General features: G+C 44.1%; 3 protein-coding genes across 5 annotated transcripts; 2 read left to right on the top strand and 1 right to left on the bottom strand.

Moving 5' to 3' along the window:
- Positions 1-47809: 47809 nt before the first annotated feature.
- On the top strand, positions 47810-49564 carry LOC127032400 (zinc finger and SCAN domain-containing protein 29-like). The gene is made up of 2 exons (XM_050919662.1): positions 47810-48557; positions 49283-49564. Exons 1-2 carry the CDS (start codon positions 48002-48004, stop codon positions 49339-49341), a joined length of 615 nt encoding a protein of 204 aa, XP_050775619.1. The 5' UTR covers positions 47810-48001; the 3' UTR covers positions 49342-49564.
- Positions 49565-63830: 14266 nt separating this feature from the next.
- CHST7 (carbohydrate sulfotransferase 7) lies at positions 63831-88738 on the top strand. 2 transcript variants are annotated; one of them, XR_007768744.1, is made up of 3 exons: positions 63831-65552; positions 78213-78293; positions 86691-88738. XR_007768744.1 is itself a non-coding variant. In XM_050919474.1 (2 exons), the coding sequence occupies exon 1, from the start codon at positions 64128-64130 to the stop codon at positions 65523-65525; it is 1398 nt and encodes a 465-aa protein (XP_050775431.1). In that variant the 5' UTR covers positions 63831-64127; the 3' UTR covers positions 65526-65552; positions 86691-88738. The 2 variants fall into 2 exon arrangements, 1 of the variants encoding a protein (XP_050775431.1); XM_050919474.1 differs by lacking the exon at positions 78213-78293.
- Positions 88739-93877: 5139 nt separating this feature from the next.
- On the bottom strand, positions 93878-220056 carry SLC9A7 (solute carrier family 9 member A7). 2 transcript variants are annotated; one of them, XM_050919695.1, is made up of 17 exons: positions 219662-220056; positions 160018-160217; positions 158787-158864; positions 157973-158049; positions 155893-156005; positions 153785-153890; positions 152342-152482; positions 146184-146290; positions 145092-145180; positions 144862-144975; positions 134783-134894; positions 133289-133442; positions 121523-121582; positions 115591-115654; positions 111790-111872; positions 104470-104575; positions 93878-95730 (listed from the first exon to the last, which is right to left on the bottom strand). In XM_050919695.1, exons 1-17 carry the CDS (start codon positions 219912-219914, stop codon positions 95482-95484), a joined length of 2106 nt encoding a protein of 701 aa, XP_050775652.1. In that variant the 5' UTR covers positions 219915-220056; the 3' UTR covers positions 93878-95481. The 2 variants fall into 2 exon arrangements, with proteins under 2 accessions (XP_050775652.1, XP_050775653.1); XM_050919696.1 differs by lacking the exon at positions 121523-121582 and having other exon boundaries at positions 219662-220055.
- Between the last annotated feature and the right edge of the window lie 3068 nt (positions 220057-223124).

The raw sequence follows: 223124 nt of genomic DNA, 5'->3' as shown, positions 1-223124 counted from the left end.
CAGGGAGCTGGCCTTGTGCCTCTCTGGTGGAAGGAGCTGGGTTGGATCAGTTCAAAGAATTGTTATTGTGAATAACATCAATAGGAGCTGGGTGGCAGCTTGCTCCATTTTGTATATAGCCAGTGGCCTGTATTTCAAGCTTCTGTTCGCTTGTAAGGCTCCAGTCCTACAATTCATTGTATGTGGGCTGGTCCCTGTGCCGGAATGGAGCTCCATTGACTTCGACAGGCTCCATGCAGCCCAGGGCTCAGCCTATGCACAACACATTGGAGGACTGGGGCCTATGCAGTTTGGAACAGCACTATATCTGTTTATGCATTGGATGGACCTAAGCATATGGTATGTGCTAAAATAACACCAAGTAATAAGTATAAACTGCTGTGAGGAAAAGTGAAAGGTAAAAAACATTTATGAGCTCTTACAAGCACCACTAACATGATTTAAGTTTCCCGGGGGTTTGTTTTATTTTTTTGCAGAGGCAAGAAAACTGGTAAAAGACTAAGGAATCTCTGTTTACACAGTTTCTTTGCACATATCTTGAGTTTAAATTTAGACCTTAATCTTAGTGCTGTGGTCCCCTCCCCAAACTTGTCCACGCCTGCCCAGAGCCAGGGCTGGGAGCTGGGCCATGGTTTGGTGGGAAATGCAGGCAGGGTAAGAGGACCAAGAGTGGGGCCAGGAGCTGGGAGCAGAGATCCAGGCATGGGATCAGCAGCTGGGGGCCTGGCCAGGGTCTGAGGACAGCAGCTGGGGTGTGGGGCTGGCAGCTGGGGCTCTGGGCAGACCTGGGTGGCGCTCCCTCCCTGCCCCCCCATCAGGGCTGGACCAGGCCCCAGCCATGTCACCCCCCCCACAAATGTTCCTCTGTGCCCCCCTAGGCCGCGTGCCCTACAGTTTGGGGACCTCTGCCTTAGTGTGACGGGGTCCACTCACTGCTGGTGGCACCTCCTCCTGGCCATCCTGAGGATTATCTCTGTCAGGTGTTGCACCCTACTCTGGGCGTGTCCTCTCCCATCCTGTCTTGCCCTGCAGCCCCTCTCACTCCAGGAACTGAAGCCTCCTCTTTGTGACTCAGCCCTCTGGCCGGGTCACCATACATGTTTCTCTTCCAGGGGAAACAAAGTCTTTCAAAGACAAACTGTCCCATCCAGTCTGCCGTCCTCTGCCTGGCCTGTGTCACAGCCCCAGTGGCTCATTGAGGAACCTGGTCTGCCCTCCGGGTTCCTGGGCAGGGGCCCTCCGATTAGCAGCTAAAGCCTGCACTGTCCAATCTTGCTGATTTTCCCGAGCCTTTTTATATCTGCCTGGCTTCCCCCTTTCTGGGTTCACAGCCTCCCAGCTCCCTTCTCTCAGGTAGTAACCATAGACTACCCTCTCAGAGGTTCTCAAACTGGGAAGCATGAGAAACTTTAGGGGAAAAAAACTGTGCACATTCAGAACTGGGCTGTTGGAGAGCGGCAGCTGCTGGCTGGGTGCCCAGCTCTGAAGGCAGCACTGTTGCCAGCAGCAGCACAGAAGTAAGGGTGGCAATAACATACTATGCCACCCTTACTTCTGCACTGCTGCTGGCGGCTACACTGCCTTCAGAGCTGGATACCTGGCCAGCAGCTGCTACTCTCTGTTCTGTGTTGTGTATTTGGTTGTCATGGTTTTTGTTCCTATGGCAACTGAGTTAGATTATTAGGGGATAGCCCAGCCAGCTTCGGGCGCTTAGGTGAGCTCTGTGTCTGTAAATAAATGGTAGTTTTGTTAGCTGTCTGCTGTCTGGCCTCAAGTGATTTCTTCCTAAACCGGCTGCCCCCAAGGATATAACATTCTGTCTTCAGAGCTGGGTAGCCAGAGAGCACAGATACAAAGAAGGGGGGTATGATCAAATAAGTTTGAGAACCACTGCTGTAGTCCCTAAGGTAACTCCCTTCTCCCACGGAGTGACTGCAGCCCCCTTCTTCTCTCTGTTCCTGGGATTTTACAGGCCCCTCCTATTCCTGGCTAGCTGAACTTCATTTAATCAACCCCTGCTCTCTGGTTCCTCCTCCAGGTGCAGCCCGGGGAATTAATTGGCCTACTTGGCTGCCTTAATCCCTTCCAGTCCTGTGTGCTGTGGACACCCCATCACACTTAGGAACAGGATCAACCCTAAGCATAAACAAGATGAACAACTGCCTGATGCCCAGCTCTTTGAATAATTTTAGTAATTCATTTCCTAATAAACCCCACCCATCACTTGAACCAGAAGACAAGGAATGCAAACTACAATTTCACCCTGAATTGTTAAATCCAACCAGTACAGACATAGGATCACCTTAAATATGCTCCATTTCAGGGACTCCCAAATAAATGCTTATAGATTTTACATACCTTCACTGTTTTTCTTACAGTTCACATCCGTTCAACTCTTAATTGCAGATGCACAGCTGTATGTTTGTAATGTCTGGAAAAGTTCCAACGTAAAATAATTTCAAATTTCTGCAGTTGTTTCATTTTTAGTTCAGGAAAGAAACAAATTTTCTATGTGCAGTACATGGAACAATATTTTAAGAGAATAGATAAAACATCTATTGCAGTGTTTTAATAGCAGTTAATGTAAAAATGTGATAAAACAAATGGGCCTATGTGCAATAGTAAAGGAGTGTGCTTGGTATTAAATGTATCTGAGAAGCTAGACTGATTGGAGTTATGGGTTGTCTATGTAAAGGTTAGTAATTACGCAAGCAGCCATCTCAGCAAAAGCAACACGATGATCATAACGGGAAGGAGATCATGTGATAACATTGTACTATGGGTTTCAGAGTAGCAGCCATGTTAGTCTGTATCCACAAAAAGAACAGGAGTACTTGTGGCACCTAAGAGACTAACAAATTTATCTGAGCATAGGCTTTTGTGGGCTACAGTCTACTTCATCAGATGGGTATGGCTACTTCCACCTTTTCATGTTCTCTGTATGTATATATATTTCTTACTATATGTTCTAGTCTATGCAGTCCTCCTATTCTACTACCGTAACTTTTGCAGCACATTGTTTTGCTGTCTTAGGAGTGACCTTTTTTTACTATTAGAGGTTGATCTAAGTTTGCAGATGACACTAAACTAGGAGGAGTGGTAGACATGCTGGAGGGTAGGGATAGGATACAGAGGGGCCTAGACAAATTAGAGGATTGAGCCAAAAGAAATCCGATGAAGTTCAACAAGGACAAATGCAGAGTCCTGCACTTAGGACAGAAGAATCCCATGCACTGCTACAGACTAGGGACCGAATGGCTAGGCAGCAGTTCTGCAGAAAAGGACCTGGGGTTATAGTTGACGAGAAGCTGGATATGAATTGACAGTGTGCCCTTGTTGCCAAGAAGGCTAGCGGCATTTTGGGCTGTATAAGTAAGGGCATTGCCAGCAGATCGAGGGCCGTGATAATTTCCCTCTATTTGACATTGGTGAGGCCTCATCTGGAGTACTGTGTCCAGTTTTGGGCCCCACACTACAAGAAGGATGTGGAAAAATTGGAAAGAGTCCAGCGGAGGGCAACAAAAATGATTAGGGGGCTGGAACACATGACGTATGAGGAGAGGCTGAGGGAACTGGGATTGTTTAGTCTGCAAAAGAGAAGAATGAGGTGGGATTTGATAGCTGCTTTCAACTACCTGAAAGAGGGTTCCAAAGAGGATGGATCTGGGCTGTTCTCAGTGGTAGCAGATGACAGAACAAGGAGTAATGGTCTCAAGTTGCAGTGGGGGAGGTTTAGGTTGGATATTAGGAAAAACTTTTTCACTAGGAGGGTGGTGAAGCACTGGAATGGGTTACTTAGGGAGGTGGTGGAATCTCCTTCCTTAGAGGTTTTTAAGGTCAGGCTTGACAAAGCCCTGGCTGGGATGATTTAGTTGGGGATTGGTCCTGCTTTGAGCAGGGGGTTGGACTAGATGACCTCCTGAGGTCCCTTCCAACCCTGATATTCTATGATTCTATGATGATCTGGCAGCTATTGGGAGTATCATGGTGGTGTTTCAGCAATGAATACATTTTGGGACAGTTTCAAAATGGGTTCAATTGACTTCTTTTTTTTGTGCCTGGCATTTGCAATCATTTTCACTTACTGCTAGCTGATTGTCTAAATCAGTGACTCTCAACCTTTCCAGACTACTGTCCTCCTTTCACGAATCTGATTAGTCTTGCATACCCCAAGTTTTACCTCACTTAAAAACTACTTGCTTACAAAATCAGACATAAAAATACTGAAGTGTCACATCACACTATTACCGAAAAATTGCTTACTTTCTCATTTTTAAATATCATACTTACATTTTAGTGTATAGTATATAGAGTAATATAAATAAGTAATAGTATGAAATTTTAGTTTGCACTGACTTCGCTAGTGCTTTTTTACGTAGTCTGTTGTAAAACTAGGCAAATATCTAGATGAGCTGATGTACCACATGGAAGACCACTGCATACCCCCAGGGGTACATGTACTCTTGGTTGAGAACCACTGGTCTAAATAACCATTTTGGGGCACTAATTAGCAATTCAGTAATTGGAGGTCCAATGGAACTGTGACAGGTTCCCTCTGGGGTGCCACTTGGAAGTGGGGTACCATTAAGTCCGCCTGACCCACCAGCCCAAGCTCCCTTTAAACTAAGGCAAACCAGCCAAGCCCTCCCTCAGGCTTCAGACTGCACTTAACCAGCAAACATATAGATAGGGAGACACCCAGCTGCAGGTGTACACACAGGTGCTGAGATCACCTCTGCATGGGTAGGCTCAGCTAAGGAACTACCCAATACTCAAGTGCACACCCCCATCTGGAGTGTAAACCCAAAAATATACTGTCTTGCACTTCACAGGGAACAGTACAGTGTGAGTTCATAAAATTTTCTGCCTCCATCAATGTGGAGAGAGATATGCAACAGCTTTCTGCCCCAAGTTATAATTTCCATGCACTGGGGGGGAAGGCTCTGGGCTGGAGGTATGGGCTCCGGGGTTAGGCCAGAGATTAGGGGTTTGGGGTGCAGGAGGGGGCTATGGGATGGGGGCAAGGGTTTCAGAGTGTGGGAAGGGGCTCCAAGCTGGGGCAGAGAGTGGGGGTGTGGAAGGGGGTACGGCTCTGGGCTGGGGGTGCAGGCTCTGTGGTGGGGCCAGGGATGAGAGGTTTGGGTGCAGGAGGAGGCTCCAGGCTGGGGCAGGGAGTTGGAACATGGGAAGGGGTTTGAGGTGCAGGCTCCAGGTGGCGCTTACCTAATGCGGCTCCCAGGAAGCTGCTGTCATCTTCCTCTGTCTCCTAGGCAGAGGTGCGACCAGGTAGCTCTGCACTCTGCCCCTGCCTGAAGGCGCCACTCCCACAGCTCCCATTGGCCATGGTTCTTGGCCAATGGGAGCTGTGGAACTGGCACTGGTGGGAGGAGCAGTGTGCAAAGTCCCCATGGCCATTCCTAAGCCTAGGAGCCAGAGGGAGATGCTAGCAGCTTTTTGGGAGCCATGCGGAACCGGACAGGCACCTTGCCTGCCCTGCTGTGGGCAGCCAACCAGATTTTTAATGGCCGCCAGGGTCCCTTTTCAACCAGGCATTCCAGTTGAAAACTGGACACCTGGCAACCCTGGACAGCTATGTGTTTTTCTTTGCTGTGTAGACATACCCTAGTGGTCTGGGACCTGGAGTCTTGCAGAGACGGTGGGGCAAGGCTCCTCTCTCACCCAGCCAGAAACGCAGTGTTCCCAAGCTTTCCTCTGCCACAGCACAACTGGATATTTTAACCTATTTTGAGGGACACCACCAAACTGTCTCCAACTGATCTCAGGAATATTCATGAGCCAATCCAGAACAGGGCTAGTAGGGTCAAAATCAAAACAACCATGGTGGTTAACATTAGATTGTGATCTGTCTTTTGTGCCAGAATTAACATTTTCAGCAGTGGAAACTAACAAACATCAAAGCTAAATATAAGAACTCTGGACAAAAGCATGATCAGTGGAGAAAGTGACATGCACTTGAGAATAATGTTTTTGAATGACAAGCACTTAATAATTAATCATTTCTTCTCATTCCTAAAATAGTCTTCCCAAGTGTGTGTAATTCTATCAACTGCTTTTAAATGCAATATAATTAATTAAGTCCCACTCAGAGTATTGCCAACCTCAAGAAATCAAAAAATAAATGAGTCAGACCCCAAGTCAGGGGATTGTCCTCCAAAACATGAGATTATTTACAAAGAGACTTTTTCATTCTAACGCTTGCTGAACTGCCCCTGCCCATCCCCAGAGAGAGAGTGTGTTAGTGATGCCCATGCTCCAAAATGTATTGGCTATGAGGATTTTGGCCCCTGTTGCAGGAGTTTTCACCCCCACATCTTTCCATCTCTGCCCAGAAATGAATTCTGCCCCCCAACCTCCAAATCAATCTTGTGCCCCATCCCTCATCAGTTCTGTCCTCACCCTCCACCAGTCCAGCCCCCACCTCACTCAATTCTGCCCCATGCAGGCCCCACCAGTTCTGTCCCCACCTCACACCATTTCTGCCCCCCCACCAGTTTGCCCCCCCCCCCAGCTTCCCACCCCTCACCTCTGGTTCTCCGGAGGTTCTTCCCTGTTCCCTACCCTGCGGGGCTGAAGTGGGGTGCCCACTCCCCTTCCAGGCTTTGGGGTGGCTCCAGGGGCTTACATTTTAGCATGGGAGAGAAGGAACAGAGCCAACCTGTTGCTCACAGAACTGGAGTGGGGAAGGAGAGGGAGATTGAGCTCTGGTTGGCTGTTCTGCCCTTGGAGGAGGCAGGGCAGTGAGGCAGGTGGCCAATCAGAAGGCAGCTTTCCCCCGTTCCTTCACTCTCCCCTGCCTTTACTCCGCAGAACTGAAATTTGCTATCTTAACCTCACTTTGAGGAATGGAATGTGACACATGCATAATATTTGAGAGGGGCCTCATCCCGGAGGGCAAAAGTACAGAATGTGATCTGGCTCCAACACTTATTAAAATGCAAGGGAAGGTTTCTTTGTTCTCAAGTGTAGCTTCTCAAAAAATCTGCTGCACACTGATTGGGAAACACTGTAACAAGGAATGAGTTGGGAGAGGGGAGGGGCCAGCATGCTGGTCTCCTCCTACATAGCAGGGCAGATACCTGCAGACACTGTAAGGCATAAGAAAGCTGATGCAGTGTGCAGTCCCTGACTTTGTAAGGAGCAGACACTAGTAGGAGAAGGCAGCCAAATCTGAGCCTAAGGAGTAAGTGGGGTCAGCGGAGGGAAAAAAATTGCAACCCATCACCAGGAAGAGAGCTGGCAACTCCTGATAAGGAGATGGATAATAATTGTTTGAATTACCTGCCACCAGGAGGAGAGCTGGGCCTACTGCCATGTGGAGAAGATACACAGAGAGAAATTGCCACCCAGCTCCAGAAATAAGATAGGTGATAATAATGGTTTGAACTACACAGATCCAGGCAGACAACTGGAGCTCCTGCCATGAGAAGGATTTAAAGACTGAGAGAAAATGAAGGGACTGGGCACTGAATGTAAAGAGCACACTTCAAAGTAACCATGAGAGATAGAAGTATCTTTTATTTATTTGTGATTTTTTGTAGGATTTCGTAGGATTGTTGTAATAACCAAGCCGTAAGAAGAGTATTATTGAATCAAGTATGCCTGAAGTGGGATTATGGCTCCCGGAGGAAGGAAACTGAGATAGGGTGTACTGCAGCATCATCCTAATCCAGCAGGAGGCATTACAGTCAGGTATGCCCTACAACAGTGGGATAGGTGCAACAGTCCACAGCAGTTGCAGGAATTGCTGCATGTGAACATGGTGCACCTGAAATATGCTGTCTAATGTGCACCGTTGCAGCTTTCTACAGTGCAAATTGTACTTTGTATTCCTAGTTGTCATAAACAGATGGTTAAGGGTTAATGCCTCTTTTACCTGTAAAGGGTTAAAAAGTTCACCTAGCCTAGCTAACACCTGACCAGAGGAATCAATGGGAGAACAAGTTGTTTCAAAAGGAAGGAGGGAAGTTTTTCCTTTGTTTAGAGTTTCAGTTTCAGCCGGAGTGAAAAAGTTCAAGGAACCAGCCTCTTATCAGAGTAGTAAGTTTTAGAAAGGAATAAATAGGTTTATGTTTATTTCTTTGTAACCTGTCTTATGCAAACAGAGGTAGAATCAAATTGGGTATTTTTTTTTGTGTAACTAAATTTGTGCCCAGGGAACATCCTCTATACTTTGAATCTGTTGTCTGTGAAAGTAGCTGGTATGCTAATCTCTCCCAGAGGGTTTTCTTTTACCTTTCTTTTCTTTAATTAAAAGCCTTTGTCTTAATACCTGATTGATTTTTCCTTGTTTTTTAGATCCAAGGGGGTTGTCTCTGGACTCACCAGGGATTGGTGGGAGAAAAGAGGGGGGATGGTTAATTTCTCCTTGTTTTAAGATCCAAGGGATTGGATCTGGACTCACCAGGGAATTGGTGGAGTATCGCAAGGCTACCCAGGGAGGGGAAGGTTTTGGGGGGACAGGGAGTGATCCAGACACTGAAGTTCTGGATGGTGGCAGTGGTACCAGATCTAAGCTAGTAATTAAGCTTAGAAGTGTTCATGCAGGTCCCCACATCTGTACCCTAAAGTTCTGAGTGGGGAAGGAACCTTGACGCTAGTGTAGACAAGTTTTAACTGATTTGTGGAAATTAAAGGAAAAAATGACATTGCCCCCTTCAGCTCCAGCAAACAGCACAAGTCTGACCATCTCCATTACCTCTAAACTGCAATGTCTTCTCTGCTTTTTAGTGAATGGATTTTGGAACCAGAACTGAGATGCAACAGTTGTGTTCCACATCCTCCTGGGTGTTCTTTTTCCTTTCCACACAGAAGTAAGGAGGGTGGCAGAATGTAGTCTAGAGCTGTTGTATATTAGCTCTCTGTCCTCTTTATATTGGGGGAATACCCCAAGGGCTGGATTCACCAGGTTTATAGTACCTTTGCTCTGGCAGAACCAGCATAAAGGGGCTGTAGCTTGACCATAAATCATGTCCACTGAGTCTTGCAAGGTAGAGAAGACTTAAACTACTGATCTAAAAAATAAGAAGAACCGAACTCCACCACTCATATATACATCCTGTTTGTGGGAAAAAAGGGCCTTCACAAATCATAAGTTAACAAAAAGGGGAACAAACACATTTTCCCCCTCTTTGAGATTGCTTATAAGTGAGAGCTAGAAAGCAGATGTAATTATAGGGGGTTGCTCAGTACTGGAGTACAACAAACCCTTACAGTGCCAGGACCTGTACCCGGTGTACTGTGACTCAGAGGCAGGGCTGGCCTTACCATGAGGCGAACTGAGGCAGCCACCTCTGGTGTCAGACTGTGGGGGGGCGAAACTAGGCCCCTGAGTGTAGAAAATTGTGTCTGCTGCTGGTGCATATGTATTCTCTCTGCTCTAGATGCACAGAGATGGTGGAGTGCTGTGCTGGAGGAAGGAGGGCACAAGAGACATAACAGGCAGGCAGGAGAAAAGGTGAGAGGGAATAACAGAAAGCAGCAGGAGCTGCAGGGAGAGAGAGGAGGAGGAGCCTCTATGTACCTCTCTAGCACCCACAGGAGCCTGGACTGATTAACACTAGCTTCTCAGGGAGCTTCCTGTTTCCTGCTGCTTCCCTGAACCCGCTTGAGGAGAACAGGCAGTCAATTGAAGTAGTAGGAGCCAGTTAGGCCCTTAAGACACTGATATCCTCCCTCACTCAGGCCCTGCTACCTGCCTGCTTATTTGTCCCCTTCAACTGAATGTTGAGAGTCACTATAGCTGGCACAGAACAGCAGTCATGAGTGAAAGAAGAAAATGAAAGAAAGCAAAGGAAGCTTTTCTAGCTAAGCTAGAAGGAGCTCTCCTGAGATACATAGACACAAATGTTCATGGTGAGCCTTCTGGCCCCGGTGAGGATGTGAGTGGTGAGGACATGCCTGATCTTCCAGTTAGTCAGAGTGCAGGTGACCTGGCAGCTACTGCAGCATCCATATCTCTATCTGAAATGGATGTAACCATGCACATTCCTGAAGAAAAGTGTAGATCAGAGAAGAGTGTGGTGGAGGCGCAAGAAACAGCTGCTGCTGAGGTTAGTTCCTTAAGTCTAGATGATACAGGACTGTGGACCCACTTGAGCAGTAGCTCAAGGGACTTCCTTGTACTGCATGGGCCACAGCAATTGGCAGCAACAAGGGCCAGGTTCAGTATCCAGGGGTTCCGTTTCAATAACACAATGCATAACCGGCTCGAGCCCCCACGCAGTGACTTGGGACACTTACATACCGCACCCCCTGGGCGCCTCTAGGAGGCAATACTTCACCTCTCGGAAGCACGGAGTCTGAGTGTAGCAAAATCTTCTTAATAAAGGAAGGAAACAATGCGGCATCCCACTGGAGAAACACCACAAACAGGATTATAACACAAACCATAAATAAACAAAAAAAAAAAAAACAACCCCAGGTATGTTTGGCAATGTCCTTTTCCCCTTAGGGTCTTAAGTCCAATCACCCCAAAGTCCAACAACCCAAAAGTCTCTGGTCAGTGCCACCCCAGAATTCAAGAGTTTATCTGCAGAGTGTTACCCCCCCAGCCTGGGTGGAAAGGGGGGGGGAAGTCCACACAGGGTGTTAAGGGGCACCTTATGTGGGCCAGGGCCAACTGGTCTGCCTCTCCATGGAGTTCTACTGCAGCCTTCACCACGACCAGCTCCACCACAGCAGCTGTGCCACTCCTCCAGCTGTCCCTGCAAACCACTTCACTCCGCTCACTGTTCCATGGGCTGCTCCAACATGCTGCAAACTGCTCTGCTGTGCTCTGCCAGCCACTTAACAATAGGTCTTCAGGCTCCCCCACTAGTTAACACAGCACTCTGTGATCTCAGTTCAGCTCTTTCAGTGATTTCAGCTCTTAGTAGGGGAGCCCTGGTGCTGCTGCACCATTGGCCCAACATGAATTCAGCTCAGCAGTCTCTAGATGGACTCCTAATAGAATAAAAAATTAGCTCTACTCTTTAACATTGGAGAGAGGAGGATGTGCAATTGGTGTTCCAGGCCCTCAAAAGGGGCCCATACCATCAGGTACACACACACCAACCCCCAACCTCTCTCAATTCATGGGGTTTTGGAACCCATGTCCCATGTTTAGCAAGTACCACCCAACTGAGGTTGAGTCATTTCTGTCACAAAGCAGTCCCACAGCTCCCCATTCACACAATCAGGGTGAAAAACTTTTTTTTTCCTGCCCCAATAACAAAGAAAATGGGGATCCCAGAGCTGTTAAAATCACCATCCCAAGCTGCTGTGGGGTTATGCTAAGTGGGGGGGTGGATGCCAATGCAATTCTTGAAATTCTTTCCACACTCTCTACAATTCTGAGAGTCGCTATAGCTGGCACAGAACAGCAGTCATGAGTGAAAGAAGAAAATGAAAGAAAGCAAAGGAAGCTTTTCTAGCTAAGCTAGAAGGAGCTCTCCTGAGATACATAGACACAAATGTTCACGGTGAGCCTTCTGGCCCCAGTGAGGATGTGAGTGGTGAAGAGATGCCTGATCTTCCAGTTAGTCAGAGTGCAGGTGACCTGGCAGCTACCGCAGCATCTATATCTCCATCTGAAATGGATGTAACCATGCACTTTCCTGAAGAAAAGTGTAGATCAGAGAAGAGTGTGGTGGAGGCGCAAGAAACAGCTGCTGCTGAGTTTAGTTCCTTAAGTCTAGATGATACAGGACTGTGGACCCACTTGAGCAGTAGCCCAAGGGACTTCCTTGTACTGCATGGGCCACAGAAAGTAAAAAACTTCATGTTCCCCAAAGACAAAGAAAATAGAAATTTCCATCCAACACATTACTGGTGTGAAATCCCCAATGGTGACAAAGTGGAGAAGCCATGGCTTATATACTCAAAATCCCAGAATGCTGCGTACTGTTTTTGTTGCAAACTCTTCCAGTCTAATGTTCCAGCCACATCGGGTTCTACAGGAACAAAGGACTAGAAAAATCTGGCTAGAAATCTGGCATGACATGAGAAGGCAGCAAATCACCAGAGAGCATTCCATAGGTGGAAAGACCTTGAGATGAGACTAAGGTTAAAGGCTACCATAGATGATCAGCATCAAGAGAAGATTGCATCAGAGTCTCTTTACTGGCAAAATATTCTGAAAAGGCTCATTGCCATTGTGCTTGCTACCCAAAACCTAGCATTGCGTGGCACTTCAGATCAGCTATATGTGCCAAACAATGGAAACTTCCTTAAAATTGTGGAGCTGATGGCTGAGTTTGATGCTGTACTCTAGGAGCATCTAAGAAGAGTCACCACCCAAGAAATGTACACATACCACAACCTTGGAAAAACAATTTAAAATGATGTCATACAATTACTGGCAACAAAAGTCAAACAGAAGATTGTGGCAGATCTGAAGTCAGCAAGATATTACTCGGTTATTCTGGACTGCACACCTGACATCAGCCATATGGAACAAATGACTTTAATGGTGCGTTTTGTAACAACAACAGAACCTAGTGAAAATGTCCCTGCAATGGTGACTGTCAGAGGGCATTTTCTAGAATTTATTGACATTGATGATACTACAGGAGCTGGTATGACAAATGTGCTTCTTAAAAATCTGGAAGATATGGGAATTGCAATAGCTGACGTGAGAGGTCAGGGCTATGATAATGGTGCCAACATGAAAGGAAAGAACAGAGGAGTGCAGACATGGATCCAAGAGTTAAGTCCTAGAGTGTTTTTTTCCCTATTCAGTTCTCATTCATTGAACTTGGTGGTCGGTGATGCTGCATTAGCTTCTAGTGAGGCTGCTGAATTTTTAAATGTAATTCAAAGCATCTATGTATTTTTCTCTGCATCAACTCATCGATGGCAAATTTTGAAGTAACATCTGGAAACATCCTCTCTGACACTGAAACCACTGAGTGCCACACAATGGGAAAGTCGAGTGGAGGCGATAAAGCCTATCAAATACCAAATTGGGAAGATAGATGATGCCATAGTTGCCATTATGGAGGATAATGCTATGTGGAAGAACAGTGACAGAGGGAAATGGAATCACCAGAAAAATACATAACTTCAAATTTCTATGTGGCTTAGTGTTGTGGCATGACATACTGTTTGAAATAAATGTTGTAAGCAAGAGACTCCAAGGTGTTGACCTTGATATATCTGGAGCAATGGAACAACTGGACAAAGCAAAGTCATACCTACAGTTTTACCAGTCAGATGAGAGATTTCAAAATGTTCTGAAGAGTTCACAGAAGTTGGCAGAGGGACTTCACACTGAAGCTATTTTCCCACCCATTCAAGAATTACAAGAGTCACCGAAGAAGAAGACATTTTGATTACGAGGCATAGGATAATCCCATAAGAGACCTCAAACAACAATTCAAAGTTGAATTCTTTAACCAGGCGCTAGATTGTGCAGTACAGTCAGTTGAAGAATGTTTCATGCAGCTCAAGGAACACAGCAGTATATTTGGGATGTTATATGATATTCCAAAACTCCTCACTATACCTGAAGAAAACCTACACTAGCAATGCAGGGCACTAGATGATGACATGTGTGCTATTGATGCGAGTGATTTAGGTGATGAACTGAAAGCCCTTTCAAGATCCATTTCAGCAGGATCAACTCCAATAGCTGTTCTGGAATATATGTTCACAAATAAGATGACCATCCTCTTTCCAAATGCTTTTGTTGCTCTGCGCATACTTCTAACATTTCCTGTAACAGTTGCCAGTGGAGAATGCAGCTTCTGCAAGCTGAAGTTAATAAAAACACATCTACACTCCACAATGACACAGGAGAGGCTGGTTGGTCCTGCAACCATCTCAATAGAGCATGAGCTGGCCCAGACTGTGGACCTTCAGGAAGCAGTTCAAATCTTTGCAACGAAGAAGGCACGGAAAGCACCACTTTGATTATTCAAACAGATAAAAATGCCAGTGTTTACTATGCAGACAAGAAAAGTTACTTTTGCTGTTCAGGCTTTTGAAAGTTAAGTGTTACTTAAAATTTGAACAAGGCTTTTTAAGTTGTTAGTTCTCCTTTAGATAGCAGAGCAGTACCATGAGAGGAGAAGAACAGGAAGAAGGCAGAACTGAGACCTTTCAAAATTTTGACCCAAGTGAGGGGGCATGGGGGCATCATTTGAGCTCCCTGCCTCAGGTGCTAAAATGTTGTGGGGCCGGTCCTGCTCAGAGGCAAGCTCTAAAGATGCTTCAGCAGCTAGACCTTGGTAGGCACTAGCCCTCATGGGCCCTTATAACCACTCAGACACCTGGCTAAGGGAAAGAGTATTATACTAGGTCCGGCAAAAAAGATTGCAGATACTCTCATGTGACAATTTCTTGGGGTGCCTAGGACTGTGAGTCACCTTGTTATCCCCCGGTCTCCAAGGAGAGAGAGACTTGCTGGTGCTTAACTAGGTTTCAGCTCCATGATACCTCCAGTCTGTTGGCCACCCAAACAATGTCCTCTGAGCTCCTACTTTGCTTCACAGGTTAACAATAGGTATACCCTAGTCCTTGAGTCCCTTTGAAGCATTCTCCTGTGATATCCAGCCCATCACTGGCTACTCACAGAAATACCAGGTTTGCTATCTCCAAGGGGACAGTGCATACACCAGACTGTTTGATTCAGCCGAGGATCAGCTCTTATATATCATCACAGCACTGAGATATATTTATAGTGAAAACAATCATACGTTTATTATCAAAGGTTAAGATTTAAGAAATAGTGAGTAAGGATAATGGAAACAGAAAGATTACATATAAAACAAAATCCATACACTCTTTCTGGAGACTAAACTTAATTTTAATAAGGTAACCCAGAGGTTCTCAAACTGGGTCTCAAAGTGGGTCGTGATCCTGTTTTAATGGGGTCGCCAGGGGTGGCATTACACTTGCTGGGGCAGAAGCTTCAGCCTTGGGTGGTGGGGCTCAGGTTACAGTCTCCTCCACCTGGGGCTGAAGCCCTTGGGCTTTGGCTTTGTCCTCCTGCCCAAGGTGGTGGGGCTTGGGCTTTGGTGGGGCTCAGGCAGGCTATGGCTTCGGTCCCCCTTCCTGGGGCTGTGTAGTAATTTTTGTTGTCAGAAGAGGGTCGCGGAGCAATGAAGTTTGAGAACCCCTGGGCTAGCCATCCATCTAAAGCAGCCTATTCTTACCCAAAACCTTCTTGCAGTGTTTCCAACCAAGGTTGTTTGGGACACCTTTTTCACAAATGTAATCACACTGCCCACTTATTTCCTCAGGTGCAGGGTAAATAAGTGTCCTTTTGCTTTCTTCATATATTCCCCAAAATCCATTGTTTGTCCCCGGAGTTGGCATGATCCCCTCACACAGCCACCCTGGGTTTATTCCCTGGTGTGCTGACTTCATGTTGACTTGACATGTAAACAGAGTTTCCATTGTGTTGGCTTACAATGCTTAATTTACATGGGAACTGAGGCACACAGGTGAATAGACATCCTTTGGCTGGCAACCCTGCCTCCTGTCAACATAATAAAACCACTTCCGTGAGCAGCAGAAGCTATGCTGGCAGAAGTTCTTGCTGACATAGCGCTTGCCACACCAGCACTTATGTTGGTGTAACTTATGTCACTGAGTGTTTTATTCACACCTCTGAGCAACATAAATTATGCTGCAGAGTGATATAGCCTTAGGCAAATTTTAGCGTATGTTGGGGGTGGGTGAGTTGCTGCAACTTATAGATATCTTCCTTTTCCACTCAACCCTTCCTAGATAGATCAGTTTTGGTCTTTAATAACTGTCTTAAATATTCTGTTCATTGTAAACCCTCTGGTTCGTTTCCTTTTCCAAAGCTCCTTCCTCTGGAAGCGTTCTTTTTTCTGTTCCCTGTTCTTAAGATGACACAATTTGTGCAGTAATGTTTGGCTTTCCAGGCTGAAATAATGTGCAATGTATTTATTAACAGGAGAGCTAAAGAAACCACTGTGGGCAGAGCATTTCCCTGAGTGACTCACCTCTTTCCCCTTCACAGAATAAAGTTTCCTATTTCAAAGTTGTTTTCTGCTGGGATTTCCAGACTATAAAAACACCATTTCTGTCCTCAGATTTAGAGAGAGACAAGGTGAGTGAGGTAATATCAAATTTATATTCTGGACTCCTCTATTTTACAAGTAAACCTGGACATCTAAACTTCCTGTAGCAGCTGACAGAGCAGCTCCTCTTAATGAGTATCAACTGATAAATTGTATATATACACTGTTAGCCCTTGGACCAAATCAGTCAGCCCTGGAACTGTGTGTTGACCTCAGAAGGGGCTAAGTTCAAGTTCTCCACACCCGACCACATCTAGTCATTGACCCATTTAGGTGCTGAGACAAGACATGACTGGTTGGTAAGGTGCAAGCAAGTGGGTTTATTAACTGAATACAGGTGTACAAGTAAACAAGGACCCCCAACTTAACGAAAACAGTACAAAACAGGCTCAGTTGTCAATGGATGGAATATGGCATAAAGCCAGAAACCCAAAGGCCTTTACCAAAACAAGGGATCCACAATAAGAGTAATGAGAGTAACCACACTACCATGTCTCATTGACAGCAGAAGATAGGCAGACCCCAAGGAAAGCAGGATTCAAGCTGAGAGGGTGCAGGATCAGGAACTTCGGAGACTCAGGAACCACGCAGGTGAACAGGTAACTCGTTGGTGTTTCGCTGATCTTCTATCTTCTATCTTCCACTCTTGACCCGTGGTCATGTGTGTAGTATGTGAACCTACAGTTGATGATTGTGTGTGTGTGTGCAGTCTGGATGGAATAAGTTTGAGTTCTGCAAACCTGGTCTGTCTTGGGGATTTCTAGCAGCCGTGCGCTTGTGTGGGTCACTGGACTGCTCCTCAGCTCAGTAGCAGAGGTCCCAGTCAGGCTACTACCTCTGGCAGCCCTGAGGCAACAAGCAGCAAGTGGTGAGTAGCCCTGAAGGGTGGATGAACATCCCTTAAGTAACTTCATTGTTACTAGGCAGACTTCGAGTCATCTGACTCTCCCCTTTTCCCGCACTTTTAGAAAAGGGCGCCAACCGTGGCATAAAGAAGAGTACCAAATATGGAGGCCAAGAACAACAAAGTAGAAACCAGTAGGGCCAACATAAAACCATAGTTGGAAATTCTTCCCCAGCACATTCATTTCTCCTGGTATTGACAGCTGGGATTCCATAGGCTCCCTCCATCCCACCAGATTTTACATTCATTACTGGTACTGTAGCACTGTATATTAGAGTATATATCTTAGCAAAAAATGCCTCGCTAGTCATAGGGGAGAAAAAGACCAAAGGGCAGATCCTCAGCTGATGTAAATTATCATAGCTCCATTGACTACAGCGAAACTATGATATTTTATACCATCTAAGGATCTGCCCACAAATCATTTTCTGGTTGCTTCAGAAATTAGGACATTGAGAAAGATTTTGGAATTCTCTGCACTAAAATAAATCTTTAAAAGAAGAAGTAGTTAGGGCCTGATCCTCAAATGTGCTGCTAGGGACTCACAATTCCTATTGAAACCAATGGGTAATGCTCAGTCCCACTCAGGCATAAGACCTAGGGCCTGATTCTTCACTGCCTTCTGCTTTTGGGTAGTCATTTACACCAATGCAAAGTGAGTGCAAAAGGAGCAAATCTCTTGATTTGAATGGTGCAGAATAGGTGCAGAAAGAGCAGGAAATAAAAGCTACAAAGATAGATTTAATTTAAAAAATGCAAACTGGTACAAATAAATATTGAACTTCATGTGAAGAAGTTCAAACCAACCTGATCTCCTTCTTTGAGAAGGTGACAGACTATTTAGACAAAGGAAATGCGGTAGACCTAATTTACCTTGATTTCAGTAAGGCATTTGACACGGTTCCACATGCAGAATTATTAGTCAAATTGGAAAAGATGGGGATCAATATGAGAATTGAAAGGTGAATAAGGAACTGGTTAAAGGGGAGACTACAACGTGTCGTACTGAAGGGTGAACTGTCAGGCTGGAAGGAGGTTACTAGTGGAGTTCCTCAAGGATCGGTTCTGGGACCAATCTTATTTAACCTTTTTATTACTGACCTTGGCACAAAAAGCGAGAATGTGCTAATAAAGTTCGCAGATGACACAAAGCTGGGGGGTATTGCTAACACGGAGAAGGACTGGGATATCATACAGGAAGATATGGACAACCTTGTAAACTGGAGTATTAGTAATAGGATGAAATTTAATAGTGAAAAGTGCAAGGTCATGCACTTAGGGATTAATAATAAGAACTTTAGATATAGATTGGGGATGCATCAGTTGGAAGCAACAGAGGAGGAGATGGACCTTGGGGTATTGGTAGATCACAGGATGACTATGAGCCGCCAATGTGATATGGCCATTAAAAAAGCTAATGCAGTTTTAGGATGCATCAGGCGAGGTATTTCCCGCGAAGATAAGGAGGTGTTAGTGCTGTTATATAAGGCGCTCGTGAGACCCCACCTGGAATACTGTGTGCAGTTCTGGTCTCCTATGTTTAAGAAGGATGAATTCAAACTGGAACAGGTTCAGAGACGGGCTACTAGGATGATCCGAGGAATGGAAAACCTGTCATATGAAAGGAGACTCAAAAAGCTTGGCTTGTTTAGTCTAGCCAAAAGAAGGCTGAGGGGGGATATGCTTGCTCTTTATCAATATATCAGAGGGCTTAATATTAGGGAGGGAGAGGAATTATTTAAACTTAGTACCAATGTAGATACAAGAACGAATGGGTATAAACTGGACACTAGGAAGTTTAGACTTGAAATTAGACGAAGGTTTCTAACCATTAGAGGAGTGAAGTTCTGGAACAGCCTTCCAAGGGGAGTAGTGGGGGCAAAAGACATATCTGGCTTTAAGATTAAGCTTGATAAATTTATGGAAGGGATGGTATGATGGGAGAGCCTAATTTTGGCAATTGATCTTTGATTATCGCCAGATAAGTATGCCCAGTGGTTGGTGATGGGATGTTGGATGGGATGGGATCTGAGTTACTGCAGAGAATTCTTTTCTGAGTGCTGGCTGGTGAGTCTTGCCCACATGCTCAGGGTTTAGCTGATCGCCATATTTGGGGTCGGGAAGGAATTTTCCTCCAGGGCAGATTGGCAGAGGCCCTGGAGGTTTTTCGCCTTCCCCTGCAGCGTGGAGCATGGGTCACTTGCTGGTGGATTCTCTGCAGCTTGAGGTCTTCAAACCACAATTTGAAGACTTCAATAACTCAGGCATAGGTTAGGGGTTTGTTATAGAACTGGATGAGTAGGGTTCTGTGGCCTGCTTTGTGCAGGGGGTCGGACTAGATGATCACATTGGTCCCTTCTGACCCTAGAATCTATGAATCTATCTATGAATCTATGAATCTATGAAAGCCAATTTAAAAGAGTAAGAAACAGCTGTGTCCTCTTCATAATACCCAGCTGTTGTCTCCCACTCCATGACAATATCAGGAGTTTTCCGCACTGTTGTTCTCCCATGTGGTTCTGTTTGAAAGAATCCTTTTCATGGCTCACAGGAGGAGCCCAAATAGATTTGAACAAATTCCAAAGAGCATAATCTAATGCCTATATTGCTGTTACCTGTAGGTGCAGGCAATCAGCAAATGTGAAGTCAATTCAGAAACTGTACTGGCGTGAAAAATGTCTTGTCTATTGTTGGGGAGACATTTCTAATGTCACATGACAACAGAGAATAATATAGTAAAGGACTTTTCTGTACAGTAGAATCACAGTGTCTAGCTGGGGCCCCAGTGCTTCTATTTTTTGAACTAATTTCCAGGCATAGAATGGGACACATATATTGTCAGTAGGGCTGTCAAGCGATTACAAAAATTAATCACAATTAATCGCGCAATCAATCGCGCTGTTAAACAATAATAGAATACCATTTATTTAAATATTTTTTTATGTTTTCTACATTTTCAAATATATTGATTTCAATTACAACACAGAATACAAAGTGTACAGTGCTCACTTTATATTTATTTTTTATTACAAATATTTGCACAGTAAAAAGAAAAGAAATTGTATTTTTCAATTTCCCCATTACAAGTACTGTAGTGCAATCTCTTTATAATGCAAGTTGAACGTACAAATGTAGAATTATCTACAAAAAAAAACTGCATTAAAAAATAAAACGATGTAAAACTTTAGAGCCTACAAGTCCAATCAGTCCTACGTCAGCCAATCGCTCAGACAAACAAGTTTGGTTACAATTTGCAGGAGATAATGCTGCCCGCTTCTTGTTTACAATGTCACCTGAAAGTGAGAACAGGCATTCATGTGGCACTGTTGTAGCTGGCGTCGCAAGATATTTACATGCCAGATGTGCTAAAGATTCACATGTCTCTTCATGCTTCAACACCATTCCAGAGGACATACATCCATGCTGATGATGGATTCTACTCAATAATGATCCAAAGCAGAGTGGACCGACGCTTGTTCATTTTCATCATCTGAGTCAGATGCCATCAGCTGAAGGTTGAGTTTTCTTTTTTAATGTTTCGGGTTCTGTAGTTTCCGCATCCGAGTATTGGTCTTTTAAGACTTCTGAAAGCATGCTCCATAACTCATCCCTCTCAGATTTTGAATGGTACTTCAGATTCTTAAACCTTGGGTCAAGTGCTGTAGCTATTTTTAGAAATCTCACATTGGTATCTTCTTTGCGTTTTGTCAAATCTGCTGTGAAAGTGTTCTTAAAACGAACATGTGCTGGGTCATCATCCGAGACTGCTATAACATGAAATATATGGGAGAATGTGGGAAAAACAGAACAGGAGACGTGCAGTTCTCCCCTAAGGAGTTCAGTCTCAAATTTAATTAACACATTATTTTTTTAATGAGTGTCATCACCATGGAAGCATGTCCTCTAGAATGGTGACCAAAACATGAAGGGGCATATGAATTTTTAGCATATCTGGAATGTAAATACCTTGCAACATTGGCTACAAAAGTGCATTGCGAACGCCTGTACTCACTTTCAGGTAACATTGTAAATAAGAAGCAGGCAGCAGTATCTCCCATAAACGTAAAGATTTGTTTGTCTTAGCGATTGGCTGAATCAGAAGCAGGACTGAGTGGACTTGTAGGCTCTAAAGTTTTACATTGTTTTGTTTTTGAGTGCAGTCATGTAACAAAAGAAAAATCTACATTTGTAAATTACACTTTCATAATAAAGATATTGCGCTACAGTACTTGTATGAGGTGAGTTGAAAAATACTATTTTTAATAATTTTTACAGTGAAAAATTTGTAATAAAAATAATATAAAGTGAGTACTGTGTACTGTATTCTGTGTTGTAATAGAAATCAATATATTTGAAAATGTAGAAAAACATCCAAAAAGATTTAATAAATTTCAATTGGTATTCTATTGTTTAACAGGGCGATTAATTGTGATTAATTTTTTAATCACAATTTTTTTTGAGTTAATCACATGAGTTAACTGTGATTAATTGACAGCCCTAATTGTCAGGATATTAAATAATTACAGTCAAGAACAAAAGAAGTATCAGAGATTAGTTTGAGTTTATCGACATGATAACAATTGCTAATGAACCTCTAGCTAGTGACACAACTGGTGTGTAATAGGTTAAATTGTGCAACTATTTGGTTTATGAAACCTCCACTGATTTAATGTCATTCAAACACTGGGGCCAAATTGTACACCTACATCCTGAAAATCCCTTTTGAAATCAATGAGGATGAAGTCAATGGATTTACGAAGAATGCAGTTTAGCAAAGAATTCAGTCCCCAGACTATCTATCAGTAGAAAATTTTTATTCTTTTCATCTTACTTTTAAAGAAATATTTTAAATGTAACAAGCAAAAAGGAGCCACAGGATTCTTTGTTACTTTTTACAGATCCAGACTAACACGACTACTCCTCTGATACTTTAAACGTAACGTGACTGTCATTGCATTCGATTCTGCACAAACTGATTTTTAATTTAATTACTGGTGGACTGATCCTGCAAATACTGCCAAACATAGTGCTTACAACTGTAGCAGTTTCATTACCACTAGGGGGAGTATGCAGTAGTAAAGCACCATGTTGGAAGAATAACCGCTTAAAAGATTTGGCCCTAAAACAGTAGGAACTTTTATTCATCTAAATTTGATTACTTACAATTGAATTATAATGTCACTGATTGATAATGCCTCGTGGTGGTACCATTTACGTAATATATTAAGATATAAAATTCAAAATGTAACAAATTATAGTAAAAAATTTACTGACAAAGTAGAATACAAAGGTCTTGACGTATAGGAAAATATGTCCAAAGAGAAATGTAAGTATTTCTTTTGCATTTAGTTATTTTTAAATCTGAGTTGATTAAGTAAATGGATTTATTTCTTGTGATAGTGAAGATTTTATTGATCCAATGTGATGTAATATTGCTCAGTAATTACAGCCAGAATGTGAACTATATTATACAACATATCAATATTTCCACTTTAATCGTGTGAATGAGCTGTCTGTATAAGTTATTTCTCTGACAGCAGCTCCGTTTGTTTTGTACTGTGCTTTACTATTTATATACAGTTTGGATTCAATCCTTCAAGGTGCTGAGACTCTGACCCTGTTCCCGTAAAGCATTTCAACATGTGCTTGACTGAATTGGGTTCAGAGTGCTTGGGTTCAGCCCCCTGTAGAATTGTGCCCTTTTCAAGGTCCTTTTATGTTAACCTTCCTCACACCAGTAATCTTTACTTGCACAAAGAGTCCCTGTGATGTCAGTGGGAGCACTCCAATACGTGGGTGGCAGATATAATACGCCTGCAGCTGCTGCCATGGGACATGGGTTGGTTGGCTGGCTGGGGCTGGCCTGGGGCTCCTCTGGTGGCAGTGCGGGGGAGGGGTGGAGTGGTGGTTTTGGGTTCCAGCTGGCCCAGGGCTTCCCTGGCCACAAGAGAGGAATGGGGGGGGGGGCTCCGGCCGCAGGTGCGGGAGGGGCGGTAGGGCCTCGAGTGGAAGGGACAGGGCTGCGGTACTAGCCTCCTTGAAGGGGGAGATCCAACTGCCGCCCATGATCCCATGAAAAAGGATTGCTCACATGAGTAATACTTGCAGGATCAGGCATTATATTTTAAAATTTGTAGGTAATTTCCCCCTTGCATTTTAAATATGGTCTTCATGCTGGCGATTTTACTATAGTTATCTAAAATATGTGTAACCCGCTCAGTGTGCTGCTCTTCTCCCCTATTGGTGACTGGACCATACTGAGAGTTATGGCTTATTACAACAATCTGTAATGCACTAAGCCCCTCTTTTTGTCCTGTGACTGCAGAGGTGTTAATGGGCCACTCTACCTTGAATGGTCCCTTGCAATGAGTGCTAACTACTTAACTATTGCCCCATGCTCTTTTTTTCTCCCTACTGTTACTCAAACCTTCTTGTCAACTGTTGGAAATGGGCCATCCTGATTATCACTACAAAAGTTTTTTTTCTCCTGCTGATAATAGCCCACCTTAATTGATTACAGACAACACCCATTTTTTAATCTTCTCTGTGTATATATATCTTCCTACTGTATTTTCCACTGCATGCATCCAATGAAGTGGGTTTTAGCACAGGAAAGCTTATGCTCTAATAGATTTGTTAGTCTCTAAGGTGCCACAAGGACTCCTCATTCTTTTTGTTGATACAGACTGACATGGCTACCACTCTGAAGCCTACTTATACTATATCAGGGGTTGGCAACCTCTGGCATGCAGCTCACCAGGGTAAGCGCCCTGGCGGGCCGGGCCAGTTTGTTTATCTGCCACATTGGCAGGTTCGGCCAATCGCGGCTCCTACTGGCTGCGGTTTGCCATCCCAGGCCAATGGGGGAGGCAGAAAGCACATTCCTCGGCCTGCGGCACTTCCCACCCCACCCCCATTGGCCTAGGATGGCAAACCGCGGCCAGTGGGAGCTACAATCGGCCGAACCTGCCAATGTGTCAGATAAACAAACTGGCCCGGCCCGCCAGGGCACTTACCCTGGCAAGCTGCGTGCCAGAGGTTGCTGACCCCTGTGCTATATAATCTGTTCCACATGTAAGTAAAGTCCTCAAGACAGAAGTGGCAGATGGCCCCTAAAAGTGTGTGTGTACAGGGGGGATGGGTGGAATGCACACAGGTGCCAGAAGTGTGGCCCTGCCCCCTGTGCCGCCCCTTTTCCCTGAGGCCACACCCTTGTGTTTTCCCAAGTTTATGAATGTCCATTTTCCATAATAAGGATTTCCTTGTTTTTCTTGGAGTACTTGTGGCAGTTCTGCCTGTTAAGGGCACTCAGGAAGGGTGCATTCAGTTTTTCCAGATTTCTAGGTGTGGGTTTAAGCCGGTTTAGCTGTTTGTGAAGACAGACCCTAAAAATATTGAACCCAACTCTTTTTTCTGCTATTATCCTCCTGGCAGAAATGTTGCATAAGGATTGTAGGCCTCAGAAAAGTACACATCACCACTTGTTTCTAATTTTTCATTATGCACATCTAACTTGTACCCAGGGGCAGCAGGTTTGTATAATTTTTGTTGGTGCCCAGAACAGATCCAAATCCCACAACCCCACAGACCTGCCTTGTAAGCTGATATATATTTTTTGAAATAATGTAAAAATGTGAGGGCTCTGGGGTAGGGCGCGGGGTAAGGGGGTTGAGGTGTGGGAGAGACTCAGGCAGAGGGTTGGGGTGTGAGAGTGAGGGCTGTGGGGGTGGGGATGAAGGGTTCACGGTGCAGGAGGGGGCTCAGGGTTGGGGGGGTGAGAGCTCTGGCTGAGAGTGTAGGCTCAGTGGTGGGGTGGGGCCAGGGATGAGTAGTTTGGGGTGCAGGCAGTCTGCCCCCAGCTAGGGCCAGAGAGGACTCCCTCCCCCACCGCAGCACACTCACCTTGCACCACTGTCACTGCACGTGCTCCTAGGGCCCCTCTCAGGTCCAGGGAGCCCTCTTGCCTCCCCTGTGGTGGGGGTGGGGTTGCCATCACATGCGCCTCCTCCCCTGTTGCTCCCCCTCACTGTAGCCTCACTGTGGGTGGGGGATGGGGCTTCCCCTTGCCCAGGGTGGGGCAGGAGTGCCGACTGCGGGTGGGAGGGAGGGCCCTGTGCTGGTGGAGGGTCCCACTGGAAAAGGGAAGGGTCTATCTGTTCGAGGCAGAAGAGCTAGGTTAGCCTGCCCAGGCACTAGTGGTGGGGGGCGTTAGGACCCTGTGGTGGCAGAGCAGAGCACAATGCAGAGCTACAGGGGGCATACACCCGCTGCCTAGGGCACAGGAAAGGACTCTCGGGGGAGGAGCATGGGGGTGGCAGGCTGGCCCAGAGGAGAGACTTGGCCCCAAACAATGGTGGAGCTGGGCCCCGGGCCCTGAATATTGCTGGAGCACAGGCACCATGGGCCCATATAACTCGCCACCCCTGCTTCTCCACCTTCTCCACAAAAGTTCACACAAGACACAAAAGTAGAAAATTCATCTGGAGAAAGGCCTGTTTTGTCCTTCTCAGTGACACAGTACAGGCTTCATTTTGATCTCCCTTATACCTATGTAACTTCACCAATTTCAATGGGGTATTCCTGGTTTATAACAGTGAGATCAGAATCAAGCCCTAGATACCGTTTTAGAGGGGAATCTACATCCTGTGCCCTCATGTCCTCCTACAGTCTCTTACCCTCCTCTCAAGCTTGTCATCATACTGCCTATTTAGTTTTCTTTTCGTACTTGAATTTCAGTGCCTTTTATGTCAACCTATTTGCCTGAAAGTCCCCTTCCCACACTAACCTATGAAAAATAGCTTAGATCAGAGGAACGCATGCCATTTATATAGTTCCCTATGAGTCAGAGATCATCTGAGCTGACAAGACAAACACATATGGAGGAGTTTAAAAAAAACCCTCTCATCTGCCCATGATTATTGTTAGGATGCAACATATAATTGCTGAGAAATGTGTAGCTACATAAACTGCTTTTCTCCTAGATGAAATGGACATGCAGACAACATGTATTTATTTTAGTGTTGTTCAGGGATTTAATGTGTGAGATTCAAGTTTGTTTGTTTTTTAAATGCAGCTGGCGAGGCTATCCCTGAGCACACATGACCCTGTGACTGTAGGAGGACTATAATTCCCAGCAGAAAAGGATCTTAAAGTGTTGTTTGTAATTTTCACGGTCTTGTGAAAAAAGGAAGGGCATTTGTTTCAATGTTTGCAGGGGACTCTTAATTACAGGCAAACCACTCAGGCAGATGTTAATGCCAGCCATCTCGGACTAACAGCTGAGCTGACAAAGCAACCATCAAATCTATTCCCATTATTTCTGTAAGGGGAACACCAAATTTGGGTGTGTGGGTGGGTGATTCCGTATCCCTTACAGATATGAATGTTGGGAAAGAGAAAGGAAGAAAAGGGGAGTTTATGTTCCAGTGTTTCTTTGTATGTCCCTTTAGTTCTGAGTGCTTTAAGTCTTGAGAGATCCGCAACACCTGGTGCAAATACTTCAAGGAAATATCTCACAGGAAAAAAGTCAGTATCTTCTTGGTACTTCCACCTCTTCAAACACAGGTACAATAACCAACATGTCTCTGAGCAATTTGGGGTATTCTTTTTCCCATCAGTTCATCTGGTTGATGTAAATTTCCCTGTCTTGTGGTTAGCATTTCTTTTAATTCATATTCTCTAATTGCACATACATTTTCAAATGAAAATCTTGTAATCAGTGCAACAGTGGTTCAAAGAGGAAATTGAAGGGGGAGGGGAACTGCAAGACAGTGTGAACTTCCTGCTGTTTGTGATAAGTGCTCTGTAACCATCATCTTTAGAGAAAGGGAGAAAAAAGGTGACTGTGTGCAGCTTGACTTTGTCAAATTTACATTTAACCTCTTCTTTACTTTCCTGGCACATTCAAGACAGGAGGGCATGGGCAGCAGGTGAACCAGAAGTTGGGGAAGGCTAGCTCTCTCCCTCTCCGCCCAAAGCCCTTCTCCTTCCCTTTTGCAGTCTCCCCTGATGGAGCCCAGAGTGGCAGAGGCCCACCATGGCAGCTGGCGCCCCTACCCCAGGCCAGCGCCCCGAGCCCTGGAGCACCAGGCAGGTGGCACCACCGCAGTACCCTGACCCCACCCAGGTGGATGGTGCCACTGCAATGCCCCTGACCGGAGCGCCAAGTGGGCACCACCCCTAGCCTCCCCAAGTCCAGGCAGCAGGCCATCCGACCCAAGCCCCAGTCTGGGCCAAGAAAGAGCGGGAACTCACAGGCACTCCTGGGGGTGAAGCGTGGGTGGGGCACGCCAGGTTGTTTGGGGAAGCTCAGCCTCCCCCAGCTTATGATACCCGCCGCCCACGCAGGAGGGACCTGATTCTCCACCCTTTTACCAAGGCTGACATCAGATAATCCCATCCACTTCAGTGGAGTTACGCTGGCGTAAAACTGAAGTGAAAGAGTGGAGAATAATGCCCATATCTTTATTTGTGTCAGGTATTTCAGGAAACAATCCTGCACTACCAAGAGAATTAACTAGATGATCTAATCTAACAGACCTTTTTATTTCGCTATTCAGCATAAGTCCTGCTTCAGTTCTACCTTTTCCCATTAAAATACCATATTATTTCCTCCCATCCCCCAGCCAAAATAACTGCTCTCGAGAGCTAAATAATGGCAGCCTCAGTATGAGTATATTGGTGGTGAGAGTGTACAAGGAGCTCCTGTCCTCCAGGGCGCCTGAGCAGCACTTTCCAAGCACATTGTATATGTTAAGGGAGAAGGGACTGGAGAGACCTGATGGTCAGAGGAGGCATGTGTGGGTAATATTACTGTGGTTCACATGTGCACAGGAGGGGTGGGTGGGGAGTAGAGATTGTCTGGTTCTGTTGAAATCAAAATGCTTTGCAAAATCAGCTTGATTTTGCCAGAATTTAGTTTTAGAAAGGAAACTGGGAGGTGGAGGGGGGAGTTCCAACATTGTTGATATGTCCAATTTTGAAGTTTTTGGAATGAAGCATTTTGATTTTGTTTTGAAAGGACTTTGTCTGCGTTATAATATAATGCAACATTTTTAAAAAGTCAAAATCAAAACAAGATGGGTGAGGTAAAATCTTTCATTGGATCAGCTCCTATTGGTGAGAGAGACAAGCTTTGGAGCCACACAGAACCCTTCTTCAGGTCTGGGAAAGGAACTCCCAGCATCACAGCAAAATGCAAGGAGGAGCAGATTGTTTAGCATAAGTAGTAAGCACATATTCTAGGGGATCATTCAAGGCACAGTGGGCTGTTAACACCTCTGCAGTCACAGAATAAAAAGGGAGGATTTATAGACTATTGTAATAAACCATAATCCAGTCTCTCTGTTCAGTCCATGATTTTTAGTGTTAAGCAGAATTATGAATTTAAGTTTCCAGGCTCGTCTTTTGAAAGTGTTGTGCACGTTTCCTTTGATGAGGAGAACTGATAGATCCGACAGAGTGATTGCTTTGAAAAAAGTGTTCACCCACAGGTGATAAGTATTTTTTTGTCTTTTAGCATTTTCCTGTGTGAGTTTGAGAACGAGGGTTTTTTTTTTGTCTTGTAGCATTTTCCTGTGTGAGTTTGAGAGCATAGTGATTGTCTGGTTTCACCCACATAGTTGTTATTGGGGCATTTAGTGCACTGTATGGAGGTATTACCTCATCCACTTTGTCTTGCTTCCTCGGCCCAACAGGGCTACAACCGCAGAACCACTGCTTGTAGACTCAAGGCTGAGCTAAATGGAGCTGCAAGAGAATGTGAAAAATGGCTGGTGATTTCCTGCTCAGTTAGAAGCAAACTACATCCCCCAGCACCACATTATTCTTCATCTTCCAGTGGGGAATGTCCTGTGCTTGGAACAGATGTGAAAGATGGTGGTCATGTTTACTACTTTGCAGCTGCAATGAGCTCAGCCATGCACTCATGTTTCTCTGTTATTAAAGCCTCTCCACACACCACAATTTGGTTGGTACTACTTGGCATTTTTCTCTGCTTCCCTAAGACAGCTGAATTTGAGTGGCTGGCTTAAAGCGCCTCTGAAAATTCACTGCTAGGTGTCTTAAGTTAAGTACCCAAAAACTAAGATGCCAAAAATCAGTTTTGAAAATGTTAGCATAAGTGATTTGCCCAAATCAGTGGCAGAGCCCATAAGTAGAAGTCAGGAGTCCTGAATTCCAGCCCCATGACCCTCTTGAAACATGCAGTCCTGGTCTCATTCCCGAAGTCTCATTATTCACTTTTATTTTATGAAGAACTGTTTGGCAATGGTTAGCAACCCATCTTTCAAATTAAATCCAGTTCAATAAACAGTTCAAAGTTAAAGCAGTCAAGGTCCAGTGTGCCTTGTACTACACAGAAACCCTATACTTGATTAACAGATTAAAATGAGAGAGACTTAAAAAATTCCTGCAGCACAAAGGAATATAACTGAGTAATATCAACGACAGCCACAGGGCCCTGGAGTCCTTGTCAAATTCAATTCCCAGGTGTCCCTCTTAAAAGCAGGTCTTCCTATGGTGTTAGTTTTTATGATCCTGTGACAAGTGTAAAGGCTCCTATTTTGACATTTGCAGGGGGTCCTATATTATTGCTATTATTTGTGTTAGTGTACCACTCTAAGGTCTGTCTACATTGCAATGTAAGACCAGGCTCAGCTCAAGCCAACCCGTCTCCTTCTGCCTACACACAAATGGAGGTGGGGAAGGTGATCAGGAACAGTCAGCATGGATTCACCAAGGGCAAGTCATGCTTGACCAACCTGATCGCCTTCTATGATGAGATAACTGGCTCTATGGATATGAGGAAAGCTGTGGATGTGATATACCTTGACTTTAGCAAAGCTTATGTTACGGTCTCCCACAGTATTCTTGCCAGCAAAGACTTTACCCAGTCAGGGCTGGTGCAACAATTTAGGCAAACTAGGTGGCCTAGGGCGCCTAGTGGTTGGGGGCGCCTAAAAGCCCACTCAGGCGAGGAGGTGGAGTGGAGGTGAGCTGGTGCGGGGAGGGGAGGAAGCCACCCGCAGTAACGGGGGGGGGGGCCCACAGGGGAATTGCTCCCCGCCCCAGATCACCTCCACTCTGCCTCCTCCGCTGAGCACACAGCCCCCGCTCTAATTCTCCTCCAATCAGCACCGCACGCCTGGGAGGGAAGGAGATTTAGAGCGATCCCGGCATGCTCAGTGGAAGAGGCAGAGCTGAGGTGAGCTGGGGTGGGCTCCCCAGGCAGGGTTAGCTGTCATGGTGGCAGGGGGGAAGTCCCCCCAGGCGGGGTTAGCTGGGTGCGAGGGTGGCGAGCTCCCTGGGTAGGGGGCTGGGTTAGTTGCCGCAGGGGGGCAGGGTTAGCTGGGTGCGAGGGTGGCGCAAGGTGGAAGTTTCACGCCCTAGGTGAAACTTCCTCGCACCGGCTCTGTACCCAGTCCTTAACAGACCTACCCCATCTTTGCTGACTTTTAACCCTTTGCGTAAGCTTCTCTATCCTCAAAAGTCCCCCATTCTTGTTGTTATATAGCACCTTCAGAATCTCAGACACCAGTCCTCTTGGGACTACTAGTTGAGTGTAGCAACCCATGTTCTCCACTGCCTTTGAGTGCTTAACCAGAAGCCCTTGCTTTAGGTGTAAGTCAGGCAGGCTTCTCTGTATGGCATATACCTGGGTCTGCCTGTACCTCTTCTGGCAGATCTGACAGTCTTTCTTCCTTCCAGTGTTAACTTTTCCGTGTCTTTTCTATCCCAAGACCAGCCAATCCACTCTCAGAAAATGGAAGCAACCACCTTGATTCAAGTACAGCTGCTTGGCATTTAACACTTCCATTTTATTCTGACCACCAAGCTGTAAACAGAGTGAACTCTCTCCTGCATTTGATATGGCCACCAAAAAGAAGTAGTCTTTTGCAAAACACAGTGAGATCTGGTCTCGGGTCTATAACAATACACCTATATTCTTAAGTCTAAATTAAATTAGTGTAGGTTATTTAAATTGTAACATATTTCAAACCTCCCTACATATAAATATATATTCCTTCAGGGAGTCATCAAGTAAATGCTGCCTTTCTTTTCTTGGCACATCTTGTTCTTTTATTAGTGACAAGGCTACATGGTCATATGATCACAAAGTTCTGTTTAGAATATTAATAAAAGAAATATATTAGGCTAAAATTGTACCCAGGCCTACAAGATATGTTCTATCCAGGATGCAAGATGTGTGCTGAGTCCTTCTTGCGAGTTGCTGAGAATCTTTAACTTTCACGAAAACAAAAAAGACGGGGAGTTGAGATTAGGCCGCTAAGCCTTTGAAAGATTACATAAATTATGTATCAGCAATAAGATATTGATATTACTAAAATCTAAAGACCCAGTTCAAAAATGCCAGGCATATCATTGCACAAGTATTTTAATATCTATACAAACAACCAGAGCACTGTGAGCGAAATTTGCATTTCACAGCTAAAAATCAATGTCTCTCTGCACAGATATGAGAACATATCAGAATAACAATGAGATACTTTGGCATATTTATATATTTTTAAAACATTATGTAAAATCTCCCTTGCTTTTTCAGGTGAAATCTTGTAGAGCCAGCTCTCCATTTGTGCTGGTTAAGCCTGTCACATATCTCCTATAAATCTTTCTCTACTAATTACAAAGCTGCACTGAGTGAGGATTTTAACATTTTTTATTGAATATTTCAATGTAATTACTAATGCAGATCCCCAATGCAGCAGACTGATCTGCAAGCTGCATCTGTACCTGGGTGGAACTACATCGACTTTTGATGGGTCTCTGCTTGCATGGATCAACTTGCAGGATCAGGGCCTTAATTATTGCCACAGTGCATTGTAGTAACTAAAGCCTCAAAATTATGGGTTATGACTATTTTAAGACTTACCCAGTTATCAAGGCCCATTGAAAAATAAAGAACAGAGCACTGAGGGAATAAAAAACTCAGATCTAACAGCTAGATTCCTTCAGCAAGTCTGAGGAAACTCAGAGTTTATTGCAGTCTTTTGCAAGTGTGCACTGCTGGTGCTTCTAAAGAGACTTCCTGTTTTTACCTCTCTTTGAATGAATGAATTAAAAATCATATTACATTAATATCTAACATTGATATTAGATGTGCCAGATGCTTAGTAAAATGGGAATCAATATTAATTAAAATGTGTATAAAAGGGAAGTCAACTATAAGTGATACAGCTTTGGACAATATATTGTAAACTTTAATGAGAGGGTTTACCTCCTGGGCAGTCCTGGTGAGAGGGTGGTAAAGAAGACTTTATTTTTGATAAAGTGAAGAAGTATGGCTAATGTTTGCAATCAAGCATGCTTATGCTATCAATTGAGTAAAATATGTCTATGTTGAAAGAGGCAGTAAATAAAAATAACTGAAACTAAATAGTGTATTTATAAGGACACTTGACCACAGAGTGGAATAAACAGAAATATAACTGGTTAATAATGCCTGGACTCAGCTCAGCTTACATACCAAGGTCTTACCAGTATTGTTAAAACAAGGAGAACACAAATGGAAGATTTATATAGCTGTTTGGGCTTGCTGCAGAACAGTTCTTGAAGTGACTTTGCATTATATAATGGACTGTTAAAACAAGTTTAAAGAGCATCAAAGAATTTGGAGGGACTTTGTATCAATAATATGAACTTTAAACTTTAAACTGGACATTTTGACAGCTAACAGGGTTGATGGAGACACTGCAACTTGAGCAAGCACACAGAGCCCACGGAAAGTGATTTTCAGAGGTAAATTGCTGACAAGAGCAAACCAGCCTGTCTTCAAGGTATGTCCCAAGATGGTTGTACCAACAGTTATGGCCTAACTTGTCCTACACAGGCTGGTGTGTTACATAATGAGATTGGACATTTTCAGTCCCAGTTGCAAAAATGTAAAAGTTAATATCTTGTTTTCTGTTGGGATGGTGAGAGAGGACTATTTTCATTTTGGTTGAACATTTCAAATCTTTGGAAGAAGCATGGGTCACCATCTGATTGGTCCCTTCTAGGACATCCAAGAAGAGGAACCAAGTTGTATCACCCGGCAGAGACAGAATAAAACAGCCTGTCTCCTTCAGCACATTGTTTCCCAAAAGTCAGAGACACCCAGAAAGGAGAAGACTGAGGTTTTTGACCATCCACCTGGGAGTCCTCCTGGTGACATCAAGTACCCATCTCAGGTAGACATCTTTAACTGCCTTTCTATTTTCTAGCACTGGGTTGCCTGCTAGAACACTGCAAAAAGACTTGTCTGTCCTGCACTCTACTTGTGAGCAATAACAGAGCTGAACACTGATGGCTGAGCAAAGATCTGGTGATAAGTAACACACAGACTTTCCCTTGGGTGATAACACAAATCAGTCAATTGAGCACTTCCTGAAACTGGGTACTTATTTAGTAGGGAAGTATAGATGCTTGTGTATGTATTTAAAGATTGTCACAGAAGTGTCTTTTTTCTGTAACAGATTCCAATCAAGATTGTTGTAAGGTAGCTTTAAAACTGAACAAGTTACCGTTGTTAACTAAGGGCTGGTCTACACTGGTGGGGGGTATCGATCTAAGATACGCAACTTCAGCTACGTGAATAGCCTAGCTGAAGTCGAAGTATCTTAGATCGATTTACCTCGGGTCCTCACGGTGCGGGATCAAAGTCTGTGGTTCCCCGTGTCGACTCCGCTACCGCCGCTCACTCCAGTGGAGTTCTGGAGTCGATGGGAGCGCATTCGGGGATCGATATATTGTGTCTAGGTGAGACGCGATATATCGATCCCCAAAAAATCAATCGCTACCCGCCGATACGGCCAGTAGTCTGGACGTACCCTAAGATTGTAGAATGCTGTACTTGTGTCTACTTTCATTTATGGTTTCATACTTCCTTTCAAGTTCTAGATGCTATAGACATAAAATGAGACCAAGTGTAGAAGCATTTTGAACTGCACTCAGTCTGTCATAACTGTAAGAATTCACATTAGATAGTTAGGAGTGTCAGTCAGATCCTGGGGCTCTATCTTTCACAGGCAAATAGATTAAAAGGGTTGACTAATATACATCTATTGGGTAGGAGACTTTAGTGAATTGGCATGTAAATAATTGACCAAAATCGTTTTGTGATCTATATTTGGATTGTTTTTCATCCGTTGTGTTAGCAACACCAGAACTGATAACCAACTGACACAAGTAAGGCCCTATTCTGAGGGACTCAGTCAAAAATCTAAACAGAATTACCTTCCCAAGGTAATTATTGAGTGTGTTATTTTCTTTTGTTATATAATTAGATTCTGAAAACCAAATGTTTCTATCAACCAACTTTTTAATTCATGTAGCCAAATCTTAGTCCAATATAGTTTTTGCCTTTTTATACTCTATACTATTATTTGCTATGAAGGATTTCAACTCTGGTGTCCCAAGCAATTGAAATTAAAAAGCCCTAAAACAGATTATCAGCTAAAGCAGTTGCTTTAAGGTTTGTTTTATACTCTATCTTTCCTATAGTATGCTAAGTATAGTTATCCATATGTGTGTGTGAGGAGCATAGCTTGTGTGGGTATATATACACACCTTATTTAAAAAATTGTATGGTTAAATGGGTTTAATTTTGATGAACTTTAAAGTAACTTTTCTCTACTAGATTTTAGATTTTAGAAGATAAGCTGTCTGACCAACAGCCCAGTTCAAAAATAGAAAGATTACTATGATTACCTTGTTTGCAAGAAGAAAATTAGTTTGGGTTTACATTAGTAGAGGAAATAGTGACAATAACAAAATTTATTATAAATCTGAATTTATATTTAGTTTGCTGATGAATGAGTGATTTTGTTTTGTTGATGTACTAGGGTTTTTCCCATTAGCTATTTTTATAGGGAGGTTATATTTAACTTTCCATGACCCAGATAAGACTATGCTAGCTTACTCAAAAGTAGTCTTAGGTGTCTTGATTTTTTTTTTATCTAGACCACCATTCACTGACATGTAAAATACTGAATACTTTTTAAATTGCCTGCTTAAGTGGGACTTTTTCCAAGTTAGTGCTCACTAACAAGGACCTATTCAGACTTGATTGAACCAAGTTGCATGGCTCCAAAATGAGCCTCACACCTGATTTGTCTGCAGATCTCAGAGGGAGTCGTTGAGAAGTGGAATGAGAAAAATTTATAAACTGTAAGAATCAAGAGTAAGGTTGCGAAGCCTCCCCTTACAGGTCAACAAGCCATTAGAGGGGAGACTGACTTACCAGAATCTCCAAGACAGACAACAAACAGGCCATGCCAGCTTTTGAACCATTTCCCCCTGTACCTGAAGGTTGTCTGCTAATGAGAACTTAGGGCTGTGCTAGCATATCATTGCCATCTGTCTCCTTGACTGCAATTCCAGTTCCAACTCTACAAAAGTCAGGAAGACAGAAAGCTAAAGTGTTGGTGAACCCTGTGTCTTATTTTTTCTCTCTCTAATTTATGTCTTTTGTTTTTATTAGCTGGAAATTTCTCAACCGTTTTCTCTCTTTATTTTCAGGATGTGGAAGTAAAAATGTGGCTGTGTGCATGCATATGTGGGAGCTCTCATAAATTCCACATAGGGAAGGCGCCAGAAAGAAAAGTTCCAAGTTTAAACAGCCCTAAATATTTTCTAAAAGACGCTCGTTAAAGTGTGTTCTGTGTCTCAAAGTCCTGAGAGCCTTGAGATTGTCATTTGTCTTTTCTGGTAAATAAGAGTTGTTAAACAGATTCTTATTAAGAGTGTATTGTTAAAGTTTGTTTTATAATATGTTTACTGGGGTCATTGGTGGAGTGGGAGTGGGTTAGCGACCCCATAGTACTGAAGTCCAGGAAGGCAGTTTCTAATTGGCTCTGAGGTTGTGGCCCAGACATTAGGTAATAATTTGGTTTCAGTGTTAAGGTACTTAACTAGATTCAAAGTACAAGTTTGTGTAATTTGGTAAAATTCTTTAACTGGGATTTTTAAACCTCATGGGCAGCAAGCTTCTTAGAATTTATATAGGGACTGATTATTTTTGGTATTAATTTGATGAATTGACTCCAATTCAGTGTGGAGACTAACTTGAAACTTGGTTTACTGTAATTTGATAAGTAAAAACAACACTTAATATTATGAATAGCTTAGGTCTGGTGATATGTTTTCTTTAATTTATTTTAGTTTGAGTTTTAATAACATTTATAAGCCAGAAACCAATAATAAGTCACATTTTTTCAGTAGGCCACGTGGGTCCAAAAGCTTTTAGGATCTGGGATGGCTATCACCCAGTCAATCTGGAAGCCCAGTGAGTTCCCTCTAAGTCTATGGTTTTCACAGAATTGGTTCTTGAACAGGAAGGGATAGCTGATTTATGTATCTGTAATGATTTGGGGAATCTTCTATGTACTGCTTACGAATTCTTCAGTTTGATATTTGAACTGCCTGTATCCTTATGGCTGTCATTGACTGTATTCTTACATCATAACCCTTGTGCTGAGGAGGGAAGGGACAGACGTGTGTCTGGTTTTTAATAGGATGATTGGTAGAAGTTATAAGAACCTGAATAGATCCATTTAGACCATCACAGTGGATGGTAGTATACTCAGTGGCGTAGCTGCAGTCTGGATGGAACAAGTTCTGCCCAGCTTGTCTAGAGAGCTCGTGTTTGGAGAAAAGACGGTTACTCACCTTTGTAACTGTTGTTCTTCGAGATGTGTTGCTCATATCCATTCCAGTTAGGTGTGCGCGCCGTGCGTGCACATTCGTCGGAAAACTTTTACCCTAGCAACTCGGTGGGCTGGCAGGTCGCCCCCTGGAGTGGCGCCATCATGGCGCTTGATATATACCCCTGCCGGCCCACCCGCTCCTCAGTTCCTTCTTGCCGGCTACTCCGACAGTGGGGAAGGAGGGTGGGTGTGGAATGGATATGAGCAACACATCTCGAAGAACAACAGTTACAAAGGTGAGTAACCGTCTTTTCTTCTTCGAGTGATTGCTCATATCCATTCCAGTTAGGTGAATCCCAAGCCTTACGTAGGCGGTGGGGTCGGAGTGAAATGTGGCAGAATGAAAACTGCTGAGCCAGGGGCTACAGCATCTCTTGTCTGTTGAACCAGGGCATACTGCGAAGCAAAGGTATGGACCGAGGACCAATGGAGCTGCGCGACAGATCTCATGTGTAGGAACACGAGCCAGCAAGGCGGCAGATGAAGCCTGAGCCCTGGTAAACTGCACGATGATGTGGCTTGGGGAAATATGAGCCAAATCATAACAAGTGTGGAAGTCTGCCATCACCCGAGATGAGATCCTCTGAGAGGAAAACAAGCAAGCCCTCCCTTTGGCCCGCTACCGAGACAGAGCTGGACCACCTTACGAAATGGTTCTGGCAGCGCAATATAAATGCGAGCACTCCACAGATGTCCAAGGAGTGCAATGGTTGTGCCCATTGCGTTGAGCTGTGGGTAACATGAAAGGCCGAAACCACCTTAGGGAGGAAAGCCGGGTGCGGTCATAACTGCACCTTGTCTTTGTGAAATCTAGTGTACGGTGGAACCCCCGTAAGAGCTCTGAGCTCGGAAACTCGTCTGGCTGATGTAACAGCTACGAGGAAAGTTGTCGTCCAAGACAGGCATATCAGAGGGCCAGTCGTGAACGGCTCGACTGGGGGAGACATAAGTCTGGTTAAAACTAGGTTGAGGTCTCAGGTCGGGGCTGGGCGGCGCACCCGAGGGTGCAAGCTCTCCAAGCCCTTGAGGGATCTCGAACCCTTAGAGCGTGAGAACACGGAACGTCCACCTTAGCCTGGCTGGAAGGTAGAGATGGCTGCTGAGTGTATCCTCAGCGATGATACCGCCAGGTCCTGCCGCTGAAGGCCAGAGGCAGGCCAATTAGAGGGGATCGAGACCTCAGCAGGAGCAAGATCGAGCGTATTGCAGCTGTAGAAGAAACGCTACCACCTGGAACGGTACGTTGACCAGGTGGAAGGCTTCCTGTCACCCCGGCTCAGTTACGCAGCAGCCACACCGTGAGGCGAAGAGGCTGCAGGTCCGAGTGACGAAGCCTGTCGTTGCCCTGAGTGATGAGGACTGGGTGGGGTGGCAGGGTAATTGGGTCTGTTATTGACAGGCCGAGCAACGTGGTATATCAGTGCTGCCTGGACCACTCTGGAGTGATCATGATGATGCGCGCTCTGCCCCTGCGGAGTTTGAGCAGGACCTAATGAACCAGTGGGAACAGTGGGAAGGCATAATGGAGTTGGCCTTTCCACGGCATCAGGAATGCGTCCAAGATCGATCCCGAAGAGAGACCTTGGAAGGAGCAGAACATCTGGCATGTTCTGCTCTCGCGGTGAGCGAACAGGTCTATGTGAGGAAACATCTCCGCTTCTGGAGAGCAGAGCGCCTCACATGGGGCAGAGTGATCACTCGTAAGACAGGAAAGACCTGCTGAGTGAAAGCGCCAAGACATTCCGAACGCCTGGGAGAAAGGACGTCACCAGCTCCATCGAGTGGGCCATGCAAAAGTTCCGGAAATGGATGGCCTCCTGACAACAAAAAGGGGGGGGGGAGGACCATGTCCCTCCCTGGATATTTATGAAGCACATGGCCGCTGTGTTGGCTGTAAACACCGAGATACAACGGCCTCGCAGCTGCCGCTGGAACCCCTGGCACGCCAGGCGGACTACTCTCATTTTTGGGGCATTGATGTGGAATGCCAGTTCCCGAGAAGACCAAAGGCCTTAAGCTCGGAGTGACCATGAGCACTTGAGCAGAGAGATGACGCGTCCGTCGTCAGGGGCAGTGAGGGCTGGGGCGGATAAACCGCATCCCTGCCCACACCAGGGAGTGGGTTAGTCACCACTCTAGGGAGCCTAAGGTGCTCGAGGGAACGGTGACTACCATGACCATTGGCTCCCTGTCCGGGTGGTACGCCGAGGTGAGCCGGACTTGGAGAGGACGGAGGCGGAGCTTGGCGTGTTTGGTTACAAACTTGCGGGCAACCATGGACCCAGGAGACTGAGACAAGTACGAGCCGAGGTCGTTGGGAAAGCCTGCAGACCTCAGATGATTGTTGCCATCACCTAAAACCGCAGTTGTGATAAGCAGGCTCCGGCTAGGGAGGAGACCAGGATCGCTCCTAGGAAGTCCAACCTCTGCGTGGGAACCAGAGTGGATTGCTCTATAGTAATCATCAGGCTTTGACCTGTTAATAAGACCGTGACGATGCCCACGCGCTGAGTGGTTTGTGTCTCAGAGTCTCCTCGGATAAGCGAATCGTCCAGATACGGAAAAACGCATATCCGACATCAGCGAAGGTAGGCGGCGACTATGGCCGTAAACCAGAAGTACTGACAGTTGGCTAGAAAGCGGAGGTATCTCCTGCGCGGAGGGAAGATGGCGTTGCGAAAGTACGCGTCCTTCATATCCAGGGCGGCATAGTAGCCCCCAGGAGGCAAGGATGGAATAATGGTTCCCATGGATACCGTGCGGAACTTCAACCTTATCCTAAACCGGTTGAGTCCGTGCAGAACTAGGAAGGTCTGAGACCTGCGTTCGAGTGGGGGACTAGGGCATAACGGGAGTAAAACCCCTTGCCCCTTTCGTCCATCGGCGTCTGCACCTCTTGTACGAGGAATTGCTCGTGAGAGGGGTCCCTGAAGGGGGACCGGGCTGGAACAAATTAGAGGTGGTACCTATGCTCCACCGTGCGCAGGATCCAGCGATCTGAAATTAACTGGGGCCACGCCAGGAGAAAGCGGGATTGGGATCCCGGCCTGTGACTGGTACACCGCCCTCAGGCGCACCCTGGAAGGTTCGTCTTTGGTCCCAGTGGTAATTGCGAGGGACCTTGACCTTGGCTCTTTAGAGGTCCTGACGTTCGTCTGTGACCACCTTGGCCTCGCCGTTTGCCAAAGTCCTGTCTCTGGCTAGGCACAGAGTATGGCGGCTGGGGACAGAAAGGCCTGCGTTTGGTCGCTGGCATATGCATGCTGAGAGAGCGCATTAGGACCCTATTGTCCATCAGGCTTGGCAGCCTGGGGCTGTCCTTGCCGCTTGCCAACAAAGGGTAAATCCTGAATGGCCTACTGCAGCTCCGGCCGGAGGTTTGAAACCTGAAGCCATGAGCCAAAGGCCAGAGTCCTGGCTGCAGAGTCTGCTGCGTCCAACGAGGCCTGGAGGAACGCTCTGGGTACCTTTTTTCCCCCGTCCTCCAAGACAGTAGCGAACTCTTGGCGGGAGTTTTGAGGGAGAAACTCCATAAACTAAACTACCTCCACCCAGGTGCTATAATTATCGCAGCTAAGCAAGCCTTGTTGCTTTGCTACCCAGAGCTGCAGGGCCTCTGCAGAGTACACCTGGCGGCCAAACAGGTTCATTTGCCAAGCCTCTTTCGGTTTCGGGGTTGGCGCCCGCTGGCCATCATATCAGAATCGTGGTCCTGAGCATAAGATCTGCGCATGTGGGATGACACAGATGCGTGTCCGGATGGCCATGGAGGTACTAAAAGAAGGCACAGGCAGAGTCTCTGACTCTATCGGACCTTGCCCGACTCGGCACCGGGAACCGGCACCGGGAGGCGTAACGGTACCTGGAATGAGATCCAGACCCACAACCAGAATGGTGCCTGGAGGTCGACCGAGATCTCAAGGCTCGGGGAGAGGCTACAGGAGTCAAGGTACCTGTCGCGGACCCGGGAGTCGGAACGGTGCCGATAGCAGGTCGGCGAACGGGACACCGACTGGTGCAGCGAGTGCGACCAGTACCGATGAGGAAAACAGCACCGGGACTGCAAGTGGTGTCGGGCGTGCCGACAGGATCTGGAGTGTCTGCGGGACCGTGATCATGAACGGTGCCGCTCTGCTGTGTTGACAGAGGACGGTCACATGAAGAGAGTGTATCACCCGCACCGGCGGTGCCGGGGTCAGGCAGCATCGACTCTGTCATGGCAATGAGATCCCTCGCCGTTGGTAACGTCTCCAGCGTGGAGGGAACAGCAGGCTCAACCACAGTGCATACTGGGGAGCTGTCAGGCACCGGATTCGACGGCCCTCGTGGGACCGGGATCGACGGTACCGAGGTCGTCAGAGCTTCGGTAGGCGTCGGTGCCGGGCGATCCGAGTTAGATGAGCTGTCCGGCTGCGGTGCCGTCGGCACGGAAGCAGCAGGAGCAATAAGCTCAACCACGGCGTGCGCCGGGGAGCCGTCAGGCACCGGATTCTACGGCCCTTATGGGACTGGAATCGACGGTGCCGACGTTGTCGGTGCCTCAGAGGCGTCGGTGCTGGGAAATCCGACTTAGACGAGCTCTCTGGCTGTGGTGCCGTTGGCACGGAAGCAGCAGGAGCAGTAGCTCAACCACGGCGCGTGCCGGGGAGCCGTCAGGCACCGGATTCTACGGCCCTTGTGGGACCAGGATCGACGGTGCCGACGTCGTCGGTGTCGCAGCAAGTGTCGGTGCCGGGCGATCCGACTTAAATGAGCTCTCTGGCTGCGGTGCCGTTGGCACGGAAGCAGCAGGAGCAGTAGCTCAACCACGGCGCGTGCCGGGGAGCCGTCAGGCACCGGATTCTACGGCCCTTGTGGGACCGGGATCGACGGTGCCGACGTCGTCGGTGCTGCAGCAGGTGTTGGTGCCAGGCGATCCGACCTAGACGAGCTCTCTGGCTGCGGTGCCGTTGGCACGGAAGCAGCAGGAGCAGTAGCTCAACCACGGCGCGTGCCGGGGAGCCGTCAGGCACCGGATTCTACGGCCCTTGTGGGACCGGGATCGACGGTGCCGACGTCGTCGGTGCCTCAGCAGGTGTCGGTGCCGGACGATCCGACTTAGATGAGCTCTCTGGCTGCGGTGCAGTTGGCACGGAAGCAGCAGGAGCAGAAGCTCTACCACGGCGCGTGCCGGGGAGCTGTCAGGCACCGGATTCAATTGCCCTGGGGGACTGGAATCGACGGTGCCGATGTCATCGGTGCCTCTGCAGGTGTCGGTGCCGGGCAATCCGACTTAGGCGAGCTCTCTGGCTGTGATGCAGGTGGCACGGAAGCAGCAGGAGCAGGGGGCTCAACCACGGCGCGTGCCGGGGAGCCGTCAGGCACCAGCAGGACTTGTAGGCTCTCTCGACCTCGGAGGAAGGGAGCGGTGCCGAGTAGACTTCGGTGCCGGCGACGGCCGGTGCCGAAAGGCCTTGGTAGTACCGGCGGGGTCCGGTGCCGAGGAGGCGCTTCTGCCAGCCGCTTGATCATCGCTCGGCGCCGAAGGTGGAGGGGTAAGTGAAAGTCCCGCTCCTTTTTGTTCTCGGCTTAAAAGCCTTGCAAATGGGGCACTTAGCTGTCAAGTGCAATTCCCTGAGGCACTTCAAACAGGAGTCGTGTGGATCTCCCTTCGGCATCGGCTTCTGGCAGGCCGAGCCCATTTTAAAACCCGGTGAGCCGTGCATGAGCTCCGGCACCGGGTTCATGGAAGGGGCTACTTCCTGAACCCTGCTAACAATTACTAAACTAACTATGTTAGCAGAGAAAAAACGTATAACTATACAAATATATATATAAAAGGATTATAACTGCATAACCATATACGAGAACTACGAGTAGCTAGGGAAGTGGAGGTCAGCTAAGCCGCGCTCCACTGTTCCAACGACCGACACGGGCGGTAAGAAGGAACTGAGGAGCGGGTGGGCCGGCAGGGGTATATATCAAGCGCCATGATGGCGCCACTCCAGGGGGCGACCTGCCGGCCCACCGAGTTGCTAGGGTAAAAGTTTTCCGACGAATGTGCACGCGCGGCGCACACACCTAACTGGAATGGATATGAGCAATCACTCGAAGAAGAACTGGATTTTCCCCAGAAGCAGTACCGAAAATGGGTACTGATACTAGCCTTTAAAACCGCAGAGATTGGATGGATCAGAAAGTGAGACAAAGGAAGCCTGGGCGGGCGAGGAATAGAGGACATGTTTTCATAGCAGAGGGACTAGCCAACAAAGAAGAAAACTGGCTGCACAGGAAAGAGAGACTCCATGGCTCAGGGGAGAAATTGTGTGCAGAAGGGGGCAGGGATCCTGGACACCTTAGAGGATTCTGACGCAAGCCCAAAGAATACTCAAGAGTCCCGAGAAGACTGGGCAGGGAGATGCGTACAGGTGTTACTGTTTTATCTGAATCGATATACTTCCTGTGCTAGCTAATGTAAAGCGTGACTAGTTTGGAAGAACCCTAACAAACCCTATGTGTCTATTATGTGCTTCCACTATGAAGTGTCCCTCAAGAAGTGAACTGTAAACCCCTAGTGCCCACAAGGTTAGAGCTCTGGGAAAGGGTGTGATAAGCTATTAGAGAATCGGGGGGTTAGCACTGGTCCTAGGGACCTAGGACAGCTGGGCCCTGGGATACCATTTCCACAAAGGAGTAACAGACAGAAAGCCTATGCCTAGAAAGCATGCTGCAGGGGCCAAGGAGAGAGACAGGGCTGTAGCCTACTCAGACCCAGGGAAGCTTAAGAGGACATGGGCCCAGTGTGCTGGGACACAAACACAGCAACCTGGTGAGTGTTCCGGGGAGGGAGCACTACCAGGGTTGTGTACATCGATTAGTCTTATTGGAACTGAATTTTTTTTGAATTGTTATTTGTCTGGAGTCTGTCCTTTGAATCCAAAGCCTGTTACAGCAAGTAGTACTGTGGAAAGTAGAACTAGCGCTAGCCGTGGGGCTGCCGTTGTGCAGACAGGAAGTACCTGTTTGTTAGTGACAAAGACAGAATGAGAAATTGCTGTGGATTTTTTCCAAATTGCTTTATTGATTATCTACATTATATTCTTGAATTTCAATGGAAGGACAAGCCTCCCAGCTTGGTTGACTGACTAACTGTATTTAAATAGTGGTTTGCAGTTTCGTTTGTGATGGGTCCTGAATTGAAACAGACAAGTGTGTTCTGCATTTTAAAGGAGTTTCCCACTTTTTATATTTTTGCCTTTGCCTTCATGTGCATATCAACAAGCTTCGGATTACAATGAAAACCCGTAAGGTCCTTCAAGAGAGAAGCTAACTGCCTTATTCATGAAGTGGAGAACTTGTAGATGTACTGTTAGAGAGTCTACTTCAAAAAGTACAGAATTTTGTTAGTTTTCTTGAATCTCCTCTCCTAGTGACAACACATCCCCAACATCACACAACAAATTTATATGATTTTGCCAGCTTCACTCTAATAATGACTTAGCCAGTTCAGTGTTGCTGGAGGTGATAGCAACCCAGAGGATCACCCCTATTTTAATAAGTTATATATTATAATATGGAGATTGCACCTTTTATATTCGGGCATCTAGCTAAGAAAGTAGTGGGGTTTGACCCAGCAAACTGGGAGGGGTGGGACTCAGAAGTTGCAGGAAACTCTTATTTGGGTTGGGAAGGAAAGGAGAACTGGTGCCATAACACAAACTGAGATAACATTGCATATGGGTCAGCATTGTTAAGTCAGGTATTGTGTTAGGAACAGTTTAAAGAGAAACCTAATGTTCAGGCTTTGCAGAAGGACAAAGAGAAACTAATTCCGCAGAACCTGAACATTGGGTTTCTCTTTAAACCACTCCTGACTCTAGGTGAAAAACTAAGGTTTGGATCAGATAAGGGAGTTATTTGAGTCAGCTGAGCAAATTGGCAAATGTGACCCTTGTAAGAAGGAGGCACGAATCCAAGAACTTATCGCCATGGTTAGGACTTCTAAGGCCTTTTGGAAATATTGCAGAAGCTGACAGAGTTCAGCTTGAATTTGGCTTGATAACCTTCCCCCTGAAGTGAATGGAGAATGAAATATTGTATCAGGAATTAATTACTCATTATTATATAGAAGTGATAAGTCCTCCTGCTCTTATCCGTACAGAAATTAACTTTGTAGATGTCATACCCAAGACAGTGTGTGATGAGAGGTGACGTATCTGTGTTACTGGTGGAGGTGATAGCAACCCAGACGATCACCCCTATCTTAATAAGTTATATTCGAAGAAGTTACCAGTTTTTGTGAGACAGAGGATAAAGATGATAGGTGACCCCTTCAAGGAAAATTGTCACCTTCACTCAGAAAGCATAGTTGCCCAAAGAGTCTTCACTGGAAGGCAGGGGGAAGGCATCTAGTGGCTTGATAGCATCTATGCTCTTGATTCTGGAAGTGATGAACTAGTGTTAGAGGGTAGAGAATTATCTTCCCTAGGAAGGTGAAGTGTAAAGGCCAGGTATTAGGAACTCAACACACAAGAAGGCTGTTGAAAGATAAAAATTCAGGCTATAAGACTTGGGATAAGAGTTAAAAAATAAAAACAGCTTAAGGATGAGGGGTTTGAGACTAAGCAGCTTGTCAGAGCATTGGACAATAAACTGGATGAAGCTGGGAGGGGTTGCAAGTGCTTTGGAGGATAGGATTAAAATTCAAAATGATCTGGACAAACTGGAGAAATGGTCTGAAGTAAATTGGATGAAATTCAATAAGAACAAATGCAAAGTACTCCACTTGGAAGCAACAATCAGTTGCACAGATACAAAATGGGAAATGACTGCCTAGGAAGGAGTACTGTGGAAAGCGATCTGAGGCTCATAGTGGATCACAAACTAAATATGAGTGAACAGTGTAACGCTGTTGCCAAAAAAAAAACAAAAAACATAATTCTGGGATGTATTAGCATGAGTGTTGTAAGCAAGACACGAGAAGTAATTCATCTGCTCTACTCTGCGCTGATTAGGCCTCAACTGGAGTATTGTGTCCAGTTCAAGGTGCCACGTTTCAGGAAACATGGATAAATTGGAGAAAGTCCAGAGGAGAGCAACAAAAATGATGAAAGATCTAGAAACTATGACCTATGAGGAAAGATTGAAAAAAATTGGTGTTTTTGTCTGGAGAAGAGATGACTAAGAGGGGGACATGGTAGCAGTTTTCAAGTACATAAAAGGTTGTTACAAAGAGGAGGGAGAAAAATTGTTCTCGTTAATCACTCAGATTAAGACAAGAAACAATGGTCTTAAATTGCAGAAAGAGTGATTTAGGTTGGACATTAAGAAAAACTTCTTAACTGTGAGGGTGCTTAAGCACTGGAATAAATTGACTAGGGAGGTTGTAGAATCTCCTTCATTGGAGGTATTTAGGAGCATGTTAGACAATCACCTGTCACGATGGTCTAGATAATACTTAGGCCTGTCTTGAGAGCAGGGGAGTGGGCTAGATGATGATCTCTCAAGGTCTCTTCCAGTCTTATGATTCTATGATTCCATGTCCTTTATGACTCACTAGGCCACAAGTAGTGTGACAGCTGCGGCAGGGCAGGAAAGTTCTGGGTCTGGATTGTCTTCTCTGGAGCAGTGCACCTCAGAGCTGAGTAGAGTGGAGCCTAATATGGATTAGGAATTAGCCTCTTCTCAGTATTTTTCATAAAGGTTTCTAAGAGCAATACATTCAGTAATTTATTATTTTGGAATCACATGAAATTGAGAGAAATGTAATCCAAAGAACTGATGTAAATTGTTTTCCTGCTCAGTGAAAATAAACAAGTGTTTAGGTCCAAGAATAGACTAAGGACAGAACATTATTTTAATCATCTTGCAACAGTCAGTGAAACAAAATCCTTAAACATACAAAGAATATGAGGAAAAACAGTGGTAGTGATTTTAAAAAAAGGAATTATTTTTATAATAAAAATTGTACTGATTCTATTTTCTTGAACAAAACTTTCGTTATCTAAATTTTTTTTAAATCCAACTCATCACCCAGGATTAATATAAAAGCACTACTCACACATGCTTTCTCCCCCAAGATTTTTGGAATTACTGTATTTGATTTATAAGCCACAATTCTCCTCATTTTCACCTGCCATTGCACCTCAAAGCACTGTAAAATAATTTATCAATTATTTATAAAAAACTATACAAACACCTTCAATATTGCAAACAAACAAGATAAAGAGAGATCCTACCTAGAAAACAGGGAAAAGGGGCAAGCTTCTGAATAACAGGGGTAACAGTGGTTATTATAAAGAATATCTTTGAAAAAAGTGTGTTTAAGAGAAGGGAAGGAGAAGATTAGATGGATTTCAAGGTGGAGTTCCACATACTAGGGACCATCGTGGCAAGGGCATAAGAGATTGCCAACCTAGGCCATAGTGATGGAAAGAAAGGTACACAAATATCCACCAGGACCAAGTTCAAGAATACAACTCTAAAATATAGAATCATAGATGATTAGGGTTGGAAGAGACCTCAGGACCTAGATGAGCAATAACCTTCACAGTTAAGGGGTTAAAAAAAAACAACACATCAGGGACATTTAGTCTGGAAGGAAGAGAACCAGACAAGAAAGGATTCATTAATCTAAAAGAAATAAATAAAAAGCAGAAGTTTGGAAATTTAAAATGCACAGTTTTTGAATGTGGACATTTCCTTGGAACAGGGTCAAAGTATGGAGGTGTAACACTTGGGAAAAGAGTCTATCGGGGTAGAAAATGAGATTGAAAACATCCCAGACTCAACCAGATTTATATTTTAAAATGTGTATATTTTTTAAATATAGCTTTGAAGTAAACTATATCCACTCCAGCTAAACTGAAGAAAATCCTTTGACTGATGAACTAGGACCAATTAGGGGCTCAAGATGCTAGGTCACATCATTGTCAGGACACTGATTTATTTCAGGTGGATCTATTATTTTTGAGTGAAGGTAAAGTATATTTTGAAGACTTTCTCGCAAGGGGCCAGAGTCAAAATATGGGCAGGTCCAGACTAGAGCTTTAAATCGATTTTAAGAGCTCTAAATCGATTTAAAGCTGTAACCGTCCACACTACAGAGTGCATAAAATCAATTTTGGAACTCCATCTAAACGAGAGGAGTAACCCCAAAATCGATTTTTTAAAATCGATTTTATGATAGTGTGGACGGACATCGAAGTTAATGGCCTCCGGGACGTATCCCACAGTGCTCTAGTGGCCGCTCTACACAGGTAAAGGTACTCTACTGCTGGCCAGGTAAACAGGAAAAGCCCCGGGAACTTTGAAATTCCATTTCCTGCTTGCACAGCGTGGAGCTCTCAGCAGCAGAGAGAAGAATGCAGTCTCCTGAAAATAGGAAAAGAGCTCCAGCATGGAGCACACAGGAGTTACTCGATCTGATAGCTGTATGGGGAGAAGAGTCAGTGCTTTCAGAACTGCGCTCGAGCAGACGAAATGAGAAAACCTTTGAAAAAATTTCTAATGCCATGCAGGAGAGGGGACATACCAGGGACTCGTTACAGTGCCGAGTGAAAGTGAAAGAGCTCAGACAGGCGTATCAGAAGACCAAAGCAGCAAAGGGCAGGTCAGGCTCTGCCCCCAAAACATGCCGGTTCTACAACGAGCTTAACGCAATATTGGGGAACAGCGCAACGACGAACCCCCCCTTGTCTGTGGATTCAGAGGTGGGCGTCGTGATTCCTGCCACTACGGAAGATTTATTTGATGGCGATGATCAGTATGATGAGGACCAAGAGGAGGAGGCTCCAGCAGAGAGCACAGAGCATTTTATCCCCCCGAACAGCCAGGATCTTTTCCTCACCCTTACTGAGGTTCCCTGCCAGCCATCTCAAGGCAGTACTCCAGAAAATGAAGCTGAGGGACCGTCCTCTGGTGAGTGTAATTTCTTTTAATAAAAGCTTCGGTTTAATGTAAGCCTTTTTTACTGGGTGCTTCAAATCACTACCTGTACTTAGAGTCACTGACCAAGTAGATTAAAAACCTTTCCTAAAACAGTGACCCATGAGGTGGTTTTTAGAAAAGTCTCCATTGTAACAGGGCGGATTCATCCTGCTTGTTCGGGGAACGCGAGAGCAAACCGGGGAAAGAGACCAGCTTCGCCGCGGTTTGCTCTCGCGTTCCCCGAACCACCCAGCAAACCGCAGGGAAGGAGACCTGCTTGTTCGGGGAACGCGAGAGCAAACCGGGGAAGGAGACCAGCTTCGCCGCGGTTTGCTCTCGCGTTCCCCGAACCACCCAGCAAACCGCAGGGAAGGAGACCTGCTTGTTCGGGGAACGTGAGAGCAAACCGGGGAAGGAGACCAGCTTGATTACCAGTACAATCTACTACAGGGATTACTAGCCATTATTAACTTACCATTTTCTCCGGACACGGTCTGTGTGCTCCCCTGACCTGCGTCTGAGCAGAAATCTCTGTCCTCAGCCACAAGCAATAAGTATTAAAGGAATCCTAAGGCGACCTTGTGGTAAAGTAACATGTTCAAGGTTCGGTAACAGGCACAGGTCAGTGAGGAGAAAGACTGTATGCATTGTTGTGTGAAATGTGTCTCTTATGATTCTTTTATCACTCTTTCCAATCCCCACCCCCCCACACACAGCTGCACATTTCTCCAGCCTCCCTCTCGCTTCTCCTCTACGTGGGGGGGGGGTATCATAAGAAGACTGAGGAAAAGGAGGACGCGTGAGGACATGTTCACCGAAATTATGGCAGTAACCCGTACAGAGAGAGCTCAGCAGGGGGACTGGAAACAATTGGTCGCAAAGTACAGGGAGGCTGCCAGTCAACGCGAAGACAGGAGGGACCAACGCGAAGACAGGAGGGACGCCAAAAATGATGTCAGGTGGTAGGAAGATCAGCGCTGGCGAGCAGCAACTGTGGATCTTCTTCGTGATCAGACTGACATCCTCCGATATGCTGCAAGAGCTCCGTGGTTTCAGAATGCCCCTACAGCCCGTGTATAACCTCCCTCAGTACTCACCCTGTCCCACACCTTCCAGAACCAGGCGTGTAAGAACGCGTGGGGGAAGGCTCTCTGCACCAGCCCCCTCCACCGCTGCGGACACTCCAACCAGAAGGCTTTCATTAAATTGAAAAGCCCTTTGTGTCCTGTTTTTTCCCTCCTCTAATGATCCAAACTTCTCCCATGGCACCTTTGCCTATTTTTACTCTCAGGTCATGCTATTAAGGCAGTGTGACTGTAGTTTGGTAATGAAGTAAAGCAAGCAGCTTTGGAAAGCTGCACGGAAGCTAGTTATCAGCATCAGGATTTGACAATTGGGGATATGGGTAATAAAGGGAAAACAAAGAAAGCAGCCATACCGTACCCTGGTCCATGAGAATTCTTGTTCTGTCTTCTCTGATGCACTTTCTTCTTTCCAACCTCCCTCCCCCTTCCTCCAAACCTCCCTCGCTCCGTCCCCCATAGAACGCTGAGTTATGAAATTTCATGCACAGTATTGTAACAACAAGCATGATGCTTGATTGATGAAAGGGTCTGATTTTAAATAAAGAACACAATTCTTTTAACAAATAATAGTAACTTTATTTTCAATAAAAAAGCAGTTAAGGAAGGTTGCAGGTACAGTGCCTAGCAGCAGACGGAAGCAGCTAATGGTGGAGGTAGGTAATAATTGGGAAATACAGAATTATATGTTTTCCAATGGACAGCTCTCGCAAGTAACCTAAGCAAGCAATTGAGGAATGCTGCAGGGAAAGTATCTTGCAGCAGCAACACCGCATAGACGGGGAGGGCAGCAATCAATTGAAAGGAAAATCAGCATTCAAACTGTACCCTGGCCCATGAGGAAGCTACTTTTCAGTGCTTCTCTGATGCGCCCAGCATCCTGGTGTGATCTTCTAATTGCCCTGGTGTCTGGCTGCGCATAATCAGCGGCCAGGTGGTTTTCCTCAGTCTCCCACCCCGCTATAAAGGCCTCCCCCTTGCTCTCACAGAGATTGTGGAGCACACAGCAAGCAGCAATGACAAAGGGGATATTGGTTTGGCTAAGATCTGAGCGAGTAAGAAACGTTCGCCATCTCGCCTTAAGCCTGCCAAATGCACATTCTACCACCATTCTGCACTTGCTCAGCCTGTAATTAAACAACTCCTGAGCACTGTCAAGGCTGCCTGTGTATGGCTTCATTAGCCAGGGCATCAAGGGGTAGGCTGGGTCCCCAAGGATAACTATAGGCATTTGGACATCTCCAACTCTTATTCTCTGGTCAGGGAAGTAGGTCCCTTGCTGCAGCCGTTTAAACAGTGTAGTGCTCCTGAAGACACGTGCGTCGTGAACCCTTCCTGGCCATCCCACGTGGATGTTGGTGAAACGTCCCTTGTGATCCACCAGGGCTTGCAGAACCATCGAAAAGTACCCCTTGCGGTTTATGTACTGGGCACCCTGGTGTTCCGGTGCCAAAATAGGGCTATGGGTTCCATCTATGGCCCCCCCACAGTTAGGGAATCCCATTGCAGCAAAGCCATCCACAATGGCCTGCACGTTTCCCAGAGTCACAACCTTTCGAAGCAGCAGCTTAATGATTGCTTTGGATACTTCCAGCACAGCAGCCCCCACAGTAGATTTGCCCACTCCAAATTGATTACCGACTGACCGGTAGCTGTCTGGCGTTGCAAGCTTCCATATGGCTATTGCCACTCGCTTTTCCACTGTGAGGGCTGGTCTCATCCTGGTATTATGCCGCTTCAGGACAGGAGAAAGCGAGTCACAAAGTTCAAAGAAAGTGCTCTTACGCATGCGAAAGTTCCGCAGCCACTGCGAATCGTCCCACACCTGCAGGACTATGCGGTCCCACCAGTCAGTGCTTTGTTTCCCGTGCCCAAAAGCGGCGCGGAACGGGTAGAACCTCACCCATAACCGTCAGGAGCTCCAACGTGCAGGGGCCTGGGGTGTCAGAAAACTCGTTCTCCAGTTCGTCATCGCTGTCGTCCCCGCATTCAAGCATTCTCTCTTGCATTTCTGCATCATGGGTCAGCAGTGATAGAACGAGAATGCGTGAAGTATTTACAGTATTCGCGATCAAGGACAAGAGCAGACCTGGATCCATGCTTGCAGCAAAATGGCGTTTCCCTCACTGCAGCCAGTAAAAACAGCGCGAACTGACTGTGTGCCGTTTACAGGAAGGGGGGGGGGTGAAGCTGTACCCAGAACCACCCAGGACGGGGACTTTGATCCCATCATGCACTGGGCTAGTAACCCATAATTCCAAAGGGCAGGGACCCGTGCAGGAACTGTGGGATAGGTACCCAGAGTGCAACGCTCAAGCAAAAGATGGACGCCAGGGAAAATGGACGCTCAACATTGATGTAAGTACCTCTAGTGTGGATGCACAAAATCGATTTTATAAAACCTGCTTTATAAAATCAATTTTAAGCACATCGATTTTAGGCTGTAGTCTGGACGTGGGCTATGAGAGTGCAAGATGTTATGTGTCTAGCCCTCCCAGTTCCAGGAGCAGAAGTAACTCTTATAGCAGAGAAGGTATGTGTATATGGGCTTGCCTACGGCATAAATTGATGTAAATTACATCACTCAAAGATGTGAAAAAAATAATCCCCTCAGGGACATAACTTACACTGACTTAACACAGTATGCACAGTGCAGTATGTCAATGGGAGATGCTCTCCCTCTGACTTAGCTTCCACCTCTTGTTGAGGTGGATTAATTACATCAATGGGAGAACCATGGTGGGGGTAGATTTTTAAGGCCTCCCCAAATCCACCACTGTCCACCCCTTGCCCCCCCAGCAGCACAAGGTTTAGGGAGGCTTAGTTTCCCCTAGCCTCAATGGTATTTACCTACTCTGGAACAGCGTCAAGAGGAGAGACTGAGAGCCATACATCAGAGTATACCATAGCTCAGTGGTTAGAGTGCTCTCCTGAGAGGAAGGTGATCCCTGTTTAAGTGGATTTGGGACTCTGAAGATGAATCTAGGTAACTAGTAAAAACTGGCCTTTTCCTTTAACAACAAACAATACACCTGGAATACAATCCCACCTTTTAGGTACATCAGTGCTCCTACAGAGCTCAGCATGTTTCTCTGTAAATCTATGACTGATTGTAAAAGAGGAGCTCTCAACGCCAGAGCTGCCTAAGGGTCAGGCATTAGTGCAGCATGTGATCACCCTTTTTCATTTATAATCCTGTCCTTCAGCTTCCCCAAGGGCTTGGGGCTTTCACATTAGTATGGGGACTCTGGGATCTAGAACAGTCAGGGTCCTCCCCAGCTGGACCCTCTGGCAAGATGCATGGTTCTGTTGAAAGAACAGGAGTACTTGTGGCATCTTAGAGACTAACAAATTTATTTGAGCATAAGCTTTCTTGGGCTACAGCCCACTTCTTTAGATGCATAGAATGGAACATATAGTAAGGAGATATATATATACATATAGAATGTGAAAAGGTGGAAGTAGCCATATCAACTCTAAGAGGCTACTCTGAAACCTGTCATGGTTCTGTTGATGTCCAATCTTTTGGGAGTGGATAGGGGAGTCCAGGCCCCACCCTGTCATCAGGCTCTGATCCAGGGACTGATGGTGGGTAGCTATGTTCTGTACCCTGGGGTGCTACACAGCTGCCCCCCATAACACTTCCTACCCAAGTTTCCCTTCTCCTCACAAAGTAAATTACAGAATCACTATTAAAGTCTCTGACTTTCTCAATCAGTTAACAGTCTCTCCTTTGTAGGTCCTATCAGGTCTCTTTTTCCAGGTCTTAGTCCATAACAGCTGCTGAGCAATACTTCCCCAGAGCAAAGGTCTGTTCCCTTTCCACTGCCATCCCTCTTCTGAGCAGCTCTGCTTCCCCTTTTAAACCTGCCTCCAGCTTGTGCAGGCTTTGCAAGTGTGACTCTGTAGGACCATCTGGGTCCAAAGCTGCTCCTTAACACCTTTTTCTCTAGCATGGGGTTTGTGCACCCTGCCACACTGATGCAAATGTGAGAGGGAACCTAATATAAGTAGATGATGTGCTAATTAAGACTCTCTCCTGTGAAGAAACTGAGAAGTTAAGATGTTATCTCAGTTGGATCAGGCTGGAGCTTTGGTTTCATTGACAAAAGGGCAATAGAACAGAAAGGGAATACAATATTTGGGAGTGCAGTTGAGTCCCATGGGGATTTGCCCCCCAATTAAGAGAGTGCAGGCAATTCAGGTGACCCTTCAATCACCCCGAAAGAGCTTAGAAATTTTCTAGGTTGTAACTCCTCATGGCAGTTCATTAGTAAGTATGCAAATTATTTAGCCATTTCTTAGGCCTGGTCTACACTACCAAGCTAGGTCGACATAAGCTGCGTTTAGTTGATTTAATAATATATGTGTCTACACTATCGAGTCCCTTCCGCCAACCTAAGTGGCCTGTAAAGTTGATTTCTGTACTCCACCTCCGCCAAAGGCATAGTGCTTGATTCGACATGCAGGGGTTAACATGGGGATAGTGTAGGCCAGCGGTTCTCAAACTGTGGGTTGTGAGTCCATTTTAATGGGGTTGCCAGGGCTGGTGTTAGACTTTCTGGAGCTCGGGGCTGAAGCCCTCAAGCTTTGGCACTCCCCAGGGAGGCAGGGCTTGGGCTTGGGCTTTGGTCTCCCAGCCCTGTCTGGTAGAACTCAGGCTTTGGTCCCCCTTCCCAGGATCGTTTAGTAATTTTTGTTGTCAGAAGGAGGTCGCGGTGCAATGACGTTTGAGAAACTCTGGTGTAGGCACTGCATTGGAGAGCATGCAGGGAACAAGAGCTTGCCATGCAGAAAGAGATGCTGTGGATTATGAAGGAGCAATCAGACATGTTGAGGCATCTGGTTGAGGCGGGGCATGGGGAGAAGAGCTACACCACGGACATGCATGGTGGATGCTAGGGTCCCTCTGCAGCCTATGCTGAACGTGCTGCCATCAAGTTCCACATCCTTCTCCCACAAATGTCCTATGAGGCAGGAGGGGAGGGAAGGGAAGTTTGGTATTCCTTGCACTGAATACCAGGGGAGGGTACAAGGACCAGAAGGCACCCATTCCCTGTCCTGCCATTCAGAAAATCAACATTGCTGTGAGGAAAATTACATAAAATGTTATGTAGGTGTTTGAAACCTTGGATCAGAGCCTGGAAAAGGCGTTGATCCACATTTAATCAAACCAGTTAGAAATAGACACTTATATAAGACTTTATAAATAAATAATCTCATTTCTTTGGTTAAAAATAACCTTTGTAGAATACAGTCTGTGGCTTTAATGAAAGTGTCAATTGTCCCTCATTATGAAATGCAGCATTTGTTTTAGAACCAAATTTCTTTTCATCTCACACAAACCTAGTGTCATCTTACTGTTTATTCCTGTAAATTGTTTTCATTAGATATTCTGTGTCTATAAAATGAGGTTCTACAAAACTCTATAGGACCAACATGCAAACACAGGTGCAATGAGTAAACCTGCAAAATTTTCATTTGTGCATGTAACTAGTTCAGGGATTGGCAGCCTTTGGCACGTGGCTCGCCAGGGTAAGCTCCCGGTGGGCTGAGCTGGTTTGTTCACCTGCCCTGTCCACAGGTTTGCCTGATCGCAGCTCCCACTGGCTGCAGTTCACCGCTCCAGGCCAATGGGGGCTGCGGGAAGCAGTGCAGGCCAAGGGATGTGCTGGCCGCTGCTTCTCACCACCCCCATTGTCCTGGAGCAGTGAGCCGCGGCCATTGGGAGCCACGATTGGCTGAACCTGCGGACATGGCAGATAAACAAACCAGCCCGGTCCACCAAGGGGCTTACCCTGGTGGGCCACGGGCCAAAGGTTGCCACTTCCCGAAATAGGGATTTGTGCATAAAAGTCTAGGTGATTACAAGTGCAAATAGACACTCATTCAGAAAGTTATGTTTAGTGCCTACAAACACTGTGTTTTGCTGGCACAACTGATCTGCATTCATTTTTGTGGCCACACCCATTGCATAGTTTCTTGTAACCCATTGCTCAGTCTGTTGTTGCTCTGTGTATGTTAAAGAAAATAATCCTGTAACAGAGTGGCTGGCACTTTGAGGGGATGTCGGTCTGAGCCCCACCTGTGATTTAGGGTTCCCATCTGGCTGGTTTTTGTATTGCCTTATTGAATAAAAGATTTAATGTGCTGCATTGTTTTTTCACTTGGGACTTGTTAGCACTTTCTATAATTCTTACCTCTGTAGTCCGGACTGCAGTGCCGTGTTAAGATATGGTAAGAAAAATGACACAATAACACAAAAATACACATATTTGTGTGTGTGTGTGTACAATGGTTCTCTAAAATTGTTTAGTATTTATTAGCTGTAGGTGGCATTATGACCCTTTTTGTTGCTGTGGGGAGAGGTAGACAATTTTTCTGGGTCTTGGAAGTGGCAACCCTACCTGTGACCCAGTTAATTCACCTTACCACGTAGGGAAAATGGATTGTGTAACCCAATCAGGCATCGGGGATAAATAAGAGAGAGGCCTAGGTAGTGGGGGAGGGAAGGAAAGACTGCAGAAAAGCCAGCTAGTTAGTCTGCCTTGGGAGTTGCTTCCCACTAGAGAGCTGGGAGCACCCCAAAGGAGCCCAGGAGGGGCTGAAAAGAGCCCAGAAAAAGCTGAAAGCTGGCAAGCTCTGGGAAAGAGGGACTGTGGAGCCAAAGGGTCTGTAGTTGATAAAAGACTGAACAAAAAAGATCCCACAAAAGGGACACTTATTGTAAAGATTCATGTGCATATCAACATGCTTCCAATTACAATGAAAACATGTAAGGTCCTTCAAGAGAGAAGCCAATTGCCTTATTCATGAAGCGGAGAGCTTGTAGATGTACTGCTAGAGACTATACTTCAAAAAGTACAGAATTTTGTTAGTTTTCTTGAATCCCCTCTCCACCTAGTGATAACACATTCCTAACATCACACAACAAATGTATATAACTTGATTCGGTGCCGGCTTTACTCTAATAATGAGTTAGCCAGTTCAGTATTGCTGGAGGTGATAGCAACCCAGAGGATCCCTTATTTTAATAAGTTATATATGACAATATGGAGGTTACACTTTTAATATTTGTTCACTTATTGTAAGGATTCTGACTTTAGAGTCAAGTAATTGCAAAGAACCTGAGAGGGAACTGAGGGCAGGGTACTTGAAAGGTGATCCCACACCAGAAGGGTGTGGTTTGGAGGCAGCAGCCCTGTTACAAATCCCAAATCATTTCAAAATATATTCCTCCATTTTTGCTAAGTTCCTTATTTAAACTTTGTAATGTGTGATGAAATCCGTATAGCAGACTGAGAGCAATGAATGAGGCAAATTGTGTCAGTAGGTGAACAAACTAAGGCTCTCAGCAGAGGTAGGGGGCAGAAGGTTAAGATGAATTGTGCCAATGTTCCAGAGGTGGTAATATGGAGACGTGCATGCATAGATTAAGTATCAAGAAGGACTGAAGATTTTTAGCCTTGAGAGAAAAGCTAAAGTCTGAGTTAAGAGTAAAAGTGGAGATGGAGTCTGAGGATCTGAGATTACTTTTTACCAAGAAGGAGGACTTGAGTATTTAAGTATAAATGAAAACAGGACTCACTGCACATGATAATCTGTTTTTTTGCTTGGCTGAGCTGTAAATGGTTATTCCTCTATAGGCTTTAATTTGTAGAGTTCCAAAAGCACAGTGTCATTTTTAATCAGCTTCTATAACTTGGTAACTGTGGTCTTGTGACAATGGAAGGAAACAAAAAAAGATGGTTCCTGCTGATAAGATCAATTTGTTTGGCCCATCAAGCATTTTAATGTCAGGCTAGCTGCTCATAGCTAGAGCTGCTAGACCTTGAAAGCCATCTCTGGCGAGGAGATATTCTTTTGTTCACAAACTCAGAGACCTAGAGAGAGCTTAAAGTATTGGCTGTTAGTTTAAAATATGCCTGTTCCTATCTTAAGATGTTGATACATCACTGAGGTGTTAAGGAATGAGTTGATACATTCTAAAGTGAAAATCTTATGTACTTTGAGCTAGATTTATTCCTGGGATACCACCACTGATTTCAAAGTTACAGGAGGGAAGAATTTGATCTATTGAGCCAAATCCAGACTCCCTAATTGGCCTCCCTGCCCTGTCAATCAAGCTAATTTGGAAAGTTAGCCTCTGCCCGTTGGCCCTGGGAACTGTCAGTCTCGGGGTCTAGATTTCTCATTGGCCCTTCTCCTTTCTGTAGGTACTGGGAGAGTGCCAACCAAAAAACCCTACTAGGTTTCGGTAAGGGGCCAACAATCCCCTTACAATAAACTAAGACTCTATAGGCTCCACGGCATGTTACTTATTTACAGCGCATCATTTACAGATTTCAAAAATTGTTTTTAAAAATTGCCTGCATTAGTGTAGCATGAATGTATTTCTGGCTATGCATATATCTGGGGGTTTGAAGATCTCATTAACCACAATCTTTGGGCTGAATCTGCTGCTGAATACGTGTGTAATTATGACGCCTGTTTAATAGACAGGATGTTTGAGGGATGTGCCTTCTAAAACACATTTAGTTTGAGTTAACTAATTCTTTTTAATCACACAGGGTCCTTTGTGTCAGTGACAGCAGACAAGATACTAAAGAGCGATAAAAGAGACAACTAATGCTATTAAAACCTCTGATGAGGGAAATACAAATGATCCTGAGATCCACAACATTGTGCCAACATGTGCCTGTGTTCTTCTTAACTGTTAGGCAAATGGTTAGAGAAGAAGAGAAAATTTTCACTTTAAACAGCTAATACACAGGAAGCCAATGCTTTGTTAGACAAAAACAGACAGTCTCTTTGGTAACAAACTTGGAAACGAGAATGGAAATACTGCTATTTTCAACTATGCAGAACATGTGCTTAAAATAATGCTGCCTTAACCACTTCATAACTCTATTTTTTTAAATTTATTTTATCACTTAAAAACTGTTACAAGCCAGACCAGGGCAAACACTCAGGTTGTTTAGCATATCAGTGAGGAGAAATCTCAGTGGATTTTCTGTATATTGCATTATTTTGCCCCTGGAGTTAAGTGCAGAGGATCATCTTGCATCTGTGAATGTTTCTGTGTTTTCTGGAAATCATCATTTTGTTCGGTGTCTAGCACAATAGAGTCCTGGTTCATGAGTAGGGCTCTTAGTCATACAGTAACACAAATAATAATAAAATAAAAAAATGTCTCTCAGCTCTTAGGGTTCAAGGCAGAGAGTGACTCAGCATGGTATGGAAAAAAAAGAGAGTTTTCTACTGAAAAGCTAAAGCTGTTCCCCTTTCCCTACAATAATAGCGCAGTAATCAAGGCTAAGTGACAAGATCTGATATTTCAAGTGATCCTCTGTGAAAGCTGGAACTAAAATATTTCCATTACACCCAAACTACCTGATAATTCATAAGACTAAGTGACACCTATTCCAAGACTTGTTCTTTCCAGGGACACCGCAAAGTAAAAATCAAAAGGACACTGCAGGCTAGTCTTGCATTGGTAGAACCGTTCACATGGAGAGGCTGTACCAAACTGGTCTGTTGGGGTAAACTATTCTGAAAATTTCTTGGGGGAATTCTGTGCCACTGCACATGTGCAGAATTTATGTCCCCTGCAAATTTGCTTCCTCGCAGAAAAATGACTTTCCAAAGGGGAAGCAAAGGGAAGCCAAAAGAGTGGTCATGCAGCCCTCCCCAGCAATATGTTTCAGGTGCTCAGAGCAACCACCAGAGAGGTAAATCACTGTGGGGCAAGGGGCAGGACTGGGGAAGACCCGGCTGGTGGCTCCTACCCTATACTGAGCTCAGCTGCTAGTCCTGGCTGGGCGGGGGAGGATGGGACTTCCTCTGCCCCTGCACAGCATCCGGGGCTGAGTCATACCCACCCCCAGATTTCTCCCCCAGCTGCAGGAAGCTCTGAAAACTCCCTGCTCCTCCAGCTTCCTGCACCCATCACTCCTCAGCTGCAGGGGGAGGGATTCCTGTACAGCGAGCTGCTCCCCATCCACCCAAGCCTGCTGCATCCAGACCTTCTCATACCCAGACCCTCCCACAGAGCCTCGCCCCTGATGAGCTCCACTCCCCCAGCATCTGGACTCCCCACTGAGCCCCCTATACCCAGACCCCCCTGCTGATCTCTGTTCCCCCACACTCAGACCCCTACCCCCACTGAGCTCCAACCACCTTCACCTGGACCCCCCTGCAGCGTCCCATTACTGTTTCACCTAGAACCCCCCCAATAAGCCCCTGTGCATCCAAATCCCCCCTGCACTCAGATCACCCACTGAGCTGCCCACACCCAGATTGCCCCCACACAGAACCCTCTCCACCCACACCTGCATCCCCCCACACTTGGATCCTGTCTTGCTGAGCCTGGCGGCGCACATCTGACATGGAGGGGCAGGGCCCTGGGGTGTTTCTGGGGCAGCCCTGGTCCTTGTACTGTGTCAGGGTTGGGTGCAGCCTCACTGCTAAGTCCATGTCTGACGGGGGAGCTGCACGGTGACCTCCCACTTCTGTGTAGCCAGTGGCCTGTGCTCCCCAATGCCATGCTGGAGCCTCCACACTATTTGACAAATAAAATTTGCAGAATTTTAAAATATTGTACACAGAATTTATTTATTTTATTTTTGGGTGCAGAATGCCCTCGGTAGTAGTACTTTATCATATGGTACTTTTTCCCCCACATGTAATATGTAAAAGTAATTTGTATGTCTTATTGTTTCTTGAAATAATTGCCATAGGAGCTTGTAGCTTTTATTGCCTGATAAATTTTCTGTGTAAAGTATACTTATTTTTATTTCTATAGTTTCCAATTTAGTTTGGTAGGCCTTATTTTGTAAAATGTTTCCATTCTCTTTAGGCTGGCTTTAATTTTGTATACATAGATGGCTATCCAGCATCCTTTTGCGGTTTTGTATAGGTTGATAGTCTTCACACTCAGTTCTCCATCTATGATGCTTGTTATAGAAGCCAATCAGATGCTAAATGTTTTCAGCTACATGTGTAGTATGTTCACATCTCATCTGTCTAAACTGTCTGGTCAGCTTTTACAGCTCTGCTTGCTCTGTCAACACTGGTATTTGTGTTAGTGGAATGTAAGTCTTGCAACCTGGTATTCACCTGGTCATGTTTCTATTTCTCGGAATCACCTCTAGAGAAGTCAAGCTTACTAAATCCTGTTTAATAGGATTCTTTTGCACATTCATATTACAGAGGACAATTAACCCACATATGTCACTTCAGCATGCCAGATGGGCTTACAGACTGTCTCTTCAATCTATGGTTCAGTAATTCCAGCAGGTCTGTATTATAGTTATCGCTCTCTCATACTTGTTTTTTTTTTATTTGTAGGTTATTGTAATCTAGGGCGAAACCCTGGTCCCATTGAAATCAATGGCAAAAACTCACATTGATTTCATTTGGGCCAGGATTTTACCCATAGGGTTTATTAAACTCAGCAATAATAACAAATAAAAACAGTGGAATGCATATAGCAAACGGACTCCCTCTTGAATACTGCCACCGCCCCGCCCCCCATCTTGGTTAGTGGTCTCCAAGTCTTGTTTGCTGCAGTCCTGTCATTCAACACTCCCTAAAAGTGCAAGATGTTATCACTTTAACACTTTCCTGATACAGGTCAGGGGAAGGCTGCTAGGGACCAAACTTCTGTCTCACTGACAGAACAAAAGCATGTGTTGTTTGTTTTGACTCCACTTCTTAATAGTTTTGTTAATCACATACTATACTACACACACACACACACACAAAGTGTAATAGTTTTGTTTAATGTAATTCCTACAGAAACAGACAAAATACTTCACAGCAGATTACAGTTTATACATAAAGTTGTTTATAATATCTACATAATGGGTCAAACTCCACTACCTGTATATGGGTGTAATGTTGCTGATTGCAGAGGTGATACATGTGTATCACACAGTAGAATCTAATGCAATATCTGCTAAGTGCTAAGACAGTCCAGAAATGGCGAATAGCTACATTTCAAGGACTAGGATACATGAAGAAACGGACTCAATTAAACAAACAAGTTTGTTTTATTAGAGAGAGAGAGAGAGAGAGAGAGAGAGAGAGAGAGAGAGATGGACCATGAGAATGGGAATTGAGGTGTCAATTATCCAGAGAGGGGCTATACCAGATGGTGGTAGGCAGCTTTAGAAGATCTACCATACTTTGTGGGGAGGTATCAAGCAGGGACAAATATTAGGGTATTTGGTGGTGGCAAGGAATGAGCTCAAGGAGAGAAAATATAAGGTTCCTCAATTAAAAATGGTAGCTGCAACTGTCAACAAACACAGAATAACTGTAATCACTCTATCCCACATTATTCATTAATTTGTTAATTAGTGCCCCATTAATTTAATGGTATAATCCATTTTTATAAACTAGTTTGTTATGCATCCATTTTCAGCTGCTGATGAAGTAGGAGAAATTACCTGTCATAGCATCGAAATGTCATCGGAATAAAGCCAAGTTTTCAGGTTATAAATGTTCATTACAGCAGCCTCAAAATGAATTTATCACTTCAAGCGCCTTTTGATCTTGCCTCTGTGAATAAATGCAAATTCTTGAAAAATGGTTAAGTTAATAAAATGTAGCAACCATACACTTTAAAAATAAGCCCCTAATCCTGCAAAACTGTTCCATGAAGGTGGGCCCTTCTGTTCCTGTGAAATCATATTGACTTCAGTAAGATTCTGCATGGACACAGGGAATGAATAGCTGGATTTTGGACAACCTGAGATATGCAGAGTTAATATTAAGGAGACCATAACAGAAGTAATTATAGGAAGGAAGAAAGGTGAAGACCTTTATACAAAAGTTTCAACAGAGTAGTCAATCTCCAGGGCAAAAGTTAGCCCTGTAGAAGTGAAACAAATTGTTTTCCCATATACATTCATTTGAGAGGTCTTTTTTCCCAGCAGGGGTGGAGTGCCCTCTTTTCTCTCCCCAGTCCAAATCCAAAAAGGCTGATGGATGTGAATCAAAGCACAACATTCATTTCTCACTCTGCCCAAATCTTGCACTGGAATCCGCTAGTGCAGAATCTTTACCTGTGCAATCAGGACCATAGTCTTTATGTGACAGTGCATGTCAAACTATCCTCTAGTGAAAAATTCTGGAACCGCAATAATGGTAGCAAATGTTTTCTCTTAAGATTTACCCGCCTCTCCCCCCAACTCTCTACAGTACCAAATCTGAAATATTTTTGCGGTCTTTTGAAAATATTCTTACTTGCTGTGCATCCAGTGCAACTTCTTTAAAATAAAACTAAATTCCTTTACAATTTGCAGGGGGGTTTCCTGACCTTCTACTAAGGTTTAGAAGGTCTCCTGAGTGGGGAGAACAAGAGCAACATTACTAGAGACCAATATGCCTTTCCTGTTCCTAGGATCACATGCCTACCCATTGCCTGTTCAGTCTCATTTGATTGCTGTTCCTGGGATAAACATCCCTTTGCAGGGCCTAAGGGAGGCAAGTGACCGCTCCCCAGAGTAGTGTATAAAACAAGAAGTGCAACAGACTCGAAGATGTTTCTCATATATTAGGATATAATTGTGTAACTATTTACTTATAACAGTAATTATTCAATTTTCAGATAGAAATATTATTTTAATTACCCCCCCCCACACACACACACACCTTCTTTATCTACTTCTGTTCATCCTATGTAGAGGATTGTGTGAGCTAGAAAGCTTGTCTCAAGATCTGAACTTTCCCCAAGTTTGCAGTAGGTTTGGATCTGAGGTTCCAGATTAGGCCCATCACTACTCTAAGGGTATCAATTTTGTATCAGAAAAAGGTTTTGCATCCCATTTTTGTGGAGGGTTTAAATCAACCCAGCACCTTTCTGCAGAACCCCTGGAGGTTCCCAAATAATTTCTGGTGAGTGTATGATTCCCCTCTCTCGGTTCATTGCTAGATGGTCACCCCCTCACCAGTAAAAAGGCCACCACTGCAGACAGTCTCTCTACTGGGTAGAGCTGCAGAAGAAAGGGCAGATTCAGTGGCACTGGCACAATTTGTACAGTGGTGCTGAAAGCCACTGAACAAAATTATAAACCCTTCCTGCATATGAATGAAACCACTTCTAGACAGCAGCCCTTGGCTGATTCCAGAAAGAGGCCACTGAAGGTTGCAGCCTGATGGAGAGGAAGAGGCGACTCCTCAGCCAGCAGAGGCAATTGTGTGTCTGTGGGGAACTTCAGCAACTGACTATGGGGAAGGAAGGCGGGGCCAGCAGCCTCTTCGCTGTTCTAGCCACGGAATCTCCGGCACGTGGGCGTGTTTTTCCAGACAGGGCGGGCCCACGGAGCCAACACCCCCAGGCGCCTCCTCCAAGTTTGTGCGCTTTCCAACAGCAGAACTCTCCCTGTTGCTGCTCAGCCAAAGCCCAAGCGCAGGGCGGGCGGCGGCGACTGCCTGCAGACGCCGCTGCCCGGCAGCAGAGCGCGGCGGGGCGATGAAGGGGCGGCGGTGGCAGCACCGCCGCCTCGCCCTGCTGCTGGTGCTCTACACGCTGCTGCTGCTGCTCCTGGTGCCCTACGTGCACGACTACGGGGCCAGGCGGGGGCGCGGGGCGGAGGAGGCGCCGCTGCAGCCCCGCTGCCCCAGCCTGCAGGAGGCGCTGGGCGAGTGGGGCTGGGAGGAGGAGGAGCAGTTGCCCGGGGGCGAGGGGGCGGCGGCTGACAGGAGCGAGGCCGGCGGCGGCGGGAAGCGGCACATCTACCTGCACGCCACCTGGCGCACGGGCTCCTCCTTCCTGGGGGAGCTGTTCAACCAGCACCCGGACGTCTTCTACCTGTACGAGCCCATGTGGCACCTGTGGCAGGCCCTGTACCCGGCCGACGCGCTCAGCCTGCAGGGCGCCCTGCGCGACATGCTCCGCTCGCTCTTCCGCTGCGACTTCTCCGTGCTGCGCCTCTACGCCGCCCCGCCCGCGCCCCGGGACCCGCTGGCCCCTCCGGCCCCGGGCGGCAGCGGCGCCAACCTCACCACGGCTGGCCTCTTCGGCTGGCGGACCAACAAGGTGATCTGCTCGGCCCCGCTCTGCCCGGACGCCCCCCGGGCCCGCCACGAGATCGGCCTGATCGACGGCGCCTCCTGCGAGCGGAGCTGCCCGCCGCGGGGGCTGCGGGAGCTGGAGGCCGAGTGCCGCAAGTACCCGGTGGTGGTGATCAAGGACGTGCGGCTGCTGGAACTGGGCGCGCTGCTGCCGCTGCTGCGGGAGCCCGGCCTCAACCTGCGGGTCATCCAGCTCTTCCGCGACCCCCGCGCCGTGCACAACTCCCGCCTCAAGGCCAAGCAGGCGCTGCTGCGGGAGAGCATCCAGATGCTGCGGAGCCGGCACCGCGCCGAGCCCCAGGGACTCCCCCGCCGGCAGCTCCTGCCCGCGGCCGGGCTGGGCGGCGGCGGGATCCGGGCGCAGCAGCAGCACCGGGCCGAGTTCTTCCTGAGCGGCGCGCTGGAGGTGATCTGCCAGGCCTGGCTCCGCGACCTGCTCTTCTCCCGCCGCGCCCCGGCCTGGCTGCGCCGCCGCTACACCCAGCTGCGCTACGAGGACCTGGTGCGGGAGCCCCGCGCCCAGCTGCGCCGCCTGCTGCGCTTCGCCGGCCTGCCCGTGCCGCCCGCCATGGAGAGCTTCGTGCTCAACATGACCCGCGGGGCCGCCTACTCCTCCGACCGCCCCTTCCTCATCTCCGCCCGGGACGCGCGGGAGGCCATCCACGCCTGGAGGGAGCGGCTCAGCCAGGAGCAGGTGCGCCAGGTGGAGGCCGCCTGCGGCGAAGCCATGAGCCTCTTGTCCTACCCGCCCAGCGCCGAGCCCGGCGGCGGAGCCCGGGAGGGGGACAGCAGGTAGCGGCTGCCTCCTGGGCCGGACATGCAGGTAACAAGAAGCTTCCCCTATCTTTCTACCTGCGGGGTCTGGGCAGAAATGCAGCAGCCTTTCCTTGAGAGAGGGGAGAGCCCGAGGGAGAGAATCCTGCTTCTAGGGATGAGAAGAGGGTGGGGTGAAAGTCTGGCTCTGTTGAAATCAGTGGGACTTTTGTCACTGGATAGCTCTACACTTTGAGATGGGGGTGTAATTTCTGGCTGGAGGCCAAACACCTTTGCTAGCTCTGATTGAACTAGTGGGATGAAACTGATGAGGTCTGCCCAGCAACTGGACACTGGCCTGTGCCAGCTGACTTCTGGGGTAGGGAGCTGTTTCATTGCTGTGTAGATGTCAGGACTTGGGTAGGAACCTGGGGCTCAAGGACCCTGTGGGGTTGGAGGGTCCCAGAGCCTGAGTTTGGAAGTCTACATAGCAATGAAACAGGCTCATAAGCCCCAGTCAGCTGGAGTGGTGGTCCTCCTGCAGGTTTTCTTTGCTGTGTAGACATGCCATGAAAGTGTAGCTGTGGCCATGCAAGTGGTGGGATAGGTTAGCTTCTGGAGTAAGATCCCACCTGCTCATACTTAGGAAGCCAGCTTCTGCCACTACTGGCTCCCATCCTGACTACATTTTTGTTTTTAGTGCCCAAGTTCAGTCAGGGCTAGTGTGGGTCTGGCTCCCCAAAAGGGAAATCACGCCTCCACCTCAAAGAGTAGCCATTGACTTTACTGGGGCCAGGATTTCATCCTTAGTTCATTGTGCTAGAGGAGGGTATCACCCCCTCACGGTGTTGTGAACTGGGTTAGATTTTAATTAAGATAAGTTGGGCCAGAGTTATGAAGTTACTCTCCTGCCTCACTGGACTTTCTTCCCCACTGCTGACCTTGGGACTGTAACACACCTAGTTGCACACACTCAAATGAGGCCTGGACATCTGGCTTTAAAATTGCTGCTGTTAAGCTTCAGAGTTAGTGAGTGCACTGTTGAGATTAATAGGGACAGTTACTGTTCCTACAATGCTGCTGTTTCAGGCCAGGAGCAATACTTCTGTCCATCATTGCAAGGTTATTTTTGCAACAGAGTTGGAAACTCTTTTTTTAAAGTGAAAGTTCATTCTGCAACACTATATTGGTTTGAAAAATGCAGCAGTTGGGTTAGGAATGTGACATCACTAGACTACAAGCAAAGGAGTTGGGATGCAGGAAGACATTATAGCAGGAGTCAGCAACCTTTCAGAAGTGGTGTGCCGAGTCTTCATTTATTCACTCTAATTTAAGGTTTTGTGTGCCGGTAATACATTTTAATGTTTTTAGAAGGTCTCTTTCTATAAATCTATAATACATAACTAAACTACTGTTGTATGTAAAGTAAATAAGGTTTAAAAAATGTTTAAGAAGCTTCATTTAAAATATAATTCAAATGCAGAGCCCCCCAGACTGGTGGCCAGGTGAGTGCCACTGAAAATCAGCTGGTGTGCAGCAGGTTGCCTACCCCTGCATTATAGTATACCCTCCCCACATCTGATGGGAGCAGATCTGGTTAGATCTCTGTTCCCCGGGGCTTTAGCAAACCTAGTCCTAAAATGTTCCAAGAATTGGTGCTTTCCCTCCTTCCTCTTGAGACTTTCCCTTGATGAGTTTGTGACTGGGCCACATCTGATGTTAAAGGCACACTGTCAATTGAGAAATCCCAGTCAAAGCAAACTAATACCGTCCTTGCGTCTGGTAAAAGTACCATCTTAAGTTAAAACTGAAAAGGCTTTAAAATAACTTTCCCAATTTTCTTGTTTCATTTGTCTTGGATGGTGAAAACTGGTAAGTAACTGGCACTTCATGGTTCTTTGGAATTAGAAAGCATTGTACATTGAAGGGATGATGTCAACCCTAATTTATCCTTACATCTACATCTTGTAAAAGCAGGCTCTTATTAAAAACTTAAAGCTAACCAATGTTTCTAGAATTTTTAAAAGTTCTCATGGGAACAATCAAACATTCCAGATAGTATGAAACTGAAGTACTGTATAAAAAACGGTAACTCCTTTGATTCTTTTCATTGCTCAAATTAAGAGAAATGCAAAGAATAAATACATAGCATAAACAAGTCATACCTTAAAATTAGGATAAAAAAATGAAGATAAGGTCTTAATGTTTTTTATCATATGATTCCTTAAGACTATAAATGTTAAGTAGAATTTAAACTACAGTATTTTCATAAGAATACTTACACAAAACAGGTTAAGCCTTCAATTTATATTCTATATTAAGTTTTATAAAGCCTAACAGACCTTTTAACTGCTTGGGGTGCACGTTTATAATGGAGCAAGGTGTCTTCACCTGAGAGAGGCTTTGCTTCCATACACACTAACCCAATAACCTACTGACTGGGCTGGAGATAATCTTTCTCTGTGTGGATTATAGTACAGCACCGCTAATACCATATGTTGGAGATGCATGAAGTCAAAGGAAGGAGAGCTATTTCCACTTCCTTGTATTTGACGCTAGTACTGTAGATGGTGATCACAGGAATGGAGTAAGCACTTGGCTACAGCAAGGGGTTTGAAGATGTTTGTTTAATCAGAAATCTGACATTCTTTTTACAAAATTCCTAATGTAGGAATGTTTTAAAGTTGGTTTGTCATATCTAATGTAACTCGCACATTCTTCTGGCTATCTTGTAAAAATTTCTGAGAATGAAAAGTGAATACTTAATATTTCAACTCTGATTCTCTGCACTAACTGAGATAACATTTTACTTTCCTAACTTCCTGCCCGACACAGAGTGCTCCAGTGCACACGATTTTGTTCGTCACATCCTATCCCAACAATAACATCCTCTCAGCTGGTAAATTTGCACCCAAACAATTTAAAAATATTTCCTAACAAGGTTAAGACAAACCAATATTGGAAAGCTCTACCTATCCTGAAGTTTGTTTAAAATGTTTAGGATTCAGTTTGAGTTTTAAGATACTGGTTTCAGTTGAATTTCCTGGAACTCGCATATTAGGGTATGTTTTCATTTGGGGGGAATGGATGGAAGTTGTGTTTCAGGGAAGTGGATCTTTAAATTGTTAGACTTTCTTTTTTTAATCTGATGACATTTAGACAAAGCTGCAAGGGCATTCAAGGTTATACTTAAATTTATATGAAACCCTCAGATATAAAATGAGACTATGAACTTCAAATCAGGGATAATCCTGGATCAAGAATAAAACTATACATGTAAAGTGCTGAAAATAAAGGCAGTTCAAAAGAAATGTTTTACAGCTACTGTTACTGGAGGGGCATTTGAATTAATTACATTGTAGGTTTTGGTGACTGGTATGTTGCACTGGAAAGAATTGCTTAATACACTTTTGCAGGGGAAGATATAACCTAATACTAGTATTAGTGGCAGAAACATTCTCCCCTAGAAGCATGCATCCCTAAAAATGTTCTTGAGAAATTATTTAATTTCACTCTGTCGAGCAAGTTTTGAGTTCCTTTTTTTTTTTTTTTTTTTACTCTTTTTGTACTGAAATGACCTATTTTATAGCCTAAGGGCCATTTCTGTGTTCTCGTGCAGCCTTATGCGGTCAGGTTGCATAGAGTGTGTGAACAGAATTTGTTTAAGTGGCATTTTACCTTTTATTAGAGGAACAGTACCCATATTAGGTCACCTCACTCTAAAACTTTACCATGTATATATCCTACCTAACTTGTACTGATGTGCTTGAGAAGAAACTGGTGAGACTTTATTGCATACTGAAAGATCAAAAAGGATTTCTGTCTTTCCATCAAAAACCCCAGCAATTTTGAGCTTGATTCATTTATAACAAATTCAGCCAGGGATCTTCACCTTGCAATATGAGAATACTCGGTTCTCCTGGGGCAATTGAGTGTGCTCAGCACCTTGCAGGATCAGGTTGTAAAAAGCTGAGCAGAGTGCTACACTACTTTTGTGAATGAACAAATAAAATTTCACTTTCTCTAAAGTCACTCTGACTAAGACTGAAGCATAATCTGCCTGGTCATTCAGCTTAATCTGTTGCATCCCCTAGAAAAATAGATAACATTCATAAACTGTTTAATTTTAACTCAAACACCTATTGCAGAGTTTCTCAAACAGGGGCCACCGCTTGTGTAGGGAAAGCCCCTGGCGGGCCAGGCCGGTGTGTTTACCTGCCCTGTCCGCAGGTCCGGCCAATCTCGGCTCCCACTGGTGGCGGATTGCTGCTCCGGGCCAATTAAACACACTGGCCTGGTCTACCAGGGGCTTTCCCTACACAAGTGGCGACCCCTGTCTGAGAAACTCTGACCTACTGAGTTTAGCATAAATTCAAGTATCTGACTTGTCCTCAATATCAAAGTCCTTTCTACATCCTCAGTTGAATTTGTTCATTAACACCACTGCTCCTTATTTTATTAGTGATCAGTTTAAATGTATTTCCCTGCCCTTACACTTTATCTGATCTTTATGTATTCTTTTCACGGTGGAGGAAAAAAACTACAAAGAGTCTGTGCTGCAAGATTTCTGCTGTGTAACTATATGAGCTATTAACATTCCACCTTTAGAGTAATTCACTTTTAAAAAAAAAATTAAAAACAGAAATGTCCTGAACCCAATACTAGGCAATACACATAACTGAAGAAAGTTTGCAGAGTTCAGAATCTTAAGAGTGGGATTTTCAAAAGCATCTAGGTCACATTCAAAGACAAGTCACATTCAGAGACCATAAGACTTGTGCATCTTCAGGGTCTAGATTTTAAAGGTATTTGGCTATTGCTCCACTCAGTGTTGCAACGCCTGAACTCTTATTGAAAAAAATAACATAGGCATTTAGGACCCTTAGTATCATTGACTTCCAAGAGATATAGACTCATAAATTAGGCATTGCAATGCTCAGTGAAGCAATCCCTAAATACTTTTTAAAATCTGGGCCCTAAATCACTTAAAGTGCTTTTGAAAACTTCATCATCAATGCATTGAAGGCTGACAGTAAATTAATGTGAATTTTTCCCTTGAAGATGCAGCAAAGAGTCCTGTGGCACCTTATAGACTAACAGACGTTTTGGAGCATGAGCTTTCGTGGGTGAATACCCACTTCGTCAGATGCAACGATGTATTTCAGGGATAGGCAACCTATGGCACGTGTGCTGAAGGCGGCATGCAAACTGATTTTCAGTGGCACTCACACTGCCCAGGTCCTGGCCACTGGTTCAGGGGGCTCTGCATTTTAATTTAATTTTAAATGAAACTTCTTAAACATTTTAAAAACCTTATTTACTTTTCACACAACAATAGTTTAGTTATATATTATAGATTTAGAGAAACAGACCTTCTTAAAAGATTAAAATGTATTACTGGCATGCGAAACCTTATATTAGAGTGAATAAATGAAGACTCGGCACACCACTTCTGAAAGGTTGCCAACCCCTGATGTATTGTGTCTTTCAGCCTGTTTGCAACATACTCTCCTCAGTCTGGAAACTTACCTATTGAGTGTGGAGCACAAAAATATAGTGTCAACTAACAAAGAATATTGATATTGATCTACTCTGCTGTAGGAGATTAAGAACAAACCTTAAATCAGGACTAGCGCTGCACAGTTTTAGTATATGAGAGCTTTCGTGTTAAGCAGAAGCAGATCTTGTTGAAAGTGAGATGGTGAGAAACTACGGTTAAATTGCATTCTGAGAACAGCTGAGACTTACTGCTGACACTTTGTTTTGCAACGTTTTAGCTCTTCATAGGAGAGATTTTACTTTCCTTTTAAAAAAAAAAAGCAAAATCCCAATTCTAGTGCATGCTAGGGTTAAACAAAAAGTACAATTGGTCATTAAGATAGAGGGCCAGCACCATAAACACTTTTTATAGCTGAGCTAAATGCCACAGGCTTAGAAAGGATAGATCGGTGCCAAAAATTCATGAGATTTTTAGCAGCTTAGGCTGAGATTTGGAACAACATACTTGCGTTACATCCTGTGTAATGACGTAACAGCTTCTATATACAGTTTCATGGGAAAACAGGAACAAAGCTGATAAATGTTTCAATGGATAATTTGTATCATCTGCTTTAATGATTAGCTGTCATGCAGTTATCTTCAGATATGCAGGAACTCGAGCAGTACAGCTGTTGGTAAAATATTACATTATACTTATTTACTCCAAATCTGAGACTTCAGATCTAGACTCTGATTCATATGCATTAATACAATCAATATATCTGCACATTTAAACTGACAGTCTAGGTACTGTGTGATTTGCTGTGCTGATACACATTTGCGCAAATGATGAATGTCCAATGACAGCAATATTTACCCCTCGTTTTACTTTATTTTAATTTGGCACTTCATAGATCAATATTCAGGTGGTAGTTGTAGAAATTCATGCAATATGCTGGTGTATTTCAAGCACAGAGGAAACAGTCTTAATATTTCAGGAGTATTTTTATATTTTTCCAATAAATGCAAAGATGTACACATTTATGACAGTGATTTCCTCTGAAAAGGGTTAAATGACAGTGGACTTTCTCATTTCTTAATGATTTTCATATTGCACGTGTTCACTAAACAGTTAAAGATCTTATTTTTTCCCTGTGAACCCTGCAAGTTCAAAGAGAGGCCCAGAGTCAACTAAGTTCTTTCCTTTTCTCAGATATCCAACACTAAAAGTTTCAGCAGGCCAAATTATGCCCTCAGACACTTGTGCAAATTTGTTGCGATGGAGCTATATTTCAGAAGGGGGAAAAATTATTCTTAAAAATAAACAGAATGTATTCTGAGATGCATTGGCTGTGTAACCCTAACAAGAATACAAAGAATTAAAAACTTATCACTAAAGCTGGCTGATAGGGACAGTAAGGCCTGCGCTACACTAGCGAGGAGGTTGGAACTAAGAGACGCAACTTCAGCTACACGAAGTATCTTAGTTCGACTTACCTGGCTGTCCTTACAGAGGCAAGTCAACTGCCGCAGCTCACCCGTCGACTCCACTTACTTCTCCTGCCGAGGTGGAGCACAGGTGTCGATTTGGGGATCGATTTATCGCATCTAGATGAGATGCGATAAATCGATTTCCCGATACATCGAACACTACCCGCCGATCTGGTGGGTAGTATAGACATACCCTAAGTATAGTATGTGATATTTTGAAATAGGGTATGTCCACCAGGGGTAAAAAAAACCACATGGTTGATCTGGATCAGCTGACTTTGGCTTCTGGGGCTATGGCTCAAGGTTGAAAAAGTTCTGTGTAGATGTTCTGGCACAGGCTGGAGCCCTATTTCTGGGACCTGGAGAGAGTGGAGGGTCCCAGAGCTCAGACTCGAGCCTGACCATCTACATGGCAGTTTTTAGTTCGGCAAACCCAAGTCAGCTGACAGCCATGCCTGTGCTGCGCGTTTCTGTCCCTGTGTAGACATACCCATAATCATTTTTCAGAATAGAGCCACGTGCTGTATTAAGTGTTGGTTTGCCACTTGCATTAAACTTGACAGAGCCCTACCATTTTAGAGACGGAGATAGGAAGAACAAGACTGCCAGTGAAAAATTTGACTTGACAGACATTTTCAAGATCCTACTTGTGTTAATCCTGGTCTTTCAGTTTGAAATTGTCTTGACCTGGATCATTTAATGTGCAGTTTAAATCGATAGCCCTTTTAAATCAATTAGAAGCCTCCTGATGTAATGTTTTTTATGAGTGGGAGATCCATTACTACTTCTGTTTTTAAAGGGATGCATCTGGCAGCCTTGGCTCCAGCAACAGGCCAAAGAATAACTTCTCAGTACTGAGAGTGTGATTATCTTTGTATTTAGTGCCAAGAAACTCTAGCTGTCGTTACTAGTGTGTTAAGCTGTGACAGTGACCTATATTACCACCTTACTGGGTTCTGACCCTTCACAGCCAGTTTTATCTTGCATTGCTTGACTGAAATTGATGACAATATTCTAGATAGCGTTAACAGCACACATTAAGGTTGCCAGACATTTCCTCTTATAAGAAAGACCCTGTTTTCAGCTACTTGTAGTGTTGTCAAACTTCAGCCACTTAGGCTGAAATGTGTCAATCTAGGAGTGTGGGTGGGTGGTATGGAGCCAGGGGTGGGGAAGAGACAGGACTGGGACAGGTTGGAGGGGGTGGGGGCACAAGGTGTCAGTTTTGAAGGAAATGAGCAGACTTTTTTCTGCCCACTAGAACATAGGCTCCTCCAGAGCCTAGGATGGAACCTGAGATTCCTGAATCTCATAATTCCTCTGCTGTCAGCAAATATCTGTGAAACCCACTGGCAAACTGTCTCTCCACCCCCTTATAGTTCTAGTCCACACATGAGAATCTACTACTGCTATCAGTTACTCTGTTAGCTCAAGTGGCAGGAGTCTGTGTGGTGAAGATAAATGTTCCAGTCGTCTTGATGAACCACATGGGTATCAATGTGATGCCACATGATGGAATTTCTCTCTTTCAGTTTGCTTTTTTAAAAACCTAGGTTAATGTGACTAGTGACACTGTGTACAGCTTTTACTGTTTAAAATGCTATCGGGTACAAGCCTGAAGAGGCTCCAGTCTAATTCCTTTTTTGAGAGGGGTGGTATATGTGAATTGATAAGAAGATATCAAAATGTGCATATATATATATATATATATATATATATAAATATAGTACTGGACACAAATTATGTTAAAAGAACATTATGCAAAGTCAAGCACTCAAAAGTTAGAAAAAGCCAGAATTAAAATTGCACAATCTTAACTCAGCCCCTTTCTGTATATGCTTGTTTTTTTTTCCACGGGACCCCTGACTCATTCAGTACACAGATTGGACCTGCTCTGGGGGTGAATCAGGGTTGTGTGGTGAAGGAGACTGTTGTCTGTAGTACCCCTGCTTCATTTGTTGCAGAAGCTGAAAAATGTGTAGTAAATGAGGCAGGGGATTGCAGAAAGGGAAGGATGGGCTCATGGTTGAGGAAGGAGAATGCTCTCCTGGAGAACTGAATTCTGTTCCTGCCTCTGCCACAGTGTTATTGTGTGATACTTGGTAAAACACTTAAACTAAACTTTTCACAAGTGGTCACTGATGAACTGGTACTCCTCTTCTGGGTGCCCAACTTGACACTGTGGTCTGATTAGCAGACATGCAGAGCACTCAGCAGTGAAACTGAAATCAATGGGAGCTGTGCTTGAGTATATAAAAGCACTGTATCATGGTAAGTACTCTGGAAAATCTGCATTTTAATCATCTCAAATTGGGCACCCAAAAGGAATAGATACTTTTTTTATAAAATGGGAATGATTACCAGCCCCTCATCTCACAGGGATTTGCAAAGATAGATAGATTGATTAAAGCATGTGACTCATTCAAATACTATAGTGCTGAGTGTTACAGAAAAGCCCACAAGAAAATTAATAATTCTGTGTTCAGAGCAGCGTGTGAATAGTGTGTATAGTAAATAAGGCCAATATGCACAGATTCAACAATAGGGAGAAAATAAAATATTGAACAACTACCTACTCATTAACTGTGCAGTATCAATCATGTGCACTCACAGAGGCAGGTGTTCTATGGGAGAAAAATGGTATGTGATCAGGCAATTAATGTTCTCCGCCTAGTGCATCTATCTTTAATGATACAAGAGGCAAGCTTATTTTGGGCATTTCCTAACTTTGGAGTGCTTAATTCTGAAGCCTTAAATGTTCTTTTAGTGTACCATATGGATATTTCTGAAAAATAAATAAGATGCCTAAGCTATGTTGGCAAGAGAGTTGAGATTCTTCCTTCACTCTCCCAACTGATGCAGCTGCTGCTTTGAGAGGGATGACCTGAGTGAACACTCCTTTTCAGAAGCTGTTTCTGAACTATTTACAGTATATAACTACATTTGATGTGAAATACATCATCAGACTAACTGTAAGGTGTCCTTCTGGGGGAAATATTGTTTTCCAGTTATATCATAATACAATCTATTAGCATCTCCTCTGATTGAAGGCTCTAATTTTAGCAAAGTCTCTTTAAATACTTCAGTTCTTGTTTTGACCAAGTATTTAATTCTAGTTGGTTCAGTCACTTACTATGACAGGATAGTATTTCATGAAACTTAAGCCTTGGAGAGAGAGTGAGTTAAAATAAGAACTGTCTTAACAGTTTCTCAGATAACTCGATAACTATCGTAAGGGTTTGTACAAGCCATTTTCCTCTCTGAAAAGAGGTTTGCTGTAGGACTGAGCTTCTTGCTTAAAGCTGGTTTTCACTGTTTCACAAAGGCAGAGGCAGTACCAGCCCATTGGGGGCTCTAAGCAGGAATATTTTTGGGGTCTTCCCCCACACAACACAATAAGAAGTGAATAGGGGGCCTGTTGAGCTGCTTGGGCCCCTAAGCAATTGCTTAGTCTGCTTATCCCTAGCACTGGCTCTACACAAAGGTTTCTGTGTCTTTAACAAAGATGAAGACTTCTGCAAAATGGACACAAGTGACTTAGGACTGCTTTCAGGTCAACTACATGCAAAATGCTTGTTGTACTTAACAATAAGCAGAGAATCTTCAGTCATAGGTTTCATTTTGGATCACAGACTTGTTAATTTAAAGTTAAGCCTTCCAATAAACTCCTTGATTAAAATATAAGTAATATTTGCCTTAGTCAAAATTCTCCTCTAAGAGCTTAACATTTAAGCTCTAATTATTGTGAGTCATTCACAGTCTGTATTACTGATACTGTAGAGTGAATCTTTTGCTTGTGGTCTAGATCTGTTTCAGTAGCTGTAAAGCCACAAAGCCTATGTTACTGTTGTACTGTCAGACCCTGGGCTGCTTTTGATTTTCCTTAATATATAGTGCTCTTGACTTAGGGCTAAATGAGTATGTAATTACTAATAAGCCATTTTAAGACTGTCAACAATCTGGGCTTACTTTGAAACTGAAGTTTTTGCTTGGAGTTATTCCAACATGTTTCCTCATGCCTGTATCTAACTCTTAAAAATTCCTACCATGAGTTCTGGTTTTAGGAGTCAGACACCCTGAAGGCTGCTGTGGGAACATTCTTGAATGACTGAGGATTTGGAGACAGATGTTGTTGGAAACATAGCCATTTCTCGGCCAGTAAGTGGGTTGGGCTATGTGGATGTCACAACTGGCCCATGGTTCTGAATGACTGGGCTAAACTTGCAATAAAAGAAAATGTATTTTGTAATCTCTTCTGTTGGAAACAATGAGCCAAGCATGCAGGGTACAGGCTGCCTTTGGTGGGAAGAAAGAATCCTTGTTTAGTATTTTATTATGAAGCAGCTAGAATCATTTTCAGTTAAGGGGTATGGTTAACAGATGCAAACGTTTGATCATGTACTGCCACTTGGAACTCTGGACATTGGAAAAAGCAGAGATCCTACCCTAAAACAGCTTTTCAATGAGCATATGCATGGGTTCTTAATGGCTCTTCCATGGAAGATACTATCTTAATTTCTGGATAAGCCAGAGATGACTGCAGTTAAGGTTGAGTACATAACAGTTTAAGTGTAAAAATGTTCAGAGATATTGTAATTATTCCAAAACCAAGGATTATAACACCCTAGACTTTTTTGGTATGGGTTACACTTGAAAAGAAATTGAAACATGCTAAGATGCCCATTCACCTTTAACTCTGCCTGCAGTGACGCTATGCAATAACCAAACTTTAGTACCGGGGTCGGCAACCTTTCAGAAGCGGTGTGCCGAATCTTCATTGATTCACTTTAAGGTTTCGTGTGCTGGTAATACATTCTAATGTTTTTTAGAAGGTCTATATATTATATAACTAAACTATTGTTGTATTGTAAAATAAAGTTTTCAAAATGTTTATGAAGCTTCATTTAAAATTTTGATCTTACGCCGCCGGCCTGCTCAGCCCGCTTCTGGTCTGGGGTTCTGTTCACCTAGGCCGGCAGTGGGCTGAGTGGGGCCTGCAGCAGGGACCCTGGCTGGCAAGGGTCTGGCAGCCAGAATCCCAGACCAGCAGCGGTCTGTGCGGGGCCGGCGGCTGGGACCCGGGGCCAGCATTGGGCTGAGCGGCTCAGCCCACTGCCGCTCCGGGGTTCCATTCACCAGCTCCTGCCAGCCGGGATCCCGGCTGCCAGACCCACTCAGCCTGCTGCCAGTCTGGGGTCCTGGCCCTACCCACATACAGTGTTACCTACCTTCTCCCTGGTTCTGGCCCATTCTCTTCCTCTCTCTGCACTGAGCTGAGGGTGGGAGTGCATTGAGCACAGGGCTGGGGGTGAAGGGTCTGGCCAGGAGCTAGAATGAGGGAGGGGGTTCAGGTTTGGGCAGGAGGTTTAGGTGTGGGGCACTTAGCTGGGCAGCTCCCATTTGGTGCAAGGGGTGCAGGTGGGAATGTGTGTGGGGGTGCAGGAGCTCCCATTTGGTGCTGGGGGTGGAGATGTGGGGGTTGCATGGGGCGTGGGGGGGCTGGGGGTGTGTGGGGATGCTGGTCAGGGCTGGGGTCGTGGGGTGTGTGTGAAGGAGTCAAGCAGAGGGCTGGGTGTGTATGAAGGGAATGCAGGGGCCTGGGGTGTGTGCGGGGCTAAGGGCTGGGTGTATGTGAGATGCGGGGGGGTCAGGGCAGAGGGTTGGAGGGGATATTAAAAATTGGCTCGTGCAGTCTTTGGCACATGTGCCATAGGTTGCCGACTCCTGCTTTAGTATATAATACATTGATTTGTCATCCCAGATTAAACTAAGGACATTCATTCCCCGCCGCCCCCCTCCAATGGTGTCACAGTGTGAGCTATGGTTGTTTGGGTACCTTGAGGTATGAAAATGCATAGTTAACACATTTGGATTTCTTAAGTTTAACCTTAACTCTGGATTTCCTCAAGCAAAAGTCCCAGTGTATATCTCAAAGAGTTTTACTTGTGTAAGGACTGTACTTGGGTCTGATGTGGATTCCACTTAAGTGGTAAAACACTAAGAATTATTCTGTTTACATTGTGTAGAATCTTTAGACCAGTTTGGCTGAATCATGAGGCAGGTTAATAGTTCTGAGTATCTGAACGTTGCCCAAGAGAAGCTTTAATTTAGCTTTGTCTACAGTAGAACGTGTTTTGTTGGTACAGCTATACCAGCAAATTCTCATAGCGGAGACACAGTGTATACTGGCAAAAGAACTCTTTCCAGTATGTCTTATGCTTGCACCCCAGACTGAATAAGCTGTACCAGCTAAGTGACTTTTTTGCTGGTATAGCTGCATCTACACTAGGGCTTTTGCTGGCATAGTTATGTCAATCAGATTTGGGGGAGTGGGAGAAAGCACACCTCTGATGTAGCTATACTGGCAAAAGTTTTCAGTATAGACTGTAGGGTACAGACAGCCTGCACCTTTCCTTGTATGGTAGCTGCATTATAGGGGGAGTGCTACCATGAATAGCTGAAATTGCTTAGGCATGTGCATAATAACCCCCATTCTCAGTTGTTTAAAGCTTCCTGAAACATTCACTATCCTTGTTTGTGCAGAGCCGAAGCATGATTTTATTTGCTTTTAAAGCTGGAGGAAAAAATAGTTAAGCAATGGTCTCGCTTTACCCATGAAAAAACTTGTAATTTTTATTCTAAAAGAAGCCTAATTCTGAGCAGGGTGTGGTATAAAGTGGAAATTTGGCAAAAAGGTGGCATTGAAGGAAGAGAGGTGCCTTTTAGAGCATGTTGACTATGCTTTCAGCTAGGGGTATAATTCCAAGCTTGAGCAGAAGTACAAATGCTAGCTCTGATCATCCTACCATGCTAAAAATAGCAGTGTAGCCATGGCAGAGTGAGCGGAGGGGCTAGCCTCCCTGCCTTATGCGCTGAGTGTACTGGAGTCATACGTAATTGGGGGGGCTAGCCCCTCCTGCCACTCACTCCTCCGAGACTATGCTCTATTTTTAGTGCACTAGCTCAGTTAGAGCTTGTGTGTGTGTGTGGTGTGTGTGTCTGTTTCCCAAGCTGGGAATCACACCCTTAGCTCGAAGCATAGATGTACTCTGAGTATTAGGGTAAAAAGAAAAAAATTAGATTTAGCTGAATTAGGGGTTGGCATATGTGCTGCCTTTTAACTACCTCCCAGTATTCTGAGTGACATGAGCTGCACTGCGCATGTGTGGTGTGTGCGTCTGGCTAAATACAGGAGTAGGGAAAATGTAGTGAATGTGTGTATTTTCTATGCAAGTAATTTAGGTGCAGCAAGTAACCTCATTTACTGCACCCCTTGCAGCACTATGAAATTAGTGTACAACAAATGTTAGACAACTGCTTATTGGTTATTTCTTACTGATGACTGTGCAGTGAAATATGTAAGGACGGGTTACTGCCTGCCCCAAAGATTCTGCACACCACACCCTTTGCAGAAGCAGTTGCTTCCACCACTGACTTCTCTGCATGAAGCTGTGGGAGCATAGAGCCATTAACAATTCATCCATAGAACACAGTATTTTCAACAAAATGGCATTGGCATTCTTATGGTGTTTAGGCAAATAGCAGTGAAAGTATTCCTTAAACCCTATGGAAAGATAATGGTAGTTTTGCAAAGTGAAACAACTGAAAGCCAGGAAATAGAAAAGCTGATGTTACATGCACAACTTCAGCTGTGCTCCCTTGTATGTGTTACAGTGTGGACTTGAATGACATGATCCGAGATTACTGTTATGCAGCATGCCTGCCTCACTCCTTGTGAAAGTTGGACAGGATCTCTGCCTCATGCTTGGTCCAATTCTGTTTATAATTCCAAATATAAACCCAAAGCAACTATTAAAAGCAGTGGAGTTACTGCTGTAACTCAGTAAGTCCTTATGCACTGTGTATGGTGCAATAGTGAATGAGACATAACAAAGGCCATACTGGGTCAGACCAATGGTCCATCTAACCCAGTATCCTGTCTTCTGACAGTGGTTAGTGCCAGATACTTCAGAGGGAATGAACAGAACAAGGTAATTATAGAATGGTCAGTCTGAGCTTCTAGAAGTCAGTTTTAGGGACAGCAAGAGCATGGGTTTGAATCCGTGACCATCTTGGCTAATAGCCATTGTAGTAACTACAAGGCCCCCTTCCTCATTCTTAAGGCCCTTCGTTTTTGGTTTTTATTTTATTTTTCCTGGGAATTTATTACTGCAACAACAAAAACAGGTGAAAATTTGGGGAAAAATCTGTTAATTTTTTGGGGTATATATCAGGGTTTATTTTGGTGGATGGAAGGAGGGGGGGAAGTATTCAAATTAATACTTTGATGATAGGAATTCAGTGTGATTTGCTGCAGAACTAAAACAGGATTCAAAACACAATGCCACCTCAAAATTTAAGGAAACAATATATCCCTAATTCCCAAATAAAACTTTTCATTTGAATAAAAAGTTTACTGTTGTAGACTTTGAATGACTAGCCCAGGGGTAGGCAACCTATGGCACGTGTGCCGAAGGCAGCACACGACCTGATTTTCAGTGGCACTCACACTGCCTGGGTCCTGACCACCAGTCTGGGGATCTCTGCATTTTATTTTAATTTTAAATGAAGCTTCTTAAACATTTTAAAAAACCTTATTTACTTTACATACAACAATAGTTTAGTTATATATTATAGACTTCTAGAAAGAGACCTTCTAAAAACGTTAAAATGTATTACTGGCACGCAAAACCTTAAATTAGAGTGAATAAGTGAAGACTCGGCACACCACTTCTGAAAGGTTGCCAACCCCTGGACTAGCCTATAAATATTTACATTTAATAATTGGGCCACACCATTTGCAGGGCATACACTCAACTTTATCCTTTTTCTCCTGTTTGTGTTTTTTAAAATGTTTGAATATGTCTTTATGTCCTGAAACATAGTCTGATACAGACTTTAGTTTTCTTACTATTATAGTGTCAGATCTTTAAATTTATCTGCTAACAGCTTGAAATGTGTACGTGGTAGGCATGAGATTCATCAGTACATTCAGATGCCTACACACTTCAGAGCTTGCGTGCATGCCTGTTTATTGTGTGTATCTTCTAGATTAATACATAGCCTTACTTCAACAAGCAGCTTTACGTATACACACAAACTATTGTATTATCGTAATACATATCTCATTGCAATGTATCGCATTTTCCTAATAAAACAAGTTATTTTTTAATATATTTGAATGATACAAAAGTAGGATGAAAAATCAGGGGAAAATGAATAATGCTTTTTGTAAAACCTGGGATTTTTTCAGTGAAGTTGGTTTAAACTGAAAACGAAAGGGCTCATTCAGTATATAGTTTGGACAGGGCTGGCAATATAGCTGATAAAGTTGTGAGAGGAGGGGTCCTATGACCTGGGCAGGGCTTATTTAAATTTGCAGTGGGTTCTGCTTAGTGCTTTACATGTCCTGTTTACAGAATTTTTAACAGTATTCAGTTGACAGAATAGTAAGCTCTCTCTCTTTGTGTATAGCCAAGAACAGTAACTTTTCTAACTTGGTGCACTTGTTTAGCATATCTACACATTAAATTCAAAGCATATGTTCCCCTTCAATTCTTACCTACTATAGTATGAAATTTCTATGAAACAAAGAGCAATTTTAAATGTTCTGTTTCTCATTCTACAGAGACTCATTCTGATTTCAATATTAAAATGAAAACAGTAGAATCAATGCCTGTATTCAGTTTTATTTAAATCTTCAAGTTACTAGTGAACCAGAACACAAACCTTGTATTTTAAAAAAAAAAAAATTGACATTTTCAAACCATCACACTGCACAGAAATCATCAGATCTAAAGTTTTATAATAGACTTTGTCATGTAGACAATTTCTCTTCAAGCCTGACTCTGAACACATTGGTTATTTTGTTACTTCAAGCATATTGCAGTAACCTCTTTCTCTTAGCAAGGGGTTAAAATAGTAGTTACCCAGAATGTTCTAGACACTTAGTGGAAAAGGTTAGGGAACTAGATTAACAAATACAACTTCATTGAGACTATTGCATTCTCAGTTCAAAACAAATGCTGCCCTCTTCTGCAGCAAGAATTAGTCTATTTGATAAAAACTTACAGGTTTCCCTGAAGGCTGCTTAAAAAGGATATTGGGACTTTATCGCTAAAGTATTTTTTTTCTGTTTTGGAGGCAGGGGGAAAGACTGACTATGGAATTTCTACAGCTAGGTTCCACTAAAAACTATTCTGTGCACTTGGGTTCTTTGCCACTGTCCACAGGATGATTTGCATCCATCTCCTATTGGAATTAGTTAAGTAGAGGATATTGGTGTATTGAAAATGTAACATCTGAAGCTAGAGGGAGAGAGCTGTCTGAAACTGGTCTTCAGTCACCCACAGAGAACTTGTGAGAAGAGAGTTCTTAAACATTTGTTGTAAAAGGCATATTGTGTTCCTTTATTATTAAAGCATTTGAGAACAAGTGAGGCACAGGGTCAATTTGTTTGGCTTACATATAGCTTCTGAAAGTAGCCATGTTAAGTGATGTGGTCAATTTTTGCATTTCCTAAGCATAGATTCTCTCTCTTTCTCCACCTAGATGGAAAATACTTGCATAAGTAACAGAAGGTGACAATTTTCCAACAGGATGGATTCAGTAATACATTGCAATGTTGTTGGAGTAAAGCACCTTCTGCAAGTTCTAATGCTCTTCATTAAGCTACAGATTTGCACTAAGTAAAATTAAGTATTGCCTGCTGAATAAGAACTTGCAAGACCTTTTACTTCTATGCCCTCTCTACCCCTACCCATTCCCCAAAAGATAAAACCTGTTAGCACAAGGATTATCTAAACCCTTGCTCTGTCATGGTAGGCTCTCATCTCGAGAGTGGTGATTTTGATAGCGGAATCTCCGTTTCAGACTCTTCCTGTCCTTCCTCTCTGTCTGTAAGCCTGACATCAGTGAAAAGGATGGATAGCTCACAGTGGGAGAGCTACACTAGCTGCTGTTACTGTCCAAAGGGGTACACGCGTTACTGCTTGTGGCTAAAAACTGACATTCCTTTGAACCAGTTTAAGATTAAAATAGCTAATGTTTACGTGAATAACTTCAAGCACACAGATGCTACTTCCTTTGGACAGCTTTACAGGTATGAAAATTCTAAGGCCATTCCATTCAGAATCCAGCAATTAACCCTCCCTCCTTCCCCCCCCCCCAAAAAAAAATCTATAGGCCAGACCTAATACAGTCCATGAATTGATTACAGTATGACCCAGAGCTACCTTCCTCTTTAATACAGAAGAGCAGCCCCGAGACTACAGATCACAGGAAGAAGTATTTTTACTTTGATTGAAGCTGCAGCATAGCATGCTCAGACCTGTAGTCTTAATGGATTGCATACCTCTGTTTAAACAACTAGGGTGACTGCTGTCTTCCTTCATTTTATAGAAAACTATTGTGACCTGTCAGTTCTTTCCAAGTTGTCAGTATGGCCCTCATTTGGGCAAAATTTGGAGGTATCTTACTGAAGGGGGAAGACACTGAGTGATGAGGCCCCGATCCTACACTGTTGAAGTCAGCCTTATTACCATTTACTTCACCAAGCATGAAGGTCTTAAGCCCTAAGTGAAAAACGAAACTTATTTATTCCTGAGCCATGCTGGCCACAGCCCTGTCCCTTCTGCATTCTGATAGCGTAAAAGTGGATGAGACGTATGACAAAATGAAAATGTTTCGATTTGAAAAGACCAATTTGCATTGTAAGTTTCAAACTCTCTTTCTGGAGCAGCTCCTAGAAGTATTTTAGTCAATCCTGTAAATAGTGTCAGACAAGCTCACAAGCACCAACTGTGCAAGCTTACTAAAAAGAACTGCAAAAGGTAGACTATAATAAAGTATGGCAATGCTACAGTAAGTAGAAACCTATCACAAGGCTCATTGAGTATTTTCATATGCACTGGACTAAAATGACACTTGTTACAAATGAGTATTCATAGCAATTTAATACTTAACTTCCCTGCGGGCTGCTGCTGCAGCAGCTTTTGTGTCTGACTCTAGTTTTTCCACAGTGCTCATGAACAGAAAAAGTGGGAAAGGCAAATCAGCCTCCCGAGTAAAGCTACTTTATTACAGAGCCTTACATCGGAGACTAGCCAAGTGATGTATGACAGTAGTGGCTCTGCAATGCAACATGGACGCCCTGGAATAGTAAATCCTGTTTGATGGCAGTTTTGTAAATGGTGTTCCACTGAAAGTAAAAAGTGTCCCATTAAGAGACCATCTATAACAAAAGCCCAGCTGAAGGGTTAATACCTGTATTTAGTGAGAATCAGAATAAACTTTTTGCTTGATAAAACTTACTGAATAATAAGAGTACACATAAGAGTTCATGGTGCCAAGGGCCTACTGCATTATATGTAGGGTAATATTAAGCCACTGGAAGAATGCATCATGTGCTAAGGGTTCCTGCTGTCATATACTTTATTCAAGCTAAGTTTTAAAATAGTTTTCTTTGGTAAATAAGTGAGTTTTTGGAAGAGGGTGGGGAAGGGACTAGAAAGCTTTAAGTATGCAGTCATTTGAAATTTAGTTGTGTAACAGTTACGCTAGTCGGACTTAATATGGGTTTGACTGTGCCTTTACAAGATAGTCCATGAAAAGGTATCAGTTGAAGTATGTCTGTCACTTGCAGTGTAAATCCTGTTAAACAATACTAAGTACCCAGAGAAGTATACTGTATCTATGCTAAAGTAGTGTTGCCGACACAAAGTGCCCGAGGAGGGCAACAGCGGGATTCGTCGCCCGGTGTGCACAGCGCCAATGAACACACCAAGGTGGAGAAGCAAACAAAGTTTATTTGAGATCTCAAAGCGGTGCAAGGAGACTGCTGCCTCAAATCAAGCACCCCTACACAAGCGGCTTTTCCCTTTTTATAAGTTTTTTTTCCTCTTCTTTCTTCCCTCCCGTTCTTCCTCCCCCTGTAGCAGTTACGTAAGTGCAGGTGCATTAAGTAATCTTGGCCGTGGCAGCTCGTTAGTAAGTTTTCCTTCTGCAGGTTATCTTGTCCTTCTGCTAAAGGTGCACAGGCCTTATCACTACTGCTTTAGACGGGTTTGAGCTGTGCTGCAACTGATAACTTACTGTTACACATTTAATTTCACAGCTGCTAGCTTTCTAGATCAAGTAGAGTTCAACATGGAGGAGCTTAGGTTCACTGAGGCTGAGATTTATGCCTAGTGACACCAACAGTAGTGATGCTAATTTGACATTTGTTGGTAAAGTTCTCATGGAACGCAAAAAACACAGTGGGTTTGGAATTTGCAAATTTAATTAAATTAGTGCAGGATTTGTATTATTTTCAGTGGAGCTGAATAATTTGAGAGAGGCCTGACTTACTATGTCCAGGAAATAATATTAAAAATGAATCAAATTTACAAGATAGACATATGCTGCTGGATTATGTTCAAAACTGAGAAGGGTATTTACTGAACAGACTTCTTTGTCATTGACTTGAGAAAAGTTTTGTGATCAAATTAGGGTTGTAATGTTTATACACTGTATAGAATGTTTACATACCATTGTTTTTTCCATCACTGCTGCATAACACTGCCAGGTACTAGTTTCTCTATCACAGGACAAAATTCAGTTCTCTATATGTTCAGTTTATGAAATACTTACCATTTGACAATGAGTGCAAGGCCTGTTTGCAAATTAATAAATGTAAATGATTAAAGTACAGGTAAATCCATTAGTGTATTTGTCCATTTAGGCATACTTGTTCATACGCCTCCTGGTCTGTATTTTGTTTAAATAGTATCTTACTGATCCACTGAGAGGTCTTGTATTGTTGTTAGATATTTGAAAAGGGATGAGTGGCTGCAGCCTTGCATGTATGAACAAGCTAATCTGAGCCCTGGGGGTTATTATTAAAACTGATTATATCGCTAAATCCATCTGTTTGGAAAAAGCTTGTCAATACGTAAGTATGCACACAGCAACAATTTTTCTGCTTTTATTCAGAGCATACTATTAGCTTTCACATTGTTTTACAGTAACTTGATTTCTTTTCTGCCATCTCCATTTAAAATTTTTATAGTGCTGCATATTTTACTGACAATTTATTGCTACTTAATGTAGTTACAATACTGAGCTTGAGCTACAAGCTTAAAATTCCTAGTTTAAAAAAAAGTTCACACTGTTTTCTTAACATGCCTTCTATTTTGAGAATACTGAAGCTGCTAATTGCAGAAAAAATGTTCTAATGCAGTATTACTTTTCCCTCCCATAGCTTGAATTGCAGACATTGGAAGGATGTGTTACTGTAACAGCCAAGGAATGAAGAAAAAATCATCCCTGAAGAGACTACATTCCACATCCTTTCAGAACTTCAGTTTATGCTAACAATTGTACAGTTTTGCATAGCAGAACAAATTCTAATCACCTAAAACAGGTGGACATGACGACTTCATTTCCAGTAAGGATATGACAGTGCAATATGGACAACTATGAACCTCCAATATGGAGTGGTTTATTTTACAGTTTTGCCAGTCTATGGTCAATTGTAGGTGGTTTTTATGGCAACAAGGACACTTAAATTTTTAAAGTTACTGACAATACTTGGACAAATCATCTACCGTTGCAAAAACTCAGTATTTGCAAGCGTAGTATTTCACACTTCAGTATTGTAGCAAAATTTTCAGAGATCCAGGTGGTGGGTTTTTCTAAGTGCTCTGCTTCCCCACCTTGTAACGGGGAATTATTTTATCCTAATACCAGGACTGTGTTTTTATAATTCTGAATACAGTAAATTATATAGTAAGTTGTGAGTTTGATTATACAAACCCCCCCGGTGGGGGAGAGAAACAGTTGAAGTGCTGCTTCCGTTTCTATTGCATTGTGACCTAATTCACAGAAAGCACAGTAACACCACACCATACTCATACAAGAAACTGCACAGAAACCTCTGTTTGTTTGGGAGGGGAAAAAGTTCAGGGCTGATCACTGGTGTCAGTTGGCATAGCTGAGGTTCTGACCTCTTATGTTAAGCTCTTACTGAAATGCCAAGCTAAAATCCACTTCAAGTTTGCCTATAACTCATACCTTAAATAACCCTTTGGGTGCTGAGAGCTGGGATTTCCACAGTGCTCATTGTTAATGTACTGTATAGACCTTTTAAAAGAATGCTAAGGCTATGGGGCATTTGTTCAATGTGATCTGGGTTTAATTTAGCTCCAAATTTAAGTCTTACAAAGTGCTTGTTTTACAAAAGCTAGGACTAATAGAATTCCCATAGAAAGCTGATGAATTAGCCATTCCCTATACAGCTGGAAATCCTTTCATTGCAGTTTTGTTATGGAATGCAAATCTGAAATGGACATTTGTATTTCTCTCAGTTTGGACAAGCAGGCCAGGTCTACATTAGAAATGTTTACTGCACAGCAGTGCCTGTTAAGGCTGTGGATTTTTTGTGACGTTTCCATGCCTTTAAAAGCCTTACTATAGACAGTTGTATCGGCATAAGTGCTTTTGCTTATTTCAGTCACTGAACCTGTACATCTGTATCAGCAAAGTGCAGGCTAGGCATCAGTCACTCTCGCTGAACTTCTAACAGAGAGCAGTAATTTACCAGTAGACTTAAAATCTTAAGTGGTGGTAATAGACAAGGAATGTTAAAAAGGATTAGCCTGACAGCATACCATGGACCTGTCCTTTTGTGCCTAGATACTTGTGGACACGAGTCACTCTATCACGATTTTGATTGTTACAAACGTCAGTGCTCAGTGACATCAGCATAGATTAGTCAGTAGATCAAACAGAGTAACTTGCAGAGGAAACAGCATGGTGGCATGCAATATGGATTCAAATGTGGCCAGCCTTGATAGTAGTGTGTGCACACAACAGTGTTTTGAAAGATTCTGTAAATAGATGCACACTCACCAGACTCAGATTAGCAAATCAGAAGTCATCATTCCATAGTAAATACTGACTACTTTAAGAGTTTGGTTTGTGTAGCTTTGAGCAGCTGTTCTTTGAACTCTTCAGCAACAATCTGCAGTGTAATTAAAGCCACTTTCCTAACCCTGACCCGTACAAGCCACTGTTGAAGTTTACATTTTTTCTATTTTATTTCTTATGTCAAGTGGTGGAAGGGGAAGAGTTGTTACTGAAAGTAAATTCCTCATGTTGTCCCCTTAATGTATTTTGAATCCTGCAGTCCTTCCCCCTGGCAAAAAATGTACTGAAGTTCAATGGGAATTCTGCTGAATTTAGGACTTCTGCTTTAAGAACAGCATGACTGTTTCCAACAGTATTTCTGTATTAAAACTGGATGTCTAAGCCATTTCTTTGGCTTTGTAATTTACCAGTTCCTTCAAAGTTTCCCTCTTTTGGGATTTAGGCTTATTTTTTCTATATCTTTTATTTTACAAAATGGTATAAAAAACCCATATTAGAGGCATTTGGATTTTTATCAGATGGAATCAAACTGTCTTCCACAAGCTTAAAACTTACAATATAATGAAAGGATATTAAGCTACATCACATTGCAAACCTGTCTTACTAAAACAGTATTTTCAAATACAAGAACAAATTCTCTTTCTAAAAGTCCTCTGGCCCTACAATGTACACTGGATATATGAGAACCGTGCTCTTGTTACTGAGCTGTTCTGGTCTGCTTCACTCCCCTGAAGTTTGAACTGGATCTTTCTAAGATGTGATATTGCCTTCCTTGGATTCCCCCTCCCACCCTCTTCTTTCCGTTCTCTGGGACTTTAGTCCATGTACATGAAGGGTATTACTCCCACTACTCACATCCCACTGAGCCTCCCTGGCCTGTAACCTGAATGTTTCGAGAAAGTAAATGGCTACTAAATGACTCATTGAATACCGATTTTGCTCTGACAGGCCTTTTTCCTATCTTACAAGCTTAACTTCTCATACTTTAACTTTTTTTTCCATTTAAGCACTTACATTCCATTCTCACTCATGTGCAGAAGCAGGAATTCTGCCAAAATGGAGTTGGAGCAAGTTATTAGTGATGAGTTACAACTTCAAAACAGAAGTTCCAAAAGGCAACACTGAACCTTTCTCTGAAGGGCATTAGAATGAGTGTAGTGTTCTCAGGTTTACTGTGCAGAATCAGCCTCCTGTAACCAAGATACTGGATTTTTTAAAGTGAATAACTACTTGTCTGATCATTTGTGTCTGAAGATAGATTGCAGGTTTTGTTAAACTGAAATTATGTAGAAGTCCTTCAACCCCCACTTGTTTCAATGGGGCTATGTGCATGTGTAAGCTTACAGAACTGGGCTCTGGTGGTTATAGGTAGAGCTGGTGGCACCGCCTATTAAGGTTACCCAACGCTTCCCATTATAAGACCATTTTCAATTATTATCTTTTGCCAAACGGTAAGTATGTAGGCTAAAATGGTCCATGCTGGACATCTACCTCAGTCTGAAATCCTTTTAGAAAATTTCCCCATGATGGTTCAGCTGTTTTAGAGAATGCGGGGGGGGAGGGGGAAGAAATAGGTTTTTCACTATTCAAAATTCTTGTGACCTCTTGGAGAAATTAGAGCCCCTATCCTGTGGAGCAAGGACTCTGTGGGCAGATGCTGTGCCTTTGTATTGGGCTGTGCCTTTTACCATCCCCATTAGTTTGTCCAAAAGGTAGCCAAGTTATATATACACCTTTCAAAAATGGCAGTTAGCACATGCTCATACTTAAATTTTAGCTGCTAAAATCTAAAGTCTCTCTCACAACCCCTAGCACCTTGGTCAATCCCCACAAAGTATGCACCCCCACCCCCTCACACTACATGGCAAAAGCAGATATTTCCTTGTAACTGCTGCTCCTGCCTGTTCTAGGCTAGGCACTAGCACTGGGGGAATCTGACTTTCCTTTACTCTGTGACCCTTCTGCTGGTACCCAGGCAGCATGCAGGAGGAAGCACTCACCTGCATGAAGTCAGTCAATGGGAGCTGTACTTTGAAAAATTAAAGTGCCAATAGAATAGGAAGTAATTTGACTTACCAGGTTATGGGTGTCAAGCTAGGCACCCACACAGGAGGAACTGAGATTTTAAGTAACCATGATCTGTGAAACTGGGTTCAAAGCTAATGTGCTAAGGTTTTGTGACGCACTCATATTCTAGAAATAAGTGCCACAGAAACGCCTATGAGGAAATTATTTTTTTTGGTCCTCAGAGCCAGGTTCTGTAGTGTGCATTAAATCAGACATAGGGCTACACACTGTACAATGGGGATAAAATAAAACTGAGTGCACTGAACGAGACAGAGGTCCCATAGAAAAAGTGATCATAATTAATTAAACTAGCAATGCCTACACACAAGGGGGTCAAATTAAGGTCACAGGAACCTTAATTGTAGCGTTTCTTGTCACAAGAGCTTGTCTTTGCAACTTTAATGATCTTAACGTGTGGATCGCATGCAAACAAAATCTAAGTTCCACTGGTAAGTGACATACATAAGACTAAGAGGTAGTTGTGCAGGAGAGAGAGAAAAGATTTTTTTTTTTTGTCCAGGAGTATCAACAAATTAGTTTCACATCTACTAGCACTGGGGCAAAGAAATGAGCATAGTCCACATTAAAAGCAGAAGTCTGAAATTTATTTTTTTACATCCTTCCACATGACCCCACTGAAAGCACTTCCATAATTTTTCAGCAGACACATGAGCACACCAAGCAAGGTTTAGCTGTGTTCTGAGACGGTTCAGGTACTGTGATTGGGTAATTGTACTACACTGGCTCTTCCAGGATCGAGTGAATGTTAACATCCCATATAAAAATCTTTAAGTAGCTGCAAAACAGCTTTCCAAACACAATTGGTACATTAGCTTCTGTGGAGTGTTAAAGACGATTATAGTCTTAACTTTGTCTATCTCATTTAGGACAAAGCTCATGCTGACCCAAAGTACTAAACATAATTTTGTTTTAAGGGCTAGAGAGGTAAAGCAGTTTTTGTCAGTAAGCTCAGTTCTTAAGCAAATTCCATACCCCATTCCTTGAACCACAGGGTACACTGACTTTTGGTAAGCCATAGTTTAAATATTGAATTGACATTAATATCTTAACATTACACTACTGCTATGAAGGCATAATGCACAGGCACATGTCAGTCACATCCTTGATACAGGTATCAGCCAATGAAGTGATCTTACATATTGTAGACTGACTGACTCAGCAACTCACACCTGTTAGGAGGAAGACCCTCTCTTAAATTTCACTCTGATCTGACTAAGATATTAACATAGAGGGATTGCCGTATTGTTCATCACAGTCTTAAACTATGATTCCATTCAGAGACTCAGAGCAAGCTTGAGGGGGAAAAAAAGACAGGCATTTCTGTAACTTTCCATAGTTTTGTTACTACATCTATTTGTATGTCTAAGTCAAGCTCTAGCCTAACCAACCCAGCCTCAGTACTGGCATGAAGTTAAAATTCATCACACTGTTCCACGAAAAGGATTTTCACATTTAGAGCAAAATTTCAGTATACGGTAAATTGGAAAAGCACATGAACCACAAAGGACAAGAAAAAATCAGCACCATCTGAAAATGTAAACCATGCCATGCTAAAGATTAGATAGTTCTTGTGAGTTTTTAGTAAAGAAATCCTATTAAAGGGTAGTTTTCTGTAATGGTTAATGATTTCTATAGTAACAAGTGGTAGTGCTGTTAGTTCATTTAGCTTTGATTTATTCTGAAGTCTAAACTGGGAAGAAAGGTTGAAGTCAAAACTGATAAAGTGAAAGACCCATGTTCATTTCATTGTTTTAAAGCAGTGGCTCTGAACCCTTTCAGACTATTGTACCTCTTTCAGGAAGTTGATTTGTCTTGCATATCCCCAAGTTTCACCTCACTTAAACTACTTGCTTACAACAATCAAACATAAAAATACACGTGTCACAGCACACTTATTGAAAAATTGCATACTCTCTCATTTCTACCATATATTATAAAATCAATTGGAATATAAATATTATACTTTTTAGTGTATATTATATAGAGAAGTATAAACCAGTCATTGTCTATATGAAATTTTAGTTTGTACTGACTTCGCTAGTGCTTTTTATGTAGCCTGTTCTAGACTAGGCAAATATCTAGAAGAGTTGATGTACCCCCTGGAAGATCTCTGCATAACCCCTTGGGTACACGTACCCCTGATTGAGAACCACTATTTTAAAGCATAATTTATAATTAAAGCCCCTTCCCTTTTAAGGGTGCATAATGAAGTATCCCTCAGTCTGACATTCAGATAACTCTGTACTAGACAACTTTGCTGCAAGATGACTTTTTACATTAGTTTTTAAAGTTAAAGGCTAAGGAATGAAACAGTAAGAGGAAAGGTAATAGGCCCCTCTTTCAGGGTTAGCATTTCAGATTTAACTCCATTTTAAGTATGTGCAGTCTGAACTCTGCTATTGGAAGCATTCTGGTACAGGATGGTGCTAAAACTTGCAGTGAATCTTGCAGTAGAAAATGGTAATTTTGAAAAGTCCCTGTCTCTGGCACTTTGTTATAGCATTTTTGAGAGAGAAAATACTTATTCCTAAATGCTTTGAGCCAATATAGTTTTTCTTGTATGCAATGGTGTTGTAGCCTTGTAGGTCCCAGGATATTAGAGATACAAGGTGGGTGAGGTAATATCTTTTACTGCATGAACTTCTGTTGGTGAGAGAGGCAAGTTTGTTGAAGTTGGTTCAATAAAAGATAGATATTACCTCACCCACCCCTATCTCTCAAATAGTCTTTGACAGCTTTTAGCCTGTCTTGAATTGCATATAAAGGTTTGCCTGACTCCAGAGATGGGCAAGTCCACCTGATTTGGACAGGTTCTGCTCTCTAAAATCTGAAAAGCAGTTTGCACCACTTGAGGTTGGCTAATGGTTTAATTTTTTACAAAAGGAAAAAAGTCTGACGTTATTAGGATTTATCACTCCAAATGTGGAATTCAGCAGGCTCTAAAGAGTTAGTTATCAAGAGAAAACTTCATCATTTTCATCGCTCCAAAAGAAACAGTTTCCTCCAGCGTAATATTTAAGCAGCAAGTCTTGGAATAGCAGAGCTAGTGAGTGCTCACAGATGATGCTGTCCATTCTAATCCTGGGAACAGAGTGCCAGACAGTTTGTGGTCTGTTGCTTGAAGTGCTCTCAGCAGGATGCTTGAACTTTCCATCTCTGAGCTACTCAAGAATGGAGCAGATGGGCTGTGTGACCTTTCCAGTTCCACCACAGAGATGGAAGGTCTAGCTTTAGAAATCTTTTACTGCTTTGTCCCAGGATGCAGTCATTAATTTGATTCTTTCAGACAGATCAATATTTTGTCTTAAAGAGGGAAGAAGTAGGAGGTAGATCACTGTATTTAAAATAAACCAAACTAGACAATCTAAGTGTTGCTGTGCAATATGAACTTGTAATTTTAAAGTTAGCCCATTGTTTAGTTGAACCAGTCACTTAAGGAAAAACACAGAATGGATTTTTATTCATAGACAAATTTTATGGGAAAGGAACAAACTGAAGTGGCAGGTAAAAAAAATGCATTTTAGCAAACTGATATTACATTTTAATAGTGGGCCACAAAATGCCAGTTTAAAAAATAACATTTTCTAAACCATTTTGAGCCATGAAAGTAAAACTTTACACCATTTTAAAGCATGCTTTCAGTAGCTGAGCTTCTATTTAGGAGGTAATAGATTTCAACTATTTGCTTTAATACAGCAGAGGTCACTAATAGCTACTGAGCTGGGAATTAAAAAGCCTTAAGCAATAAGTTAAAGCAAGTCTACATGAACATGGGCAAAGTACTAAGCAAAGACATTTTTCCCTTTTCACATTTCAGATGGGACTATAGTGTGTATACCACTTGCACAGTTTATATATTGTGTGGTGCCTCGCTGAAAGTTCACATGTACTCTGCAAAAGAGAATGAATATAAACACCTTTCTTCAGATCTAATAACCACAAATGGTTAAATTTATAGTATTATCTTCCCCTTTTGAAGTAAAAACATTTGCAGTTTAAACCATCACACCTAACAGGCAATCAAAGCAGATTCCAGGATACTTCCCATCTCAGTATGGAACCTTTTAGTTTCATGTATGTTCAAATACTGCTTTCCAGCTTCACTTAAGTAATACCACTATCTGCTCTATCTCCCATCAAAAAAACTGGGTTCTGGCTTCCTTTATCTCATTTTTAGCAATCTAATGAGAGAACAAGTGGTTTTTTAAATCACAGAGCCTAGAAAAGGGCTTGAGTCAGGCATTTCAGTCTTGGACACTAAGAAGTTTTCTCTTGTGGTGTGCTACAAGATATGCTAACAGTAATACTCAAGTTGTCCAAAGCTAGGGGACTAAACAACATTCACTGCCTCCCTCTTTAAATACTGAATTATTCTAAACTGTACCTACTACATGTTGCCAGTGAGGAAGGTGTGCTGTTTTCCCTTTTTCCTGAAGTAATTCAGTGCAGTTTGTCATATAGTAACAAATCCCAGAAAAATGTCGCATTCATGCACCTGTAGTCCTAGTACATACTGTTCCCTTTTATACATAGTTTCAAGCTTTCTAAAGAGCAATTTAACACTGGACCACCCAAAAAATCAGACATGCACCTATACCTTTAAGTCTCAGAATAACTAACTAGACTTTTGTTTGGGTTTCCCCTTCATCATTCCCAAACCAAGCTAGAACTCCACCCAGCCAGAATTAGCTTGGTTCTGCTGGGTAACATTCTCACATACCTCTTCTCAGAAGGGTGCTGCAGCTGAATGACAGAACTGCAGGATGCTAATTCTACTTAGATACAGTATGCAGTTTTGTGAGAAGACACTGACCAATTTCCCCATTTCTCTAGTTTAGACATTTAAAAACCCACTGTCAGCATCTTGAGTTAAAAAAAAAAAGTCAAGGTTGGTGTCTTCAGACTTTAGTAAAGCCACTTATAAACAGACAGGTTAGTTCAATTCTGTAAGCATTCCCACCTCAACTGACACCGGGGCCTGCAGTATTCCTTGATCCATCCACGGGGCTACCGCTGTATTTTTACTGAGGCAGCAGTCATGCATTGTCTTCCAAAGGAAATACTAGTCGGGTGCCCCTGCTTGTAACTTCATTATCTCCCATTCCCAGATCATGTTCCAATGCCTCCTCTGAACTACTTTTTGTTTTCCTGCCATCAAGGCTAGTGGGAGCAGTGCGGGAGCCCGAAGAGCCATTAGCAGTTATTGTCGTATCACCATATGTCAGAGTGAGGTCACCATCATTCAGAATAAAGTCTGAATCCTCCTCTCTAAGCTGCTCCTGATTCTGAAAAAAAGAGCATCCAGTAACACTTGGTTAATATTTTCTTTTCATTGTCATAAAATAGCTGAACAAAGGGGTCTACACTTACCAGTCAATACATAAGAGTTAACAGTCAAGATATACTAGAAAAACCTGAACTACTAAATTCTTGAAGTCTAGCCTACGTAAGTAAAGCTAAAACTTTAAACCAAGTGGTTAAACATCACCTTACTGTTCGCAGTAAAGCTACTGCTATAATTGTAGGGGTTTTTTTTGTTTTTTTAAAGTTTAAAACCGTGAGACATGGAGCAACTATGGTTGGTTCTTAGCACTGAAGAGTCACTACAAAATAGTATTATGGAAGAAAGCTAATACTACAAGAGTCTAAAAATCTAGGCTAATTTTTTGCAGGCCAATATGCTAAATTATAAAGTGGGGTATAAAGTCTAAAGAAAAAAGAGCAAGCCAAGATTACCAAGGAGAACAAAGAATAACAAAGCACGTACAAATATTAAGCTTCACAACACACATATGATAGGTAAGTACTACTATTCTCATTTTACAGATAGAAATGCTAACATATGAAGTGACTTGTTCAGACAGAGAGAGAGAGAGAGAGTGTGTGTATGTAAAACGAGGGATGTGCAAACTGATAAAGATTAACAAGTCACCAGCACCAGATGCTGTACTCCAAGAGTTCTTAAAGAAATTTAAGAATGAGGTGACTCAGTAAGAAAAATATGAACATATTAAAACTAGCTACCAGACTGGAAAGCAGGGCATGTGTGTGTTAGTGTGAGTGAGTGAGTGAAAGAGCACTGAGGGCAGTCCTGAGAATGAAGCCAGTATAGCCTAATAGAGTACAAGGTAAATTAATTTAACTGATATTAAAAAACAAAACAAAAAAATCATGATAGCAGCTCATATAAACTTCCAGTTCTTCTGATTTCCATAAATCCTTTAAGAAACTGATTCACAAGAGGCTATGAATACACTCAGTCATCATTGGGTGAGATGCAATGAACTGCTACGGAAAACAGAAAGTAGGAATAATGGCTAATTTCCAATACAGCAAAATGGGGCAAGGGACTAAAGTTCTGTGTTAAAACCAGTGTTCAATAGGCTATTGGAAAAGAGTGAACAGTACAGCTGGTCAGAAAACAGCAACCTCCCCCCACCCATGCACTCCCTTCCCCCAAAAAATTGAATTTTTTTTAATTCCCCCCATGAAATTTCTGTAGAAAATTGACAAGTTGGTGAAATATTTCAACTGAAAAACAAATTATTTTGATTTAAATGGTGCTGTGGTGTCTCACGGTACTTAGAATAGAATATCAAGGTTGGAAGTGACCCCAGGAGGCCATCTAGTCCAACCCCCTGCTCAAAGCAGGACCAATCCCCAGACAGATCCCTAAATGGCCCCTTCAAGGATTGAACTTACTACCCTGGGTTTAGCAGGCCAATGCTCAACATTCAGATGTTTTATACTCCTATTCTCCTTTATGGACTGGGCTCTCTGACAGACTACATTTTCCATGATGCACCATGGCCATGGACTCCTATGATACACCTCCCCCAATCATTAAGAAGAGAGAAAGTAGTGCATTCAAACTGGAACCACAGTGCCTCATGGAAGTTGTAGTTCAAGTGTCTTACGCTCCCATTCTCCACTATAGGCTAGGCTGATTATTAGACTATATCTCCCTTCAGGCACCACTTTCTCCACTTCTGGTGATGGGAGGTGGTGTGTTATAGAAGTCATGGGCTGTAGTGCATCATGTGTAAGGATATGATTTCATCACAGAGGTCCCTGATTCCATGACTGACAGACCTTGGACTTCTTTTGGTTCAGCTGCATGGCAGGGCTCAAGCTGTCAGTCCCCGGGCTTCTGTGAATTTTTGTTTATTACCCGTGACCTGTCAGTGACTTTTACTAAAAATAATTGTGACAAAATCTTAACCTTAATCATGTGAAGTGTAGTTCAGCAAGAGTCCTCAATGGAGAGGAGAACAAGAGCACAGGACTGTTGCACTGGGGCTCCATTTTTAATGGAAATACCCTGGTTTTTTGGTGTTTTGATGAAATACCCACATTTTCCACAGGAAGATACTACACCGAAACTTCATCTAGCTTAAAATTTTCCACTGAAAAAACATTAGATGGAGAATGGTCTGCTAGCCCAGGCAAATGGTGAGGTAGCAAAACTTCAGATGATACAAAATATAGGTTAGTCAGGACTGGAGAAGGATGTGATTAATTAATTATTTAGGAGAGGTAAGCAAGACACTCCTATTTACCATGTTGTATAACTAAGGCTGCGAGATTGTCATGGATTCCATGACTTTCCATGACTTCTGCAGCAGCCAATGCAGCTGGCTATGGGGAAGCTCAGGCAGCCCCTGCGCCAAATGCACTGGCCACTGTTGGGGCAGTTTTGGGCCACTGTACCCCCCCAGCCCTCCCTCAGCAGCAGAATTTGGGTGTGTGGGGGGGAAAGGGGTTGGATCATGAGATGAGGTGAGTCAGGCTCTGGATGGCACTTACCTGGGGCCTCTCCAGAAGCAGCAACATCCCCCTTGCTCAGCTGCTAAGCAGAGGCATGGCCAGGCCGCTCTGAGTGCTGCCTCCACCCAGAGTGTTGGCTTCACAGCTCCCACTAGCTGGGAACCATGACCACTGGGAGCTGTGGGTATGGTGCCTGCAGGCGGAGGCAGCACGCAGAGCTCCCTGGCCATGCCTCTGCCTAGGACCTGAGTGAGGGGGATGTTGCAGCTTCTGGGGAGCGCTGCTCAGAGCCTGCCTCACCCCACCCTGTGCCCCAACCCCCTGACCCCTCCCACACACAAACTCTGCTGCTGGGGGGGGCAGGAGGTGCAGAGCCTGGTAGGGAGCCTGTTGGCCCCGCCAACCCCCCAGCCCCATAGCACCAGCAGAGGTTCCGGGTCATCTACCGTCCCCTCCCCAGCACCCAGGCTGCCTTCCCCCAGCACCTGTTTGGCCCCCAGAAACCCCCTCCCCAAGTTTTATTCACTAGTATTTTCAGTAAGTCATGGACAGGTTACGGGCCATGAATTTTTGTTTACTGCCCATGACGTGTCCATGATTTTTACTAAAAATACCAATGACTAAAACGTAGCCTTATGTATAGTATAAGAGGGTAAAATCAATGATGCTGCAAGACAGAAGATTTAAGACTAAAGTATTAGACTAATATAGAAGAACTTGATGTTTGTATGAATAAGAACATCCAATTAGACTGAATAGAGAAAAATAGCTTTTCAGAAGGTATATAAATGCTTATATTGACCAATAAATGAGGATTGTGAAGAAAACAATAAATCATTTAACAAATTATCTACTATAAAGCTTCTTGCATCTTCCCCTGAAGCATCCAGTGTTGGCCACTTCTGGAGACTGACTAGGTGGACCACATGTGCCTGATCCAGCTTGGCAGTTCCTGCATTGCTTTTGGCTCTCATCCTATGATTTTGCCATAAGACCATACTTACAAACTTATAAATGTGATCAATTTTAGGGCAAACAAATGAGTTTTTGCCACATATTTAAGAAGCACCACCTTCTATAACCCAAGAGACTCTTGTATTTATCCCACCTCTGTGATTAGCATTTGCAACCAACAGGCCATTTATTTATTTAAATGTTTTTTTCTGAACAATCCAGGCTTCTATGAAAGTTGCTTCACAAATGATGAAACTTGTTTTCACAGAACATGTACTCTAACAATTACGTTTAACATGTAAATCTGTGATTGCATATTTCCAAGCAGAAAGAATGTGTGAATGAACCTACTGTGCTTCAGAAGGATCCCAGGCAACATGAAGAGAAAGACGGGAAATGTATCCAAGTGGATCCCTGGGGACTTGAAATTCTTCCAAGAATAACCCTAAATTGGCCTCTATAATCCCCTATCATTCTGTGAAAGGAGCAGTTTGAAGTCACTCAAGATATACATATTTTACTTCACTGTTAACTCATTCAATTTGTCCGTTACACACACACACACACAAATTCTGCCTTGAGCTATACACTGCAATGAATTCACTTCAAAGAATTTCACATGCAGTAAGTCACAGTAAAACTTGGCTCTTAAGACTATCACACTCCTGGGAAAGGGTGCTGGGGTTACTAGTGGTTAAAAGATTAGAACCTATTTAAGATCACTAATTACACAGGCAATCTCCTCTGCTATCTACTAGAAAAGAACTGGGAATGCAAAAGATATGTACATGTCACGGTTTATATGGTTTTTGTACCAATAGCTGCGGTTTAATTGTAACTACTATCACCACTTTTTACCAGCACAAACAGTAGGTGTAATTTAAATGACCACTTCTGATGCGAAGTTTTCAACTGTAACAAACAATATCAAGTAGTATGAGCACAAAAATCTGTGCTACCTTAAATTTGGTGGAGAATGCACTCTGTCTTAAAGATTTCTATTAAATAATCAAGCAAAATTCTGTACACCATCATGGAACAAATGCATGCAAGTCTGCTATAAAAACAAGCCAATAAAAACGTGGGGGGGGGGCGGGGAAACTGAGAATTTCTGCACAATTTTATTCCTGTTTGTCAAAATTTCAAGGAAAAAAGACTTTCCAAATTTTGAAATGTGAAAATATTTGACCAGCTGTAGTAAAAACCTATTGCCAGGTTTTCATTACCCTGAAAAGTAATTTAGCTCCCTCTGCTGGTTTTACGCCAGAGCAGTGCTCTGTCCTTAACACATCCTGACATCAAAAGTATGAGTGTCCAATCAAGCAAGCTGTTAACAGAAATCCTTTGATAAATGTAGCTTCATTAGAATGAGCAGACAATAGCACGTAGCTGTGTTTTCAAATAGAAGAAAAAAAGATTTGGTAGGATAAGCCAGTTTAAAATAACAGCAAATATTATAAACTTTTATAGAGATATTTTTAAAGACTTAAAAGGCAAACACCAGGGGTATTGTATGGGTTATTTATTTTTAAAATAATCAGCTTCAGTGTGGGAGGTATAACAAAGTTCTTTTAAAATTACAATTTGTTCCATTACTCCCACTTGTGTTAGTAAACCAGCATTTGAGGAAGTGAGGATTAAAGCTTCTGGGTGGGGTTTCCAGAAGCAATCAGTGTTAGCTTACTTCTCCTTCACTGGAGTCAATGGGAGAACTTCAGTGAGAGCAGAAGTAAGCCAGTGCTGACTGCTTTTGAAAAACATCCAACTCTGCGTACCAAGGTTTGCTGCCTCAGCACCTCATGTCCAAACCACTTGCATTCAAGTGGTAAGGAGGCCAGTAAATAACGTTGGAAGCCATTATTTGCATTCCACATACAAATGGGGTTGCTTGACTGCCAGCAAGGTATTCAATCCCTTTTCATCTAATTAAAATGCATTCAGTGCACAATGGAAAGCATCCACATGTGAAAACAGCAAGGTAATTTTAAAACCAGCTATGGAAAGGAGAGGCTGCTTAAGTTCCCTCTAAGCTGCGCCTACCAAGGGCCATGCAGGCGGGGAGAAGCACCTCTCCCCCGGCCCCAGCCTCGGAGCTGCTGCCACCAGGGGACAGGCACCTCCCCCCTGGTCCCAAGCTGCTGCACAAGAGAGCACTAGAGGGAGTCCTCTCTCCCCACTGCAGCCCGGGCCCCAAACCCCTCATCTCCAGCCCACCCCCACTGCCTAGCCTGAGCCTTCACTCCCCCACCCTCTGCCCCAGCCCTGAGCCCCCTTCCACACTCTGAACCCCTTGGGCCCACCCCTGCCACACACTGCCTCCACATTGGTGTGCATAACAAAATTCATTCCGCACATGGATGTAAAAATAAATAAATAAAAATGAGAGGGAACGTTGGCACTGTCTGCCCATTACTTCAGAGAAGGAGTACCGGCAAAAAGGTTGTCAAGTATCAGAGCGGTAGCCGTGTTAGTCTGGATCTGTAAAAGCAGCAGAGTTCTGTGGCACCTTATAGACTAACAGACGTATTGGAGCATGAGCTTTCGTGGGTGAATACCCACTTTGTCGGATGCAAGGGTTGAAGGGTAAAAGCAATGTGCTCATGCATGGTCTCACCACAACCTGCAGATCATGATCTCCTCAGGCTAAGGCCTAAGGAGATCTCAGAACTGGACCTAATTTTAGTAAGTAGCTTTACTTCTTCCTTTTGGAACTAAGTTTTTGGCTGTGTTAGTAATGCATTTTTAAATAAGTCATTTATTTTATTCTTTAATCCTCTCAACTGTACTATTTAAGTGTGCTAAACTGAGGGCACCATCACAAAAGCATATGCATTACAGGATGATCTCTTTGTTCCACAACAGACAGGACTCTGTTTCAATTGAATTCCCTGCACCTGGTAGGGAAGGGAGAAAAACATCCTCTGGTTTGAAGTGTATGACAAGCTGGAGAGCTTACATGGCTGTCGCAGAACCACTTACCTACTGAAAGTTGTAGTATAAGGATAAGTATAGAACAACTCGGGGGTTCAGAGCTCTGGCAGAGATGCCAGTGTATAAAGGTTAAGGTTATTAGGCTTTTTCTAAATCTAAATTTAGGAACATGCCAAGGCTACATCTATACCACCTACCACTGTACAAGAGTGAAAAGCACTGCAGTGAAAAAGCACACTGCGTCCACACGGCTGTGTGTAGCAATACATGTCAGTGAAAGGCTCTAGCAGGGGGAGGCAATGGGGAAAGCCTGAACCTTTCACTGCTGTGAGATCCTTTTCCTGTTGCTAGTCTTTTTCCACTCTGGGGAAAGGCTCCAGCCTCAGGGGGGTGGCAGAGCCTTTCCACACTGCTGTCTGGGGAAGGGCTCTGGCAACTGGGAAAGGCTCTAGCAGTGAGGAGGCTAAGAGTATGTCTACACTACCCGCTGGATCGGCAGGGAGTGATCGGTCTATTGGGGATCGATATATTGCATCTCATCTAGACGCGCTATATCGATCCCCAAATGCGCTCTTGTCGACTCCGGAACTCCACCAGGGTGAGCAGCGGTAGCGGAGTCGAGAGGGGGAGCCGTGGCCGTCGATCCTGCGCCGTGAGGATGGGAGGTAAGTCGGAATAAGACACTTCGACTTCAGCTACGCTATTCCCATAGCTGAAGTTACGTATCTTGCATCGACCCGCCCCCTACTGAAGACCAGGCCTAAGAACAGCAGTATAGACGAGAAAGCACGGGTCGGGCTCAGAAAGAGCTGTGTAGAGAATGTACTCGAGTACATATCTATGCCTTTCAGGAGTGTCTTTACTCCCCTAAGCTGTGCCTCATGGTCTACTCTGCTATTTATATCCGTGTGACGGGGGCGATTCGGGTACGTTCACTACATGCTACCACAGAAGCAAGCAGAGAAAAAAGGGACAGAAAGAGTGATAGTTTCACAGTACAAGAGTTCCATAGCTGAGCAATTTGGCTTACAGATCAAAAGTTGCATCTTCATGAGAGTTTTTGATATACAAACAGTAAATCATCAGCTGATTAGGTTAATGCCCCAAGAGGAAAACCAAAAAACTGTGCTGATTCAAATGTACTACTAGCTACTTATTATTTTAATTAGAAGTTTAAATTATGTAAAATAATAAGAGTAGAAAATAAAGCCAGACTACAGAGCTAAATGAAATCCAAGACCTGCATGCTCAACTAGTTAAAGCCTTAGTTAACGGATAAAAGGTGAAGCTGAACTATAATCATCTTCGAGATAATAAAAGGGCTGCTGACAGTATGCTAATTGGTTTGATGGCAGCCTTCCAGCCTAAAACCTTTTTTAAGATTCCTAATGGCATGCCTATGATGGGAACAATGCCACTTTTAATGCCTACTGACAGAGAACAATTAGTGTCATGGGAATTCACAAACTTTTTTAGATCTAAAGTTTGACTTCGAAATGAAAAATGAGTTTCTAATGTGTGCAGAGACGGTGGAAGAAAGTTTTTCAAAACTTCTGCTGGAGGGTTATACATCTTTACTAGAAACAGGAGAGTTCTTAACAGTCTGCGTCAAGAGTACGTAGCACGACACCCCCACTTAAACACCAGAGAACCTACAAGTTTGAATTTGGTCACATTTAATACTAAGGTTCCATTTATAAAGCATTAACAGATGTTCTAAGCAAATTCAACTTGAGGAGTACGAGTTAGATTGTTGCAAGAGCATCAGTAGAAGGGGCTGGTTATTTTAAAAGTTATGAAAGCAGTATACTGACCTGTTGGTCTATCAATCTATAAACATTATGAACAATTCATGAATTATTTATGAACAGAACCTTATTAAAGTGTGGGAATAAGGAGAAGGAAGTGTTTTACCAAGTTCTGCAGATTGCCTGCTGAAGGTGGATCATTGGGCTCTCCTAAGAGACACTAAAATGCAACCCCCAAAATAATGAACAGAAATCTTGGTCTTGTCTTAATCGTTTTGTATTTAAAACCAGAAGAGATACTTTTAAGGGACTGAACAGTAGATAGATTGTTGACTGGGCTTCATGGCCTCCTAATATCATGAAATGTAAATACTATTTGTGTATGACTTGAAAACATCATAGGCTAGATTCTCAGCTGGTGTAAGTCAGTGAAGCCATAGGAGTGACTCTGGTTTACACCAGTAAACGATATTGTCCTATGGATTGGGTCTCAAACCTTTTGCTATCATAACTTAGCACGATGTAGCACTTGCAACATCTTTCAAGTCATGTAATTTGTCCTGTAAAGGAAACTTTTTAGTGGACTGTAGAAAAATGAAGTTAATATTTTGCTGTCATACTTACATCATAAACCTGTGGAGTAGTCAAACAGCGGGCCAGCAGACCACAGCAACTTGGAAGGGTTGTAGTTAGTGGAGGGCCACTATGCGTGAGAATGGGCTTTAAGTAACTTTTAAAAAACAATTAAGGAAAACAGATGTGTGCTTGAAAACCACTGTAAAAACAAGATGTTGTAATATAAACATTCCAGTCATTGATGCATAGTCAGTTCAAGTACTCTGTGTTAACTGATTACATTAAGAAAAAATCAGTTTTTTGTTTTTTTGCTTAAAAAAATTAAAACACACCAAAATGGAAAAAGACTTTCCCTTTAGTGAGCTTTCTCCATGATCCTGCTGGAATCTTTTCCCCTCCCACATACTTCCAGCAGAGGACTGGACTACTCTCTTCATTCATTCATGAAACAATAGCTGGATCCATATCTGGGCACTATCTGGAACAGACAGAAGAGAAAAGCGTGTACATCTGGAAGAGCGTTAGTTTTCTGTGTTGACAGGCTAGGAACATTTCTGTAGAGGGGCTCAGGAAGGACAGACACGTTCTCCCACAATCTGCAATCAAACAATTTCTAGAGTGATTCAGTTTAATATGGCACTAAGAACTAAGCAATAAAGGCAGCGCTGGTGCTCATCGCTGACCGAGAACGAGCGAGGGCAGGAATCACAGACCTTGAACCTTGCCATCTTCAGCATTATGCAGTACCCAAGCGTGAGAGCTGGGGGAGAGAATTGGGAGGCCAGTAAAATGGCATCCCAAATTCCTTAAAACTTAAAAACTACTACAAAGACAACAAAAATACAAACAGACTTTTATCTGTGTTTTAGAAAACACATCACACGGGACGAGAGAACAACAGAGGCTCTGACTTAGACCATGCAGTGGTGAGAAGGAACTGAGGGTGCAGCTGGTCTGCTCCGCCCTTTATCGCCTGGGACAAAACCATGAGATGGAGCCAGGCTGCATGCATGGACCAACAGACACTAGTACTTCCAAATCTCTGACTCCAAATGCAAGGTGTATGCATATAACTAGGGGTCTACTTAAATCACAGAGAAATCTCATGATTTTCACGGGTTGGTCATGGAATAAATAGCAGATTTTGTGGAGGTGTTACACAACCATGAAATTTGCTATTTATGCACAAGGTGTGATTTCTCCACAGCATTTCTCAAACGAGACACCCAGACCCAAAAGTGGGTCACAAGCCGATTAGGGGGCCGTGGTATTGCCACCCTTACTTCTGCACTGGCTGTACCTGAAGTTGGGGTGGTGGGAGAGTGGTGGCTCCTGCCCAGCATGTTATTACCACCCTTATTTCTCTATAGCTGCTGGTGGGTAAAGCTGGGCTCCTGGCCAGCAGCTGCCACTGTCCCTCCAGAGCTGAGTGGTGGCGGACCAGGGAAGACCATATTTCATGGTCCATGACACGATTTCTATGGCCGCAAATTTGGAGGACGTGTATGTGTAACCCCTCAGTGGAATACAATTGGGACCATCACTCAAAGAAGAAGAATCTCCTTTTTACTTGTGAAACAATCGAACAAATTTCATTTGTTGAGAGAGCTATCCTGCGACTACTTTAAACTTGGGATTCAGAGGTGACAGGCTCAGGGCTGCCCAGAGGATTCAGGTGGCCTGGGGCAAAGCGGGGGAGCTGTGGCGCTTGTACTCACCCGGTGGCGGTCTGGGTCTTCGGCGGCATTTCGGCAGCAGGGGGGCCCTTCAGTCGCTTCACATCTTTGGCAGCACTGAAGGGCCCCTTGCTGCCAAAATGCTGCCGAAGACCTGGACTGCCACCAGGCCAGGGCTCGCGGGGCCTCTGCGGGGCCCGGGGCTAATTGCCCTCTTTCCCCCCCGGGCGGCCCTAGACAGGCTTCTAAGTGAGCTCAGTGTATTAACCAACTCCAATAAGCAGATAACATTTGTACTGAACTGCACTCACTATAAACCAATTGCTCCCTACCCAGTCATTGGTGCTGAACAGCACATTTTAACCGTGCTCTTTGTGAAACTAAAAAGAGCCAATAGCAATAAGAAATTCTATTTCTGGATTCCAATGTTTCATCAGCACAAAGCCTGCAAAGATCTTTCCCCAGCCCACTAGCTGCTACTGAGAAAACAAGTGCATTAGAAGCCAATCTCACATTCAAAATTCAACTGTAACAGAGTGAACAAAGCTGCTTTACATTAATGCTCTTCCTCTCCTGCACCTGCTGGGGACTGTGCTTGTGCCAGGGTCAGACAAGAGGAAATAAACACTGCCAGCCAACCTTGAGGAGGGGGAGGGGTAGTTTAGTCAGCTCTGCTTCCTTCTTAAAAAGGCAGCTAATCACTACCACATACTCTGAATTATTTCCCAGCTCTCTTCACAGTGAGCCTCACAACAGAGTGCTAAGTAGCAGTACTATCAAAGCAGTTTGGCCTAAAAATTGACCTACTGATGCTTTGACAGAGGCTCCTACCACTTGAAAATTGTCTCTTAAGGATTACAAACATTTACAATTATTTCAACAAATCAGTGTATGTGCTCCCTTAGGTTACGTCCACACATCAATGTAAGCCTGGGCTCGAGCCTAATCTATCTTGCAGCCACACACCAATTGTGCTAACATAGGGTTCGGACCTACGGTCCCAGGATGCTGCAGAGCCCTGTTACACAGGGTCCAAGTCCTGTTGCTTTCCTGGGTGCACACGGCCTCAGCTTGACTCGGGTCTGGGAAGTCCTCAGACGTATCCCAGAGTTCCCGGCAGCAGAGGGGCAGCGCTGCAGGCAGCTCCTGCCTGGTTGAGCACACTTCCCGTTCCTGCTCCTCTCACAGTGGTGACAGCTCCTGCTCCGGCTCCTCCTCATGGCTGCACAGAGCTTGCCTGGAGCAGGGAGCAAAGCTGACAGGTGGGAGGCAGCTCCCAGCTGCCAGGGCATTGGGAGTCAGCCCTCTCCCAGCCATACTGAGCCGGGAGCTCTGCCACTCCCCCTCCCTGTAGGGCAGTCGCTTGGTCCCACTCTGTTCTCTGTCCCTTGCTCCTAGGCCTCCCCTGACCCCCCTGGGGCTGCGTGTACAGAGTGTGCACTGTGAGGGTGCTGGGTGGGAGCCAGCCCCAAAGCTTCCCGGGGATTCCTTAGTCCTGCCTTCCAGGATGCAGTGGAGGCAGAGATAAGGAGTCCCTGGGGGGTACTGGAGCACACTGCACCTCATGCCCTGGGATGCATGTCACCACTCTGCAGCTGGCAGCAGCCAAGGTATGTGTGTGGGTGGGGGGGGGGGGAGTGTTTTCCCTCTGAAACCTTCATTTTATATCAAACTCCAAAACAGGCAAAAATAAATAAAAATAAATAAATAAATAAAACCAACCAAACCCCTTCCTTGAACAGCCCAGTGTAAAAATTAAGAATTGCCAAGTTTCATGTTAATAGTTTGACAGCCCTGGACACTGACATCCTAATTACAGGGGCACGTGGAGAGGAAGAGTCAATTCTCAGATTAGATGGCAGATCAGTATAAAGCCTTCTCAAACTGCAGCCATTCCACTGAGAAAGCCACCAAAGGAGCTAACTGTGCGGTTTATGCAGTCGGTTGCACCCATCCATCGCACCGTCACAGTTAGGAAACCAGGGCTGGCAGTAGAGTTTTTCCCACAGTGCAACACATTTGTAGGGCCAGAGTGTCAACACTCATAGGCGGCGGGTTATATTGGCTTGAGGTGCCCGGGGTCCAGGAATATTCAGGACCGGGTGCCCTGCTCCAGCAATATTTGGAGCTGGGTCTCTCCCCCAGCTCTGCCTGGATTGGGTCCTGGCCCCCTCAGGTCTCCCCACACCCTGCCGTGTCCCTGCCTGGAGCGGGTCCCAGCCGAAGCGGATCTCCCCACACCACTCCGCCACGTCCCTGCCTGGAGCGGGTCCCGGTCTCTGCCTTCCACCCTCCCCCTGCTCTGCTCGTGCTGCCAGAGAACAGCTCCCAGCAGAAAAGACGGTTACTCACCTTTGTAACTGTTGTTCTTCGAGATGTGTTGCTCACATCCATTCCAGTTAGGTGTGCGCGCCACGCGTGGACGTTCGTCGGAAACTTTTTACCCTAGCAACTCCAGTGGGCCGGCAGGTCGCCCCCTAGAGTGGCGCCGCCATGGCGCTCGATATATACCCTTGCCGGCCCACCTGCTCCTCAGTTCCTTCTTACCGCCGTGTCGGTCGTTGGAACTGTGGAGCGCGGCATAGCTGTCCTCCACGTCCCTAGCTCTCCTTGTTAACTACCGTTATTACTACAGTTGTTAGTTAGTCGTTAAGTATAGTTAGTTAATTAGTTGTAGTGTAAATAGTATTTGTATATAGTTGTTCGCCGGTCTGGGCTGTAGCCCTTCCCGGCACCCGGCACCGGGCTCATGCCTGGTTCGCCGGGCTTTAAGCAGTGTGCGGCCTGTAAAAAGCCTATGCCAACCAGCGACCCCCACGACGCATGTCTAAAGTGCCTGGGGGAATCGCACAGGTCGGACAAGTGCCGCATTTGCAAGGCTTTTAAGCCCAGGACAAAGAAGGAGAGAGACCAGAGACTCAGGACTCTCCTAATGGAGGCGGCACTTGACCCAGCAGCTTCACAGGCCGTGATCTCGACGCCGGCACCGGATCGCACCGGCACCGGAAAGACTCCCCGGCACCGACCTTCCCCGGCACCGGTTGCAGAAGCGAGACCATCAACGTCTGCTACTCCAGCCAAGCAGACCCGAATGGAGCGCCTAGGTATGGCTTGGGATTCACCTAACTGGAATGGATGTGAGCAATCACTCGAAGAAGAACTGCTGTCTGCTGCCCCAGGGTCCTAGGCCTGCCATCCGCTAATGGCAGGGCAGGCTGCCCTTACCCTGCTCTTCTGCCCTAGCCCTGAGCCTCTCCAATGCCCCAAACCCCTCATCCCCAGCCAGAGCCCTCATCCCCCTGCACCCTGATCCTCATCCCCAGCCAGAGCCCTCATCCCCCTGCACCCTGATCCTCATCCTCAGCCAGAGCCCTCATCCCCCTGCACCCTAATCCTCATCCCCAGCCAGAGCCCTCATCCCCCTGCACCCTGATCCTCATCCCCAGCCAGAGCCCTCATCCCCCTGCACCCTGATCCTCATCCCCAGCCAGAGCCCTCATCCCCCTGCACCCTGATCCTCATCCCCAGCCAGAGCCCTCATCCCCCTGCACCCTAATCCTCATCCCCAGCCAGAGCCCTCATCTCTCTGCACCCTGATCCTCATCCCCAGCCAGAGCCCTCATCTCTCTGCACCCTGATCCTCATCCCCAGCCAGAGCCCTCATCCCCCTGCATCCTAATCCTCATCCCCAGCCAGAGCCCTCATCCCCCTGCACCCTAATCCTCTGCCCCAGCCCTGAGCCCCCCCGCAGCACAAACCCCTCATCCTCAGCCCCAACCCTCATTCCCCTGCAGCCTGATCCTCTGCCCCAGCGTGCACCCTCCCCGTTCCTACACCCCCACCTGAGTCTGCACCCAAACTCCGTCCCAAAGCCTGCAGCCCTCACCCACTCCTGCACACTCACCCCCTGCCCCAGCCTGGAGCCTGCACCCAGCACCCAAACTCCTTCCCAAAGCCTGCACCCCTCCTGCACCCTAATCCCCAGCCCAGGACCTGCACCCCAGACCTCCCCCCTGAAACCTCGCCCAGAGCCTTAGGCAGGTGGAGGCAGAGTTTGAGGGGGCGGAGTTGAGGGGGCGGGTTCTGGGCACCAATAAAATTTCTACAAACTTGCCTCCCATGTCAACACTGAAGGGGGAAGGTGTGCTAGGCAGGGTTACTTTGACGCAGGTCTACACTGTAGTGGGGATGCCAGCACCCTAGGTTTGACAGGTCAGAAAATCCCTTAAACTAGGGTTAAAATGCAGTGCAGATACTGAAGTCCAAAGTTCCCTGACATGGGTCAGCTGACTCAAGTCCCACAAACCCTCAGCTTTACATTGCTGTGTAGATATATCCTTTGGTACTTATTTTGGCCCCACTCATATTGTCTGAGCACTTCAAAATCATGTACAGATCCTACCCTCACCCAAAAGGGAAGTGCCATTATCCCTCTTTTGTAGCTCAGGAACTGAGGCACAGAGGCTAAGTGACTTGCCCAAGGTCACACAAGGTATCTGTGGCAGAACGGGAACTGAACCTAGGTCTCCCAGGTCTCAATCAAGTGCAAGCCACATAGCTATCCTGGCTATTTCTTAATGTATCTGGACACAAGGTCATTCCCTCACCCCACCTCTCTGCTTAAAAAATGGACTTACTGTGTTAAGTATAGCAAGTGCCCAGGGCATGTATCACGGGAACTGGAAAGGAGGAGAGACAGGAGAGCTAAGCTCCAACTGTGGGGTATCCCTTTTACATGGAAGAAAAACAAAACCACACAAATAGCATAGTGAAGGGTGTTTTAGAAAGGTGTGTAACACACATAGGGGTCAAATTCTGTGTCTGGTACACACAAGGAATTTTGGAGTGCACATGTTGGAGGGCAGGAGTTGACTCTTGTGTTTTCAATCTTCAGCATAAGCTCTCCACATGGGACGTGACCCAAGAACAGAGACAGCTGTCAAGAAGCCTAGGCCAAGACTTTCCAACCCTGAGTGTCTAGAGTGAGGCTCCTATATTCATATTTAGGCTCCTAAATAAGTGGCCTGATTTTTCAAAAGTGCTGGGCTCCCAGAAGCTCCCACTGGCTTCCGTGGAAGCTGCTGTATGTTCTAACTGTGCATGTGCCACCCCTCCATTCCCGTCCCCCCCCCGCAATAACTTCTTCTTCTTCTTGGACAAAGTGTGTGAGAGTAGCCAGGGACTTTTTTGGAGGGTAGATGAGTCAGACTGAACTTCTGAGTCCTAGACAGCTCATATCATCTACAGGGTAACCCATAAGGGCTCCATCCTAATGAAGCAGTACGGCTATTCAAAGCAAAGTAACTGAGCTGGAGAACAGATATTCCAGAAGAACTAGACTGCTAGTTTGGTCTCTGGGCATTAGCAAAAATGAGAATTGTTTTGCAAAATGGATCACTGACTTTCTGGACCTAGAACATTTGATCTGTTTCCCGATCATTGCTCTTGATGCAGAATTCCTCTTCTGAGTAAAGCTCTTCTCTCCCCACACAAGGGTGAAATACCATGTCACAATGAACTGCAAGTTTAAGTTTCTGCCCTGTGCCCCAAATCTATAATGCCCTCTGCTGAATGACCTTTATAAAGCCCCATCTTCAAATCCACAAATCCAGAGAGTAATAAATGGCAAAGAAATTGAACATTACATTAGCTTCCATATCTTGAAGCTAAGCAATGCTCGTTAAAAGGATACTTGTGGTCAAAGCTATACCACAACCTGAAGAGCCAAGCACTTTCCTGCTTTGTCCGGTTTCCTCTTTCAGAATCTGGACCATCCTGAGAATGAAAGGACAAAATGCACTCTGTTATTTCTGGAAACACAAGAACACACACCCTCCCAAAAATTTCACTGAAATTATAGACATGAATGTAATCCCCACTGAAATGAGTAACACCACACTTACATGGGATTTTGTGGGCGTGGAGGAATAATTTAAAAAAGGAGTTAGGAACACTGTTGTGCTGAGAAAATGCCCTACCCTACTCAGATCAATGAGGGGCCATTCCGCTCGGTTCGGCGCAGAAGATGTATGCTGCATGTCATGGGTCCCTCTGCACTGCAGTGAAATTCACCCTTAATTACTTTAATGATAAAAAACATTCCTTGTCCCAAGACTAGTTAAATCACCGATGACTGACTGTGTACCTTGGGGAAAAGTCACTTCACCTCTTGTGACTCAGCAGATGCAGCAGTAGCATTGGGTAAAAATCTAAAGCTGAAAACCGGATGTTGCACCAGAGAGCTACGCCTTCCTGGATAAATACTCTTAAACATTAGACACTATGGTTTGAAAATTTTTACTGAATAAAATGGACTGGAACGTTTCCAGATTTGTTCCTATTCATCTCAACTTTGGCTTCCTTTACTCTGGGGTTATTTGATATCTTTGCCTTAAGCTTCTTGTTTCATGGTCAGAACAAGAGGCTTTACCACACCTGATAAATTTCAGGATAAAATTATGTATTGTCAATCAGCATTAGAAGAAACAGGCTCATCAGTGAATCTATGTAAACTTGATACATTATATTTGGGTGAGGTTGGAAGGATTTGGTAAGTGCCAGATCAGACTAAGTCTCAGAAGTGTTAAAGCATTAAACAGGGGCAGTGCCCAGGGGGTGAGGGGGCTTGCTTTCCACCTCAAAACTTGCTTTAGCCTCCTCCATAGCCACCCCTCCCAGCGTGAAGCTCAAACCTCATGCAGATACTTCTCCGCTGCCTTCAGAGCTGGGTGCCTGGCCAGCAGCCACTGCTCTCCAGCCACCCAGCTCTGATGGCAGCGCTGCCGCCAGCAGCAGTGGATAAGTAAGCCCAAGAGGGGGCCAGGGATCCAGGGTACACCACCAAGGGCAGCTGGAGGGTCCAGAGCTCCCCAGAGCAGCCTGGACTGACCCACCCTGGACTGGGATACTACAGTTGCTGCCCCCCCAGCCCCGAGGGCTCTGCCGGCTCAAGAGTCGGGTGCCCCTGGCCTGGGTAGCTCTTACAGGCTGCGAGCAGTCAAAGGGCGGGAAGGAGTTGAGGAGCACACGCAGCTCTGGGGCTTTAAGCAACAGCAGCAGGAGATGGGGAAGCGTTACGACCACTCGGACCATGTCACTAGCCAGCGCATCCACACTGCCCGGCTCCAGCTTCTGGCCTCCAACGTGGCCATGGGGCAGGACCTCAGGGGAGGAGGCAGGGGGTGGGGCCTTGTGGTGGGGGGCACAGCCCCCCCAATTTTCTGTCTAAGCCACATCAACCCTTGCACTGAGAAGAGTCCCTGGCATTAAATATAAGCCTTTTAATGTAATAGCAGCAGCACAAGTGATCGACCAGATGGCGTTCAGCTGCATTTGTTTTTACTTTTGTAACCACTTTTTCTTTTGGCTAGAAGCTGCCAAAGCTAGGTCAGAGAAACCAATGAAGTGAGAACATCCATGAAACAAATCTTCAAATCATTGGAGAAATAATGCTGGAGGGGGCCAGGGATCCAGGGTACACCACCAAGCACCTCCATGTGCTTCCAAGCCAACCTAGAAAAGGGGTAGCATCACCACAGAAAGCCAGACTTCTCAACAAACAGCTCACTGGTCCCTCCCAAATGATAAATCTATTCTGCTGTAATTGCGACCTGCTCCTGATCTTGGGCCTGTAAAATAAGGGGAGAAATCCCACGGAAACTATACTTAATGGCTTTTGTTAAGGATACAATACACACAATGAAGCAGAAACACAGTTCAGATAAATGCTTTACATTTCTGTGGGACAGAATATAGACCAAATGACTAGCTTCTAATTTCCTCACAAATATTGTCAATGTAAATATTATACCTTGTTTTTTCTAATTTTTCCTGCTGCAAGCAGTTTCTCAGATATGGCTCAGTCTAGTCTGAACTGGCTGAGACCATTACATCATCGCACTGCCATCTAACCTTGGATTTTACCCTGCTTCCACTGTCTTCCTTGGGCCTGGGTAGGACATACAGAGATTAGGAAAGGCAGAAAGAGAGACTTCTGTCACTTGACTGGGCCTATTCTAAGATCTTCCAGACACAAAAGGCCAAATTCATCCTTTGTGTTACCTTATCCCCACAGTCTTAGAAATTACATATAACATGTTGTTGATTTCAGTGAAATTATACCAGGCATGGATTTGACCCAATATCTGCAAGGAGCTCAATACAGATGTGTAGCTCAGTTCCTGCAATAAAGAAAGATGCTCCCTGAACAAGTTATTTTTAATCGTTATTTGCTTACAAGAGGAACAGCAAGCTAACAGCAAGGAGAAACAGCTAACAGAAACTTCACTCCAAATGCAGTCAGTGATATGTGTGTATTCTGTTGGTGTTCTGTACCCTGAATTTCATGGAACTGAGACACTAGAGCCCTGTGCATCTTCTGGGTAGAACTATCAGTGTTTTGTTGTGCGCTTCGTTTCCCCCTTTAACAGGTTAATTTCTGTAGGTGATTAACTGCTCTACTGAATCTGTTTAGCAGGAACCAGTACTGAGGGCCTGGCAACTTCAGCTCTGAGTTAAGGGTTGGAGTGGAGCTCAAATGATGCTGATGGCTCTGTGCAGAGGTAACTGTCAGTCAAGAAGCTAGAGAGGTCAGTTCAGAACAAATATTTTCCTCCCATTCCCAATACTCACTGCAAGGGAACTAGGATGGATGTCATTTGGAAGTGACATATTTTCTGAATTTATGGACAAAGAAACCCAGAAAAGGTTTTTATTTTATTGAAAAGGTGATTATTTCAATATTGGTGCCTAGCTATCACAGTGAATGTTACACTAGAAATTCACAGATATATGGTATCCATGATAAAAGGTGTATTTGTGACATTCACTTGGTCTTGCAGTGGTGATCGGCAATACAGGAGTGAGATCAAACTGTGTTGGTGCACTCTGTAAAATAGTGAGGGTGCGCATTAACGTAGTGGTGAGCACAAGGGAACTTTTAATTTGTGCTGGCAGGGTCTACCTGTGCAGTTAGCATGCAACACATTGGTGCATCTTCGAAATCATTGCCCTCTAGTGCACATTGATGTAGATGAGACCAAAGATTAAATTTGATAATCTGGCTGCAGCTACTTTACACAGTTAAAAGTGCAGTATTTGGTAGCAGTCACTGAACAGAAGCCAAGAGGACTTTTCTCTATCCATTGCTCCTAAAAAGAACTGGTTATGGTTTAGAACATTTAAAGAATCCCTACTGGAAAAATAAAAAAGCAAGCCATTAGACGGCATGCAACAAATTCAGATCTGAGGAATTTTCTGGTACTGTTACAAAAGATCCAAATTTGAATTACAAAATTTAGAAGCACATATCAAGATGGTGTATTCTGTGACCTGAAAATGTTCCCATCAGCCACCACAAGTATCAATCAGCAAATAAAATGCATCTCTCACTACAGAAAATATTCACCAATGTCACATACCCTTCACATTCCTTTGGATTATCTCATTTTATATTAGCTCACCAGCCTAGTAAGGAAGTTATCTAATTACTTACTCCTTGTAAGACTTGAAAGCTGTCATTGCTGGGTGGGGGATCCTGATCTGGGTCAACACCAACCCTATAGAAACATTAGGAAAACAAACAGTGCAAAAGCAAATGGTTAGCAGATGGTCATAAACACCATAAGCAGATGAGAATGCATTTTTAAAAGAAGCTCAAGAGGTTAGTTCAACAGCATTCCACATGCTTATTATAGAATATTAGGATTGGAAGGGACCTCAGGAGGTCATCTAGTCCAACCCTCTCCTCAAAGCGGGACCAATCCCCAGACAGAATTTTTACCCCAGTTCCCTAAATGGCCTCCTCAAGGATTGAACTCACAACCCTGGGTTTAGCAGGCCAATGCTCAAACCACTGAGCTATCCCTCTCCCTCATTTTAGGGAGAGTTTTTCTTTATTCCATCATAGTTACATAGACACATTACAAAGCAGTTCCTTTTTCAATCAACCAGAATCCTTCTCCAGGCAGCAGATTTTCATTTACAACTCAGCACCCTCTTCCTTGGCTGGCTGCCATCCCTGCTGGGTCTTTTAGAACCATACCACTTTGTACACGGACTAGCAGAGTTGTGGCTAGCCTCTTGTGCTGCAGGGAACATGCCTCCTATGTGGCAGATTGTGTGCACAGGAGTACTGTGATGCTAGACAGGCCTCAAAATGGCATAAACATATACGATCATTTACACTTCTTAAATATACTTCCTAAAAACGGATCAGCAAAATAGTTTCTAAAGCTAGTTCTTCACTGCCCCCCAGTTTGGATTACAGTAGTGTGAACAGCAGAGTGCACCAAAGTGCTATGCTCTAACTCCCCCCTGAGGATGCTGCAGGCGTGAACTAAAAGGTTCCTAGTTCACATGAATGTAATCCTGTTTGAAGAGGACTATGTTAACACATACTGGGAACCTATTAGTTTGCATCCACACAGGACTTACAGCACTGGACTTTGATGCAGACTGCTAGTCACACCCCTGTAGTCTGAACTGCCCGGGAATTCATTATCTTAGTTTGCTCTGTCTTTTGGGAAGTTTCTTTAACCTAAATAACATGGGAATTGCCACACTGGATCAGACTAGTAATCCCTCTAGTCCAGTCTCCTCTCTCTTAAAGGTGATCAGAACCAGCTGCTTCAGAGGAAGGAGAAAGAAACGAGACAGTAGGCAATTACAGACTAGCATGCCCATAAGGGAATTTCTTTGCTATAGTTATTCAGTTAGTGATTGTCTTATGCCTGAAGAATCCCTTCCAAACATCTATTTAATCTTATCTAACGTAACCAGGGCCGCCCAAAGTGGGGGACAAGTGGGGCAATTTGCCCAAGGCCCCGCAGGGGCCCCCATAAGAGTTTTTTGGGGCCCCTGGAGCAGGGTCCTTCGCTTGCTCTGGGGTTCCTGGAAAACTCTCGCGGGCCCCCAGAGCTGCTTCTGCTCTGGGTCTTCAGCGGTAGGGGGTCCTTCTGTGGGTTTGGGGCACTTCGGCGGCGGGTCCTGGAGTGGAAGGACCCCCCACCGCTGAATTACCGCCGAAGCGGGGGCCTCCTGCCGCCGAAGACCCCAGGCCCCCTGAACCCTCTGGGTGGCCCTGAACGTAACTCAATATTTCTGTTATCCTTATAGTTGTCAAGTCCTTCTGAAATCCTATTAAGCCCTTGATCTCCAGGATGTCTTGTGGCACCAAATTCCACAGATTAATTGTGCATTCCACAAAAGAAGGGTTTATCAGTGTTAAATTTATTGTCTTTCAATTTTATTGAATGTCTCCTTGTATTAGGAGTAAGGTAAAAAATAAGAGTAAATGACACACTCACATTGTGTAACAATCCTGTTCTCTCTTATTTGTTTACTTTTGTAGAAAACGGACTGTTTAGTTTACTCTCCTCATATAGATTTTCCAGGCCACTCATTACACATCTAGAACTCTCCTCTATTTTGGCTACATCCTTTTAGAGATAGGATTACCAGAACAGAACAGAAAATTCCAGGCGAGGGCCTATCAATGGTGGACAGAAGGGACATGATAAAGTTACAATGAATGAGACAGAGAAGGTAGATTGGACATTACTGTTCCCCTCTTATCATAAAAAAAAGAGGGCATCAATGAAACTGAAAGGGAACAAGCTTTAAACTGATATGGAAATACTTTTTCTGCACAGGGTAAGATTCTATGTTGTGCCTCTTAAAAGCACAGCACAAAGAGGAGAATGGGGGCATGCGCAGGAGCGGCGCCGGGTTTTTGGCGCCCTAGGCAGGGATCCTTTCGCGCTCCCGGTCGTTGGCGGCAATTCTGCGGTGGGGGGGGGGGCGGCAGCCTTCCGCGCTCCCGGTCTTCCTGACACTTCACTCGCTCCGGGACCCGCCGCCGAAGGACCCGCTGCAGAATTGCCGCCAAAGATCCAGAGAGCGGAAGGACCCCCCACTGTCGAAATAGCCGCACTCCCAAATCCTGGCGCCCTAGGTGACCGCCTAGGTCTTCTAAATGGAAGCGCCGGCCCTGGGCTGGAGGCACTTGAACTACAACTCACACGAAGCACTACGGCAGCATTTCCAAAACAGAATTATTCTGGGTTTTGGCTGAAATTTTTCAGTATTCAAATTTCTGCTCCAAACTGAAATTTTCTGTGGAAACTTTAGATGTAAACTTTTAAGTTTTCATTGCAATTTTCTGTGGAGGAAAAAACCTCATTTCTATTGATTTCCCTTTGTAGAAGTCAGACGGGTTATTTCCTATCATATGTTCACCTTAGCGTTCTTCAGTCCTATTTTTTATTTGTTTCAGCCAATTAACAGGGTACCAAAATAAGGCCTACTGGTTTGAATTATTAGTCTCATCTTTCAGCATTTTTTTAAACAGGTACAATATCTGGTGTCCTCCAGTACAGCAGCTGATTTTTTAATGCAAGTGTTTATTTTTCTTAGCAGCTCAGCCACTTCATTCTTAGGCTTGTACTAACTAGGTGACTTTTTGCCTTTTATCAATTTGTTCTAGCAGCTCTTCTTTTTGAGACCATAATCTCAGACAGTATGTCATTTTAATACCAGAAAAAAGGATAAGTATCTCCCTAATATGTTCTGTGGTGAAGACAGATGCAAAGAAAATATTTAGCGTCAACGTCCTTCTCCTCCTTAATTGGTTCCTTTGCTCCCTGTTAGTCCGTACTCACCAGTCCCTCAAAGTCTTTGATGTTTTACCCTCCTTCCTTCCCAACTTCAGTACAACCTCACTTCATATAAAGCAGTCTTTCCAAAAAAAAAATCTTTGTTTAATGTCTTTGATTATTTGATCTTAAAATTATCTTGTCCCTCATAATTCCCATTTTACCTGCTGTAATTTATAGGCTTTTCTGTTGGCTTCACTTGGCCTGAATTTCCATTTTCTGACACACACCTCTGAGTCTCAAATAACCTCTTGCATCTTAACACTTAGCCAAGCTAACTTTTTTCTTGCCCGTCTGCTTCGTTTTTGTTTCGGGGGTATGTGTGCCTGATGTGTCTATTATGGAATGCTTATTAACAGTCTTCATGCAAAGTCTAAGGATTTTTAGTTTTTTGCTTAACTTCATGGTCTTTTTGACTAGGTCTCTCCTGTAAATGACTCCCTTTTCTAAAGTTGAAATGTTCGAGTGCTAGTCTTTGTTAATATTACTCCCTACAAGGATGTTGACCACTAGTTATTAAGTAATCAAATAATTAATAATCCTTAACTACAATTCATGACGAATCCTACTGTTCCCACCATCAAAATTTAGTGCAGAGAATGTAATCAAATATTATAATTCGCTTTGGAGTCAAGACAGAGTTCCAGTTCAGTTCAAGAAAAGCTCTTGCTGTTGGAGAAAAGTCTCTTAGAGCAAAGTGGTTTCCCTTTACTTGCATGCTTCATAAGCAATTACAAAGATCAATTGCTATGGAAGTCAATATTTGTTACTGTTCACCTGAATTGTACTCAAGTACAAAATTGTTCAGGGCTGGATTGATTTACTTGGATTAGCTCTTATTGACCAGGTGCACAGTGACAACAGTAAGCCCAATCATCTTGGAATTTCACTGAAATAGTCTACTGGAAAGCCAGATGAACAAGCATATGTTGGTCTAAGCACTGACCAGATTATGTGACTTGAAGGGCATGTCAGCTGCAATGCAGCCAAGAACATGGCAGTGCAGTCCCAGCAACCACCACTATTTTCTGTGCTATCCACTCTGACAATCCATAGCTGCAACATATGGTTTCTAGGATTGCACAGATGTAGTGTTTGATTTGGCAACAAAATTATTTAATTAACACTTGGCTGAGGGATAACAGTACATGAGAAAAATCATGTGTGAAAAATTTTCTGTTGTGACTGGATAAAAAAGTCTGAAATCGGACAATTAAAAATGCATTTCTCCTTTTAGCATCATTTCACTATTTTATTATGTAGAACCAGATGACTACAAACTGTCTTAGTAAAAATACTGTTTAGTCACCATTTTCATTCTGGTCTTGGGATAGTGAGTGAAATTTATACAGACACAACAAAGTAACAGTATCTAGAGCAGAAAACAAGCTCACTGAAGTGAAGGTGTAACCCCTTATGAAAATAATTCTCTATTTTTCAGAATATGAACAGCTTATCTTACTTTAAGACATGTTTTAATGGTAAATGGATTATCACTGAGCTTGTAACTTTATCTGTCAACTGAGTTCCTTAGCTACCAACCTTTCCCTGTCAACACTATTTCCTTAACCAATTTGGTTTGGAAGGGATCTAGAATTACAGTAGAATTCTGGCATCACTCTTGGTGCCATAGTAACTACTCAGATATGCCAACTGTGACCCAAAAGCTAAGCACTGTCATCACTGTAGTTAGGCAGTCTCCTCCCCACCTTGCATGCACATGTTCATGAGCCGAGTCCCTGTGACAATGGTGCTACTGTCATTGTGACTTCTGCCAACACACACGAAAACAAACTCAAAGGGAAAGTTTACTTGAAAAAAAAAAGTTGGCAAAAAACAAACACTTATAAAAGCCCGACTGATCCTCACTTTGAGAAACTCCACACTGGGCCATAGAAAGCAGAGCAGCTCTAATTCTTGGTGATATTGCCCAAGTCCAGCCTTCCCAAAGCCTGAAACGGAGAGCAGGAATTCCCCATAGGTGGTATGTCTAAGCATGTACAGCTACTGTGGTAACAGCCCTGAATGCTGGTAGTACTTAACTATTATGGTTCTCAATGCAGCTTGTTTTGGCGTTGGCCTATTTGTGGTTCTAAAAACTAACTGGTTTGTTGGGACTTCTGTGACAGAACAGGGTGCATTAAAGATGCACCAAAGGAATGTAATTATTACACTATACACAACTTCAACAGCCTATAACAGGCCTTGTTTACCAGTTCATTGGTTTTGGAAACTAATCTTGACTCCTTTCCCACTGAACTCAATTGATCAGCTCCGATCAGCACCTTTCTTGGGAGGGTTCCAATATGGGACAGTCCTGCAACTGTGGTGGGAGTCAATCTTACTCTCCTGAGTAACCCCCTGGAAGTCATGTAGACTACTTGCATGAATAAGGATTATAGGATCAAATCCATGATTTCCCAACTCACAGAAGTCAGAGGATGTTTTATTTTTATTATTTTTACAATAAAAGAACCATTTTACTTTCTTTCCTAAGCATGTGGTGAGGTAGAAGGAGTCTGTTATCCAGATTTTAAGGGGAATAACAAAAAAAAAAATTGGAAAAACTGCAAGAGTGAAAGCCCTGCCTGTGAGAACCACACCCTTTCAGCTCACGGAACTAAACTGATTCAGAACTATGGAAACTGTACAGTCCCTCATTTGAAAAGAAGCAGTATGCCATAGCGTAGAAAGGAGAACACATATTTTGGGTTAGAAAGGTGAAGAAAGCCAAGCACCAGGTTAATTTTATACTGAGAAAACCAGTGTCACCTGAAGTACAGCCAGCGGCTTTCATTTATCTCTTCCACCGATGGAGCATGATCACCAACTCTGGTACAGCACAAGAATGGGACGTAAGTAACAGAAAATGTTTGTGAGCTGGTATCTTTAGCCAAGCTCAAAATAAAAACAAACCAAAACCAACAACAGAAACAAACACACAAAGTAAAAATGGAATACAAAATAACAAAAAAAAAAAAACCATAGAAAGTAACAATGACAATACTGTATGATAAACATTTGCTAATAACATCCCTTAGTTTGTTTTCATACAATCATGTGGGTGATAATCACATCCAGAAGCTATCACCTCCAAGAAAAGTAGATCCAACCATGTTACCATAGAATCTTTACATGACAACAAAGTACATGTAACAATTAGTTCTAGCAATTATTACAAGGTGGACAAAATTACTATAAAGGTGGGTGCCCAGCTGGTTGAAAGACCATACTCAAAGAGAAGTTATCAGTGGGTCGCTGTCAGACTTGGAGGGTGTATTTAATGGGGTCTTGCAAGGGTCAGTCCCGGGTCTGGTACTATTCAGTATTTTCATTAGTGACTTGGATAATGTAGTGGCGAGTATAACTATAAAATCTGCAGATGACACCATGCTGGGAAGGGTTGCAAGCATTTCAGAGGACAGGATTAGAATTCAAAATGACTTCGACAAATTGGAGAATTGGTCTAAATTCAACAAGAAGAAATTAAATAAAGATAAGTGCAAAGTACTACATTCTGGAAGTAAAAATCAAATGTACAACTACAAAATGGGGAACGGTACTGCTGAAAAGGATCTGGGAGTTATAGTGGATCACAAATTGAATATGAGTCAACAATGTGATGTACTTTTTAAAAAGGTTAATATCATTCTAGGGTGTGTTAAAAGGAGTATCGTACCGAAGTCACAGAAGGTAATAGTCCGACTCTACTCTGCGCTAGTGAGGTCTCAGCTGGAATAGTGTCCAGTTCTGGGTGCTACACCTTTAGGACAGATGTGAACAACCTGGCGTGAGTCCAAAGGACAGCCACAAACATGAGAAAAGCTTTAGCAAACCTGATCTACAAGGAAAGATTAAAAAACCTGGGCATGTTAAATCTTGAGAAAAGAAGACAGAGGGACTTAATATAAATCTTCAGATACGCTAACGGCTGTTATCAAGAGGACTGTGATCAATTCTTCTCCATGTCCACTGAAGGAAGGACAAGTAGTAACTAGCTTAATCCGCAGCAAGGGGAAGTTTTAAGTTAGATATTAGCACAAACTTTTCAGCTAGAAGGGCAGTTAAGTTCTGGAACAGACTTCCAAGGGAGGTTGTGGAATCCCCCTCAATGGAGGTTTTTAAAAACAGGCTGGACAAACATCTGTCAGAGATGGTCCAGGTTTACTTTTACCTGCTTCAGTGCAGGGGCTGGACTAGATGACCTCTCAAGGTCCCTTCCAGCCCTACACTTCTATGATTGGCTACACATGTAGATATAAGATATAGCTATAATATAGATACAGAGAGAGAGAGAGAGAGAGAGAGGTTGTGTGCATATGTATACAAGATATGGCCAATTCATACACACACAAAAATATATTTAAAAAAAAAAAACAACATTGAAGGTTGTAAAGTTGAGAATTCTAAAATGAGCATGTTCCAGAATTAAGGTTACCTTGTGCAGGTAGTGACACCTACAGTTCAGGTTCCCTGAGTCTTTCCATTCTAAGATTCTCTTTTTGGTTGCTTAGAACTGCCAAACTAACAGGCTGATATTTTCCATGGCGTATGTCGGTCTCAGCTATTTTTGGAAAATTACAACAAAACCTGTTCAGCTTTTTCCTCAGAATGAGTTTAGGGAAAAATACATTTTTACTGATGTCAAAATATCCCTCCAACCATTGTGTTGAGAAGCTCTAGTGCCTCCATACTTTGGAGCAGGGACTTCAAATCTGGCAGGAGGGCACTCTGGTGTCAGGGATTAACTGCCCTTTCCCAGTACTGAGGCCACAGTGGCACCAGCACAGGCACTGAGAGCAGGAAGCCCGGCTGTCCAGGCAGAGCAGAAGATGAAGCAGTCTGACCTGAAGGCAGAGGGGACTACGGCCAGAATGGGGTGAAGGGGTGACTGGGTCCTATTGGTCAAGGGGACAGGGAGCCAATGGGGGGGTAGGGATGGGGAGACTGAGCTCACACTCAAAATTGTGGAGTAGGGTAGGGAGACCAGTTGGGTAAGGAGTTTGGGAGTGGGGGAAGTGGAGACTAGATTTGGAGCCTGGGGAGGAGCTAGGACTTGGACAGAGAACCCAGAGGAAGAGAAGACTGGGATGAGGAGCAAGGGCTTAGGAAGGGGGCTAAATAGGTTTCAACCCAGCTGATGACCCATGTGGGTGTCAGTATGACGGAATTTCTGCCTGTGCAATCTTAACTCAGACTCTTGTGATCATGTAATTAAAAGATGAATTACAATCTGCACATTTTCTCCACAGGACACCTGCCTCATTCAGTGCACTGGATGGTGCTCACTGAATGAGTTAGCTATTAAATATTTTGTTTTATTCTCAGGGGTCAGTATCTGGCCCCATGCCTCATTTACTGCACATCACTCTATTTCTCATTGCTTAAATTTTAAAGCTCAGTTGTACATTGTGCAATTTTACTTCCATATAGTTAAAACATTAAATAAGTCTTTGTATCTGAATAAGCTTGACAACAGGACTTCAATTAAAAATCCTGCTATTTCAATAGTAACCATGTCACTATGCATCATTTAAATAGCAAAAAACCAGAAAAGTTAGTATTGGAAATCAAAACCTCTCCCCCTAGCAAGGACAGTGCTTAATTATATCTTTATCACAAGCTATTTTACAGTTCCTAAAATTCACAAAAAAGTTTGTTTACCAATTAAAATGCATGTTTTGAAATTAATTAATCTCAGTTACTTGTAGTGACTATTCCCACCCACCTAGTTTGAAACGACAAATTCTGAACAAAAAGCGGGGACATTAGTCAGCATTTTGTTTCAATGGAAAAGACGGTTACTCACCTTTGTAACTGTTGTTCTTCGAGATGTGTTGCTCATATCCATTCCAGTTAGGTGTGTGCGCCGCACGTGCACATTCGTCGGAAAACTTTTACCCTAGCAACTCAGTGGGCCGGCAGGTTGCCCCCTAGAGTGGCGCCGTCATGGTGCTCGATATATACCCCTGCCGGCCCACCCGCTCCTCAGTTCCTTCTTGCCGGCTACTCCGACAGTGGGGAAGGAAGGCGGGTGTGGAATGGATATGAGCAACACATCTCGAAGAACAACAGTTACAAAGGTGAGTAACTGTCTTTTCTTCTTCGAGTGATTGCTCATATCCATTCCAGTTAGGTGAATCCCAAGCCTTACGTAGGCGGTGGGGTCGGAGTGAAATGTGGCAGAATGAAAACTGCTGAGCCAGAGGCCACAGCATCTCTTGACTGTTGAACCAGGGCATACTGCGAAGCAAAGGTATGGACCAAGGACCAATGGAGCTGCGCGACAGATCTCGTGGGTAGGAACACGAGCCAGCAAGGCGGCAGATGAAGCCTGAGCCCTGGTAGAATGCACGGTGATGTGGCTTGGGGAAATATGAGCCAAATCATAACAAGTGCGGATGTACGCCATCACCCAAGATGAGATCCTCTGAGAGGAAAACAAGCAAGCCCTCCCTTTGGTCTGCTACCGTGACAGAGCTGGGGCACCTTACGAAATGGTTCTGTCAGCGCAATATAAATACGAGCACTCCACAGATGTCCAGGGAGTACAATGGTTGCGCCCATTGCGTTGAGCTGTGGGTAACATGAAAGGCCGAAACCACCTTAGGGAGGAAAGCCGGGTGCGGTCATAACTGCACCTTGTCTTCGTGAAACCTAGTGTACGGCGGAACCACCGTAAGAGGTCTGAGCTCGGAGACCCGACTGGCCGATGTAACAGCTACGAGGAAAGTTGTCGTCCAAGACAGGTATAGCAGAGGGCCGGTCGCGAACGGCTTGAATGGGGGAGACATAAGTCTAGTTAAAACTAGGTTGAGGTCCCAGGTTGGGACTGGGCGGCGCACCCGAGGGTGCAAGCGCTCCAAGCCCTTGAGGGACCTCGAACCCATAGAGTGTGAGAACACGGAACGTCCACCTTAGCCTGGCTGGAAGGTAGAGATGGCTGCTGAGTGTACCCTCAGCGATGATACCGCCAGGTCCTGCCGCTGAAGGCCAGAGGCAGGCCAAATAGAGGGAATCGAGACCTCAGTAGGAGCAAGATCGAGCGTATTGCAGCTGTAGAAGAAACGCTTCCACTCGGCCCGGTACGTTGACCAGGTGGAAGGCTTCCTGTCACCCTGGCTCAGTTACGCAGCGGCCACGCCGTGAGGCGAAGAGGCTGCAGGTCCGGGTGACGTAGCTTGTCGTTGCCCTGAGTGATGAGGTCTGGGTGGGGTGGCAGGGTAATTGGGTTGGTTATTGACAGGCCGAGCAACGTGGTATATCAGTGCTGCCTGGACCACTCTGGAGTGATCATGATGATGCACGCTCTGCCCCTGCGGAGTTTGAGCAGGACCTAATGAACCAGTGGGAACAGTGGGAAGGCATAAAGGAGTTGGCCTTTCCACGGCATCAGGAATGCGTCCAAGACCGATCCCGAGGAGAGACCTTGGACGGAGCAGAACATCTGGCATTTTCTGCTCTCGCGGTGAGCGAACAGGTCTATGTGAGGAAACATCTCCACTTCTGGAAAGCAGAACGCCTCACATGGGGCAGAGTGATCACTCGTAAGACAGGAAAGACCTGCTGAGTCAAAGCGCCAAGACGTTCCGAACGCCTGGGAGAAAGGACGTCACCAGCTCCTTCGAGTGGGCCATGCAAAAGTCCCGGAAATGGATGGCCTCCTGACAAAAGGGGGGAGGACCATGTCCCTCCCTGGTTATTTATGAAGCACATGGCCGTTGTGTTGGCTGTAAACATCGAGATACCACGGCCTCGCAGCTGCCGCTGGAACCCCTGGCATGCCAGGCGGACTACTCTCATTTTTGGGGCATTGATGTGGAATGCCAGCTCCCGAGAAGACCAAAGGCCTTAAGCTCGGAGGTGACCATGAGCACTCGAGCAGAGAGATGGCGCGTCCGTCGTCAGGGGCAGTGAGGGCTGGGGTGGATGGAACCGCATCCCTGCCCACACCAGGGAGGGAGTTAACCACCACTCTAGGGAGCCTAAGGTGCTCGAGGGAACGGTGACTACCATGACCATTGGCTCCCTGTCCGGGTGGTACGCCGAGGTGAGCCGGACTTGGAGAGGACGGAGGCGGAGCTTGGGGTGTTTGGTTACAAACTTGCGGGCAGCCATGGACCCAGGAGACTGAGACAAGTACGAACCGAGGTCGTTGGGAAAGCCTGCAGACCTCGGATGATTGTTGCCATCGCCTAAAACCGCAGTTGTGATAAGCAGGCTCCGGCTAGGTAGGAGACCAGGATAGCCCCTAGGAAGTCCAACCTCTGCGTGGGAACCAGAGTGGATTGCTCTATAGTAATCATCAGGCCTAGACCTGTGAATAAGACCGTGATGATGCCCACGTGCTGAGTGGTTTGTGTCTCGGAGTCTCCTCGGATAAGCGAATCGTCCAGATACGGAAAACGCATATCCGACATCAGCGAAGGTAGGCGGCGACTATGGCCGTAAGCCAGAAGTACTGACGGTTGGCTAGAAAGCGGAGGTATCTCCTGTGCGGAGGGAAGATGGCATTGCGAAAGTACGCGTCCTTCATATCGAGGGTGGCATAGTAGCCCCCAGGAGGCAAGGATGGAATAATGGTTCCCAGGGATACCATGCGGAACTTCAACCTTATCCTAAACTGGTTGAGTCCGTGCAGGACTAGGAAGGTCTGAGACCTCCGTTCGAGTGGGGGACTAGGGCATAACGGGAGTAAACCCCCTTGCCCCTTTCGTCAGTCGGCGTCTGCACCTCTTGTACGAGGAATTGCTCGTGAGAGGGGTCCCTGAAGGGGGACAGGGCTGGAACAAATTAGAGGTGGTACCTATGCTCCACCGTGCGCAGGACCCAGCGATCTGAAATTAACTGGGGCCATGCCAGGAGAAAGCGGGATTGGGATCCCGGCCTGTGACTGGTACACCGCCCTCAGGCGCACCTTGGAAGGTTCGTCATTGGTCCCAGTGGTAATTGCGAGGGACCTTGACCTTGGCTCTTTAGGGGTCCTGACGTTCATCTGCGACCACCTTGGCCTCGCCGTTTGCCAAAGTCCTGTCTCTGGCTAGGCACAGAGTATGGCGGCTGGGGACAGAAAGGCCTGCGTTTGGTCGCTGGCATACGCATGCTGAGAGAGCGCATTAGGACCCTATTGTCCATCAGGCTTAGCAGCCTGGGGCTGTCTTTGCCGCGAAGAGGCCTTTACCAACAAAGGGTAAATCTTGAATGGCATACTGCAGCTCCGGCCGGAGGTTTGAAACCTGAAGCCATGAGATGCACCTCATGGCGACACCAAAGGCCAGAGTCCTGGCTGCTGAGTCTGCTGCGTCCAACGAGGCCTGGAGGGACGCTCTGGGTGCCTTTTTCCCCCGTCCTCCAAGACGGCAGCGAACTCTTGGCGGGAGTTTTGAGGGAGAAACTCCATAAACTAAACTACCTTCACCCAGGTGGTATAATTATAGCAGCCAAGCAAGGCTTGTTGCTTTGCTATCAGAGCTGCAGGGCCTCTGCAGAGTACACTTGGCGGCCCAGCAGGTTCATTCGCCAAGCCTCCTTCGGTTTCGGGGCTGGTGCCCGCTGGCCATGCCAATACCTCTCCTTAACAGACTGAAAGACAAGTGAGCAGAGAGGAGAGCGGACAGACGAGTAGTCGTACCCCTTAGAGGGCCCCATACCGGGTCCTCTATCTCTGGGACCTCCTCCACCTCAGGTTGACCTTGCCCAACTCGGCACCGGGGACCGGCACCGGGAGGCGTACCGGTACCTGGAACGAGATCCAGACCTGCAACCAGAACGGTGCCGGGAGGTCGACCGAGATCTCGAGGCTCGGGGAGAGGCTACAGGAGTCAAGGTACCTGTTGCGGTGCCGGGAGTCGGAACGGTGCCGATAGCGGGTCGGCGAATGGGATACCGACCGGTGCGGCGAGTGCGACCAGTACCGATGAGGAAAATGGCACCGGGACTGCAAGTGGTGTCGGGTGTGCCGACGGGACCTGGAGTGTCTGCGGGACTGTGATCATGAACGGTGCCGCTCTGCTGTGCTGACAGAGGACGGTCATATGAAAAGACTGTATTACCCGCACCGGCGGTGCTGGGGTCAGGCAGCATCGACTCTGTCATGGCGATGAGATCCCTCGCCGTTGGTAATGTCTCCGGCGTGGAGGGAACAGCAGGCTCAACCACAGTGCATACTGGGGAGCTGTTAGGCACCGGATTCGACGGCCCTCGTGGGACCGGGATCGACGGTACCGAGGTCGTCAGAGCTTCGGTAGGTGTCGGTGCCGGGCGATCCGACTTAGACGAGCTCTCTGGCTGCGGTGCCATCGGCACGGAAGCAGCAGGAGCAGTAAGCTCAACCACGGCGCGTGCCGGGGAGCCGTCAGGCACCAGATTCGACGGCCCTTGTGGGGCCGGGATCGACGGTGAAGACGTCGTCAGTGCCTCAGCAGGTGTCGGTGCCGGGCGATCCGACTTAGACGAGCTCTCTGGCTGCGGTGCAGTTGGCACGGAAGCAGCAGGAGCAGTAAGCTCAACCACGGTGCGCGCCGGGGAGCCGTCAGACACCGGATTCTACGGCCCTTGTGGGACCGGGATCGACGGTGCCGACGTCGTCGGTGCCTCAGCAGGTGTCGGTGCCGGGCGATCTGACTCAGACGAGCTCTCTGGCTGTGATGCAGGTGACACGGAAGCAGCAGGAGCAGGGGGCTCAACCGCGGCGCGTGCCGGGGAGCTGTCCGGCACCAGCAGGAATCGTAGGCTCTCTCGACCTCGGAGGAAGGGAGCGGTGCCGAGTCGACTTCGGTGCCGGCGACGGCCGGTGCTGAAAGGCCTTGGCGGTACCGGCGGGGTCCGGTGCCGAGGAGGCGCTTCTGCCAGCCGCTTGATCATTGCTCGGCGCCAAAGGTGGAGGGGTAAGTGAAAGTCCCGCTCCTTTTTGTTCTCAGCTTAAAAGCCTTGCAAATGGGGCACTTAGCTGTCAAGTGTGATTCCCTGAGGCACCTCAAACAGGAGTCGTGTGGCTCTTCGGCATCGGCTTCTGGTAGACCAAGCCCATTTTAAAACCCGGTGAGCCGTGCATGGGCTCCGGTGCCGGGTTCATGGAAGGGGCTACTTCCTGAACCCCGCTAACTATTATTAAACTAACTATGTTAGCAAAGAAAAAACGTATAACTATACAAATATATATAAAAAAGGATTATAACTGCATATACGAGAACTACGAGTAGCTAGAGAAGTGGAGGTCAGCTAAGCCGCGCTCCACTGTTCCAACGACCGACACGGGCGGTAAGAAGGAACTGAGGAGCGGGTGGGCCGGCAGGAGTATATATCGAGCACCATGACGGTGGCACTCTAGGGGGCAACCTGCCGGCCCACTGAGTTGCTAGGGTAAAAGTTTTCCAACGAATGTGCACGGGCGGCGCACACACCTAACTGGAATGGATATGAGCAATCACTCGAAGAAGAACATTCAGTACTAAACTGGAAAAAGGAAGCTCTACCCCAATGGGTCACCCATTCCTAATGAACAATGACAGACCCTTATTTTGAGATATAAACGCAAGAGTTCCCTTTCTCTGTTAGAAGTACAAGTGAAATCTTGCCAGCCACTCTCTAGAGAGGAACTTTGACAATGTTTCTGATTTATTGGCCTGTCAGATCTCTCTGAAGTTTGTTAGCAACTTCAGGCAGGAAAAATATTTCTTGGCTTTAACCACCACATGGGAGCAGACTGGATTTTTAAACTCCCCCACCCCCCAACACACACTAGACTATCCAAGCTAAACTGTATTTTCCAAACAAAAACAAACTCACTCCTCCAAGAATATAGCCGTTTACCATTCAGGTATTTAAATGTAATCTTCCAAAGACATCTCTGAGATCCAAGAAACACAAGCATCTGACATGATAATTTTTCATTCCCATTACTGATGTTTAAATTTTTAACATGTTTAGTTTCTAGTGGCTGAATGTAAAATGGACATAACTTCCCAAACAAGGCAAGCATGGAAGAATTTTATTAGTTTTAGCTGGACTTTTAGTTTTTTCTTTTATAAACTCGTTATACTAATGGCTCAAGAATTAAATTGAAGTTTAAGGTTAAAACCACTCTGAATTTCACAGGGTACAAGTGGCCTTTTTTATGATTGTCTGCAACTTCTGAATTATAGGTCCAGTTCATGAAGTGCATCATTGCCCCCCTCTCCCACTTCATCTAGTAAATGAACAAAAAGCAGTGTTAACCTTCAATCTCTTTTCTGTTAAAGTATCCTGCATAATTAAACACTTCTTAACTCTCAATCTCTCACGCTTTATTTATTACAATCTAATTTAAAGGGCATAAGTGCCAGAGGCCCAGGCATCATCCATGTAAAGAAACAGTGAATACCCTGAATTTCATACTGCACCTCAGCTGAGCCCTATATTCCATGGTATTGCTTCTGTTTGAGATACAGACTCCCTTTAGTTCTATGTTTATACTGCATCTTCTGATGCCTCACACTCTACCCAAAAGGATAAGAACTAGCCCGTTAAACTCTTCTGAGCTTCACTAGGAAGCTGTAATCTCTATCCCTCTGCTACCCTCCTATAACAAAGGGGGCATTTTACTTCTCAGTGGCTGGCACTGTATCATGACAAATGACCACTAACCAGTGTTTTGAGTTTCTAACTCTTATTCAGCTGCACATGGCTGCCACCTCCTGGTTTAAGTAAGTTTAATTTTACGTGGCCTCCGGGAAGACAAACTGCAGCAATTCCAGTGAACACTGTACAGGGGTCAGTCAAATACTGCATTTCCTAATCAGCATGCTACAAACAGATCTATATAATGATATAGATGAGAGGTTAATCATTTTCTTCTGTTCAACCAAGTCAAAAAGGTAGTGATTTCTTTTCACTTCCAAACAGGGAGTGCTGTTATGCCTCCGACACACAATTTAATATCTGTAGGTATGTCAATCTGCCCTGCTGTGACATTACAGTTGTCTTTTGGAAGCTACTGTATTCCAGGAGTGGTATCACAGTACTAGTCAACTAGTGTTTTCACCTGTGCTGCTTCATGGCCTACTGATGGAGCAAAACTATTGAAGTGGCCCTAACATGAACAAAATAATCTGTCAGAAAAACCAATGTCCTCCCTCAAATGTCTCCAGAAATGTTCATGTCACCTCAGGTTCCTAGGCTGGACCACCAAAAAAGGATTTGTCACTGCAAGAGGTACACCTCATCCTCAAATCGCAAAAAATAACGACAGGCCTGTGATATGAGTAATATTTCCAGTTGTCCCAACTAAGCCCAACCCAAACACTCAAGAATGTACCCAGCGGTTTAACTGCCAGCCATCTGGAATGATCCCAAGGTCATCACGGTGAGGTGAGAATCTAAGAAGTTGGGGGTGGGTAATGCCTGAGCGTCTTTGCTAGCCATAGCTAGTCTGTCTTCTGAGAATTTGCCTAGAAAATTCTAGAGGAAAACAAGTCAGTGTGCGGGATTCCCAGAAGTGCTCAGCACTGGCCTGTTTCTGCATCCATTGATTGCAATGGTTCAATTTCCACTGATTTCCAATGGGAGCAGTTAGGCCAATTCCAAGTGCTTTTGGAAATCCCATCTGCTCCGAGTCATTCCTTAACTGAACCTAGGAAATACATATCAGCTGGCAATTTCCTCTCTTTGTCCAACTACAGGGGTGGTCCCTATCCTGCTAATTTTAGCAAAGATAAATAGAGACTGTTACCTCAGCATCTGCAGTTTTCCCTGGTGCTTACCTGTACCCTATTACAGGACCTTGGATATTGCAAATTCTGGTGAACACACTTAGTATTGAAGGCAATCAGCACGTTGTAACAGCCACACAGCTATGTGTACAGTACGCCAAAACCCTAATATAGCAGGGGCATACCTGCTAAATAACCATTGATGGATTCATGATCCTCTACTAGGGCTTTTGCTTCCCATGGTAAGTAGCTTCAAAAAATATATGCCTACAACCGTACATTGGCAGTTTGACTAAGTTGTTATGATTACATACCATAACCATTATCTTTATGCTGGCCATGTCCTCAAGCAGTACAGTAAGATCCTGATTGTTCTAACAGTCCAGGAAATACCAGATTTGTTTGGATAACAGCCTGTTTAGATCCAGTTCCCACTGAAACCACGGAAAGTCTCCCACTGAATTCAATGGGATCAGGGCTATTATCAGGGGCCAATAGATGGGGACTGGTGTTAGTTCATTGATACGGAAGTTGGGATACAGGGGCCTACTGTCTCATAGTAGGATGCGAGCAATTTCCATTCAAGTCAATAGATGTTACTTGTATCCTACTAAGGAGCTCAGGCCTCCAGGTGTTTTGGTTAATAGGGATCCTACTGTACAATACACTCATAGTGTCAATGAAAGTAACTTCTTATTTAGCATCCTTACCAATACATCTGTACCCCTTAAAATCTAGAGATGCCTAACGAGCATCACACAGGTGGTTTTAGTGTATCAGCGACTAGCACAGTACAGTGTTGTTTTTTTTAAAGACTATAACATTGCCCAGTGTTTGGATGTGTACTGACCTAATGTTCAGCCATGACAGCATGGGTGTTGTGCCTCCACCAATAATCCAGACAGTGAAAAAGACAATAAGAAGGGTTGTTGAGAACATCATTTGATGGGAGTAAGTAGCAGTGTCTCGTATGGCCAGAGCAAATGCCATGGCTCCTCTAAGACCTGCACAGAAAGAAAGGAATGAACTAGGTGAACTTCTTAAGAACCAGTGACAGTTTTCACAGCACTTCCTTAAACATTCATCCAGTCTAAAAACAAAACCCCAAGATAGCGTGTAGGAGTCAAAAGAAGGGACTCCCCACTGTATCAGCTTCTTAAAATAACCAAACATCATGAAAACACCACCTGATCTGGCCCATTAAGATGTGCAACGTCATCACTGCAATGCCCTGCACAAATCCCCACTCACCTCAGGCACAGGGGCTATGTTATGATAGCGAGGGGGCATGGTGAGAGTGTTCTGTGCTCCAGCTATGCTCAAACCAGAGTCAGCAGGCATAGGTTAGAGCAGCTCTTAGACTGCTCTAACCTATGCCATTGTTCAGGGCGGAGCATATCTGCCTGGAAAATGAGGAAGCAGTAACAAGGTACCTGACAGCTTTATTCTCTGCCACAGCATTTTCTTTAACATGGTTATGAGTCCAAAGGTAAGTGTATAAATAATAGGGACAAATATTTCCAGAAAAGCTTGTGGAAAGAAGTTGCCTGCTGACTGAAGTAAAAATACATTTTAGAAATTAAGAAGCTCCCTGCATCCAGAAGGAGCATGCAAACTTTTCAATTTGTTCCCACAGCTCTAACACCAATGTTGCTATAAAAGAGCTGAGAGCGTGGAGAATTCTGGGTAATAATAACATGCTTCTAAGCACAACACACATCCCAGTGGGTTTCAGAATTCCAGCAGCAAGGCCTACCCAGACACGGACTTATTTGTAACAGTAAAAACACTCAGTAATTTGTTTTTACTAGCAAGGAAGCATGAACATTAGCAGCTCACTTGTGGGACAGAGAAAGCAAACAAAAATACTCCCCTCTCCTTTTCTTTACTTTAACTCTAGCTCTAGGTGGTTTTTACACACACATATTTCAGACAGCACTGGTCCTGCTCCTGTCATTCCCTAAAGCAAAATTTGAGGGGGGGGGAGGAAGAAATATTGCAAAATTTCAAAACATGAACATTTTGACCAATCTTAGTCATAACCATGCAGAAATCATCCAGCTTCCAGAGACCAGAAACTGTCACTCCTGTCAGAATCATGACAGATTCTGATCTGTCTGTAAAGAACTGAAGTTAAAGAATAGGAGACAGACACTGTATAAAGATGCTATGCTAAGTCAATTGCTACAGTATTATTATTTTTTTAATTAAAAAACACACACACCCCCTACACTACCCTTCTCCCGTTTAGAAATTGCACATCAGTTATAAAAAGGAGGATTTTCACGAGAGGATTATTTAGATTTATGAAAAACAGAATTATTGCTTCACTAAACACTTTTACCTGAAAACATCATCATGTGCTGAAAGTTCCAACTGATCTTGTGCCTTCTGCCCAGATTCAAGAAGAAAGAGAGAGGGTAGATGTGTGCAGCTCTGCCCAGAAAGATTGCAATCTGATCACAGTTGAGGGTTAAAGATCCACTGGTCTTAAGATAAATACACAGTCGCTGACGTCTGCTCCATCATCATGCTACTGGAAACTTAACACAACCTACTCACTGGAGCAAAAAGTACATTATTTTTCCTCCTATAAGTGACTTAGAAATGTACTCTGACAGTAAAAAGGTCTTCTTACTCATTAGGCTGATTACTTCATATCTTATTGGGGTATATACATTTGACACTGAATATATAAATCAAGGCTATTTGATGCAGAGTGAAATATTTAAAAAAAGACGGTTACTCACCTTTGTAACTGTTGTTCTTCGAGATGTGTTGCTCACATCCATTCCAGTTAGGTGTGCGCGCCGCGCGTGCACGTTCGTCGGAAACTTTTTACCCTAGCAACTCCAGTGGGCCGGCAGGTCGCCCCCTGGAGTGGCGCCGCCATGGCGCCCAATATATATCCCTGCCGGCCCACCCGCTCCTCGGTTCCTTCTTGCCGGCTACTCCGACAGTGGGGAAGGAGGGCGGGTGTGGAATGGATGTGAGCAACACATCTCGAAGAACAACAGTTACAAAGGTGAGTAACCGTCTTTTCTTCTTCGAGTGATTGCTCACATCCATTCCAGTTAGGTGAATCCCAAGCCATACCTAGGCGGTGGGGTCGGAGCGAGAAGTCGCGGCATGGAGCACTGCAGATCCGAAGGCCGCATCCTCTCTTGACTGCTGGACCAGGGCGTAGTGGGAAGCAAAGGTGTGGACCGATGACCAGGTCGCTGCCCGACAGATTTCCTGGATGGGCACACGGGCGAGGAAAGCCAGCGACGACGCCTGCGCCCTGGTAGAATGCGCAGTCACACGGCCCGTAGGGACATGGGCCAAGTCATAGCAGGTCCTGATGCAGGACGTTACCCAAGAGGACAACCTCTGGGAGGAGATAGGAAGCCCTTTCATGCGGTCCGCTACTGCCACGAAAAGCTGGGGGGATTTGCGGAAGGGCTTGGTCCTCTCCACGTAGAACGCGAGAGCCCTACGGACATCAAGCGAGTGGAGCTGCTGCTCCCTGCCTGAGGAGTGAGGTTTCGGGAAAAAAACCGGGAGGAATATCTCTTGGTTGACGTGGAAGGCTGAGACCACCTTGGGGAGAAAAGCAGGGTGTGGTCTCAGCTGCACCTTGTCCTTGTGGAAGACCGTATATGGGGGGTCTACCACAAGAGCCCGGAGTTCCGACACCCGTCTAGCTGAGGTGATAGCTACTAGAAAGGCCGTCTTCCAAGAGAGGTAAAGCAGGGAGCAAGTAGCTAACGGCTCAAAGGGGGGCCCCATGAGCCGGGACAACACCAGGTTAAGATCCCAGGTTGGAGCAGGGGGACGGACGTTAGGGTATAAACGTTCCAGCCCCTTAAGGAATCTAGACACCGTCGGGTGAGAAAAAACAGAGCGACCATCCGCACCCGGGTGAAAGGTGGAGATAGCTGCTAGGTGGACTCGCAACGACGATATGGCCAGACCTTGCCCTTTGAGGGACCAAATGTAGTCTAAGATGTCGGCTACCGAAACTCCAATAGGGCGGAGATTTCTCTCCACGCACCAACAGGAGAAGCGCTTCCATTTGGCCAAATATGTCGCTCTTGTGGATGGCTTCCTGCTGCCCAAGAGCACCTCCCTCACCGGCGTGGAACAGCGCAGCTCAGAGCCAGTCAGCCACGCAGGAGCCACGCCGCTAGGTGCAGCGACTGCAGGTCCGGGTGACAGAGGGTCCCGTGCTCCTGGGTAATCAGGTCCGGATGAAGGGGCAGGGGAACTGGGTCGGCTATGGTCAGGTCCAGCAGCATGGAGTACCAGTGCTGTCTGGGCCATGCCGGGGCTACCATGATCACGTGAGCCCTGTCCCTGCGCACCTTCAGAAGGACCCTGTGGACCAAAGGGAATGGGGGAAACGCATAGTACAGGTGGGTCGACCACTGGATGAGGAAGGCATCCGCTATCGACCCGGGCTCCCTGCCCTGAAAGGAGCAGAACGCTTGGCACTTCCTGTTTCCCTTGGACGCGAAGAGGTCCACACGGGGATAACCCCACCTCCGGAAGATGGAGAGGGCGACGTCTGGGCGAAGGGACCACTCGTGGGACAGGAAGGATCTGCTCAATCGATCCGCCAGCGTGTTCCGTACTCCGGGGAGGAAGGAAGCCATGAGGTGAATGGAGTGGGCTACACAAAAGTCCCAGAGTCGTATCGCCTCGTGGCACAGGGAGGAGGATCTGGTGCCGCCCTGCTTGTTGATATAATACATGGTCGTCGTGTTGTCAGTGAACACCGCGACACAGCGACCCTGAAGCTGATGACAGAACGTTTGACAAGCAAGACGGACCGCTCTCAACTCCCGCATGTTGATGTGTAGCCCCACCTCCTCCTGGGACCACAGGCCCTGCGTCCTCAGGGTCCCTAGGTGGGCCCCCCAGCCGAGATCTGAGGCATCCGTTGTTAGGGACACCGAGGGCTGAGATGGGTGGAAGGGGAGACCCGCACATAACACTGCCTGGTCTAGCCACCAGCCGAGAGAATCTAAGACCCTCTGGGGGATTGTGATTAACATATCTAGCGGCTGTCTTGTCGGCCTGTAATGACTGATGAGCCACAACTGGAGAGGCCTCATGCGGAGCCGAGCGTAATCGGTCACAAAAGTACAAGCCGCCATGTGGCCTAACAGGGTTAGACATGTCCTCACTGACGTTAAGGGGGCTGTCCGCAGCCGTTGCACGATCGCCGACAAGGCCTGGAACCGCTGCAATGGCAGCAAGGCCCTGCCTACAGTGGCGTCCAGGACGGCCCCGATGAATTCCACCCTTTGTGTGGGAACCAGGGTGGACTTGTCTGTGTTTACCAAGAGGCCCAGAGTGGCGAACATGTCGGTGATCACGCGGACATGGCTGCAGACTTGTTGTTCCGACGTGCCCCGAATCAACCAATCGTCCAGATACGGAAACACGTGGATACGACTGCGCCGAAGCTGCGCCACCACAACTGCCATGCATTTCGTAAACACCCTCGGGGCCGTGGACAAGCCAAATGGGAGGACTGCAAATTGATAATGAAGAGACCCCACAACGAAGCGAAGGAAACGTCTGTGACGTGGCCAGATGGCAATGTGAAAATACGCGTCCTGCATGTCGAGGGCGGCGTACCAGTCTCCCGGATCCAGGGATGGGATAATGGTCCCCAAGGATACCATGCGGAACTTCAACTTCACCAGGTACTTGTTGAGCTCTCGCAGGTCGAGGATAGGCCTGAGGCCCCCCTTGGCCTTGGGGATCAGGAAGTAGCGGGAATAAAACCCCTTGCCTTTCTCGTTCTCCGGCACCGCCTCTATAGCTCCTTTGCCGAGGAGCGTCTGCACCTCCTGCCGAAGGAATTGCTCGTGAGAGGGGTCCCTGAAGAGGGACGAGGAAGGGGGGCGGGGAGGAGGAAATGAAACAAACTGCAGGCGGTATCCCGACTGCACCGTGCGTAAGACCCAGCGGTCTGATGTTATTAGGGACCACGCTGGGAGGAAAAACGAAAGGCGGTTGGAAAACGGGGGGGAAGGATCCATTGGGGAAACTGTTACTGCGCCCTCGGGCGCACCTTCAAAATGAAGGCTTAGGTCCAGACGGGGGCTTAGAGGAGCCTTGGTTCTGCCCCCCTTGGTTCCCCGAGTGCCTGCGCCTTCCGTTCCTGCCGCGGCGCCTGTTAAGGTCCTGCCGCTGGCGGAACTGGGAATACGGCCTGCGCTGTTGTTGTTGTTGCTGCGGCCGGAAGGGTCTGCGTTGCGTCACTGGTGTGTGCATCCCGAGTGACCGCATGATAACTTGGTTGTCTTTCAGACTCTTGAGTCTGGGGTCTGTCTTGTCCGAGAATAAGCCTTGGCCTTCGAAAGGAAGGTCCTGTATAGTGTGCTGGAGCTCCGGCGGAAGGCCAGAAACCTGCAGCCAGGAGAGGCGACGCATTGTTACCCCCGACGCGAGGGTACGGGTAGCCGAGTCCGCAGCGTCCAAAGAGGCTTGCAAGGACGTGCGTGCGACCTTCTTGCCTTCCTCCAAGATGGCCGTAAACTCTTGGCGAGCATCTTGTGGCAGCAGCTCCTTGAATTTATCTGCTGCCACCCAGGAGTTGAAGGCGTATCTGCTCAGCAGGGCCTGCTGGTTGGAGACCCTGAGCTGCAGCGCCCCAGCCGAGTACACCTTACGGCCGAGGAGGTCCATCCGCCTGGCCTCCCTGGATTTGGGGGCTGGAGCCTCCTGGCCGTGATGCTCTTTATCGTTTACTGATTGGACCACCAGGGAACACGGAGTCGGGTGCACGTGGAGGTACTCGTAGCCCTTAGAAGGAGCCATGTACTTCCTCTCGACGCCCTTCGCAGTGGGAGGAATGGAGGCCGGAGACTGCCAGATGGTGTTGGCGTTGGCCTGGATGGTTCGTACGAACGGCAGGGCGACTCTGGTGGGAGCGTCTGCCGAGAGGATGGTCACAATTGGATCCTCTATCTCCGAGACCTCCTCGGCTTGCAGACTCAGATTTTGAGCTACTCGCCTGAGGAGGTCCTGGTGCGCCCTGAGGTCCAGCGGGGGGGGACTGTTGGAGGAGGTCCCAGCCACCGCTTCATCCGGGGAGGAGGATGAGGAGACCCCCGGCAAGAGAGTGTCTAACGGTGGGTCTCCTTCGGCCCTCGCCTCTACCTCAGGAGCCAAAGCGGAGTCTTGATGCTTGGACCCTTCCTCCCCATCCGGGGAGGGAGGGGGGCGAGACAACGAGGCTTCAGGTGCCCTGCGCTCCGCAGTCGCCGGCCTAGCAGGGAGCTGTTGGGGGCCCTGGGCCTGATGATATGCCCAGGGTGTCCAGAATCCCCATTGTTGCGGGCCTTGGTCCTGCTGTGGCGGATCGCTGAACAGCGCCGCCTGCCGGTCGGTGCCCAGCGCATACCCACTGTCCGTTAGCGAAGATACGGACGGCTGTCTAGAGGGCCATGGCGGGGCGGACCCTGGATGGTAAGGGTCTGCGCGGGCCGGCACGGACGATCTTCTCGGTGCCGGGGACCGGTGCCGGGAGTCATATCGGTGCCGGGACCGGGACCGGGTTCTGTCACGGTGCCGGGATCTGGACCGGTACCGGGCGCCGCTTCGGTGCCGGGATCGGGACCTGCCACCAGCTCGGTGCCGGGAGGTCGACCGGGACCGGGACCTGCCACCAGCTCGGTGCCGGGAGGTCGACCGGTGCGGCGAATGATGTCTGGATCGGCTCCTGGAATCGCGGTGCCGGTATCGGCGGCTGGAGACCGACCGCGATCGTCTTGATGCCGACCGGCGCCGCGAGTGCGACCGGTACCGCTGAGGGGAGCGGTGCCGGGACTGCGAGCGGCGGCGGGATCTGGAGCGACCGTGGCGTCGGGACCTGGATCGAGAACGTGAGTCCCGAGACGGTGCCGACATCATAGGCTTGCCTCTGGACACGACCCGCACCGGAGGTACCGGGGGTGGCAGCTGAGTGGGCTCAGTCATGGCTATGAGGTCCCGTGCCGAGGCGAAGGTCTCTGGTGTGGATGGCACCACTATCTCAACCCCAGATGTCATGGGGGAGCTTGGCGGCACCGGACTCGACGGACCCGCCGGGCCCGGAGTCGACGGTGCCGGCGGCGCCGCGGCCGATGTTGTGGCCGGGCGCTCCAGTCGGGTCTGCCTGGCCGGAGTAATAGACTTCGACGGCCTAGGCTCTGTCCCCGGTGCCGGAGAAGGTCGGTGCCGGGGAGTCTTCTCGGTGCCGGTGCGATCCGGTGCCGGCGCCGAGATCACGGCCTGCGAAGCCGCCGGGTCAAGTGCCGCCTCCATAAGGAGAGTCCGGAGCCTTTGATCCCTCTCCTTCTTTGTCCTTGGCTTAAAAGCCTTGCAGATGCGGCACTTGTCGGATCTGTGCGATTCCCCCAGGCACTTCAGGCACGCATCGTGGGGATCGCTGGTAGGCATGGGCTTCTTGCAGGCCGCACACTGCTTGAAGCCCGGCGAACCAGGCATGAGCCCGGTGCCGGGTGCCGGGAAGGGCTAAGCCCCCGGCGAAGAACTATTTACAAACTACTTAACTACTACTATCTACACTTAACAATCTAATTAACAACTACAATAGTGCTAGAGATAACAATAGAGAACAAGGAGAGCTAGGGACGTGGAGGACAGCTATGCCGCGCTCCACAGTTCCAACGACCGACACGGCGGTAAGAAGGAACTGAGGAGCGGGTGGGCCGGCAGGGATATATATTGGGCGCCATGGCGGCGCCACTCCAGGGGGCGACCTGCCGGCCCACTGGAGTTGCTAGGGTAAAAAGTTTCCGACGAACGTGCACGCACGGCGCGCACACCTAACTGGAATGGATGTGAGCAATCACTCGAAGAAGAATTGAAGGATGCAGACAAACACCTTCAAATATTAACAACTAACAGACCTCAGCACAAGAACTTAAATTCTGCTTTTTAAAACTGAAGAGGACTCCCCAGACCCATTTATTTGTTCTGAATCAGTTTGTTGAGGGGAGAGGGATGGATGAGAAGAAGGAAGATACAGCCTCCTCCAAAGCACTTTTAAAATACAACATGGTATACAAAAACCTCATTGGCTGCCCATATGTTGAGCTCACACAACAGGGAAACACTTTATATGCAGTACTTTGCTATAGTATGTGGAATTTGAAAAGGCCACATATTAGGCAGAGTGAGAGAACAGCAGAGGAAAGAGAATATGACATTAAAATACATTAGTGGAAAGCACCTTTTAAAAAAAAAAATCAAACACATCTATCCAAAACTCAGCAGACTAGGCACATTGGGAAGGGGACACCTTCCATGAATCTTGCCATCAAGTTTAACTATGTCATTCCCTTGGGCAGGTTTATATTTTATCATGACGAAGGCTGCAAAAATCCATGCACATTGTTCAGTTGGAGAGTGAGATAAAACAACCTCCTTATAAACAATATTCTTACCTAGCCCATCCCAGATGTGTTTTGATGTGCAGATGATATAAAACTACTTAAGATAGTTAAGTCCCAGGCAGACTGTGAAGAGCTACAAAAGGATCTCTCAAAACTGGGTGACTGGGCAACAAAATGCCATGTGAAATTCAATGTTGATAAATGCAAGTAATGCACATTGGAAAACATAATCCCAACTATATATACATATAAAATGATGGAGTTTAAATTATATGTTACCATGCAAGTAAGAGATCTTGGAATCATTGTGAATAGTTTTCTGAAAACCTCCACTCAATGTGCAACGGCAGTCAAAAAGGTGAACAGAATGTTGGGAATAACTAGGAAAAGGCTAGATAATAAGACAGAAAATACCATTGTCATAAACAGATAGCTAAGGGTTAATGTCTCTTTCACCTGAAGCACCTGACCAGAGGACCAATCAGGAAACCGGATTTTTTCAACTTTGGGTGGAGGGAATTGTGTCTCTGAGTCTTTTGGCTGCCTGCCTGCTTTCTCTGAGCTTTGGAGAAGTAGTTCTACTTTCTAATCTTCTGTTTCTAAGTGTAAGGACAAAGAGATCAGATAGTAAGTTCTATGGTTTTCTTTTCTTTGGTATTTGCATGAATATAAGTGCTGGAGTGCTTTGATTTGTATTCTTTTTGAATAAGGCTGTTTATTCAATATTCTTTTAAGAAATTGCCCTGTATTGTGTCATCTTAATACAGAGAGAACATTTGTATGTAATTTTCTTTCTTTTTATATAAAGCTTTCTTTTAAGAAAAAAAAAAAAAAAAAAAAAACCATAGAACTTACTATCTGATCTCTTTGTCCTTACACTTAGAAACAGAAGATTAGAAAGTAGAACTACTTCTCCAAAGCTCAGAGAAAGCAGGCAGGCAGACAAAAGACTCAGAGACACAATTCCCTCCACCCAAAGTTGAAAAAATCCGGTTTCCTGATTGGTCCTCTGGTCAGGTGCTTCAGGTGAAAGAGACATTAACCCTTAGCTATCTGTTTATGACAACCATGTTGCCTCTATGGTACGTCCACATCTTGAAAACTGTGTGCAGATGTGGTTGCCCCATCTCAAAAAAAGATATATCTGAATTGGAAAAGATTCAGAAAATGGCAACAAAAATGATTAGGGGCACGGAACAGCTTCTGTATGAGGCGAGAATAATAAGACTGACTTTTCATCTTGGAAAAGAGAAGACTAAGCAGGGTAGAATATGACAGAAGTCTATAAAATCATGACTAGTGTGAAGAAAGTGTTACTTACTCCTCATAACATAAGAACTAGGTGTCACCCAATGAAATTAATAGGCAGGAGGTTTAAAACAAACAAAAGGAAATATTTCTTCATACAAGGCACTGTCAACTTATTGAACTCTTTGCCAGATGATGTTGTGAAGACCAAGACTATAACAGGGTTCAAAAAAGAACTAGATAAGTTCATAGAGGACAGGTCCATCAGTCCCTAGCATCTGTTTGCCAGACGCTGGGAATGGTGACAGGTGATGGATCAGTTGATTACCTGTTCTTTTCATTCCGTGTGTGTGTGTGTGTGTGTGTGTGTGTGTGTGTGTGTGTGTGTGTGTGTGTGTGTGTGAGAGAGAGAGAGAAAGTTAGTACTCTCTTATATGGACTCTGGCATGGTAGGTTTTCTCAGTTATTTACTCTCAGCTAATTCATTTTCCAGATATATGCAAAGGAGTGTCTAACGGCATGTCTCCACTACAAATAAATCCATGTAAGGCAGCTTACATCAACCTATGTAAGCATACACACTACAGTGTTCCTCCTGTCGCTGTAATCCGCCCACTACGCTGACCAAGTAAACCTGTCTCGATGAGAGGGGCAAGGCTTAGGCTGATGTAGGTTGGGCGAGGCATTATCTGTATAGGCTCCAGCTGGGAGCTGTGGGGGGAGTTAGGAGCATGGGCAGCAGCCAGGCTCCAGCTGGGAGCGTGGTGCTGAGCTAAGAGCCTGGGCTCTCAGCCCACACACTGCCCCTCCTAAGTTGGTGCAAGCGTTTTTGGTGAGGACGCGCACCACTGACAGAAGAAAAGTAGAATGGACATGAACAAACGCAGTAATTATTGCTGTGGCTGTAAGTCAGTCTAACATAGGTCAACTTAATTGTGTAGAAGCAGCAAAGAATCCTGTGGCACCTTATAGACTAACAGAAGTTTTGGAGCATGAGCTTTCGTGGGTGAATACCCACTTCTTCAGATGCATGTGGTGGAAATATCCAGGGGCAGGTATGTATATGCTAGCAAGCAAGCTAGAGATAACGAGGTCAGTTCAATCAGGGAGGATGAGGCTCATCCTCCCTGATTGAACTGACCTCGTTATCTCTAGCTTGCTTACTAGCATATACATACCTGCCCCTGGATATTTCCACCACATGCATCTGAAGAAGTGGGTATTCACCCACGAAAGCTCATTCTCCAAAACGTCTGTTAGTCTATAAGGTGCCACAGGATTCTTTGCTGCTTTTACAGATCCAGACTAACACGGCTACCCCTCTGATACTTAATTGTGTAGCGTAGACATGGCCTAACTAATGCAAGACTTGTGTATGCTGATTTGAGCAGACAACATAGGGTATTCTTCTCCTATCCTTTAATTCTGAAACACCTTTTCCACCCTGAATATTTGAAGCTTTTTGTTCTGTTATAACTGCAGGGAGCGTAGCTGTCTCCAGCATATGTGCTGCTGAGCACATAAACCAACGATACACAGCTCTTAGAAGCTGTTTAGGTACATGAGGGCCATGCATGCCATAAGGTCCTTAGCTCTGCAAGGGCAGATGAAGGTTGTTTTCAAAAGATTCTTGGATCAGCAGCATATTGCAGGAACAAGTCAAAAAACATCATCTCTTTGAGATGCATCAGTGGCTGAGAGAAGGCAAAAAGGCATGGCAAGTGTTCAGGTATACCAAAAATAACTAACTTGTTAGATGAAAAGCAAGAAAGGATACAAAAGCTCCAATGATGAAAATTGGGCTGAATATGTGTTTCTGGAAAGTAAAAAGGGCTAAACCCATGTATGAAAATATGAAGTTTTCAGCCAGGAAGTGCAGTACCTCAAAGAGCTGGAGAGAAAAACATTCACAATGAAGTATTAATATAAAAATAAGACTGTCAGTTTTATTATATAAAACAAAAAACCAACACTACACCACTTGGGAAGTGAAGAATAGGGTCTTACCTGCTTAGTTCGGCTCCTTGACTCAACTGACAAATTGTTGTATGTATAATGAGCCTGTGTAATTCCACAGAAGAGAACCGCCACCACACCTGCAAATAGATTCACAGACACAAACTGAGCTGGATGATAAAGTGCTTTGCTTACCATCTTAAATCCAGTATAAACATAATTACTTGATTCTCCTGACTGCCTTATTTATTATTTGTATGACCATTGCACCGAGGAGCTCTGGTCATGGGACAGGATCCGACTGTTCGAGGTGCTATAGCAACACAGAACAAAGACAGCCGCTTGCCCTGCCACCTTTGCTTAAACTCATGGTTTAACACATTGTTTTTTAGTTCTTGAGGTTTTATTCTTCAGAGTAAAGGGAAGTTTATATGATGTTTTTGTTAACCAATCATTTCTTTAAGACTATTAAATTCAAATTTTAGAGCTCTCCAAAAGGTCTTCAACAAAATAAATGAGCGGCATGGCTCAGACACACTGCTGGTAACAGACAGCAGAAATCACTTCAATACCTAGGTTTAGGTAACTCAGTGCAGTAGACTGAGTATCTTCGCTGAGAAGATTCATTAGAAGAGGAGAGCTGCCCTTGATTTAAGTCCAAAAGAGAAGATTTGATGTACTGTTATGTATATTATCTTTAGCTGGGGATTTGGGGAACCATTACCAAGCTGTATCTGAAGTTAAGGCATCTCAATGTACATAATACAGAAGTGACAATGAGGTGCAAATAGAATTATTTAGCTTTAGAGCTACAGTGTGAAGTAGCAACTAAAAACAGAAAGCCAGCTCCCTTGGTAATCAGCGTGGGAATTGCGGTCAACACAAAATTAACAGTCAAGATTAACATTTCTTGCTTCGAGTCAAGTTCTAACATGCACAGACTTTGACAGGTAATAAGAAAAGCCCACATTTTCCAGGGGCTGTTTTCCAGTGTAGTTTTACCAGTAAAGAAAGTGAAAACATTAGAGCACCAAAATCAGGCATCTTATATGAAGTGCTGTTAAAACAGATTGAATTCGGTAAGTGAAAAAAAGAGATGGACAGAAGTTTGCTCTCTCTGTGCTTGACTCCAAAACATCTCACCTGTAAACCCACAAGCTTCAGCTAGCAAGAAAGTGCTCCAGGACATCAGAAAGAAGAGAGCTGTCTCCAGCAGGGGGAAGCAATGCAGTTTGGTAAACTTGGTCACATAAATATGTTGTTAAGGGATCAACAAATACCTGGTGATTTTGGCTGAATGTTAGTACAATTACACCTAATGTTTATAGAAAGCCTTTTTGTTTGCATTAGTGCAAAGTGTCAATCCAAACCAAGACAATTTCAACATTAAATGCATCAACTCATTTATGTCAAGGCTGAAATATCAGACACTCAAGAATGAGGAAGTTTAAGGTTTCTTTTGCAACAGTAATCTGGCCATCTTGCACATCTTCTGGTATACAGTACATTAGTAACACAAATATATCAAGGTTTTACATTTAACCAGACAGACATGACTAGAGACTACTACTAATACCCAAGTCTTACCTAGTGCTATTCATCAGTAGATCTCAGAATGCTTTACAACTGAGGTCAATAACTTTACATATGGGGATGGCTATAGTGCACTAGCCTACATTGTCTCCCTATGTGCAATAAATGTTTGTTAACATTGTGAGAAGCCCTAGCCATTTTAAATCTCTCTATTCTGAGTACTCCACTTCTCAGATTTGATACTGAATTAGTGCTTGGTTCTGAATTAAAGCTCTTCCTGGGGTGTTTGTTTTTTTAATTATTTTTTTTTAAAAAGTCCAGAAACATTTTAGTTTATAGCACACACAGCCAGAGAAGACCAGCTGTCTTTTACCAAGGCATCTTTGAAATCTGAATTGAAAAAGGTCTGATATGTATGCTCCAGTATGCCACCTTTATAACTTTGAAACTACTGAATCAGTTTTCTTCAAAACTTGGCTTGTAGCCTTTGAGACAAACAAAAATCTCAGCTTCAATGAAGCTGTATTTTTTCATGTCCATATAAAACTTAGAAACAAACCAGCTGAACCAATTTAATGCAGTCTTTTAGGAAAAAAAAGATTCATCTGTGGCATAAGAGCAAGCCCAGATAATGTCAGCACAAAAGGAATTTTTGAGAAGTTCACAGAGCTACTGAAAGATGGGAGATAGAATGGAAGTTGAATTAAACCTTTAAAATAGCACCTGCTTTATACCTCAAAATAGTTATGATAGAAAAAACTGATTGCTTCTTTCATATTAAATGTTTTAGTCAATTTCTAGTTTCTGTGCTGACATCAAACACTTCTAGGCATTCAGGACACCTCAGACAGTTGATTGTATCTGAAATGAATATGGGACCTATCTTTAAGATATACTAGGCAAAATGAAAGAAAGAGCTACTAGCAGCAGCAAAAAGATCCTTAATTTGCTGAAGCGTATGGGAGAGGCTGTTCTGGCTACTGTGTGGTTCTTCTTTTCGCATGTCCACAGAAGCCCCTCCTCACAGTTGGAAACCATTGGGTTGAGGTGCTGTTAGGTGAGCAAACGTAGAACCAGGATGCAGCAAGTGTATGTAGCGTGCTTCCCCTCAGATTCCAGCTGACATCTACATGGGTTTGTCAGTGCCTCATTAATACCCACTCTTCACTACCATTATTACTGTTACACAATGGCAACATGCTGGTCCAGTAGTTGAGGCGGAGGCTGAGGAGGGATGACAATTCCTTCCTCTTGAGAGCCACAAGGTTTGGAGACCATAGTCCTTGCCTCTCCCATCGCCTCACAAGAGAAGCAGTCATCCCTGGAAACTCTGCTGCTCTCATGTGGGCTTCACCACAGAATTCCAAGATCACGATGGGGCCATAAGTGATTAACCATGGAACACCACAGGTGACTAAATGAATGAGAACACTGTATTTCAATTAAAATCCCTTCAGCATTAAGTAGTCCCATTACTTTTATCTCTCAAAGTTATTATATTGTTATTATTGAAAGGCAAGGATGGAGTCTGCAGCATAATTTGGCTAGAGTTTGAGTTAGATAAGACCAGCTTCAGATGAAGGTCATTCAGTGATGGTGACATTACACCAAAGAGTAAGACTGGTATTTTGGCTATTACTTTAGGGCTTAGCTATACTTGAGAGTTACAGCACTGGTGGTGGCTTTACAGCTCTGTAACTTACTCCCTGTCCACATGGACAAGGCACATACAGTGCTTTATCTCCCTGGCTACAGCGCTGGTTGTACTCCACCTCGACAAGAGGAAAAAAGAGAACAGCGCTGGTGCTGCAGCACTGGAGTGCCAGTGCAAACAGTGATGAATTTTACTACGTTGTAACTGACCTCTGGAACCTTCCCATAATGCTTTTTAAGTAAAGATAACACTTTGTTTTGTTGTGATGCTTCTCTTTGTTTTGTTGTGAACTCGGGGCTTCCGGAGCTGCTTATCTAAAAAACAAACACAGCTACTGTTTGCTCAAGCAGAGGCAGGCAGGGGGATCCCTTTGGAATGTTTGCTTGAGGAGAGAAGCAGCATGGCGTGCGGGAGCGAGGGGGAGGGGTCCATTTTGGAGCAGCTGCATATCTAGTCTGTGAGAAAAAAACACAAACAGGGTTATTTGCATTTAGTGAATGAGAGAGGGGTAGGGGAAGGGGTTGGAACTTGCAAGGCAGGGAGCTGACACAGTGTCAGCTCCAAAAATCCACTCTCTCTGTCTCCCCCACGTTCCCTGTCACACTCCACCTCCGTGTTTTGAAAAGCATGTTGCAGTCACTTGAATGCTGGGATAGCTGCTCATAATGCACCACTCCCAATACTGCTGCAAATGTGGCCACACTGCACCACTGGTAGCTGTCAGTGTGGCCACACTGCAGCACTTTCCCGACACAGCTGTACGAAGACAGCTTTAACTCCCAGCGCTGTACAGCTGCAAGTGTAGCCAAACCCTTATTCTTCATACTATTCCCTTCCCTGACCAAAGCCCACAATATTGTAGAGAGAGCACTGTACTCTGCTTGTATGCACAAGCAGGCAGACTCAGCACTTGCAAGGAAATAAAAAATCACATAGTTGAGTGTGGCAATATTGACCAGCTATCAGTCCCTAGATATCTTACCAAAAACCAAAAGAACAAAAGCAAGTTATTTGCATAACTACTAGAAACAATCAAAACAATTTTAAAATGGGTAATGCATGACTTAACTTCCCCTATTTAATAGGCCCTCAATGACAAAGAGGTGCAGAGGCAGGCAAAGTGCTCTAAGAACTACAGCTGTGCCAGTACTGGGGAAAAAAATCAGTTAGAAGCAGAAATTTATGAAGCTTGTGTGTGACTTAACAGTAATGCGTTACTGTTCTTTTATAGCAGTGTTTCTCAAACTGGGGTTGCCGCTTGTGTAGGAAAAGCCACTGGCAGGCCAGGCCAGTTTGTTTACCTGCCCCGTCCGCAGGTCCAGCCAATCGTGGCTCCCACTGGCGGCGGTTCACTGCTCCAGGCCAGTGGGAGCTGCTGGAAGCGGCGTGGGCCGAGGGACTTAGTGGCTGCCGCTTCCAGCAGCCCCTATTGACCTGCAGTGGTGAACTGTGGCCAGTTGGAGCTGCAACTGGACGGACCGGCAGACAGGGCAGGTAAACAAACTGGCCCGGCCTGCCAGGGGCTTTCCCTACATGAGCAGCAACCCCAATTTGAGAAACACTGTTTTATAGCTAATTAAAACCTCTCTTTTCAGTATTATACTTGGATACAATTAAATTATTTTTTGATGTGAATCTCACTTTTAAAAGAGTTTAAAGTTTCATATCTAACCGAGGATTCCAGTGCATGTATGGTAAAGCAAAGTCTCAAGCTTTTTCTTAACAGATGTTATCTTGTGAACAACTTTCCTTTCCATTCCCTCACTGGCCACTCTGCCTCCCATTCATCAGCAAGTAATATCCCTGTGTCAGCTAGAGCAAATGCTAAAATGGATGTGTCATGTTACAACTATTTATGTATTTTAGCTGTATTTTAAATACAATTTGGTAGTTGAATATAAATTGAAATAGCAGCAACATGTGACCAACCAGCTCCATATGGACCATTGGCAGACCAGAGACCAGTTTGAGAAGCACTGTATTAACATCATGTTAATGGTCACTCAAAACCAGAAAAGTCTAAAAAATCAGACTGTAAAAGGTACCACGGCACCTTCTCTCTCTTAATGCCTTAAGCATTTTCATTATGTAGGACATGGGCAGGGTTAGCAGCCAAATAGCCTGGACTATGGGAACATGTAATGAGACACACACTGGGGGAAATGTCCAAAATGAAATGTCATGGATTTATGATTTTAAAAAAATATTTATCACCTTCCATTCCTTTGAGGTCAGTTTTCTGATGCACACATGCATCAAAGTAAGACAGACTGTGTTTGAGTAAGAATACACCAGCATATCTGGAAGAAAAGGCTGTGAGTTTGATGAAGCATCATGACCTCCTACTCTGGTCAAGCTTTAGGCCCAATGCCCCAGTCCTGCAACCAGATCTAGAAACTGAATGATTGTACCTGTATAAAACACTCCACTGCAGATCCAATAGTAGAATTGGGACATAGGCTTGAAAATAATGGAAAAAATTCACATGAAATGGGTCATATTATATCAATACTGATAAGACAGAATCGAGTTTTATTTGAACAACATCCGAGATGAGACTCCTGCAGAAAGATTAAACACAAGACCCATAGCAAGAGCCCAATAGTGTCTGAAAGGGTTACTAATGGTTCAAGTGGTTAAGGCATTGCAACAGTGAATATGAACCACCAAGTTGCCTTCCAAGTGTTAAAACTGCTTCTTTTTAAGGGCACTACAATTACAATCTATATATAAGTCTCAGTAGTGTAGCTATGTCACTTAGGGATGTGTAATTTTTAGCAATATTGTTATACCAGTAAAATCTTTAGTGTGGAAAGAGTTATACCAGTATGAAGGTGGTGCAGAAGGGTGGCAGGCCAATTAGGAGCTTCCCCTTGGCAGAGTGCATATGCAAGCCCTTTCTCTCCCAGTAGCACTCCTTGGGCTAAGGACCTTAATCAGTCCCGTAGTCTTTAAATGGCCTCGACCCTGGTATCAAGCCGTACTCCAAGGCAATTTCCCTGAAGGCAATGTCCATATCCTCTCTAGGCCTTTCTGTCCCCAGCTCTTCTCCTGGGCTACTAAAAGGGTTCAGTTCCCCTTCTGAGGTGTATCAAAGTCCAGGTCACTTCCTGGGTCCTCCCCATTGGCAACTGGGGCCCACCCGCTACTCTGGGTCCCAGCCCAAGGACCCTATAATAGCAGCCATCCACTCTGTCCCTTTATCTATGCTGAGTCACTGCTATGATTTCCTGGGCCACTTCCCTACAGGCCCAGCACATTCTTCACCCTTACCTCAGGGCCTTGTCTTGGTTGAGTCCCAGCAGCCAGCCAGGAGCTCCTTCTTGCTCCCCCTGGTCTCTGCCAGCACTGCTCTGTCTGAGGTCCTGTAGCTTCATCAGCCAGCCAGGCACACCATCCATGCTCCTCCTGCTCCAGCAAGGAACTGAACTCATGCTGGCCCTCCAGCTCTTTTTATACTAACCTGCTGAGCCCTGATTAGCAGCCTCCCCTGCAGCCTCTCTAGGCCACTTGGCGGACTCCACTCTACTGCCTTTTTCTGGAGCGGGATGTGGTAAGACCACAGGACCCTCCAGAGGGCCTCAAAGGGTCTGGTACACCCCGTCACAGGAGATAATACAGCTATTCCCCTTGTTGTATGGGTGACTAAGGCCTGATCTACACTTAAAAATTTTGCTGGCAGAGCTGTATAGGTTAGGAGCATGAAAAAAAAAAAAAAAAGTTACCCTCCACATGCACACAGCTATGCTAGCAAAAGTCCCAATGTAGATGCAGTTATTCCAATAGTCATGTCCTTTTGTGAACATAGCTTATTTTGTTTGGGGAACTGGTATAACCTACATGAGCAAGAGTTCTTTTGCCAGTATAAGCTGTGTCTCCACCTGTTTTGCTGTTGTAGCTACATCAGCAAACTCTTCCTAGCAGAGACAAGGCCTAAGATGACATGATACTTATCACGATTTTCAGTCAATCAATGTAGACTACGGCCAGTTGTGTTCAGCAATGTGTTGACTAATGAGGATTGAAACTTGCTGGAGTCAGCATGCAGGATCAAGGCTTTGTTTAATGCTAACACACCTGCACTTTGGAAGAGTTAAACACAAGAAAGGATATCAGAGCTGTCACAACCCCTGTCACTGCTCCCATCATGAAAGAGCCACTGAATATTCCAAGGAAAACTCCAACTGATTTGAAAAATGCTGCGGCGTCAAATGCATGGGTGTTTTCACCTGTTGGCTGATAAGCAACTATTGATCTAGGGAGAAAAAAAAGAGTCAGATGACAATGGAGGAGGTAGTGATGGCAACAAAGTCTTTTATGTCAGATCATCAAGCAAAGGGATATTGTATTCTGCTAGACTCAGATTCTAAATGCCAATTCTCTTCTGACTGATTCATTACACACCTCCGTAGCTGTCATGGTATAATTCCCCAATCTGAACCTTAGAGTCCAAAAAATGGGGTACCAGCATGAATTCCTCTAAGCTTAATTACCAGCTTAGATCTGGTAAGCTGCCACCACCCAAAAATATATAGTGTTTTGGGGCACTCTGGTCCCCCCAAAAACCTTCCCTGGGGACCCCAAGACCCAAATTCCTTGAGTCTTACAACGAAGGGGAATAAACCATTTCCCCCCCTTCTCCTTTCTTCCTCCCAGATCTTTCCCGCCCTGGGTACACTAAGAGATCACCGTGATTCAAACCCCTTGAATCACAACATAGAGAAATCAGGTTTGTTTCCCCCGCCTTCTCTCCCCCTCCCAGGCATTCCCTCCCTGGGCTATCCTGGAGAGATAGACAGATTCAAGCTCCGTGAATCTAAACAAAGGGATTCCACCTTTTCCCCCTCCCTTCTCTCTCACCAATTTCCTGGTAAGTACAGACTCAATCCCCTTGAGCCTCAATAAGGGGAAAAAATTAAACAGGTCTTAAAAAGCAAAACTTTTAATAAAAAGAAAGAAAAAAAGTAAAAGTTGTCTCTGTAATTTAGATGGTAAAAATTACAGAGTCTTTCAGCTTATAGACACTAGAGAGAAGCCTCCCCCCAGCAAAATACAATTTAAAATACTCCCAGCAAACTACACATTTGCAAATACAGAAAACAATCAAAAGACTAAAAACTCGCCTTTTCCTGGTACTTATTAAAATTAGAATAGAAGAGATTTTTTCAGAAAGATTGGAGGAATCTGCTTACATGTCTGGTCCCTCTCGGAATCCAGAGAGAACAAAGCAAAACCCAAAAAACACAAACAAAGGCTTCCCTCCACCGAGATTTTAAAGTATATTGTTTCCTGATTGGTCCTCTGGTCAGGTGTTTTTGGTTTACTGTTTGTTAACCCTTTACAGGTAAAAGAGACATTAACCCTTAACTATCTGTTTATGACAGTAGCATAGACAAAAACGACAGCAACGTTTATCAATTCAGTTCACAAGGCAGAATCCTTTTAGAAAAAGAAATGTGGAGATTCAGTTTTTAGAAAAATAATAGGATTCATAGCTACCACTTAAACCATAGGAAAAGGAAAATTTCACATAGTGGAAGCCTGAATTGTTACTTACGAAGACAATACAATGGCAACAGCATCATTTAGAACACTCTCTCCAAACAGAAGGGCATAGAGATCGACATCAGCATGCAGCTCATTGAATATTGCCAGCACGGTAACTATAAAAATAAGAAGAAAGAACATGTATGTTAGTTTATTGTGAGTGCTTGTGAGCTGGAAGGAGCAGACATTTTCCAATTTGCCTAAAGAAGCAGAAACTATAGACTGTGGAACAATTTCAAACCACAATGGGAAAGACTTCAGTCATATTTAATTAAGGGTCATACTGTACAGGTAGATTGATTGTTAGAGGTGAAATGACAGTTTTAGGGCAGTCTTGTTCCAAAATGGGTCTGGTTCACTTGCTGTCTCTCACACACACAAGAAATTTCTCTAGGAAGTCTTCCCAAACATTGGACACAAATAGACAACAGTTCCACTTTGCCAGAATCCTACTATTTTTTAAACAATACATCCAAGTTCCACAATCAAATAGCCAGAAAAAAGTTGTGGACTGGTAACAAACAATAGAAGGCTTTTACAATCTTTTCACACAAATCTTTAGTATTTCAGTTCTTTAAAAAAAAAAAAAAACTAAAACAAAGAACAAAAAAAACAACCAACCAAAAAAAACCACATTATACCATTCGTAAGTACCTTGCCCAAAAAATACACTCTATGTTATAAATGGGCAGAGGGATAGCTAAGTGGTTTGAGCATTGGCCTGTTAAACCTAGGGTTGTGAGTTCAGTCCTTGCAGGGGCCATTTAGGGATCTGAGGCAAAAATCTGTCTGGGGATTGGTCCTGTTTTGAGGAAGAGATTGGACTAGATGCCCTCCTGAAGTCCCTTCCAACTCTGATATTCTATGAGATTTGCAAACAGAAGTTGAGAAAGACAAGACTAGTAATTAATTATTCAAAGCAATACTTTCAAACAATAACTTTAGTCTGATATTGAGGAAGAAGGTCCTGGAGACTCACCCCATGTGTATCTTATTTTCACTCATCATATGCCAGTTTCCATATAAAAGGAAGCAGAAGTGAATCCAGCTACCAGCAGTCCATCTCAACTGCTGGCTGCCACTTCCCATTTTCCCAGAAACAGATATTGAATATGTAAAAATGTGTTTTAAAATATAGTTCCTGCTTTGTATTTCAGACAGACAGACACACACACATGCACAACAGTTCTCCAGAGATGTTGGGTTTCCAAAACTTAGACAATTTTATAGGTCTGTAGAACTTTGAAATTTGAAGACACAACTTCAAAAAAAGTTAAACAGTTGGTTATATAAAAAAAAGTGTCCTTATAGTTGAAATACTAAAATATATTAAAATAAAAAAACCTTAAAATTTCAAAACAAATTGTGTCTATTTTATAAAAAGTAATACTACATTTCAAGCAGTGAATCTATAAAGTGATAGCCAGGTTCTCCAGAAAATGAAAAAAGATTACATTCATTCAACTGAATTAAAATTTATATTCATAAAAGGAGCAAAGAATCCTGTGGCACCTTATAGACTAACAGACGTTTTGGAGCATGAGCTTTCGTGGGTGAATACCCACTTCCTCAGATGCATGTAATGGAAATATCCAGGGGCAGGTATATAGATGTGTGCTAGCAAGCAAGCTAGAGATAACGAGGTCAGTTCAATCAGGGAGGATGAGGCCCCGTTCCAGCAGCCGAGGTGTGAAAACCAAGAGAGGAGAAACCGGCCCTGTAACTGGCAAGCCATTCACAGTCCCCGGAAGTGGGTATTCACCCACGAAAGCTCATGCTCCAAAACGTCTGTTAGTCTATAAGGTGCCACAGGATTCTTTGCTGCTTTTACAGATCCAGACTAACACGGCTACCCTCTGATAATTCATAAAAGGAAAACTCTATTAAGGAAAATAACAGCAGAATCAACCAGTACATTTTGTTTCTAAATGTGTCGTCTCGCCAGATACCAGCACAGTCTTTGCCAGATACCAATTGTTCTGATGCCCAATATATACATCATACAGTACAACACAGAGTTACCACTGTAATGTAACTGAAAAGAAAAAAAAATGTTAGAATTGTCAGCTATACATCCTCAATGTGTTATCAATGGAATAATTTCAGTAATTGCAGTACCTGGATCAGTAGCAGATATGACAGCTCCGAAGAGGAGACAGTCTGTATAATAAAATTTATCAGAGAGTTGTCCCACCAACTTCATTAGTTTTACAACACCATACATGAGATTCCTGCAGTAAAAGAGGATAAAGCAGTGTTTATCAAAACAGGGAGGGTGTGGTCTTCTTTGTGAGGCTCTGAAGAGTATAGCAAAGATAAAATCCTCTCATCACTGCTCAGGTAGGACTTGCCACACTAAGGGGGGAGGAGGGAAGGGGATTATCTACACTTGAAATGCTACAGCTTTGGTGTAGGTAGTGTCTACACTGATGGGGGGGTTCTCCCATCGGCCTAGGTCAGTGGTTTTCAAACTTTTTTTTCTGGCGACCAAGCTGAAGAAAACTGTTGATGCCCACAACCCAAGGGAGCTGGGAATGAGGGGTTTGGGGTATGGGAGGGGCTCAGGGTTGGGGCAGAAGGTTGGGGTGCGGGGATGAGGGCTGCAGGGAGGGGGCTCTGAGCTAGGGGTGCAGGCTCTGGGGTGAGGCTGGGGATGAGGGGTTTGGGGTGCAGGAAGGGGCTCAAGGTTTGGGGAAGGTTCAGGGCTGGAGCAGGAGACTGGGGCACGGGCTTACCTCCGGCCATTCCTGAGGGTTGCTAAGGCAGGCTTCCTGCCTGTCCCGGCACCGTGAACTGCACTGTGCCCCGGAAGCAGCCAGCAGCAGGTCCAGCTCCAGCTCCTAGGCCGATGCGCGCAAGCAGCTCTGCACGGCTGCTGCCCGCAGGCACTGCCCCCGCACCCAGCTCCCATTGGCCGCAGCACGCGGAGCCCTGTGTCTCCCCTGCCTAGGAGCTAGACCTGCTGCTGGCCGCTTCCAGGGCGTAGCGAGGTGTTGGAACAGGTAGGAACTAGCCTGCCTTAGCCAGGCAGCACCACCGACGGGACTTTAACGGCTTGGTCGGCAGTGCTGACCAGAGCTGCTGCAACTCAGTGCCTTACATTCCGTGACCCCGTTCTGGGTCGCGACCCGCAGTTTGAAAACCACTGGTCTAGTACTATACCTCCTTGAGAAGCAGTAACTAGGTCGATGGAAGAATTCTTCCGTCAATCTAGCGCTGTCCACACAGGGATTCAGGTCATATTAACGCCTGTCAGGGGTATGGATTTTTCACACCCCTGACTGACGTAATTAAACTGACCTAATTTTCTAGTGATGCCCAGGCCCAAAGTTCAGTATCGAACAGTGAGAGTGGAACTCTAATCTCTCAACAGTTGTTTCCTCATCATCTGAGTCCAGAGCGTGATATGACCCAAAACAGGTCATTTAGCACCCAGGAAGTCAGACATGTAGTCTGTCCTCATTAAAAAACACAATCCAACAATTTCCCCTAATGAATTGTGTAGTACTTAGGGAAGGAACTTTGCACTGTAACAGCTATTAAATTATTTTTATCTCTGCAGTGAAATTCCCTCAAGGTAGTATATGCAATAAAGCAGCTACTGAGTATATATACATTAAAGCTTTTATAAAAGTCCACATGCTGAAAAGATGCAACATTGTTAACAAAATAGGTATTCACAATCAAAACCATTTTGCTTATGTGTCTTATTTTTAAATAGATGAAAGAGGATGCTTCTAAAAGCTGATAGTCAAGATTCTTGGTTAGCAGTTGCTTCTATTCTCTGGATTAAATGTATCTTCATTAGAAATAGAGACCAATTTATGTAGAATCAAGTATTTTTGTAAAGTTTTGTTTTCATAACTAATTAATTGAACCAACAGAACCTTTAATCTCTAGGACTGTAGGGTTGGACAATAACAGTGACCACCACGGAACTGAATTGTTTGGACAAAAACTTCATGGTCTGTTTCTGGAAACTCTGTATGACAGCAAAACCTTATCTGAAGTCAACAAAATTCTAGCATAATTTTAGGGGCTGAATTTTGCCCAAAGGACACTCTAATAAAACCCTAATTGAAAACTTACAGTTACTATTCTAATCATTAGAAAACAGAAGTTTAGGGAAATATGGCATTTATTTCATCAACCTAAAACTAGTACATAAAAGTTGCACAATCTCACAAAACTCACTCACCCAATAATAAAACAAGAGACTGCAGTTCCTAAAAAGGCATAAGCCAGAACAGACCCCAGATTCCTGAAAAAGTGTCTCTGTATGAGAAAAAAAATGATATTATAGCTCAGCTATGTGAAAACTCAGACATCAACAACATGTTAGGACAGCCCTACAGCAATGTAAGGAAAGAGCCTTCTACTCTGGGAGGAAATAATATTTTCAATCTTACTATGTAAATCTTCTGTAATATTTAAACAAATTTAATATAAGTCCCACCTGAATCACATTTAAAACCTTGCGGAGCTTGTTGAGACCCAGCTTTATAACCAGATGCTTGTGTGACTAATGTAACTGAGGGCCAAGAGTTTAAAAGGAAAGTAACTGTAGGTGATGACCCCAAGTCACAAAATGCAGTCCTGAATTCCCATCCTCCAATATTCAGAGGTGTTCAGATCGCAGTTTAGGTTTGGGCCCATCTCTCTAAAAGTAACTCACTGAATGCATACAATGCAGAGGAAAACCAGACAATTCACTGGGATATATTGTTTATCTTACTTATTCAATAGCAATGTTCAGGGGTAAATAATGTAAGACAACACGTAATTAAAACAGCATTCTATATATTTGGTAGTAAAAATAATATACTCTCTCTTAAAACAATCCAACTGTTTAGAAACAATGGATGAGACTTTCTAGCTTTGCAAGAGGCACCACCAAAGAGACACTTGTGCTCAGGACTGCGGCACTAATGGAGACTGTACTCTAGCGGTTAGTGATGCAGCATTAAGCCGAAAGTGTCATGGCTACCTTCTCAGAAAGTACTTACGCTTACCTTCTTCAAGCTGTACCCAGCATGGAAAATAATAGGAGGCAACAGAATGTTGAAGAAAACTTCTGGGTCAAATGTTACCTTTAAAAAAATGTAAAAGCCTATTTAAAAATAAAAAAAAGAACAGAGTACACAGACAGCGTTGCCAATAAAATCCTTACAATTTTACCATTGGAAGTATTTAATGTTAAACAATTTGCTAGGTATTTTCTCTACTACCCATGAAGTAATATTATATACGTGCAAAGGCAAAGAAATGAAGATTTTAATAGAGACCACTGTACGTGGAGAACTTTGGTATAACAATATATTCAGGGTTCTTCTAAAGTTTAACAGTCCCAACTGGCAGCCCCCACCTTAAATGAACCAGAAACACAGAAATTTAGATTCAAAAGGTGCTGTATAAAGCCCCTTATCATGGTATTAACCATGATGTTTCTGCAGAATTCTGGTTCTTATTTGTAGTGCCAACAGTATTTACACCTTTTAAAAATATATCTTTTGCATATAGTTGCCATATAAGTAAGTCACCCAAACCACAGGTGTACACACACACACACACACACACACACACACACACACACACACGCTTTCTTCAGTGGAAGTTGTAAGTGTCAAGTCCCAATGAAAGCCAGCCTAAACTGTTCAAGGCAGCAAAAGAATTTAAAATTAAAGATACACCAGCAATTGTAAAAAGTCACTGATCAGTACTACTAGAAAACTGTTGTGTCTAACTTAGGGTTTGTATGGAAACTCCCAGTTTCAGATATTTTACATTTGATGGAAGGGGGGAGAAATGAAACCAGTTTTTCCTTGAACATAACAGAACTAAAAAAATAGAGAAGAAAAATCAAAGATGCTAAGTGTAGAAAACTCCCTATATTATAGGACTGAGCTGGACTTCAGTAGCAATTAGTGTCTTGACATCGCTCCATAAATGTTAGCTAATTAACAGAAGTGGCTTTGGTTATACTGAGCATCTTGAACTGTTATGAAAAGACACGTGAACACTATGATCCAAAGAAGATACAATTTTGCCAATGAATGCCATACAGAGGACACTTTTGAATTAGTTTAAATAATTTAGTTCTATTACATCTGGAAATACAATACTTAATATCATACCACACACTCAGTTTGGAGGAGAAGAAGGGAAATGTGGGTAAAAAGAGCAGTGTGAAACAGGAAATGACACCTATGCAGCAGTCATTCACAAAATCTCAACTATCCTTACCTTTCGCAACATGTCATTCTGTTCCACATTGTGTATTTTTCCAGGGCTTATTTCTCCTTTAAGGGTGTACTCAAAAAACTTTCCACTGACATTGACCAATAGTGTTGTAAATGGTCGGTTCTCCTGCGAGCAGCTGAATGGCTTGTCATGGCCACTGCTGGAGGGAGAACCATATCTCAAGATCACGCCAACAATGAGTCCTGAAAGATAAAATGTTTTTAAGAGTCTGTAATAACATGACTCTGGCATAAGCGGAGGGTTTCTAGATTCAAGTATCACTCAGTGCACAATATGTGGAAGGGTACCTTGTGGCTACACACATACCATGCACATATTTTGTAGTGACCGACTGTTGTTATTACTGTTTCAAAATTAGCGATACTCAAAGCAGGTCAGGATTAAAGATGTGGTTTCAATTTAACTGAATAGCAACATTAAAAAAGTGAAATTGTTCCTATTTCTTTCTATGCACTCCTCTATCAAGGGGAATTATCATTCTGAATTGTGCTGAAAGCCATATAATTGTAAAATACAGAAAATAAACCATTTTACATTGGCAATATCCCACAGATATACCAATGCTAACAAATACCAGTTTTAAAATACTTCGCAAGTTATTTAATTGAAACATACTGTGGCAAAATAGATATATTTTTCACTTATAGAATAACATGAAAGCATCACTGCTATAATTCTGCAACCAGCATCACAGAGAGAAAGAGGGAGACATTCAGTGCATTGCAAATTTAGCAACCAATCATCCAGACAATATGCACCAGAAGCCTGCTGCACTTCAGCAAGGCCATTTGCTGAAAGGATTTCCATTTCAGTTAAGAACACGTCTCCATCTTTCACAAAGGTGAAAATAAACACAGTAAAATGGTGCATTGCTCCTATGATACGTGGAAGGGAACGTGAAAACTGCTCTAAAGCTTTAGAGGAAGACAAATTACTCAGATAGTCCAAAGAAAACAAAAACTATTACTAGGGAAAGATATATAATAGCACAAAGCAGGAATGATTTGTACCCTCTCAAAATACAGTTTAAGGGAATGCTTATGCAAGGAGGCTGGATAAGCACAGAATGGGATTGTGATAGCAGATAGGGACGGAGCACAATCTATTATGCTCTGAAAGAATGAGATTTTAATCTAGCACTGAGAAGCCATAGGAACGATCTCAGTATGAATTGTAGTCAGCAAAACCAACCTAAAAATATAAAAATCACCACTACTCATGTCACGGGAAAATGAACAACTGCCAAGCCTTTGGTCAGGGTGGTTATTTCTAATATCACTTGTGTCTAGCCACTGTTCAGGTGCCAACTGCAAGGTGAAGATGAAGACAAAATGTATTGATAAAAAGGAGTGCTTTTGTCAGAAGTAGTAAGAAACTGAATGGCAACCTCAGGTCATCTTTGCTCACTGTGGGCCTGATCCTCCCTTTTCCTGCCCCACAGAAGTTTGTTTCCCCTAGACTGCAGCCAACTATAAAAAATAACAGCCAAAGGAAGGATGAGATAACAGAGAAGCTTTTTATTTTTACAGCATCAATCTGTCAAAAGGTCAAAAAGGAAAGAACCTTGTCCTCTTAAATTCATAGTAGAAACGCCAGATTTCATTTAGTAACAGACAGCATATCAGATCACTGGAATAAGTCTCAAATGCCTGCATACACAGAGTCACACATGAATAGCATAGAGCATAGTCAGCCTCACATCCCACTGTTTTCACAATCAACAGAAAGTGCCGGCAACTGAGAAATTGAAAGGCATTCACAGAGGTTGTTAATTGTATTTTCCAGGCTTCTTTTGCCTGGCATCCAGAAAAAAAGAGAAGAATTTATATTGAAAAATTGCTATTGTACAAGCAAAGCAAGCTGGTGTTATGATCTAGCAGCAATTAATTGTTATTGAAAAATCCCAAAGAGTCACAAAAATTCATGAGACTGATTTCTTAATCAACACCAAACATTCAGGCAATTATATTTCACATTTATATTGAACTTTTAATCCCCAATTATCCCAAAGCACTTTACAAACTACACAGGACACAAGAGAAATGTGGGGCGGATGGCTATGGTCAGGCAACATACAGCACCCTATAAAACAGATCAGGCAAGGGAAATTCAGCCAAGCTTAATGGTGAACGTTCTCATAGCTTTACACTGTTCTCTCTCCTCACACTTGTAGAAAACTGTGTGGATGGAATGTTTTGTTTTATTTCATCTTCTGAGAGGATGATTTTCAACACTGATAAATAATTGTTCTAGATCAAGATAGCTGAAATGAACTGCAGCCTCACTTATTGTTTACTAAAATTTAATAGATGCTATTTTATGCAGGTAATGGAAGGAGAGAACCTCCAGCAAAGAAGAGGATTGTGGCTACAGCTAGACTGAGACTTCAGCTTGGAAGACTGTTTGAATTTGATTTTTGTCTGAGATGTGGAAGTGAAGTTTCCCTCTTTTAGCTAGACCTGGAAAGTACCATCATCTGCTTAACTCTCTACACATAGAAGTTGGAAATTCCCCTTGCTATTGCATTAGTCAGTCCTAGTGTAGTGTTGCACATATTCTTATTATAGAATTGGATCCAATCTACTCTTTTCCTGTAATCAAACTAAGGCAGTTCATTTAAAAGTTTTAGGTGAGATCTATTTATAACTAATATGCCTCTTTTAATGATTAAACAAAGTATGTTTAATTTTTATATAAATAAAAAATTCAATGCAATAATTAAAGCAGCCACCTGGAAAATACCCGAAAACATGCATGTATTTTTTCTGTACTAATGTAACACCAATGCTCAGCTGCAGCTGAACAGGGATTCACACAATATAGCCACGTCTGGACCCACCCTCCTCACAGCACTGAGTCTGGCAACAGTAGGCAATATCAGAAACCAAGTTCTCCAAATGTCCACCCCTGCTTAAAAAGTTGCTTTTCATTTCTTATCTCTGGGTTTCCATTACCTGAAGGGTGGGTGGTCAGGAGAAACAACACAGAATGATAGAGGGAGAGTGCAGACAGACGGGGCACAGATTGAGGAGAATGTCATAAATAAGGGCTGGTCTATACTAGAAGCACTACATCAATATAGCAGCACCAATGCAGCTGTGCCGCCAGAGTGCATCTGGTGAAGACGTTCTCTGCTGATGGCGGAGAGCTCTCCTATTGGCATAATAAAACCACCTCTGCGAGAGGCAGTAGCTATGTTGGTGGGAGAAGCTCCATTCACACCAGAGGTTAGATCTGTGTAATTTACGCTGCTTGGGAGGGGACTTATTCTCACCCCACAGCAACATAAATTATACCGAAGTAAGTGGTAGTGTAGACCTTGGCTATATGGAAATGGGCATAAATGAGGAAGAGATGTGGATAGGGCCTCTCCTATCATTTCACAAGATCTACGGCTAGCTGCATCAAAATTACTAGCATAAGTGATTAATCTACTGGGGGTTTAAAAAGACCGGTTAAAAGAGGAGGGGGGGAAATCTGATCTTATCTTGCAAAGAGATATTTAGAAATAGTTTGGACCCAAGACACAGGTTTTGTAAATAAAAACTTACGTTAAATACCTATATACCTGCATCACTGCAAAAAACAGACAACTCCACACAATATGGACAAGGTTATAGTTTATCTTTGAAATGGCAGCCATCAAAGCCCCGAGAGGCAACAAAAGAAGCTAGTAAGGAACATTTTATTCGAATAGTGGGATGCCAGGGAAATTCCATCCCCTTAATTATACAAGAGGTGGAAATCACTAGGCAGAGCTAGGCAGGAACCAGATTTTTTCCATAAGAAATTCTGGTATGTCAAACTTTGTCCAGTTCCAAAATAGAATGAAAAACATTTTTTCCAAATTTCCCATTTAAATGAAATTTTAAAAACCCCACAAAATCCATTTTAGATCAAAATGTTCTGTTTTAGTTTTGCCATATCAAAATGTTTGAGATATAAAATTTCAAAATGAAAAGTTGTTTTAAAACAAAAATATCCAGATGTTTAACTTTGGAAAATATTGAAACAAAATGTTTCAACCGCATCAAAGTGTTTGTCTCCTGCTCCCTTCCTCCCACAAAGACAAAATTTTGTCAAAATCAACACATTTGTGTGACACATTTTGTTTACAAAAAAATGGGCATTTTTGTTAGAAAATGTCTGGCCTGCTCTAAAAGGTACAAGTGCTTTGCTGTATCAGTTCAGAAGATGGATGGGCTTGTTACCAAAGCACAGAACTGGGCTCTATTCTAGGCTCTGCCACACAGTTTTAATATGATCTTGGGAAAGTTATTTAACTCTTAGTACATCTGTGAAGTAGACGTATTTTACCAATCAGGAAAGTGAGGAGCAGAAAGGATGAATTTATTAACACTTATCCAGAATTCTGAGATCCTCTGGTGGAAAATGTAGAAGTATTTTATTTTCTGCCACGTATTCAACCTTCTACATGCCCCGGTCTGGCTTAGAGACCTTTGTGTTGCTTTCACATCTCCCTTCAGAGTTGATTTATTTGTCATATGTCTGAAAAGATGCCACATGCCATTAAGTTCACTTGCTTGTGATAGGGCTGCATGCATACAAAACTTTAGAGATACTTACTTTTAGGTAGACTGATCATTTTGATTTACAACCTCAGAAAGGCTGGATTTGCAAGCCCCGCGCTGAAATTTATACAGCGCAAGGAATACAAATTCATCTTTTAGACAATATATGGCTTAACCCAATTCCAGAAGAAGTGTGACAGAAAAAGAAGCCAGATTTAGCATTGCTTGATGGACAAGTTGAGTAATCCTGGTTTACTTCAGCATTAATTGCTGGCATGTTATCACTAAGCATAAATCCACTAGAGCTTTGATTCCAGTACTCTGTTAGATAAAGCCTTAAGAATTCTAAAAATAAAAAAGAAAGTCTATGTAGCAAATTGCAGAATATGTAGTGATTCTGTTTCCTCATTATGAGGACTCTTTGGTGGAGAGTTAATTAAGAACCAGAATCAATACAGAAAATACTTGTCTGGAGGTCTTTAGGAGGAGATTTTACCTCATAAAAAGAACCAGGAGCCTCTAGGCTAGGGTCTCAAGTACAGCATTGAATTTTTGGCTATGTTTACACCGCACAATTCACTCAGGTGATTGGCACCCAGGTCACCCGAGCTTGGGGTGTGAGCAAAGCCCTGCCCACATTATTCTCATTCACTCATACATGTTTGGGGACCAATCCTTTGTGCTAAAATGCTCAGGAGAACTGTTTGTTCTTCAAGGGATGGGTGGGAGGGAGAAATTGTGGAAAGGCACTGGAGGACTACCAGCACTCGAGTAATTTAGCCTGCATTCTCACTGCAGAGTGGGTGGATTCCAGCCTGAGTTCAAGCTGAGCCCAGCAGAGTAAACCTAGCCCAGGCTTAAAGCACCTCCACAGCTGGGTCAGAAGGTATTCTGTGTGGATGGTAAGAGGATTTGGGTTGAAACCACGTAAGTGCCTGAGTTAATTGTGCAGTATAGACCTAGCCTTCCAGTGCTCCTAACCTCAGGGGTCAAATAAGGAACCATTGCAAGAGGAATATCTTCTGTAAAACTGCTGGAAAGAAGCTAAAACATTTCTTGTATTGAACTCAGGGGAAAATGGTTTGACCCAAGACTCTGAAAAGACTAACTGGCCAGAGGGCATGTTTGTGTTACCAGACACAGCAAAATGAGGTCTTGCCCATACTACACTGTTAAGTCAACATAAGGCAGCTTATATCAATCTAAGTATGGAGGCGTACATACTGCAATGCCGGTCCTGCTGATTTAAGTCTGCTGCTACACCAATATATCAAAACCACCTCGACGAGAGGTGTAGAGCTTATGGTAACAAAGTTAGAGCAATGCAGTGTCAGTGTGGACACTGCATTGCTTATGTCACCCTAAGTGGCCTCCAGGAAGTGTCCCACAATGCCCATTGTGACTGCTCTGGTCACCAGTTTGAACTCTGTTGCCCTACAGCCAGGCATGTGTTCCTCCCCCTTTACAGTCCCAGGAATTTTTGAAATTCCTCTTCCTGTTTGCTCAGCATGGAGAGCTCCCCGCTCACCTACAAACGGTGATTCCTATACATATACAGTGGCAATTGGTGCATTTGCATTATAAAATTAATGTAAACACAGCAATCATTACTACAGCAGAAGAAAACAAACAATGCCTGGGACAGACATTACTGGAGCTTGTTGTCAAAATGCTCCTTCAGAGCCTCCCTGGTTTGAATAGCGCCCCCATTGCCCTTCAACAACCCTAGTATCTGGCTGCTCAAAAGCAACAGGCCAGCCAATCCACCTCAATGTTCCACCCTTGCGGAAACATCTCTCCCTTAGTTTCACAAATGTTATGCAGAGCACAGAAGGCTGCTCTTATCATGAAAATATTTTCTTCACTGAGGTCTAACCTGCCAAAAAGGCAGTGCCAGTGACCCTTTAATCAGCCATTTGTCCTTATTGAATTTCATCCTATTTTTACTTCAGGCCATTTCTCCAGTTTGTCCAGATCATTTTGAATTTTAATCCTATCCTCCAAAGCGCTTGCAACTCCTCCCAGCTTGGTACCATCAGCAAACTTTATAAGTGTACTCTGTATGTCATTATCTAAATGACTGATGAAGATATTGAGGAGAACCGGACCCAGAACTGATCCCTGCGGGACCCCACTCATTATGCCCTTCCATATGACTGTGAACCACTGATAACTACTCTCTGGGAACGGTTTTCCAACCAGTTTTGTGCCCACCTTATAGTGGCTCCATCTAGGTTGCATTTCCCAAATTTGTTTATGAGAAGGTCATGCAAGGCAGTATCAAAAGCTTTACTAAAGTCAATATATACCATGTCTACTGCTAGAAAGCTATCAGGTTGGTTTGACATGATTTGTTCTTGACAAATCCATACTGACTGTTACTTATCACCTTATCTTCTAGATGTTTGCAAACTGATTGCTTAATTATTTGCTCCATTATCTTTCTGGGTACAGAAGTTAAGCTGAGTGGTCTGTAATTCCCTGGGCTGTCCTTATTTCCCTTTTTATAGATGGGCACTATATTTGCCCTTTTCCAGTCTTCTGGAAACTCTCCCATCTTCTGTGACTTTTCAAAGATAAATCGCTAATATCTCAGATATTTCCTCAGTCAGCTCCTTGAGTATTCTAGGATGCATTTCATCAGCCCTGGTGACTTGAAGACATCTAACTTGTCCAAGTAACTTTTAACATGCTCTTTCCCTATTTTAGCCTCTTCTGATCCTACCTCATTTTCACTAGCATTCACTACATTAGATGTCCAATCATCTCCAACCTTCTTGGTGAAAACCGAAACAAGTCATTAAGTACCTCTGCCATTTCTGTTATTATCCCCCCCGCCCCTTCTTTCAGTAACGGACTTACCCTGTCCTTGGTCTTCCTCTTGCTTATAATTTATTTGTAGAATGTTTTCTTGTTACCCTTTATGTCTCTAGCTAGTTTGATCTCCTTTTGTGCCTTGCCCTTTTTAATTCTGTCCCTACATACTTGTGTTATTTGTTTATATTCATCCTTTGTAATTTGATCTAGTTTCCACTTTCTGTAGGGCTCTTGTTTGTAGATCATTGAAGATCTCCTGGTTAAGCCAGGGTGATCTCTTGCCATACTTATTTTTCCTACGCAGTGATAAAATGATAACTTATAATTATAAGAGTCAAACCTAATTTCTGAAAAAAAGTTTTAGAATTTACTAGGTGCAAGATGCTTTCCAGACTTCCAGTGTAGCAATGTTCAACTTAATTCTCTGATAGCTTTAACACTGGCTCCTCACTAAGGCTACAATTTTTTCATGGAGGTCACCGAATCTCTGACTTTCAAAGATGTCTGTGATTTCAACAGCTCCCCGGTTGCCAGGACAGGGGTAGGGGATCCCTGGCAGTTCCCCGTCTGTGGGGAGGGAGATCCATGCAGCTCCCCGGCCCCACAGGGGACAGGGTGACCCTGGAGCTCTGAGTCCCCATAAATGGCAGAGGCCCAGGAGCTCCCAGCCACCCCGCAGCTGCCCCAGCCCCTTCCCATTTTATCATGGATATTTTTCGTAAAAGTCATGGACAGGTCAAGGGCTTCTGTGAATTTCTCTTTACTGCCCGTGACCATTGTGTGACTTTCACTAAAAATATCCATGACAAAAATCTTAGCCTTATTCCTCACACACAGAAACATACAACTGAAAATTAGAACAAAAAGGCACCTCAACATTGTACGCACAAGATACCAATAGGAGACTGAGAAGTGCAACTGTATCACATCTTTCTTTACAAACATTTTCTGAGGAAGAGGTCTTTGGCCCAGTACAAATCTTTGCAAAACAACAACAAAAATTAACGTGCACTTTGAACAGTCTGCACATGTCATTCAATCTAGATAATACTATGCAGTAAACCTTTGGTATATGTGTAAAGTAAGTGCCAGAAAATATTAATGATAAAGTAAAGTTTGTTGAAATTATAACATACTTTCCTCCCGTTTCTTCACACACACTTTGAAAGGCATTCCCTACAGTCCACCATAAGCTCTTAAATTACTTTTGTTCTCTTCATTAGACAGCAGGGATGAGGCACAAGAGAGTTAAGACTTCAAAAATGAAGAGAGTGTGAAAATAAGGAATAAAACTTTAAAATGATAACTGGGATGTTTCTGAACTGTGAGTCATATTAACGGTTGCAAAGGATTAGCTATTAAAGAAATACCTGCAAGTCAGCAGGACTGGACAAGCTACAGCAAAGAGCTTGACAAGAAATGAGGAAGAAAACTGCTGTAAAGATAGTAATCATTTCTGATAAGTCTTCAGGAACAGGTGAGGTGTGACGCAACTGAAAAAAGGCAAATACAGCGCCAGTCTTTAAAACCTGAGACTCAGACTTATACCCAGCTGTACTGTAATAACCACATAACTGCATTTAAGAAATAAGAGGATCTGTGTCAACACTTGAAGGAATCCGGCGTGCAGTAATTAGATTTAATAGGTTTATAAGATATACCAGACAAGCCAGCACAAATTTTAAATTTGGGGACATCCAGGAGGTTATGCCACACCATCTCCTTCCCATCTCTTCTAGCCAATGCTTAATGAAAGAAAATAAGATTGAGCATACCAAGACTTTCTGTTTTGCAGGATCTAGGAAGTATCTCTTCATCATTCAAATACTGACCCAGAGAATTTTTATTTTTTTAAGACGTTACAGATTAGGGGGACTAAGGGAACACAGTGGACAAAAATTATCTTGATTTCCACAGGACTTTTGAAGCAATTTTATAAAAAACTTGAGAAGTTAAAAAGATATCCCAAGACTATAAACAGTACAGTACAAAATATATCCTGACTTACCATTGTATGTCTTATAGTATTCTATATAGGCAGTATAATATTTTCCATTTTATATGACATATGAACTATTGTGTACAGTAGATTAGTTACATACTACAATGTAGTTTCAAAGATGCTTGAAAGATACAAGCAGAAAGTAGTCAAAAAGAGTGCATTTTCATTCGGACCAATAGAAAAATGGTGGGTGAAAGAGTGTGATCAAACACCCAGCAAAAAATCAGCCCTGGAATTTGCACTTTTTATTTTAATAGTCAGCAATCTGGAGAACATTGTTCGTTCCAGCATGACTGGACTACCGAAGTTATAAAGCATCAGAAAAAAAACCATTAAAAACACCAGAAAAGGATCAAAATTGCATACCCATTATGGCAAATGTAGAGAGATGAAAAGATAAAGGGATGCTAGCCACCAAAGTATAGTAATATCTATGGAGTCAAAATGATTGCCGGTAGTTATAGAACTGGACTCTGCTATTAAGAAAAAGAAGTAAAGCAGAATATATAGATATATATATATGCTACAGCGCATATTACAAACTGGGGTTTGTGTAGCATAGGGGTACGAGACCTCTCGTCAGGGTGTACATAAGAAAAATCCTGTAATGGCAGACAGCATGTGTCATGGTACAATTCCCCACTCTGAACCTTAGCGTCCAAAAGATGGGGTACCAGCATGAATTCCTCTAAGCTTAATCACCAGCTTAGAACCTGTAGCGCTGCCACCAACCAGGAATTCCAGTGCCTGGTACACTCTGGTCCCCCCAAAACCTTGCCCGGGGACCCCCAAGACCCAGACCCTCTGGATCTTAACACAAGGAAAGTAAACCCTTTCCCCCACCGTTGCCTCTCCCAGGCTTCCCCTCCCTGGGTTACCCTGGAAGATCACTGTGATTCAAACTTCTTGAATCTTAAAACAGAGAGGAAAATCCACCTTCCCCCCTCCTTCTCTTTCCCCCTCCCAGACTCTCCCTGAGAGAAAGTAATCCTGGCACAGAGAGAAATCAGCCTCTCTCTCCCCCTTCCCTCCTTTCTCCCCACCAATTCCCTGGTGAATCCAGACCCAGTCCCCTGGGGTCTCACCAGAATAAAAAAACAATCAGGTTCTTAAACAAGAAAAGCTTTTAATTAAAGAAAGAAAAAACAGTAAAAATTATCTTTGTAAATTTAAAAAAAATGGAATAGGTACAGGGTCTTTCAGCTATAGACACTGGGAATACCCTCCCAGTCTAAGTACAAATTAGAATCTTTTCAGCAAAATACAAATTTGAACTCCTTCCAGCCAAATACACATTTGCAAATAAAGAAAACAAACATAAGCCTAACTCACCTTATCATCTAGTACTTACTATTTTGAATCTATAAGAACCTGTATCAGGGAGATTGGAGAGAAACCTGGTTGCAGGTCTGATCCCTCTGAGCCCCCAGAGTGAACAACAACCAAAACTAACAGCACACACAAAAACTTCCCTCCCTCAAGATTTGAAAGTATCCTGTCCCCTTATTGGTCCTCTGGTCAGGTGACAGCCAGGCTTACTGATCTTGTTAACCCTTTCCAGGCAAAGAGATATGAAGCACTTCTGTTCTATTAACTCTTAGCTGTTTATGACAGCATGTTTTACTTAGTACAGTGGTTTTCAAACCAGCGGGCGTGGAGGAACGCTCAGAGAGGTGTGAACTGAGCCCCCCATTGGAGTTACTATTTTTGCTTGCACCCCACCACAGCCCACGCTTGCTGGACGGCCCACTGAGGTGAATCAGGGGTTGCAGGTGGCGCTCCCTCCCTGAGCCCTGCTGTACAGGGGCTGGCCTGAGCCACCGGGTGTTGTCACCACCCCCCCGAATGTTCCTCTGCGCCCCCCTACAGGGGGTGTACCCTACAGTTTGAAAACCTCCAGAAGCTCTTGCTAAATGGATGGTAGAAATCGGGGGGGCGGCAGAGGGGGCTGGGGAAGTTACCCTTCATGCACCAGCTGCGTGTCACCTATTCAGATTGGGGAACTCAGTAGACTGCATTATTTGGAAAGGGGTACGCAGCCTAAAGAGTTTGAAAACCACTGCTATAGAATATAGGAAGTTGAAGACTTACAATACAAGAGACAACTGCCATCCCATACTGTGTACATGTGGTGTACTGGTACAAGCAAGGAACTGTGAGTCAGGGCTCCTGAACTGGTCACTTCTGACTCACCAGAAGAACCTGGACAAACAACCTCACTTAAAGAGACACCGTCAACTTACAGGGGGCAGAGAAAGTGGGAAAATCAGAATGTTTGGTCAGAAAACATTTCTATTTATTTTTGTTACAAGTAACATCCAAGATTTCTGTAAGTGAAATACATTTGAGAAATACCTACTTTTTCTGTTTGCATACTTCGTAAAGCAGTTTGTGTTTACTCAATGGTTCCCCTGTATAGCAAATTCTCCCTGTTCACAAGAATCCTCCACACAGGAAAAGGGTAAGCAAAAATAGGAATGGGATTCTGAAGACAATGTTTAGCAGTAAGATCAGGGGCAAAGGTAGTACCTGAAACTACTTTTAACTGGCTTTCTGAAGTTTACTAAGTTTGAAGTTGACAGTGTCACTTTAACCTCTGTATTGGTTTACCCATTTGAAGAAGAATGGTTGTCACGATTAATGATCATGAGTAGGAACTAAGGAATCTGGGTTCTAATTTCAGCTCTGCCACACAGACTTCCTGTGTAATCTTAGGCGAATCTACCTCAGTTTTCCCACTGGTAAAATGGAGATAATACTTCACTTTTAAAGCACTCAGATCCTGGGACAAAAGGTGGTATTGGACCAACTCCTTCTACCTTTATTAGTTCTCATTAAAATTCATGCAAGTTTTTGTATGAATGAGGAATGCAGGATTTGGCCCAGTTAGTCTCTCCCATCTAAGAGGAGGGAATAATGCTATTTCACCCAACCTTAGCACAACCACACTTTGAATATTGTTCTTTTTAGGGCCACCCTCAGTATGGTCTAGCTTTTCAAAGACTAACATTAGATAGTAGCAAAATCTGGAGAATGTGACAGAAGTTTATTTAGCACAGAGGAGAAACAGAGTCAAAAAGAGGAAGGTTCAATAGGGTAACCATGTACAACAAATCTGGAGAGGGATTAATAAGATAGGACAGAGCCCTTTTCTTCCAAGAGTGAGCAAAATGGCCAAACTATAGAATAAAGAATGTTACAGATTGTGAACATTTGGCACATATCAACCATGGAAATAGCTAAATACACCACATTTATATAACTCTGGAGACCATTATCTCTGGGAGGGGAGGAGGGAGAGTTTGGTACTGTACATTTAAATTTCTGGAGACTGCTTTCTGCACATACAGGTAGCCATTTTGTGGAGGAGACATACACATTTTAGTTTAAGAGAACAGCCAAACACAGAAAAACAAATCTTAAACAAACAAGGTAATCCTTCCTAAAACTCTAGTAGCTCTCTGTACTATAGGAAAACATTACAGATACCTGCATGGGACACAGTCAAAAATAAAGATCCCTGTGGGATTAGTGCAAAAAAGAACCTGCTGAACCTACTAGTTTTGAAAAGTCTCCCATGGGCCAGCCACTCCATTATTTATTATTGTGAGATAATTTTACATTTAGAAGAATTTCCTACTAGCAGGTTTTGACAGTTTATTGGCTCCAGTTGAGAACATGTAAGCCACACCTTGGAAAGTAATTAGAAAATTAAAGTCAGAATCTGGTAATGTTTTATCTGACAACTATGCTTTTCCTCCAGCCATTCCCATACACAAGAGTAGGTCCAAAAAATAAATATGCCATGTTTAAGATCTGACTGAAAAGTAATAATCAACCAAGTGGAAGTAGTCAAAACTGTAACCGCTTACAAAAAATATTTGATGACACTAACCTTTTACACAAACCCAAAGCTTTACAACACAAAATCACTCTGCTAAAAATAAGCTGGTTCCCTTGCTCCCAATTAAATACTGAATTCAGCAATTGTGAAGTTTTATCCCTTCAGTATGCAAGTCTCTTCCTTCGTTCTGAATGTAATGAGAGGTCACTCAAGGGGGATGATTCAGTAGAATTCTTAGGCTTGGGTTTCAGCCCTTTTCTGCTAAATTTATCAGCTCTATTTGGCACATAATAGAAATAAAATAGCAGATCCAAATGATCATTCAGCGTTTGTTCCAAGAAAAGCTATTGACATTCTTAAGTGCTTTACTAACTAGCTGGATTATGTGGCAGTGAGGGTGGATTCAGAAGTTGGGACACGAGTTTAGGTTTCCATGCTCCCAGCTGGAAGGTATTATCAGAAGCAGCATTAACCTTATTTCCTTGCTTTGGTTATTTATGTGTGACAATTAGTGTATCAGAAACACATGTGTTACTGTTCTTTAACTCAAGGAAACAGCAATATCATTCCATTCATTTGAATGGATCAGTATTATAACGTTATGAAATTCTGGTCTGCTTATGAAAACAAGCTAAGCCTTGTGTCATGAACAGTAATACTCTGCAGTTCTCTGTTGCTCCTTTGACCAGAGAAACTCAAAGCTCTTGACAAAGAACTCACTCCTCTTGTTCTTAATTTGAAAGATCAGTATATCATGTTACTATTTTGAGTTTACAAAACATGAAATGCATTAGTTCATTTAGGATTTCAGTCTAACGCCTCACAAAAGATTTAAGAACTAAAATTAATGTTTTGCTTGCTACTCAAGTCCAGGGCAATATAATTACAATAGATAAATCGCACCCAGCTGAAAATATCTTTCAAGTTTCAGACTTCATAATACATCAGGAGTTTCATTATTATTTGTACTAGAGAAGTGCTTTAGGTTCCAGCTGAGATCAGTGCCCCATTAAACAAGCTACTGTAAAGATTCATGTTTAGAAATAATCCCTGCCCTAAAGATCTTACAATCTTTGGCCCAATTCTCGATTTTGATTCATGCAATCACAAAACAGAATTGGGATCCAAACGGACAAGAGACATAGACAGGAAGTAGTATCTCCATTTCACAGAAGGGAAACGGAGGCACCGAGAGATTAAGTGACTTGCCCCAGATAATCTAGAGAGAGGTTGGCAACCTTTTAGAAGTGCTGTGCCAAGTCTTCATTTATTCACTCTAATTTAAGGTCTCCCGTGCCAGTAATACATTTTAACGTTTTTAGAAGGGCTCTTTCTACAAGTCTATAATATATAACTAAAAACTATTGTTGTATGTAAAGTAAATAAGGTTTTTAAAATATTTAAGAAGCTTCATTTAATTTTAAATTAAAATGCAGAGCCCCCTGGACCAGTGGCCAGGACCCAGACAGTGAGAGTGCCTTCGACACACGCACCATAGGTTGCTTACCCCTGATCTAGGATGTCTGTGAAAGAGATCTGTGAACTGAGCCCAGATCTCCTAAATCCCAGTCCTGTACCTTAACCAGAAGACCGTTCTTGGAAACTGCGTTATATAATAGAAAGCGCCAATCCTTCATTACTCATACTGTTCTAGAGATAATATATATTATATACTTAATCATATCTAATCAGCTAAGGTGTATGCTATTGAGTGAACATCACTAGTTTTTATGTACCAGCATCAGAGAGGTTTGATTGCAAGTACTTTGGAAGCAGAATTGATTGCTCTTGTGATGCTTTTCAAGGCTAAAATTAGTCTCCTCTACTTCCCCAAAGTTAAAGACCACATTGGTTTACAATAAAAGTTTTGCAGGTTGAAATTGCTTCCCATAATAGATAAATATAAACTTAAAAAACTTTTAAAGCTATTTTATACTACACTCATATTCTATTTCATAAGGTGCCACAGGATTCTTTGCTGCTTTTACAGATCCAGACTAACACGGCTACCCCTCTGATACTCATACTACACCGTTACTTTAGATTTCAAAAAGACCTAGCTATTGAGTTCTACAATTCTGAGGAGATATTTAAAAATTATGTGATCAATGAAATAGAATTAAGACCCACTTATGGAGGTTTGGTTTTTTTTTTTTAATATAAAAACCACATAAGAAGTCTCTGCAGTCTGATGAACTAAGTTATTCCTTCTGATAGATCAAGCCCTATGCATGGAAGGACTGTGACGTGTGGGTCACAGCAGAAAGCATGCCTCCCAGTCCGAGTAGACGGACATGCACTAGCTCCACTTGAGCTGGTGCACTAAAAATAGCAGTGCAGACATTGCAGCACTTGGTCTGGCCACCAAAGCTCAGAAGAATCCAAGCCCCTGGGTCCAACCCTGGGTGTGTAGCCCAAGCTGCTGCCCAAGCCATAATGTCCACACTGCTAATTTTAGTACACTAGCTTCAACGGCGCTGGAGCCTGTCTACTCAGAACAGGAGTGGACAAACTACGGCCCGGGGGACGTATCCGTCCCTCAAGATGTTTTCATCCGGCCCTTGAGCTCCCACCAGGGTGCGGTGTCCGGGGCTTGCCCCCCTCCGCACGGCTCCCGGAAGCAGCAGCATGCTCCCTATCCAGCTCCTGTTAATATGGGCAGCCAGGGGGTTCCACACACTGCCCCGTCCCAAGTGCTGCCCCACGCTCCCACTGGATGGGAACCATGTCCAATGGGAGCTGCCGGGATGGTGCCTATGGAGGTGGGAGCACACAGAGCCACCTGGCTGCACCTCCACATAGGAACCGGAAGGAGGACATAACGCTGCTTCTAGGAGCTGCTTGAGGTAAGCATCACCCAGAGCCTGTACCCCTAACCCCCTCCCATGCTTCACCCCCACCCCACCTCGATCCCCCTCCCGCCCTCCAAACCCTTCAGTCCCAATCCAGAGCACCCTCCTGAACCCCCAAACCCTCATCCCCGACCCCACCCCAGAGTTCACACCCCCAGCCAGAGCCCTCACCCCCACCGCACTCCGACCCCCTGCCCCAGCCTGGAGTCCCCTCCCACACCCTGAACTCCTCATTTCTGGCCCCACCCCAAAGCCCACAAACCCAGCTAGAGCCCTCACCCCCTCCCATACCCCAACCCCCAATTTTGTGAGCATTCATGGCCCACCATACAATTTCCATACCCAGATGTGGCCCTCGGGCCAAAAGGTTTCCCCATCCCTGACCCAGAGGCTCCCAGCTGCAGGGTATACCTATCCTAATCTTCTGCAGAATAAGCACAGCCTATCTGCTTGTTCATTTCAACTTTACTGATCAATTTACAATTTCAAGGCTATCTTCACAAGGAAAAGAGTTATACAGACTTTTAAAAAAAAAAAAAAAAAAGAAGCTGAGATTCTCCTTCACAAGATGCCAACAGTACTTCTGTTACCAAAGGGCTTGCATGGCCACCCTTCAATTTAACATAAGTAGGAAAGGTGGGAGGGAGGAAGGTGGAGGGAGAATTAAGCAGGATTGCGAATTGGGTGGAGTCTTGGGGAGATTACTGGGTAATACCTTTGTCAAGACCGGACAATTTTGTAATTTTTCCTTACTTATTTTTCCACCTTTTTATATGTACTACAAGCTCCAGGTTGGGATACTTCAGTAAGGAGGAAAATAAAAGGTTCCTTAAAAAAAAAAAAAAAAAAGGCAAGGCATATCCTTTAAGAATCTGAGGGACCCAATTTGGTTTTCTCATAGCAAGCTTCACGGTAATATTATGTGGCCCCTCAGATATTAGCAAGAGAAAAGTTTACTTTAAAAGAAATAGAAATGATTTAAGATTTTTTCTTTCACTTTTTCAAAACATAAGCCATAAAACTTCAATAAAAGGCTTCACAGTAACAACAGTAGCGTAATACCTGAATGTTAGCCTGAAATTAAACAAACTAAGCAATGAGATTCAACGAGGAGAAGCAATCTCTTCTCTTACCAGCTAACAGTATTGCAATGCTTATTCCAAGGGCTCTACACATAGAAAAGTATTCATCTCTCCACGGTTTTGGCTTCAGAGAATTCACGATAGTTACAGGAAGAGCTGTTTACTAGAGATAAGGATTCTGCTCATCTTCAAGCTTTAAAAAAAAATATATATTTAATCTCCAAGTCCAGGCCTTCATTCACTTGATAAGCTTCTATCACTGTTTAGAGTCTTATATGTTAAATAAAATACCCCAAATCCATTCATTCTAAATCAATAAACCCTTCTGTGAGTTGCAGTGAGCCCAGTAAAAATGAGGGGGAAAGTCTAGGCTTTGCATAGTGCTATTAAGTGTCTTGTCCACAGAGTAATTGGAAAGAGCAAAAGATGAAAAGAAGCTGTAAGAAAGCACAAGTGAACTAGAGTCTGATGAAGACTTAAACAGAAAATGGATTTTCAATTGTCTTCAAGACAGAATCTCCAGTTCCCATCTCTTCCTCCTTTCTTTTTCCTCCTTGACCTTTACTGCTCCAAGCAAGTAACCCTTTGTCATCAACTAACCCCAGGTACCCTACAGTGAGAGCTCTCAAGTTTAGCAGATTTTGCAAGATGTTCCACGTTCTACCTGAATCAAGCTCTCTGTTCTGGAGCAAAGGGGAGGGGAAAGAGGGAGACTCCCCATCAAAACACCTTGTGAATTGGTAGGTTTCCACGTGAAAATGTTCACTAGTTTTGCCAAACAAGCAGGAACTAATCCCCACAAGTAAGGGACAAACAGCCAGGAGGAGAGTTTCTCTCCCTTTTTCCCCCCTAAGTAATGGACATGGAGTATGTTGCTAGGGCCAAAAGCACCTCCATATTTACACTGCCACAGCCTCAAGATCTTGCTTCACACAGACACTTCTCTTCTAGCACTAGCTCTTAAACACTAACCAAGACTGCCTCAAAAAAATCTGTTACCGCCATTTCTTGTGATTTGGCTTGCACCAGCAAAAGCACAACAGTGTGACTACTTATAATCAGTTCTGTTACACTGGTTTAACTATACAATGTAAAACTGTACTGATGCAACTTGTGTGTAGACAAGGCCTTAGAAAACTACAGGGGATGTGCAAGTCATCAACCAGGAACATGAAACACTCCCACTTCCTGCTAACCCAAGGAGCAATAAACTGGGACTCACTCAAACCTACATCTTTTGTACAGCAGAGCATTATTAGACCGTGAAGCCAATCCCTGTCACTCTCTTTGTATAATCAAGTTGTTTTGCTAATTTGAATACCCTTTTCAACTTTGTGGTTTGATATAACAAGACTGCATTACTGCCAAAGCACCACTTTCAACACGATCTTCTTGTTTTACCTGTTCGTTTAGGTTTTCCAAACAAAATAACATCCACATGCACATGTTTTTAGCCAGCTTCAAGAAGGAAAAATACCAAAAGGCAGAAGTGTTCTTTGCATCAAAACTTCCAACAAAACAATTGACGGTGCGATACACATACTAGAGTTAAACTTAATTTTCATATACAATATGTTTAGCCATTTTCTCTAACCTACATCTGCCAATATCAGCCTTAGTCATAAAAAATCCTTACTGTAAGAACATTTCTTTTAAAAAGTCTGTTTTAAGAAGTTATCTGATATAAGAATATAAACACAATTATTGTTTCATATAACTATCAGGTTGTATCACACCGCATCACATGCTGAGATAACCTAAATCTGTCAACACTGTTCACCAAGAGACAGTTATCCTGAGGGAACGTGTGAGTCATTACAATGAGTTTTTATTTTTAAGTCATGTGCTAGTGATGGTGTTCTATACCAAAGCTTAAAAAATTGCTTTCCAAATGTCCAACTAGTCCTTGAAGTCTTCTAATTTCATTTTTAAGTAGAACTCGATGCAAAATATGTTACAATGTAGCTGTTTGAGGGAGGGGATGGTCTTCTTGGGTGTGTATAGGTGGAACCGTCACAGAAATAGACTTGTTCTGGTGTTTGAATCAAACACCAAATATTTTGATAAATTTGTTCACAAATTTAAGAAAAAAAAAACTCCAAACAAATAATAAAGATAAAAGACTTACTTTACTGAAAGCACAATGGATCTGACCCACAGTAGTTGGATCTGAATTCTCCCAAAGGTCTGACCTGCAGTTTGGTTTGAGCCATTCAGTATTATTTAACACTGGACAATTCCCCAGGGTGAACAGATGGTTCTCACCTGCCCTAAGACATAGCTCCTCTATGCTTCTTGTAGGGTCAGATCTCATCCCTGTCCTAGGGTGTGACTTTATTAAATAACAAATGATAAGGCAACACAACATCCAGTCCAAGCAGATGCTTGGCTTCCCCTAAGATTCCTAGTTAAATCCTAGCTCTGAATCAAGATCTGAAGGCTGCTTCATCATTGTTTTTATTCTCCCCATACTTGGCATTTCCAGCATGCACTCTAGGGAGAGGCCAACTGCCAGTAGTCTCCAGAATCCATTCCTGCCCTGCAGGACTCATGTGGAGTTTGCCCACTTGTCACATTACAAAAAGTTTTAAGGCAGACCAAATTTTAGCCCTGAAGTACTAGACGGGCCAACTGAAACCAGCATTGGGTCAGACATAGCCTTGTGTGAAATCTGTAGAAGTTTTTAAAAAGTAAGTTAAATTGGGCTGAAACTTATTTGCAGAGAAGCCTGTGAAGACTTGAAAAGCCACTTAATATGAAAATTCACACTTGAGAATTTTGAAAGCTCCAGATTTAAGTGATGCCTTCCACACCACAGTTTAGAACAGTGTTGCTCCATCTTTTCAGGAGGCTAACTCCTTATCTGAAAACATTTTCATGACCTCCCTTACATTTACAAATGGAGAGTGTGTGCGTGTGTGTTTGTGCGCATTTCTTATTATAGTGACCCTGTTTTCAGTTTTTTATGGAGTCTGGCATTTGGGGGTGAGTTTTTCCATGCCTGCTTCAGGATGAAAATTGTTTGAAAATTTTCAGCAAGAAGATTAGCCTTGTTTTAATAAATGGCTGAGAGAAAATATTTTGTTGTGTCCAGGTTAAGATATTCTGGCAACCTTTATATGAAAAGCTCAGGTGTCCACATGCTCTGTAACAGGGACCTGAAATGTGTGTCAGGGATGTGCCTTTTCCCATCCCTGTGAAAATCTGCCCAAGTTACAAACCTTTGAAAAACTCCAGTTCACACATGCCCAGGCGATTCATAGGTTATAAAGCCAGAAGGGACCATTGTGATCATCTAGTTTGACCACCTATGTAATACAGGCCACAGGACTCCTCAGAATGAATTCCTGTTTGAACTAGAGGGGAGACAAACAGACAGACTGGAGGTGGGAGTACATTGGGACAGGGTGCCTAGGAGTGAAGGCTGGCAGGGAAACTGGGACTGGCTAGGCCAAGATACAAAGATACAAAGTCGGGAGGGGGGGGGTGGAATGAGGGTGTGGATGGGGATCAGAAAAAGAGCCAGGAAGAAGATTGGGACAAGGAGCTGGGTGTGAGGGGCAGAAAACACTGGGATTGTATAAGGAGGCAAGAGAGGAAGACTGGGACTGGAACCAGTGGGGAAGAGACTGGAAATGGCTACACAACGATACTGGGAATGGTTAGAGGATTAGAGCCCTGCAAATCTGCGGACCATTTTTGCAGATCGGATGCAGAAATAGATTTGTCTCTGCGCAGGGCTCTATAGATGAGGATGATGGGACGAGAGACAGGACTGGGACAGGTTGGAACGGATGTACAAAAGGGATTAACAGGGGAAACGGATGGGAGTATCCATGCCCACTCAATAACACTCCCCTCCAGAGCCTGAAATGAAACCCAAGATTCTCATGTCTCACCATTCCTCTGCTGTCAGCAAATGTCTGTGAAACGCACTGACAAAGTGTCCCATACCCCTCTAGGGCTGCTCTACATACAGGAGGAATATTTATTAATGTTATCAGTTGTTCCATTAGCTCAAGAGGCAGAGGCCTGTGAGGTGGCTCTGTCTAAAGGTTCTAGTCCCGCTGACGAACCATGTGGGTGTCACTATGATGCAATTTGGGTTTTCTGAGCTTGCTATATATAAGAAATAACACACCCAAAACTACATCAGAAGAACATTAAGGATGCTAAGTCAAGCACTCAAAGTTTATGAAATGCCAGAATTCTTGTTTCATTCAGTATACAGGATGGACCTGCTCTGGACATGGCTTACAGCTGTATAGCGAAGGAGACTGTTGCCTGCAGGACCCCTGCTTCATTCATTGTAGAAGCTGGAAAATGTGTAGTAAATGAGGCAGGGAATTGTAGGAAGAACAAAGAGCCTCATGGTTAAGTCAGACAAATGTTACATTGGAGAAATGGATTCTCTCTCTGCCTCTGCCACAAAATGCCTGTGTGATGCTGGGCAAGTCACTTAAACCAAACTTTTCACAGGTGGCCACTAATTGCATCTTCCTCATTTTCTGGATGCCTGACTTGAAATGCTATGGTCTGATTTGCAGATACACTCAGCACTCACAGCTGCAACCAAAGTCAATGGGAGCTGTATAATGTAGAACATCTAGTATTCTAAATTATTAAATTATTGATGTCTCAAATTAGGCACCCAAAATTCATGGATACTTTTTACCTTAATGTCTCTGAGCTTTACTTCCTCACCTGTAAAATGGTAACACCATCCCTTCGCAGGGATACTGTTAAGATTAATTAGTTTGTGAAAGACTCAGATATTGTAGTGATGAGCTTCACAGAAGAGCCCATGAGGAAATTAATAATTCTGTCCTCAGAGCATGGTTTGAATAGTGGCAGTAAATAAGGCATGGAGCCACACACTGAACTAGGATAAAATAAAATATGGAATAGCTGTTCATTGGAGCACTGTGAAGTTTGTCATCACGTAATTAAAAAGACTATCATAATGCATATGCAGAAAGGGCAAAATTAAGGTTGCACAGAAAATGTCAGAATCAAGGTTAACTAACACAAGTGTTTGACTTTGCAATCTTACATGTTCTTTTAAAATAGTGATTTTTAAAAATATAATATACTACTATATTGTTCCTGAAGGAGTGTGACATAGCATAATTTCTCTTTTAACAAAGTCCTGGAGTTTGTAAATTTTCTTGCCAAGAATATATTATTCTTTACTTGTATTACAGTAAATGCCTAGAGCCCTAGTCATGGACCAAGACCTCATTGTGCTAGGTGCAGTACAAAGAACAAAATGACTGTCCCATAAACTTAGCGAGTTCTTACATTTTACCTTTTCAAAGTATTGATACTTGTTTAACATTTCTCTGTCAAGACTGAGTAAGATCTCCGTGGCTTATCAGAGATATATCTATTTGCACTAGCACAAAAGTATCTGGAATGGTCACATGTTATGTTGTAGGGCAGCAGCTGTCCAGAGACTTAGTGTTTCTTCCTAGACATCACTGTAATTACAAGCGACTAAGAACACTGAGAATAGAGCCACTAAACTGCTTTATCAGTATATTGTGTAAAGGTTTTAACTTGTTACTGACCCCAACTACAGGGAAAGCATATATGACAAAGATGCAACACAAAGTGGAATTTAAATGCATAACATTGTGGTACTATTTTTTTACTTGTGAACATAAGGTTCAGGGATCATTTCAGGCTGCAGCAGGGCATGTAATCCTGATCCAAAATTGCAAATGTTTTCCTTTTTTAATTGTCCTAGGACAGCATGATACACTTTCCCATGAGGAAACGCTCATAGCACTATTTGCATTTGATGAGAGAAGTCTGGCTAGGATTGGACCCTTGAACTACTAATACCTAATTTAGAGGCTCTTTTGGGGAGGAAGAAAGATGCGATCACACAGAAGAAGATGGGAAAAAAAGACAACAAAGAGCGTAATACTACAACAGAAGACAAAGATAGTTTATCCCAATCCTGGACAAGAAAATAAAATTTGGGCATCAGGTAGCCTAACGAGCAATAGGGGAATAGAAAGGCCATATAAATTAGTCTATGCTAAGGAAGGGAGAGTGTTATAATCATTGCTGTTAAGTATCTGAGCCCCATTTTCTGTCACCAGTGGGACACTGTCCAATTGCAATGTATTTCTAAGTGAAGTATGACAAAATTAATTCTTAATGTTGTTTATATTCTAAGATAGTTAAGGAAAGAGAATACAAGTTACATGGTAGGGAATCACATAGGTAAAGATCTCTGGAAGGCTAAGTTGAATCTTCAAGAAAATGTAGAGTATGACAAAGGGTATAAGGAAGAAATCAGGTTTTCATTCAGCCACCACATTTCCTCTACCATAAGTAAAGGACTAGAACAAGTTCATTCTAGAGCAGGGGTACCCAACCCGTTGCTCGGAGCCACATGCGGCTCTTCAGAAGTTAATATGCAGCTCCTTGTGTAGGCACTGACTCCAGGGCTGGAGCTATAGATGCTAACTTTCCAGTTTGCCAGGGGGTGCTCACTGCTCAACCCCTGGCTCTGCCACAGGCCCTGCCCCCACTCCACCCCTTCCTGCCCCCTCCTGTGAGCCTGCAATACCTTTGTCCCCAAGAGCCTCCTACATGCCATGAAACAGCTGATTGCGAGGTGAGGGAGAGGGAGCAGGAAGCGCTGATCAGTAGGGCTGCCGGTGGGCGGGAGGCGCTAGAAGCCAGGAAGGAGCTGCTGACGTATTACTGTGGCTCTTTGGCAATGTACATTGGTAAATTCTGGCTCCTTCTCAGGCTCAGGTTGGCCATCCTGCTCTAGAGTATGGAGAATTAGAACTTCTGTTTATATATAGATTGAGCTGTGCCACCCCATGATTAGGACACTGCTAACAGTTTTCAATGAACATAAACGCACCATTAATGTAACTGGCATTAGAAAGGCAGTATAATCAGAGCCTGGAAACCAAGAACTCCTCAGCTCAAATACTCATTCTGCCACTGGTACTGCTATCTTGGACAAGCCATTCTCTCCATTACAGAAGCGCCGGGGGAGGGGGTGGATGGACACGTCTCTAAAAAGAAAGGAAGACAGGAAAGGGAAACCAATGAAAGAAACTAACAAGGACAACATTGTGAACACCAACATCTCCACCGCATATAGAGTTATGCGTGTATTACCAACGCCATTCCCCGCTACCAATTGAAAGGGATCAGGTGGGGAAGAGGATACCATAATGTTAAAACAATTTCATGAGAAATTAAGTCTGACTGGCCTAGATTTCTCTCTTATAAATCCACACTATGGTTTCAGTGTTGAAGTGTCCATTTATAGTAACAAAAAAACAACAAACCAGGTAACGTAAGACAGGAAGGTACAGCCCCTTTCAGAGTCTACATATGTCCCTCCAGGCATTTGTTAAAACTCTGCTTCACGTGGCTCTTCTGATACCAACTGAAATCATTCATGACAAGATTTATTATTCATTTGACAAAAATCCAGCACCGGAACACTCCCCTCTTTCCTATTCCTTTCCCGAACTCTTTATGCTCTCAGTAAAACTGAAACACACTACTCCTAAAGCCAGCACAAACACATCACAAGATACTGCCAACTAAACAAATGTACTGAACAATCCATTCACTCATCCGCATTGGAGTTCATCATTCCAACTTGCTCTTCATACTTCACAGATGTTGTTGTTCTTATGAATGCAAGCTTTCTTCCTTTGGCTCTCACAAAAGCAGTGATAGCAGTACAATCAAGGGAAATCGAAGCTTTCAAGAAACATTTCAGAAATTTGCTGCCCAATAGAGTGCTTGTCCAAAAAACATGCTCATTTTAAATAAACAGAAATCAAAATAATGATTTGAACTTAGGAAGTTTAAAAATATATGGAGTCCTGAATTTTTACTATGAAATCATTTGATCATTTGGACTGCCATTATTTAAAAAAACATTGTGTTACAGTAAATTGTAAGACCATTCTGCTTTGAATTAAGTATTTTTTTTCCTTTCTGTTGAGTTCTTGCTTTTTTACCCTATCTTGTGAATGACTTTCTTCCATGATTAAGATAGAGCAAGGACAAATTTTTTTAGGCTCAACAAAGGAACTACTGTAATTTGAAGGTGACCTGCAAACAAAATTGGGTTGATGCCCCTTTATGATTTATGAAATGATTTGGGGGGTCAAAAATAAAATTTAGTGGTCAAATTCTAGGATGCAATACAGACCAGTGAGTGGTTGTGTCACTGCTTGCCCTGTAACCCTACGTGCTTTAAATATTCTGCTGCTGCAGCTCCTTGCTTGGGATGCTCACAGTAAGCAATGAGCATGCATTCTTTGTGTGTATGTTGTGCAACCCTGATCCAGTACTCTGGCATCAGTAGACTCCTGCAGCAGTCACTGCCTAATTTCCACCAACTTTGATTACAAGATGACCCCAACAAACCCCAGTCCCAAATTTTCCCCAAACCACATGATTGGCAATGTCCAGCCCTTTCTTGGATCATTCAGAGGAATAAAGTTCACTTACTCCTCTAAAGAAACAAAATGCACAGCTTATCAGTGTCACTGAAGTAAACAATCACTTCAGTTCAAACACAGCACTGGGTTGCTTTAGATTAAAAGTAAAAAGTTTAATAACTTGTTTAAGTGATGCCAAAGAGGAGTAAAGCTAGAACGGAACACAAACCAAAGTAAAAATACACTGCCTAGTGAGTAAGGCATAACAAAACGACAATCTTGGTTCAAGGTAAGATTCTTGCCACACTTCCTAACCAAAGGGGTGGTGAACCATCTTGCTGGAAGGATCTCCCACAAAGCCTAGAGCAGGAGTTAGCAACCTTTCAGAAGTGGTGTGCCGGATCTTCATTTATTCACTCTAATTTAAGGTTGTGTGTGCCGCTAATACATTTTAACGTTTTTAGAAGGTCTCCTTCTATAAAAGTCTATAATATATAACTAAACTATTGTTGTATGTAAAGTAAATAAGGTTTTTAAAATGTTTAAGAAGCTTCATTTAAAATTAAACTAAAATGCAGAGCTCCTCAGACTGGTGGCCAGGACCCAGGCAGTGTGAGTGCCACTGAAAAATCAGCTCGCGTGCCATCTTTGGCACACGTGTCATCAGGACCGGCGCTAGGGATTTGAGCGCCCTAGGCGGCCGGCAATTTCGCCGCCCCCGGCACTGATCCCGCGGCTCCGGTGGAGCTGCCGCAGTGATGCCTGCGGGAGGTCCACCGGAGCTGGGCGAGCAGCCGACCGTCCGCAGGCATGACTGCGGCAGCTCCACTGGAGCCGTGGAGCACTGGACCCTCCGCAGGCACCACTGCAGCAGCTCCACCGGAGCCGCCTGCCACCCCCTCTGGCAAAACGGCATCCACCAATTATTCTGGTGCCCTAGGCAATTGCCTAGGCTGCCTAAATGGTAGCGCTGGCCCTGTGTGCCATAGGTTGCCTACCCCTGGCCTAGAGTGCTCAGTTCTCATTTTCTTAGGAGAGGGATAACTTGGGGTTCTTTGCCCTTCTCTTGTATAGTCCAGGGGAACCTCTGAAATGGATTCTTCTGAAGGTTCACCTCCAAAATAAAATTTCTTCAAGCTGTGAGGAAGGAGATATGGAGTCTGGTGGTAAAGGAAGCCCCATGCTGTTTTTTTCCCTGTGCTGGTGTTTGGTGTTGCCATCTTAGTGACTATGTCACTAGATTTAGTAACTTTCTGGTTTCCTTAGCAAGAAAGTAAGTATCAAAGTGACCAGTGACAAATCTAGTGACTTTCAATGTTAATTACAGTGATATTCAGAGAAAGAAGTCTCCAATATCTATAGTCACAAAATCATTCACAAGCAGCTCAATAGTGATAATAAAATCCATTCCATGCTCTTCTTACTACATTCTGCTGGACAAGTCAATGTCCTCACATCTCAACTGAGCATGTCCTCAGAAGGAATCACATTCCAGGGCTTCTTGGGCTAAGATCACCATAATCTGCAGGTGAGGAAAAGAAGTTTGTGGAGGCTAATTGAATACTTTGCTGAAGCCAGGCGCACTTGGAGAGAACAGCACATTAGCTAGGGCTTGTTTTTACCCAAATGTGTTCTTTCTTGCTGCTCTGTAGTACGTAGCACACCCTGTGATGCAGGGAAAGATGGCTAATGAGGCGGGCAGGGCAGAGAGGTTTGCCAGCGAGGAGAGCCGCACAGATGGAAGGTGGGTGGGACTGGACAGGGGCACTGTGGCTCCAGAAATGAAGCTCTTACTATAGGATTAAAGGTGGTGCTAGCTTGATTTCAGTTCCCCTTTACTTCTTCCCCTGGCTTGGTCTGGGGTGAGCTGCCCAGCTGTTTTCAGAAACGAAAACCTGGAACTGGGTGAGAAGGGATCCGGTTAGCAGATTTTTGTTTTAAAATTTACTTTCTTGGCTCCCTGAAGCACTGAGCTCAGGTCACGTGAATGCCCTCCTCACTCTGGCTCTGGGCTCTCCCTTTCACTCACCTGTGGCTCAAATCCAGGCTGGAACGAAAAGGCGGCTCAGCTGAAATTAACCAACCCCAGCCAACCTGGGCTGCAGTGTACAGAGCACCCTTACCAATGAGTAGAGGGCTACAATTTCCCTCCAAATGAGCAGAGGCCGCCCCCCGATGATGACAGTGTACGGTTGTAGTTGCTTCTGGTGTGCCACAGAATGTAGTAAGAAGAGCATGGAATAGATTTTACTAACACTATTGAGCTGCTTGTGAATGATTTTGTAACTATACTCGCCTGTGTGTGTCTGTAATTCTCTGTAAATTTTGTTCAGTGACATTTTGACTCCTTTTGAGTGCTTATACAGCTACATCTAGTGACTTCTCAGGGTTTGTCTGGTGACTTCCTGCTACGTGGAATTGGCAACACTGCTAGTGTTTGCTAAAATGCAAATTGATCTGTTCCCGCCCCTCTAATGCAAATGAACGGCTGTTCATTTAACATCTGATTGCCAATCAACTCTGATTACATCTGGCTGGAGGTATCAGCTTGTCCTGTGTTTGGGGAAAACCTGTTTACTCACTTCACAGACTTGTCTGGTAAACACATTTGTATGGTCCTTTGGGCATTGATCATACCTATACCATGCAAGAATATTAATAATCAGTGTGTTGTTAGTTTTCCAAGAATACCTTACATGACATATCAGATACAGTTTATGACATTAATGAATTGGAGTACACTGAACTGATCTGGCCAGCTGAAACGTTATCAGATATCAGGGAGTCCCTTGCTCTCCAGCATTGGGATACTCTAAGGTTACATTGGTCCTGCTGGAAGGCGTGTTGCAGCTATCAGAAACGTAGACATGGCCAGAAATACAGTCCACACTACAAACTTTGGCTGACGCAAGTCACATTGGCATAAAACCACTGCAGTTAGTACATCACTTCTGCGGGTGGATAGTTAGCTTCTTGCATTTGCACTCCAGGTACTCACCAGGAGTGAGTGAGTCGATGCACACTGTGGTGCACGATGGGTAGGCATCCCACCATGTAACTTGCCTCCATCCAGCACACTCTCTTTTGGGAAGTTTTGGAAATGTATGGTGAGGCAGAAATAAGTTGTACAGGTGTGAATGGGAGCAATGGGTCAAATTCCCAGCATGCAGCTTTCTCCATCCCATAACACCATTCATATTGCATAATTTTTCACATTTTTTTCATTCTGTGAACCCCTGTCCACCATCTCTGACAGAAGCATGGAAACTGGACAACTACATACAGTAACTCCTTGCTTAACATTGTAGTTATGTTCCTGAAAAATGCTATTTTAAATGAAACAATGTTAAGTGAATCCAATTTCACCATAAGAATTAATGTAAACGGGGGGGGTTGGGTGGTCATAGGTTCCAGGGAAATTTTTTTCACCAAACAGAAGACTATATCTTGTATGTATGTATGTATGTATGTATGTATGTATGTGTTTGAGATGAGAATTGCCCCTGTAAGTATGTCGACCCCACTCTAAGTACACTGCCTTTTTAAGTAGATCAGCAAGTTGAGACAGCAGCTGCTGCCAGCAAGCTCCCTCCACCCTGAGCCCTGTCTTGTCCTGTCCCCCTGCTCTGTGGAGATGGCACCAAGGAGGTACAGAAGCAGGGTGAGGGGGATACCCTGACATTAGCACCCCTCTTCCCCCCCCCAACCCCTGCACAGCAAGCAGGAGGCTCCTGGAGCAGCTGCAAGGCAGAGGGCAGGAGCAGCACATGGCAGTGAGGGGAGGGACAGCTGAACTGCCTGACAATTGATAGCCAGCTGGGCAGCTGCCGCACAGGGAACTCAGGCCTTGGCTACACTGGCGCTTTACAGCGCTGCAATTTTCTCGCTCAGGGGTGTGAAAAAAAAACACACCCCTGAGCGCAGCAAGTTACAGCGCTGCAAAGCGCCAGTGTAAACAGCGCCGCAGTGCTGGAAGCACAGCTCCCAGCGCTGCAAGCTAATCCCCATGGGGAGGTGGAGTACGGGCAGCCCTGGGAGAGCTCTCTCCCAGCTTTGGCGCCGCGACCACACTCACACTTCAAAGCGCTGCCGCAGGAGCGCTCCCACGGCAGCGCTTTGGACTTTCGAGTGTAGCCAAGCCCTCAGGGAGTGGGGAGTTGATAGGAGGCTGCCAGTCCACCTTGGTTCCAAGTCCCCACCAGCTAGCTATAACAGGCTCTTTCTGCAAGCAAGTGGACAAAGCAGGCAGCTGCCAAACAACTTTGTAAGAGAGCATTGCTTAACTTTAAATGAGCCTGTTCCCTAATTGATCAATAACGTAACAATGAAACAATGTTAACCAGGATGACTGTAAGTGAGGAGTTACTGTACTACTGTCATGAGCGTTGCAAGCACAGGATACAAGATTCTCTGGTATTTGCAGAGTCGCAGGAAGAACCACAGCAGCAGCAGGGGAAATGACAAGTTCCTGGAGGGAAGACTGCTGTGGGACATAGTGAAAACCAATTCAAGATTGCTGGTGATGTTCTCTGAGGAGCTGTAGACAGTGGAGAGCCACTTCTGGGCTTGAGGAACAAGCACTAACTGGTGGGATCACACTGTAATGCAGGTTTGGGATGCTGAGCAGTGGCTGCAGGACTGCTGGATGCAAAAAGCCACATTTCTGGATCTGTGAGCTGAGCTCATCCCACCCCTCCAGCACCGGGACACCAGAATGAGAGCTACACTGACAGTTGAGAAGTGAGCAGTGATCGCACTGTGGAACTTGCAATGCAGATTTCTACTGGTCAGTGGAAAATCATTTTGAAGTTGGAAAATCCACTGTGGGGGCCATTGTCATGCAAGTGTGCAGGGCCATTAATCATCTCTTACTATGCAGGACTGTGACTCTCGAGAATGTGTAGGACATCGCAGATTGATTTGCAGCAGTGGGGTTCCGGACCTGCAGTGAAGCGATAAACATCACATATATCCCTGTTGTGGCACCAGACCACCTTGCCACTGAGTACACCAACAGAAAGGGTTATTTTTCTATAGTTATGCAAGTGCTGGTGAATTACCACATATGCTTCACCATCAGTGTGGGCTGGTCAAGAAAGGTACATGACACTCATAACATTAAGTACGTAGGACTGTTCAGAAAGCAACAATCAGGGACTCTCTTTCCTGACTGGCAGATTACCACTGGGAATGTTGAAATGCAAATAGTGATCCTGGGGGACCCAGCCTACCTCTTACTCTCTTGGTTCATGAAGCCACCTCGACAGCAGCAAGGAAAGATTCAGCTACAAGCTCAGGAGGTGCAGAATGGACGGTTGAATACACTTACGATAGATTGAAGAGATGCTGGTATTGTTTACTCCCAAGATTGGACCTCAGTGAGAAAAATAACTCAATGGTTACAGCTGCCTGCTGTGTCCTGCATAATATCTGTGAGACAAAAGAGGAAAAGCAACCACTGGGGTAGAGATGGAGCAGCTGTCTGCCGAGTTTGACCAGCCAAACGAGGGCTATTAACATTGCTCAATGTGAAGGTCTGTAACTTGGGGAGGCCTTGAAAGAGTACTTTAATAGAAAGTCACAGTAATGCATTGTGGTGGACGATGCTCTACCTGGTTCTGCAGTTTGGGGGCCTGCTAGGAATTGAGCAGGGCTTGGCACACATTTATGATTTTAACACTGTCACTGCAGCTATTAGTTTTGTGGTGCTCAATGTACATTTATGATTATTACACTGTGTTTGTCACGGTTCCTATGAGTTATGTCACAACGTACTTAAATAAGTAGACGCTTTCAGTCCCGTCAGGCATTCTACATTACATACTGCATGATATGTTGGGAACGAATAAAGTTTAACTGCTTTCCCCAAAACAAAATTTTACTGAGTAACAAAACCAATGCAAAAAACATTATGTGGAAGTTACAGGATAACGCATTAAAAACTTAAATTAATGGAACAGAAGTTAATGGGGCAAAAGAACATTCATGTCCATTTTGGCTACACACACAGCAACTGTGGCTCTCGCATGTCACTGTGTATGACGCTGTGGAGTGGTAGCAGAGTATAAGCAAACTAAGCAATTTCTTAGGGCCCTGAGCAGGTTAGATGGGCTCCTTATTTGCTTTTTAGTATTTGCTTAGTTGTGTGTGGGGAAGCCCCCCAAAATATTTCTGCTCAGGGCCCCCAAAAGTCTAGCGCGGCCTCTGAGTGGCAGAGGTAAGTAGGTGGCCCCTGAGGTCGTGTGGAATGTTGAGGGGATCTGCAGGTAGGCGCTGAAATGGAGTTCTCCATGGCCTGCAAAGGGAGGTGCCCCCACCACTGTTGACCCTGTAGGTCCACCAGAGTCTGCAGTATCTGTGTTTGCTGCCAAAGAAGCCCCATTATGTCCTAGTACATCTCTTTCTCCTTTTCCTGCTGGACTTCCTCCTGTTCACTCCTTTCTTCTCCACACAGCCAACAACATTCATCCTCCAGGCCTTCTGCTTGAGGTATGATGCAGGTCTGGCTTGAAGAATCTTGCTGCACATGTCATCCTGAGTCCTATTCTTTCTCCTCCTTATCTGGCTCACGCGTTCCATGGGTATGGAAGGGGAACCCCTCAAGGCCACAATGGCAGCAGATAGCGATAAAACACTCAGAGGTATCATTGTCAGCCCAGTCACAACAGAAAATGAAAGTTAAGATTCAGACTTCCCTTCCCTAGCTCCACAAAATACGCATGTCCTGTGTAAAACTTAACACTTCTGCCTCAGAGCACTTGTGCGGGGCACCACTCACAAGCATCAGCCATAGTGAATACAGCCCACCAAGGATAACAGAAATGAAGAGGGAACTGCTCAACTGCATGGAACTATGAGGCTAGGAGAATGGCACTGAATACTGGCACCATTTTCCAGAGGTGGCAGTGATTATAGCTAATATCTCACTCCTGAGGATATCAAAGGCACAGACAACACAGCTGCTGCTGGCATCCCAAAGCTGCCTGGGCCTGTATGCTGCTAGCCTGAGTACTACAATGGTGCTTGCCGAACTTATCGCCAAACGGCATGGGAAGGTGTCCTACTGTGAAGGAAGAAATATGGCAGGCCTCCCTAGAAACCTTCAGGAGAGGATTGCAGAGTGCCCCGAGATCTCTCAAGAGGATTTAAGGAGCAACTCTGTGCAGACAAACAAATGGCTTTGCATGGCCCCCTCTGCCTAACTCTACAGGGGAATGAAAAGCAGATAGCAAGTCTACCTCTTCGTTGAACTGCTACCTCTTCCAGCACAAGCAAATTAATGAAAAAGTCAATAGGTGTGTTCTATGAAGTTGGGGACATCATCAGTACAGCACTGTAATAGGAAATACATTTATACACGTATCCAAGATTCCTTCCCCCACATGAGGATCACCCATGCTCAACTGCCGGGACTGAATGGACTGCAGTGGAGTCTCAAAATAAGTCCTGGCTCGCTGCACAGCTGGACCCCTCGCCTCCTCCTCTTCCACTTCCAACTCATCCTTGCTGTTCATGACAGGGGTCTGCGTCTCAGGCTTCTTGGAAGTATCCACAGCAGTCTGCTGGGTGGCAATGGGGACTCTGCCAAGTTGTAAAAGTGGCAGGTCTGTGGCTCAAGAGTTGGCCTCCCTGGCCTTCTGATACACCTGCCTCAGCTCCTTCACTTTCATGCAGCACTGCTGCTGGCCCGTTATACCCCTTCTTCCGAACGCCCCATGCGACCTGCTCGTAGATGTCCACATTTCTATAGCCACTCCCTAGCTGTGCCTGCACAGCCTCTTCTTCTCTCTGGCCCAAGAGATCCAATATCTCCTTTCTCCTCCAGGCAGGAGTGTGTCTGGAGCAAGTAGCCAGCACGGTCAGCTGGGCAGTGGCACACAGCAAGGGAGAGCTGCTAGGTGTGCTCGTCAAGCTGGGCAATCAGGAAAAGGCATTTCAAAAATGTGCTGGGTTTTAAAAGGGGGTGGTGGTAGTGACTTTCAGTCTCTGCAACCTCTTTGCAGTGGAGTACACAGTTATGACCTAAGTGGCCAGTGTCAGCCACTGTGGGACAGCTGCTGGAGGACTGCTAGGGTCAACATAGGTAATGCAGTGTCTATATTTGCACTGCATCGACCTCCATGCACTGACCACGGCTCTACGCTGCTTGGGGAGGTAGTATTACCACGTCTCTGTACCAAGGTGCTACCATCAGTGGGGGACCAATTTAAGTGTAGACACATGCACATCCAGGTCAATGCGAAGTGGCTTATGTTGACCTCATCTTTTAGTGCAGAGCAGGCCTCTGATCTTAATTGAAGAAGTGGAAGTGTTTAATTTTAAAAATGTTCTCTCTCCTCAGTTTAAGTTGAGTATTATCATAACCATGAAACGTTTTGAATAGTTTGAATAAAAACCACTCCCCCTCACTCCTGTTTCAATTCCACAGTGCTTGATGATCTAATCGCTTCTCCTGTCATCCTAGTCCTCCAGGGTCAACAACATCTGAAGTTCTAAAATTGTTAACGTTTGACCACCTTTCAGACCTTAATTATACAATCACAGATCAGCAAAGGGGCACAAAACCCACTTAAGCTTTTTCACTTTTGACACATTGCAAAAACACCCAAACACTGCTGAACAACTTGCAGAACCTCCACTGAATAGCTATAAAGCTTTTCATGCCACAGACGCCTCTGGCTCCCCATTCATGTCACTCCACATGAGCAGGTGTTCAAGCCATGCTGGCAAGAGATTCTGAAACCCACATACACTAGCACTTACACCTTTCCCAGTGTTGGTGCTGTTCCACTATTGCTGGAAGACTGCAACACACATTCACTTGATATAGACAAGGCAAAGGAATCACAAACTCATCTCCCAGGTGAAGTTATGCAGACCTTTATCTAAAAGACTAATGCAACTTCTCCTATCTAGTCTTCCTAATGCCTACTTTCTTCCGGGGGTCCATTTAAAAAAAAAAAACAAAAACAAAACCCTGTTGCTAAGCTCATCTTTCTGACATAACATTGTGACCACATCACCCTCTCTCAAATTCCCTCCATTGACTAGTTCTCTAAAACACAGCCAATTCCATCTTTTCGTTCCCACCTAACGTCCTTTACAATTCTTCCCCTCCCTACTTATATTCGCTGGTATCTGACTGTATTGCTTCTACTATGCCAATTATGGAATTACTTCCATCACCCATTTCCCAACAACACTTCTTTCACAAAAACCTTCAAGCTTTCCACCATCCTGCCTCACATACATAAAACATCTTCATTGAACTTAGTCTATAAAGTTATTAACTCTGTCCTCAAATCCCATTTCCACCAGCCTACTGGAAGCTGCCACATTATAATGGCTAAGCAGAAGGCCAATAGAGACTACTTGTTTTTCTCTCTCTCTCTCTCACACACACACACACACACACACCCCCACACACACACCCACACCCCTTTAGTAATATAAACTGAATGCCCTAGGTGAATATTTAAGGGAGCATTTTAATAACAGCAATTTCAGAGTTACCCTTCTCCACGCCAACAGGTCCACGAAGTACAGAACCAACCATGCTTTAATTATCCTTAAAAAAAAAAAATGCAAAATTTGCTAGACTTCAAAATTCAGGAACCTGTGGCATGCATCTGTGAGGTTTGACTGCAAAATACTTTTTCATGCAGGGTAGTCCGCCTACAGCACACAGACTGCCAGAGAATCAGTTGATTTTATTACCGGGGACAGGTTATAGTTATGATTAGGTATGTCTGTTAAGGTAAGAATAATCAAACTGCGTATGTACAAGGCATTATATAATGACTACAAGAGAAAGGAATTCATGCACACACAACTGTGGCTGCACTATGGCAGAGGAGGTGCACATCTGTAAGTAGCCACTTCCATAATCTCTTGTGGTTGAATGCACAGAACTGACGCAAGAGACCTGGGTTTTTACTTCCAACTCTGCCACAGACTTCCTGTCTGAGCTTGAGCACCTTAGTTCCGTCTCTGGAACATGGAGACAATATTTCCCTATTTCACAGAAGTGTTATGAGGGCCATTTCAATAATGCTGTCAAGTTAGATACAAAGATAAGGGCCAGAAGTATATAGGTAGGATAAGAGAGAGATTCTGGTTTAAATTTATCAAGTCTCCTGATGTGTTTTTAAGCACTCAGTCTGAGATAACATACGAGTACTTCAAAAATATTCCTGGATTTTTTTCCTTTAAAGGTAAGACTTGAGTCAGGCCAGATCTATACCAAAAAGTTGGGTCAATCCAGCTACATCACTCAGAGGACTGAAATATCCATACCTGTGAGCAAAACTGTTAAACCGACCAAACCCATGGAGCAGACAGCACTAAAATGATGACATAATTATTTTGTCAACTTCGCTACCTCCACTCAAGGAGGTGGCTTAACTTCAGCAGAACCTCAGAGTTACGAGCACCTCCTGAATGGAGGTTGTCCATAACTCTGAAGTGTTCGTAACTCCGAACAAAACGTTATGGTTATTCTTTCAAAAGTTTACTACTGAACATCGACTTAATACAGCTTTGAAACTTTGCTATGAAGAAGAAAAAACTGTTTTCCTTTCCCCCTTTTTTTCTTTTTAAAGTAGTTTACGTTTAACACAGTACTGTATTCTTTTTTTTTTTTTTTTTTTTTTTTTTTTTTGTCTCTGCCACTGCTTGATTGTGTACTTCTGGTTCCAAATGAGGTGTGTAGCTGACTGGCCAGTTCATAAGTCTGGTGTTCATAATGCTAACGTTCTACTGTACAGCGACAGGACAACCGCTCCTGTCACTGTAGAAAGCATCTACACGGAAGCACTGTAGCATTTCTAGTGAAGTCATAGCCTCAAACTGTGCTCCCCTTTTGATTACTTAGCTACTTTTAGGCTACAGACAGTGACTCAGAAAAGCCATCTGTACAACTCTTCATCCTTCATTTTGCATTGATTTATTTTTGAACAGCATACAAATACCAATTTATGCTAAACTATAAAGAAAGGCACTTAATGCTCAACTCTGCACTAAAACTGATGTCCTTACTGATGTCTCTTTACACTCAAAAGTAAATTTTGCCTTCTGTTTCTAACATTGAAAAATATAGTCTTTAAATGAAGGAACTGAATATGGAAGGCAATAGGAAAGCTAACTTGTCATAGTACACTGTGTACACATTTTAAGAACAAGAAACAAAACTAAAATCACACCGTAAGCTACATGCTCATACCAGAAGCCTAAACCAAAGCACAGTAAGTCCTAGCTTACATACTATACTACTGAATGGCAAACAGTGGTTTCCAAATGTGAAGCCCACATACAAACAGGTAACTAAATTTACAGCAAGTTTCTTGAAGTCATTATAACGAAACAAAATGTTGTTAAACTGTTCTTGGCTACTGGTTATTTTAAATTTAACTTCCCCTGGCTTTGAAAACTAAAACTCCAGTAGCATTCCAACATTATGGAAAACAGTTTTGCTCCCAACATATGTTTAGAAAATACAGTAGGTTCTTTCCCAGTTATCTAGATCTTTAAAAAGCCCAGAGTGAGCTGACTGACAGCATGACTGTTCCTACAAACAATTTTATCAAATCCAGATTTGTTTGGGATTTTTAGGGGGGTCTTGAGGAGACAGAGAGAATAGTATTTCTCGACCAGCAGCAACCTATGGTATATTCCCCAATTCAGCCCCCATTACAAAATGACTGTCAAAAGAACAGAACTACTTCATGGTATTCTATATTCTTCACTATTGTCCTGTGACCTTTGATAAAATAGAAGAGTCCCAACAATTTCCCTTAGTTGACAGGTCTTGTACATGTATAGAAAATACCACCAATACATTCAAAAGTGAACTTTTGCTTTCCTATACAACTCCAGAATACATTAAAAACTGTATTTTCCCCCTCGATGCCAGTGAAGCTCCTGAAATAATGCTGCTTCTCTGTATTCAGAGAGGATATTACAAGAATAAACCTCTCTGTAGTAAGTTAATAATTCAGAATATTTAAAAAAACAACATACAACATGCATTTAAGCCAGACGTATTATCAACCTTAGAATTTTTACAATCTCATGGTGTCTGGAGAATAGTATCTGGATTCCAAGTACCTTAATTCAGCCACCTTGTTCCCAGGGTAACAAAAAGTAGCCAACAGTGTGGTATGCTCTCCTCATCCTCCCTCCCAATCAGCCTCCTCCTCTTCGTAAGGCCCCAAAAGAGTAAGCTCTCTTTTAGCCTTCCCAGAGCTATGCATGATCTTATCTCTACTATGCATAGACAAGTGAATTCAAGAGTCATATGGTCTTTAGCACTGAAAATGCATTCAGTCCAATACTGATCAAATGAAGAAAGGTTAAATTCCTCACCAAAAAGTCAAGAAGGTAACAAAAAAAGCCAATGCTTAATTTGTAATGAAAGAGGTGCCGGGGCTCAAGCAATTTTTTTACATTCATAACTGATGCAGTAAGCACAGAGGTGCTGGCGTAGGGTTGCCAGATGTCCACTTTTCAACCGGAAAGTTCGGTCAAAAAGGGAATCTGGCCGTGTCTGGTCAGCAGTGCTAACCGGCCACTAAAAGTCCGGTTATCTGCAGTAACTGGCCTTCACCACCACAGGGCGGGAAGCGCAGCAGCTGCAACTGGAGCCTGAAGTAGCTTCTCTCTGCTCAGCTGCTCATGGAGAGAAGTGGCTGGCTGACTCTCAGCCGGCTCCAGCCCCTCCGGCAGATAGGTTGGGGGAAGGGGGGAATCCTGTCAGACTCCACCCGCCCAGGGGTGAAAGTAACTTACAGGACTTACCGGTACTGCCGGATTCCTGAGAGGGGCATGGCCTCATCCGGAAGGGGCGGGGCCTCTCAAGATTTAAAGGCCCTGGGGAACAGCTGTGGCTGGGAGACCCAGAACCTTTAAATCAGCCAGGGGCTCCCAGCCTCAGAGGTGGCTGAGAGCCCCCTGGGGCTCAGGGGTAAATTAAAGGGCCCGGGGCTCTGGCCGCCAGGGGGAACCCTGAGTTTTGCGGGGCTGGGGCAGGGATTTGAAGGGCCCAGAGCTCCTGCTGCTGAGGGAAGCCCGGAGCTCTTTAAATCCTGGTCCCAGCCCGGCTACCAGAGCCATGGCTGGGATTCAAAGGGCTCTGGGCTGCCCGCAGCAGTGGGGGGCTCTGAGCCCTTTAAATCCCCGCCGGGGAAGTCTATGCAGTCCAGCACGGCGTATTGGCTCTTGCCGGTACACCGTACCTGACCGCACCAGCTTACTTTCACCTCTGCACTCGCCCCAATTTCTCCACCTTGGCCCTTTGCTGCAGGGACTGATATCACACGCCCCCATGCCCCGATTGGGCAGGCACGTGCCACATCAGCTCCTCCTAGCCCAGCTCTGCAGGTGGCAAGTGAATCCCAGGATGGAGGGAGCAAGCAATGGGGTTGGGGGAGGGGAGAAACAAGCAGGGGGTGGGGCCTGGGAAAGAGAAAGGACCAGGGGTGGGGCCTCGGGGGGAAGGGTGTCCCATTTTCAGCAGTTAGAAAGTTGGCAACCCTAGTGCTGGGGCTATGAACTGCCCAGCCTAGAGGTGCTGGGGCTCAGCTCTGACAAAAATTAAGCACTGAAAAAAGCCCTAAGATGTTGAGTAAGAAGATAAAGCTTCTCACATACAGAGCAGGATCAACAAGACTAACAGTTCAGCTGGTCCAAGCCTTCTTCTAAATATGAAGTTATTTGCTCTTAGGTGCCTTTCATCCACATCTTGAAGTCCTTACAAACTTTAAACTTCACAATATAGAGTTTTCAGTCAACACATTCCACACACAGTTCTTTAAATCAAAGGATCAAGGAGCAGACAATATAAGCAAAGAGTAACATATCTGCAACTCAAATATCAAACAGTGTTTTAAACCATTTAAAAGAGAAGAAAATCTTTCTACCCAGGGAGAACTGTGTCCTTCCCTTTTATGGTGTTTGGTGCAGAGACATACGGTACCCCAAGCAATGAATTTAAGAATGTGACCCTTTGTTTTGTTTTTGCATGCTTATTTCAGTTGCAGGCATTTTGGAAGAAAAGTGAGAGCAAAGGAAGACGCATACAATGCCAAACCATTCAACATTTAATATTATTTATAAATAGACTCAACGTTGTGGAGGCCTCTTTACCTACCTTAAATGGAAAAATGCAAATCGGCAACTGTATGAGTTTTAATTCTTACCTCAATAAACAAGTCTTTTTTTAAAAAATACAAATGCAATTTTCTGGTTAGCCAATTTTTAAATATATATCATTTTTGAATGCAGGCCTCCCTAAGTCATCAATTTCTGCCTTTGCTCTGCCAATGCTGGCAGCTGACATCTTCAGCAAGTACTTTCAACCTTTCCATTCCCTGCTTCATTGGAAAATCTTCCAATCAAGATCCCTAAAGTCACCACCTTTATCCTCCTTCAAGTTTCTCCTTAAAACGTACCTCTTCCATAATGCATGAAGTAAAAAGCAACCTGATAACAGTGAGGCAAGTGGCAAGTTGTGATGACTGCCCCCAACTGGATAAAAGTTTAATACATTATATTTTGTTACCCTATCTTCCACCTCAACCTTCTTATTTGTCTGATCCTCTTAATATGTCTTGTCCTTTAGTCTGCAAGCTCTTTGGGGCCAGGACTGTCATATAGTATATGTTTGTACAGCACCTGGTTAGCCTTGAGGTTACTGCAATACAAGTGTTAAATAATAAATAACAGTTGGATTGTGTTTACGTGTCCTGTTTTCTACAGAGTGGCTGTTTACATGCTGTAAAATCTCTGGAGCAAGGACTGTGTCTACAGTGCCTAGCACACCTGGGCAGATACATTACCACAGTACATAAATAATGACTGTGAGCACAAATATTTGATGCAGTCAGAAGCTTATGTTTAAGCTGTAAAGATACAGGAATCAATTATGCATTTTAAGAACATAAGAATGGCCATACTGGGTCAGACAAAAGGTCCATCTAGCCCAGCATCCTGTCTTTCAACAGTGGCCAATGCCAGGTGCCCCAGAGGGAATGAACAGAACAGGTAATCATCAAGAGATCCATTCTGTCACCCATCCCCAGCTTGTGGCAAACAGAGGCTAGGGACACCATCCCTGCGTATCCTGGCTAATAGCCATTGAATGTCAGAGAAGAGCTTAAAAACCACCAGGAATCAAGTGAATTAAAGTAAATACATTCAAACATTTGTCAGCAAGGTCAACAAATTTGACCTTTACTTGAGGCAAATATCCTTTTAACAATCATAAAACACAAAAAGTATAAGATATCAATATAGGGCCTACATTAATGGTTCTCATTTTTTCCATGTTACATGTGTTATGCTGAAGTAGACCAAATTTAAATAAACAAAGGAACATCTGCGGTATGAAAACTGTCTACAAAAGCCTCCGATCATAAATTTTGCTGGAGAAAGTTTGCATTGTGTTGTTTTCTGCAAAATTCCATTGCTATAATTAAATGAAAGGCCTTATTCCCTTGACTCTTGGGCAACTGAAGAGTCTCATGTGCATGTTCTGCAGAGACTGCCTCTAACAGATTTACACTGGAAAGAACCAAAAGCTTTGGAGCTTAAAGGTTGAAGCTGAAGTTTCAAAGTCAAGCTAAAACAGAAGAATTATAGTTCCCCATTAGGTTCCTCAAGCCTAAAGATGAAAGTTTTTAAGCAAAAGACCAACATACTGTACTGTCTTAAAATAAAGTTCCACAGAATTAACATCTCTGTGCCTTTCAACAGATTCACTTTTTTAAATTTCTAGCCTCAAGCTGATGTGCAACCACTCTGGTGAGCTACTACAGTTGCGAAAGCAACAGTCACAAGGCTACATTTTGAAAAGCTTGAACACATGCACAAACGCCCATGTGAGAGCATATTCTGCCATGAAGGGTCTCTCATTAAGAACACCATGACTCTAATGACCTCACATCTTCAAGACAACCAGAAATAAAGTAGAAGCCAGCGGAGATTGTGGCACACAGCCATAACATGCTCTCTGCTAAAAAACTATTTAGTATGAGGAACAGCTGCATTCTGTACTACCTGACGTTTCAGAGTCGTTTCCATGTATAGCCCCATGTAGAGTATAAGCCTGTAATACAAGCTGGAAGTAAGAGAGGCCCATAGGACTGGGGCAAGATTGGCATCCAGAAGAAGAAGTGATCACATTCTCCTCACCAAGATCAGACTGGGAGTGGGAAAAGCATCCTTGGTCATCCTCTACTTTCTAGATATACAAAAGCTGTCTAAAATCCAACCAGAACCCCAAATTGCAGACTCCAGGGAGGAAAAATGGTCAGATTTACTTCTGCCATTTCCTCCAACTAGTTATGCCAACATAAAGGCCCTTTATCTTTTCTCCTTCCAATGTACTCATTCTTTTCTCTCTCTCTCTCTCTCTCTCTCTCTCTCTCTCTCACACACACACACACACACACACACACACCTCGCCCCAATGAGGCCAGCTTCAGCTACCCACTGATCTACTTCTTCCACAAATGCCTTCACCATCTTCTCCAGACTACATATGGAACATCCTTCCTTGGTGAGGCCATTACATTCTCCATTCAAATCCCTCCTCCAAGACACTACTTCTGTCACAACACCTAAAAGAAACACAACAATGTTTAAAGGGCAAGGCGAAAGGTAACTGGGTAAAGTTGATATTTATTGAGAGGATCACAAAAAAACTCAAATATTTTTACAGATGTGCAAGTACATATGGTCTCTCCCCTCCCCACCCCTCTGCATGCTTCTCACATTCTTAGCCTGTCATGGAATACATCTTCCTGGACATGCAACATATCTACTATACAGCACCCACCCTGATAGTGACGTAATGAAGATCACAGCCTCTGGCCACCGCTATTATATAAAATAAAGCCGCCGCCGCCATCATCATCCTCCACCAATCTTGTCTGGATTGAACCTCTGCAAGCTAGCTCTCTTTCAAGCCTTTCTCTCATGAGTCTCTCTGTCACCTACTGACTGGGCAAGGTGAAGTCCTGAGATTACAAGCAAAACCTCTATTTTAAAAAAGTTTTTGGCTTTTCCATGGGCATTTAAGACACCTAATGATTTGGCCCATAATTTGTACACACTTCTGAAGGTGGGAAGAACTGTTACAAGACCTGTGTGTGCTGTAGAACAAACATACACTACCTTGTTGGGTTTTTTTAAACATACACAATGATTCACAGGTCATAGATAAGACAACTTCCCTGGCAAAGATGTTACATTCTAGCTACGAGACACCCTATAGGACAGTTCAGGAGTGGGAGGGTCTGGGGGCTAACTTACTGTCAGTAGTACAGAGGGTGTTCCTGAAAGGGATATTTCAAGGAAGAGTGATCAAGTGCTTGGTGGGTAAAGGCAGGGTGGCTGTTCCAAGAATAAGGGGCAACAAGATAGCAGGCACTAAAGCAAAGAATGGGAGAAAGAGCTGAAGGCAGGAGTAAAGCAACAGGATTGTGATGAGTAGAGGCAATAAATGAAAGCAGAGATGTAGGTAATGTTAAGATTATGTAGGCAAGGATGAGAAACTTGATTTTTATGTGACAAGAATCCGAAATCAAGACAGAGATTTAAAGAGGATATGGGGGTCACATGGTAGAATTTTATTAAATAGTTGGGAGGAGGTTTCTCAGCAAAAAGAGTTGAGATAGAATTTAATTCTTGTAGTTATTTGTGATTACACACACAAATTTAATCAATCAAATACTATCAGTTCTGTTTGTTTCATACATAAGTCAAAAGCTGTCTCTAAAGGAAGCTGACCATTTTAACTACTATGGCACTACTGCTGTCAGCCATCCCTCAGTTAACACCAGTTCTTTTTGTTTTAACAGCCTATGAGCCAGCTGCACAAAAGGAAGAAAGAAGTTTAATGAATCAGAGGTATTTAGGTACTAGTCTACTCTTCATCTCTCCACTGATACCAAAAAAATGATCAAGCCCAAATTAACAATATGGATTTTGTAATAAATTACTTTGGGACGTGTGTGTGTGTGTGTGTGTGTGTGTGTGTGTGTGTGTGTGTGTGTGTGTGTGTGTGTGTGTGTGTGTGTGTGTGTGTGTGTGCGCGCGCGTGTGTGCGTGTGAGGGGGGGGGCATGGCCCCATCATAAGGGCAAGCGATGAGAGGGAGGGGATGGAGAGGAGAGCGAGAAGGGAAGGGCCAGTATGGGAAAGGCAGGGATTCAGTTCTGGCACTAGTGGTCCCCCCATTTTTAGCGACTTTCAGCTGCTCCTGCTTTGGGACTGTAATTAATTATGTTATATAGTGTATGTTATGGAACAATGTGCATATAGTCTGAAGACAGGATTCCAGTAATTTTTGACTAGATGCTCATGTCTTAACCAGTGCATCATTACAATTCTTTCAGCAAAATAAACAAAGCTGATAATCAATACCACTGAACTTCTTCTTTCCCCCCCCCCCCGCCCCAATAACAGAAAACCAACTGGAAGCACTCCTTCCATTTACATAATCTGTAACATTAAAAAAAATTAGGCAGGTATCCTTTTTCGAGCATTAAATGATAACAGTACTGTCAGTTGAGGGCCACCATTCAATTTTGTGAGGGCTGCATGTCTGACAAGCCAGTGTTTAAAGTATAATTTACAAAAATGTTGATTTTTAACAAACATTTTCTCGACATATATATCTAAAGAATTGTTTCAGGTTTGTCACGTTTGGTACCTTTGTGTTCATAGGAGAAATGGCTTTCTAAGGATATGTAACTTGACCTATTTCCGACCTCACTATATTAAGAAAATTTCCACGAATCAGAGGACCTGGAACTGGGAGCAGTGAGTCCCCTCCTCTCCTTCCCCTGTCCCACCCTGCCACACTGCAGAGGGTGACACCACTGAAATTAGGATTCTGTAGATTTTCACAAATCAAATGACACCTTTCTGTCATTAACTTGCCCATGGAATTACACATGCTCCCAGACTGTTTTGGTGGCACCCGCAGGCCATATTCAGGCTTGTGGTTCCATTATGAAGGTATGGTACAGGCATTAATGCAAACTCCTCCCCAAATAGCTTATACTCTAAAACAACCAGAGGGAGGTAAGAGATGCAATCAAATAAATACACAGTTTTTATGCACATTGTAGTTCTCATAATTATAAGTGTAAGAAGTTCCAAATATCCCCATTGGCCCTTCAAACCATTATCAGTTGACAGATTTCTTACAGCCATTACACCAGAGATGGGTCTTGAGAGATCTGAAGGCGGAGCAAGCAGTGACCTTACCCAAAAGAGTTTGAGACATTTAACAAGAAGAAGAAAAAAAGCCCACACATTTGAGAATTAAGGTTTGGGATTTCAAGGGGGAACCACACAACTCTCCCAGATAAAGAGCACAATTAGTCTTATTACATTTTCCACTCCTCACCCACAATTATTCTTTCCTGATAAAACCAATTTCTTCCATCCCAGCTTTTAGGGAGCTTTAGGCTTTTCTAATGTAAAGTGAATTATCAGATTTCAGTGCATGAAGAAGCAATTTTATATCATTTTTATTATACTGTATTCTTGCACAGCCAGTTAATTGCATTCTGCAGTCACCTTCTACTGAAAGACAAAAAAAAAAGGGGAAGCTAATGAGTATGAGCTAAATTACCCATTTCCTGATAAAAAAATCTGAAAAGGTCTGATATGCATGAAATATTTAGCAGATTTTAGCATAACTAATAAAAATACTCTCAAGATGAATGTTCTTCTTAAAACTAAATTATTTGTTTCTCATCCTCCCAATACTGATGCCATACAATCTCAAGGAAGAAAACAATGTATCTCCACAGATGTATTCTGAGTTAAATATGGTTAGACTGATAAACTCAGAATCGAGATTAAGAGTGGGAATTTGAAGAGTGCCTAGATGACTTGGAAAATCAATAAGACTTGTACCTCTAAGTCACTTAGACACTTTTGAAAACCCTACCCTAAAGCTTACATGGAGAAAGAAATTGATTGGGAAGTGCTAGGATTCCCCAACCTGTTTATCATCTGTTCACCAAAAAAAATTTTTAAAGTGCATAGTATAGAAGAAACATCCAGAAATTCCAGATGGAGCCAGAGGACCACCATAGATAGATCTTTTACTAACTTAATTGGAAAGAGCGCATCCAAATTCAGTCAGAAAAGGATGAATGACATCGCTTGGTAGAACAGAGACCTGACTGTGTGCAAGTTATTATTTACACATTTTTCAGCATGGCCGGTTAAGAGAATTCCTATTAAATTTCAATTACCATCCATAAAAACAAGTGGCAACCATGCCTTGATACATATAATGTCTGAAGGTTTACCACTGGCAACATGCACACTTGTTCCTCACCTGTGAGAAGAAACAGGTCACGTTTCTATTTTGTTTTGTGAAAACAAGGACCTTTGGTACACAACAGCTGTTTTATTCATATATTCATAGATTTTAATACCAGAAGAGATCATTAGATCATCTACCCTGACTCCTGTATAACACAGGCAAAAGAATTTCACCAAGTAACCCCATATTGAGGCCAGTACTTAGTAGCTGACTAAAACACATCTTCCAGAAAGGTATCCAGTCTTGATTTGAAGACATCAAGAGATGGGGAATCCACCATTTCCCTTGGTATTTTGTCGCAGTTGTTAATCACCTCCACAAGTAAAAGTCTGCTTCAACCTCCAGCTATTCATTCTTATTATACTTGCCTCTGTTAGATTAAAAAGCTCTTTAGAACCTGGTATTCCCCCCACCCCCAAGAAAGTTCTTATGCACAGGAATCAGTCACTTCTCAGACTTCTTTTTGAAGAGATTGAGCTCACAGACTGATCTCTCGCTGCAAGGCATTTTCAAGCCTTTAAATCATTTTTGTGGCTCTTCACTGCACCGTCTCCAATTTTTCAACTTTCTTTTTCAGATGTTGACACTGAAACTGGAATATTGCATCCAGTTCTTGTTCCACCAATTCCACATAGAGAGGTAAAAATTGTCTCTCTACTCCTAAGTATCTTTTTATCTCCCTCCCTTCAAGACAGTCCCTCCCCAAATTAAATCCAAATTATAGCTGCATTTTAATCAAATGATTTAAGAAACATTTTTTGTCTAGAAGCAGGTTATGAAAAGCCTCACTAGAACAGTCAAAGAGATTTCATTACAAAGGTTAAAGAAGACCACACAATAGCTCAGAGCTTGTTGATGTTTGTACAACACTACACCATACAATAGCTCGGATTTTGAAGCGTGGGTGATGTCATGTAGGGATTTACTACAGGATGCCTAACAAGGAAGAAGAGGTGAAAGAAGCTTTTTTTAAACAACTAACAAAAGCATCCAAAACACAGGACATGGTGGTGAGGAGGGACTTCAACTACCCAAACATCTGTTGGGAAAATAATACAGCAGGGCACAGATTATCCAACGAGTTCTTGGAAGCCCTGGAGACAACTTTTTATCATAGATGGCGGACAAAGCATCTAGGAGAGAGGCTGTTCTAGATTTGGTTTTGACAAATAGGGAGGAACTGGTTCAGAATTTGAAGGTGGAAGGCAGCTTGGTTGAAAATAATCATGAAATGACGAGTCCATGATTCTAAGGAATGGTCAGAGGGAAAACAATAGGATAAAGACCATGGACTTCAAGAAGACAGACTTCAGCAAACTCAGAGAACTGGTAGGTGAGATCCTATGGGAAGCAAGTCTAAGAGGAAAAAAAGAATTCAGGAGAGCTGACAGGTTTTTTTAAGAAAGTTTGCTCTCGTGCCATTTAATCTATCTCAACGTATACAAAACCATACTTCCTATCTAAGAGGTCACCCTGGCTTAACCAAGAGCTCTTCAAGGACCAGAAACTCAAAAAAAAAAAGCCATTCAAAAAGTGAAAACAAGGTCAAATTATGAAGGATGAATATTAAAAACACCACCACCACAAGTACGTAGGGACAAAACTAGAAAGTCAAAGACACAAAACAAGATTAAATTAGCTAGGAACACAAATGGTAATAAGAAAAACACTTTACAAATAAATTAGAAGCAACAAGAAGACCAAGGACAGAATAAGCCTGTTACTTAATGAGGAGGGAAAGACAACAACAGAAAACATGGCAATGGCTGAAGTGTTAAATGCCTTTTGTTTCAGTTTTCACCAAAAAGAGTTAGCAGTGATCAGATGACTAACTTAGAGAACATCAGTGAAAATGGAGTAGGATCTGAGGCTACCAAAGGGAAAGAATAAGTTAAGAATTACTTAGACAAATTAGATGTCTTAAGTCAGCAGAGCCTGATAAAGTACATCGTAGAATACTCAAGGAACTAGCGATTATTTTTGAGAACTAATGGAGGAGAGGATAGATCCCAGAGGACTGGAAAGGGCAAATATAGTACCTGTCTATAAAAGGGGGAATAAGGACAACCCAAGGAATTATAGACCTGTCATCTTAACTTCATTACAGAAAGATAATAGAACAAATAATCAAACAATCAATTTGTAAGCATCTAGAAGACAATAAGGTGATAAGTAACAGTCAGCACCGATTTGTCAAGAACAGACCATGTCAAACCAAACTAATATCCTTCTTTGATGGTAACAAGCCTTTGTGGGAAAGCAGGAGATGTGATGTAGTTAGACTTTAGTAAAGGTTTTAATGCTGTTTCACATGACCTTCTCATAAACAGCCTAGGAAAATACAGCCTAGACAAATCTATTATAAAGTGTGTGCAGCTGGTTGGAAAATGGTTATCAGGGTTCACAGTCAAGCTGGAAGGGCATATTGAGTGGGGCCCCACAGGGACCAATCCTCACCTGGTTCTATTCAATATCTTCATAAATGATTTGAATGACAGCATAGAGAGTACACTTACAAAGTTTGTGGATTATACCAAGTTAGGAGGGGTTGCAAGTGCTTTGAAGGACATGATTAGAATTAAAAATGATCTTGCCAAACAGGAGAAATGGTCTGAAATAAACAGGATAAAATTCAATAAGGACAAATGCAAAGTACTACACTTAGGAAGGAATAATCAAATGCACAAATACAAAGTGGGAAATGACTGTCTAGGAAGGAATATTGCGGAAAAGGATCTCGAGGTTAACAGTGGTTAGCACTAAATAAATATGAGTCAACAATGTAACACTGTTGCAAAAAAAAAAAAAAAAAAAAAAGCAAACATAATTCTGGGATATATTAACAGAAGCATGCTAACCAAGATATGAGAAGTAATTCTTCCACTCTGCTCAGCACTGATAAGGCCTCAGCTGGAGTACTGTGTCCAGTTCTGGCCACCACACTTCAGGAAAGCTGTGGACAAACTGGAGAAAGTCCAGATGAGAGCAACAAAAATTATCAAAAGGTCTAGAAAATATACAAGGAAAATTTGAAAAAAAAATGCATTTGTTTTATCTAGAATAGAGCACATTGATCGGGGACATAACAGTTTTCAAGTACGTAAAATGTTGCAATGAAGAGGAAGGTGATAAATTGTTCTCCTTATCTACTAAGGAGCAAATTGCAGCAAGGAAGAGTTAGGTTAGACATTAGGAAAACCTTCCTAACAGTAAGGGAAGTTAAGCACTGGAACAAATTACCCAGAGAGGTTGTGGAACCTCTGTCACCAGAGGTTTTTAAGAATAGTCGGACAAACACCAGCCAAGGCTGGTCAAGATCAGGGGTTGGCAACCTGTGGCAGGCATGCCAAAAGCGACATGCAAACCGATTTTTACTGGCACACTGCTGCCAGCGGGAGTCCTAGCCGCCAGTCTCACTCAGCCTGCTGCTGGCCTGGGTGAACGGACCCCCTGGCCGGCAGCAGGCTGAGTGGGGCCAGTGGCCAGGACCCCGGCTGGCAGGAGCCGGTGGACGGAACCCCAGACCAGCAGCGGGCTTAGCTGCTCAGCCCACCGCCAGTCTGGGGTTCTGTCCGCCTGCCTTGCTCAGCCCGCTGATAATCTGGAGTTCCAGCCACTGGCCCATTGCCAGCTGGGGTCTCAGCCACTCGCCCTGCTCAGCCCACTGCCGGCCTGAGTGAACAGAACCCCCGGCCAGCAGTAGCTGAGCAGGGCCGGCAGCCGGAACCCCAGACCGGCAGCAGGCTGAGCGGCTCGGCCCACTGCTGATCTGGGGTTCCGGCCGCCGACCCCCTGCCACCAGGGTCCCGGCCATTGGCCCCGCTCAGCCTGCTGCCGGCCTTGGATACCAGCCGCTGGCCCTGCTCACCTCGCTGCTGGTCTGGGGTTCCAGCCACTCGGCCCCCTGCCAGCCAGGGTCCAAGCCTCCGGCCCTGCTCAGCCCTTCTGCTGGTACCAGCAGCCAGCCCAGGACTTTGCTCCTGGCCTGGTCCCAGCACTCTGCAGCCCTTATAAAAATTACACTACAATTAGCTTAAAAACTTTAAAACTTAGTATATTACAGTAATTTTTAAAATGTATAATGTTCATAAATACACACGTTTGATTAAACAAAGTAGTTGTACTTATGTGCCTGCGCTTAATTTGTGTTTTCAATGATTTACCTTCTAAAAAAAAAATCTCACATGTCTGGCACCCCCAGAAAGGGGATCTCACACCCCCAGGGGGTGCATGCACCCCAGGTTAAGAACCACTGCACTAAACTGATAAGATCTGCATTTTAATTTAATTTTAAATGAAGCTTCTTATACATTTTAAAAACCTTGTTTACTTTACGTACAATAATAGTTTAGTTATATAATATAGACATAGAGAGAGACCTTCTAAAATCATTAATCTATATTACTGGCACGCAGAACCTTAAATGAGAGTGAATAAATGAAGACTCAGCACACCATTGCTGAAAGGTTGCCGACCCCTGGTCTAGATAGTACCTAGTTCTGCCTCAGTGCTGGAGACTGGAGTAGAAGGAACCTTGAGAGGTCATCTAGTCCTACATTACTACAATTCTATGTATCAATCCAATTGGCTCTCAAAGGTAATTTCTTTTCCTCTCTAATTCTCCAGAGGACGTCAGTATATATTATTCCTGAGGCTGTGTGTGAGGTTAACAAAAGCCCTCATTAACCAGAAAGAGGATTGACATAATGGCTAATAGTGTTGTTGTAGCTGTGTTGGTCCCAGGACATTAGAGAGACAAGGTGGGTGAGGTAATATCTTTTATTGGATCAACTTCAGGTAGTGACAGTGAAACACTTTTGAGCTAGACAGAGCTCTTCTTCAGGTGTATAGTTTGAAAGCTTATCTCGGTCACCAACAGAAGTTTGTCCAAAAAAAGATATTGCCACAACTACTTTGTCTCTATAATGGCTATTACATACCCACTACACCTCTACCCCGATATAATGCGACCCGATATAACACAAATTCTGATATTACATGGTAAAGCAGCGCTTAGGCGGGAGGGGAGGGTAGCTGCGCGCTCCGGCGGATCAAAGCAAATTCGACATAACGTGGTTTCACCTATAACGCGGTAAGATTTTTTGGCTCCCGAGGACAGCGTTATAGTACACCGCTACCCAGATATATTTTCCAATTTCAAGTTCTGTATCCCATGCTGCAGCAGCTTTGATTTCCTTCTGCATACTGAGCTGAGTCCAAGACACATTTAAAATGCAGCTAGTGGTTATGGGTGTCCAACACTAGACACCTTAAAGTAGCTTGATTTTCAGAAAGTGCAGAGCACCCACCCACTCAGTCTCAGATCCTTTCATGTTGGACACCCAAAACTTGTGGCACTGAAATCAACAGCTATTTTTGGAAGAAGAAAAAAGTGCCTAAAGCCTTTCCTAAACTTCAAAGGTCACTTTTTCCAGCTCTGGTAGGTGTAAGCCAGATGAAATGGATTCCCTTCCCCGTCATCAGTTTCAAGGAGTGTTTTCACAAGCAATAGTTTGATAACTCAGTCTTTAAAAATGAATATTAGATCTCTTAACAGTTCTAACACTTCCCCCAAAGGAGTCTTCCCATATAGAAAAGACAAATTTCATAAAGACATGTAGAACATAACTCATTAAGCACAGGCTCCCCCCCGCCGCCCAGATGAGAACAAAGTTATAATATTTGGCACAGTCTGATCAAACACTTTGTTTGAAACAGGAACTTCCAAAAACAAAAGCCACCCAATACCCTATGCTCATTGCTAATGAAACTGAGTCACCATAGTGCCAGCTATGACAGTGTTGGTCTCCACAGACATTTTATCATAGCTATCTGGCTGCAGTACAGTTTGGAAATGGGGAAGTAGGCTTGTGACAGCGATAGACTCAATCATCTTACCTCAAAACATGGGATTGGCCTGTGACTGGGCTTGACCTTCAGCTCAGAGAGCAAACTCTGAGGATGGACAACTGGAAATCTGAGCATCACAGTTCCTATAGGGCAAGCAATATAGTTGCCCTATATTGTGTGGCTTAACAATATGCAGAAGGTCCGGGTTGCTAAAGAGAGCATCACGTTTTCAAAACTAGGCTGACTAAAGTTATGCTCCTATATCCCTGTTGTAAATCGTAAATCCTAAATCTGTATTTAAACACTTAAGTGTAGCCTTTTTACACAGTTGTTAAGCACCTGCAACACCCATTGATTCTGATAGCAACATGGAGATTCCTGATGTTATTTCCACCGTGTCTGAAGATCAATCTTGTCACACTGAGCACTGCGGTGGGAAAACAGAAATAAGCCCTTCTTTCACATTTACAACAGGGATTTAGGAGCCTAACTTTAGGAACCCAAGTTTGAAATTTTAGCCACACACATTTATCTGTGAGAGTTGGAGAACTGAAAAATTTCTCTTTTCTACAGTCAGACATCAGGAAGGTAAAATTTGCACATCTGTTAATTAGACATTGGTTTCCATTTTTCTTGTATGTTGTTTCTGTACATTTGATACTCTCAGTAAATAAATCTCCTGTTCTACTTTTCCCACGGGTGATAAGTGGGGGTGGACACAGGTGTTCCTACCTGGTAGAGTGGCCTCTGCCCAAAGAGTCCTAGACACTATTTGACCTTCCCCTCTCCACTGTTTAAAGACAGAGCTAATTAGACTCAATTGAGAGCCATTGTTTCTGTTCCGATTACCAGAGCTGAATCACTGACAAGCAGGTCAAGGGGCTATGTCTTAGATAATGATGAAAGGAAAGATAATGCAGAGCCTGTCCTGGCAGTGAGGTTCCCTGAAACCAGTGAAATCATGAAGAGCAAAAATCACTAAAGATCTGGATTCAGTGGTAGAGCCTCAGAATACAGCATCACAGAAGTGGCAGCGAGCATCCAACAGCAGCAGCACGTGACCAGTGGCAGCAGAGAAAAATGGTGGTAGCAAGCAACCAACTGCGGCAGAAAAAAGCAGTGGCAGCAGCGGCAAACAGCCAGTTGCAGAGGCATGCAGTGACCACAGAGACATTGCTCGACGTCCCCTCCCCCCATCTTTTCAGGGATGGGAGGGGGAACTCCTGCAAACACACCTCTAAACTCAGGTCTTGACTAACCAAGAACAGCCAACTGTGCATGGGATGCAGCGGAGGGAGACGGGAGTGATGTGTTAAAGGGACATTCATTCATTGGACTTTCTCACCACAAGGTGAGAAACTGAGGCAAAGGACAGTGCCCAGTGCACTGCAGGGTCAGCTTTCTTTACAGTAACATGCTTTTGAATGTCATTATGGTGTTTCCCCAAACTAATGCTTGGTTCCCTTTCCCTTCTATTAAAAAGTTCTCTTTTGTTATACACAGACTTAGTGTGTGGAAGAGAGGGGAATTATTGCCTCTTAGAGGCTCCCAGATGTAGTAGTATGTTTTCCCACATCACTGGGTGTGAGCTCAAGCCAGCTCTGTTTTGTATTGTTAAGAGGAAACCCTAGCTCAGTGATACTCAGACTGAAGCGCGTAAGCCACAAGTGCCTCTTTAATAGGTCACCTGCATCTCTCTGCAGCACATATATTAAAACAGTGTTGCTTTTATTAACCTAAGTTTTTAGCCAATCAGGATGCTTTTACTATGTTACCAACCAATTGTAGTTGTTAAAATAATAATTAGTCATTTTGCTGCAAGAATAATATAAAATATTTCCAGTCACACAGTTTAAATACGAATATACAGTACTAGTAAATGAAATCATTAATTCACACTACTGTGGCTCTTTTGGGTAATGTTGATCGCAAATCTGGCTCCTGAACCCGAGGTCCGAGTATCACTGCCCTAGATACTGAACCCAACCCTTGTGGCTCCCCAAGCCACCTGGCAGAAGGGTTACAGGTGTAAATGCAGAACTATAATTGATTAACAATGTGCATTACATTTAATTTCAGATGGCTAGTAGATATTGTTAGAGTATTTTTCAAAGCCTGTCAAAAAAGACCTCCACTACTTGTGGGAGCAGTCCAGGGTTCAACACATATTGCTTAATCTTAAGTAAGATTATAAAATACAGGTGTGAAAATAGGGAAATATTTGTATTTCCTTATTATTACGGTACGTCTCGGTGGGTTTGTTTACGATGGGTTATTTGCTATGGAGTTAGATCAAAAGGGTTGTTAAAGGAACCAAGCCAGAAAGACAGCATAAGACATCCCAACAAACACAACAGCTACGTCATGCATCTGACGAAGTGGGTATTCACCCACGAAAGCTCATGCTCCAATACGTCTGTTAGTCTATAAGGTGCCACAGGACTCTTGGCTGCTGCTGCTGCTACAACAGCTAAGTTCATAGCTGTGAAGAAGCAACTCCTCAGCACCAGGTGACATAGCTTTTTGCCAAGGCTGAGAAGAAAGAGATTAAAGGGAATGATAAACCACTGCAGAACACTGGGTCTAGAATGGGAAGGGGTTGAATGAGTGGCCAGAGGCTTCTCAGAAAGCCAGTAAGAGCTGACAGGCTGGCAAGGAACACACCAAGACACAGAAAGAGCAGGTGGCAAGCAGGACCATCTGCTTCTCCCAACCAGACATGGGGGTTAGCTGGCCTGAGGAGAACATTCCAAACCTGGCAAGGAAAGATTACGGTGCAAATTCTACACATAAAGGCCTTTGATAGTTTTCAATCTTTGTTGTATATGCTTTGAACCGTCAGAGGAATTAATAACTAATGCTTTGTTTTGAAGATACTGTTTTTCAGTTTCTTTAATAACTTGTTGGACACAGGTCCCCAGAGGTAAAGGGGTGACAGGTACCAAACCAGTCGGTAAGCAGGGGGGCTGCAGCCCAGAGATCCACTTTAAGAATGATTGGACTGCATGGTTCCACCCAGCGTAATGTTAAGAAAGCCAGGCCTGTCATCGAAGGGCTGCGCTCAAGAGGGACTATAAGGGATCTAAGGTGCAGTTCACGCTGCAACTGTGAAAACAGGTTATGAAAAATATGGCTTACAGTATGAAGAGTGATGTATGAAATCTCAAATAATATCTGAATAGTACAAAGTTTTTAGAAAGCATATTTAATCAGAACCTATTAGAGACAGACGAGTGGTGACAGCTTCCATTGAGGAGGTTGTGACAGAGCAGGGAATTTGTAAGTGTTGTAGGACTGCACAATGGCGCTTGGTATTCTGGAATCAAGTCAGCCAGTAATGTAAAGTTATGGGAAAAGGGCAAATCCAGGCATAGCAGTGGCCTTATCAGACATGGATTCTATACCAGAGTTTCTCAAACTGGGGTCGCCACTTGTGTAGGAAAAGCCCCTGACGGGCTGGCCCGGTTTGTTTACCTGCCCCGTCCACAGGTCCGGCCAATCGCAGCTCCCATTGGCCCGGAGCAGCAATCCGCGGACAGTGGGAGCCGCGATCAGCCGGACTTCGGGACGGTTAGGTAAACAAACCGGCCCGGCCCACCAGGAGCTTTCCCTACACAAGCAGCGACCCCAGTTTGAGAAACCCTGTTCTATACAGACCTCCAAGAACTCAGCTCTTGTGGACAAACTTGTTCTTTGAAGCATAACCAACAATTATGGCCAACAGTCTGGAGGTTGGTGTTCCTATGAGTGAAAAAGTAACTTGGTGTTGGAGAATGCAAATCTGCTTCTTTTATAAATGTACTTAGATAGCATAAGCAACTACTCTTGTACAGCCACCTGGGACTTCGGAGTGCTTCTTTCCTTACTGAAATTAAATTTGATGGGGAACCTATCTTGTCTTGAACTGAAAGTTAGTGCACATAGTACTATTATCTATTATGCACTGTTTAGAACCTAGACTGATTAAAAAAAAATCACATGCATCTTTATGCTTTATTTGATATTATATGTTTATATTGCAGTGAAACCCAGAAATCCAAGTAAGAATCAGAACTCTTTGTTAGATATTTGTTTTCCTAGACTGTAAGCTCTTCAATGGCTGTGTGTGCAAAGCAGTACATGACACGGAGGAGAAGATATTAAATTTTATGTACATATATAGATTTGCTTGTGTTTTGTTTTAGATTCCTTAAATACCCCAGTATCATCCTTCACCAAACACCTCTCAGCTTAGCCACCATTCTTTGTGTGAATGTTTGTGCAAAAGGAAGAAAGAAACTGCTCTACGAATGATGTAACTTTGATATAGCACATATGCTGTATGTAATATCAGAAACATAACAAAACTAGCTTGTTTTGTTCTATAGGAAGCCTGCAATATTTTTCAATAATGAGAGACAGACCCTGCCATAGCTTTATTGGCATGAAGACTAACATCTGGGGAAGAAAACACCCGCAAACTCATTTACATATTTCTCCCCAGAGGTCTGCTGTGTCATGGCAAGAGGGTGTTCTAAAGCAAGCACATCATATATTATAATCTTGGAACAAAGAGGCTCATCTATGCATTCCAAATATTAAATCTTTTTAGAGTTGCTGTTTGAAAACGTGTAATAATTGTAACAATAGCCATATTTTCCTCAAGCACCAGGATCATGTAATAACTAAATGTTTGACATTTCCCCTGCCATTTCTGCATTCACAACAAGAAAGCCTACAATACTATATTTCCTGAGATTTATGAATACAGAATTTTCACTTTTCTGTCAAAGATCAGAAGCTAGGGAACTATCTTAAGTATCGAGGCCTAAAAGTTACAGTAAACTTATTGCATTTAATTAAAATCGAAGATTTTTCCAATTGAAGTATTTCACATTTTTTGTCAAAATGCATCTCAAGAGGTAAGCATGATACATTCAAATACCCTTGGTGTCCTATGAAATAAATAGAAATGTAGTAAATGCACACCACTATCAATAGGTATTTTTAAGCCCTTGATGTACATAAAACTTTCACAGACAATGAAAAGAAAAAACACTTAAGTCTAGAATACTGTGCTGTTTTTAAATACTCCCAACCTGAAGCAATTCTGAAGATGACTACATTAAGGCGGTAACAAAGTAACATGCATAATATGATCCTAATCCTTCCTTTCTAATTAATGTTTGCACTGTGCTTTATGCCTCCAAAGTGTTATTTGAGTGCTAAGTACTACTATGCTATTAGATAATTCGTCAGTCTTTTTAACCTTTATGTTTGCAGCAGTGTGTGTGTATGTGTAAAATGAAATGCACAGCAATGCAGCAAGAGACCAGTGAGTAAGAAGAGACTGGCATGGGTTAAGAAAAACATCAGCAGAGGAAAATTCCACTGCTTTAACAAGCGATCAGATCTTAGGATAAATTAGTACTCATCCTGGAAGAAAAAAAGTTAATTTTTCCTTTGTGTTGAATTTCTCATCTGTGCTTATTACATGCACATTTCAAGTAGGTGTTTTACATTATGATGCAAGACCTCGTTTACCTACAGAAAGAAAAGAAGTTCCACTAGCAGTAATAAGAAGAGAGAAAGAGTGTGTGTGTGTAAAAGCCATCAGCACAGGTTTACCTGCAGGCCTCTGCACCACTCATTAATTATAGCAGACTGTGGGACTAAGCATATCTGAATTAACAGCTACACAGAGTGCAGGTGTGAACATCTGTTCTGTTGTGTCATTTATTTTTGTCCTACAGCTGGATTTTTTTTTTTTTAAGAACACGCTCTGTTTGTTTCATTGCCTATTCAACCAAGAGGGTTTAAGATGCACTGTGTAAACATTTCCTGGTATCTAATTTCGTTGCAATCAATTGGTAGCCAATAAGTACTGGGTGCCAGAGACAAGAAAATAGCAGCTCTTTGGCAGTCAGTTACCAGGACAGAGCACATGAACATTTAATGATGCTTCTTTTCATCTTCTGAAATACTGACCATGGCAGCAATGTTTAAGTTATATTTCAAAGTAATGATGGAGATGATCTGTGTGCACATAGTACAAGAAATATAGAATAAATTCTCTTAGCAATATAGTTTCCTAAAATCAGAGAAATCGGTTGAAAAGCCAAAGCCCTTTTTGTATTGTATTATGGCATCAGAGTGTACAACGATGCAAGTGGGACAGGGCACAGCTATCTCAAATATACATAATGGGGGAAAACTGTTCATTTCAGATACTATACCCCGCATATGAACTTGCAGGCATAATGGGTGTTTTCTTCTTCGCTATGATCCAGAGCAAGCCCCCAAGCTAAGCTGCCTGAAAACCTTTCACCAAAGACAAGTTATACAATAGGGGGGTTTATTGGCCTGACATAAAGTTTACAGGTCTTGTCACTTACCACAAAAAGGCAGCTTGCTCTTATTTGATTTTTTTTAAAACATATTCCTGGATCTCCTGGCCGTTTGACAACAAGGCAGCATGGTGTAAAAACCAGAACTCAACCACATGCATATTGGAGTATGTCTGCCGTCTTCATCAGAATAAAATAGCATGTTTAAGAAAGGAGCAGACAGGAGCAATCCCCCAACACACACACACACTTATTGTGGATAGCTCCCTCCGCCACCCCCACCGCCTTCCTTCCTTCCATCACTGCGCGACTGAACCTCAGCAGAGTGGCACGAAACACCTGGCTACTTCGCTTCCCTCACACCGACCAATCACGGCCTGGGACCATTTCATGGGAAATCAGAACTGCTTGTCTACATCACAAAGTTGCAGCGCTGGTGAGGGGGTTACAGCGCTGCAACTTAGGAGGTGTACACATCTGCAGGGCATCACCAGCGCTGCAACTCCCTGTTTGCAGCGCTGGCCATACTCCCGTTTTGTCTCGGGTGTAGAGGATCCAGCGCTGGTGATCCAGCGCTGGTAATCAAGTGTAGACACTTACCAGCGCTTTCTTGACGTCCGTGGAATAAGCAGGTATCCCAGCATACCTGAGGATACCTCTCTGGTAATCAAGCAGGTCTCCTTCCCCACGGTGTGCTCTCGTGTTCCCCGAACCCCCGTGCAAGGAGGTCTCCTTCCCCGCGGTTTGCAGGGGGGTTCGGGGAACGCGAGAGCAAACCGCGGGGAAGGAGACCTGCTTGCACGGGGGTTCGGGGAACGCGAGAGCAAACTGCGGGGAAGGAGACCTGCTTGCGGGGAGGGGGTTCGGGGAACGCGAGAGCACACCGCGGAGAAGGAGACCTGCTTGCAGTGGGGTTCGGGGAACACTGGAGCAAACCGGGGAAGGAGACCTGCTTCCCCGCGGTTTGCTCTCGCGTTCCCCGAACCCCCCTTGAAGCCGCCCAACAGCGCTGCAGTGTGGCCACATCTAACACCACTTGCAGCGCTGGTTGCTGTAAGTGTGGCCACTCTGCAGCGCTGGCCCTATACAGCTGTACTAACACAGCAGTAACAACCAGCGCTGCAAAATTGTAGATGTAGACATACCCTGAAGGAGGTTCCCCTCCAGTCCATCACCCCTACCCCCACGGCAGGCCGGGGAAGGGGAAGCGCAGCCGGATCGCCCCCCAAGGGCCTCCCAATAAAGAGAGAGGTCAAGAGGAAAGTGTGTCAGAGATATTAAGTACTAGAGCCGGCGTCTCGTTATAAGCGGAGCAGTCCCTGAGCTCACGGGAACGCGCGTTTACACGGGGAAAGGAAAGTGAAAAGGAGCAGGGGGAGGAGAAGAAGGGGGGCTCCTCCCTAACAGCCCGGGTCATTCCCATGTCCCTGGCTCGGACCTCTGCGGAGATCACAGGAACCACCCCCCGGGATACACTGGACCGGCGGGGACAGCTCCCCCCGGGGCGCAGCAGCCCGGCCGCGCGGCTCCAGCTCACCGTAGATCATGGCCAGGCCGGTCTCGTGGAGGAAGCGCACCCGGCGGTGCTTGAAGAGCCAGATGGTGAGGATGGTGAGGGTGAGCAGCAGGATGAAGGTCAGGAGGCTCACGCTGTCCTGCCGATGACTCTCCTCCGCCTCCTTCTCCGTGGCGATCTCCTCCATGGCGCTGCTGCTCCGCTCCCCGGCCCGCAGCCCGCTGGCCCGCAGCAGGAGCAGGAGCAGCAGCCGGGAGCGCACGGGGAGCTGCATGGCTGGAAGCAGCCGCCGCCTCCACCAGCCCGCCGCGCTGCAGCTGATCCCAGGCTGTCCGGGAGCCCTGGGCTGCGGCTGCTGCTGCTGTCTGCGCGCAGCCTGTCAAGCAGGGCGCAGCTCCAGTGCGCAGGATCCCCCAGCGCACACGGGACGCGCCGCCAGCCAGCCAGACGCCCCCTCTCCTGCCCAGCCTCTTAAAGGAGTAGGCCTCCTCCCCACCTCCTGAGGCCCAAATCCGGACGGGGTGGGTGGCAAAGCGCTGGTGTTGGGCTGGAGCTAGCACGCCTGATGCCTGGTGCTCTGCAGGGGCAGCCTGGAAGCCGGCAGGGTGAGAGTCAGGTGGCCATTGCCTTTGTACCAGACTGTGCAGAGTCATGTCTGATGACTGGCTAGTCCAGGTGTGATGGCTAGCTAGGGTAGCTATTAGATTGTCAGTTTAACCCACCATTTCCCCAGCTGAAGATTTGTCTCTCCCTGTACAAAATCCAAACGCTGTGAGGACCTGGTTCTCTACCATCATGCCCTTTGTATAGGCATTGGCAGCTGTGCAAAGTGGCAATACAACACTATCCATGCACACTGGTAGGAAAACATCTTGTACAGGTGCTTGGCATAACATAACATGGAAAGCACTAAGTCAGAGGTAGGCAACCTATGGCACGCGTGCGAAAGGCGGCATGCGAGCTGATTTTCAGTGGCACTCACGCTGCCTGGGGCCTGGCCACCGGTCCAGGGAGCTCTGCATTTTAATATAATGTTAAATGTAGCTTCTTAAACATTTTAAAAAGGTTATTTACTTTACACACAACAGTAGTTTAGTTATATATTATAGGCTTGTGGAAAGAGACCTTCTAAAAATGTTAAAATGTATTACTGGCATACGAAACCTTAAATTAGAGTGAATAAATGAAGACTCGGCACACCACTTCTAAAAAGTTGTCGACCCCTGCACTAAGTGCTTCACTTCTGCAGCAGGATCTGGTTTTCCGCATTATTGTAAAGGGACACTATACACCATAATGGTTAGAATAAGGCAATTTTTAAAGAAAAACTGCATTGCCTGTGATATTGACATTGCTTTATGGCTTTAAAACTAAGAATTTTTGGGGTGAGGGAATCATCTTACTTTACTTTTTTCAGTTGGCTCACTTTGGATGATAAAATACACTGCTCGGTGTCACTTAACCTGCTCAGTTTCAGTTATATCTTAGCATTCTGTTGTAACCTTCAGTTTGTAGACACAGCAGAGGAATCCAAATCCAAACAAGTTTCCGTTTTCATGTATTACTTTTAAACATTTGAATAATACAGTTTTATTAACATTCAGTTTTATAAATTGCATTGGGGGGCAATGACCCTCCTAATATTTTTTTCAGTCACTATCCATAGCAATCAATATCAGAAGTACCTAGGAATTATGGTAACAAAGCAGCCTCCCATCATGGCCTAGGATGACGCTTTAGATAGTCTGCCTCCGTTTCCCCCTTGGACTAATCAAATAAACATCACTTCAGGCTGTCTTGATAAAAAAAAATACCCCTCCTTGAGGACTAAGTTTATCAATATAAAATAAACCATAATTAAAACTCAGAACCTCAAAACGGAATTCATTCTTAAATTCACAGAACAGTTTCTCTTCCTTCTCCCAGGCCTTCCTGGCTAGGGCGTTTATAGTCCTTCTCCTGTTTGGATAGGGTCTATCCCAGGCATCTCTGCTGGGTCAGGGTCTCTCCCAGGACTCCCTGCAGACACTACCATAACATCCTAGACTTTGCCCACTTCACTGCAACTTCCTGCTCTTTTACACTGGAATCATTTGATTACCTTTTAACCAGGGTTGGCTTAGCCCCAAGGTCTCCAGGCCCTGGGGCAAGCCACCCTGTTACAGATGCCATTTCAAAGGCACTAGCAGCATTAGGGAGCAGGTTTTATACTTTCCATCTTACAAATTACTAATCTATTTAGTAATAATCATAGAAATGTAGAGCTAGAAGGGACCTCAAAAGGTCATTGAGTCCAGCCCCCTATACTGAGGCAGGATCAAGTAAGCCTGTGCCATTCCTGACAGGTGTTTGTCTAACCTGTTCTTAAAAATCTCCCATGATGGGAATTCCACAACCTCCCTTGGAAGCCTATTCCAGTACGTAACTAGTGTTATAGCTAGAAAGATTTTCCTGATATCTAACCTAAATCTCCCTTGCTGAAGATTTAATAAATCTTTTTAATAAAATCCCTTAACATATTTCAAGACTGTTATCAAATTCCCCACTTATTTGCTCAAGTCTAATCATACCCAGATTTTTTAACCTTTTCTCATAGGTCTGGCTGTCTAAACCTTTTATCATTTTTGTTGCTCTCTTTTGGACTCTCCAATTTGTCCACATCTTTCTCATAGTGTAGCACCCAGAATTGGACACAGTATTCCAGCGGAGGCCTCATCAATGCTGAGTAGACCAGGACAATTACCTTCTGTGTCTTACATATGATACTTCATTTAATACACCCCAGAATTATATTAGTCTTTTTTTGCAGCTGCATCACATTGTTGGTTCATACTCAGTTGTGATCCATTATAATCTCCAGATCCTTTTCAACAGTACTACTGCCTAGCCAGTTATTCCCCATTTTGTGGCTGTGTATTTGACTTTTCCTTCCATACTTTGCACTTGTCATTATTGAATTTCATCTTGTGGATTTCAGACCAATTCTCCAATTTGTCAAGGTAATTTTGAATTCTAAATCTGTCCTCCGAAGTGTGCAACCCCTTCCATCTTGGTGTCATCCACAAAATGTATAAACATGCTCTCTACTCCATTGTCCAAGTTATTAATTAAAATATTGAATAGTATCAAACCCAGGACAGACTCTCTTGGGATCTCACTAGATATGTCCTTCCAGTTTGACAGAGAACCACTGAAAACTACTCTGTGAGTATGGTCTTTCAACCAGGTATGTACCCACTAATTTAATCTAGATCACATTTTCCTAGTTTGTTTATGAGAATTTAATGTGGGGCTATGTCAACAGCTTTACTAAAATAAGATATATTCAGACCAACTGCTTCCCGCCACCCATTCACTTGGCCAGTAACTCTGTCAAAGAAGGAGATTACACTTGTTTTGTTCTTGGTAAATCCATGCTGGATAACCCTCAGAATCCTGTTATTCTCTAGGTGCTTACAAATTGTTGGTTTAATAATTTGTTCCA

Source organism: Gopherus flavomarginatus, chromosome 1 (assembly GCF_025201925.1).
Source record: "Gopherus flavomarginatus isolate rGopFla2 chromosome 1, rGopFla2.mat.asm, whole genome shotgun sequence".
NCBI classification, from domain to species: domain Eukaryota; kingdom Metazoa; phylum Chordata; order Testudines; family Testudinidae; genus Gopherus; species Gopherus flavomarginatus.
Note: the sequence above shows the minus strand (reverse complement) of the source record. Positions and strands in the feature narration are given on the sequence as shown.

Bases quoted from the DNA above. Each gene is read 5' to 3' on its own strand.
- LOC127032400 (XM_050919662.1), top strand. From the start codon at position 48,002: ATGCAGTCTCCTGAAAATAGGAAAAGAGCTCCAGCATGGAGCACACAG. The intron at 48,558-49,282 runs GTGAGTGTAATT...CCCCACACACAG, and splicing joins AGCTGAGGGACCGTCCTCTG to CTGCACATTTCTCCAGCCTC.
- CHST7 (XM_050919474.1), top strand. From the start codon at position 64,128: ATGAAGGGGCGGCGGTGGCAGCACCGCCGCCTCGCCCTGCTGCTGGTG.
- SLC9A7 (XM_050919695.1), bottom strand. From the start codon at position 219,914: ATGCAGCTCCCCGTGCGCTCCCGGCTGCTGCTCCTGCTCCTGCTGCGG. The intron at 158,050-158,786 runs GTAAGCGTAAGT...TTTCTCATACAG, and splicing joins CTGGGTACAGCTTGAAGAAG to AGACACTTTTTCAGGAATCT. The intron at 146,291-152,341 runs GATATCCTTTCT...ACAACATATTTA, and splicing joins ACAGGGGTTGTGACAGCTCT to TGTGACCAAGTTTACCAAAC.